The 288,358-nt window shown below is 43.3% G+C and overlaps 4 protein-coding genes and 1 pseudogene across 6 annotated transcripts; 2 read left to right on the forward strand and 3 right to left on the reverse strand.

Annotated features, from left to right (window-relative positions):
- The first annotated feature begins 1,626 nt into the window (after positions 1–1,626).
- Positions 1,627–206,038, forward strand: AGBL3 (AGBL carboxypeptidase 3). Its single transcript, XM_073621778.1, has 22 exons — positions 1,627–2,075; positions 30,454–30,562; positions 38,148–38,205; positions 70,521–70,706; positions 77,560–77,667; positions 108,024–108,174; positions 113,408–114,190; positions 126,224–126,389; positions 137,543–137,669; positions 142,513–142,613; positions 149,798–149,907; positions 150,589–150,655; positions 150,952–151,041; positions 158,628–158,696; positions 180,553–180,669; positions 194,116–194,169; positions 196,466–196,520; positions 196,729–196,905; positions 197,632–197,677; positions 197,788–197,960; positions 199,871–200,084; positions 204,920–206,038. The coding sequence occupies exons 2-22, from the start codon at positions 30,497–30,499 to the stop codon at positions 205,359–205,361; spliced, it is 3,360 nt and encodes a 1,119-aa protein (XP_073477879.1). The 5' UTR covers positions 1,627–2,075; positions 30,454–30,496; the 3' UTR covers positions 205,362–206,038.
- LOC141135821 (U2 spliceosomal RNA) lies at positions 166,529–166,662 on the reverse strand (annotated as a pseudogene).
- Positions 206,039–223,974: 17,936 nt separating the features above from the next.
- On the forward strand, positions 223,975–243,305 carry TMEM140 (transmembrane protein 140). 2 transcript variants are annotated; one of them, XM_073621779.1, is made up of 3 exons: positions 223,975–224,099; positions 236,349–236,419; positions 241,441–243,305. In XM_073621779.1, exons 2-3 carry the CDS (start codon positions 236,401–236,403, stop codon positions 242,028–242,030), a joined length of 609 nt encoding a protein of 202 aa, XP_073477880.1. In that variant the 5' UTR covers positions 223,975–224,099; positions 236,349–236,400; the 3' UTR covers positions 242,031–243,305. The 2 variants fall into 2 exon arrangements, with proteins under 2 accessions (XP_073477880.1, XP_073477881.1); XM_073621780.1 differs by having other exon boundaries at positions 224,036–224,099; positions 236,346–236,419.
- Positions 243,306–261,272: 17,967 nt separating this feature from the next.
- LOC141132862 (E3 ubiquitin-protein ligase TRIM62-like) lies at positions 261,273–267,644 on the reverse strand. 2 transcript variants are annotated; one of them, XM_073621783.1, is made up of 2 exons: positions 267,620–267,644; positions 261,273–263,075 (listed from the first exon to the last, which is right to left on the reverse strand). In XM_073621783.1, exon 2 carries the CDS (start codon positions 263,071–263,073, stop codon positions 261,877–261,879), a length of 1,197 nt encoding a protein of 398 aa, XP_073477884.1. In that variant the 5' UTR covers positions 263,074–263,075; positions 267,620–267,644; the 3' UTR covers positions 261,273–261,876. The 2 variants fall into 2 exon arrangements, with proteins under 2 accessions (XP_073477884.1, XP_073477883.1); XM_073621782.1 differs by lacking the exon at positions 267,620–267,644 and adding an exon at positions 264,299–264,471.
- A 6,361-nt stretch (positions 267,645–274,005) lies between these two features.
- LOC141132860 (E3 ubiquitin/ISG15 ligase TRIM25-like) lies at positions 274,006–278,558 on the reverse strand. Its single transcript, XM_073621781.1, has one exon. It carries the CDS (start codon positions 278,461–278,463, stop codon positions 276,904–276,906), a length of 1,560 nt encoding a protein of 519 aa, XP_073477882.1. The 5' UTR covers positions 278,464–278,558; the 3' UTR covers positions 274,006–276,903.
- Between the last annotated feature and the right edge of the window lie 9,800 nt (positions 278,559–288,358).

The following is a 288,358-nucleotide window of genomic DNA, read 5'->3' on the forward strand; positions in this document are numbered from 1 at the left end:
AAGGCCATAGGGATGGCGTGTTTTCAGTGCCTTTACATTGACATCAATGGAAACATTTGTTGAGCAGTAAGATCATCAGACGTAGCGGTAATGCGCATTCCTGCTAGCGATTTTTAAAGACTGATTTACACGTGGAAACGTGTGTCATGCGTTCATTTGAGTGAGCTGCCCTATGCACGTTTGTCATGGCAAAGAAGCTCAAGGACCAAATTTTGGCCCTGAGTCAGGTGCGTTTTCACATGTGCTGTTTGCTACAATTTTCACGTTTTGTCACATGACAGTCAAGTCAAAAATCACACCACTCTTGAGACACGATGCGCATTTTGCCATGAATTGGAATTGTAGGATGAATCGCGCCATTTCTGCCTGCGATTCGTGAATGGGGCCTAATGTCTGAAAAATGACACGTCCGGTCCATTTTGGCACGATGTGAATTGACACAAATTGAGGCAAATTGACACAAACTATGAACAACACTGGTTGCTGCAATCTACACAGTTTTGACAGGCATTTGTGGGGCTTCAAAAATGCCCATGAAACTTCTGCTTTTAAAGCATTTGTGAACTCTGCCTTACTGCTCCCTAAACACTTCCATTTACAATATGTCAATGTAATCAGGCTGCAAACGTTCCATAAAATGTCCCTATGGTGTTTACAGCACATTAGAGATGTTTAAAAAAAAAGCGTAAAGCCTCGCACACACGATCGGATTGTTGGCCAAGAAAACCATGGACTTTTGTCCGAAGGGCGTTGGCCCAAACTTTTCTTGCATACACACGGCCAAACAATTATTGGCCAACGATTACGAACGTAGTGATGTACTAGACGTACTACGTGGTTTTTCAGCTCTTTAAAAATAAAAAACATAATATTATTCTTGATATCACTAGAAAAAAAAAGCCTTTTTAAATACGTTTGGCAGAACTCTATCAGTATCACCAGCAAAGCAGCTTCATTATTATTCCATTAAAGAAGAAGAGAATTGTGCGCTGCATTTCGAGCTGTCATAATTTGCCACGTCACGAATGTTAATTCTCCATTACGAACGCTAGTTTACAAGACCGATCGCTTCTGGCTAGTGCTTGCTTCCGAACATGCGTGTTTATACTTTGGACTTTTGTCCAACGGACTTGTGTACACACGCTCAAAAAATCCGATTACAGACATTTGTCCGTGGAAAATTTTAAAACCTGCCATCCATCATTTGTCCGTGGAAAATCCGACAATTGTCCGATGGAGCGTACAAACGGTCGGATTTTCCGCCAACAGCCTGTCATCACACAATTCCTGTCGGAAAATCTGATCGTGTGTATGCGGCTTTACTAGCAGAGAAGATTGTACATAAATCCATACAATCGAAAACCAATACAGGAGGAGGCGTCTGGGAAGCGTTATTGTTATTGACGGCGCTATATAAGTACCTGAAATAAATAATATAAATAAACAAATTGTTATTATTATTCAGGATTTATCTAGTGCCAGCAGTTTACAATCGTAAAACGCATCAGAACCGTATCTTAACCCAATAGGGGCGATAATGGGCACATTTCAAAGCACGTCTAAGCGAGGTCTTGGGTAAGTAGAAAAATCCTGTTTTTTTTCCCAGGTAAACTGTCAACCTTACTGTCAAGTGCACATCTTACATTTCTTTTATTGGTAAGGAACAGGTTTACTTTACTTAAAAAATAAAAAAAACGTTAAAAAAAAAAAGTAAAACAGGTTTGCTCCACTTTAAAAAAGTGACAAACTTGGAGAGCTGAATAGTGATCTGATGACATATGTGAATCCTGAGGGTCAGCACACATCTCCAGTCTCACAGCACTGCGCACGTGGAGCCCAGCAGCAGCTGGAGTTAGGCATGTTCCCCCCGCCATCCAATCCTGGCTGTGCTTTAGAGAGAGGCTTGGAACGCAAGTCTTTGTGCGGGGGTTGCCATGGAGACGGGTACACACAGACTCCCAGGAGCTGGCAATGGGCCATGCAGGTGGAGGAGAGGGGGCGTGTCCCTAGGGAGCTCCAGTGACTGATGAGTAGAGCATATCATAGAGGATGCACAGCTCTCCAGAGGGGACAAGGTGAGGGGGGACTCTGGAGGGATTGGGGGGTATTTTGAAGGTAACACTTCTTCCCTGACTTCCAGGGCAGCTTCTGACTTTAAATGTTGTCCTTGGAAGTGGCACAATGCATTACCTCCATGGCATTGTGTGCAGAGTGGTCCTTATTGTCCTGTGTGAATGTTTTGAAGAGCCAGTATTTTGGAGGTGGGAAATTGCAGCATGTGATCTGGGATGGTCCCCTGACAGGCTCTACTCTACATGTGTGCCACAAAAACTTCTCAAAGTGTGAAGAGTCAAAACTTTATTTTTGTGAGTTTTAGTAGCAGATGGTTAAATGTATTCATTGATACATCACCAAGACCCCTTTCACACTGAGGCAGTTTTCAAGCGTTTTAGCGCTAGAAATTGTGCCTGTAAAGCTCCTGAAAACTGCCTCCCGTTCTCTGCAACAAGGGCTTGCACACCCGGGCGGTGCGCTTGCAGGACGTTAGAAAAAGTCCTGCAAGCGGCATCTTTGCCCATGCAATGAATGGGCAGTGCTTCCGAAGTGCCGCAACACGGGAGTTTGTACCCCCTTCTTTGGGGTTAAAAGCGCCCCGCTAGCGGCCGAAAAGCGGCGCAAAAGTGCCCCTTAAACATTGGTAAAGCGCCGCTAAGACGAGCGCCGCATTACCGCTAACAGCCGACGCTTTCATTGTGAAAGCAGCCTTAGGCTCATATCTATGCGTGTCAGTAACGTGCAAAATCATGCGCTTGCCCGACATGCACAGAAACGTGCAGACGTTCATCACCAAACTGTTCTTGGATGGTTTTTGAACCATTCTTTATTCATGGCTGTGTTCTTAGGCAAAATTGTGAGTGAGCCCACTCCCTTGGCTAAGAAGCAACCCCACACATGAATGGTCTCAGGATGCTTTAGGCTGCTTTCACACTGAGACGCTTTACAGGTGCTATAGCGCTAAAAATAGTGCCTGTAAAGAGCCTCTCCTCTCACTCCAGTGTGAAAGCCCGAGTGCTTTCATACTGGAGCGATGTGCTTGCAGGACGGTAAAAAAAGTCCTGCAAGCAGCATCTTTGCAGCACTCCTAAAGCGCCCCTGCCCATTGAAATCAATGGGCAGCGCCGGCAAAGCGCCGCTGCAGCAGCGCTTTGCGGGCGGTTTTAACCCTTTTTGGCACCGCTAAAATGATGGTAAAGCGCCGCTAAAAATAGCGGTGCTTTACCGCCGACACCCCCAATGCCTCAGTGTGAAAGCACTCTTATGCCGCGTACACCCGGCCGAACTTCCCGACAGAAAAAGTCCGTGTGTATGCCCCATCGGACTTTTTCTGTTGGCATTTCCGACTCAGATATAGAACATGTTCTAAATCTTTCCGTCGGAAATGCCAACGGAGTTTAGCCCGTTGGCATGTCCTGCCGTGTGTACGCGGCATTACTGTTGGCATGACACAGGACTGATGGTAGTGCTCACCTTTTCTTCTCTGGACAAGGTTTTTTCCAGATGCCCCAAACAATTAGAATGGGGAATCATCAGAGAAAATGACTTTACCCCAGTCCTCAGCAGTTCAATCCCTGAACCTTTTGCAGAATATCAGTCTGTCCCTGATGTTTTTCCTGTAGAGAAGTGGCTTCTTTGCTGCCCTTCTTGACACCAGACCATCCTCCAAAAGTCTTCGCCTCACTGTGCATGTAGATGCACTCACACCTGCCTGCTGCCATTCCTGAGCAAGCTCTGCACTGGTGGTGCCCCCATCCCGCAGCTGAATCCACTGTAGGAGATGACCCTGGCATTTGCTGGACTTTCTTGGGCACCATGAAGCCTTCTTCACAATTGCAGTAAAATTGTTTTGATGGTATTAAGTTAATTCTCATGGCAAAGAGGGACTTTGCAATTTATTGCAATTCATCTGATCACTTTTCATAACATTCTGCAGTATACAGTGAGGGAAAAAAATCCTCTGCTGATTTTGTACGTTTGCCCACTGACAAAGAAATGATCAGTCTATAATTTTAATGGTAGGTTTATCTTAACAGCGAGAGACAGAATAACAACAAAAAAATCCAGAAGAACGCATTTCAAAAAAGTTATAAATTGATTTGCATTTTAATGATTGAAATAAATATTTGGCCCCTTAGTACTTGGTGGCAAAACCCTTGTTGGCAATCACAGAGGTCAGACGTTTCTTGTAGTTGGCCACCAGGTTTGCACACATCTCAGGAGGGATTTTGTCCCACTCCTATTGCAGATCCTCTCCAAGTCATTAAGTTTTCGAGGCTGACGTTTGGGAACTCGAACCTTCGGCTCCTTCCACATATTTTCCATGGGATTAGGGTTAGGGGTTAGGGGTTAGGAGACTGGCTAGGCCACTCCAGGACCTTAATGTGCTTCTTCTTGAGCCATTCCTTTGTTGCCTTGGCCGTGTGTTTTGGGTCATTGTCATGCTGAAATACGAATTTTAAATGCCCTTGCTAAGGGAAGAAGGATTTCACCCAAGATTTGATGGTATATGGCCCTTTGATGCAGTGAAGTTGTCCTGTCCCCTTAGCAGAAAAACGCCCCCAAAGCAAAATGTTTCCATCTCCATGTTTGACGGTGGGGATGGTGTTCTTGGGGTCATAGGCAGCATTCCTCCTCCTCCAAACACGGTGAGTTGAGTTGATGCCAAAGAGCTCGATTTTGGTCTCATCTGACTACAAAACTTTCGCCCAGTTCTCCTCTGAATCATTCAGATGTTCATTAGCAAACTTAAGATGGGCATGTACATGTGCTTTAGCAGGAGGACCTTGGGGGCGCTGCAGGATTTCAGTCCTTCACGGCGTAGTGTGTTACCAATTGTTTTCTTGGTGACTATGGTCCCAGCTTCCTTGAGATCATTGACAAGATTCTCCTGTGTAGTTCTGGGCTGATTCCTCACTGTTCTCATGATCATTGAAACTCCATGAGGTGAGATCTTACATGGAGCCCCAGACTGAGGGAGAGTTATTTTGTGTTTCTTCCATTTGCAAAAAATCGCACCAACTGTTGTCACCATCTCACCAAGCTGCTTGGCGATGGCCTTGTAGCCCATTCCAGGCTTGTGTAAGTCTACAATCTTGTCCCTGACATCCTTGGACAACTCTTTGGTCTTGGCCATGGTGGCATTTTTTTATTGCATTTTGCATTATGCAGAAACACATTACAGTCCATTTAACATGGTTTCCTATGGGTCACGTTCACATCTGTGCATTTTATGTAAAGGGCCAGACATTTTTTTCTGTTTTTTTTTGTTCCATATACTTCAGTGGATCAAAAACGTGTATGCAGACTTTGTAAAGAATGAATATTTGTGTCATTCTCAAAACTTTTGGCCATGGCTGTACATTGTGGTTCAGTCTGGAGACATCTGAAAAACTGACAGACAGACTTTCTTCAGCCTATATCTCGCTCCTTTGTATACCTGGGGCTATTGAAATTTAAAGTGGATGTAAACCTGATTCATGAAATTTGAGTTGGGCACATATATCTGCAGTGTTTTCTTATCTCTCTTCAAAGCACTATGTCCCGTAGCTGTCTCCTGCTCTGTTTTCTGTTATCAGCATGATAACTCCTGACTAGTTTTCCGTCACAGGAGATAAAAGCAGGCTGATTTTTGTGTTGGGAAGGATAGATAGATTAGCAGAGTGCTGAACGATTCAACCAACAGTGCTGAAAGTTTCTACCTATGGGGGGTGGGTGCGCCTTTCCTCCAATCAGCTGTCTTGGCTGTATGCTCAGGCTTCACTGCAGTGCTAACCAGGAAGAGAAAATCTCCTAACAGGATCTGAACTTTCTAAAGAATATATAAAGCTGAAGACAGCAGATATACATGTAAATCTTAGACAGGGAGATTTGTTTCATCCCTGTGTATCATCAAAGGCTATTCACTTCACTGGGTATTAACTTGGTATCAGCCTCTTGTAGTCCTTGCACAGCAGAGCTCAGAAATTGGGAGGGGAAAACAGCACAAGAAGCCAATCGGGTGTGTTGCAACGCAAAGGGCATGCTGACAAGAGGGGAGAGCTTATCCCTGAACTGTCCTATCCCTGGCAAAAAGGCTGTGCTTTGTGGCAGAGCTGTGTACATAAAAGTTTGGATTGACACAAATCCTTTGTCAGGTACAACAGCATCCATATATTTATTTAATCGGTTTACTGTGTATTTAGCTCAGGGTATTGTGCATTTAGTGGTTTGTTTAGTGTTCAGCTTTAAAGCTTTCCTAAACCCAAAAGCAAACATTTATTATATTGCAGCTCACCAATTCTTAGATGTAACGGCTGCATTCATTTTCTTTCTTAGGCTTTCTTTTATTTTCACTTGGTGATCGAGCCAGTAAGTATGTTGTTTTTTAATAGAACAAGCTTTTCTGCAGATATAGCAGTTAGAAGGTATAGACAATCCGTTTAAAGCCCAACTCCGAGCAAAATATACACGCTTTACAATGCAGTGGGGCTGTGCCCACACTGCACGGGACAACTGCTCATTTTGTCTAGGGGTGAGGAGAAAACCTTCATTCCACCAGAAACCGGTGCTCCCCCACGGTCCAGTGGTGGACTGTTCCTCTTCCATGGAACCTGTTCTAGACTTGATTACATCAGGGATAGTCCACAATTCAAGACTGCGGGTGCACCAGACCGGTCTTGTGCTGGCAGGATTAGGTAAGTAAGTCCTGGTTCACACCTATGCATTTTTAGTGCTTTTTGCATTGTGCAGATTTGCACTACAGAACGTGTTCCATAGGAAACCATTGCAAATCTGCAAAAAGCATTAAAAATGTATAGGTGTGAACCAGGCCTAAATCTCCTTTCTCCTCCCTCCTAGGCAAAAATGAGCAGTTAACCCGTGCAACCTTTATGCCAAGGGGAACGACACTGTTGCTGTAAGCCCTTGTTCACACTGCCGCTGCTTCAAATCTGACATCCCTTCCCGACTTCATTGTGGCTTGCATATGACTTCTTTAACAGAAGTCAATGCAAGTCGCACCAAAGTAGTGCAGGAACCTTTTTCTAAGTCGGACCGATTAGAACAGTTCCATTGCTGTTAATGGGTCGCATGACAAATCGCGGCAGTGTGAACCGGGGCTAACTGTCTAAATCTTGTGAGCTGGAATTTAGCTTCAATTTGTTAGCGTATCTAAATCTGCTAATATATCTAACACTCCCCTCAGACAACAATGCTGCTGTCCAAAGGTGTCCCTGTGCTCCTTCATCCAGAGTGGAGGCACTCTAATATAGGAGGTGTTTTACTAGCCAGATTACCAGGTGAAACAGAGGCAGACAAGCCTAAATAAAGACAATGAATGCAGCCACCACATCTAATGATTGGTTAATTGCAATATATTACAGTTTTGGTTTGGGGTGTAGTACCGCTTTAAGCCTGGCACTCCCAAAATACTCTATAAAAGGTTTATGACTGGAGGATCCATGTACTACGTCTGCCTCCCGGCTCCTTGGTTCCTGGGGCTGTTTACTTCTATAATTCCTGTTCTGTATTATGTACTGTATAGGATTACTCATTACAGAGCCTGGACAGCCACAGGGTATCCTTGAATGGTCACAAAAAATCTGGCAGCAGTAAATGGAAGGGAGAAGCTGTGATTACATAGTACTGAAAGGGATTCTGGCACACAGCTTTGGTATTATGCTGTTAATAGTAAAGCATACAGAGATTTCCACTTATATGTCTGCTGGGTGTGTTAGTTCAACCAAAGTCTGTTTTTGGCAGCTGCTGAAACTCATCAATCAACCCAGACAGGTTAAAGTTTGTATTGCTCATGCTAGCCCATTTACCAGTCCAGTCAAACCTTCAGTTATGGGTGTAGTTTGCTTGGCTGAGTCACCTGCTGGCCCCTTGTGTTTCTTAGAGAATTTTAGTGACCAAAATTCTCTGCCATAATAAGGGCTTTGTTCCACCATACATGGTGTCTCACTCCTCCATGGTGTCTCACTCCTCCATGGTGTCTCACTCCTCCTGCTACTAAATGGGTGTTGTTGCTACTCCTGTTACCTTAGACCAGTGGTTCTCAACCTCAGTCTTCAAGTACCCCCCAACAGGCCATGTTTGCAGGTTTTCCTTTATCTTGCACAGGTGCTTTAAATCAGAGTCAATGGCTTGGTATTTTGGACAGCTATTTTATCTAAGAGAAATTCCCAAAACATGGCCTATTGGAGGTACTTGAGGACTGAGGTTGAGAACCACTGCCTAAGGCCCCTTTCACATGGGCTTTCCCATCAGGTCCGCCTGTCAGTTTTTTGGATGCTCCATTCGCCTCTATGGAGCTGCGGATGTCATTGTTGACATGTCCGCTAACACCCGCTGCTATCCGATCTGATCCTGTCCATGAAATCCAGACGAATGGTGAATCTATTTTCCATCCGTCTGGGGGATCAGATGAAAACGGACTTTCATCCGATCTTCCCATAGAGGAGAGCGGGTCTCTGACAGGTTGGTCTCTGCACAATGAGTGGAGACGGACCTGTCATCCGCCTGCTCAGCGGGGATCAGTTGCGCATAAGCATGGGGAAACGAGAGCGCTTTAAAAAAATGTTTTACTTTATTTAAATTTATTTTATTTATTTATTTATTTTTTGATAAACTTCATTGCTATCACAGGTGATGAACAACATCCCTTGTGGTAGCATGGGCCACGACAGGTCCTCTTTATTAAGAGATCTAGGGCTTATTAGACCCAATATCTCTCATCTCTCCTCCAAAGCATCTGATAAACCCAAGATCAGTTTGATAAATGCTTTCAGAAGCCGGTAATGGATTGTAAACAGCAAACCGAAACTGGAAGTGAGGTCAACCTTGTTGCTTCCAGTTACCGACATCACAGAGGGAATAGAACAACGTCAGTTCCTTTCACTCTGTGTACAGCATTACACTGTCGCCGGTTGCATCTTTACGGGGCACCCCAATGGGACTAGAGAGCCTAGTAAAGGTGGCGGCAGCAGCGAGAGGGGGCCAACCCTCTCCCTCTTTCAAATGCCTGTAAAAGTGATCCAGCAGTTGTACAGCCACTCAGATCACTTTTACTAGAAAGAGAATCACAGGCTGAAAAAACACACTCCAGGATCTATTGCAGCTACAGTCATGATGCTGGTATAATCAGTTCAACTCAAGGCCATATATATATATATACGATCTATGGGTGGGAAGCGGTTAAGCTGGCCATACATGGAACAAACTCCTGCTGGTTCAACAGGGACCGGCTGAATTTAGATCCATGTATAGGCAGGTAGGTTGAAGAGAAGTTGATCTATCTATCTATCTATCGACTTCTTCCTAACCATCCTATCGGGTTTTCGTCGCTCGAACTGCACCCAGGCTATAGCCGGCAGCACTGACGGCAGAGAAGTCTACCCGCTGTCAGAATACAAAGAAACAGCGGTGGGGGGATTAGTCCCCCATCCCCCTCAGCGCCTTCGAATGTACGGATGGGGGAATCGGGTCATTTTTTTTTTCGTTCAACCTGCTGGTTGAATGAATAAAAATTACACCTCTATGGGCAGCTTTATTTGGTCCTTGTTGGTCTTTACAATATACTATGGAAAGGATTTGTTGTATCGGTTAACCGCTTGCCAACCAGCCGCCGTTATACGGTGATAGGTCGTCTCTCCTCCGCAAATCACCGTAGCTGTACGGCGGCTTGCGCAGGCGCAATAGCGTCGGGTTACCTCGATGTCTGCCAGCGACCTGTGATCGCCTATTACAGAGGCAGGACGGAGAACTGCCTTTGTAAACAAGGCAATTCCCCATTCTGGCAGGACATGACAGGGATCTACTGTTCCCAGTGATTGAGAACAGTGATCTCTGTCATGTCCCTGGCAGCCCATCCCCCCTACAGTTAGAACACACCTAGGGAATGCATGTTAACCCCCGTCCCTGCCAGTGACATTTACACAGTAATCAGTGGCTGATCGCTGTATAAATGTGAGTAGTCCCAAAAAAGTGTCAAAAGTGTCTGATCTGTCTGCCACAATATCGCAGATCGCCGCCATTACTAGTAACAATAATAAAAATACCATAAATCTATCCCATATTTTGTAGACGCGCTAACTTTTCCGCAAACCAATCAATATATGCCTATTCCGATTTTTTTTTTTTTTTTTTTTACCAAAAATATGTAGAAGACTATACATTGGCCTAAACTGACGAATACATTTTTTTTTTTAATAGATTTTTTTGTTTTGTTTTTTTGGATATGTATTATAGCAAAAAGTAAAAAAAATGTTTCGTGTCGCATGTAATTGTCAGTTAAAGCGACGCAGTGCTGTGTCGCAAAAAATAGGCTCTGATGAAGAAGGGTAACCTTCGAAACGCGTTAGCCAGCAGTAGTCCGTATGCCTCCTTCCTGGGACCTGGAAAACTGCTACCACTGGAATAATTGCCTCTGTGCGATTACTATGCGATTGTTCTCTTCGACCTTTGTGAGTAGTTTTTATCTTGTTTTTAATTAAATAAACCTGTCAAGGATAATGCACTAGGCTGGTGCGCTCTTTTTTCTTCTTTTCTTCTCGCAAAAAATAGCCTGGTCATTAAGGGGGCAAATCCTTCCGGGGCTGAAGTGGTTAAAATGGTTGTAAAGTCAGGAGGTTTTTTTTATCTTAATGCATTCTATGCATAAGATAAAAAGCCTTCTGTGTGCAGCAGCCCCCCTAATACTTACCTGATCCCCATCTCTGTCCACCGATAGCCATGAGTGTCTCGGCCCTCCTGATTGGCTGAGACACAGCAGTGGCGCCATTGGCTCCCACTGCTGTCAATCAAAGGCAGTTAGCCAATCAGGAGAGAGAGGGGGCAGGCCCGAATCGCAGCTGCGTGTCTGAATGGACACACGGAGCTGAAGCTTGGCTCGGGTGCCTCCATAGCAAGCTGCTTGCTGCGGGGGCACTCAACAGGAGAGAGGGGCCAGGAGCACAGAAGAGGGACCCAAGAAGAGGAGGATCCGGGCTGCTCTGTGCAAATCCACTGCACAGAGCAGGCAAGTATAACATGTTTGTTATTTTTTATAGAAAAAAAACAAGACTTAACAATCACTTTAAGTATGTTTTTTAAATATTAACAATATTACTAATCTTCCTGCATTTAGCATTAAACAGTAATCCCCATGAGCAGCTGGACACACACTATCACTCTTGTTATTGATTGATTGATATTATTAAATGAGGCATGCAGTGCTATATCCACCCTTCAAATCAATACGTATACATGTGTAAATAGCTCCACATATGTAAAATAAAACAATAATGAATAAATTACTGTGCTTACGTCTAATAATCCAAATCAATTTATAGTGCTCAATTTGTGTACTTGGACAATCTACATGTGATTTACAAACAATAAAAGTTATCAAAACCAAAGAATATGAGGTCAAACCTAAACACTTACAATTTGTATGCAGTCAGGCAGGCCCTTGCCCTACATAGTTGAAGGTAAATCTAAAGGAAATTGTATTATGTATGGCCAGCTTAAGTAAGTACAATAATGTTTTCATTATTGTATTATTTCACATATGTGGAGTTATGTACACATAATGTATATGTAAGGATTTGAAGGGTGGATATAGAGCTGCACGTCTCCTTTAATGATAAAGTTTAAAAAAATAACAGTTGATCCTTCCAGAAATCGTATAATCTGATATTGTTCTGTCCTTCTACTCTACACTTACCATTCTCTGAGGACTACAGAATCCCTCCCCTTTAAAAATCACAGAATCACACCCCCTTTTTCACACGCCCTCAAACAGTTGGCCAAAGACTTTTCGAACAAGAGGCATAGTTAGTTCTAATTTACACTAGCATTGAGATTGCTCTTTAGAGAGAATTTACAGGCAGCAAGGAGTCATTGTATCACCTCCTGATCGCCTGCTTTAACCCCTTGAACCCTGCACTAGCATGCCACATGCAGTTGAATGGGTTGTGTTCAGTGTGTGGTACTGCCCACTGAATGCAACAGCGGGGTCAGAAGTATGTAATGCAGAGATCAGGAGCATCTGTAGGAGATCAGGAGTCAATATTTTAGAATTCAAAGGTCGGTAGTGTATAAAACAGAGTGTATTGTTCAGTAGTATGTAATGCGGAGTGCAGGGGTCAGGAGTAAGTAATGCAGAGGTCAAAAGATCAGTGGTATGTATCATGGGCATTCAGGGCTCAGGATTAGGTAATGCAAAGTTCAGAGATCAGTAGTATATATCACATAGCTCAGGGGGTCAGGATTAGGTAACACAGAGTGCAAAGGGGTCAGGAGTAAGTATTACAGAATTCAGACATCAGTAGTAAATAGAGTAGTTGGTAACGCAGAGTGGTCAGTAAAAATGTAAAGAGGAACACAGAGATCAGGAGTGAGTAATAAAGAGTTTAGAGGTCACTGGTATGTAATGCAGAGTGCAAGAGTCAGAAGTATGTAAAACCAAGTTCAGAGGTCAGTAATATGTAACACAGAGATCCGTAGAAAGTAGCAAAGTGTGCAGGGGTCAGGTGTAAGTACTGCAGAGTTCAGAAGTCAAGCATAAAGCTGGCTATACATTATATAATTTTCTTATTCGATTTCCTTAAAATTTACCTTCAACTATGGAGTGCAAGGGCCTGCCTGATTGCATACAAATTGTAAGTGTTTAGTTTTAGACCTCATATTATTTGGTTTAGGTAAATCTATAAGAAAATTGTACAAGAAAACTGTATAATTTATGGCCAGCCTTAGTACTGCAGAGTTCAGGAGTCAGGAATAAGTAATGTAGAGTCCTGATGTCAGAAGTAATGCAGGATTCAGAGATCAGTAGTTTCTAACACAGAGTTAAGGGATCAGGAACATGCAACACTATATATTAACAGAGTGCAGAGGCCAGCAGTAGTAAGTAATGCAGAGTGCAGGGGTCAATAGTAAGTGACACAGAATTTGAAGTCTGTAGTAAAAAGTCAGTAAATTAAGTAGAGTTCAGAAGTTAGTGGTAAGTAACGCATAGTGTAGGGGTCAGTAGTAAGTAACGCAGAGTTCATAGTTACATAGTAGGTGAGGTTGAAAAAAGACACAAGTGCATCAGGTACAACCTGTGTGTGTGCTTTTATATTAGTATTACATTGTATATCCCTGTATGTTGTGGTCATTCAGGTGCTTATCTAATAGTTTTTTTAAATTATCGATGCTCCCTGCTGAAACCACCGCCTGTGGAAGAGAATTCCACATCCTTACAGCTTTTACAGTAAAGAACCCTCTACGCAGTTTAAGGTTCATGGGTCAAGGCTAAGTAACACATAGTTCAGAGGCCAGGTAGAAAGTAATGGCGAGTTCAGTGTGCAGAGTAGTAAGCTACAGAGTTCAAAGGTCAGACTAGTATGTAAGGAGTGCAGGTGTCAGTAGTTAGTAACGCAGAGTTCATGGGTCAAGGCTAAGTAACAAATAGTTCAGAGGCCAGGTAGAAAGTACTGCAGAGTTCAGTGTGCAGAGTAGCAAGTTACACAGTATATAACATGTATGTTGCCACGCTAAAGCAGTGATAATAAATACTAAATCAACAAAAAGTCCCTATAGAAAGTGAAGAAAATATGAATTTTTGAAGACTTTAGAGTCCAAAGTGTGTGCCTTGGTAACTAACACCACGGATGGGATTGAATGACAGTCGTGCTAATCCATTGCTGTAATCAACACGTGAACCGTCACCAATAGGCAAAATGCAAACTTACCAGATTGGAATGACTCCACTACAGAGTCCAATTTGCCTGTTGTAAATATCTAGGGGGCAATCCAGTTTGCATCACTTGGTTGCAGTATATCGGGCTGACCCACTCTCCAAGGTGTATGAACTCAATAAGGACCATATATTGTAGACATCCACATGGAATCAATGCAAAGGAAACCACATAGTGTAAATTCGCTAAAAGCTTTACTACACATACACAGTACAGATTCTGCTCACATGATAAAAACAAATATGTGCATAAAAACACAATTTCCAGGCTGTACAGCAAAGATTCTAAGTCTGGGGTGGTGTGACAGTGTCGTGCGCGTAATGCGCTTCGTCCCCTAGGACATCGTCTGTGTTAAAAAACTCAGTAAAAAAAAAAGTCAGTAAATTAAGTAAAATTCAGTAAAAAAAGTCAGTAAATGAAGTAGAGTTCAGAAGTAAGTAGTTAGTGGTCAGTAATGCAGAGTGCAGGGGTCAGTAGTAAGTAACGCAGAGTTCATGGGTCAAGGCTGAGTGTAGGGGGCAGTAGAAAGCAATTCAGAGTTCAGTTTGCAGAGTAGTAAGTTACACAGAGTTCACAGGTCAGAATATTATGTAAGGCAGGGTGCAGGAGTCAAAAAGGTCTGATACAATCCCTGGAATTCATACAGACGTATGCAGACAGATTTTGTGAAATGTTTGGCGTGCTTTCTAAAACTGGTGCAGCATGTGCCTAATTTATGTACCTGTCTAGAATTCGTACTTGAATTTGGTGCACACTGTATTACTTTTAGAAAGAGTCATTTCAGAGTCACACGAGACACTTTCACAAAATCTGTCTGTGCCAGCGTCTCTGGACTTAATAAGATCCACCTTCATAAGAAATGAACTGTCTCTATTTTTTTTTTTTTTTTTTTTGGAATTTGGCGCAAGCATTGAGCCACAATGTAAAAGTGGCGCATTTTAGAACTACCTGCATTTGACATACGAGTCACATTGCCCTCAGAACCAAAAGTGTCTCACATGCTTCATGAATTTGGCATAACACGTTATCAAGGAAATGGAGAAACCCCCAAGGGTGGGATTTTAAAGGCACTACCATAACAACAATATGTAAAAAAGTATAAAGTTTATTATACATAAGAAATACATATAGTGAAACAAAACACATTACAAAGGATGCATGATATTTGTACAAACGTGTAGCAGAAAGATAGGATACACAATCCTGAAACCCAACCACGTTTCAGAGATGGACTGTAGTCTCCTTCATCAGGGGTTTTCATAGGAAGCACAGTGTCTATAAGATGTTAAATGTACAATCATCAGTAAATATGTCCAAAAGCATAATGCTGCATAATGATCAAACAAACCATATATAGTACTTACATCATAATAGCTAAGCAGGTACATGTTATCAAGAGGGGTTAAAGTGATTGTAAAGCTTAGTTTTTTTTTTTTTTAAATAACAAACATGTCATACTTACCTCCACTGTGCAGTTCATTTTGCACAGAGTGGCCCCGATCCGCCTTTTCTGAGGTCCCCCGGGGGCGCTGGTAGCTCCTCCCCGCATCGTATAACCCCCTAGGAGAAGCGCTCTCCCTGGGGGTTACCTTGTGGGTGCGCTCCTGAGTCCAGCATTTGTGTCCATAGATGCAGAATGCTGGACTCAGCCCCGCCCTCCCGGCGTCTGCGTCATTGGATTTGATTGACAGCAGAGGGAGCCAATGGCTGCGCTGCTATCAATCTATCCAATCAAGAGCCGAGACAACGGGCAAAGGGGAAGAGCGCGTCTCCGGCGTGGGAATTTACGGGGCTCAAGTGAGCAAAACGGGGGGGTGGGGGGGGGGCTGTCAGAAGTTTTCACCTTAATGCAGAGGATGCATTAAGGTGAAAAAACACAAGGGTTTACAACCCCTTTAAGCCAGAAAAGTGGCGCAACAGCTTTATTGAGTTCCCCCAATGTGTCAGTGCAGGTCAGTGTGTTACAAGATGTTAGTCTTGCTCTTCCCCAAGCTTCCTGGCCTGGTGTTGGTAGTTGATGATGGTGGCTGGTGATTGGCAGGCCCATACAACTGGGGCCCGCACATTGAGCAGAAGCCTCCACAAATAGCCGCCATATATACATCCATCTGACGTCACGACTCTGGAGCCGCTTCCACAACGCATGACAGGTCACCCTGGCCAAACCCCACCTGCTCCACCTTATTACTGAAGCTCAAGCTGAGGAGTTTAGGGACTTGGCAGGTTCCTGGCAAAGGATGGGTGGCTTTCGATTATTTGATTGAACTGCAATTTACAGCCTCCCGAGACAGACCTCTCAAAATGGGGACTGTACCCAGGAAACTGGGATGCATGGTAAACTTATGCTAGGGAGGAGTGAAGGGAAATATTACAGAGCATCACTCGAGTGACAGCATTGAGTCTTCTGGGGCTGTTGACATCACATCCAAGATGGCCCAACAGCAGTCTCAGGGCTTTTGAATGTCTACAGGTAAATAATTTACCTCATATAAATTAAATGGGCATATAATCTTACAGGAAGATTATTGGTGAAATGAATGGTCTAGTGACAGGGTCCCTTTACAATAAATGAAATTTCTGAGTGATTAGTAGAGGAAATAATTTCAGGCAGCCTGCATTGTTTAGAGCTGGATAATTTAAGATAAAGTGTTTGTATTACAATATATTTTAAATTGTGCACTGCCTGAGTGAAAAGTCACTGTGCAAAGAAGACCCAATCATGTGCAAGGAAAATTTAAAAGAATTGACATAATTCCTCCCAAGAACGAGCCCTTTGCTTGCATTAGAGCTGAGGGCTCCTGAGAGGAGTATTGAGGCTCCTCCCTTCAGCCATGATCTGCCTGCATTGCATAGAGAAGTGTGAAGACCCGCTGACATCACTGCTTTTACAATAAGGTATCTAATGAAAAACGGAAAGTATTTATTAAATAATATATGAGAGGAGAAGGGAGGAACCAGGGAAGGTACAATATAAACATATTAAACATCAGTTTTAATCCTGCAAGTGCACAGACAAGTGATTTGTGTGTTGTAGAAGCCATACAATACATCATTACCTGTGCTTTATAACACATGCCCCAGGAGGATTCACCTGCAGTGAATATTTGGTGAGTGTCACATTTCTTAATTTATAAATTGGTCCCTTGTTAGATTTGCATAGATTGTTGTTATCATTTTGGTGCAATCACTTTTATACCATCAGATGTTACCCTTTTGCTAATTTAGCACTAACACCCTGCATTTTGCATGCCCATCGGATCTCTGTGTACAGTTTGAAATAAACATGTCATCAAGTAATTATTATAATTGCTTAGTTACTAATATTTACTTGACAACAAAGTAGCAGGAAATGCATCTCAGAATCTTTGCTGGAAATCCCCTTTGTTTCTTAGTAATTTTCCTTTGTTTTTAGGACATGTCAGTGTTTGCACCTGTAAGATAAACTATATGGCAAAAGGTAAGTGGAAACCTGACCATGATTACACCTACCTTTATGGCCAAAAGTATGTGGACAATCCTGCAAATCATTGAGTTCGGGTCTTTCCAATGAAGGGTACTGTTAAAGTGTTAATACACCCTAAAAAAGTGGGGAAAAAAACAGCACTTACCAGGTTTGCTATTTTTATAAATGTGGCGCCCACCATCTTTTTTTAATTGGAAAAAAACAACTTTATTTGAATGAAAAACAATTTACAATGTAGTTACTTATGCGAAATAATAAACATTACATTTTTACAGGCATTTTGTGTGAGATTCTTCCTACATACAAACATGTTAAGGTACAAGGTTATGATGGTGAATACATCCAGTATATAAGAGACTTCATATCATTTCACTACCATTACATTTTTACTTGAGCTTTACCTATTTTTGACCTTCATTAGAACAGTCATCTTTTTTTTATCTAAGTAGGTCTGTCTGCGAGGCATTAGGGTGTTTTAAGCACATGTTTCTCCATCCTCTAACCATCTATCCCATACCCTTGAAGTGGGGTTCCACCCAGGGGGTCCATTAAAAAAAAAAAAATTAAAAGTCAGCAGCTACAAATACTGCAACTGCTGACTTTTAATTGGACACTTACCTGTCCCTGGGTCCAGCAATCCGGGGGATCGAAGCCCCGCTCGTCCCCCCCCTCCGCTCGTCGGCGCCGGCATTTCAACTGTGGGCGCCGGGCTGTGGCTTCACAGCCTGGCACCCACTGCGCATGCACGAGCGGCGCCGCGCGCCGTGATTGGCCGCTCAATCACCTGGGACCTGTAATGGGTCCCAGATGATTGACAGGAGGGAGGGAACAGAGTGGAGCCCTTCCTGTGCCGAGGGGGAAGTGATGTCACCAGCCCAGGCAAAGGAAGAGGCAGACTACGAGGGACCACCTAGCAACAGGCATTTAGAGGTAAGTAAAAAAAATAAAAATATCCAAATGTTTTTTTTGTTTTTTGTTTTTAGAATTTTTCAGGTATGTTTGTTTTTTTGGGTGGAACCCAACTTTGAGTACTTATGTGCACATTTTCTATTGGCATAGACTAACTTTTTGAATGGCAGTGCATCATTAACATCCCTTTTCCATTGACGTATGGAGGGAGGCTGAGCCTGCATCCATACCTTAGCTATGCCTTTGTGTGCCATAAACAGAGTTTCCCTTAGAAATGTAGCATGGTATTTGTCAATTTCTACATCTGGCAGAAGTCCCAAAAGACATAGTTTGGGGTCCAATACCGCTGGGGATCCCATATTGTCATGTAAGAATCGGACAATCTGTGTCCAATATGTCTGTATGTTTGGGCAGCTCCATATGAGATGGAAGAACGTACCTGGTGCTGCGTGACACAAATGGCATGACGGGTCATATGTACGGAAAAATTTTGCCTTTTTAAGGGGAGTCATGTATGCTTTATGTATAATGTATATTTGTGTCAGTCTGTCTGATAGCTTAGGGGATGTCAATCTGGTCCCTTCCATTATTTCATCCCAGTCTTCTTCCCCAATGGGGCCTATGTCTTTTTCCCATTCCATTTTGGCCTTCTGTGCAGTAGCATTTGATCTACTGTTACTAATCTGTAGGTACAGTGTTGAGATGAGTTTAGATGGTTCCTCTCCCAGTATTACATCCAGAACTGGGGGAGAATCCGACACCACCCCCATATTTGGTATTTGTGTTTTTAGTGCATGGCGAAGTTGCAAGTATTTAAAAGCCATCTGGTTAGGGAGGGTATACTCTTCATTAAGCACCTGAAACTGTTTAAGTCTGGAGTCAGATAGCACCTGATGAATGTATATTATGCCATATGTAGCCCATACTGTTGAGTCTGACAGGTATTCTAACTCCGGAAGGTGTTTGTTAAACCATAGTGGGGTGTGGGCATGAATTTTTCTCAATGTTTTGCTTTTTCAACGTGATTTCCCATATTCTTTGATGATGGAGCAACATTCCCATATTATACCTTGGGAGTTTTTTAGTAATTTGTTTCCCTCTAAGAATAGCTTGTATCGGGGTAAATGCTGGGTGTCCCGGTTTGTTGCATACTAGGGATCTATAACGTTGCATTTCCTCTTTATTAAAGTGGTACATATGGGAGAGTTGGGCTGCTAAGTAATAATCTTGTAGATCGGGAAGGGACACTCCTCCCCTATCTGTGGGGTTCTTTAAAACATGCCAAGCCAGTTTGTGTCTGCCATTACCCCATACAAATGAGTTTAATATGGATGCCATTTGTTTAAAGACTTTTAAGGGAATATAAAGTGGGGCATGCCAAGTCATATATAGTATTTTGGGTAGCAAAATCATTTTTATTATATTTATACATCCCCCAGTGATAGCCTGGACCATGTCTGGGTTTTGGACTTTATTAGGTCAAATAGGGGTGTAACATTTAAGTGTGTGTAGTCTGTTAAAGTCCAAGTGACCTCTACCCCAGGTACTTAATTTTAGATACTCTGGGTAATGGAAGAGTTGGGATTGTTTTAGGGGGGGGGGGGGATGTCCAGTGGGAGAATTTGAGATTTGTCCCAGTTAATACGCAATCCCGAGTAGCTTCCCATTTTTTCAATAATTTCAAGTGCACCCTGCAGTGAAGGTCCTTGGTCCGCCAGATACAGAATTGTGTCATCAGCATATAGACCTATTTTATCTACTGTATGACCTTTTTTCAGTCCCTTTATATTAGTAGGGGGGACAGGGGGCATCCCTGTCTTGTTCCCCTCTCCAGAGGGAATTGCTCCGAAAGCCAGCCATTAACAAACACCCTTGCTTTAGGTGTCTGGTAAAGAAGCTTAACCCACTGCATGAACTGTGGACCAAAGCCATAATTACGTAAACACTCCCACAGATATGGCCATTCTACAGAATCAAAGGCTTTGGCAGTGTCAAGTGCTACCACCACCCTGGTTCCGGAATTGTCATGCTGACCCTGTATGTTCATATATAATCTCCTAATGTTCATGGCAGTGTTTTTTCCCTGGCATAAATCCTGTTTGGTCAGGATGTATTAACGTGAGTATAGCTGTGTTCAATCTATTGGCCAGTATTTTAGCTAGTATGTTTATATCCACCTGTAGGAGTGATATAGGCCTATATGACTCAGGGTAATGGGGATCCTTGCCCCGCTTAGGGAGTACAATTATCTGGGCCTCTTGCATGGATAAAGGGAGCAAATTTGTGTCAAATATGGATTGATAAAGATCCTTGAGTTCAGGTATGAGTGTTTCTGAATATGTTGCATAGAATTCCAGGGGTAGACCATCTAGTCCAGGAGCTTTAGACTTGGCCAGTTGGGCAATCGCATCGGAAATATCCTGTGTAGTTATGAGTGCATCTAGTAATTTCACTTGTTCTGGTTTTAATATGGGGCATTGGATAGTGTTTAAAAACACCTAAAGTTTCGTTTGTGTGTGCGTTGTACGGGATTTATATAGGTTTTTTATAGAATTGTAAAAACTGGGATGCTACCTTGAAGGGGTGTGTAAAACTATTTCCCTCAGTGTCTATTAGGGAAACTACTACCGGGGGCCTATCGTCCATATGAGCTAGATATGCCAATAACCTGCCTGCCCTCTCCCCCTGTTCATATACTCTCTGCCTACAGAAAAATATACTTTGCTTGGCCTTTTCAGTGCATAACTGTGTTACCATGCGGGATTGTAATTTTACCCTGCCTAGGTTTTCGGGAGTGGGATTGGAGTTATAAATTGTTTCCAGTTCTTGTAGCTTGTCAGTTGTTAATTGCAATGATAGATTGGATGTCTGTTTTAGTCTATTTATTCGGGTATTAAGAATCCTACGGGCCTGTTCCTTAAAGTCATCCCAGAATGTGTTGAGGGAGGGTGGGATTTTAGGTCTATCCAGGAAAAATTTAAGCTCTCTTTCAATGGATTCATGGTCTGTAAGGGCTGACAGCCAGTGGGGGTTTAATCTCCATATACGTATAGGAGGGGCATTCCCCAGAGATACTGTCACCCAACATGGGGAATGGTCTGATAATAGCCTTGGTGCAATCCCTGACCCCGTGACTTTAGGTAGTAGAATCTGGGACACCAGTACAAAGTCTATTCTAGACATGGTATTATGGCTTGTGGAATGGCACGTATATGCTCTGGTTGTTGGGTTACTGTGCCTCCACACATCCACCAGGGCAAACTCTGTCATGGTGCGAGATAGTCTGGTCTATTTGTGTAGGTCAGTCTAGATATGGGGACATTGTTGTGTTAAAATCTCCCATCCATATTGCTGGCATTGCGGGTGTTGCGCTATAAACGCTAGGCCCTCTGTTACAACATCAGATTTATATGGGGGGGTATGTAGCTGGCTATGATTAGCAAGGGGGTTCCCCCAACAAGTGCATGTATAAAGATATATCTACCCTGCCGGTCAGTCTCCAAAGCAATCAATTCAAACGGGGTGGATTTAGCCACTAGCACCGTGACCCCCCTGGAGAAGTTCGTATGTGTACTGTGATATGCCCATCCCACCCAGGGGCGCTGCAGCGCTGCCCGCAGATGGCCAGTGACATGTGTCTCCACCAGTGCTACAATGTTTGCCTTTTGTCTTTTAATAAATGTTAGTATAGCTGTACGTTTAATTTTATCCCGCATACCTCGCACATTCCAAGTCATAAATTTAATATCTGTCTCGTTGGTCATGACTTACAGGGGACACATATAGCGGCAGGGCAGTGCACCTCAACAACACACATTGCCTAATCACTTTAAGAACATCTCTAAAATTCACACAATAACCACATAATTTCAGGTTCTTTTTCCAACACAATAACTTGCGCACAACGGTGCAACATTTCCCAATGCTTTGATCTACTGATCTGGCATTTTCCTTCCCTCCCAGCTTTTCACCTCCCCAACTTGGCAAAAGCATACTGTACCCATGAACCAGTGTTCGGATTTTCTTCCAGCCTTCCAAACTGAATGGAGGTGTTCTACTTAAACCAGCAACCGTTATATGAGTTAGCGTCCAGCTGTCAACATTGGCTGAAGGTGCAGTACTTGGGGTATTATGAGCTGGAACGTTCAATATAAAAAAGAAAAGAAAAAAATAAGGGTTGCATATGAAGTGGGGGCGATTATTCACTGCGTGAGGCATGGATGAGTCACAGAGGATGTCCTATGTGTCTCTTGCTCTGTCTGAGTGAGTCTCTTGCTGCAAGAATGTATAGTCATCCTAGTGTGCTGGATATTTGGGGCCGCAGCCCCGCAGTATCTACATAAATACGCTGTGGGGGCATTACAATACACAGGTTGTAGTCCAATCATCTGTAAATCCAAATCCGTTTATATATGAGTGTCAGCAAGCTGGGGGGTTTCCCCCACCTCCCCAGTGTTGTCGCAAGAGGAACTGGCCCTCTGTCTTCAGTAGAGGAAGACTCTAGTTTCACATTCGGTATTGCTTGGGTCGTAAGAATGGGGGAGGGGAGGGAGTAAAAACAGAAGGAAAGGGAGGCTTTCGAATTTTGTTCATGAAAATATAATAAGTGATGGGGTGAGGTTACCCCCCCAAAGCTAAGGGGATAATTAGAAGTAAAATGGAGCCTGATATCTTCTGCCGTTGGCAACAGTACTCACAGTATCCGGCCGCATAATCGATCATCCGTCCGGGCGTCCGCGCCAGTCCAACCAGTGTGCTGCCGCCTTCGGGTCCTCAAAGAATATGGCCTTGCCATCCTCCTCCACTCTTAGTCTGGCCGGGAACAACATAGCATATTTAAGGTGCGCCACCCAGAGTCATCGCTTGACATCCTGGAATTGCGCCCGTTTTCTTTGCACTTCATTAGAGAAGTCAGGGAATACCGCGACCTGACCATTGCCCAAAGTAATGTTCCCCTTCTCTCTGGTCAATCTCAGAATTTTGTCTCTATCTTTAAAATTGAGGAACTTGGCTATGAAGGTCCTGGGGGGGGGGGGCTCCCACCGGTGGAGGTTTAGCTGGGATGCGGTGCGCCCGTTCCACGGCGAACATGACCGAGAAGGCTTCTCTTCCAAATTGTTGGATCAGGAGGCATTCCAGATATTCAGCAGGGTTGGAACCTTCAGCCTTCACAGGTAAACCGATGAAACGGAGGTTGCATCGTCTTAAACGATTCTCCATATCGTCTCGAGCGTGTAGCTGGTGGATCTGGCGCTGCAAGTCCTCCGTGATGTGGCTCAGGGGATGCAGGATATCCTCCGCTACTCCGATACGTGTCTCAGCCTCGGTTACCCTGTCTTGTACTTTAGATAAGTCCTGACGTAGCAGGGAAATGTCAATCTTGACCTCATCAATTTTAGCGGTAAGTGTCCCCTGCAGCGCCGCTATGGCATCCAAGACCTTAGCTGTGTCTGCGCTTTGATGGTCCGTTGTTGAGCACGTGCCGTCGCCTTCCCTGGCCTGTGAGTCTTGGTCTTGATGGCGGTATTTTGCTAACCTATCCACCGCTTCGGAGGTCCTTTTCGGCGGAGACATGGTTCTTCGCTGCCCCAGGATACGTATCTCAGGAACTTCCCCAGGTGAAGCAAGATGGCCGCTGCACCAGTGATTAGGTTAGAGCCACGCTCCGCTGCCAAGTCAGTCGCGGGCTGTGTGTGTATGGCTATGTTAGGGGTGCAGATGTTCAGAATGTCCCCCCGGAGTGCAGCGGATCGTATACCATTCAGGTGAGCTGGAAAAACACAGTGTCCACTGCCGGATGCAGCAAGATGGCCACTGCTCAGGGTGGTAGGCCGAAGCCGCGGCCCTTCCCGGGGGCAGCAGAGGGCGTGGGTCACTGTAATCAAGTCCCCAGGTGGTCTGGTGGTGGGTTCAGGAGATGTGTCGGTGTCCCGGGGGCACAGCAGACTCCAGACAAAGGGGATAAGATGGAATTTATCCCCTCAGGCAGCAAGAAGTGTCCGATGGCCAGGATGGTAACAGGGGGGCCCAGAACGACCATCCAGGCCGCTGCTGGGTGCAGCAAGATGGCCGCCGCTCCGGATACTAGGCCGAAGCCGCGGCCTTTCCTGAGGATGTTATCGGTCCAGAGGCTCCGGGCGGCGTTTCGGCGGTGCAGCAGGCTCCAGAAGCAGGGGAAGAAGATAATTGTATCCCCAGATGGATAGTACAGTGTCTGATCCCTAGGATGTTGTCAGGATAGTAGAATTGGAGTTTGGGTCAGCAGAGCTCTCTTCACCTGCGACCTACTCCATTGCTTCCCAGGCCACGCCCCCCAGCGCCCACCATCTTTAGGTGTGTGCTAGTTAGTTAGTTAGGATCAGTGTCAGGTAAAGTTGCCATTGTTTTACCCTGTTGGTGTAAGCTGGTTGGTTAATTTGGTTGGGAGGTTTGATAGAATAGAGGAGGGTGTGGCCACCTACACTCTGCACTGCAAGATTTCCATTTCTTTCCCTGAAATGTTCTGGAAAGTGGATGGACTAGGGAAGCAGAGTGGTAGGTAGTTTTTGGAGACCGCTCTGAGCCAATCATTGTTTTGTTTGGGCAGAGGCGGACTGTTATAAAAACCAAGGTCACATGTTTCTTGGGGTTGGTTGGAGGTGGGAATTGAATCCAGAAAGGCTGCAAAGATGTGATCAGCAAGGAGCAGGCTTGAAGGCCTGGGGGTGTAATGCTCTCAGTGCTGGATAGCAAAACTTGAATCTGAAGGCCTGAGGGTTCAGAGACCTCAGTGCTGGATGGTTCATCACCTTAAAGTGGATGTAAACCCAATGTCATCCTTTCTAAATTACTACCATAGTGGTTATCTATAAGGATATACATGCCTCCTGCATGTATCTTTACCTGTCAAATGTCTCCCCTCTGTCTGTTATGAGACCCGAAAAACTGCAGATTCTGTGGGTGGGTCTGTTGTCTGGAGCTCGGTGGGTGGAGTTGTGATGTCAGTAGACTCCCCGCCCACACTCTTCAGTGGTAGCACTTAAGCCGGCCATAGATGATGGCACGATTTTCTTTTCTGCAACCACAGATTGCGGGAAAGAAAATCACTTGATTTCCCCCATCAACAAAGTCAGTGTTGATGGGGGAATGCCTCCCATGGAGCTGTGGTGTTCTCCTGGCAGTAGAACAACGTGATTATTGCTAGCAACTATAGCTGCTAGCAATAATCGCCTGCAAAAATCCGACGTGCTGGATGTACCCAAGTCAATCAATGGTTTTACTTGGGTACAATCACCCTGCCCATACATAGTTCAAATCTGTGCCAGTTCCTGCTGAACCGTCCAAGATTCAAAGCGTTTATGGCCGGCTTTACTTCTCCTTCTCACAATTCCAATATATGAGTCAACCTACACATTGAAAACAATGCACCTGTGTGGCTGATATCTTATCTCAAAAGTTGTTGAGACGGAGACGGAGTATTTGTATTTGGCTCAACCAGAGCTATTTGGATTAATAGCCTTGGTTCACAGGCAGTGGGTTGAATGATGCCACCTTGAAGAGGACTGACCACGCTAGCTCTGTACAATAAGGCTCCATGCACACTGGGCTTAAAAAAAGTCTGTTCTCTTTGGAGTAAAAAACGCTCATATAGAGCATTTTTTGTACAAAGTTTAGGAGAGTTTTATGTTTTTTCTGCCAGTGAGCTCCAATCAGAAACCCGAATGAGAAGGGTTTTTTCCTGCCTCTAAACATTGATTTCAAAATATGCCTGTAAACATTCTAATCTGCATGAACACATAGGATAACACTGAGTTGCTTCTACAGGCAGAACACAAAACTCCTGTAGAAGCGACATTTTTTATGCCAGTGTGCACGAAGCCTTAGATTGTACCCACACCAGTGGATAATACTATGATGTCTTCTTTGGTTCACTTTGTTTACTTATCTTATGTTATCTTATGTTGTTTGACTTTATCAGTCTTATCGGCTTAGGCCAGCCATACATGGGCGAAGGAAAGCAATTTGCTCAATTCCCCATCAACAAAGACAGTGTTGATGCTGGAATCCCTCCTGCCAGGCCATTGCCTTCTCCCGGCGGGGAGGGTGGGGGAAGCTGTCCCCGCTAGGAGAGGACAGTGATTATCGCTAACCCTAAGAGAATCCGGCAGGCTCGTTGTACCCATTAACAGTTCGAATCTCAAACCGGCCGATATTCGAACCGTGTATGGCTTTGTTTTTGTATAATCTTTATTTAGAACAAAATTACGTCATAGCAAACATTTCCATATCAACAAAGTTATAAGCCAAGAAGGACATGTATCAAATGCAAGGTACAGATAGTCAAACTAAAAGATAAATAAAATAAAAGAAGAACAATAGTGGTTGTTTGACTAGGGGATACTAGGGGTTTCTCCTTTTGGGGAGTAGGGGAAGCCTTGATGGTAACAACACCAACTAGCATATTCATATAGATGTATAGAAGAGCCTTGGCATGATAGCCCTGTGGCTACCACTAAGCCAGCAAATGCTGCTGAAAACTCTAAAGTGACTACAGAGTCACCCAGCTGGCCTGAGTGCTGGGGTAGGGGGGCAAAAATAGCCTCCAGCTAATCTCCCCTAGCACACCACCAATACCAGGGCCACTCCAAGGCAAATATTAGACACCAAAGGGGAGAGACAGCGCCAACTCTGGAGAGGAGGCTTCCCCTGCAATGACAAGGCATTGGGGCTATATGTCTAGCTATTGCATTATTGCGCAGTACAGTAACCAAATTCTGCAAAACAAGAAACATGCATTGTTCAAAAGAAGAAAGAAAAGAGAAAAAAGAGAGAGGGAAAAGGAGAAGACCGGAACATACCTTAAATATCGCAGTAAATATTCATGCCCACACCAAGCCCGTCATCCTATCATGGAAAAAATTACATATAGAAATGGGGAGAGTCGCATCACGACAAAGCGTAAATCTCAGCCCCTTTTTGTCCTGGCTGAATATGAGTTCTAAGGGATGGTTCTGCCAACTCCAGCAATGCCAGATCTAAAATAGAAGACATTTGCCTTGGGTCATAGATATAGTCCATCCAAGGTGACCAAATACTAATAAAGCGGTCACGGGTGCCTCTGCAAGTCGCTATCCAGTCTTCCGCTTCCCTTATTTCGTTCACTCTGCGAATCCACTCCTCCCAGGTAGGAATTCTGTTCATTTGCAATAAATTGGAAGCAAGCGCCTTGCCGCATTCAAGAAATGGGGCAATGCGCTTTTCTTGTAATGGCTAATTGGGATTGGAGGGATATACAAGAGGAAGTGAATCAGGGGTTAGAGGGTTATCTAAGCTTAGGATATCCTTTATTTGGGACTTGATGTCAACCCAAAAGGGCCTGATTATAGGGCATTCCCACCACACATGTAGTAGCGTACCTCAGTGTCCACAGCCTCACCAGCATCGCTCAGGTGTGGAAGGGTAAATACGCTCCAGATCAGCTGGCACCCAATACCAGCGTGACAAAATCTTATCATTTGTTTCTTGTGTTTTAGAATCAATAGAGCTAGAATGAGTGAGCTGATATAGGAGAACCAACTGAGTTGTGGTAAATTCAAACCCTAAGTCCCTCTCCCATACCCGTATAAATGTGGGCTTAGATTCAAAGGTAGTAGAACAGAGCAGTTGTTAGCTTTGTTTTTTTTTTTTAATAGAAATAACAAACATGCCTATACTTACCTGCTCTGTCCAATGGTTTTGCACAGAGCAGCCCCAATTATCTGCCGGCACTCCAGGCCCATCCTCTTCATCAGGTGCCCCCAGGGAAAGCTGCTTAAACACAGTGAACACTTCTAGATGTCCTAAACAAACAAACAAAACAAACAAACCTTGCACCTCTTTGGCTATAATAAGGTAACATATGATAAGGGAAACATAGTAGATACATTCTGCACAACATCTTAGACTCCTCCAATATCAATCATCAGTCTATGGCTACTTCCTCCAAGTGGGTTCAATTTATCTTTTCCCATCGTTCTTCTACTCCTCACCCTTCTAACCCAGCTCTCTACTCTCATCTATCTCCTCTACCTTCACTCCTCTCCACTAGGTAACTCATCATTTAATACATTACTAGATTCTATCTAACGTGACCATATTTTACCAAACCTTTGGGGTATACCTCCATGCTTAAATGTTAATTTTTCTCTTTTAAGTATATTAAGTTTTTCAACCCATTGTTTATGGGTTGGAGGGGCAACGGATGTCCATTTTTGTAGAATGACTTTTCGTGCTAAATATAATATCTTTTGTGTAGGGTCCTCCACGTTCTCTGCCTCCCAACCATGCCAATGTTGTAATTGTGATGCAATAAAATATAATCTTGCGTTAGGTATCGCATTTCAACCCCTTATCAATGGGCTGCTGTAGTATTTCAAATCTAATTCTAGGTTTTTCTCCCCTCCACACAAAGTCCGTAAAAACTGAATCGATAGTTCTAAATAGTTGTAGCGTCAGCCATATGGGGCAATTATGTAGTACATATAACGTCTGGGGCATCCACACCATCTTCACCAGATTTGCCCTCCCTACCATAGACAATGGAAGTTTGCCCCATGTTTTACCCAGTTGTCTAAAGTTAACAATAATGCCCCGTACACACGGTCGGATTTTCCGACGGAAAATGTGTGATAGGACCTTGTTGTCAAAAATTCCGACCGTGTGTAGGCACCACCACACATTTTCCATCGGATTTTCCGACACACAAAGTTTGAGAGCAGGATATAAAATTTTCCGACAACAAAATCCGATCGTGTGTACACAAATCCAACACACAAAGTTCCACGCATGCTCAGAATAAATAAAGAGATGAAAGCTATTGGCCACTGCCCCGTTTATAGTCCCGACGTACGTGTTTTACGTCACCGCGTTCAGAACGATCGGATTTTCCGACAACTTTGTGTGACCGTGGGTATGCAAGACAAGTTTGAGCCAATATGCGTCGGAAAAAATCCATGGATTTTGTTGTCGGAATGTCCAAACAAAGTCCAACCGTGTGTACGGGGCATTAGAGTGAGTATATTCCTATCCGTATATTCTAAAACATTCGGTGTAATTACCACTCCCAAATATTTAAACAATGTAACCAGGGCCCTCTGATGAATCTGGCCCGGGTGTCCCCCTATGCTCAGAGTCCACAAGCAGTACCACAGATTTATCCCAGTTAATATTAAATCCCGAGAAGGATCCATTCAAGTTTATCAAGGACATAACTACTGACATAGAAGAGCCCGTATCCTCTAAAAACACTAAAGCATCATCCGCATAGAGTGCTATCTTATCTTCACCTGATCTACGAAATCCCACAATATTTGTAGATGAACGAATAGCCTCAGCCAATGGTTCGATGGCCAGAGCAAAAAGAAGCAGGGATAAGGGACATCCCTACCTCGTCCCCCTGGCCATCAAAAAAGGGGCCGATACACATCCATTCATCTGTACCCTTGCGCTTGGGGAGTCATATAAAAGTTGTATCCATCCAATATATCTAGGACCAAACCCGTATCGTTTCAAACAATTGCACAAATAAGCCCACTCTATACTGTCAAATGCTTTAGCCGCAGTAAGTGACATTATAGCTCTGTTTCCCGTGTTATCTGTTGGAATTTGTAAATTTAAGAATAACCGTCTAATATTATTTGCTGTAGATCTATTAGCAATAAAGCCTGATTGATCACAATAAATTAGTTTGGAGATGTATCTTGATAATCTAATCGCCAATACCTTCTCCAACAGTTTAATATCAGAATTTAATAAAGATATTGGGTGGTATGAATCAGGGTTACTTGGATCCTTTCAGGTTTCAATAAGACAATAATTACTGCTTCATTCATAGAGGGGGGTAATATACCTACCTCCATGGCGTAGCTAAAAACATCAAGCAACTCCGATAATAGCACATCCCCATATTTTTTAAGTATTTCCCCTGGAAGACCATCCGGTCCTGGTGCTTTATTATTAGGTACATTCGCTACTGCCTTTCTTAACTCATCCAATGTTAATGGACCCTCCAAAGCCTCCCTTTCATCTTTTGAAATGTTTGGTAATTCAGTTCCACTTTAAACAAAAATTTTATGGCATTTTAATATTGAACAGCCCAAAAGGAATTGCAAATCTATTGCCATTGCTAACACAGGCTTGTCTCTTATTATCTAATTGTCCTACAATTCTATATGTCCACTCTAATATCTGGCTTTTCATGTCTTGCTATTAGTGATTTGAAAATGGCAAATGGCACAGCTTCGTTAATTGTTATTTCTTTGTGGCTTTCGGGCAAGTGATACAATATTTCCTCTCTTTGTACAGAGAACATTCGGTTGTCTTAGATATAAGCTCCAACTGACGTATCATGTGTGATGAGGCAGAAATCCAAGATGTACTTTCAGAACATAGCAGCAGCAGCCAATCAGAATCGGTAGGTATTCTTTTATGCGTACCTTTTTGTATTTTTCCTAAGAAACGTGCAACGAGTATCGGAATTGAAAGTAAAGACCTTCAGAAGTTTTTCTCAGCATGTTCCACTAATGAAATACTTATTTGTTTAAGGGTTCAAAACCTTGTCATAGAACAGCACAGGAAACATTAGGCCCTAATGACTAACCTATAATAATTATACGTTACGGCAACAGTTGTTTTCATCAGTGAAAGCTAAAAATAACCATATAACCTAAAATAATTATTATTATGGCAGAAATCATGGCATAAACCACTTGCTTACAGGGGCACTTATACCTCTTTCTGCCCAGGCCAATTTTAAGCTTTCAGCTCTCTCACACTTTGAATGACAATTGCAAAGTTGTCATGCGTGTTGTCATGCAACACTGTACCCATATGACATTTTGTATAAATTTTTTTCACACAAATAGAGCTTTCTTTTGGTGGTATTTAATCACCACTGGGGTTTTTTGATAGGTGGCACTGGGCACTGATAGGTGGCACTGATGGGCACTGATGAGGCAGGACTGATGGGCACTGATCAGGAGGCACTGATGAGACTGCACTGATGGGTGGCACTAATGGGCACTGATAAGCAGCACTGATAGGCAGCACTGATAGGTGGCACTGATAGGCACTGTTAGGTGGCACTGATAGGCAGCACTGATAAGTGATACTGATGATGAGGCACTGATGGGCACTGATTGGCAACACTGATGGGCACTGATAGGTGGCACTGGTGAGCACTTATTAGCAGTACTGATGGACACTGATTAGCAGAACTAGTGGGCACTAAGGGGACTGATGTCCCTCTAACATAAGCCGGTTAATGGCTTTCTTCTTTTCTTCACGCTGACAGCATGAGGAAAAAAAAAGCAGATAACCAGCTTCTGTTTACTTCCGTAACCAGCTGTCATTGGCTGACAGCAAGTAACAGGAAAACCAGGAGGTCTACAAACAGGCCAGAGACAAAGTTGAACAATATATCTCAAGGTTGGGTTATAAAAAAATCCTAAGCTTTGAATATCCAACAAAGCACCATTAAATCCATTATAACAAAATGGAAAGAATATGGCACCGCTACAAACCTGACAAGAGAAGGCCGCCCACAAAACTCACAGACCAGGTAAGGCCTCATTCACACCAGGCAGATCCGTCTAGCGGAGTCCGCCAGCTCAGCAGGAGATCGCTCCATTGATCTCCGCTGAGCTGGCGAATGACTGGTCTGTCTCTGCTTAATGAGCAGGGAGGGGCCTGTTAGAGCGCCGCTGATTCCTATGGAGAGATCGGAAGAAAACGATCAGCCATACATCTGATTTTAGCGGATCAGATGGCAGACGGGTGTCAGCGGACACATCTCTGATGACATGCATCCCCCAATAGGAGTCAATGAATGGCCCTCTCGAATCAGCCTGAAAAACGGACAGGCGGATCCAAGTGGGCTTGCTGTGTGAAGGGGCTTTAGAAGAGCATTAATCAGTAATGCAACAAAGAAACATTGAAAGACCCACATTGGAGGAGGGAGTATCTGTCCATAGGACCGCTTGAAGCCATACACCCCTCTGAGCAAAGCTTTATGGAAAAGTGGCCAAAAATAGCCATTGCTTAAAGAAAAAAATAAGAATTCACATTTGGCATTCTTCAGCATGTGGGAGCATCCCTAAACACTTGGAGGAAGCTTCTCTTTTCAGATGAGACTGAAGTTGAACCTTTTGGTCATCAAGGAAAACGTACGTGTGGCTCAAACCTTATATTTCCTATCATCCTAAGAACACCACCTCCACAGTGAAGCATGGTGATGGCAGCATCACGCTGTGGGGAGCTTTTTAATTGGCAGAGACTGGAAAACTGGTCAGGATTGAAAAAAAAGATGGATGACACTAAATACAGGGCGATTCTTAAGAAAACCATTTTCAGTCTGCCAGAGATTTGAGACACGGATGGGGGTTCGCTTTCTAGCAGGACAAGGACCCTAAACATACTGCTAAAGCTACACTGGGTTTAAAGGGAAACATTTGCAGTTAATGTCTTGCAATGGCCTAGTCTGACAATTCCAGGATTGTTAATCTCCCTGCTCTGCTGCGCCCTGATCTACAGTGTGTTTAAATTAGTAATTATGTGTGAACATTTCTCCTTGAGGTCTGTAAAAATAGGTATTTTACAACAAGCTGCTGTCCGTTTAATAAATGCAGCCCCCCACTTTAAATGAATGCAGCTCCCTCTCATTGTTGAGCCAGTGATCTTTACTTCATGCTCAGCCTGGTGCTGGACAGCCTTGCTTTTGAAAATATTCTTGTTGATTTTTCTTCAGCATGTGTACACATTCCATGGTCTATTTCAGTCCTCTGTATACTCTGGAGGCCACCATGAGTATGGCTATCCCACTAGGAATGAAAAGGGAGATAGGGTGCATATGCATGCTGAAGATGATGCGGCCAGGAAGTTTTCAGAAGTAAGGCTGTGTAGCGCCTAGTGGGGTTCCACATTGAAGATCGATGGAACCCCACTAGGAGATACACATCGAGGAGGCCGCATTCATAAAAGAACAACTTGACCAAAGGTACAGTTGTCCGTTAATTTACAGTAGGTCCTTTCTATCTGCCTGAACTCCAGCTTTCAATCCAAATGCCCTTGTGGCCCCAAAATAAACTTTTGTGTCTCTACCATTCTCTTACATGTTAGTTTACCTCACAAAATAACACCACTGTATGACTAATGCCATTGAATGCAATTAAAATTAAACCTCTAAGCTTCTGTATTGTGTAGCCTATTTTACAAACACTTGGTTAGAATTATTAAGCATTCTGTATTAGCATTTTACCAGTATGTGTATTGTTTGGCAGTGTTTATATCTGTGGTTTCCTCTCTTGTCAGACATAGCGCACACAAAGACGTGTGTTGCTTGTCACACCTCACAATAGCAGTAGATACAGGGCAGCTTAACAAGCTGTGAATGAATAAAAACTGAACTGTGGGTAACCCCTTTATGAGATCAGCCATCAGTCAGCAGAGTGTGAAAGTCATTGGTAGCCATGTTTGTGGGCATTGTACAACGAGCATAGAGAGTATTAAATAACAAAGTCAATGACCTTGGGGACTAGTCTGTCTCGGGAATAGATGCACTCCATTCTTTTAATGTGGAAAATGATCCGCAGTTCTCACAATATAAAAACTAACATGAGGTATATTATTTATTTAGTTTTACTATAACCAAAATTAAAAAGGGGTAGAGGGGCAAAAATAAAAATTTTAGTAAGTCAGCCTGCACAATTTTGTTCATTTAAAGCTGGGTAATGAAAACCACTTATTCCCCTATTCATAAAATAAACATATAAAACCCCCATAACAACCTCTTTCATATGCCTGAGTCCACCATCACCTTACCCTCCACTGCACATTGTTCATGAGTAATGACTAGTGATGAATTGTTGTCCAGGCCTGCTGCCAACCAATTTTGTCTCCTCCCCTCTCTTGACACCATTGCACCTTTGCTGTAGTTTTCAGGACCTGTGTGGACCATACCATCTTGAAATGACACTTCACCTAGCAACTTCTTTTACAGGCAGACAGGGACAGGCAGAGTACCTGCTCTCTCTACTCTCATTCACCCAACATTACCTTGACAATTGTTGATAGTCATGCTGCCTGCATTACCGCATAACTACAGTATAGTAATATAGTAATGGCTAATGCTGCTTCTCCAATGCTACTGTTGGTGAAGCTTGAGGTCTTGAGTAGAATGTGCTGATTTATGATTACAAGATTTCCATGTCATCCATGATCTAGTGCAATGGTCTCCAAACTGTAGCCCATGGGCCGAATATGGCCCTTTGATTCCCTTTATCAGCTTTGCCCACTATTCCTCCCACTGACACCAACAAGGTGGCACCATTCCTTTCATTGACACCACCACTGGGGACCATTCCTCTCACTGACACCAACAATGGGGCATTTTTCCTCCCACTGACACCAGTGATGGGACACTTCATTCCACTGACACCAGTGATGAGACACTATTCCTCCCACTGACACCAGTTATGGGATACTATTCCTCCCACTAATACTAATGATGGGGCACTATTCCTCCTTCTACTGACCACAGGCACTATGTAATTTTTTTTACTCCCACTGATGCTGGGGCATTTTCTACTTCCACTGGCCACTCCTGCCCCCCTAAAGTCTCAAAGACAGTAAACCGGCCCTTTGTTTGGAGACCCCTGATCTAGTGGAATCTTCATAGATTTTGCATGGAAGCCAAGAAGAATCTAAAAAGAACAATGAAGACCCGGTGGGAAATGAACTTTGTTTAATGTCACTCAAAAGTTACATAATTACATGGTTGGGTCAAAAAAATACACATATCCATAAAGTTGTCTGGAAAATAAATATCTGCATCCTCAGAACCCCAAACTCACAGTTGATCAAGAGGAAGGCAAAATACCCTTATAATGTGTTATCCAATGTGATCTAACAGGAAAAAACCTTTCCTGATCTCCAAAGGTAACTAGATACGCACTGGATCAACATTGTTGTTTCTTATAAATATTAATAGGCAGTTAAAAGGAAAAAAGTATGGTTTTATTTCAAAGCCCAACTCCAGGGAAAAATTTAATTTAAAGCGGAGTTCCACCCAGAAGTGGAACTTCCGCTTATCTGATTCCCAACCCCCCCTCTGGTGCCACATTTGGCACCTTTCAGGGGAGGGGGGAGCGGGTATCTGTTTTTGGTACCCTGTCCCCATTTCTGTCGAAACTCGTCACGGCGAGGTACATCACAAGTTCGGCCCCCTCCTCCTTCCCCTGCTCCTGGGCCAGTGAGAGAGCGCTTCGTGCATGCGCAGTAGGGACACGGCTGTGAAGCCACAAGGCTTCACTGCCGGGTTCCCTTACTGGCAATGGGGTGCCGACATCGCTGGTCTCCAGGACAGGTACGTGTCCTAATATTAAAAGTTAGCACCTACAGTATGTATAGCTGCTGACTTTTAATTTTTGAAAGGTGAGGTGGAACACTGCTTTAAATAGCGCATTGTGCATCAATTACCTTACTCCTGAGTCTTGATTCTAAACAACTCTTCCCAAGCTATCCTGCAATACAATGAATCGAAGTCACAGTTTCCTCTATGAGCCAAGCTAGTTTCCTGCCCTGGGAACCAGACATTTTCCCTGCTCGTTATCTTCCTGGGCACTGGACCCCTCGCATGAGTCCTGCTTCTGGAGCCTATGAGAGTGGACCCTGCTGCTGCAAGTGTTGTCATCCACCAATAGGAGAAGTGCACATTTTCCAAGCAGTGATGATGACACCTGAAGCATGACCCCAAGAGATAAACAGAGAGAGGGGTCATTATGTGACCACAGGTTCAGCTAAATAAAATTGGCATTGGATAGGTTTTTTTTTTTTTTCATACCAGCAGTTAGTGGGGGGTGGGAGTGAGGGGTTGCTAATAACCTGGAATTGGGTTTTAAATTGATCATTTCTGCTATCTGTGGCATGGTAACTTCTGATGCCTTCAGAGATCTGTGGTTAGTTCTCCAAGATTTTTGGAACAACCGACCTGCCGAGTTCCTTCAAAAACTGTGTGCAAATGTACCTAGTAGAATTGATTCTGTTTTGAAGGCAAAGGACGATCACACCAAATATTGATTTGGTTTGGATTTATCTTCTGTACATTTACTTTCCATTTTGTTCATTGATAAAAATAAACTATCAACACTTCTATTTCTGAAAGGATTCTTAATTTACTGTATTTTTTCACACCTGCCTAAAACCTTTGCATAGGAGTATATATCTTCTGCTCCTGTAGCAAAGTTGAAGATTCTAACAATCTTCTGCAGCATGACTGAATAATATAGAGAGTGATACACTGAATATTATGTCCAACCCTTCTATATCTAATGGTCATGCTGATGTGTGCTTACGAATTTAGCAGATGTAAATTGATTCTCGACACCATGTGTTGAACAAACAAAGGCCTTGTCTTCCGGAGCAGATGATCAGCTTTGGAATATGATACCTGTACTTTCCTAGATATTCACAGGGACACTGGAAACATCATCATTGCCTTCTCTTCATGAATTTCTAATGTGGTCCATGGGGCGGAGGAGACTACCAGAGATAACAGCCTCATCCGCTTTTATCCCTGTTGGCTTTAAGGTCGAAATGTTAATATACATCTTGCAATACAGCGGAAATCTCTGCGAATGTGGGATTACACATATGCTGACATCAAAGAAATGACTAAGGCCTTATCCGTGTTCTTCATCGAAGCTGCAGAGTGCTGTATCTACCAAAGACACATGTGTATTCTGACTGCAGATGTCTAAATCATTCATGTGAGCTACTTACAAAACGTTAAAGACATGATTCTTTTAGATGTTCAGCAACAGCTTATGTGTCTTGTGTGAAGAGATAGAAAACTAAAGGAAATCTACACATTCATCCGTATTTCTATAATACCATTCCTGCGCTATCCTAAATGACTTTGCTGTAAGCACCTGGTCACTTGCCAAAATCCACACCTTCATCAGTATTATGTTTTCCTAAGTTTGGGAAGCGTGCAGTTTCTTATTACAGCATCAGGTCCGATTGTGTGTTATGTGATTATATACTATGTGGGCAAGTGTTGTGGACTGCTGACCTTTGCACCTATATATGCTTGTTAGACATTGCATTCCACAACCATGGCCATTCATGTATTTGGGCCCCTTCTTTATGGCTATACCAGGCTTCTCTCTTCTAGGAAGACTTTCCTTGAGATTTTGGAGTGTGCCAGTAGGATTTTGTACCTATTCACCTAAAAGAGCACTGCTGAGAATAGGTACTAATGTTGGACGAGAAGACTTGGCTCACAGTAATTTTCCTGCCAAAGGTGTTCAGTAGAGTTGAGGTCTGGGCTCTGTTCAGGCCACTCCAGTTCCTCCATACCAAACTCATCAAAGCATGTGTTTATGGAGCAGGTTGGAAGTGGCTTTTTATGGTGAAGCATATGTAGTACACCTCAAGTCACTCATTTGGAAGGGGGTCCACATACTGTTGGCCATATAGTTAAGTGTAATGGTCAGGTGTTCACAAATATCTGGCCTTATAGTGTAGTAGATGCAGCGGCTACCAGTTAGCATTCGTGGTAAAATAACCTAACAAAGAAAAATCTCAAAAAATGCCATATTAATACAAAAATCCAATGGGAAAGACTACAAATACAAAAAGGCCATAGGCTAACTGATAGTTGTATAAAAAAAAAACTATTACTATGGTTTATGGTGTTGATGCTGTCACTTATTATGAGCCTTGTTGTTGGGTTGCCATTATATACTTTGAACTCTTGATACGCCCATTGTTTGATCATATTTTATGCTATGCTATCTCAAAATTTACAGAACAGAAATAGGTTAAGATATGCAGTAACATTTGCTGAAATCCTTACCATGTCTACAGTTAACCTAGAGAAAATAAATATATATATATATATATATATATTTACCTTGAATGTAAAGGTTAGCTTTAAATGATGTTGTCCAGTATTAAAGTGAATCATTTGCTCACTGTATTACAATTTCTTTTCTCTAAAGGAAGAGGACCCTTATGAATGTGAATCTGAAGATGTCCAGCCTTATGAATTCTATTCAGGTAACATCATGTGCATGTTTTACTTATCTGGCAAATTTACCCAAGGTTGACTACATTATTAAAGTATTGTATCAACATGTCAGCCAGACAACTAACATTTTTTAAGAAAGAGAGACCTTCTGTTGCAGCATTAAATTCTTCTCAATATAGGTTTCCTTTGAAGAAAAATTTTCTGTTGTAAAGTAGCCATTAAGCGACCCTGTCAAATAAGTAAAATAAGTAAAACATCTAGAGTAAAGTGGAAATAGAATACCTCTCCTGCTACCCATGCAGCTGAATGTTGCTCTGATACTGAGAAATTCTTTCCTACAGTCTGCTGGAAAATCACAACTTCTGGGAATGTCAACCTCCAGGGTCTCACAGCTCTCACTGGTTCCTCCTGCTGACCTCCAGCTCATTACAGGAGTAGTAACATGGAGGTCAGCAGGAGGACCCAGTGAGAACTACAGAGGACCTCGGAGATTGACACTCCAGAAGTGATTCCCAGCGGATGATTTTTTCAGGACTGGACTGATGTTCAGCTGCAGAAAAGGTAGGTATGCTCTTTCTTCTTTACAGGTATGTTTTGTGCTCAAATATTTTACTTCTTTGACAAGGAATCTTTAAATGACAGTTAGCCTTGGTTCACACTGCCGTGACTTTGAATCCGACATCCTTGTGCGACTGTATCGTGGCTTGCATATGACTTCTTTAACAGAAGTCAATGCAAGTCGAATTGAAGTCGCACCAAAATTAGTGCAGGAAGTTTTTCTAAGTCGGAGCGACTGATTAGAACAGTTCCGTTGAAGTTAATGGGGGCGACTTGTCATGCGACTTTGGACACTCAAGTCACATGACAAGTTGCAGCAGTGTAAACTGGGGTTTAGTGTGAAATGGAAAGTAAAGAAATATAAATAGGTACAGTGCTACAAACCCCAAAACATTTGTATGTGAAATAAAGTCAGATGTCCATAATATTTCTTGTCAGTTCCAGAAATCCCTTGTAAAATCTAATCTCATTTCGCCTTCAAAATCCCCGTGGAAAAGGATTCCATCCAAAATATGTGCTTCCACCAAAAATTAGACAGTGAACACCCAAGCTGGCCATCAAGTTAAAGCGGTTGTAAACCGTGGCTGGTTTAAAAAAAAACAAAAAACACCTGTAAGACAAAATGGCATAATGTGTGCTATTATGCATCACATACTAGCACATTATGAAATACTTACCTTAGAATGAAGCCCTCCAGTGCCATGCTGTCACTGATGAGAGGGCTGAGGGCTTTCCCTGGTCTTTCTTCTGGGTTTGTGTGCTCCGGAGCCACAATGACGTCACTTCCACACATGCGCGCGGGAGCCCCCGGTTTCTGGCATGAAGCTCTGAAGTTCTGGCAAGGTATGCCGGCACATGCGCCGATGATGTCACTGGCTGCACCCAGAGTGAATATCTGCAGCAGGCTCCACCCACTACAGGCAATCTGCAGAAAACTACAGGAGGGGGCGGGGACAAGACCTGTCACCCTGCTCAAAGAAAGAGCAGCAGTGACTGTTTTTTAATACAGGAAGCTCCTGTACAGAGACAATGATTCACATTCAATTACTGCACAGCTCTGGAAGAAATACACAAAGCACACCAAGATCCAAGTAAGAATACACATGGCTCTTGTATTTGGACAATATTTGCTTATCCCTGAGTTCAGTTGTAAGACCTTTGTCTTGTGTTACCATGGCAGCACTAGCAGGACTGTCTATGGAAATGTTAAGGGTGACAGGTTAAAGAATACATTCACCTTTTAAGAAAATAATAAATGCACATATTTTTTGCAGAAAAAAATGTGAATTTACAATTTTTTTTTCCTGCAGGGGTCTGGAAAGCATTGCACCCCTGAGCAGTGGATCAGGGGTGCAAGATCAGGCTTCTGCAGAAAAGCCCTGCAGATTTCAGCCCCTACTTCCGATAAGGGCTGACTAGTTATAAGCTGCAGGACTTGTGAGTAAACTACAAGAGCGCCCCATCTCAGAGTTTTGCCATGCCCCTTGCCAGCAATCCAATGGCAATATATCTGTTGGCTGCTGTTTCTTTGAAATGTTTGATGGCATGAGTGAAAAGACAATTGTAGACACCACAAAATGTAAATAGCCTAGGGACTGGTTCACACCAGATGCAATACAATGCATTTTTAATCTGCATCAAAAATGAATGCACAGTGTTTTCCATGTATTCCAATGGCCCTAGTTCACACCAGTGCTGAGTGTTCCAGTGCAGTCAACTAAAGTAGAACATGGTGCTTTTTTTCTATATGGAACAAATGTGGAACGTGGCAAAACACATAAAAAATGCACCAGAATACCCTAAGTTGAGAAAAAAAAGTGGGGAAAAAATGCACAGGAACAAAAACGCATTAAAACCTTTCACTCATTTACCTACCACCTGTTGCTTGGCCTATATTCTGTGTACTGTCATCGAATGCTAGTATACTAGTGCTTAGGTTGCACAGGTGTAAGCAGCTTTAACCTTCAACCAGGTGTGTCATTGGGGACCGAGTAACTTTAAGAGTCATGGTGGAACAGAGAACCCATCATTACCAGCATCTCCTGTGGGGGTAAACGCTACACATGTGCTCAACCGTTCAGATAGTGCTAGTTTGCTAGACATTTTTTTTTTTACAATTTCATGGTATCATTAATTATCCCTTACTTCATGTGATCATAGTGATTTTGACCGACTTGTTCATCTTAAAGAAGCTTCGAAAAAAAAAGTTTTCAGTTTGTGCATTAAACCTTAACTTCACACACAAGCCTTTTTGTTCTAACGCATTTTACATATTCGTAGGCCGAGTACTCTTTTGCAGGCTTTCAACTCATCAGATTCCACAGTGCTGTTTCACTGAACATTTGTTATCCAGCCCAGCTGCAAAAAATCTTGCGGTGCGGTTCACAGTGGTCAGCGACTTTTTAAGCCACTCGCTGTTCACACTAATCACAACACTGCGGGGACGCCCTGCACAATCCTCCTTCCTTTTTGCTGCTTTGCACCACACCAGGCTTTGAAGCCACAATTTAATGACTAGATGCCACGTCTTTCCTCTGCTTTCCTTTGTATTGTGTTCATCCGTAACTTGAACAAAGTGCCTACATGGAGACCTCAAATCTCTAAACCTAAAGATCGCTGGTTTTCAGACATATAAAACCCACAGGGCAATTTAGGCAATTATCCATTGCTTGACAGGCAGAGATAGTCTGTACTAGGGAAAATTCTCAGATAAGTTTGAAAAGTTTCAGGAAGATGGAAAGTTTCCCTAACCTTAAAGGTGCCCACATAAGTGGTTTTAAAGGCAATACATTTTTTACCTTAATGCATTTCCTGCATTAAGGTTAAAAATCGCCCCCACCCTTCCCTAAATACTTACCTGAGACCTATTTCGATCCAGTGCTGTGCCTGTCTGTAACAGCGCTCTCTTCTCTCTTTCTCCTTATAGGACGTGGAGGCAGGAGTGGAAGCCATTGGCTCCTTGCTTCTGTCAATCAAATCCTGTGAGGAAGGGGTGGAGGTGGAACCGAGCCACTCTATGTGTGACTATGGACGCACACAGCCTGGCTTGGGAGTGGGCCTGCAGATGCATCTCCATAGGAAGCAGCTTCCTATGTTTGCACACAGAAAACAGAGGTAGCCAAGAGCACCGGCGGTGTACCCCAGAAGAAGAGGTTCAGGGCCACTCGAGTAGATAAGTATAACATGTTTGATTTAAGGACAAAATTGTTTACAACTGTTTTAAGGCAATAACTGGCTAGAAATGTACAATCCTGCTTTCTGAACTAGCTTAGTTGCAAAAGATATTTCTGCAAATAAAAATTGCATATTTGTGTATATGGAGCAGTTAGCTTATCTTAAAGGAAAGCAGTAGTGATTGGCAAACAGCGAGGGTGGACGAATCCCCCTCAGCCAGTTTATTGTGTTCTGGCAGCTGTCTGAATACCAGCGGCTGCATCTGACTGCATGCTGCTGCTGCTTGGCTGTCAGTTTTTCACCTGGGTCCTTCAGTTTTTGAAATCAAAGGATGTCTAGCAGAAGGGGGCTACAGAGTCACTCACAAAGCGAAATCCACACAGTTTATCATCAGCTTAAGAAGCATCTTCCCACTGATCACCAACATAAGAGCATTCTACCCGTTGACCACATATGTAGTGAGGCCATTCTCCCATTGACTACTATTTTAAGGTGGTCCTTTTCTCATTGACCACAAGCATAACTGTGCCCTGTACACAAAACCAGCTCTATAAAGACATGGTTTGATCAGTTTGACATGGAGAAACTTCAGTGGGCTACACAGAGCCTTGACCTCACCCTACTGAACACCATTGGGATTGTTGAAAGTCTTATTCACCTGTTTGCCGGCTGCCCCAATTGCCCAGTTCCAGCTATCTCTCCCTCTAATAAGGTCCTGGTTTGCAGGCAACAGCAAGCAGCACCACATTCCCTCTTCTTGGTTAGTGTCACGGTTGCTGGGCAGTGAGATGCACTCTTCCAGCCCTGCACAGCAATTGCTTGCTGTTGCCTTTTTGGCCTATGTGCCACATGTTGCTGGTCACACTCCTCTGAGCTCCAGGATTGGTCCCTGGCAGGGGAGGCGCCATATTTAAAGCATAACTCCACTTTTGTTGAGAAAAGAACATTCCCCCTGGGTGATCTATGTACGTTGCAAGGATAATAACAACCTTTTGTTGCAGATTCCTACCTTTTTGTTATTCAGAAGAAATCCATGTGTGTTTGTTTGTGCCTCTGTGCTGAGTGGGTCTAATGAGAGTGGTTTTGTAATTATCTGTCAGTTGTGCAGCTGCAGGGCACTAATGAGGAAATCTGCTGGGCCTGTATCCCTTTGGATGTGTTCCTATTGGAAATATCTCATGAAAAATGACATTTTTGTTGCAGGGGATGCCTGAAATCTGACTTGTATCTTAGGCAGAGTTCTGGGAAAATTGACGAGTTAATTACACAAACAGGGAATGATGTTTCTGGGGAGTGGTCAGTACACATTCTCTGTACGGAACAACTCTAGGTAGCCATATTGCATTGCATTTATAAAAAATTACAGCGGCTGCAGATTGAAAAGGAAAGGTAATTTTTAATAACATTCAATTACAATATAACTTGTATAGCAGTTGTGCATGGTATATTATTTTTTCTTTATTTGCTATTTTTTCCCCCACGAAAGTGGAGTTACCTTTTAAACATGTGCCTCATTGCAAGTGATAGCATTTTCCTGCTAACCAAGTGCACTGTATGTTAACCTGTTTGTGCCTGTTACTGACCTTTGCTACTGGATATTACTGGATCACCCTACTATTTGTTGGCTGCCCTGACCTTTGTTATGTTTAACCCCTTGTCTATCAAGATACTTTTATAAATGCTGTGGTAGTCAGTGAGTTAAAACAAGCTCACAGCTTCTGCATTTAGGTAAAAGTGATCAAGGGCTCTTTACAGTGCTCTTAAAGTGGTTGTAAAGGCTGAACGTTTTTTTTACATTCATGCATTCTATGTATGAAGGTGAAAAAACCTTCTGTGTGCCGTTCCCCCCCACAGCACTCCCTAATACTTATCTAAGCCCCTACTTAATCCTGCGATGTGCAGGAGAGCCTCAGCTGTCCCTGGACTCGCTCTTCTCTTTGGCTGAGACAGCAGCCGGAGGCATTGTGATTGACAGCAGTGGGAGCCAGCCAGCTGAGCCGCGGCTTTGTGTCTTATGGATTTATAGAGCAGGGCTCCAGTGTCCCCATAGCAAGCGGCTTGATATAGGGGCACTGGTCAAGGGGGAGAAGCCAGGAGTGCCAGTGGGGGACCCGAGAAGAAGAGGATTGGGGCTGCTCTGTGCAAAACCATTGCACAGAGCAGGTAAGTTTTGACATGTTTTTTTTTTTTTTCAACTACTTCAATACAGGGCACTTACACCCCCTTCCTGCCCAAGCCAATTTTCAGCTTTCAGCGCTGTCGCTGTTAAATGACAACAATTGCGCGGTCATGCTGCACTGTACTCAAACAGAATTTTTATAATTTTGTCCCCACAAATAGAGCTTTATTTTGGTGGTATTTGATCACCTCTGTGTTTTTTTATTTTTTGCTAATAAAAAAAGACCTAAAATTAAAAAAAAAAAAAGAAAAGGTTTTTCTTTTGTTTCTGTTATAAAATTTTGTAAATAAGTAAGTTTTCTCCTTCACTGATGGGCACTAATAAGGCGGCACCGATGAGATGGCACTGACGATGGGCACTGATAGGCAGCACTGGTAGGCGGCACTAATGGGTGGCACTGACATGCAGCACTGATGGGCATTGATAGGCGGCACTGATGGGCACTCATGGGTGGCACTGGTGGGCACTGATAGGCGACACTGATGGGCACTGAAAGGCTGCACTGATGGATACTTATGGGTGGTACTGATAGGCGGCACTGATACGTGGCACTGATGGGCACTGATATGCGGCACTGATAGATGGCATTGTTAGGCATCACTGATGGCACTGGCAGGCATTGGGGATGGGCACTGATTGGCAGCTACCTGGGCACTGATTGGCATTTGCCTGGTGGTCCAGTGTGGTGGCCATCCCTGGTGGACCTGGCAGCATTCTCGTGGTCCTAGGTGGGCATCCGAGGGGGGGCTGCGCTGATAAACATTCAGCACAGACCCCCCTGTCAGGAGAGCAGCCGATCGGCTCTCCTCTACTCGCGTCTGTCAAACACAAGTGAGGAAAAGCCAATCAATGACTTTTGCTGTTTACATTGTGATCAGCCGTGATTGGACACGGCTGATCACTTGGTAAAGTGCCTCCGTCAGAGGCTGTTTACCAAGATCGGTGTAGCGGTGTGTCAGACTCATGGGAGCACAAGAGCAGTCATTCTGAGAGGCCGTCATATGACGTCCACCTAGAACAAGAGCCGTGCCGCCCAGCTGTCATTTGAAGGCTGGCGGGCGGGAAGTGGTTAAAAGCCGAACCTTTAATACCACTTTAAAGAGGAACTGCAGTCTGCTCACATAATTTGTAATAAAAACATCTTTGCCATTCTGAAGCTTCCCTCCAACCACTTTGCATATTCTATATATACTGTGATTCTGTACTTTGCCAAATATGCTGCAGAAATCTCCCTCCACTAAGTCTGGCTGCAGCCATTTTAACTGTGGGCAGCTGAAACTGCTGCCTGTTCACTTCCTGGATTTACACAGAGGCACACAGAGGCATACCTCCAGCTCTGCAGTCTTCATTGGCCCTCTTATGACTCATCCCCCCTCCCTTCCTGGCAAACTCTCACGAGAGTGAGAGAGAGAGCTGTGCATGATGTCATAAGACTAGGCTAATGGCCAGACAAGAAAGAGAAAGTGGTCTATATAAGGTATTTACTAGCAGAAAAATGTTTTAATATCCAAAGTTAAAACAACATGGGCAGAAGATTTAATAGATGGAAAGATGAAAAAATTACTGAAGGTCCGCTTTAAAGTTCCGCACCCCTCCCACCGCTAGTACCTGCAGTGGTTCCCAGGCTTCTCAATTCCTCCTGTAAATGGCTCCAACAGTATGAATCCAGAAGCGACAAGGACTTTGTCACTTCTGGATTTAGAGCTGTCATTCCCCAGCTGCTTTTTCAGGGAAGCAGCTAATCAAGCATGATCTGTGGTTTATTAGCTGTAGTGGAAAACAGGGGAGACATAGACCACTCAATAGACCCTGATGTCTCCATCAAGAAGACCTTTTATCTGCCCATGCTGTCACATACTGTAGAGATCTTGATGGCCCCCTTGTGATGGGATAAAGTTAAATGAAAAAAAGTGGCAAAAAATGTACGGTATTTATAATGAAAATAAATAGAAATAAGAAAAAAAATAGTTTAAAGCAGCCCATTGCGCTTACATACACACCCGAATGCAACGTTAATGGATAACTCTACTGTCTGCTGCCTGCCCTGGCCTTTGCTACATCCACCTGACTTCTGAGTGGCTTACATATTGTTACTCCTATCGCTATATGGTACGTCTACTGTTTACTACCTTGGGTTTGCTAGCAACATTCTACAGCAGCCTTTCTCAACCTTTTCAACACACAGGAACCCTTGAAATATTTTTCAGATCTCAGAACCCCTGCTAAAAATGACAATCTCTACAACTCATGATACATTAGTGTAATGATCAGTGAGAAGAATGCTCCTTACGCTTGTGGTGATTGGGAAGAATTGATCAATGAAAAGATCAATGGTGTCAGTGGAATCTTATCTGAGAAGTAGAAATTGTTCATTGCTCCAGGAACCCCTAGCAACCTCTGGAGAAACCCTTGTTGAGAAATGTGCAATACACGTGATCACGGAGCAGTAGTGTGGCATTATAAGGTTAAATGCGTCGGTGGGGAGGCGATATTATACCTCCTCACTGCCTGTCAAATGCCCTCTGAAAACCACTGGAAGTAGAGAGTCTGAGATCAGTACAGCTGGGATTTCTGCAAATCCTGACCTGTAGTGAAGAACAGGTACGCACCTCCTGAGGTTTGCAACATGCAGGCGCTAACACAGGAAGAACTTAGCTGAGTAGCAGACTTGGGGATATCATCAGGACTTCTTCTAGACAATGACGACAGAACCAAGCCTCCCAGCTGTACTGTTCCTCAGGCTCTCTCCTTCCAGCTCTTGCAGCTCTCCACATGGACATCTGTCAGCGTGCCCCTATGAGCCTGTCAATTTCCTCAGTGAGGCATCGAGGGCTGGATAGGGACAGCTAAAGGGCCGTATGTGGCCCTGGGGCCACAGTTTGCCCAGGTATGTGTTAAGTCCTATAGGCAACCTAGTAACGGTAGGGCTGTTTGCCTTAAGGAAAGGGGGCTGCTAAGGGTGGATATATACTTTACCGCTATTTGCTCTGACTGGAGTTTCCAGACCTTACTGGTGAATGGAATGCCATCTGTGAGCTGGGTATTCTCACCAATCATCAGTAATTGACCTCACAAAATCACTTTGGGGTGAAAAGACACAAATCCCCACAGACGCACTCCAAATTATTGTGGAAAGCCTTCCCAGAAGAGTGGAGGCTGCAAATGCTGCAAAATGGAGTCCATCTCTATATTGAGGCCCATGGTTTTGGAATGGGATTTCCAACAAGCTCATATAGGTGTGATGGCCAGAAGACCGCAAACTTTTGGTCATACAGTATAGCCTGTTTTTCATTGGTTGGATCGCAGGGTTTATTTTTAAATATTGAGAAGTGTGTGCCTTTAATACAATAATTTGAATAATCTTTATTACGCGCACGAACAGCACTTTTTTTTTTTTGTCATTATTTTTTCACACTGGTTTGAACATTAATTTGAAGCCCACAGCAAGCCCGTATACGTAATAGGAGCCAGGAGACGGCACTGGAGATTGATGGGTCCACCGTCCTTATTTATTGTTTATAACGGTGTGATTAATGGTCTCCTCTGCTCGGTAATGTAGTACTCATTTGCCTGTGCGTTAAAGGAGCGGGTGATTTATTTGCAGTGGCGTAGGTGTTGCATTTCAATAGCCTGACAGTGATAACATTATATCCACATGGACTATCAATTAGGCACAGATACAAGCGAGCGACGTACTCCAGCGGAATCGTCGACCTGAATGCGAGATTTAGGGTAGAGCGGGCAGCGTTTAAAGCGATCCTCTGCGTGCGTGCCTGATTAAACGCACAATTTCATTATTTATAATGGAGCAAAGGGCAAGCAAACACCTGCACACGACCGTACGTGCTGAAGACTTCAAGGTGTGCATCTACAAAAACTATTAAACATTATGTGCAGGTAATTAAAATGGATTTTCACAAAAGAGAAAGAAAATCACTATGATTTTCTCATAATTACCTTTTTCTGTGTGGAGTGTGCTGGGTGGGCGTTGGAAATAAAGGTTCTAAAGAGCACGAAAATACAGAAATACTGACTTAAAATGGTAATTATCCATCATGAAAAGCTCTGTGATGTACTATATGCTCCATTTTATTTATTTATTTATTTTTTGCATATTTTGCATACAGTTTCCTTAACCCCTTACCATCTAGACCTGCCATGCCTTTAACAGGGTCTTTGGCATTGGAGGGTGGGAGGGACTGGCTGATCATATGACTACTGTGATTGGCTGTCACAATGATAACATGATTGGAAGCCGATCTAGGTGGCCACTGATCATTAGCAGAGAACGAGTGTGAGAGCTGTCTTTGACAGCTTGGTCATTGTGCTGTGAGTGCTCTCTCAGCACAGAAGGTTCTGCTGCCCATGGAGGCGTATGTGCAGTGCGTGTGTGTTAAACTTTACCCCTCTTTGCTGCCATGCATATGCTTTATGTGGGTAGCAAGAGGTGGAACTCTTGCAGGGCAAAGTAACGGTGTGACAGAGGCTTTTGGAGAGGACTAGGGGAAAGCCTCTTACCCACTGACTATAGGCCCTGGCTTTTGGGGGAACACTGCTCTTTGGGAGGTATGTGCCTGGGAGATCCTTGGAGTAGTCTTGTTTCTGATTCTGGTTAGTTTCTCCCCAGAACATGCAGACTCTGGGAGTCTAGGCCCGGGATCCATGTTAAGGGCCTAGATGCCACATTTCCAGTAATGACTGCTCCACACTGTGAGACTCAACATTCCCCTCTGGGTGATCTATGTACTGTACATTACAAGGATTTTAACTAACTTTGTTGCAGAGTCCAACCTTTTGTTATTCTGAAGAAACCCCTGTGTGTTTGTCTGTGTGAATGTGGTAAGGTAATCTAATGGGTGTGGTTTCATAATTATCAATCAGCTGCTGCACATGCAGGGCTCTAATGAGGAAAATTGCAGGGTCTGCATCCTTTTAGCCGTGATTTCCTATTGGGAGTATCTCACCAAAAATTGAATTTTTTGTTGCAAGGGATTCCTGAAATCGGACTTGTATCTTAGTGTAGATTTCTGGGAAAATTAGTGAGCCAATCACACAAGCAGGAAATTATGTTTCTAGGGGGCGCTCTGTACATCATCTGTGTACAGAACACCTTCAGGTAGCCATATTGCATTGCATTTTACAGAAAATTACAGAGCTTCAGATTGAAAAGGAAACGTCATTTTTAATAACATTAAATTATAGTCTGACTTGAGTTGCAATTGTATATGCTATGTTATTTTTTTTTTTTTTATTTGCTATTTTTTTTCCCCCCAAGAAAGCGGAGTTACCCTTTAAAGTCAACTTTCACCCCCAAAAGGGATTTTGCTCCCTTACAGCCCTCCTACCCTCCACAGTCGTAAACTGTTTCTTTTTTTTTCTGTTTGTTTCAATTTTTTTTCCTCTGCCCCACCCCTGCCACCATTCTCATCTAGGTGAAAATTAGGTATCTGGTCTTGCAGCCTCCAAGGATACCCTCATCACATCTCCCAGAAGGCTGCAAGATCAAGGACACAGAGAAGCCAGAGGGTGTGTCCGACGTGCATCAGCAGCAGGCTGCCAGAACCCAGAAGAGGCAGCCAGTTCCCATCAGTGAAGCGGACCACAATGGCGGTGTGGGACCCAGGCTAGGTCATTTGAACAACGGATCGCAGCGGAACAATGTTGGATTCACTGGGTGGGTGAGTTTGTGTTTAGAAGAGAATTCAACAAATCTGGTGAAAAAAAAAGGGAAAAAACATGGGAGGAGTAAACTTCCACACAACAAATAAATGATAACTGAACTCCAGCTAACATGCTTTAAAGCCTGACTCTGAGCACAATAAACTTAATTATTGTTACATTTGCAAAAACAAACTCCTATCATACAGGCTTTATTGTACTGTGTACATTTGTCAAATGTGCTTGTTGGCATGCAGGGATTAGTAAAACTCTTGCTGTACTTCAGGGCCGCTCAGGTGTAAGCTCTGCAGGTCTTATGCTGCATACACACGATCGAAATTTCCAGCAACAAATGTTCGATGTGAGCTAGTTGTCGAAAATTCCGACCATGTGTAGGCTCCATCGGACATTTTTTGTCGGAATTTCCGACAACAAAAATTTGAGAGCTGGTTCTCAAATTTTCTGACAACAAAATCCGTTGTCGGAAATTCCGATCATGTGTACACAATTCCGACGCACAAAATTCCAGGCATGCTCGGAATCAAGCAGAAGAGCCGCACTGGCTATTGAACTTCATTTTTCTCAGCTCATCGTACGTGTTGTACGTCACCGCGTTCTTGACGTTCAGAATTTCCAACAACATTTGTGTGACCGTGTGTATGCAAGACAAGTTTGAGCCAACATCTGTTGAAAATAAATACAGGATTTTGTTGTCGAAATGTCCGATCGTGTGTACGCGGCATTGTATTCCACAGCACTGTGGTTGTGTCTCCACCTCCCTCTCCTCCTGGCCATTCATGAAATGAAGCCTTGGACTGTTTCTTTAGTGAATGGCCAGGAGAAGATGGAGACAACAGCGGGGCTGGGGTCCACGAGACCCAAGCACCCAAGCACTTACATCCGAACAACCTTACTGGCTCTGGCTCTGGATGGACTGGCTCCGTGCGGCCAGCGGACTGAATCTGGGTCAAAGGAGTACAAGAAGGTAAAAAGTTATTAATATATTGAAAGTTACCAGAATACAATATGGTTTTTACTCTGGTGGTAAAACCACTGCAAGAGTTACCTGCTTGGTTTGCCTAGGGGATGATGAATAAGATGATATTCTTTCCTTATTCCTTGCTCTTTGTACAGCTGGTCCCCAGGTCAATCCTTTGTTTTCATACTATACAATGCAGGAGCAGCTGCCCTGCATTGTACAGGAGGACGCTGAGGGCCTGGTCACATTCCAGGGGGTCAGGCAGTCAAGAAGAGAACCATCTGCTGGGGAAGTGAGGAATAAGGTACTGATATCACATCCTCTAGGCAAAATAAGCAGTTGCCCCTTCTAGTAGGCATGGGGGACCCAACGCACGAGTTTATACTTAAAGGAGAAATATGGCCAAAGGTTTTTTGCCTATACTTCTCCTGTGCCTGCTGCCGTCACAGAGCCTCTTAAAGTTATGAAAAAATCCCAACCATATAGTCAGGATCTGCCCAAAAGCTTGGGCTGACATCTGGCTCAGCCTTTCAATGAGCTGCTGAGAGCCTGAGGCAGCTCCTCCTGCCCCTTCCACAGCCCTGCACTCCAGTGAGCGCTGGAGGGGGCAGAGAGCCGGTGACTGACAGTCACTGGCTCTCTGCAGGCTGAGGACCAAGAGCTGAATGATCAGTGGTGTTTGATTGCTCAGTTCTCTGTCTTAGAGGTGGCAGGGGACAGCTGCAGCTGGGATCAGTGCTGCAGCCATCTAGGTGAGTATGTTTTTTTTTTTTTTTTTTTTTTTTTTAACTCCAATACTTCTCTTTTAATGCTCCCTCCCCAGCAGCACATAATCACTTTCTTTCCATTGCTTTTCTGTTCAACTGCTAGGAGAAACTGCCCTGTGTCAACTTACAAGTTGTAACTTACATAGGGCTATGGACTCTACCCTGTTGACAGCGCTGGTGCTTAATTATTGGCCCAGTGCTTTTAGATGCTCTTCCATACCCAGCAACTGAACAGAGCAGCAGGGAGTGAAGGAAAGGTATGTGCCTTTAGGAAAGGCGCGATTAAAACAAACCTGTTGCCTGGACTGGGAAACTGTTTTACCTGCCAAAGGATTTGTATTTTTGCCCATCCAGTCTTGAGATTTACACAGTTCGCCACAAAGCACAGCCTTTTCTGGCAGGGAGGGAGACCTGATTTTCCTTCTGTTGCAGTTAAGTAACACTTACAGGTCTTTTACCTTCCTCAGCCTGTAACTGAACAGTAATGGAGAAGCAGCAGACTGAGGGGCTCATCTCTCTGCTGTCTCCTCCTATCAGTATGAGCACTTATTGGCTTCTCTGAGTACAGCCTGTGCAGAGAATCTAAGGAGATCCACAGGGACACAGAGATACATTTGAAGAAAACAGGTACTTGCAGTTGCAGGCACTTGTTTTGGCTGAAGTTGCACTTAAAGTATAACTAAAGGCAAAAAACTTCTTTTTTTTCAGTTTTGGATAGAGTGGAGAGGGATTAGAACCCCTGTCAGGTTCTTATTGCTGTTTGTGTCCCCGTTAGGAAGATTCACCCTCTCTGTTTGTCCTGTTTACTATTATCATTGAAAGTAAAAGAAAATCCCACATTTTTTGTTGTCCCCAGAAAAGTAATAGTGGGGAAATCTTCCAATGGGGACACTAGTTCTGGTGACCTGGGGGTCCCTAAGAGATTCCCTTAATTTGCAGGGAGTTCCCCTCACTTCCTGTTACGGATTTGGGACAGGAAGTGAAGGTAAATCTCCCCATTGGGACAAAGAGGGCAAAAATAAACCTTTCAGGGGTTATAACCATCCGTTTCACTATCCAAAATGAAAAAAAAAAAAAATGTTTTGCCTACTTTAACACAACATTTGGAGCAATATACTGTATACAGTTTTGATTGGTATATAGCACATTTGTTTACATATCAGTCCAATAAAAAAGAAGTCCTATTGCAGAGTTAAAGCGGAGGTCCGCCCAAAAAAAAATTAAATCCAGCAGCTACACATACTGCAGTTGCTGGCTTTTAATAATCGGACACTTAGGCCCCTTTCACACGGGCCGTATGTTCGTATTTCATCCATCCATTTTCGGATGAAAAACGGACATACATGTATCCCTATGGGATAGCGGATGTCAGCGGATGAACATCTGCTGACATCCGATGACATCAGTCTCCACTATGCTCCGTTTCTGATGACGGAGGAAAACCCTACTTTTCCATCCGTCTGCGGATTGGATGAAAACGGACTCTACGGTCCGTCTTCATCCGATCCCCCATAGAGGAGAGCGGCGCTCTGACAGGTCGGTCCCTGCACAGTGTGCAGAGACCGACCTGTCATCTGCCTGCTCAGCGGGGATCGACGGAGCGATCCCCTGCTGAGCAAAGCGGAGCCCGTACATGGACACGTCCGTGTGAAAGGGCCCTTACCTGTCCTGGAGTCCAGCGATGTCTGCACCACAGCTGATGCTTCCATCTGCTGTTGGGTGCTGCCGCCGCCATTGCGGGTAAGGGAATCCGGCAGTGTAGCCTTACGGCTTCACGCCAGGAACCCTACTGCGCATGCGTGAGGCCCCGCTCCTCTCTCCAACTTGCCTGGCGACAGAGGGCGGAGGAGGGAGCCCCACGGTGACATCATGGGCCGTGGCATGGACTCCCAGGAGTGGGAACAGGATACCTGTCAAGACAGGTATCCTGTCCCCCCCGGAAAGGTGCCAATTGTGAATTGAGGGGGAGAGGAGACAAATGAGCGGAAGTTCCACTTTTAGGTGGAACTCCACTTTAAGAGATACAGTTTTGTAGAAGAGGACAGTTGGGAGTCATGCCAACATCCTGATTCATATCTGCACTGGAAATATAAATTTTAGGCATTAAAAGCCATATAAATACTCTGCACACTGTGATCCATCACCATTCTCATAGAAAAATGAGGACAGAGAAACTATAGGCAGATGCTGATAAACACTATTTGCATCCACACATAAAACCCTTTCCTTATGGCCGCTAAATCTGTAGGATATAAAAGTGAATATAAAAGCCATCTAATTAAAAACATCCAGAATCTGAAAAACAAAAACGAATGAAAACGCATTTAATTAAAAAGGCAGTTTTGTTAATTAGAAGTGGGCTGGTGCGTCTTATTATGGATTTGCAAGAAGTGTCTGTGAATAAGTGCCGTAAAATGATCTAATTTTCCCCGTAGATCTGGAGGAGCGTATGGCGACCTTCCTTACTGCAGCTGTTATTAAATGACGCTTCCCGCGGGAGAGCTGTGCCAATTGTTTCCTGCAGCTCCACTTTCTCGTTCGCAGGACCCTTGTGAATGTTGTATATTGTACTAAATCAAACTTGAAACTTGATTTTAATGTTATCTGCTATTTCCCCATCCTTCGGGGTCTAGGAAAACTTTACTTTAAGATTTACAGATCTAGAACTTTCAATAAAGAATCAACTGCGCTCATTAAAGAATTAAAGCATTAAAGCTGAACTCCAGCCTTCCCTTCAGTCTTGCACAGTTGCACAGACTCCTCTCCAATACTGAAGTAGCTTACTCTAATTTTACTGCATACTGTGACCTTCTCACAGTGTGACTATGAAGCTGCAGACAATTCAGATCAAGCTCATCTCATTTCTGGGCTGAAGGACATCCAGCATCATCTAGCTCTCCCTGACCCACCCTTTTCATTAATTGGATTTCAGTTATTGCATTTACGGAGGCTCAGAACCACATGTGGGTTTTACCCATTGTTGCCAACCCTCCTTATTGAAATTTACTGACATGACACCCAAGATTTACAGTCACAGCCAAGTTTTTACTGGCATTTTCAAAAATTTGAAAATTACAGTTTTAAGTGCAAATGTCAGTAGTTAGGCTACAAACAAGTACAATATGCAATTAGCAATGTGATTTAGAAGAGAAGTATGGGTTATTTTTTTTATTTTAGTTTCATACTTACCTATGGGGATGCAGCATCAGACCCATCTCTGCACTGAGAACTGAGCCAGCGTTTTCCCAGTTCCCCGAGAGGAGAGCTGCTGACTGTCGGTCAGCATCTCTCCTCTCTACTTCTCCATGCTCATTGGAGTGATGAGCTGTGGAGGGACGGGGAGCGGCCGTCTTAGCTTCTCAGCAGCTCGCTGAGAGGCTGAGACAGCCATCAATCAAGGCAGCTGGCGGATCCAGACTTGGAAGTCGGGATGACGTGGTGCCTCGAATGATGACAGTGACGTCAGCAGAGAGAGTGGACTTCAGACCGCTCTCCGCTGAAAACGGGTCACAGGAGTGCAAAACGAATTGCACTCCTGTGACCCATAGGGGAAGCCCAGCCTAAAAAGCTTAGGCTGGACTTCTCCTTGAAGGTAGATATTAAGGCAAAAAACATATTTCCTATTTTATTTTCGATATAGCAAGTAGTTCAGTACAGGACTCAGGAGAGCAAGAAATTAGAACGGGCAGCCACAAACACGTGAAATTGACTCTCACAGTGACACTGACAGCAGTGTGTAGCAGCACAGATGATGATGACACCTTACCGACACGACACGTCCTTTCCTAAATCACAGTGACAGTCTCTTTCCATGCCAGGTGTTCCCTTCAGTCCATTCCAGTCCAAACCGCACTGACAGGCCCTCTCCCGGCTTGCCTTGCTCCCGTCCCGCAGACACGCACACCAGGCTCCGGCCGCTCAGCTTGGCTCCCTTGCACTAGAGTTGGGCCGAACACCCCCCTGGTTCGGTTTGCGCCAGAACTCTTGAACATCGCTAAAATTGGGACCGAACCTCGAGCCCCATTGAAGTCTATGGGACCCTAATTCTAAAAATCAAAAGTCCCCATTTTGAAGGCTTAAATGCAAGTTATTGCCCATAAAAAGTATGGGGGCATCTATCAATGCAAAAACATTTTTTTTAAAAGATGATTTTTACATGAGCAGTGATTTTAATGATACTTAACCACTTACAGACCGGAAGATTTCCCCCCTTAATGACCAGGCCATTTTTTGCGATACGGCACTATTCGCTTTAACTGACAATTGCGTGGTCGTGTGACTCTGTACCTAAACAAAATTGATGTCCTTTTTTCCCCACAAATAAATTTTGGTGGTATTTGATCACCCCTGTGGTTTTTATTTTTTGTGCTATAACAAAAAAAGAGCGTCAATTTAGAAAAAAACTAACAATATTTTTTACTTTTGCTGTAATAAATATCCCCCCAAAAAATTAAACAAAACAAATTTCTTCATCAGTTTAGGCCAATATGTATTAGCAAAAAGTTATAGTGTCTACAAAATAGGGGATATTTATTATTATTATTATTATTTTTTTTTTTACTAGTATGGCAGTGATCTGCAATTTTTAGCGGGATTGCAACATTGCAGCGGACAGATCGGACACTTTTGACACTTTTTTTTTAGGCCAATGACATTTATACAGCGATCAGAGCTGAAAATAGCCACTGATTACTGTATAAATGTCACTAGCAGGGAAGGGGTTAACACTAGGGGGTGGTCAAGGGGTTAAGTGTGTTCCCTGGGAGTGTTTCTAACTGACGCGCTGACTGGAGGAGGAGAGAGATCGTTGATCATGATCACTAGGATCAGCAGATCTCTCTCTAACTCCCCTATCAGATCGGGGATCTGCCTGTTTACATTGACAGATCCCCGTTCTGGTTCTCGTTCCCACGATCGCGGCTGGCTGGCCAGGCATTAACCCCTTAGATTCCACAGTGAGTATAACAAGCATGCTTTACTGGATATACACACTGATTTTACTGTTGTGGGTTTAGTAACACTTTAGGAAAGTATGCTGATTAACCCCTTGGCGCTGGCTGCACGCAAATTTGCGGCCTCTCTGTGCCTGGTCTTTGGTGCTGAGAGGCTGCATATTTGCATGAATTGCGCTCAATACAGCTGTGCTGAGAGCGCTCTCCCAGCGCTCAACCGACAGCCAATCACGGTGGTCACGTGATCTTAAGCCCCGTCTCCTCGCATCCTAAACCTCTTAAAGGGACGGGAGGTGCCAGCGTGAAGAGTTTAAAAGGATGTTACATTGCATTTTCAAAGCTCAACTGAACAAGCTAAAGATAGGAGCTGATTGGCCAATTGCACAGCTGCTCCAGGTGCTGTCTGCTCCTGTTTTCATACATTGGCCCAAAGTGAATGTGCACCTTTCTACTTCAGGAGAAGTTTATTCCCTTTTTTCATGCTTCATTGTGGTTTGCGTGAATTGGTAGTGTAACATTGCAGTACGATTAAAGTGGAACTTCACTCTCTCAATCAACATTGACTATTTTTACTCCTTTATTAGTAAATAAATAGGATTTTCATGCCTAGGAAAATTATGTCATACATCCTTGGAGTCTTCAGGAGGGGAGGAGGAGTTTTTTCAGCTTAATACTCCCTCCTGCCTGCACGCCTGAGCTAAGGGCAGATGGATTCTAGGAGGTAAATGATACATGAATCATCTGCCCTTACTCAAGATAGCCACTGCTAGAAATGCTAGGGGGGTGTTTTTCAAAGTGATTTCTCAAGAAAATAAAGAATGGAGACATGGATGGGTGGGAGAGTTTGCTTTGAACATTAAAAATGAATTAAATATCATTTTTGTTTTGTGGTGCTCAGTAGTAGTTCCACTTTAAGTCATGTTGACGAGAGCACAAATTAGCATGATGGTGATCGCTAAAAGTACAAAAAAAGTGTTCACTTGTGTGATGCTTGTACATTGAATGCAGATGTCATCCAGATCATCCTACATTTTCATATATATATATCTATATAGATAGATAGATATATATATATACACACAGTAATACCTCGGATTGTGAGTAATGTGGTAATGAGCGTTTCGCAATACGAGCTATTTTTAAAAAAAAATTCTGACTCGGTTTGCGAGAGTTGTCTCGCAAAATGAGCAGGATTCAAGCCTCTGCGGTGTGCAGTACCGCATTTGGCCAGAGGTGCGGGGGCGCCGGTGACACTCGGAGCCGCTCGGATGCACTGGGAAATACTGTGTTTCTGAGCCTTTCCGAGTGCATCCGAGCGGTCTCTGAGTATTTCCAAGTCGTCCAGGCCCTGAAGCTGCAAAGCAGCCCCAGACCATTACGCTACCACCACTATGTCTAACTGTTGGTATGAAGTTCTTGTTATGAAATGCTTTATTAGTTTTATGCCAAATGTAACGGGATGCACATCTTCCAAAAAGTTACATTTTTGTCTCATCAGTCCACAGAATATTTACCTAAAAATCTTGGGGATAATCAAGATGTTTTTTGGTAAATCTGAGATGAGCCTTTGTGTTCTTTTTGGTCAGCAGTGGCTTTGGCCTTGGAACTCTTCCATGGAAGCCATGTTTGCCCAGTCTCTCTCTTATTGTTGATTCATGAACACTGATCTTACCTGAGGCAAGTGAGGCCTGCAGTTCTTTAGATGTTGTTCTGGGTTCTTTTATGACCTCCTGTATGAGTCGCCGTTGTGCTCTTGGAGTCATTTTTGGTTGGCCGGCCACTCCTGGTAAGGTTCACCACTGTTCCAAGTTTTCTCCATTTGTAGATAATGGCTCTCACCTTGGTTCCCTGGAGTCCCAAAGCTTTAAAAATGGCTTTGTAATCCTTTCCAGACTGATGCATGTCAATGACTTTGTTTCTCATCTGTTCTTGAATTTCTTTAGATCACGGCATGATGTGTTGCTTTTTGAGATCTTTTAGCATGCTTCACTTTGTCAGACAGCTTCTATTTAAGTGATTTTTTTTGATTCAACAGGTCTGGCAGTAATCAGGCCTGGGTGTGGCAAGTGAAATTTAACTCAGCTTTCCAAAAAATTGTGGTTAATCACAGTTCATTCATGATTCAGCATGGGAGGGGGCAATTACTTTTTCACATAGGGCCAGGCAGGTTTGAACAGCTTTTTTCCCTTAATAAATGAAATAATAATTTAAAAACTGTATCTTGGATTTACTCGGGTTATATTTTTGTAATAGTAAAATTTGTTTGAAGATCTAAATCATTTAAGTGTGCGAAATAATAAAAAATCAGAAAGGGGGCAAATACTTTTTCACAGCACTGTATATACAGTGGGGAAAATATTTATTTGATCTCCTGCAGATTTTGTCCACTTAAAAGAAATGAAGGGTCTATACTTTATAGACCCGGTGTATTTTAAATGATGGAGACAGAATATCAACCAAAATCCAGAGAAGACCCATGATCCAAATGTTAGAAATTTGAGTTCAGTAAGTAAAATAAGTATTTGATCTCCAAGCAAAACATGACTTAGCACTTGGTGGAGAAACCATTGTTGGCAAGCACAGAGGTAAGATGTTTCTTGTAGTTGGTGACCAGGTTTGCACACATCTCAGGAGGGATTTTGATCTTCTCTAAATACTTAAAGTAAATTTAAAGGTTTGTTTGTTGTTTTTTTTTTTAAATAACAAACATGTTATACTTACCTGCTCTGTGCAAGGGTTTTGCACAGAGCGTCCCTGATCCTCCTTTTCTGGAGTTACCTGGCAGCGCTCCTGGCTCCTCCTCTTCGGCGAGTGCCCCCATGGAGAGCCATTTTCCATGGGGGCACCCGTCTTATAGACCCCAGATCCCTCCATAAAGAGTACATGTCACTGCCTATTACTGTCACAAGGAATGCTTACCTTTCTCGTGACAGCAATAAAAGTGATCAGAATTATTTTTTTTTTTAAAGGGACCGTTTAAAAAAAATAAAAATAACTAAGAATTTTTTTTTAAAGTGCCCCATCCCTCCATGCTTGTGCGCAGAAGCGAGCGCATGCGTAAGTCGCGCCCGAAAATGTAAAGTGTTCAAACCACACATGTGAAGTATCGCTGCAATCGTTAAAGTGAGAGCAATAATTCTAGCACTAGACCTCATCTGTAACTCTAAACTGGTAACCTGAAGAAATTTTTAAAGCGTTGCCTATGGAGATTTTTAAGTACCGTAGTTTGCCGCCATTCCACGAGTGTGCGCAATTTTAAAGAAGGACATGTTGGGTATCTATTTACTCAGCGTAACATCATCTTTCACATTATCCCAAAAAATTGGGCTAACTTTACTGTTTTTTTAAATTCATGAAAATGTATTTCTTCCAAACAAATTGCATTTGAAAGACCGCTGCCCAAATACAGTGTGACATAAAATATTGCAATGACCGCCATTTTATTCTCTAGGGTCTTTGCTAAAAATATATATATAATGTTTGGGGGTTCTAAGTAATTTTCTAGCAAAAAAATACGTATTTTAACTTGTAAGCAACAAGTGTCAGAAAAAGGCTTAGGCATGAAGGGGTTAAGAAAAGTGTATACTGTAAATGATGGCAATCATGCTGAAAAAGATTTAGGGTTTATGTACTCTTTAAGACATCTTGGGGGGTAAAAAGCAAGGAATGTACCACAGGTTTATGTCTGCTTTACGATCTGGCCCATAAAACCAAAGTAACCTGAGCAGGTAGATGTTAAACAGCTTTACACATTTTTGTTCACAAGGACAATGGCATAATTGACTTGTACTTCTTTTATTTTCTGCATTATCTGGTAACGCAATATCCATGGAATGTGAAACTGGTCATTGTTATACACTGTACCTGTTAAGTGTTTACATTGCACAATTATTCCAGTGTATCATTGATAGAGCAGATAAAAACATCTCAAGTCTAATTACCATCTCTAATCTCTTTGTTGGGCAACCCATTGTGAAATTTTCTAGTTGGAAAGATGTCACATAATGCTATGGCTCCTGCATAGCGTCTCGTGTTAACAAGTCACTGTGTAATTTGATAATCAGATTTTTCAAATTTTTAGGAGAAAAAATACCAGCTAAGTTTTTGTAAATTTTTTTTTTTCTATAAAATCTTTATTTTGTAAATTACCATTTTAGTATGTGGTGCATCTATTGTCACAGAGCAGTGTGAGTTTTATAAAGAGAGAGCACATCAGCACCATTGTTCCTTCAATTTTTCTCATTTAAACCCACACAACAGTCTAAACTGATCAAACAAAGGGAAGAATGTGTCAGCATTCTATGGTATGTTCTGTATTAGGTTATTTTAGCCACTTCTGTACATTTAAGCTTCAGTTATTGTGCACTGTAAACAGATTTTTTTTTTTTTTATCAGAAAAGCAGTTATGATTGGCCTGGTAAACATATAGAAAGAATTTATCAGTCACAGAGTTCTGTAGATCCTTTGTGTTGGCATGAACAACAAGCAAGACATATCCAGAACAGTGTAAGTCCTTGGACACTTTGTCTGTGCAATCAACAGACGGTGGCAGAGAAAGCAAGCTGATGGTTGGTGCAGACAAGCCGATTCCAAGCTGGTTCCAGACAGATAGGGCTTGTTAAGATGAGCAGCAGTCTCTACCGCCCCTGTGAAAAACTATCCACAGTGGATCGGTTTTCAGAGGATGGCAGAGCAGTGGCTGGCAGGTATTCAGAAGGCAATACTGACACCTTCGAATTGTCTGTTTTTTTTTTTTTTTTTTTAAATCCGCTGAAGGGGGCTTTTGAATGGAAACACCATGCCGCAACCATGGGGAAGCAACTGGCTTGCTGTTGCGGCATGGTGTTTCCATTCAGAACTCTAATGCACTTGAATAGTGGTATCGCCTGCCAAATGTGATAGGTGGTATAATTTTCACCACAACGCTACCGTAGTGATGCTACCAATGACCATGTTAACTTGTGGTTGGGGCGAAAGAACTGCATCTCAACTTTTTGACTGCTCTTCTCCTTAGCCACCTGTAGCCACCACCTAGATAAAACACAAAAGCATAAAAGCAAAGATAACAGGCTGAAGATCAGGATAATAAAGATGAAAGCAATATCCACTCACACTGTGGTCTGGTGACATCAGCACACCCCAGACCACAATGTCACCAGACCAAATTGTGTGTATTGTATTGTATTGTTATTTTTTTGGACTGTGAGTACAGTTTATTTGTTTTTCACTGAAGATCAGGATAAGCACAGACAAGCTGAGTGCAAACACATCCAAATGTTATACAGGCATAGGGCCCTTTCACACGGGCTGTCAGTTTTTCAGGTGGACCTGATCGGACCTTCCATTCACTGCTATGGAGAGGCGGATGTCGGCAGTGGCATGTCCACTGACATCCTCCACTATCCGATCCGATCCTGTCTGCAAAATTCAGAGGGATTATGGTCGTATTTTCCATCCGTCTGGCAGATCGGATCAGATATGATCGAATGAAAACAGACAGGCGGTCTGTTTTCACCAAATCTCCCCATAGAGGACTGGGTCCATGGGATCAGCTGAGCACTTGCTTGCATTTTCACAGGCTGAGATTCAGGGCCGTTCTAAAAACGATACCCATTTATTGAATGGGAATCCAGTTGCACAAAATGAACAGAAGAATAAAAATAACATTCACTCAGAGGGTTGGTTTAGTAAGAGCCGGTTCACACTGGGACGACTTGTCAGGTGACAAGTCGTGTTCCGTTCTGTACAATGGAACCGTTCTAATAGGAGCGACTCAAGTCGCTCCAACTTAGAAAAAGGTTCCTTTACTACTTTGGGGGCGACTTGCATTGACTTCTATATAGAAGTCGTTTTGCAAGTCGCCGTTGCTGTTGTGTGTAGGTTGCCTGAGGCAGTCGCGCTGCAAGTCGTGCTGCCTCAGTGTGAACCGGCTCTAAGTCTAAAACTGAACTCCAGGCAAAGGCTAATTACACATTAATAGAGCTGTTGTACCTGCCAAAGGATTTTATTTCTGTTAATCCAGTCCTGACATTTATACAGCTCTGTCCAACAGCCCAAACAACCTGGTGCTCTGACTTTTCTTTACTGTAATTAAGGAACATAGATAGACCACCTCCCAGCCTCCAGCTTATGACTGGGCAGTGAAAGAACAGTTGAAGACTAATAGAGTCATCTCTGCTACTATAAGCATGTTACATGCATGCAGGTCTTCTGACTCAAATGTACCTACTGTAAATACGAGAGGAAAAAGTGTAATATATTGAAGCTTACCGGTCTTTTTGTGGCTGCATTCATTTTCTTTTTCTCACCTCTTTTCCTATTTATTTACCCCAGGGATGCTGCCAGTAACACACTTTCTGTCCTAGGGTGACAAAGCTCACACTGTATCTATGGAGGAGCAGCATTGTAAATCTGATAAAACAATTAATAAGTGTCCAGTATATAGTTACACAGTTAGTCAGGTTGAAAAAAGACACAAGTCCATCTAGTTCAACCAAAAAAAAAGAAAAAATACAATCCCATATGCACAATCCTATACCCACAGTTGACCACAGCAAAGCATTCTCCAATTTGCTACAGTAGGGGAAAAAATTCCTTCCTGATCCCCTGAGAGGCAATCGGATTTTCCCTGGATCAACTTTACCTATAAATGTCAGTACCCAGTTATATTATGTAAATTTAGGAAAGAATCCAGGCCTTTTTTAAAGCAATCTACTGAGCTGGCCAGAACCACCTCTGGAGGGAGTTTATTCCACATTTTCACAGCTCTTACTGTGAAGAAACCTTTCTGTATTTGGAGATGAAATCTTTTTTCCTCTAGACGTAAAGAGTGCCCCCTTGTCCTCTGTGATGACCTTAAAGTGAATAACTCAACACCAAGTTCACTATATGGACCACTTATGTATTTGTATATGTTTATCATATCCCCCTTAGCCCAGGTTCACACTGAGCTGCGGGAATGAAGCCGTGCGCACGATTTCACTCCCGCATGTCAGTCCCGATTTCGGCTGTGATTTCACAGACATCTGTGTGGGTTTCTGCACAGATGTCAATGGAAATCGCACCCCGAAATCGCAAAAAGTAGTACCGAAACGACTTTTTGAAATCAGTGAGGCAACGCAAGTGCGGTGTAGCGTTGATTAGGATGGTGCCATTGATGCCGATTTGACATGTCAAATTGCATGTCAAAACGCACCAATGTGAACCAGGGCTCAATCTCCTCTTCTCAAGAGAATAAATTCAGTTCCTCTAATCTCCTCCATGCTTCTTATCAGTTCGGTTGCCCTTCTCTGCACTTTCTCCAGTTCCCCGATATCCTTTTTGAGAACTGGTGTCCAAAACTGAACATTCCAGATGAGGTCTTACTAATGATTTGTACAGGGGCAAAATGATATCTCTCTTTCTGGAGTCCATACTTCTCTTAATACAAGAAAGGACTTTGCTCGCTTTGGAAACTGCAGCTTGGCATTGCATGCTATTATTGAGCTTATGATCTACCAAAACTCCCAGATCCTTCTCCACCATTGATTCCCCCAGTTGTACTCCCCCCCTAGTATGTATGATGCATGCATATTCTTAGCCCCCAAGTGCAAAACTTTACATTTATCAACATTAAACCTCATTTACCACTTCGTTGCCCAATTAGACAGTGCATTGAGGTCGGCTTGTAAATTGGAGACATCCTGTAAGGACGTTATTTCACTGCAGAGTTTGGTGTCATCTGTAAAGACAGAAATGTTACTTTTAATCCCAGACCCAATATCATTTATAAGGATATTAAAAAGTAAGGGTCCCAGCACTGAACCTTGGGGTACACCACTGATAACCTTAGACCATTCAGAGTAAGAATCATTAACCACTACTCTCTGAATTCTGTATTTTAGCCAGTTTTCTATCCATTTACAAATTGATCTTTCCAAGCCTGTAGACTTTACCTTACACATGAGCCGTGTGGCAGGGACATGTGGTGAGGTCAGTGGCTGGTGAGGCACTGGCTAGTATCAGAGCCAGATACACACAGGTTACATATGCCGCGATTGTTAGAGCGAGAGCAATCATTCTAGCACTAGACCTCCTCTAACTCTAAACATGTATTCTGTAAAAAAATTTAAAGCGTCGTCTATGGAGATTTTTAAGTACTGAAGTTTAGCGCCATTCCACGTGTGTGTGCAATTTTAAAGCGTGACATGTTAGGTATCTATTCACTTGATGTAACATCATCTTTCACATCATACAAAAAAATTGGGTTACCTTTAGTGTTTTTGTTTTTTATATTCATCAAACCGTTTTTTTCCAAAAAAAAAAAAAAACATGTCGAAAAATTGCTGTGCAAATACCGTATAACATAAAACGTTGCAATGACCACCATTTTATTCCCTAGGGTGTCTGTTAAAACTATATATATATATATATATATATATATATATATATACACAGTATCTCACAAAAGTGAGTACACCCCTCATTGTATTAAATAGTAATATTCTTTTCATGTGACAACATTGAAGAAATGACACTTTGCTACAATGTAAAGTAGTGAGTGTACAGCTTGTATAACAGTGTAAATTTGCCCCCTCAAAATAACTCAACACACAGCCATTAATGTCTAAACCGCTGGCAAGAAAAGTGAGTACACCCTTAAAGCCTCGTACACAAGATCGGACTTTCCGACGGGAAATGTGTGATGTCAGGCTGTTGCCGGAAAATCCGACCGTTTTGTACGCTCCATCGGACAAGTTTTGTCGGATTTTCTGCGGACAAAAGTTGGATAGTATGTTTTAGAATTTTCCACGAACAAATGTCTGTTGCACAAGCATTTTCCCCACACCAGGTTGTATCCAAACCAGGTATAAACTGAATGTTGCTCTCCAGAGTTGAAAAGCCCCAGGTGCTGGCTAATGCTAATCCATGTTGTGAGGGAAGAAAAAAGTCCGGACAGCCGCACACCAGGAGAATATAATCGAACGAAATTTCTTTATTGTAAAATCAGGAACAAATCATGTACAAAGCACCATGGATAGAATGTACAGATAATCAGCTAACGCGTTTCACGCTCTTACTATGAGTAAGCGCTCCGCAGAGCGTGAAACGCGTTAGCTGATTATCTGTACATTCTATCCATGGTGCTTTGTACGTGATTTGTTCCTGATTTTACAATAAAGAAATTTCGTTGGATTATATTCTCCTGGTGTGCGGCTGTCCGGACTTTTTTCTTCCCTCAAAACAAATGTCTGTTGTCGGATTTTCCGAGCGTGTGTACACAAGACCTTCAGACAAAAGTCCAAAGTACAAACACGCATGCTTGGAAGCAAGGATGAGCCAGAAGCGGTCGGTCTTGTAAACTAGCAATCGTAATGGAGAATTCACATTCGTGACATGACAAATTATGAAATCTCGAAATGCAGCGCACAATTCTCTTCTTCTTTAATGGGATAATAATGAAGCTGCTTTGCTGGTGATACTGATGGAGTTATTGCAAACAAATTTTCAAAGGCTTTTTTTTTCTAGTGATATCAAGAATAATATTATTATGCTTTTTTTTTTTTTGGGCAAGTTACCACAACACCATTATCCCGTAGTTTTTAAGATCAAAGATACAACTATGTTGGTGTCCCTTGTCAATTTTACATTGTATTTTTTTAAATGTAACTGCCAACTCCCAAACTGTCTTTTGAAGTAAAACACATAACCAAGTATTATTCTACACAATTTTTTTATTGTGCATTAAAAAAAGAAAACAAATCATATTAGACATGCTATCTGCCAATAGAACTTAACCAAAAAGTGCATTCTATGCATCCAAAATATACCAGAAAATATACCAAAAAAAATCATTATTCAACCAAAAAAATAATGTCAAAGCAATAACTCCAAGGCCAATAATAATAAAACGATATCTCCTCTGATTCCGCAACATGTCTGGTTGACCAACCGAACGGCCCTTCAGTAACAAACTGAAAAGCGGCAAATGAAAAGTGCGAAATGAAAAGCGCAAATCAACACTCACCAAACTTCTACTAACACGAAATTAGCAGAAGGAGCCCAAAGGGTGGCGCTAAAGAGCTGAAAAACAACGTAGTACGTCACTACGTGTGTATTTGTTGGCCAACAATTGTGTGCCTTGTGTTTGCAAGGCAAGTTTGAGCCAACGCCCTGCAGACAAAAGTCCACGGTTTTGTTGGCCAACAATCTGATCGTGTGTACGAGGCTTAAGTGAAAATGTCCAAATTGGGCCCAGTTAGCCATTTTCCTTCCCCGCTGTCATGTGACTCGTTAGTGTTACAAGGTCTCAGGTGTGAATGGGGAGCAGGTGTGTTAAATTTGGTGTTATCGCTCTCACTCTCTCATACTGGTCACTGGAAGTTCAACATGGCACCTCATGGCAAAGAACTCTCTGAGGATCTGAAAAAAAGAATTATTGCTCTACATAAATATGGCCTAAGCTATAAGAAGATTGACAAGATCCTGAAACTGAGCTGCAGCACGGTGGCCAAGACCATACAGCAGTTTGGTCGACCATGACACTCCCACCACCATGCTTCATTGTAGACAAGACACACTTGTCTTTGTACTCCTCACCTGGTTGCTGCCACACATGCTTGACACCAGCTGAACCAAATAAGTTTATCTTGGTCTCATCAGACCACAGGGCATGGTTCCAGTAATCTATGTCCTTAGTCTGCTTGTCTTCAGCAAACTGTTTGTGGGCTTTCTTGTGCATCATCTTTAGAAGAGGCTTCCTTCTGGGATGACAGCCATGCAGACCAATTTGTTGCAGTGTGCGGTGTATGGTCTGAGCACTGACAGGCTGACCCCCCACCCCTTCAACCTCTGCAGCAATGCTGGCAGCACTCGTACATCTATTTCCCAAAGATAATCTCTGGATATGACGCTGAGCATGTGTACTCAACTTCTTTGGTCGACCATGGCGAGGCCTGTTCTGAGTGGAACCTGTCCTGTTAAACCGCTGTATGGTATTGGTCACCGTGCTGCAGCTCAGTTCCAGGGTCTTGGCAATCTTCTTATAGCCTAGGCCATCTTTATGTAGAGCAAATATTATTTTTTTCAGATCCTCAAGAGAGTTCTTTGCCATGAGGTGCCATGTTGACCAGTATGAGAGAGTGAGAGCGATAACCCTAAATTTAACAGACCTGCTCCCCATTCACACCTGAGACCTTGTAACACTAACGAGTCACATGACACAGGGGAGGGAAAATGGCTAATTGGGCCCCATTTGGACATTTTCACTTAGGGATGTACTCACTTTTGTTGCCAGCGGTTTAGACATTAATGCCTGTGTGTTGAGTTATTTTGAGGGGACAGCAAATTTACACTATTATACAAGCTGTACACTCACTACTTCACAGTGTAGCAGTGTTATTTCTTCATTGTTGTCACATGAAAAGATAGAATAAAATATTTAGGAAAATGTGAGGGTTGTACTCACTTTTGTGAGATACTCTATGTGTATATATACAGTGTGTGTGTGTATATGTATATATAGATAGATATATATCTATATATACTGTGTTGGCTTGCCCAGGGAGGTAGGGAGGTTTGGTGCAGATTTAATTTATATGGTTTATTTAACAGACAAAAAAGAAGCAAAATAGAGAAGTTCACTGCTGGGGTAAATGAAAACACACATCTGGCTTGATCTCTCTTACTGTAACAGTCCTTTAAATTAAATTGTGAGTCAATTTCTGGCTTTGTAAATAATTAATCCCCTTTAATTACAACTGCTGCGCAAAAAAAAAAAAAAAAATTCAGACAATCCTTGTAATTCACGATAACAGCGGCTCCTGACACAGTATACCTTGTGACAGTGCTCTGCTGGTTTTCCCTAGTGTCAGAAGACAAATTTATTCCATACCTCAGCGACTTCTGCCGCTTTTCCTGTTACTGCCACTAAATAGGCGCTTTGAAATATCACAAAGTGACATGTTAATGGCTCCAGAGCCTGGACTCTTTAGAATTGGATGAGACGCAAAGTAATGCTTTGCCGTTTCAAGATGGAAAAGGGGCTCATGTAAATTGCTCAGTGACAAAATAGCTAAGGGTTTTTTTGCAGTACCGGGAAGGCATCATATTGATGGTCAGGAGAGCCGGCACAGAGCCAGCAGAGTTACAGGAGAGCACAGGGTCAATACAATGAGCTCCTATCGAGTCGATGAATGGAAATGCAATGCACAGTGCTGTTAAGATCTATTACCGGCATATTCGTTTAACTGCATCAAGCATTCAAGGACTTTCACAAAAGCTCTTGTAGGAAAGGGCAATTGGTAAAGTAAGGATATTTTTGCAACAGTGACATTTTTTTTCTGTACAATCAAGGTAGTTAATATTCCCTTTGAGTTCCATGGCACACTACATTGTAATTTTCACAATAAGGGTACATACACACTGGTGTTGTCTGAGCACCTCTAGACAAATTACAGTTTAGGAAATGAAAAGAACTCATTGCCGTTACAGGCAACACAGACATCAGTTAGCTTTTAACATGACGTTCTAATGTCAGGATGCTGCTAAATGCAGAGAGGTGCCACAATACCCAAAACAAAGCAATGTTATGGGACAGGGCAAAGAAAAGTACAGTGGTAAACTTTGGAGTTGGTAAATGTCTACTGTCCCATTTTGTCTGCACACTATTAGGAATCTGACTCTGCCTAGTGTTGGCACATGGAGGGACTTATTTTTGCATAGTCAACCCAGACCGTGGCCTAGCATGTCAGGGCAGCCAGATTGGGCACACGGGTACTCTTGTCAAACGTTGCTGACTGTCAGTAACACATTCCTGTGTATAATAAAGTCTGCCAAATTTTGTACTTTCCCTATTCTTGAATTTCCTATTCTTTTATGTTTTTGCAAACATCCTTAGCACGCATTTTGTGGCCTTGACATTAGGTTCTGTTGTTGTGTTTCTCAGAACCAGAAACCAGATCATCCACAAGGCAACCTGGACAGGTCCAGGAGCCTAGGACCCGGTGAATGTCCAGGGGGCCCAGCTATAATCTTCATGCTCCTGCAGTAAGCTATTGTGGAGCACAACTAGTCAAAGCTGTGCTCTTACCTGTCACTTCACAAGCGTAGATGGATTTGTAGGCATATGGTTTCTGATGATATGGGGGCTCCGTAAGTGCAGATAATGCAAATAGCAGATTTCTCCTTCTTGTCTATTGCAGTCCTACGCAATCAAAGGGAAATAGGGGGGGGGGGGGGTTGAAAAGTTTTCTTGCATAGGACCCCAATCTGTCTTATGCTGGCTGTAGACAGCTTGAATTTGGACCGATTCCTGCTGAATCAGCCAAAATTCGAGCCATTGGTGACCATGCAAGATCCACCTGGGACAGCAAAGTTTGGTTTAAAAATGAATGGAAAATTATTGACCGCATCAGTCATTGTTCAGCAGCACTCTTGCATCCAGGCAGTCCTAGGTGCTGTGGCTGGGAGTCATTGAGTGAATCAATGTATTTTCTCCTGTTCATCCCGTGGGCTCAACAAGAGAAAAATCAAGTCATGTATGGCTAGCTTTAGTCCATCTCTGGCTAGACTAAAGCTGGGTACACACTGTGATTTTTTTTTTTTTTTTTTGTTCAACCAGCGGGCTGAATGAAAAAAAACTCATGGATTCCTGCATCCACGTGAGCGATGTGGATGCAGGAATCTCCCTGCTGTGTTATTGTATTCTGACAGTGGGGACTCCTCCTCTGTCAGACTACACTGATCAGTGCTGCAGCCCTTGACTGCAGCAGCTGATCAAATGCTAGTTTTCCAGCAGGATCGTTCGACAGAAGTTGATCTAACAATTGGCTTCTGTGCAACAGAGATTGAAATTCAGCCTGTTCCTGCTGAACTACCTGAACTTTGATCCATGTGTTCCCAGATTAAGCATTTCTTGTCAACTGGGATAGAGGAAGGAGAGTTTGTTGTTGAAGGTTGGGAGTAGGCAGCACCCCACCTCCACCCCACACAACTTTCCATATACTTTTTTAAATGTATTTTTTATTTTTTTACATCAAACAAATGATCAAATGCCCTTGACATATCATTGTAAAGTTTTTTTTTTTTCTTCATTCAGCAGGCTCGTTTTTTCACCCCTGCCCTCCACGCACTACCCAGGTTGTGTTTGACTACCATTCTGGTAAGAGGGTAGCACGATTGAAATCTCCACGAGATCTGTATGGCGTATCCTTAGCCAGCTTCTATCAGCTCCCACGGTGGCCGTACGAATGCCAGGTTCTAAGGGAGAAGATTGAGCATATCGGTAAGTAGTCATAAAACAGACTTTAGAGTATACCTAGCATTAGATCTAGAGATGATAGCCTCAGATTCAAGAAAACAGAGATAACACAGTCATATACATTTTAGTGCCTGTGCAGTCCTTGGCTGTGTTCACAAATGTCTGACACAGACCAACCATTGCTGCAGCCTTTTACCTTGTGTTGATTACTTTATGATTACTGCACTGGAGGCAGCATGCATAGATGTGAATCTGGGGTTATCATTAGAAAATTACCAGAGATAGGCACTGTAACAATATTGCATTGACATCCTTATAATGGATGAAATAATAGGAAATAATATATGCAGGATATGTAGGGGGGCAGAGAGGGGACAGTATTAAGGCCTGCTGTTCCAACATTCCAGTACCTGAAAGCAAGTTAGGACATCTGTACTGACGAGTAGTCTTAAAATTAACTTTACTCAACTTTTAAGGGTTAGTTCACCTTTGCTAAAAAAAATGCCTATGCAGGTAAGGGGCGCCTGGAGATAAAAACAAACTGTGCAGCTTTGACTAAAATTGGATAATGTCCTTGATATAAGTGTAGGTCATTTACGTACCTTCCAAAGCCTCGCTGAAAAATTTCCAAAGATGGCATCATTCCATCCTGTTTTGTTGCTAGGATATTGTTAAAACCAGCCATTACTGTTCACCCCCAACATCACAGAGCGAGAGGGAGCTCTGAAAAACCTCCTGCACATGTGTGGTCTACTATTTGCTCTATTGCGAAATGGTTGAGCTTTGAGCTCAACCATTCAGGACAGGAGAGAAAGAGCACATGTGAGGGGGTTGTAATCAGCTGGGAGTGTTTTAGCAACAAAGCAGGATGGGATAATGCCATCTCTGGTAGTTTTTTTCGGCTAGGCTTCAGTAGGTACGTAAATGGCCTACTACACCTATAGCAAAGACATTATTTACTGGTGGTCATATCTGCACACTTTGTTTTTACCTGTTTTCTTTTTTGTTTTTATCTACAGGGACCTCTTACCCATACCTCCCAACTGTCCCTGATTTTGAGGGATTGTCCCTGATTTGGAGCAATGTCCCTCTGTCCCTCTTTTCCCCTCATTTGTCCCTCATTTTGGTCAGATCCATATAGGTGTATATAAAATGCACTTTTTTTTCTTTCAAAAAGTTTTTCCCAGTGCTACACCTTTCATCCAATTTCTAAATTGCTGCATTTGTACATTTTAAAAGCCAATATAAAGGAATAGTAGTGATTAAAAAAAAGTCCTTGTGGATTTAATTAACCTTTTTTTGGTTTATTCTCCTTTTAAGGGGGTGTGGCAGGGGGCGTGCCCTATGCCTACATATGTTAATAGGTGTCCCTCATTTCCATCTCAAAATGTTGGGAGGTATGCCTTACCCGCATAGGCAGTTTTTTGGTAGATTAACTAACTGTTTAAATTATATCTAAAGCCAAAACTGTTTTTTTTTCTTTTTTATTCTTTCACTTTCTGACCCAGAAGCACAGTAGAAATGGCAGAATAAAAAAGTAAAATGGTGTAGAGCTTTACATTAAAATAGCATTACATTGGTGTCACAAAAATCATAAATAAAACCTATATCATGCATATCAAGTCCATGCATGATCATCTAGCTCTTCATTTGTAACACTCAATGTGCTTTTATATATGTGCAAACATGTCCACTATTCCACTCCTCCACCTTCAGTGCTCCACCCACACCTCTCTCACCTGGTATATAGTTTATGACCCGCATGAAATGTGAGATCAAAAACAGCACAAGTTCTCTTTAAATGAAATCCCTTATACCCAGCGGATTATGCCACTTGTACATCTCTCCTACAAATTACCGCATCAAGAAAAAAAAAAAAAAAACACTCAATAGTTCTTCACTTTTTAATAAGAACCTTTATTTTCTCCACCCATAAAAAATAAGGCATGAGCAGCTGTTATGGTAGCAGTGCATAGGTCTATAGTTCCCATAGAAAGTGGCAAAAAATCTCTCCTTAGTGAAGGAAATTCATGGTTTAGCTGTTATACAATGGCTCCGTTGAGCATACTCTCAACACAAACCAGTTTGTTTTGGGCACCAGTTTGCAAAAAGGATATTGCGGATCTGAAGAAAGTGCAGAGAAGGGCATCCAAGAGGCATGGAGGAGCTCAGCTATGAGGAAAGATTAACTAAACTGAACTGAATTTATTCTCTCTTGAGAAGGGGAGATTAAAGCGGAGTTCCAACCAAAAGTAGAGCTTACTCCCCCTCTCCGAGTGCCTTGTTTGGCACCTTTCAGCGGGGTGGGGGGTACGGGGACCTGTTTTCGACAGGTCCCCTTCCCCACTTCCGGAGACGGGGGCTGCAGCCCGATCTCCCAGAAGTTTGGCCCCCCTCCTCCTTCCCCTGCCGCTGGGCCAATTAGAAAGCGCAGCGAGCTTTGCGCATGGGCAATAGGGAACCAGCTGTGAAGCCGAAAGGAACGGTGGTGGCAGCACCCGGGAGTCAATCAGAAGATCAGCTTGGGTGCCGACATTGCAAGCTCCCTGGACAGGTAAGTGCCCTAATATTCAGTATTTGTAGCTGCTGACTTTAATTTTGTTCACCCAGGCTGGACCTCCTTTTTAAGGGGGATATTATCAACATGCATAAATACATAAGGGGTCTATATAGTGAACTTGTTGTTGAGTTATCCACCTTAAGTTCATCACAGAGGACAAGGGGGCACCCTTTACATCTGGAGGAAAAGAGATTTAATCTCCAAATATGGAAAGGCGTCTTCACAGTAAGAGCTGTGAAAATGTGCAATAGAGCCAGCTCAGTAGATTGTTTTAAAAAGGCCTGGATTCTTTCCTAAATATAAATATAACTGGGTACTAATATTTATAGGTAAAGTTGATCCAGGGAATATCTGATTGCCTCTTGGGGGATCAGGGAGGATTTTTTTCCCCCTGCTGGAGCAAATTGGAACATGCATTATGGTTTGTTTGTTTTTTTTTTGCCTTCCTCTGGATCAACTGTGGGTAAACAATTGTGTATATAGGGTTGTATATTTTCTTTCCCCCTCCATTGGTCGAGCTGGATTAACATTTTTCAACCAGACTAACTATGTAACAAACAGTTACCTATAAATTAGAATCCCCATATAGAAAGTCCAATGACAATGTTAAACTAAGGAACTAAGAGTCCCACAATTTTTTTTTAATGTTGGTATTGATTAATAATACAGGGACACACAACAGATTTTCAGGGGCTTGAAGAACTTTACAAGATAAATACAATGATGGTTATCTACTACATAAAATTCTGTGATAAAAGTATAACATTACAGTTTCAAAAAACATCCAAAATTAAACCTGACCAAAATTTTTAAAAATCAGAAAAGCTTGTAAAAATTGTTAAGACATGACTACGGTAATTAAAATGCTGATAAGACAAAAAGTTTGTTTTGTTGGGGAGATTTTCCTTCACCTCCTGTTCCAGAAACATAACAGAATTCCTTCAAAGTGAAGAGATATCTCGTCTTAGCTGTCATTGGAACAGATGTCTCCACGGAAAAGACTGTGATTGGAACAGGTCACTTCACCTATACTGATGAGAAATGTCAAATTTTGGATTTTCCTTCACACTCAGTCCTGGTGACAGTGCAATTAGTGTGGGTGGGGGAATCTATAAAAAAAAATAAAAAAATCGAGTCATGTATGGTTTAATCAAAAAAGGGCACAGAAGGACATTTTCTGGTTAATAACAATAGCAGACAGGATGGTATCTGCTCTTACTTTAACACTTTTACATAGGATACAGGGTTGTGCTGAGAACACTAAATCCCAGTTCCCAGCAGAGTTATTTCAGTGGAATATTATTTGTATACCTTTAATCTTGTAGTAATATGGATGCTGGCTTTCTTCTAACAGAGAAAGAGAGGGTCTTCTCCAACCTCTCCTGGATAGTTGAGTTCCCGTTGTACTTCAATCTTGTTGCAGATATCACTGCTGCGTGTCCATTTGACACATGCGCTTGTGTCTCTACCCTTCTGACCACTCAACCACTCACAAAAGACATGGCCGCAGACAGCATTATGTTAATGGCTGAGTGGAAGCAGGGTGGAGACAGGACACCTACGCCAGAGTCCTACAGTGTCTGACAATTTTCTTAAAAAAGAGGATTCAAGTGTAGCCTCTACATCACCAAAGGACTGCATATAATATTCATTCAATTCAGTGCAACAGAAAGCTGTCAAGACACTGCAGACAAGCAATAGAAGATGGTCATAGACTATGGGCATGCTACAGAAGTTGGTCTGAGACTGCAGGACAGGGGTCTCAAACTGGCAGCCCCCCAGCTGTTATGAAACTACAAGTCCCATGAGCCATTGCAAGGCTGACTGTTACAAGCATGGCTCCCACAGGCAGAGGCATTATGGGACTTGTAGTTTCGCAACAGCTGGAGGGCCGCCTGTTTGAGACCCCTGCTGCAGGACATACTATAGGAATTGTTGGAGACTGGAGACATGCTTCAGCAGACAGTCATAGACTTGACGTGAACGCGCTATGCATCATTGCTATTACAGCCCCTATACAAATCAGTGCTTCCACATTTGTGCTCCATACAGTCCCTCTAACGCAGACCTAATAAAAAAAACAGCAGCTGTATAAAAAAAAACAAAAAAACAAAAAAAAAGCAGACCCTTTTTGCATGCTGATGTGAAGTTGTCTTACATTCATTATTTTGAAAATAGTTTTTTTAATTTTATGTACAATAAATGTTTTTCCAGTTCCTGTCTATTGGGACACCTGTGACAAATCCAAGGCCTTATAGTTGCATCCTAGGGAGGCTTTTTTACAAGTGCAATCCAGGTAGACCTAATCTGTAAACTGCGAGATCTTGGGGGGCATTTTTTTTTATACTTAATACCTTGTTCATACATTGCTTTGGCTTCAGCAATGTTAGTGTTGGGTAGTATAATGTGCTTAAAGCCGAGTTTCACCCAAAAGTGGAACTTCTGCTTTAAGGACTCCTGACCCCCTGACATGCCACATTTGGCATGTAATTTTGTTGGGGGGGGGGGAGCGGGTACCTAGTTTTGACAGATACCCAGCTCCCACTTCCACTCGGGCCGCCTAGGCGACTCCAGCAAAAGTTCTCCTCTCACCCTCCCTCCCTGTGACACGTCACAGGTCATTCAGGACTGTGATTGGAACAGGTCACTTAACCTATATTGATGAGAACTGTCAAATTTTGGATTTTCGTTCACTTTCAGTCCTGGTGACAATGCAGTGGGTGGGAGAAATCTATAAAATTGAGACATGTATGGTGGCCTTTAATCAAAAAGGGGGGCAGAAGAAAATTTTCTGGTTAACAACAATAGCAAACAGGATGGTATCTGCTCTTACATTAAAACTTATACATAGGACACAGGGTTGTGCTGAGAACACTAAATCCCAGTTCCCAGCAGAGTTATTTCAGTGCAATATTATTTGTATACCTTAATTTTGTAGTGCGCACCCGGCTGTGAAGCCGCAAGCTGTCACAGCCGGGTGCCCACACCTAGTGATGCTGGCGAGAGGCGGGGGAGAAAAGCAAGGCTTCAGGCGGCTGTATCGCTGGATCCTGGGATAGGTAAGTGTGTGTTTATTAAAAGTCAGCAGCTACACTTATTTGTAGCTGCTGACTTTTAATAAACACAGAAATGGCTGAACTCTGCCAGATCTCATACTGCTCATTCAGGATAACTGGTGCTGACATCATCAGTGGGCTGGCGGCAAAAATGCAGAAGAAGGTGGCGGCCTCTAATGATGTCTTCATTTGAAAAAGGGAGTGTGGAATATGAGAAGGAGCAAGCATTAGCATGTGGCAACACAAACAAATAGGAGGCAAGAATCTTTAAATGTCTTTATTGAACTATCTACAATAGAGTATTGGTGGCATTATCAGATGAGGGGGAGGAAGGGAAGTTCCAATTTGGGAATAGATGGTACCAGTGGCGGCTGGTGGTTTTCTATTTGAAGGGGGTGCAAGCAATGCACCCACAGCTCCCCCTTCCCCATTCGGTTGGGTCACCCACAACCCCCCCCATCAGTCGGCCCCACACAGCGCTTCCCTCCGGGTAGCGGCTTCTCGTGCTTATCCTTTCAGCCGGATGACAGGTCTCAGGACCCGCTTCCTGATTGGCCGGGAGGAGAATCAGTGTAACAATAGCAAATATTCATTCGCTATTGTCATACAACTGGGTGGGTTCAGGGTGCAGTGCTCTGCGCCCCAAGCCCCCCCCTTTTTTGAAGCCTATTAAAGCCTCTGGCTCTAATCACGTGCTTAAAAAAAAAAAAAAACCCCATTGGAATCCATGCGTCCGGCACCCTGCATGTAGATTAGGGCTCTGGACACATGGATGGGGGGGGCAGTGCCCGTGCGCCCCTAATGGACGGGCCACCACTGGATGGCACAGAAGAAATAAGCCAAACCAACTATTAGAAGCCACTTTAAAAAAATATCCCCTCACTGGTCCGAGTAAACGCCTTAATAAATAAAACAGACTGTTGTCAACATGGGCCTGATGGTCCAAGAACAAGTGCCAAAGGGCGGAATGTGGCCCCTAGGCCACAGATTGGACATCAAAGGTCTATCAGAACTGCAGCATTGATCTCCACAGAGAGTCCAAGGTCAGGAGCTGTATTATCTGGGGGAACTAAGAAAAACTCAAACTGTTGGAAGACATCCACATCCAGAATCCATATACATATACAAAGGTTTATAAATAGAAGGACCATACACAAATCTTGTAGTAAAATTATCTTTTTCCGGAGTTTGAGCTTTAATTAAAAAAAGTATTAAAGGTAACGTTATCCTCTAATAATATCTGACATTTGTGTTCCTATAGAGTGGGAGCCACCTGTTCCTGAACCCATGTACAGGCTGACGGGACTGGAGGAAGAACCTGCGTGTGCAGACCCCCAAGAGAGTAAAGTGGTCTATCAAGTCAGTGAAGGTTTGTGCCGATCCTCAATGCGCTTTGTCTCAGGCACCCAATGTCTTCTCTAAACCTTTTATGCTTTCTCTACCAAAAATGTAAAACTCTTTGTTTCTGTTGTTGCCTGACTTAAATGAAAGCCATCATTGTTTAAATAGAGCACGGCGTAAACAAACAGGCAATTATTCTGCGCACGCTGCAGTATACTGTGACGCTCGGCATCTTAGAAAGGCTAATTTTTCTTAATTAGAACACTGGCGGGCAAGATGAAAGTGCTGAGCTTGCAGACGTCGGAATAAAAACTTCTCCGCAGATGAACGCTTTTGAAAATGATATCCGAAAGATTGACGTTCAGAAGTGCCTCTCAGGAGTCCAGCCAAGCAGCTAGAGGAAATGGAAAATGCTGCAGATTTGATGGGTTTTCCCTAAAGCTCCTATCATGTTAGCAGCTCGTCTGCCAGTCCTCGCAGTCAGTGTCTGATTATTTATAAAGTTCTTGTGAATCATCTATATTGTCAGTGGATAGGTCGCATGCCTCATTGGCTAGAAAATATGAGCTTTGTACGGGGTTGAAAAACTCCCTTGGTGCACTACATCTCCCAGTTGCACCAGGGCGATCATCTGTATCTAAATGGAAAATGATGGCTTTCTCTGGTTTGAAGCTGATCTCCAGGCAAACAGCTGGGCACACGTGAAATACATATAGAAGCTGTTTTACCTGCCAAAGTATTTGTATTTTTATTCATCCAGCTTTGAAACATACACAGCTCTGCTACACAGTACAGCCCTGTCTGGCAGGGCAGGAGACCTTATTTTTCTCTGCTGTAGTTGAGGAACACTTACAGGTCTTGTCCCTCCCCCAGCCCGTGATTGGACAGCTGTGGGAGAAGGAGACAAATTACAGTACCAAATTTTTTTGTCACTCTGTTCTCTCCTCCTATCCTTGTGCCCTTTTTATTAGCAGATGAGCACTGCAACACAACGCTTTGACTCCTTGTGCTGCTTCTGAGCTCTGCTGTGCAGAAATTGCAAGTGGCTGGTTCCACGTACACTGTCTCCATTACTTTTGCCAAAAGAATACTTTAATGATGAATACAGATCTGTATTACCGTAATTTGTGTATTTTATGTGTAGCATTGTAAATCAGGAAGCTGAGCAAATATAGCTGCCCCTATTTACATTTACAGTATAATCACATATTATTCATAGTAACAGAGTTTTTAAAACATTACCACATTGATAAGATTATTTTGATCAAGCTAATTTATTTTACATTTATCTATAGAAAAAATGTTTCAAAGACTAAATTACCTTTAAAGCCCAATTGATCTCTCACTAATACTGTAATATAGTCAGGATGCATATGTAGTAATAAATATGTGGCCACACACACAGTAAAAGCTTTTTTTTCAGCTACCATGTAGCAAGGGTTAAAATGCATGGGAGACCTGGACTGTCTCTCTTACATAAAGCAGCGACTCTCCAGTGGTACAACACAACCCCACACACTGCGCCAACCAATATCGCAGTTCAGGGACAGAGGGTGTTGTTGGACCGCTAAAGAGCCAAGGCACTCTATTGTATTATGCCTCGTACACACGGTCGGTCTTTGTTCGGACATTCCGACAACAAAATCCTAGGATTTTTTCAGACGGATGTTGGCTCAAACTTGTCTTGCATACACACGGTCACACAAAGTTGTCGGAAAATCCGATTGTTCTAAACGCAGTGACGTAAAACACGTACGTCGGGACTATAAACGGGGCAGTGGCCAATAGCTTTCATCTCTTTATTTATTCTGAGCATGCGTGGCACTTTGTCTGTCGGATTTGTGTACACACGATCGGAATTTCCGACAACGGATTTTGTTGTCGGAAAATTTTATATCCTGCTCTCAAACTTTGTGTGTCAGAAAATCCGATGGAAAATGTGTGATGGAGCCTACACACGGTCGGAATTTACGACAACAAGGTCCTATCACACATTTTCCGTCGGAAAATCCGACCGTGTGTACAGGGCATAAGAGTTGTGGTCCACTTCTCAAATGTGCTTCTGGCACAGGGTAATTTAACACTTGCTGCAACATTTAGCAGTTAAGTAAAAGAGCCACATATTTTTTACTGTATATGCAACCTGACTGCATTACAGTTATACCAAGGGTTGTATTGGGCTTTAAAGGATAAATTCACCCTTGTAAAAAAAAAAAAAAAAAAAACAATAAATGCATATCTTTTTGCAGGTAAAAAAAATGTGTATTTGTTTTTTTGTTTTTTTTTTGCTAGGAGCCAATAAAGCATTGCACCCACAATTAGCAGATTGCAGGTGCAATGCAGGGCTCTAGCAAACTGTCAGTGTAAGCTGTCTGCTCATAGCTCGTATGGGCAGGTAGTTACACACTGACAGGAAGCATCAATGAACTACCTAGAGCGCTTAACAGCACCCTGGTAGTTTATTGAGAACTACAAGCAGACAGCCACAAAGGGTGTCGGTACTTGTAGTTCTCGCATCCAAAGAATTTTGTGAATGAATAACGCGGCCGGGCAGGCCTGGATTTACTCCCTTTGCTGCCCCAAGGCCGGGTCCTTCAATGCCGCCCCCCCCCCCCACACACACACACACACACACACACACACACACACACACACACACACACACACACACACACACACACACCACGTCTTTTATCGATGACTTCTACAATAGATCAATTAAAAACATATCTCCATACGCGAGAACACTGAAAATAACTGGCTTTAATCGTACAGACTAAAAATACTTCAGGGTAAGCGCGCGAGGGGTAAGGATTTTTCGCAGGCAAATTTTCAAGGCAATGGCTGGTGTTAGTGCTTCAATCATCCCCGGCACCATGGTTGTTATGGTGTCAGGATAATTGAAACACATTATTTCTATCATTACATTGTAATATAAACTGAAATATTTCAACTCACCATAATGCAGAATCATTGGGAGCCCTGAGCGTGTCACTTGCCACCATCTCTTGTCACTTGCCACTATGCCTGCCACCAGATGGGGATGTCACTTGCCACCATGCCTGCCACCAGATGGGGATGTCACTTGCCACCATGCCTGCCACCAGATGGGGATGTCACTTGCCACGCTGCCTGCCACCAGATGGGGATGTCACTTGCCACGCTGCCTGCCACCAGATGGGGATGTCACTTGCCACGCTGCCTGCCACCAGATGGGGATGTCACTTGCCACGCTGCCTGCCACCAGATGGGGATGTCACTTGCCACGCTGCCTGCCACCAGATGGGGATGTCACTTGCCACGCTGCCTGCCACAAGATGGGGATGTCACTTGCCACGCTGCCTGCCACCAGATGGGGATGTCACTTGCCACGCTGCCTGCCACTAGATGGGGATGTCACTTGCTACGCTGCCTGCCACCAGATGGGGATGTCACTTGCCACGCTGCCTGCCTCCAGATGGGGATGTCACTTGCCACGCTGCCTGCCACCAGATGGGGATGTCACTTGCCACGCTGCCTGCCACCAGATGGGGATGTCACTTGCCACGCTGCCTGCCACCAGATGGAGATGTCATTTGCTACGCTGCCTGCCACCAGATGGGGATGTCACTTGCTACGCTGCCTGCCACCAGATGGGGATGTCACTTGCCACTATGCCTGCCACCAGATGGGGATGTCACTTGCCACCATGCCTGCCACCAGATGGGGATGTCACTTGCCACCATGCCTGCCACCAGATGGAGATGTCACTTGCCACCATGCCTGCCACCAGATGGGGATGTCACTTGCCATGCTCCCTGCCACCAGATGGGGATGTCACTTGCCACCAGATTGGGATGTCCCTTGCCATGCTGCCTGTCATCAGAAGGAGGAGGGCGGAACAGCGGTGCGGGCAATGAGAGATGTCATCTCTCTCCCCGCCGCCGCACCGCTGACATTACTAGCTACTCTCGATTTTTTTTAAAATGGCGCCAGGCGGCGCAATCACGCTACTGCGCATGCGCCGCCCGGCCGAGCGCTTACGAGCTTTCCCGAGCCCGGCCGGCTTCGGAACGGCGCATGCGCAGTTGCGTGGTCGGCTCGCGGCCATGTTTTCTATGGGCACTGGTGCCCATAATAGACTTTAATAGGCAGCACGAAAGGGGGGGCGGCCGCGAAGTCGCTGCAGGGGCGGCGCCGCCCCTACACCACTGCCGCCCCGAGGCCTGGCCTCGGTGGCCTTGTGGCAAATCCGGCCCTGCGGCCGGGTGGACGGAACCCTCCAGGGCCACGTTTTAAAAACAATTGTGACAGCGAGTGCAGGGAGAAGATCCTTCGCTCTCTGTCACGACAGGGGATCAGGGGGGTGCGGGAGTTGCTGCTACATTAACATGTGACGTGTTACACCCAGAATATGGGTGTAACATGAAACATGGTACAAAAGATGAATTTATCCTTTAAGGAATATGGCTAGCATTAAAGTGGTTGCTAACCCACTTCTTTCAAATCCGCCCATCCCCTCTTTACCATAATAATAAGTGTCCCTGTGCCTGTGTATTGTAAAAAATCTGCTGGGTTGTACCTAATATAAGCTCGGCTCCCGATGCTCAGCTGACTTGTCAGCTCTCTTCTCTCTCGGCTCACAGTTCCAGTGGCCGAGCCCTCCTGCTGACGTCAGCCAGGGAGGAGGGGGAGAGAGGAGAGAAAGAGCCAACAGTCAGCAGAGCGCCGGGAGCCGCGGTCATATAGTTACAGATCGGCAGATTTGTTTACATTACACAGGGACACTTATTATAGTACAGAGAGGATGGGAGGATTTAGCTGCAGATATGAGAGCAGCAGGAGTGGGGGGCAGGCACTGGTACAAGCAGACAGGGAGGGAAGGTGGGGATGAGGACAGAGGAGACACAGGCGAGCAGGGCAGCATATGACGGAGGCACGTACACTGGCAACGGTGTCAGGGCTCAGCAGCCCTGATATATCGGAGGCAGCGTACAGGGGAAAGGGTATAGCCAGGCAGGATCAGCCAGGTATTTCAGGTGTTAGAGGGGGCCAAATTACACAGCACAAGCATAAAACATAGCTGAATTATCATTAAAAAATAACGACAGCTTTGACAGCATACAAGACTTACTTCATGTGGTTACTTAAAACCCGTTACTGCTGGTTACATTTACGAAAATATACAATTTTGGATCTTTGTTTCTTTCTCGTTGCACTTCAGGATAAAAATAAAATAAAAATAATCAGCGACCGTATGGTTCAGTAGGCGCTTTCCCTGCTTTGCTTTTGCATTAGCATTGCTGTTACTTAGCATGGCGAACTGCCAGTTTATAGGGGTACTTGTTGATTACTACCGTATATATGAGTAAGAATATTCCTTTTTTTACTGAAAAAGAAGGTAAAATTATTAATTGGCTATATGCAGAGATCATTTTTTTTTTTTTACAGCAAGATCCTGCTTTTTAATTAGACCAAAGTTATTTAACTTTCTTTCTTTACTTTTTAGTGCAGTTTATTAAGCTCTGTAACACTCAAAATATATGTAGGGTATGGAATTGGACACGGCTTTACTCAAATGGATTCAGTTTTGCCCATTAAATTTCATTTGGAGACATTTCCTGCAATAAAAAATCAGGCATTTCACATACCCCAAGAATAAAATTTACAAGGTCAGTCTAATCATTGTTGTGAACACGTCCTGAATACTAAAGATTCAATTAAAATTGTTAAAGATTCCGTATTCTTCATTGTGCAGCTATGCGAGGTAAGGAAGCCGCTGAATTTTCTTTCATACAAGAGGAAAATAATTTTCATACCTTCACTTCTCTGCATAAATAAATACTGTTCTAAATTTCTGTTCTTCAGTAAACATTTTCAAAGTGAAGGCTATAATGAAACCAAAGGCAACACGTTATGCTTCTTCTGCCAAATTCTCCAGATTGTATTAGTAAGGATAGAGCTACACGTGTGATTATTGCTCGTCCAACTAAAGAAAATTGCTCAACCAACCAAATAATTTTAATGTTCGTTTAGACATTCTAGGGATACTCATACACTATATTGTCAAAAGTATTGGGATTTAGGTTTAGCAGTGGGTCTATGGGATTGTTTGACTCTTCTTCCAGAAGCACATTTGTGAGGTCAGGCACTAATGTTGGAGGAGAAGGCCTGGCTCGCAGTCTTTTCTCTAATTCATCCCAAAGGTGTTCTGTCGGGTTGAGGTACAGGCCAGTCAAGTTACTCCACCCCAAACTCGCTCATCTGTGTCTTTATGGACCTTGCTTTGTGCATATTTATATGCCTAATGTAGGAGCACGCATGCTCCAAACGCAAGCTCGACCACGCCTCCCGTCCATCACCGCTGACGTGCTTGTTGTGTGACCGTCTTCAGCCTCGGACCCTTGGGAACCACCGGAGCCGCCGGGAACTACTGACCACCACCGCTGCCCAACTGGACTACAGGAGCCCAAGCTACTTATGCCAAGCTCATTATATCTTACCAAGTTGTGAGTTGATCTTATTTTTATTAAACATTGAATTTTAACTGACATACTGCACTCAGAGTGGCGCCGCTCCTCTCTCTCTCTCTCACCCATATCCTCAGAGTCGCTTCTGCTCTCTACAGCTGGCTGTCCACACTGATACAGACCAGAACCCCTAAACCCTGGTCGGGTCTCAGCAGTAAATTAACTTTACTTACCGGCACACCTGGACCTTGGAACTATTTCCATATTGCACTAGCTGCGTTTCTAGCGCAACATCTTTTTAAATTTCAATTACTAAAGGCAAATAGACCACTCTGTAAGTGCAGTTGCCCTCATTTTCCCCAGAGCTTAGTAAATGCGGTGCTTTCCATCATCAAATCATGCGCAAAGCAAAAATACTGTTTTTATTTATTTTCCTTTCACCTGATTGGGTATTCTTTACAAAAGGAAGCTTCCTTACATTCACTAAGCTCCAGGGAAAATGAGTGCAACTGCACTTGCAAAGTGCACAGTCTGTTTGCCTTTAGGAAATCCACCCCATAGTTTACATAGAAAACAAAATACAATAAAATTATATGCCTGGCTTAGCACATCTCTTATAGTATGTTCATGCTCAAGAAGATCAACGGCCACGCATTGCTAAAATGTACAGAATCTCACCTATGGATGCTTTATTAAGTACCATATTTCCAAGTATCCCCAAGGGGACTGGTAGACTCATCTCCTGCATATTTTTGGCAGCCAAAATAGCAATTGCTTGATGTTGCCAGAAGTCTGTGGTCCATCTTGACCTGGCTAAACACAGACATGTACATACGCTACTGCGCATATGCGATTGCTGTCTGGATTTTAAGGAAGTGTTTGGATTGAGACATGTTCTCAGCTTGAACATTTGCTATCCCGTGTATATGCACTGCTGCTAATAAACTGCAAAGAGGAGACAATATTATACTATGTGGAGTCTTTTTGTCTCTCTATATACTCCGGCTCTGTGGCTTTTCTAAAACATCATACCCTGATCAGCTGTGAAGTTCCTGGTGTGTATCTTCTGAGGCTACTGGGGAGAGACGTCAGGACATATTTTCTGTGGATCACAGATCCAACAAAGCGCTTTGTGACTTCCCTGAATAAGGGGGGTAGCTGGCTTTCTGGTAAGCCTTTATTTTATTTGTGGTGATGGGTATCACCCTGCCAAGCATTTGATCATCATTTTCAATACACCCCCACTTCATGGGACTCCTTCTGATGAAAATCCGCTGCATATGAACTTTTCTTTTTCTTTTTGTTTGCACATTGTTTGCACTTGTGATATTATATTGCACATATGTTATGATTTATTTCATTTCAAACTGCACCAATTATTGCACAATTGCACCTTATTATAACATTTTTGGATGTATGCACATCACATGTGTTGTGTGATTCACATGAATTGCACTTTTTGCCCTAGCGCTGCACTATTATTTAAACATTTTTCTTTGTGCCTGATATCTAGGTTATAGTGCTCAGCTGCTGGCTATTTTATGTACTAAGGCGCGGATATCTCTTTACACTTGAACACAGACTTAACTGAATCATAATCAATGATATAATGATGAATATATTAAACAATACACAAGACAGATCCAGTACAACACTATTACATAACCTTTATTGCCATGATGCCCAACCAGTGCCCTTTTAGCACCTTTTGTGTGCCCTATTGCCCTCTTTATAGAAGTGATCTCTAGCAGTCTCATGTAATGCATCTCCAGTCTATGATTTTCTTGAAGCATGTTCCCAGTCTCCATCAACTCCGGATCTATATCATGTTCACAGTCTCTGACAAGCTTCTGCAGCATGTCCACACTCTCTAACCCTCTCTTGTATCACGCCTGTAGTCTATGACCATCTATTGTATCATGTCCACAGACTGACCATCTCTTGCATCATATCCATATTCTCTGACCATCTCTTGTATCATCATCACCATCATTATTATTTTTATTATTATACACGATTTATATAGCACCGACAGTTTACACAGCGCTTTACAATGTAGAGGGGGGGACAGCACAATTACAGTACAGTTCAATACAGAAAGGACAGGAGGGCCCTGCTCGTAGAGCTTACATTCTAAAGGGAGGGGATGGTGGTAAAAAAGGTAATAGATGCAGGGAATGATTTGATGGGGGTGGCTTGGGGGCAGTTGTTAGGTGGGTGTGGGATAGTCTTCCCTGAATAAGTGAGTTTTCAGGGATCTCCTAAAGGTGGACAGGTTAGGGGCTAATCGGATATACCGGGGCAGGGAGTTCCAGAGGATGGGAAAGGCTCTGGAGAAGTCCTGAAGGCGAGTATGAGATGAGGTAACAAGGGAGCTAGAGAGCAGAAGGTCCTGCTATCGAGGTGTCATGTCTGCAGACTCTGACCATCTCCTGTGTCATGTCCGTAAACTCTGACCATTTCTTGTATCATGTCTGCAGACTCTGACCATCTCTTGTATCATAGCTGCAGACTGACCATCTCTTGTATCATGTCTGCAGACTCTGACCATCTCTTGTATCATAGCTGCAGACTCTGACCATCTCTTGTATCATAGCTGCAGACTCTGACCATCTCTTGTATCATGTCTGCAGACTCTGACCATCTCTTGTATCATGTCTGCAGACTCTGACCATCTCTTGTTTCATGTCCATATTTTCCTACCATCTCTTGTATTATGTCCACAGGCTCTCACCATCTCTTGTATTATATTTGCAGTCTGTCATCTCGTATCATATCTGCAGTTTTTCTTGTATCATATCCACAGTCTCTGACCATCTCTTGTTATATGCCCATAGTCTCTGGCTACATTCTGCTGTGTTTCTGCCTTCTCTTAAACTGAATTTTCACCTAACTTTATGTTCACCCCTGATTTACTTAAGGCCCACCCATATAAAGAAAGTTGACCACCACTGCTCTGTTGTATAGGACATGTTGTAAACATCTCTATTCCTCTTACCTTTATCCTATCCCTTTTCTCTTCCTTCTCTCCACAATTATTTTTTTAATTAGATTTTATGGTGTTCATGACTGGCCTAATTTTCCCAACTGGCCCGGTTGATATACATGCCTGCCTCACAGGCATACATTTAGACCCCTGGGCGGAAAAGCGTGCTCCTAGTTTGTAAAATAAAGGAGATTTTCAGTATCCCCTGCAAACCTCCTGGTTAGGTTTGGGAGGGAGGAAAGGCTTCTAGGAGAGTTGGCAAAAATGTCATGTGTGCATGAGGCATGGTAAAGTCTTGGTACCATGCACAGACCTTATAGGAGGCCATATATGAGAATGGCAATTACATTATCGGGAGGTAGAATTCACCTTTCACAGGTCCAGGTGGGGCAACACATGAGTGTGTGCTATAAAACATAATATAGATGTATGAGGATGTAGACCCAGGTTTTTTACCATGTTACCTTTTTGCTTTATTGGTATGTGTATAAAAGTAGTGTGGATATTAGTCAGGCAAATGGTTTTACCATGAACTGTTAAAGGGGTTGTAAACCCTTGTGTTTTTTTTCACCTTAATGCAATGTACACTAGTAGAGTGTATGAGGCTTTAGACAGGACAATTTGGTTTGTTGCAGGCTGGTTGGTAAGTGAGCTGGGGGTTATTCTGTCTTTTGGCATGTGTTGCCCTGTGCTCCTTACTACAAAGGCCAGTTATAGGTTGTGGTGTTTGCCGTTTGTTTGTTCTGTTGGTTAATTGGTGAGGGGACGCACTGGACACCTTTGCTGCCATTGTGTTATTGCTGGGTGTCCAGTGCATTCCTGTACCTTTTAAGAAGAGGTGGGTTCCCTCCAGGCATACCTGCCCTCAATCTATCCATTATTTATATATATTATACAGTGGGGACGGAAAGTATTCAGACCCCCTTAAATTTTTTACTCTTTGTTATATTGCAGCCATTTGCTAAAATCATTTAAGTTCATTTTTTTTCCTCATTAATGTACACACAGCACCCCATATTGACAGAAAAACACAGAATTGTTGACATTTTGCAGATTTATTAAAAAAGAAAAACTGAAATATCACATGGCCCTAAGTATTCAGACCCTTTACTGTGACACTCATATATTTAACTCAGGTGCTGTCCATTTCTTCTGATTATCCTTGAGATGGTTCTACACCTTCATTTGAGTCCAGCTGTCTTTGATTATACTGATTGGACTTGATTAGGAAAGCCACACCCCTGTCTATATAAGACCTTACAGCTCACAGTGCATGTCAGAGCAAATGAGAATCATGAGGTCAATGGAACTGCCTAAAGAGCTCAGAGACAGAACTGTGGCAAGGCACAGATCTGGCCAAGGTTACAAAACAATTTCTGCTGCACTTAAGGTTCCTAAGAGCACAGTGGCCTCCATAATTCTTAAATGGAAGAAGTTTGGGACGACCAGAACCCTTCCTGGAGCTGGCCGTCCGGCCAAACTGAGCTATCGGGGGAGAAGAGCCTTGGTGAGAGAGATAAAGAAGAACCCAAAGATCACTGTGGCTAAGCTCCAGAGATGCAGTGGGGAGATGGGAGAAAGTTGTAAAAAGTCAACCATCACTGCAGCCCTCCACCAGTCAGGGCTTTATGGCAGAGTGGCCTGATGGAAGCCTCTCCTCAGTGCAAGACACATGAAAGCCCGTATGGAGTTTGCTAAAAAATACCTGAAGGACTCCAAGATGGTGAGAAATAAGATTCTCTGGTCTGATGAGACCAAGATAGAACTTTTTGGCCTTAATTCTAAGCGGTATGTGTGGAGAAAACCAGGCACTGCTCATCACCTGTCCAATACAGTCCCAACAGTGAAGCATGGTGGTGGAAGCATCATGCTGTGGGGGTGTTTTTCAGCTGCAGGGACAGGACGACTGGTTGCAATCGAGGGAAAGATGAATGCGGCCAAGTACAGGGATATCCTGGACGAAAACCTTCTCCAGAGTGCTCAGGACCTCATACTGGGCCGAAGGTTTACCTTCCAACAAGACAATGACCCTAAGCACACAGCTAAAATAATGAAGGAGTGGCTTCACAACAACTCAGTAACTGTTTTTGAATGACCCAGCCAGAGCCCTGACTTAAACCCAATTGAGCATCTCTGGAGAGACCTAAATATGGCTGTCCACCAACGTTTACCATCCAACCTGACAGAACTGGAGAGGATCTGCAAGGAGGAATGGTAGAGGATCCCCAAATCCAGGTGTGAAAAACTTGTTGCATCTTTCCCAAAAAGACTCATGGCTGTATTAGATCAAAAGGGTGCTTCTACTAAATACTGAGCAAAGGGTCTGAATACTTAGGACCATGTAATATTTTTAAAAAAATCTGCAAAAATGTCAACAATTCTGTGTTTTTCTGTCAATATGGGGTGCTGTGTGTACATTAATGAGGAAAAAAATGAACTTAACTTAAATGATTTTAGCAAATGGCTGCAGTATATAACAAAGAGTGAAAAATTTAAGGGGGTCTGAATACTTTCCCTCCCCACTGTATGTATGTGTGTGTGTGTATATATATATATATATATATATATATATAATCTCCAACTTTGGAGACACTTAAAATGTATAGAGTTAGGACTGCAGTACACTGGAGTGCTGTGAAGTAGCCCTGGAAATGTGTGCAAACTAAACCCCTTGGTTTTAACATGAACTATTAGACAGGACAATTTGGTTTGTTGCAGGCTGGCTGATAAGTAAGCTGGGAATCTTTCTTTGTTGTTTTCTGACATACATCGCCCTTCCATGTGCTTATTGCAGCAAAGGCCAGTTATAGGTTGGGGTGGCTGCCATTTGTTTGTACGGCTTGGGGGATGGTTCACACCTGTTTGCGCCGGCACAACAGCTCATTCAAGTGAATGGGCTGCTGTGCCTGCATTACCACAAAAAAAAGGTGCGTGCGTCTTTTTGACCATGCAATTTCCCTGCGTCTTCCGCGCATGCACTGTGAGTCTACATACGTGAGGTGCCATTCAGAATGAATCGCAGCCCTGCTCAATTCCACAGAGCAGTGCGTTTGCAATGCAAGTGTGGGAATCGCTGCGATTCCCGCAGCCACATGGGCAGATGTGAACCGAGGGTCAAGGGGTAAAGGAGGCAGGGTGGGGTAGGGGGACAGAGTGTATGAGAAGAGGAGGGAACCAAACGAAGTGTCCATGATTGTGTGCAATTTTTTTTTTTTTTGGTTCAGGTGTTCAGTCACTTCAGGGAAGGAGTGTGTAGAGTTAAAAAAAAAAAAAAGATTTTAAAAGATTTTTATCTACTCAAAACCTCTTGGGACTGCATGCACTAGTGACTATGTGGTTATAATCACTTGTATCCAGTCAACAGATAGCACAAGAAAAATTGCTTCCACTACCTTTGATGCGACTCATTTGGAGCACTTAGCTGCTATCCACAATTATCACTGTGATTACCTGCACACCTGGTGGAGCAAGTAATGGACACCATTCCTCTAAATTACCAGTGGAGCTACCATTACTCACTCATGTGAAATCCCTAAGCATGCACTTTGCCTTCCCTGCAAATTCTATAACTACACAATGTAACAGCACATATTGAGTATTTTTTTTTTGATTGCTCAATGTGATTTTTTTTTTTGTTGCCTGGATGTTGGCGATTGGTGAGTCTTCTGCTCTTCACTTTATTTTCTGGTTTGGGTTCTTCTTCAGGTGTCCATGTTAGATCTTGCCTGATGTGAACACTTTCTATTGGATGGGCTGTGGTGGGGTTCTTTCAGGTTTGAGGAAAAGATGGACATCAGCGAAGCAGAGTGGAGAGGACCTGAGGTCTTAGAGGGGCCTCAGTGTTCCCCTGATAAGGGACAATGGCTGTGTGGGACCTGGATAGGGGACTTGGGTGAGTATATCTGCACAAGGTAAGGGGAGAAAAATTACTAATAGAGGCAGGTGGAAAGGAGAGTTGGTTAAAAAAAATGTTTTTGCCCAGAGTGGGGCTTTAAGTGTTTTCATTTTTAACCGTTCACAGAAATAATTATTATTTGATTTTTATAACCTCATATTGAATATCTTTATCTCTTCCTTTTAATCCGCCAAGCCCAATATGAAACGTATTCCCCAAAAATATGTTTCCTAATTTCCATTTAATTCCATTTTCATTATATGAAGATACCAAAAGTCTCCATCTCCATAGAGACATAATGGCTGCTTTCAGAGCATGAGCTGATTAAATTCCATACAGTGTCTTATTACCGCAAAATACGTGTGACTCACGGCTCTGCCATTGTTTCGCTGTCACTCTATTTTTGCTTTGCTCCCTGTACTGGATGCTATTTTTTACCCTAATCAGTTTTATTTTTTTTGTTGGGTGGGGGGAATAATTGCTCTATAAAATGCTCTTTGAAAATGTCACCGAACGAGCGATACATCGGCTCCCTTTCACAACTGTGTCTTAATTGCTAATATTTTGAAAATTCATGGATTTTCTGTTAAAATATGCTATCGTTTCTCTTCCGGCAAAAAGAAGAAAAAAAAGTATCTCGTCATGCTGAGCTCGGTGTGTGGCTTTTTCTTTTTATGTTACAAAAATTAATGCCCATTATTTATACAACTCCAAAAAAAGACAGTACAAAGTGCGTACAATAAACATAATGTTGTGACAGAGAAGAGAAAGGGAGGTAGACTCTGGAAGTGTTATTTGAATGGAATCTAAAGTATGCAGGCTCCCCTTATGGCAATGATAGTTGTCTTGTTGTCATGCATATCCAGTGGCTGTAATGTTTTCTGAATCACTGACTTTGCACATTACAGTGATACTAAAGGATATTTTTTTACCAATGATATTGCACAGAGTGGTCCCTTACTTCCTTTGAAGGTCCCTTGCCGACAGTGTCAGCATCTTCTTCCTCCCAAGGATATTTTTTTTTACCAATGATATTGCACAAATCCGTCGCTTACCTCCTTTGGCAATCCCCTGCTGGTGCTTCTTCCTCCAAGTGCCCCCTTAGAAAGCCATGTACTATGGGGGCACATGCGCCAGCGCGCTCCTGACATGCTGGTAAAGCATGCACCCGCTCCCTCTTCACATTGGCTAAACTGGCAGCGCTCCCGCTGCTTTCAGTGGGGTTGATTTACTTAGTGATACTAAAGTCTTGTTTTTTTTTCTTTAAAAAATAATAAACCTGTTTCAGTTACCTGCTTGGTGAAATGATTTTGCACAGAGCAGCCTGGATCCTTCTCTTCTCGGGTCCTTCACTGGCATTCCTGGCCCCTCCCTCCTGTCGAGTGCCCCTACAGCAAGCACCTTCCTATGGGGGCACCCAAGCCGAGCTGCAGCTCCATGTGTCCATTCACACATACAGCTGTTGTCCGGCCCCTCTCTTTCCTGATTGGCTAACTGACTTTGACAGCAGCAGGAGCCAATAGCGCCACTGCTGTGTGTCAGCCAATCAGGAGGGAAAGTCCCGGATGGCCGAGGCACTCGTGTACATCGCTGGATAGAGATGGGGCTCAGGAAAGTATAAGGGGGTCTGAGGGGGGCTGCTGCACACAGAAGGTGTTTTAATGCATTGAATGCATTAAGATAAAGAACATTCTGCCTTTACAACCACTTTAAGGCAAATAGACTGTGCACTTTGCAAAGTGCAGTTGCACTCTGCAAGGGAAGTGGCTCTAGAGCTTAATAAATAAAATAAAGCTTTCCTTTGCAAAGAATACCCAATCACATGCAAGAAAAAAAAAAAACAGCTTTTTTGCCCGCATATGATTGGATGATGGATCCCTCCAGAGCTTCTGCTCATTTACTAAGCTCTGAAGTAACTGCTCTTACGTAGTGCAACTGCACTTTGCAAAGTACACAGTCTATTTGCCTTTAGTAAATCAACCCCAGAGTCTCCTGTGAGTCCAGGAAGAGAGAGAGCAGTGCTGCAGCTGATACAACGCTGGATCGGTTACAGGAGTCAGATAGGTGTTTAGGGATAGGGGTGAGCAGAATAGGTAATTTTTTTTATTTTTAATTTTTTTACCTTAATGCATTCTCTGCATTAAGGTTAAAAAAAAAAAACACCGAGTTTGCTGATCTGCCTACTTTTTGAAGCCACAGACAGAGCCCCTATACCAGGGGTAGGCAACCTTTTGAGCACAGTGTGCCAAAAAATATTTTCAAAGAAATTTAGAGTGACGATTTTATAACAAAAAAATGTCAACTTCACACTCTCAATCACCAAAAGGGTTTTTTATAAAGTAAATGCTCTAAACTACTTGAGTAGTAGTGAGAAATTAACATCCTGCACTCTCACCCCTCAGATTAGCCCCAATTCCTGCAACTCCACACTTCAGATCACTTCCCCCCCTGCTTATCTGTCCCACCATTGTAACCCCCTGCACATCTGCCCCACCACTGTAACCCCCTGCACATCTGCCCCACCACTTTACCACCCTGCACATCTGCCCCACTACTGTACCCCCCTGCTCTTCTGTCCCACCACTGTAACCCCCTGGTCTTCTGTCCCACCACTGTAACCCCCTGTCAATCTGCCCCCACCACTGTACCACCCTGCTCTTCTGCCCCACCAATGTTCCCCCTTTCTCATCTGCCCCACCGCTGTACCTCCTTCTTCAAGCGTGGCACAGGGGCGGATCCAGAGTCTAGTCTCGGGAGGGGCACTGCCAGAAAATACGTTTTTTGGGGGGAATTTATCAGGGAAATGGCTGGTGTTGGCGCTTCAATCATCACAGCACCATGGTTGTTATGGGGTCAGGATGATTGAAGCGCATTTTTTCTATTATTACATTGTTATATAAAATGAAATAGTTCAACTCACCATAATGCAGAATCGGTGGGAGCCCCAAGTGTGTCACTTGCCACGTTGCCTGCCACCAGATGCGGATTGTCACTTGCCACTTCACCTGCCACACGTTGCAGATTGTCACTTGCCACTTCACCTGCCACACGTTGCAGATTGTCACTTGCCATGTCACCTGCCCCCAGATGTGGATTGTCACTTTCCTGCTACAATTGTCACTTGCCACATCGCCTGCCACCAGATGCAGATTGTCACCTTGCCACGTCACCTGCCACACATTGCGGATTGTCACTTGCCACATCCCCTGTCACACATTGCGGATTGTCACTTTCCACGTCACCTGCCCCCAGATGCAGATTGTCACTTGCCTGCTACAATTGTCACTTGCCATGTCACCTGCCACCAGATGCGGTTTGTCACTTGCCACGTCACCTGCCACCAGATGCGGATTGTCACTTGCCACGTCACCTGCCACCAGATGCGGATTGTCACTTGCCAAGTCACCTTGCCACCAGATGTGGATTGTCATGTCGCCTGCCACACATTGCGGATTGTCACTTGCCACGTCGCCTGCCACCAGATGAAGATTGTCACTTGCCACGTCGCCTGCCACCAGATGAAGATTGTCACTTGCCACGTCACCTGCCACCAGATGCGGATTGTCACTTGCCACGTCACCTTGCCACCAGATGCGGATTGTCACGTCACATGCCACACATTGCGGATTGTCACTTGCCATGTCACCTGCCACCAGATGAAGATTGTCACTTGCCTGCTACAGCTACAATTGTCACTTTCTGTTTCCCAGAGGGTGAGGCAGCAGATTACCAGTCAGGCAGCAGAGAGATGATGTAATCTCTCTGCTGCCTGTAGCTACCTGCACAGTGAGGGCGGAACTGCAGGGATGCAGGGCAGGCGGTGAGAGATGACGTCATCTCTCTGCTCCCCCGCCCGCCGGCTCGCTGATTGGCCAGCAGCCCGGCCGCTCTCTAAATGTCACCAGCGGCCAGCCCGGCCGTCCGCTCTCATCCGCCCACCCCACTGTCAGGCTTATACTGTCACCAGCCCCCCGGCCGTCCGCTCTCTCACCCGCCCATGGTCAGTGACTGACAGTGGGCGGGTGAGAGAGCGGACGGCCGGGGGGGCTGGTGATAGTCTGAGACTGACAGTCAGTCTCAGACTGTCACCCGCCCGGCTGTCCGCTCTCTCTCTCCCGCGGACCCAGCTGCCTGCCCTCTCCCCAGCATTCTCGGAGGGGGCAATTGACCCGTTGCCCCCACCTGGATCCGCCCCTGGCGTGGCAGCACTTGAAGAAGGAGCGCGGCTGCCATGTCATTCGCAGCTCGTAAGCTTGAGAAACGCGTCACTTACCAGTGACATCATCTCTCCTCGCTTGCCTTCCAACTGCGCCCCAAGCCTCGTTTTGAGTTTGTACTCCACCGCGGCCGGCTTTACCATCCTGCGGTGTCCACAACGAGCAACCAATTGCCCAGTAATCAGGAACAGACTGACTGACCTGATGATCACCCCCACAATGCGTTTTTTTAATACACACGCTTACTGATGACTTCACAAATGTGAGTTGCCTGTACATGTGAATTGTGAATAAATTGTTTTACTTCTACACCCAGAGGCGCCTCTCCCCTTGTATCTTTCTCAGAATCTCTGGAACTTGGTTTCGGTTCACCTTTGAAGGCAGCCCTGAATGTGGACCCCTTATCATCATCTCTCCCTCCCTTCTTGGTCTTTGGACTTTTATAATATTACCATTCATTATGGACTCCCTTTTATTACTTTTATGCATAATCTTTATGCGTTTTAATTTTAATTTTTGAATGCTATGGGTTAATTATTGTTCCAGATTTTTGCACCTTTACTTTTATACTCATCTGCCCCACCACTGTACCTCCCTGCACATCTGCTCCACCGCCCTATCCCCATGCTCTTCTGTCTCACTACTGAATCACCTTCATCTGTCCTAACACTGAACCCATCTGCTCATCTGCCCCACCACTGTAACTCGCTTTCTCATCTGCCTCACCAATGTACCTCATGCACATCTGTCTCACCTCTGTACCCCCTGCTCTTCTGCCCCACTTCTGTTCCCCCTGCTCATCTGTCCCACCAATACACATCCTTTCACATCTGCTCCACTGCTCTACCCCCCCTGCTTTTCTGTCCCACCACTGAACCCCCTTCTCATCTGCCCCAACACGGAACCCCCCTGCTCATTTGTCCCACCACTGTAACCCCCTGCTCTACTGTTCCACTGCTTAAGCCCCTTCTCATCTCTTTCACCACTGTACCTCCCTGAACATCTGCCCCACTGCTGTACCCTCCTGCTCTTCTGTCCCACCTCTGAACCCCTCCTGCTCATCTGCTCCATCGCTGTACCCTCTTCTCATCTATGATATGCGTGATATGAAGAGTGGTGAAAGGAAGCAGAGATGAGACACATCTACATGTCCTGGCACACTCATCCTGCTGATCCACCTCTTGCATCCAGCCCACGTGCTTGTATGTGATGTATGTGATGTATGTGATGTTGCATACAAGCATCTGGAATGGATGCGCAATGATGAGCTCAGGTCAGAGGCATTTTCTGGAAGCAGTGGGCCTGTGTGCAGGATTATAACTTGGGCCCCCGCAGCTCAGAAAACGTGTGGCGCTCTGCGCCGCAGCAAAGGTTGGTTGTGATTTTCATTGCGCTGAATACTGGCTGTGCCTTAAAGGGAGACAGAGTGCCGGGGTTCAGTAGTAAGTGACGCAAAGGTTCAGGAATTAAAGTTCCCAGAAGCTCAACAGTAATTCCATAAACTGTCACCTGATTGGGGTTTTCTCAATCATAGCGAAATTCCTTCTGCCTGAGATTGGCAGTGGCAACCAAGTGAGTCATCTTCCTCCAGATGGGGGGCGGGGCTAGCAGGACTGTGATTGGTTTTAGCAGTGGCCAATGACAGTCCTCTTCCTGGAAACTTGGACAGAACTGCACCCAATCTCTTTCCCATCACAAAAGCTGACGATCGCAGCTACAGCAAAGTTAGAGAACCAAACAATGTTTTCCATCTTTTACTATGTGTGGGGGCACAGTGCCTCCCCCCCAGTGCAGGTGTTATGTGGGGAATTCTGAAATTGGAATGCATTAGTGTCTCACTGACACTTCCCTGCGCTGCTCTGCTGATGGGGAGGGAGCCGAGTGCCGGCAAAAGAGGCTTCGAGTGCTGCTTGAGGCACCAGTGCCGGGGGTTGCCCACCCCTGCCCTATACTGTATCTAAATGCTACACTGTAAAACATATTGTGCTCGGTCTACTCAAAAAAAATGAGGCAAGATTCCCCACATCTACCTCTAAAAAGATCTTCTGAAAAACTTCAAAGGTATATTTTAGGTTTTCAGGGTAGCTCAGGCTAAAAGCATAAATGAGTCCCATAATCATTCTTTCTGATACAAAAAGAGTGCTATATGAAAAACATACCAATATGCTTGTTGTTCCTGCCACCAATGCAGCATAAATGTGGTAGATTTGTTTTTGAAATGTAATAACATAGTGCAAAGTGGGCAGGGCTTTAGGTTACATAATCTAATGTTGAATGCCTAATATCTCAAAAACCGAACAAACAGAACGTTTTGTTTTTGTGCTACAAATCAGCACAAACGCGGCACAAACAAATTCTGATTCCTCCTGTATTGAATTGTATTGTACTTGTACTGTCCTCCCTAATGTTGTAAAGCGCTGCGTAAACTGTTGGCGCTACATAAATCCTGTATAATAATAATAATTCTATAATTGTTTTTACCACTTGCCGACCAGCCGCCACAGAATGGCACGGCTGGGCGAAACAACGTTATGTTATGTTGCTTCACCCTATGGTCACTAGGGGTGAGTGCCTGGTGGGCGCAATGGCTGCAGGGCTCCCGCGATCGCTCGTGACACAGCGAGAACCGGAAACTGTGTGTAAACACACAGATCCCGGTTCTCTGAGGGGAGAAGAGACAGATCGTCTGTTCATACAAAGTATGAACAGGGATCTGTCATCTCCCCTACACAATCCCATCCCCCATTCAGTTATAACACACACTAGGTAACACATTTAACCCCTTGATCGCCCCCCTAGTGTTAATCCCTTCCCTGCCAGTGACATTTTTACAGTAATCAGTGCATTTTTATAGCACTGATCGCTGTATAAATGCCAATGGTTCCAAAAATGTGTCAGAAGTGTCTGATGTGTCCACCATAATGCCGCAGTCCCGATAAAAATCGCAGATTGCCGCCATTACTAGTAAAAAAAAAAATAATAAAAATGCTATAAATCTATCCCCTATTGTAGACGCTATAACTTTTGCGCAAACCAATCAATATACGATTATTGCGACTTTTTTACCAAACATATGTAGAAGAATACATATCGGCCTAAACTGAGAAAAAAATTGCTTTTTAAAAAAAAAAATGGGGATATTTATTATAGCAAAAAGTACAAAATATTGCGTTTTTTTTTTTTTTTTTTTTTCAAAATTGTCGCTCTTTTTTTGCTTATAGCGCAAAAAATAAAAACTGCAGAGATGATCAAATACCCCCAAAAGAAAGCTCTATTTGTGGGAAAAAAAAGGACGTCAATTTTGTTTGGGTGCAGCGCCACACGACCGCGCAATTGCCAGTTAAAGCGACGCAGTGCCGAATCGCAAAAAATGTCCTGGTCATTTAGCAGCCAAATCTTCCAGGGCTGTAGCGGTTAAAATGTAAAAACATGGTGCAAAGTGGGAGAGGTTTCATCAACTATAATCCGCAATATCTCTGAAACCAAAGCAGCACATACGTTAATTTTTGCAGCACAAATCGGCACAGATGCAGTGCAAACGAATGCTGTCTTTGTTTTTAAAATGTAATAACATTGGGTGAAAAGTGGGCGGGGCTTGATGTTACATAATCTGAATTTGAATCCCAATATCTCAAAAACCGAACCGGCTTAAAAATTCACAGAGGGAGGTGAACCATATCCTAACTTGGGCAGAAAGGAGTGTTCCGTGCCTATCAACAATTTTCATTCCGGGAGTAGAAAATTGGCAGGCGGACTTCTTGAGCCACCAGCAGTTGCTCCCGGGGGAATGGTCTCTTCACCCTGACATTTTTTGGGCCGTTTGCCAAAGAGGGGGGACTCCGGACGTAGATCTTCTGGCGTCCAGATTCAACATGAAGTTGGTCAACTTTGTGTCCAGAACAAGGGATCCACTCGCATGCGGAACAGATGCGTTGGTGACCCCGTGGGATCAGTTCTCACTGATTTATGCATTCCCCCCTATTCAGTTGCGGCTTCTTTGCAGGATCAAACTGGAAAGAAAGCAGGTAATTCTGGTAGCCCCAGCATGGCCCAGAAGGTCCTGGTATGAATTCATAAAGATGGCGATGGAGGATCCATGGTCTCTTCCACTATGGCCAGACCTACTCTCACAGGGGCCGATATTCCATCCTACCTTGCGAGCTCTAAATTTAATGGCTTGGCTATTGAAACCCACATTCTGAAGAAACCTGGGCTTTCTGGGTCAGTTATCTCTCCTTGATTAATGCAAGGAAGCCAGCTTACAGAACTATATATTATAGAGTCTGGAGGGCTTCTGTTTCCTGGTGTGAGTCCAAGGGTTGGCACTCCAACATAGGCAGAATGCTTGCCTTTCTACAAATAGGGGTAGAGCTAAAGCTGGCCTTAAGTACTATCAAGGGCCAAGTCTCAGCTTTATCGGTCTTATTTCAAAAACCGCTTGCTTCACATTCTTTGGTCCGGGTTTTTATGCAAGGGGTGATGCGGCTTAATCCGCCAGTCAGACCTCCTTTGAACCCTTGGGACTTGAACTTAGTTTTGTCAGTGTTATAAAAACAGCCATTTGAACCGATACAGCATGTTCCCTAAGTCCTTCTGACAAGGAAGTTAGTGTTCTTGGTTGCTATATCCTCAGCAAGGAAGGTTTCGGAATTGGCTGCTCTTTCTTGTAAAGAGCCATATTTGATTGTTCACGAGGACAGGGTCTTGTTCTGCCTAAAGTGGTCTCAGGTTTTCACCTGAACCAAGATATTGTCCTGACATCGTTTTTTCCAAAACTATGTTCTGGGGAAGAGAAGTCACTACATTGTCTTGATGTGGTGAGAGCGGTGAAAATCTATTTAAAGACGACTGCTCAGATTCGGAAGACTGGTGTCTTGTTTGTGGATTCTGCAAGTTATAATTCAGGCTTATGATTTAAGGGGTAAGGTTCCCCCTTTTCAAGTTAAGGCGCACTCTACCAGGGCGGTTAGTGCTTCTTGGGCAGTGCGTCACCAGGCCTCCATGGCTCAGATCTGTAAGGCCGCAATTTGGTCTTCAGTGCATACATTCACCAGGTTTTATCAGGTGGATGTATGAAGGCATGAGGATATCGCATTTTGGCGCAGTGTGCTGCAGGCAGCAGTATAGGTCCTCAAGTCTGTTGGTGCCCTACGGGTTGTGTCTCCCTCCCCTCCAATAGCATTGCTATGGGACGTCCCACATAGTAATTACTATGCTGCTCTGTGTCCCGTGATGTACGATAAAGAAAATAGGATTTTTATAACAGCTTACCTGTAAAATCCTTTTCTTGGAGTACATCATGGGACACATGGGTCCCTCCCCTCTTTTCTCGGGTATATTTATATTGCTTTGCTACAAAAACTGAGGTGCTCCCGGTATGGGAGGGGTTATATATAGGGAGGCAACTTCCTGTTTAGGGTGTGCCAGTGTCTATCACCTGAAGGTGGTTATAACCCACATAGTAATTCCTATCCTGCTCTGTGTCCCATGATATACTCCAAGAAAAGGATTTTACAGGTAAGCTGTTATAAAAATCCTATTATGCACTTTGCATTTGCACTCTGGAAGTGCAGTAGCTCCAGAGCTTAGTAAATGAGCAGAAGCTCTGCTGACTATGCTCCAATCATGTGCAAGCAAAAATGCAGTTTTTTTTATTCTCCATGGATGTGATTGGGTATTCTTTGCAAAGTAAATCTTTACCTCATTTATTAAGCTCTGGAGCAACTGCACTTGCAGAGTGCAACTGTCTATTTGCCTTTAGTAAATCAACCCTATTGTTTTTAGTGAAGCTGAACTAAAGTCTTACCTTTAATCTTGCACAATTGTACATGCTCCTTGCTTATACTGAAATGCCATATTCTGAATTCAGTTCATGCTGTTAGCTTCTCGCAAGAAGCTGCAGCAAATCATATAGAGCCCACCTCATTTCCTGACTGGAGGACAGCCAGCATCATCGATCTCTGAAAAATTATGAATACCTAATTTGGGATTTTTAAGGCAATATATAAAAATAAAAAAGATTTATTACAAATTATTCAACATGATAAAAAATTAGACATTACAAAGCACGTATAGGGGGTTATTTACGAAACGCAAATCCACATTGCACTACAAGTGCAAAGTACACTTGAAATTGCACTGAAAGTGCACTTAGAAGTGCAGTCGCTGTAAATCTGAGGCGTAGATCTGAAATGAGGGGAAGCTCTGCTGATTTTATTATCCAATCATGTGCAAGCTAAAATGCTGTTTTTTATTTACCTTGCATGTCCCCCTCAGGTCTACATTAACTGCACTTTCAGTGCAATTTCAAGTGCACTTTGCACTTGTAGTTTGCACTTGTAGTACAAAGTGGATTTGCCTTTAGTAAATAACCCTCATAGTATTCCACAAATGATCATCCTGAAGTGGTATTTAACAACTACTTGCGAGTAGACCATCCCTGCATGTTGTGGATGGCAACAGGTAGTGGGAACACAATATAATGCCCAATTTTTGGTAAAATATAAAAGATGATGTGATGCCGAATAAATAGATACCTAACATGTCACGCTTTAAAATTGTGCATGCTTGTGGTATGGTCACAAAATATGGCACCTACAATTCTCAATAGGCAATGTTCTAAAAGCCTTTACAGATTACCAGTTTAGAGCTTAACAGGAGTCCTGGCCTGTTCGTGGTGATCCCTCACATGTGGGGTTTGATCACCGTTTACATATATGTGCAGGACCTACGTGTGCGTTCGCATGTGTGTGGGGGGTGGGGGGCGCTTTCTTTACTTTTACTAATAGACCCCAGATCTCTCTTCTGCTCTCAAAAGCATCTGATCAAACCGAGATCGGTTTGATTAGATGCTTTACAAGCGAGTCATGCTGTCACTTCCTTGTCGCTTCTGGTTTCTTACATCACAGAGGAGAGGTAGGTACTAATGTACCTTCCTCCTCTCTCAGTCCACAGTTGCTCAAAGCGGCGGTGGTACCAGGCTCTTCGATCGCACAAAGAGTCTGCACCCAGTAGGAGTGATCGAGCGGCTGTAGAGCCACTGAATTGCTTCTACATTAGAGCCCATTCCTAGCTGAAAATTTTAGTATGAGGATCATCGTAGCTGCAGCCCTGATCCCAGTACAGCCACTTCAACCTGAGGACGTACCAGTACGTCCTAAGGGCATGAAGTGGTTAAAACTGAACTTCAGACAGGCATAAAAGAGACAAATTAACACAGCTGATCGCACAGGAGAGCCTGCTAAAAAGGCAGCAAGTGGCGGGGGTGGGTGGGGCCTTCCGCACCCTGTAGGAGTGATCGAGCAGCTGTAGAGCCACTAAATCACTTCTACATTAGAGCCCATCACTAGCTGGAATTTTTAGTATGATGGTCATAGCTGCAGCTCTGATCCCAGTACAGCCACTTCAACCTGAGCGCGTACCAGTACGTCCTAAGGGCATAAAGTGGTTAAAGCTGAACTTCAGGCAGGGATAAAAGATACAAATTAACACAGCTCTATCTATAGTAATACATCATTAAATGTATTTTTTTAAAGGCCGCCAGCATTGGTACCTGAATTTGACATGGTATCAGCATCTTTCCATTCCCTACACAGCAGAGCTCAGACTGGCAGAGGGATAAGCAGCACAAAGGCCTAATCAATTGTACTGCAGTGTTCATGTGCTAAAAAGGGACATGCTGATATGATGAGAGAGAAAAGTGACAAGAGAGCTCTCCAGTCTGCTGCTTCTCCTTTCACTGTCCAGTCACTGACTGGGGAAGGGCCAAGACCTATATTACTGAAGTGCAGCAGAGAGAAATCAGTTCTGCCCTGCTAGATGGGGATGCACTGTGTAAATCTTAGGATTAGATGGAGAGAGATACAAATCCTTTGGAAGGAAATACAGCTCCTATTTGATGTATTTCATGAGTGTAGTTTGTTGTTTGCCTGGAGTTCAGCTTTAAATAGAAATAGCTGCAATCCTGACTGGCACCCAACCTGCGGCCCTGATCATTTAACAGCGCGCTGCCCGTTCCACATTGCTGGTGATGCGTGTTTTTCCTGCGGTGTGCTATACCCCTCTGTGCCTAACATTTGTCAAGCCTAATGTCTGCTAACCTTCACAACGCAGGTCACCTGACAGCGTCAGCCATTTTGAGCTTCCGTGAATCCTATTGATTCTCTGTGTACATAAATAACATGTGACGAGAATATTAATGAATCTTCCCATTTCTCTCTTAGTTTGTTTTCTCTTGAAAGCAGCAACAACCATTTTTAACCCATCGCTGTCCTTCCTGTCAGAGGATATTTTCCTGGAGGGTTTCAATTTTCTGTTTTCTCAGAATTCCATTAACACAATGTCAATGTAATTCAGCACATGTCTCTAACAGACGATGTCCTTATCTTCCCCTTTCTACTAGAGTTTAATTAATTTTTAACTTCAGGGAGGTACCATTTAAGGTGGAACTCCAGGTAAAACGTTTTGCGTTTTAGACAGTGTTAGCGCCTCTTTTATTGTTGTCTGTAGCACCCTTGTATCATCATGTCATGTCATATAGGAGGAAAGTTTTTAAACAGCTCCAAAAAATGTTTTTGGAATGTTGAATAATTAGTGGATGAATTAATTTGCTAAGTTTTAGTGCCGGTTCACACAGGGGCGGCTTCAAAGTCAACCGACTCCGAAGCCTCCCCGTTTAGCGCGGCTTGCCAAACGACTTCTGTATAGAAGTCAATGCAAACCGCTCTGAAGTTGCCTCAAAGTAGTACAGGAACCTTTTTCTTGAGTCGCTCCTATTAGAACGGTTCCATTGCAATGCTCGGAGTGTGACTTGTTAGGAGGCTAAGGCCCCTTTCACACTGGGGCGGTAGGGGGCGTCGGCGGTAAAACAGTGCTATTTTTAGCGCTGTTTTACCGCGGTATTTGGCCGCTAGCGGTGCAGTTTTAACCCCCCGCTGACGGCCGAAAAAGGGTTAAAACCCCTCGTATAGTGCGGCTATAGCCGCGGTATTACCGCGGTATAGCCGCGCTGTCCCATTGATTTCAATGGGCGGGAGCGGTTTAGGAGCGGTGAATACACCGCTCCTTCACCGCTCCAAAGATGCGGCTGACAGGAGATTTTTTCTTCTCCTGCCAGCGCACTGCTTCAGTGTGAAAGCCCTCGGGCTTTCACACTGAACAAACAGCGGAGGCTGTTTAGGGGCGGTTTGCAGGCGCTATTTTTAGTGCAATAATGCCCGCAAACCGCCCCAGTGTGAAAGGGGCCTTAGTCACCTGACAGGTCGCCCCTGTGTGAACCAGTACTTAAAGTTATTGTAACCATTTTTTTTTTCTTTTACTAACATGTTCTGTTCACCTGCTCTGTGCAGTGGTTTTGCACAGAGCAGCACCAATCCTCCTCTTTTCGGGTCCCCTGCAGGCACCCCCCCCCTCGAATTCCCTTATAACAGAGAGCTATGTCTGCTTTGTCTGTGCCAATGAAGATGGAGAGAAACAAGAGAGCCTCTGGTCTTGTGCACATTGCTGGATCGAGATTGGGCTTTATCAAGCTAATTAAATTTTTATTAAAACCTTTTCATTTTTATACCTTAAGCCTAGTACAAACTAATAGTTTTCTTTTGTTCAACCCAGCAGGGCTGAACGAAAAAAACCTGACAGCTTAGGAGAAGCCGCTGTACTAACAATCCAACGTTAGTACAGCGATCTTCCGTGCTGTGCTATTGTGTTCTGACAGGGGGACGGACCCCGGCCAGAAGACTCTGGTCAGCGCTCAGTCGGCAGACCTTTTTTGGTCACGGCCATTTGGCCGGCTTCTGTTGGACCGACTCCAGTACACATGGCCCGAAAACCTGGATTTTCCCTTTAAAGTGTCCAGCCAAAACTGTTTCTTTTTTAAGTTTTGTATAGAGTAGGGAAACTTTAGAAGCCCTGTTGGATTTTTATTACCATTATTGCAGATTTTCAGCTGCAAAAAAGCTCCTAAGTCGTATTTTTTCAAGCACGTGTAGTCGCGTCAATCGCTTCGGAATCGGCGTTCAATTGATTGGCCACAATATTCATTTATTCTGGCCATTGAAATAATAAAATGCTCAAGTGCTAAAAGCAGCTAGCGTTACTGTGCGTTTAGACATGCATAGTTGCCAACATTGCAAAAAAAATATGTGGGACACTTTTTTGGCTGTAGGCGGAGCCATACAATAATTAGGGGGTGGGGCATTCATTTGTAGGCGTGGCTTAGCAAAAAGTTACAGGTGTGGCGAAAAATGGGCGTGGCTTGTGTGAAAGCAGGCGTGGCTTAAATGGGCATGGCTCAAGAGGGTGTGGTTAGAGTCTGAGATGAATGAGGGATGGAGAAGGAAAGGGGGAGAGGGGAATGACGGGACAGCAGCCCCAGATCCTACACAATAGAAATATGTGTATTCTAGAAAGTTTAACAATCAGCAGATAAAGATACTCCAAACACCTGGTGCTATTGCTTCAATCATCCCGGCACCATGGTTGTTATGGTGTCAGGATGATTGAAGCGCATTATTTCTATTATTACATTGTAATATAAAATTAAATCATTCAACTCACCATAATGCCGAATCAGTGGGATCCCTGAGCGTGTCACCTGCCACGTCGCCTGCCACCAGCAGAGTCTGTCCTTGCATCAGGTGCCCCCGGCAGAGTCTGTCCTTGCATCAGGTGCCCCCGGCAGAGTCTGTCCTCGTATCAGGTGCTCCCGGCAGAGTCTGTATAGACCCCCTCAGTGCAGACCCCCTCCATCAGTGCAGACCCCCTCCATCAGTGCAGATCCCCTCCATCAGTGCAGACCCTCCCTTCTATTAGTGCAGACCCCCCCTCAGTGCAGCCCCCCCTTTATTAGTGCCGGCCCTTCCTCAGTGCAGCCCCCCCCTCTATTAGTGCAGCCCCCCTCTATTAGTGCAGCCCCCCCTCAGTGCAGCCCCCCCTCTATTAGTGCAGATCCCCCTAGGTGCAGCCCCCCCCTCAATTAGTGCAGCCTCCTCAGTACAGCCCCCCCCCTCTATTAATGCAGACCCCCCCCCCCGCTCAGTGCAGAAGCGGCCGGTGTTCTGCCTGCCGAGAAAGTTCCCCTCGGCAAGTATGGACCACCTGTACTGCGCATGCGCAGCGCTTGCGCAGTACGGGGCTGGGGAACTTTCGGCAAGACACGGCGACTGCGGCGCCGTTGTCTTCTGCTTCAGTGGAGAGGGGAGGGGCCATGCAGCTAAAGAAGCCGCTTCATTGGCTACACGGATTGAGCCCCCTTCCTCTCTCCAATACTCAACACTGTCACTAGGGGGAAGATCGAGCGGCGGCGCCGGCTGCCATTTTGCTGGAGCCAGCTGCTACAAAAAAAAAAATTCCCGATTTTCCTTATGGAAAATCCCGATTCGGGACAACCTCCAATCGGGACGAGGGTCCCAAAATCGGGATTGTCCCGGGAAAATCGTGACTGTTGGCAACTATGGACATGTGTACATACGTTTACCCGCGTTTAAACGCATCAGGCCTTGTTTATGCTCAAAAGCTCCTCTCCTGAACGCACAAGTGATGTGTTTTTTCTGCTTCTGAACTCCCCTGCCTCTAAACTCCTGTAAATGGACATAGGGGGTTCGTAAAGAAAGGCAAATCCACTTTGCACTGCAAGTGCACTTGAAAGTGCACTTGGAAGTGCAGTCGCTCTAAATCTAAGGGGTAGATCTGAAATGAGGGGAAGCTCTGCTGATTTATTCATCCAATCATGTGCTAGCTAAAATGCTAAAATTTTTTATTTTGCTTGCATGTCTCCCTCGGATCTACAGCGACTTTACTTCCAAGTGCACTTGCAGTGAAAAGTGGATTTGCCTTTCGTAAATAACCCCCATAGTGTGCATGGACACATAGAGGCTGATTTACTAAAGGCAAATAGACTGTGCACTCATTTTCCCCGGAGCTTAGTAAATAAGCAGAAGCTTTGTTGACTTCCATCATTCAATCATGTGCAAGCAAAAATGCTGTTTTTTTTTTTTTTCGTTTTTTTTTTTTTCTTGCACATGATTAGGTACTTTTTGCAAAGTGAAGCTTTGGGGTTGATTTACTAAAATCAAATACACCGTGCACTTTGCAAATGCAATTGCAATCTGCAAGTGCATTTGCTCCAGAGCTTAGTAAACGAGCAGAAGCTCTGCTGACTTCCATCATCCAATCCTGTGCAAGGTAAAGCTTTATATTGCAAAGAATACCCAATCACATGCAAGGAAAATGAAAAAAAAAACAGCATTTTTTGCTTGCACATGGTTGGATGATGGAAGTCAGCAGAGCTTCCCCTCGTTTACTAAGCTCTGGAGTAACTGCACTTGCAGAGGGCAACTGCTTGCAAAGTGCAGTCTATTTGCCTTTAGTAAATCAACCCAAAAGGGTTAACTCAGAGGTTCAAATGCCTGTAAAAGCAGCATTTTTTAATTCAAGTGTGCATGAGATCTAAGAGAGAGGAAATCTCTCTAATGGAGCTCTGGATAGCAATAAAACCCTGATAACATTTCTAATCCTTCCCAAACAATTCGAAATGGCCAAAAAAAATTTAGCTGGACATACACTTTAAAGTGCTTTACATTTAAAATGCCTTGTGTAGCAGTTATTAATGTTATGACGTGCACAGAGATCTTTCTGGCAGAATTGATCCTTCTTAGGCAGGCCAGGGAAATCAGTTCCTTCAGTAGTATTTATTAAGTATTGTGTTCTGTTATCCAGCTACGAGTATTTGAATGATCTTTGCCTGTCACCGTTTTCTTTTTGCTTTTCTCTCCCCTCTAGTTTCCCCTCTCATGTTTGTAACATTTATATAATTCACCGGCTTCTCTGTTTTCTTGGCAGGATGGAAGGAGCCATGTTTCGTGTGCTCCCGGGTAGGTGGGAATCGCAGTCCCCTGAAGCCGGTGTCTCCATGCGGCTGTGATAATTCGGACTCTGAGCTGGTGTTTGAGTCTAGATTTGAGAGTGGCAATCTGCTGAAAGCGGTCCAGGTGTAAGTGCATTCTGCTTGATTGTTGATTTAGCTCTGGTATGGTATGTCTCCACAAAGCCGATAGTAGGATATATAGTTTAATTTTACTGGATTCAAAATGACTCCATTTAAAGAGACCTGGTCATCCTGGCCATGCTGGACAAAGTGACTGTGTCTCTCCAACGTGGCCTCCTGACCCCTTTATACTCACCTTGCTTGCTCTCCCTCGCTGCACCTTCCTCCATTCCATCCAGCAGCACTACCCAGTGCTTCCTGGTGATTGGGTTTGGTTGTATTTTAGCACGTATTTTTGGATATAGGTTACAATTATAGTGTAGCTAAACTCAATTGGAATATATTGAAACTTACAAGTCTTTAGATGTGGTGTCTTCTTTAGTTTTCTTTTTACCTTTACGTTCACCTGGTGATCCTGCTAGTAACACACTTCCTGTTCAAGGGATACAAAATGCTCACTCACCCTTCTGAAGCTGGACAACAGAAGTGAGATAGAACTATGGAATCCCACCCTTCTCATGGTGTCGATAACATAGGTGGCATGGCTCTGTAGGTCTCAGAGACAGGTAAGAACATTGTAGCTGATAACAGTTAGCACAAGTCGTTTCCATCTCACAAGATTTCTGGCAGGTTCAAAAGGGAATTTTTTTCAGCTTATCAAGCAGATATAAAAATAATATTCAATGGTATATTTACCAGTCCAAAAGAGTCCAAAAACGTGAAATCCATTGTTAGGGTTTATATACACTTTAAAACTGTAATTCTGTTTAACTAAAAGCACAGTAGAGCTGTTTGACTCTGACCATTCATTGTGCAGTTGCTCCCCCTAGTGGTTAATCATATGATTGATTACTACTGGCTTAGCCAGAAAGTTAGTTAGTCGCACTCAGCTGTACTGTTTCTGTAATGCTGAAAATGTTTCTTCTTCAAGCCACTTCTTCCATTCTAATGAGTGTCTGAAACCTACCCGAGCACCTAATTTAATTACCAAGAAGCATAGTAAAGCCTGGTACACAGTAATAGTTTTTTTTTTCCGTCCAACCCAGTGGGTTGAACGAAAAAAGAACTGAAATCTCCGATTGGAGCCGGTGTACTAACAGTCCGACGTTTGTACAGCAATCTCCCCTGCTGAGCTGTTTTGTTCTGACCCCCCCTGCCAGAACACTACAGTCAGCCATTAGCTGAGAGTGCTGATTGTGAGCCGGTCGACTGCTGATTTCCCAGCATGCTCATCCGACAGAAGCTGGCCAAAGGGCCGGCTTCTGTCGGACCGGCTAGCGTACACACACACAGACTGAATATTGGCCGTTTTTTATTGAACCGGCCGATGTTTCCCGACATTCGGCCTTTGTGTACTAGGCATAAGGCAGATGTTGATTGCCTAAGAAGAGCATGGGAGGTATAAAAATTGTGGAACAACTGTGTTCTATTTTCATCATTTCATTCTTGGTGCCAGGAACTCTGCACAGGTGTCAAACATTTGACTCACATGACTGAGGGTTCTATTGAAGAAGTTTCATGGCTTCTCCAAGTCACTTCTTCATTTCTAATAAAGCAGCATTTATAGGTAGCATTGACACCTAATCCAATTACCAAGGAATGTGTCGAGGCAGATGTTGATTGTCCAAGTACAGAATGGGAGTTGTGATAACTGTGGAACCACCCTGTGATAGTTGCATGATTCCATCCCACATAAGTGTGAATCCTTCAATTCTGAAGGTGTGAATTGGGGTAAAGATGTTAAAACAGCATTGTATGGGGAAGCTGATGGTGTCAAAGGCCCCCACCTTTGTTGGGGAATGCTTACACTAGATTGATGTAGAGGGCCTGTTTTCTTTGTCCATATATTGGATAGAGAACAAATAGTTCACAAGAGTCGAGAAAGAGGTCATCTACATCAAATTAGTACAACTATCCCTGAACAGGGGAAAGGGCCTTCAACACCATCTGTTTTCTACATATTGTGCAGTTTTAACCTTGGATGACTGGATTAAGGCGTTTGTGCTACCTGTGTGGATATAAATGCAGGAGTAGCTTCCTGACACTCATTGGAACTGAAGACATGTCTTGGATAAGCTACCAAACGTCTTCATTATTACAGAACAAGTCCAGTTGAACGTGAGAACCTGCACAGACAGCTCTCTGATAAGTTTCTGCAGGCAAAATAAGGTACTGTTATTCCTTTGGTATAAATATATGGACTCCCTGGTGCGCAGAGTGATCGGTAACCGCAGAGCCTCTGTCCGGCATGAATACATAAGGGTGATGAGCCAGTCACGGGCACTTTTTTCCTTCTCTCAGAATGCTGTTAATTCCACACACTCACATCTTATGCAGTCAGGTCCATTTCAGAAATCTATTATCCACATTAGCATTTTTATTTTCTCAGCGGGAAAGCATTTTTTTTTCCCAAGCCAGTTGAGTTGCTGTCTGCTTTTTATAGAATAAATTGCCATAAATTCAGTTAGTAGCTGTGCATAATAATAGGATAACACACGCCCTCCACTCCAGAGGCTGACAGCACTCCCGCATGTCAGTGTGAACTCACGCCTTTTGTGATATCCATATTGTGTTTACTGCCTGCTGGAGGTGAGCTGCTGAGAACATTGCACGATAGGGGAGAACAATGAGAATTTGTTCAATCAGTGCTTGAGTTAAAAAGATATTATGAGGATAAGCTTCTAAGCTCAACTTTTAGTATAAAGGCATGAGCACAGAATGGACCAAATCAGCCTCCGTTAGAGAAGAAAGGACTTCTGGATAATGCCATTTGCACAAGCTAGGCCTGTAATTATATGCCCACCTCCACCACTGTTGCCCTTTGCTAATCCAGAACATTAACCCGTGGACAGTATTTTTTGGGATTCTGGGTCTGATCTCTATAGGATTCTAGAGATCTCATAATCAAAGTGGGCCAAGTAGCTGGCTGCTGATAAGCTGAGGTCCTCCTCCTATGTCTATTTCCCCACCCTACTATCAAGGGCCAATCAGAAGCAGCTGGGTGACATACAGAAAACCAAGTAGCTTGTAGAATCTCTCATAACTGCTTTATTTTAAAGAGAATTACGGTAATTACCACTGACTGGGGTTATGCAAGAATCAGAACATTCCGTCCTAAATCATTAACACAATATAGTACAGGCTATGGAAAGTCCTACAACAGAATCGGCGCAAAGCCTTCTTTAAACAGATGGTAGTCACATGTCTCATTTCATCACATATCCCAAAAATAGAAACATTTCCATTTTTTCTACTCCCAGGGATTCCATTTGCCTCAGCATATTCCTTTGGCCGTATCGCTGCTGTGGAATATGGGGGGGAACCCCTGCCCCCTGAGGACACCAATATTTAGTTCACACTTTCAGATTTTCTTGAAGCCCACTTTCTGACCCCAAGACAGATTTTCCACCGGCTCAATTACTCAGTGCTATTTAAAATCGCAAGTTTTTAACATGGGTTAACAAAGCATTGTAAAACTATCTCACCATCCAATTGCATGTAAGTGTTAAACTACAATACTATAAGTATGTAATTTTTTTGTAATCCTACATGTTTTTAGTAATGTATTGATCATGTACCTTTAAATTACACCATAGATGAACCCTTCTTACTTCTGCACCCCTGAAGAAGGATTAGACTATATATCGAAACGCATTGGGTGTGAGGAGGTTTCTTTCAAATATATTTTATGTATGGTGATATAAACGCAATGTTCAGAGATATCATTGTTTCGCTACAATTTTTTAATGTTGTTTTTTCATGAATAAAATTTCTTTACTACTATGATATTTTGTATACTCTGTCATACTCCGTTTTTTTATATATGATGCAATTGAGTGCCTAAAAAGTCCACCTAGGGGAACCCCCTTTTCTTTTCTGTCATAAATATCGGATGTGGCACATACCCTCAACATAGGTCAGCCAGTCTCCTCTTCTTTTGCATATCCCAAAAATAAGGGGATTTTTCCTCATTTCAAGATAGTGGGTAGAGCCATGCAAATCATGACCATCTACCCTGTCACCAGTGAGGCTCTTAACCTGTCTAAAAGGGTTAATCCCTTGTGACAGATTGAAAAAAGTTTTTCAATCTTCACTGGTTAAAGAGGTGTCATACTGGCACTGAGCCAAGGAACATTGGTAAACTGAAAGAGGGAAGTGCTCAGATGGCATAATTACCCTGAACAATTGCTGGCACCAGAGGAAGTATGCATTCTGAAAAGGATTTAAATATTGATCGACTGATTTGCTAAACCTCTTAAAATATTAGGTGCTACCATAGGGCAATTGCCCTCTCTCCACTTTTTTGGCAAAGACGCTCCCCATTAAACTCCTTGATGGGTCTAGGGGATCAATTGGAACCAAGATCACTTTGAAAGGTGGTAAATCTTAAATAACAAGGTCCTACAAAAACTCCAGAAGAAGCCACGTTTGTGGTGAAACTTGTAGAGGCAATCACACTTTTGTACCTTGACCATTGGGTTGATATGGCCCGAATTTTATAAATTGTTTTATATTATTTTTGTAATAAAATTTCTATATTTTTTGTAAATTTGATTTTGATTGATTTTTCCGCACCTTAAAACGCCAATCCTTTGCTCTCTGGGTATACACTGTTTTGTCATGCAAATCATTTGTTTCCGCCCCTTTCCATACACTGCACTGATGATGGCCAAAAAGCCTTGAACAGTTGTTTGCTGTATGGAATAAATGGCTTCATATTATTAGACCATATTTGCACCATACACCATCAGTTCTAGATGTGATTTGGTCATTTTTGGACCCCTGAGACACGTTGACTACTTTTTAGATTGTCCCCCTGACTTTTTACGTTTAGAATACATTATACTACAAGCTAAGGAGATTGTGGAGGTCCTCTGGGGTGTAAAAGTCGCCTGCCCAGGAGCCAGATTACTTACACCAATACTTGATAGTAATACTAATAAAAATACTCTTATGGTTTTAGCTCCATTTTTGCACTTTTCTCTGTGTATGAGGTCTGGCAGCAACTGGATAAACAGTGACAGCTAACATTCAGAAGGAGATCGGGTATCTTTTAAAATCTTTTACATAATTTTAAAACAGTGAATCTGATGTACACCAAACATTCACTGCACATGAATCTTCTAGGTGCATGTGTTTTAAATTACAGAAATTGATTCACCACTAGTAAATGTTTGGTAAAAGACACATTCACTGACCCTTAAAATTGTCTGTACTTTTTGTTTGTGTTTTCTTAAAGGGGTAAACATGAGTATGAGCTGACCCTTCGTACTGACCTCTACACGGACCGGCACACCCAGTGGTATTATTTCCGAGTGACAAACATGAGAGCTGGCATTCTGTACCGCTTTACTATCATCAACTTCATGAAACCAACCAGCCTCTACAACCATGGCATGAGACCTCTTATGTATTCTGAAAAAGAGGCAACTACAAGACAGATAGGATGGCAGAGAATCGGGGATGAGATCAAGTACTACAAGAACAACTATGGTCAGGGTGGACAATCCTATTACTCCTTGTCCTGGACCTTCAGGTTCCCACACAGTAGAGATGTTTGTTATTTTGCCCATTGTTACCCATACACCTATTCCAACCTTCAGGATTACTTGGCTGGGATTGCCAGTGACCCAGAACGCTCTAAGTACTGCAAGATGCGGGTCTTGTGTCATTCGTTGGCCGGGAATATTGTCTATGTGTTAACTATCACCAGCCCTTCCCCAGCTGCCAAGGGATGCAAAAAGAAAAAGGCTGTGATTTTAACAGCCAGAGTTCACCCAGGTGAGACCAACAGTTCCTGGGTGATGAAAGGATTCCTAGACTATATCCTAAGCTCCCAAATTGATGCTCAGCTGCTAAGGGACACCTTTGTCTTTAAAGTGGTGCCCATGTTAAATCCAGATGGAGTGATTGTAGGCAACTACCGTTGCTCCCTTACTGGTCGAGACCTCAATCGAAACTACAAGTCTAGGTTGAAAGACTCTTTCCCATCCATATGGTTCACTCGTAACATGATTAAACGGTAAGAGACAAATTCCTTCACAAATATATGATTGCTAACAACTTTATTACTCAAAGGTTATTTGGCTCAATTGAGTGTGTCCAAGATGACGGTCTCACCTTCTAAGTATGTTAAAGTCGATGTAAACCCTCAACTTGTAAAACAACCCATTCAATTTAAAATAGAAATGAAAGTCCAAATATTTGTGTGTATATACTGTATGTAAAAAAAACTTTATAAACACCTTTTTTTTTTATAAGTGATCACATACTCTCTGTTCTCTGCTGCATAAGAAACTTAGAAAGCTCAGGGAGGGGAAACAGCAGAACAGTGATCTTCCCATCCCAACACAAATGAAATTAAAATTAAATGTTTCCTATATAATTGATATTATTTCAGTGAGGACATCAAGCGGGCTCCACAGTACTGCTGAATAACATCCAGTAATGTAAAGATGTACTGGATCAAGAGGGAAATTCAAATGTTTTGAACTTGCAAAGACTTAAAGTGGAGCTAAAGGGTGAATACTTACCTGCCCAACAGTCCCTTGCTGACACCAGCATTTTCCTCTGAGTGCTGGTTTTCAGGTCTCTTCAATGGCCATCAAGGGATGATGATGTCATCCTGGAAAAGAGAGTCCTGCCTGGCACTGTAAGCTGCATGCACAGCTCATTTTACAGCACTGGAGAAGACAGTGAGCAGGCACGTAAGGGCATATTATTGCTGGAAAGACAGTGCATGTTTCTTCTGCAATACAAATCTTACTGCTTGCCGTTTCTTCAGTGCAACTTTAAATAGTACACTGAGAATATATCAGAATGACAGTTTGGGTGACAGTTCAGGGGACATCCTTTATGTACTCTATACATTATAGTTTCCCTTCTTAGCTTGCTTTACATGGATTGAAATTCGAGTTCAGCAGCGACCGGCCCAATTTTGATCCATTTATTGGCAGGCTGGTTGTATAGAAGTTGGCCTACTGATTGATTTTTGTACAACCACCCTGTTGGGTTTTTCCCAGTTGATCAGTGCAGGTGGCACTAATCATTGTATTCTGAAGTCTTTCCACTGTCAGAATACAATAACTTAGTGGGAGAATCAGGTCATCTTTTTTTCATTCAACCTACAATGGATTAACGCATGCCCTTCCTTATTCTGCATGCGTATACTGAAAAGTTTTATGTTACCAATTTGTGTAGAAATCGGAGTTATGTTTTTGTCTATGCAGGGCTGCAGAATGGTCACAAGGCTAGTCTAGGAGAATTAAACATCATATATGTATTTCATCTCCTCATTTAGCTATGTACTTGTAATTCTATTTTCAGTAACTTTACATGTCTGCATGAGTAAATTCCTGACAAGTTGCAATACTCAAAGTATAAGCATTACAAAAAAAGCTTTACCATTTATAAGCCATCCTTGAGCTCAATTCAGGTGACTTTGTCTAGGCTGCAATGATATTGTTAGTCTGCTGCAGGCAGGAAAAGCATATGCTCAGTCTTCTCTCTCCTAGTATTTAGGTTGCAACACTGTAAAGCGGCCCATAAATGACTCGATTTTCTTTCCTTTCACCATGGGTAGAAGGAAAGAAAATTGCTTGACTTGCTTAAATGCCTCCGGCAGCGCTATTGTGTTCTACCAGCAGTGGGATGCTTTGGGAGCTATAGCTGCCTGCAGTAAATGTATGTAAAAAAATCCAACCAGCTGGTTGTACCCAACTCAAATTGATGGATTGATTGGAGTACAATCAGCCTGCCCATACATGGATTAAATCTCGTCCAAACCCTGCTGAACTGGCCAAATTTTGATCCATGTGTGGCCGGCTTAACATTGCAGCAAGTCATTAGGTGAGAAGCTGCAGCAATTGCTGATCTGTGTCAGACATTGGTGAACACAGCCAAGAATCGCAAAGGCTCCAGAATGTACATGACTGTGTCATCTCTGAGCCATCTCTGTTTAGGAAGTAGATGCCATCTTTCTGTAGACAAAAGCAGATGGAGGCATTGTTAGAAGGGGAACTGTGATCTTTGTGAGAGGTAATACATAACTGGAAGTATTACACGTACACATTACATAGCGTACTGCAATTAGCATGAAAAAAAATCTGATGCTAGGTGAACTTTAAAGAGAATCTGTCATCTTTACACCTTTGCAGCATTCAACATCCAGTGTGCTTTGCATTTGAAGGCAAAGCATTCCTTCTTTCTTTTGAGGGTCCCTTTAAAGTCCCACTAAGCTTCATACAAATTCAGCAATTTTTAATGTGCTGGCTCTGGGGTGGTAATATCATCAGCAGAGGAGCAGCATATAGCTTCAAGGTTCCATAGCCAGCATGAGGCCTATTCTCATTGGAGTTGGAGGAGTTGTGTAGAGATGGCTAGGACTTTACAACACCCCCTACTTTGCAGAGGGGGTCCAGAGGTACACTTCTTCAGGGTTGCAGTTCTTTTTAAACCCAAACTTCACAAAGCCTAAAAATGAACCGAACCCGTGTAGTGTGGGCACAGACCCACTGCAAGGGAGAACTGCTCAGTTAGGACTAGGGGGAATGGAAAAGTAGATTTACTTACCTGATCCTCCTCCTAAAGGCTCCACTATGCTGCTAGACTGATCCATCCAACTTCTTCACCCCTGTGCAGCAGGCTAAGGTGCTGACATCAACAAGGCCAATGCAAAGTCCATAGCCCTGAACTGGACATGATGCAGAAAAACAGTCCACTGCGAGAGCATGATGGAGCGCCATCTCCCAGGGAGGGTTGGGTAGGTAAAATCGCTTTTACCTCCCCTAGACTAAATGAGCAGTTAACCCTTGCAGTGTCTTTTCCTGGCGTTCAGCTTTAATGAATGAGGATAAGCTTGGTGCCCCATGGTCCTCCTCAGTTCTGTTCATACCTTCTATACCTGCAGCCAGCTCTGCTTTATAGCAACAGGGAAACTTCATTTAAATTCTGAGCCTCTATAGCAGCCACAGTCTTCTCGCTCACAGTCCTCGCCATTGTTGGGCAATAGAAGAGACTTTTGCAACCCTTTATGCATGAAATCATAGATAATAATCATTATTATTTTGTTATTAGCTGCTAGCACCCGAGAGATCGAATCTCTGCCTATGTACCTTCCACTCGAACTGCTTACATCTCCCAGCGCCAGGCTGATTAGCTTTAATGGCCTGTCTGCCGCTGTCAGTCATTCTGAAGTCGGCTGGCATTTATCACAGCATAGCTTATATTATCTGATAAGGTCTGGCAAAAAAAGTGTATTTTTTTTTTTTACTTTATAACTGCAGTGCCAAAATGCTGTGCGTGCTTAATACCATGTCTTGATTTTTGGTGCCCTCTAGTGGCAGTAGCTCTAGCTCCTTTTTTTTAAGGGTGTAAACTTCACTTTTGTGGAATAAAATGAATCCATTCTGGAGTTGGTTGTAAAATTGCAAAAATGTATTTTCGATTGCTGTACCTGCTTCTGTTCTGTAAATACTGAGACAAGTCATATCAGTGTAATTGCTAAGAGTAATGCCCCGTACGCACTTTGTCGGACTTTGTTTGGACATTCCGACAACAAAATCCTAGGATTTTTTCCGACGGATGTTGGCTCAAACTTGTCTTGCATACACACAGTCACACAAAGTTGTCGGAAAATCCGATCGTTCTGAACGCGGTGATGTAAAACACGTACGTCGGGACTATAAACGGGGCAGTGGCCAATAGCTTTCATCTCTTTATTTATTCTGCGCATGCGTGGCACTTTGTCCGTCGGATTTGTGTACACACAATCGGAATTTCCGACAAAGGATTTTGTTGTCGGAAAATTTCATATCCTGCTCTCAAACTTTGTGTGTCTGAAAATCCAATGGAAAATGTGTGATGGAGCCTACACACGGTCGGAATTTCCGACAACAAGGTCCTATTACACATTTTCCATCGGAAAATCCGACCGTGTGTACAGGGCATTACAAATGCTAGGTAGGAGAGTCTGTCAGAAACAGTTACGTAGGATTGGAAAAAGACGCGTGTTCATCAAGTTCCACAATAGACACTAATTAATTAAACACCTACGTCCACAAAACCTTAAACCTGAACTTGATCCAGAAGAAGGGGAAAAAAATCATATATATAGCGTGATTTAATTTTCTCCAACAGGGAATTTTTTTTATTTTGGTTTAGAAAGGCTTGAACTAAATAGACTTTATTTCAACCAGACTATTCACAGCACTTCACTTTTTCCACATTTTGTTACGTTACAGCCTTATTCCAAAATGGATTAAATGTATTTTTTCCCTTAAAATTCTACAAACAATACCCCATAATGACAACATGAAAGAAGTTTGTTTGAAATCAAATTTATTAAAAATAGAAAGCAAAAAAAAAATCCCATGTACATAAGTATTCACAACCTTTGCTCAATATTTTGTTGAGGCACCTTCAGCACCATTTACAGCCTCAAGTTTTTTTGAGTATGATGCTACAAGCTTGGCACACCTACTTTTTGGCAATTTCTCCCATTATTCTATGCAGTACCCCTCAAGCTCCATCAGGTTAGATGGGGAGCGTCAGTGCACAGCCATTTTCAGATCTCTCCAGAGATGTTCAAACGGGTTCAAGTCTGTGCTCTGGCTGGGCCACTCAACGACATTGACAGAGTTGTCCCATAGCTACTCCTTTGTTATCTTGGCTGTGTGCTTAGGGTTGTTGTCCTGTTGGAAGATGAAACTTCACCCCAGTCTGGGGTCCAGAGCGCTCTGGACCAGATTTTCATTAAGGATGTCCCATTCATCTTTCCCTCAATCCGGACTAGTCTCCCAGTTCCTGCCACTGAAAAACATCCTCACAGCATGATGCTGCCACCAACATGCTTCACTGTAGGGATGTATTGGCCAGGTGATTAGCCATGCCTAGTTTCCTCCAGACAATACACTTGCCATTCAGGCTAAAGAGTTCAGTCTGTGTTTCATCAGACCAGAGAATTTGTTTCTCACGGTCTGAGATTCCTTCAGGTGCCTTTTGGCAAACTCCAGGTGGACTGTCATGTGCATTTTACAGAGGAGTAGCTTCCGTCCGGCCACTCCACCATACAGGCCTGATTGGTGTAGTGCTGCAGAGATGGCTGTTTTTCTGGAAGGTTCTCCTCTCTCCACAGACAATTGTCTACAGACAATTCCTTTGACTTCATGGCTTGGTTTGTGCTCTGACATGCACTGTTAACTGTGGGACCTTGTATAGACAGGTGTGTGCCTTTCCAAATCATGTCCAATCAACTGAATTTACCACAGGTGGACTCCAATCAAGTTGTAGAAACATCTCAAGGACGATCAGTGGAAACAGGATGCATCTGAGCTCAGTTTTGAGTGTCATGGCAAAGGCTGTGAATACTTATGTACATGTGATTTTTTTTATTTTATTTTTTTATTTTTACTAAATTTGCAAAGATTTCAAACAAACTTCTTTCACGTTGTCAGTATGGGGTATTGTTTGTAGAATTTTGGGGAAATTAATTAATTTATTCCATCTTGGAATAAGGCTATAACATAACAAAATGTGGAAAAAGTGAAGCGCTGTGAATACTTTCCGCATTCACTGTATGTAACTACGAATATTCCCTGGATCAACAGTTTAGTGTTATTTCTTATAACTAAAGGCAAAGTTTTTTTTTAAGCTTTGGATAGAGGGGAGAGGGATTAGAACCCCTGTCAGTTTTTATTGCTGTCTGTGCCCTATTATGGAGATTCACCTTCTTTATTTGTCTTGTTTACCATTATCATTGAAAGTGAAAGTAAATCCCATATTTTGAGTTGTTCCCAGAAAAGTAATAGAGGGGGAATCTGGCAATGGGGACACTAGTTCTGGAGGGCCCCAAGGGATTCCCTTTATTTGCAGGGATTTTCTCTCACTTCCCATTTGTTTTCTTTCTCTTTATATGGGTCCCAGCAATTAAAAAATAAAAAGGAACTCTAATTATTTTCAGTCTGCAGCTGTCTCCAGCAGTACCTCTCTTTCACCACAAGATGTCCTCAGTCTTGCAGCTTGCTTGACACCCAGCATCATTCAGCTCGATGTAACTTTGAATGCAGGGTGTCATGGGCCCACCCCCTGAAGGGGAGCCTTAGCAGCACCTTTCATTCATAGTATATTGATGCAGAGAGCAGTGTCATCACATCATCTGAAAGAACCACCACTGCTGGGAGAAAACTGAAAAAAGGAAAAAGGACTGAGTGCATCACATCTTAAGACTTCAGAATAAAGGTAAGTATATTTTAAAAAAATCCAAACGTAGTGCTGCCGGGGAGAACTAAGCCTGAAGTTGGGCTTTCATTTTTCTCGCTGTGTAAAAAACATTTGAGCGAGCGTTACATCTGACAGTGCTGTCAGTGAGAATCCACACCAGCCGCCTTTAAAGCTAGAGCAGGTTCTAGGCATTGGGGAAATGAGAAGTCCACGGACAGATAATGGGCCTATTTAATCTGATACAACAGACAGAATTGATTGTAATAAGGAGCGCAGTCATTTTCCCAGCTTGCATTACAACTTGCGCAGTTATCATCTGGTAAAAATATCTTTGGCTGGCAGATCTATATCGAACATATTATGCTTAATGCATTTAGTGCTGACTCGGGGAAAGCTAAATATTACCGTTGGCTAACCATTTCTGAAATGTAATGTGCGTAAAGTGAGACTTAGCCGGAAATTATATAATTAACTTGTATATGAGAAAGAAGCCTACAGCAGCGCTTTTCTTTCAATATTATAAAGTTGTGTTACCTTAAAGGAATAGTTCACCTTTACCAAAAAACTGCTCATGCAGGTAAGGGGTGTCTAGAAAAAAAAAAAACTGTGCAGCTTTGACTAAAGTTTAATAATGCTCTTCCTATAGGCCGTTTATGTACCACCTGAGGCCTGATTGAAAAAATCTCAGAGATGGCTTCCTGCCTCGTTGCTAGGATGTTCGTTGCTAAGACACTCCCAGCTGTTACTGTTAACCCCCATCATCACAGGAGCGAGCTTTCAGACGCTAAGCAGCCGATGTGAAACCTCCCCTAGATTAAATGAGAATTTAAAGATGAATTCCAGACATGGTATATTTTTACAGTTGTATTGGTCCAGCTTTGACCATAGTATCAATTTACGGTATGTATCGTAACTGGCCGATGCTCCTAAAAGCTGGAAATCACTAAAGTAGACTACAGTAATTTTCAGCTTCCAGGGGCATTGGCCAGGTATGGTATATACAAGCTGGACCAATGTAACTATGTAAAAATATACCATGTCTTAAACTTATCTTTAGAGCCGTTCACACTAGGACGACTTGTCATGGGGACTTAGTCGCCTGACAAGTCGTCCTAGTGTGAACCAGCTCTTAGATGCTCGCTTAGTCTGAGGTTTCACCTAGCCGACTCCTTACCTTATCCACTGCCTTCTGGGCAGCAGGCACTCTCCTCTGGTCTCCAACACTCCTAGGTTGTGGGTGGGTCTTCAACAGCCTCAGGTACAATGTAGGACCGCTGGTAGTGAAGTTTCTTGCCTGACTAGCTTTAAAGGGGCGATCTTGCAAAAATGATTGAGGACACAGCCTGTTATCCTAGTGCCTCTACATTTCACCCCAGCTCTGCTTCTTGGATCGCAGGACTAACTGAACAGAATATTAAGGACCCCTTCAGACTTTTGTGACCAGTTGCAGTACGTAACCACACATGCAAAACTATGTACAAAAACCACTTTAAGTTTTAACATTTTATCATTATTTCCAAAGTAATTTTCAATATATTTCAATCTTCATCTTTCATTAGGAAAAACTCTGGTGATCCTGCCAGGAAAGTGCTTATTAAGGCCCTTCTTGTTTTAGGGTGACAACACTGTCCCTGTCTCCCAGTTGTGCCCCTTTGTTGTCACACCATCACATGGACCTCTGGTGGAGACTACAAGTGGTTGTTTCAACAGATTATGCAGAATGATCAATATATGAACAGATGTTGTGAAAATAGTGTTAGTCAGAAGCAGGTTCAGTTGTATTTGTATATTATGACTAGGGTTGCACTGATACTAGTATCGGTATTGGTGCTGATACCGAATATTTGCACAAGTATCGGCACTCATGCAAATGCATCGATACCTGAAACCGATACTTTCAGGCTCAGTTCTTTGAGCTGTCAGTGGGTCTCCCCTGTTGACAGCTAAAGTGTTAAAGAAGTCTGGTAATTGGAGCTATAAAAAAAAAAAGCAGCTAGCAATGTTTATTAACCACTTAAAGTGGTGTTCCGGCCGAAATTATACTTTTTAAATAAAAATACCCCTATAATACACAAGCTTAATGTATTCTAGTAAAGTTAGTCTGTAAACTAAGGTCTGTTTTGTTAGTTTATAGCAGTAGTTTGTTATTTTATAAACTTACAACAGGCCGTGGCCATCTTAAGTGTGGGCATCTGAAGCCAGACTGTATTTCTTCCTGGATCTCATCCTTGCAGATTTCGCACATGCTCAGTGCAGCACAAGCAGTGTAATAGGTTTCAGGTCAGGTTTCCATAGCAGAGGAATTTGCCGCCCCTTCCCAGAAGGCATTGCAAACAGGAAAGGATGCGATGGGCCGCGGCCAGGGAGGAGGAAGTGAAAAATGAATACAGCAGATATACAGTATAATAAACAGAAAACCGCTCTAAATGATATAAACACTAAAGAAAATGTGTAATCCTTAGTATAGTCCGTGTAGTCCCATATAAATGTCCACAACAAATGAAGGAGGTAGACCAATCATAAGAGAATAACGTGAAAGTTCATCCGAAGTGATAAATGTTGAAACCACAATAGAACTGAAAAAACACCAAGATATTGCGCTTACCGGAAGTAAGCCAAATAGAGGCAAGTGGCTTGAACCCAGCCTGGGCCTTTGGATGGGCGATCCGGGTGATGCAGGATAAATCGCACTCGTACCGTGTATTCAGTCCATGGAGATTTATTCAAAAATATATGGTAAAAACATAGCGTAATACTGATAATGTAAAATACTCCAAATACAAATAATAAGTGCAACACTCAACAAAACTAATCATGTGTGATCATATATCATCCAATGTCGGCACAACAATTAAGGATGGTAGATGAGTGTCATGCAATCATGCAAGGTTTATCTTAGGGTGAGTAGGTGAAGAAAAATAAAAATAAAAAACAAAAAACAGCACCCAGAAACTGCTTCCCAGATGGGATAAAAAGCAAGTATGCACCAAATCACCCAGAGAAGAAAAAAGGAACCCTCTAGGTGTACCACATCACATGCACAAAATGCTTACCAGATGGTAAATTTATATGAGCAAAAATCCACACAGCCAAACGTGTAAAACACAGAATAAAACTGCAGCAGCGAACCTAGGGGAAGTCCTGCTTACCAGACATCCAGATAAGGTGGGCAGATGTGATGGAGCGCAGACAGGCTCCTAACAGGAACGGCGTAGACACGTCCTGGCCAATCAAGCCCAAGCTCAGCAGTGCATATAAGGTAAAAACAGCCAATAGTGTAATACCGTAAAATCTAGTTTATTAAGATAGAGTAACAATTACACAAGATGAAGATAAAAGACGAAAAATAGAGCCGGCCGGCACTCAAACACACTCCCGTCCTCACAGGGCAAACGTGGTGACGTCAGCACGTCCCTCCCAGACGCGTTTCGTCACACGCTGACGTGGGTGCTGAGAAAAAAAATTAAAAATATCCAATTCGTTTACAGTGCACAGTTTAGTGAGGGATGCTGAAGAGTTGTAAAAGTGGGTGGAACTCCACTTTAAGGACTGAGCCTCTTTCTGAGATTTGTTTACAAGTTAAAAACAGCTTTTTTTGCTAGAAAATTACTTAAAACCCCCAAATATTATACATTTTTTTTCTAACACCCCAGAGAATAAAATGGCGGTCGTTGCAATACTTTCTGTCACACTGTATTTGCGCAGCGGTCTTACAAGCGCACTTTTTTTGGAAAAAATAACTTTTTTGAATTAAAAAATAAGACAACAGTAAAGATAGCCCAATTTTTTTATATTGTGAAAGATAATGTTACGCCAAGTAAATTGATACCCAACATGTCATGCTTCAAAATTGCGCCCGCTCCTGGAATGGCGACAAACTTTTACCCTTAAAAATCTCAATAGGCGACGTTTAAAAAATTCTACAGGTTGCATGTTTTAAGTTACAGAGGAGTTCTAGAGCTAGAATTATTACTCTCGCTCTACCGATTGCGACGATACCTCACGTGTGGTTTGAACAACATTTTTATATGCGGGTGCTAGTCACGTATGCGTTGGCTTCTGCACGCGAGCTCGTCGGGACAGGGCGCGTTTGAAATGGTTTTTTTTTTTATTTATTTTACTTTTTTTTTTTTGGAAAAAAAAATTTCCAAAAAAGAAGAAAAAAAAAAAGAAAAACTAAAGCAATGTCCCATAGTGATCAATGAGAAAATCCATAGGTAATATGCCTCCACAGGAGAAGAAGTGAATTGCAGGAAACAAAAGCTGTGACACCAATCTTCCTAATGCAAAACCAGTGTGTATTCAGGTCAACACCCAAGAGTGAGGTAGCTTGCGTACCAAAAAGCCATGACTGCTGCTAGCAGTCTCTCCCATCACAGGGAATTTGGAAGTCTCCCCAAAACTTAAAATCCTCCGGACCAGCCTTTCTGTCTATTGTTACTCAGAATTGTCATTCAGTCTTGTTTATTAAAACAAAGGTTTGTACTTACAAAAACGATGTATCATCATAAGCGGTTGTATCACATGTAAAGCTGCGGTGTCTCTATTCGCTTCTCCCTATTCCCAAAGCGTTCGTCTCACCACCGTCGTGGAAGGCTGGCGTGATGACGTCACCGTCTGAGGCTCCACCCTACACGTTTCATCACGAACAGAATTGACATACTGCACTATGGAAGTTTCTATTTTCTATTTCTGAGTAACAATAGAAAGAACGGCTGGTCTGGAGGATTTTAAGTTTTGGGGAGACTTCCAAATTCCCTGTGCTGGGAGAGACTGCTAGCAGCAGTCATGGCTTTTTGGTAAGCAAGCTACCTCACTCTTGGGCGTTGACCTGAATACACGCTGGTTTTGCATTAGGAAGATTGGTGTCACAGCTTTTGTTTCCTGCAATTCACTTCTTCTCCTGTGGAGGCATATTACCTATGGATTTTCTCATTGATCACTATGGGACATTGCTTTAGTTTTTCCCTTTTTCTTTTTTTTTTCTTCATTTTTGGAATTTTTTTCTTTTTTTTGTTATTTCATTAATTTTCACATTTCCTTTTTCTAATTATTATTGTATGCATCATTGTTTGAGTATTTCATAATTTTATTTATCTTAATTGATATCTTATTTCACATTTTTTAGCGCTGCACTCACAGTGTTGTTTACACTTTTATCTTAAACCGGACTACCTGCTGAAGACGAGGATACCGGGGTTATGGCAACTAGCTGCTGCCATAACAACGATGACCTCCTTCAAAGTACCGACGTATAATGACGGTGGGCGGTCCGGAAGTGGTTAACAACATTGCTCAGAGCTGAAACACTAAAATAAAAATAAACATTGTTTCTTTTTTGTATCTTTCTGTTTCTTCATCTGCAGATCAAAGGAATGAACAAATGTTCCTCTGTTTAAGCCCTTATTAACCCTTAATTTACTCTAATCAGCCTTAATTAACTCCTTATTCTCCTCCATTTAATTATTATTTTCCTGCTTTTTTTTTTGTTCATGTCTATTTTATAAACAATTAAAACTTTTTTTTGTTTGCTTTGTTAGTGAATATTTTTGCACATATATATTAACATATATTTACACATTTCACATTGAAAAAGAGCAAAATTAAAAACAAAAATGTATTTATTTCATTTGTAAATAACTTTTCAATGCTTTGTACCATTGCTGACAGCTGAAGTGAAAACAAAACAGTTGTGGTAGGTATCGGTAATTGGTATCGGCGAGTACTAAAAAAAAGTATCAGTACTTGTACTCATTGTAAAAAAAATGGTATAGTTGCATCCCTAATTATGACCTCTGTAATATATCTGACTTACTCTGTTCTGTTCTTTCTATAGAGTGATGGAAGAGCGGGAGATACTGCTGTACTGCGACCTGCATGGACACAGCAGGAAGCAGAACGTTTTCATGTACGGGTGTAAAGGCAGAGGAGTCCAAAATGGTGGCAGACGTCTGTCTGAGCGCTTGTTTCCCTTTATCCTCAGCAAGAATTCTCCTGACAAGGTAACTCCTAAATTAAATCCTCAAATTGTGCTCAGAGGGAGAACTGCAAGTGGAAGATGCACACAAATGTTGTTACCCTTGTGCAGTTTCTACACACATTTAAGGGGGAAATGTCTCAAAACTGGAGCAGGCAGAGTGGAAGGTTTACTAAATCTTGTGCACACAGAATCTGGTGCAGATGTGCATAGTAACCAATCAGCTTCTAATTTCAGTTTGTTCAATTTGACAACAAAACCTAGAAGCTGATTGGTTACTATGCACAGCTGCACCAGATTCTGTGTGCACTAGTTTTAGTAAATCTCCTCCAGAATCTGGAGCAGCTGTGCATGGCAACCAATCAGCTTCTAGGTTAAGCTTGTTGATTTAGCCCCCGTTCACATCGGCACGATTTGACAGGTCAAATCGTATGTCAAATCGGAGCCTGTTGCCGGGAATAGGAGCGTCCCTACCGGGGCAAAGCCGACTTTGCGGCACTGTGCCGATTTCCAAAAGTAGTTCCTGGCACTACTTTTGGCATGAACCCGCACAGATGTCTTTCAAGTCGCCCCCAAAGTCTGACTGAAATGCGGCTTTAAAATGGTGCGAGTTCAGATGAACTCGCACCATTTCAAAGCCATGTTCAGTGTGAACGAGGCTTAAAGTGATTCCAAAGGCAGAATGTTTTTTTATCTTAATGCATTCTATGCAGTGTGCAGCAGCCTCCCTGAGCCCCATCTTGATCCACAAGTGCCTCGGCTGTGAGGGACTCTCCTTCTTGATTGGCTGAGACACAGGAGCGGCATCATTGGCTCCCGCTGCTGTCAATCAAAGTCAGTTAGCCAATCCAGGACGGAGAAGAGGGGTGGGGCCAAACCACAGCTCTGTGTCTAAATGGACACACGGAGCTGTGGCTCAGCTCAGGTGCCCCCATAGCAAGCTGCTTGCTGTGGGGGCACTCGACAGGAGGAAGGTGCCAAGAGAGCCGGCGAGGGACCCGAGAAGAGGTGGATGTGGGCTGCTCTGTGCACCGAGCAGGTAAGTATAACATGTTTATTATTTTTAAAGAAAAAAAAACAGATTTAGGCCCCTTTCACACTGGGGCGGTAGGGGGCATCGGCGGTAAAACAGCGCTATTTTTAGCGCTGTTTTACCGCGGTATTCGGCCGCTAGCGGTGCGGTTTTAACCCCCCGCTGGCGGCTGAAAAAGGGTTAAAACCACTCGTATAGCGCGGCTATAGCCGCGGTATTGCCGCGGTATAGCCGCGCTGTCCCACTGATTTCAATGGGCAGGAGCGGTGAATACACCGCTCCTTCACCGCTCCAAAGATGCGGCTGACAGGAGATTTTTTCTTCTCCTGCCAGCGCACCGCTTCAGTGTGAAAGCCCTCAGGCTTTCACACTGAACAAACAGCGGAGGCTGTTTTGGGGCGGTTTGCAGGCGGTATTTTTAGCGCAATAACGCCTGCAAACCGCCCCAGTGTGAAAGGGGCCTTAGTATCACTTTAAGCTTTGAAAATTACAAATAGAAGTGGATTGGTTGCCATGCTCAGCTTCTCCAGATTCCGGCCTCTTCAGTTTTAAAAAGTTTCTCTTTTAAAGGAGTTGTAAAGGCAGAAGGTTTTTTATCTTAATGCATTAAAACATAAAAAAAAACCTTCTGTGTGTAGCAGCCTCCCCAGCACCCCCTAATTACTTACCTGAGCCCCATCTCTCTCCAGCAATGTCCACGAGTATCTTAGCCATCTGGGTCTCTCCTTCCGATTGGCTGAGACACAGCAGCGGCGCCGTTGGCTCCCACGGCTGTCAATCAAAGTGGCGGGGCCAGGTCGGGGGGGCTGTGTCTGAATGGACACAGGGAGTTGTGACTGGGCTCGGGTGCCCCCATAGCAAGCTGCTGGCTGTGGGGCACTCGACAGGAGGGAGGGGCCTGGAGCAGCGAAGAGGGACCCGAGAAGAGGAGGATCTGGGCTGCTCTGTGAACAACCAACTGCAAAGAGCAGGTAAGTATAACATATTTGTTATTTTATTTTTTTTTAAACAAGACTACAATCACTTTAAGGTTTTGTGACCCTCTCTTTTTAGGCATGGTGCTAGATACAGAAATACTGAAGCAGATCTAGTACCATTACAGCCTCATTCTGGCCGTTCATCCACCAGTTACCTGGTTGGAGGGTGGACCTGCCTTGGGTGGGGAGGAGCAATGAATGCTACAGGCTGTGTTGATTCTGATGTGGAATCAAGCAGCAAAGCAAGGAAGGAGACTGTAATAAACCAGCCTGGCACTTGGTTGTAATTGGCAAGTAGTTACCATCTGCAATCTGTAGGTCATTTCTCTCAGATACAACTCTCTGTGTTGTGAAAACATCAGTCCACATTGCAACAGTCAACTAGTAGTGTGCAGCTGTGCCCATCCCTAGTTTGGTGACTGCACTGTCACTGACAGCTGCAAGTTTTCTGACTAAAGATTGGGAACAAGTTAGCGTGATTCCTAATGATGTGGTCGCGAGGTCACAGTATATTTACGAACAGTTTGTAAAATCCATAATTTTTGCATTTGTCTGTGAATGTCTGTAACAGACTTTCATGGACAGATGAAAAAATTAAGAATTTTACAAACTGTTTGTAAATTTACTGACAACCCTTGTGGTCACTGTAAGTTTGTTTACAGGCAACAAACTTCTCCATGCTGCATGTGGCATTGTGCCTCCCAGTGTGTGTGTGTGTGTCTGTGTCTGTGTGCACAATAATTGCTTATTATCTGTAAAATAACCAAAAAAAATATTTTTCACTGATCTGACAGTACAGGACATAGGCTTCTTTAAGTCATTACATCTGGGTTATACGTAGCTACCATCAGGTGATTTGACGCTGTCAAAAATGGATAGCTGCTGGCTGGGACATCTTCCCATATTACCCCACCCACTATCAGCCAGTCTCAGTATTTTGCTAGTGTCCTTTAGTGATGCATGTCTTCTTTCTACTTATCTTCTTCTGTGGAGATTTTCTCTCTCTGGATGATTCTATTTTCAAGATGGTTTTCTATCAACTGGCTGCCCCATGGCCACTGTGGCTCTTCATCCAGCTTCCAAATCAATTGAATCCCTCACATGCCTGAGGACCTTACCCAGACCCCACCTGATTGAAGACATGGGCTGGCCTATAATGTTGCTTTGCACTGGATCCTGCTGTGGGCACCCCTTTGGCACATAGCGCAGTATGTTAGGTTAGCTACAGGGTGCATTACAGGTCCAGAGCTATGGTCTGGCTGATGCAGAGCCCAGTCTCTGAAGACCCCTGCATGGGTATACCCATTTGTGGAGCGCAAAGCCAGGAAACGATTAATCCCCATGTACCTGCCACTGAGTGGTGAGTACAGAGCAGAAGCCCTTTGGAAATGCAGCCCAGGGTGCCCATTAAAGTTTACCTTTGGGGTATGGGTACCGCTGTCTACCCTTATGATGGTGCAGTAAAGGATCCAGGATGACAGATGTTATTGTTTTAAAATTTTCTCCATTGTAACCCTTGGTGCACATCTAATGTGGCACTATTGCATCTGGGCCCGCCCCCGAGTGGCACTTTAGTTTGCACAAACGGCGCTACTGTGCATGCACGTATGTGTACTCCTCTGGTCTTCTGAGGTGCCAGATCAGGCTGATACACCTGCTACAAACATTTCTCCAAAGAAAAAGGAGACTATAACTGTTCTCATTGAAGCTGTGCTCTCATTTTTTTTAGTGTTGGATTAGGTCCTCAAAAATATCCAGCATAGGGGCTATAAAATTTCGTACACTAGCTAAGACCTTCCTGGTCCATGCGCTCATCGAGTCTGTCCTGTATGGAGACTGGCCTCACCCAGAGAAGATTTTTCTCATCCAAAATGTTTCACCCAAAAATATCCTATTGAGGGAAGTTTCTTTAGGAAATGGGGAATTCCTGGTTAATCCAGCCATTTCTTACTTTAACAAGGCCCTCCATGACCCCTTGGAGGACAATCCTGTGTTCAAAAACCCAGTAGATAAATTGTTAGAGGTCCTTCTTCCCCAAAAGAAATAGACTTGCATCTCCATCAGTAAGTCTTCTACTCCAGAGGTTAGGAAGCGTTTTGTTCATTCCTCTTGGTCTTCCAATGCTAAATCTAAGAAAGGAACATATTTCTGACCTTCCAAACCAGCCAAGGTTGGCTCCAAGACCTTTTTACCATAATGGGGCACCTCCACTTCTCAGAGTGCGGGGCATCTGTTGTCCTTCTTATCCCAGGACATTTCAGGTGCTGTTACGTACCTGGTTGGAGGCCCAAATGCCGAGAGGGCTCCCCTTGCGGCTGAGTGCAGTACAGCCCTGAAGTTGGGTACAGAGGGTGTAGTGCCCAGAGAAGCACAGGTTGCCAGATGGATTCCAGAGAGAAGAGCTGATGGGCACCTGAAGGACACCGGGTAGTACTGGAAACAGCTGGGCTAAAGTCTACAAGAATCCTCGGTAATACTTGGCAAGGTGTGCACATGGAACAGTAGTGAAAGCCAGGCCAGGGGTCAAACACAGTAGATCCGGCAAGAGGAGGAGGCAGGTTGCAGAAACGGGGACAAGCCAAAGGTCTGGTATCAGGAAGCAGGCAGGAACAGGTAAATGTAGCAAAGTCCGTTATACAAGCTGGAATCAGGTACAGGGGAAGACAAGTCGGTAAAGCAAGCCAGGGGATCAAACCAGGAGAGCAGATCGGACAGGTCAGGAACAAGCCGGGTCACAACAGGAATCCAAACAGTAATTTGCACAGAGGCTCAGGAACACAGGAAGACTGACAAACCAGCAACTGCAGACACTAGCAGACTTCCTTATATAGGCCCATGTGACCTGCTGGTAGAGATACTGGGTCCTAGAGCCCTTCTCCTGCCAGAGATGCTGGGTCCTAAAGTCCTTCTTCTGCCATAAGTGCTGGTAGAGATGCTGGGTCCTAGAGCCCTTCTCCTGCTGTTGGTGCCAGTTCTCCTACGGCCATTTCCCTGACAGTGCCCCCCCCCCAAGGGGCAGCCTCCAGATGCCCCCACAGCCAATGCTTCGGGATGTCTGCTGTGAAAGTCCTGCACAAGTCTAGGAGCATGCACATTGTTTGCAGGCTCCCAGGAATTGTATTCGGGAGGGTACCCCCGCCATTTGATTAGATACTGGACTTGCCTACCCCTCCTCCGGCAATCCATAATGGCTTCAACCTCAAATTCTGTTTCCCCTTCTACCAAGACTGGAGGTGGAGGTGGCTCTTCTCTTCCAGAGAAGGGACTGGGTACAGCTGGTTTAAGCAGGGAGATGTGGAACACTGGATAGATCTTGTAAGTATTGGGTAGTGCCAGCTCGAAAGCCAGCGGATTTATCTCTCTTTTGATTTCAAAGGGACCGATGAATTTGGGTCCAAGCTTCCGGGAGGGACATGAGAGCTTGAGGTTTACTGAAGAAAGCCATACCTTGTCCCCAATCTTAAAGACAGGATTCCCTCTTCTTCTTTTATCATGGAACTTTTTATAGTCCTCTTGGGCTTTTCACATGGCCTCCTGAAGCAACTTGTAGTTGGATTGAATGAACCTTAATCGATCCTGGACAGCGGGAGCAGATGTTTCAGGTATAGTATTTGGAAGGAAGGAGGGATGGAATCCATAGTTCGCCCAGAAAGGGGACTGATTGATTGCTGCATGTAAAGAGTTATTATATGCAAACTCAGCACAGGGAAGAAGGGAGATCCAGTCATCCTGCGAACAAGTACAGAAACATTGAAGGTACTGTTCTAAGGTCTGGTTAGTCCTGTCTGTTTGACCATTGCTCTGACGGTGGTAAGCTGAGGAAACACACATTTCTATTGATAGAGACTTGCAGAGATCCCTCCAGAACTTGGAGGTGAACTGTACCCCTCTATCGGAGACAATACTATCCGGTAATCCACGTAATGTGACAATCGCTTTAATGAACATGTTTGCTGTGTCCGAAGTGGAGGGTGTGCCAATCATCGGAAGGAAGTGTGCCATACCACCACCATGATGGTGGTGCATCCCCCAGAGGGGGGCAGGTCTACTATAAAGTCCATGGATATTTCTTTCCAGGGTTGTTCAGGAATGGGTAATGACATCAAAAGTCCCCATGGCTTGGAATTGGAACACTTGTTGCGCTGGCAAATGGTGCAAGAGTTCACATACTTTCTGCAGTCCTGTCTTAGGCTGGCCCACCATAATGAGCGCTGAACAAGTTCAGTGGTTCTTCGTATCCCAAAATGCCCTGCAAGTTTATAGTCATGTGAAATTTTTAGAACTTGGAGTCTGATTGGCTGGGGAACAACAATTTTATCCTGGTGCCACAGAAATCCATCTTGGTTTCTCAGTGAGGACACTTCTGATCCAGAGCACTGGGTTGAGGCTTGCTTGATTAAGGTCTTTAAGTCAGGTTGGATAAGCAAAAAATTCTGGGTGGATAGGATCGTACTTGGCTCTGTCATTTCAGGGGTGTCCAGAAACATTCGGGAGAGTGCATCTGCCTTCCCATTCTTGGAACCTGGCCGATATGTAAGATGGAAATTGAACCTGGAGAAGAACAGAGCCCAGCAGGCTTGTCGGAGTCTTAAACGTTTGGCTGTCCTGAGGTACTCCAGGTTCTTATGGTCTGTAAAAATCATAATGGGATGAGCGGCACCCTCCAATAAGTACCTCCATTCTTCTAAGGCAGATTTAATGGCCAGAAGTTCTCTATCTCCCACATCTTTATTTCTCTTTGGTGGTCTCATTTTTCGAGAGAAAAAGGCTACGGGGTGAAGAAGAGCCTTAGGTCCCTGCCGTTGGGACAGGATTGCCCCTGTAGCTACTTCAGAGGCATCCACTTCCAACACATAAGGCAGGGTTGGATCTGGGTGCTGTAGGATTGGTGCGGAAGTGAACGGCTTCTTTAATTTGTCAAAGGCTGTCTGGGCTTCTGGAGACCACTGGAACTGGACCTTCTGGTGGGTCAGCTGAGTGATGGGTGCTATGGTGGTGGAGAAATCCTTCACAAACCTCCTGTAGAAGTTGGAGAACCCCACAAAGTGCTGAACACCTTTCTTGTCCGAAGGAGCTGGCCAGTCTAGTATTACTTCCACCTTCTTTGGGTCCATTGCAATTCCTTCTGTGGTGATGATGAGACCCAGGAATTGAATAGATGAGTTTTCAAAATCACATTTGTCTGCCTTGACATATAGTCCATGTTTTCTCAAGGTTGAGAGGACCTTTTTTACGTGAATTCGATGAAGCTCCAAAGAGGCAGAAAAGATGAGGATATTATCGAGGTATACGATTACAAAGTAATCAAGGAATTCTCGAAAAATGTTGTTCACTAGATGCTGGAACGTGGCTGGGGCGTTGCATAACCCGAATGGCATCACAAGGTATTTGAAGTGGCCGAACCGCATCCGAAATGCTGTTTTCCACTCATCACCCTGGCGTATGCGGACAAGGTTATAAGCGCCCCTCACATCCAATTTAGTGAAACTCTGGGCAGTTCGGAACCTTTGAAAGAGTTCAGGAAGGAGAGGGAGTGGGTATCTGTTCTTTACAGTGATCTAATTGATTTCTTTGTAGTCTACACACGGCCGCAACGTGCCATCCTTCTTCTCCACAAAGAATATACCCGCCCCAGCAGGAGAAGAAGAGGGTCGGATAAACCCCTTTTCAAGGTTCTCGTGAATATATACTCGTAGGGTCTCGAGCTCGTTTTCAGATAGGGGGAAGATTCGTCCAAACGGGATCTCGGCCCCCGGGAGCAGTTCAATAGGACAGTCATAAGGCCGGTGAGGTGGGGGGACATCGGCCTTTTTCTTGTCGAAAATGTCTATAAACTCATGATAAGCTGGAGGAACAAGCTGGAGATTACTGAGAGCAGGTTGCCCCGCCAGACAGCTAACAGGCTTACTGGAGCTGGGAGTAAAGCAATGCTGCAGGCAATATGCTGAAGAAAGAGAGATTTCCTTCTTGGCCCAGTTATGTGCCTGCAGCCATGGAATTCCCAGGATGATGGGAAACATGGGGGAACATAGGACATCAAAGCAGACAAATTCTTGATGGCCAGTATCTGTAGTAGTGAAGATGGGCATGGTTTCCTGGATGACAAGTCCAGAAGTGGGCTGGGAACCATCGGCCAAAAAAACCTCAAGTCTTTGCTTTTTTTCACAGAGGGGCACACCAAGTTTTTTAGCTAGAAATAAGTCCATAAAACAGCTACATGCCCCGGATTCAATGATTGCTTGTAGCCGGATCTCCCTTTCTGCCACTTGTAAGGAGATGGGAAGAACAAGGTAAGAATGGCAAGATCCAGAGACTTGGAGATATGTGGAACTTGGTGGGTAGACCTTACTAGGTCTTATGGGGCAGCTGCGTAAAAAATGTCTGGCCCCTCCGCAGTACAGGCAGAGATTGGCCTGCTGGCGGCGTTGTCTCTCCTCAAGAGTAAGGGAGGAATGGGCCAGGCCAACTTGCTTTGGTTCCCTTTCCGGGATTGCAGGGCAAACAGATGTGGGTGCAACAGCAGGAGAAAACTTGGGTAGCATCCGTGTAGGCTAGAAGGATTGAGCACGTTCCGACCGCCGCTCCCGCAGGCGCCTGTCAAGCTGAATGGCTAGGTGAATAAGTCCATCAAGAGTGTCGGGAATAGCAACTCAAGCCAGTTCATCCTTAAAGTGGATGTAAACCCGAAAAAATGTATTTATTTATTTATTTTTATATCATACTGTAGAGATAAGATTTTCTATCATTTGAGCCCAGTCTTGCCACACAGAGTTAACCCATCTCTGAGCAATCCTCTTTTATTGTTCAGTGAGAAAAATCTTGACAAACTGAGAAAAACTTTGTCAAATACTCCCCATTGCTGTGAGTGACAGCCTAAGACACATGCAGTATTTTTTAATTCCCTCCCCCACTCCTTTCTTCAGTAGCTCTGCAAGGATTGGCTGTTCCACACCTCAGCATGATTTGGCATGCTGAAGTCATGCGGTTACTTTCCTGTCTTTTCACTGGATGTTAGAGATCATAGCAGAAGTTCAGTGTTAGAAATACACAGGGGAGTGTAGAGGTGGGCGGGGAGTCTACTGACATCACGACTCCACCCATCGAGCTCCAGACAACAGACCCACCCACAGAATCTGCAGTTTTTCGGCTCTCATAACAGACAGAGGGGAGACATTTGACAGGTAAAGATACATGCAGGAGGCATGCATATCCTTATAGATAACCCCTATGGCAGTAGTTTAGAAAGGATGACATTGGGTTTACATCCACTTTAAGGATCTCAGACAGTCCTTGGCGGTACTGGAACCTCAGTGCTGCCTCATTCCAGCTTGTGTCGGAGGACCATCTGCGGAAATCCACGGTATAATCTTCCACTGGGCGTTTTCCTTGCCGTAGAGCATCTAAGGCAGATTCAGCGGAGGCCGCGCGCTGGGGGTCATCATACAACAGAGTCATGGCCTCAAAGAAAGTGTCCATAGTATTCAAAGCAGAGTCTTTTTGTTCCAGCAGGTTATGAGCCCAGGCTGGGGGTTCCTCAGATAATAACGAAATGGTAAATCCTACTTTCACAAACTCAAAAGCAAAAGTTCTAGGTTGGAGGGCCGGGTACAGTAGGCAGGCATTCTTGAAGGTCCTGAACTTTTTCCGATCACCAGAGAATCGTTCGGGTGTAGGTACCCGTGGTTCAGGAGGAGGTAATACTTGGCAAGGTGTGCACATGGAACAGTAGTGAAAGCCAGGCCAGGGGTCAAACACAGTAGATCCGGCAAGAGGAAGAGGCAGGTTGCAGAAACGGGGACAAGCCAAAGGTCTGGTATCAGGAAGCAGGCAGGAACAGGTAACTGTAGCAAAATCCGTTATACAAGCCGGGAACAGGTACAGGAGAAGACAAGTCGGTAAAGCAAGCCAGGGGGTCAAACCAGGAGAGCAGATCGGACAGGTCAGGAACAAGCCAGGTCACAACAGGAATCCAAACAGTAATTTGCACAGAGGCTCAGGAACACAGGAAGACTGACAAACCAGCAACTGCAGACACTAACAGACTTCCTTACAGTATATAGGCCCATGTGACCTGCTGGTAGAGATACTGGGTCCTAGAGCCCTTCTCCTGCCAGAGATGCTGGGTCCTAAAGTCCTTCTCCTGCCATAAGTGCTGGTAGAGATGCTGGGTCCTAGAGCCCTTCTCCTGCTGTTGGTGCCAGTTCTCCTACGGCCATTTCCCTGACAGGTGCCTAGGTTCAGTGTCCTTTACAGGAAGCTTCCAAAACTGAATAGAAGAGTTCTACCCTTTCTGGATCCAATCAACATTCTAATACTCCGGGCGATTCAGTAGCCTCTTTAACGCTGTGTATATATATATATATATATACAGTGCTGTGAAAAAGTATTTACCCCTTACTGATTTTTTAGTAAGTAAATCCAAGATGCAGTTTTTAAATTATTTAATTTATCAAGGGAAAAAAGCTGTTCAAACCTGCCTGGCCCAGGCAGATTAACCACAATTTTTTGGAAAGCTGAGTTAAATTTCACCTGCCACACCCAGCCCTGATTACTGCCAGACCTGGCAGTAGATGATCTGAGTCATTTAGCCTCGGTTCACACCAGAGGCGGCACAACTTGCAGGTCGCCTCTCCGAGGCGACCTGCACACGACTGCCCGGGCGACTTGCAAAACGACTTCTGTATAGAAGTCTATGCAAGTCGCCCCAAGTCGCCCCCAAAGTCGTACAGGAACCTTTTTCTAAGTCGGAGCGACTTGCGTCGCTCCCCTTAGAACGGTTCCATAGCACAGAACGGGAGGCGACTTGTCAGGCGACTAGGTCGCCTGACAAGTCGTCCCTGTGTGAACCGAGCCTTAAGTGTGACAAATATGCAAAACAAAAATCAGAAATGGGGCAAATACTTTTTCATAGCATTGTGTATATAAAACAGTGTTTATGTCTCGATGTCAGTGTGTATCCTGTGTTATGTACGTGGTGTATTTTTCCATGCTCCATTTTTTGCTGTTCTTTGTGGGGTCATTTGGAAGACATTAAAAATTGGCCTCTAATGCTTTATGCGCACAAGTGGGCAAAAATCACTTTCCCTGGTTTTTTTTTTAGTTTCCTCCCTCTGCTGTACTCTGTCCTGTAACCTGGCATGGCACAGGTCCTTACAATACCCTATTCAGTTCTCTTTTTCAGGCTGTAAGTTTAAAGTGCAGCGAAACAAGGAGGGGACAGGACGGGTGGTGATGTGGAAGATGGGCATCCAGAACAGTTACACCCTGGAGGCCACTTTCTGTGGATCAACACTGGGTAAGAACACTTGACTGTCATATGCAAATACAACTTTTTAAATAAACCAATCAAGAAAGGGCAGTTGTGGGAATGTTCACGCTCACAAAATTGCCTCAGTGATGCCGGTCAGGGATAGCTTTTTTGCCATTATCTGTATTCTCTCCCTGTGTAAATGACATTTCTCTTCTCAAAGTCAGCTACAAATGGTTGGATTGTGCATGTAACCCAGGGTGGCAGGGTCTGCAAGTGGGAACACAAATATGATTGCTCAGCTGAGTCTTATGTGTGTTGCTATGATGATGAGAGAGGTACCATTTACCTCATACATGAACAATAGCTAAAGTTCTTTAACTGTTGCTTACCTCCTGCAGGCTTGGGGTTGTCACACAGTCTGGTTGGGCAAGAGTAGCAGACCAAAAGGTCCAATTAGCTTGTTCAGTTTGAAATTTGCATTTGCGGGTACATTGGCATTGTGTCTTCTATATCACTCGAGAAGAAGTTTGGTACAGTTAATGATGGCAAAGGTAAAGGTGCCTGCATTTCGTTAATATTGACAGTTTAGGCAGATTTGAATAAATACTGTAAGCTACAATAGTGAACTTGCTAAAATGTTTCAGAAGCAGCATCACGTAAGAGATACACACTCCTTTGCACTAAACCTTCCTGTTTCCTAATAATGCTTAAAAGGGTTAAAGGTTAACTTTGGTTAGCTAAAAAAAATGTCCTTTTGGTAGTGCCACATGCTCCTCAATATAGTAAAGGTCTAATGCTTGCTTGGTCTGGGGGGTATAACCGAGAGAAATACTTTGCTTTTTCCTCACTCCTCCAGAAGCCAGCTCTGCTTTACTCCCACTACAGCCCCATAATATGGGCAGGCCCTCGGTGTCCTCACGTACAAAGCATGATGATGGCGAGCAGACCAGTGAAAAGGAAAAGCTTCAGGGGCTGGTTGTCCAACAGGAAGAAAGCCTGCAGGAGTGAGGAATAAGGTAAGTGATTCTATCTACTACATGCCCCAAAGACCAAACGAGCATTAGACCCTTCCTATATAGAGGGGAAGGCTACCAACAGGAAACTTTTCAGGTTTAAAAAACTTTGTGGACTATAGTGTCACTGCATAGGAATGTTCAGCTCATATCCAAACAGATGCCGGGGATTCCATACTTCATATAGCAGACAGCACATAACCTTATGCTGCTGCAGAATGAACATCCACAACACTATAAATCAAAGTGCTGTGAAAATGCAGATGAGCTAACTAAATGTTTATAAGGTGGTAGAGTATTAACATGAGCTGCTGTCAAGATCCAGGAGAGAAGACTAAAAGACTTATAAGTTGGTGAACCAGTAGGATGAGATGCTATAAGGAAGCAGAGAGAAAACCAAAGTTGGTGAACCAATAAGACAAGTTACTGTCAAGATGCAGAGAGAAAATGAAAGACTTATAACCTAGTGAACCAATACGGAGAGATGCTGCAAGGATAAAAGGAGTGAAAACTAATTTTTTATATATTTAAAGCGGGAGTCCGGCGACCAATCTTTTTTTTTTTTTTTTTTTTTAGGTCATTGAGACACTTTGCTAATCCCAAAATAATACTCACAGTTTGGGTATAATATTTCCGCCTCTGTCTGTCTTCGTACTGAAGAATAACTTAAAAAATGCGATGCTGGCTGTTTCCATCTTGCTTGTGGGCATGTGAAGCCCACAAGCATTGATTTCCTGGATGCGGTGAATGCTGTTCATTGGGAAGCCTGACACTAAGCTCCCAGGAGACAGTGCAGCGCCGGGGAAAGGCAATAAACACGCCTACTCCCATGGGAGGAGAGACAGGAAGTGCCACAATAAAGTACAATATAAAGGTAATTACAGCGATAAAAAAAATTTTCGTGCGGCATTTGAACATCTATGCCATTAACTGAAGGGGGTAAGATTAAGTTAAAAATGTGAGTGGAACCCCGCTTTAAGGATGAATAGGATTAAGTCCTGTCATGATGCAGGAGAAAAAACTAAAGGCTTAAAAATTAATGGATCAATAGGACAAGGTGCTGTCTGGTAACAGGAGTAAAAACTAAAGGCTTACAAGTTAGTGGCGCAATATGATGAGCTTCTGTCAGGATGCAGGAGAGAGAACTGAAGGCTTGTAAGTTAGTGGACCAATAGGATGAGATCCTGTCAAGATGCAGGAGAGAAAACTAAAGGTTTATAAGGTAATGGATCAATAGGAAGGCTCTGGATATAAAAAGTCTACACACCCCTGTTAAAATATCAGGTTTCTGTGATGTAAAAAAATGAGACAAAGATAAATAATTTCAGAACTTTTTCCACCTTTTAATGTGACCTATAAACTGTACAACTTAGTTGAACAACAAACTGAAATCTTTTAGGTGGAGGGAAGTAAAAATAAAAAACTAAAATAATATGGTTGCATAAGTGTGCACACCCTTAAACTAATACTTTGTTGAAGCATCTTTTGATTTTTATTACAGCACTCAGTATTTTTGGGTATGCGTCTATCAGCATCACACATCTTGACTTGGCAATATTTGCCCACTCTTCTTTGCAAAAACACTCCAAATCTGTCAGATTGCGAGGGCATCTCCTGTGCACAGCCCTCTTCAGATCACCACACAGATTTTCAATCAGATTCAGGTCTGGGTTCTGGCTGGGCCATTCCAAAACTTGAATCTTCTTCTGGTGAAGCCATTCCTTTGTTGATTTGAATGTATGCTTTGGGTCGTTGTCATGCTGAAAGATGAAGTTCCTCTTTATGTTCAGCTTTCTAGCAGAAGCCTTAAGGTTTTGTGCCAATATTGACTGGTATTTGGAACTGTTCATAATTCCCTCTACCTTGACTAAGGTCCCTGTTACAGCTGAAGAAAAACAGCCCCAAAGCATGATGCTGCCACCACCATGCTTTACTGTGGGTGTTGTGTTCTTTTGGTGATGTGCAATGTTGTTTTTGCGCCAAACATATCTTTTGGAATTATGGCCAAAAAGTTCAACCTTAGTTTCATCAGACCATAGCATGCTTTTGGGAGACTTCAGATGTGTTTTTGCAAAATTTAGCCGGGATTGGATGTTTTCCTTTGTAAGAAATGGCTTCCGTCTTGCCACTCTCCCCCATAGCCCAAACATATGAAGAATTGTTGTTGTATGTACCACACAGCCAGTACTTGCCAGATATTCCTGCAGCTCCTTTAATGTTGCTGTAGGCCTCTTGGGAATCTCCCAGACCAGTTTTCTTCCCTTTTCATCAATTTTGGAGGAACGTCCAGTTCTTGCTAATGTCACTGTTGTGCCAAATTTTCTGAACTTGATGATAACTATCTTCACTGTGTTCCATGGTATATATAATGCCTTGGAAACATTGTTGTACCCTTCTCCTGACTGTTACCTAATAACAACGATATCCCTCTGATGCTTTGGAAGCTCTCTGTGGACCATGGCTTTTGCTGTAGGATGCGACTAAGTAAATGTCAGGAAAGACCTACTAGAACAGCTGAACTTTATTTGGGGTTAATAAGAGGCACCTTAAATGATGGCAGGTGTGTACTGACTCCTATTTAACATGAGTTTGAATGTGATTGCTTAATTCTGAACGCAGCTACATCACTAGGTATAAGAGGGTGTGCACACTTATGCAACCACATGTTGTGGGGATGCTTTTCCTCAGCAGGGACAGGGAAGCTGGTCAGATTTGATGGGAAGATGGATGGAGCCAAATACAGGGCAATTTTAGAAGAAAACCTGTTAGAGTCTGCAAAATACTCGAGACTGGGGTGGAAGTTCACCTTCCAGCAGGACAACAACCCTAAACATACAGCCAGAGCTACAATGGAATGGTTTAGATGAAAGCATATTCATATGTTAGAATGGCCCAGTCAAAGTCCAGACCTAAATCCAATTGAGAATCTGTGGCAAGACTTGAAAAATGCTGTTCACAGATGCTCTCCATCCAATCTGACAGAGCTTGAGCTATTTTGCAAAGAACGGGCAAAAATGTCACTCTCTAGATGTGTAAAGCTGGTAGAGACATCCCCAAAAAGACTTGCAGCTGTAATTGCAGAGAAGGGTGGTTCTACAAAGTATCGACTCAGGGGGGCTGAATAGAAATGCACACCACACTTTTCAGATATTTATTTGTAAAAAAAAAATTTAAAACAATTTATCATTTTCCTTCCACATTTCAATTATGTGCCACTTTGTGTTGGTCTATCACATAAAATCCCAATAAAATGCATTTACGTTTTTGTTTGTAACATGACAAAATGTGGAAAATTTGAATACTTTTTTAAGGCACTGTAATGCCCCGTACACACGGTCGGACTTTGTTCGGACATTCCGACAACGAAATTCTAGGATTTTTTCCGACGGATGTTGGCTCAAACTTGTCTTGCATACACTCAGTCACACAAAGTTGTTGGAAAATCCGATCGTTCTAAACGTGGTGACGTAAAACACGTACGTCGGGACTATAAACGGGGCAGTAGCCAATTGCTTTCATCTCTTTATTTATTCTGAGCATGCGTGGCACTTTGTCCGTCGTATTTGTGTACACACGATCGGAATTTCCGACAACGGATTTTGTTGTCGGAAAATTTTATATCCTGCTCTCAAACTTTGTGTGTCGGAAAATCCGATGGAAAATGTGTGATGGAGCCTACACACGGTCAGAATTTCTGACAACAAGGTCCTATCGCACATTTTCCATCGGAAAATCCGACCGTGTGTACAGGGCATAACATCAATTTAGCCAGTTTAGAGCAAAATGAGGTTCCTTTAACAAAGCTGTGCTGCCTCTTTAAATAGAAATGGGGGTTTTATATACTAATACCTTAACTTTCTTTCTCCGATTTTTAGGCAACAGACGTGGAACTCATTTCAGCACTAAGGACCTGGAGTGTTTGGGCCAGCACTTCTGTGATGCTTTATTAGATTACTGCGACCCGGACCGCGCTAAGGCAAGTCCTTCGTCACATGGCTACCCGCAGGATGTAGAAGCGGGTCAGCGGTGTCTGACGCAGAGAATACGTTGATATATTGGTTTCCCGAGTCAAATTAATTCACTGACATGGCCTGACTTTAGAAAGAATCACAGCATTTCCCTCTGAGCCCAGAGGTTTTTTGAGCGGTTCTGGTGTCTGGAGGTTAGTGGCTCCACTTTCCAGAGGAAATCATGCTGTGATTGCCAGTAACTGATCCAGCCCAGGGGGATGTGCAGGTGTTACAGGTTCAGCAGACCTACATCACATTTAATCATATATGAAATTATAGTGCGTGGCGCCATCTGACTTTTGTTCATGTGTTGTACGTACAACTAATTCCTGCTTTATATTCTGCTGTGCAGTGTAATGTGACAAAGCATGGCTTACAGTAAACTTGTGACTACTGTATGCCATGTGTCTGAAATATTCTCATGTCCAGCAATGTGCAAGAAGCATTTAAAGGCCATGTAAACCCTAACAATTACCTTTTCTTATTTTAACCCTTTTTGCCTGCTCTTATACCATTGAATGTGTTTTGTTATTCATTTGATCATTTAAAAAATACTTGTTGATCCTGCCCGTAATTTTGTGAGCTTCGTGTGCTCTCTGCATGCACTGATTGCTGTTAGCTGCATTGCTTTCTGAGAACCATGGGACCATTCCCCTCTGTTATGGACATTAATAGAGGGGCAGCAGTCTGTAGTCCTTCCTGTTTCTGTTTTTCTAATACAGTACGGTAAGTGAGTGTTGTCACCCTAAGACAGGAAGTGTGTTTACTGACAGGATCACCAGGTGAAAATAGAAAAAAAATGCAGGCATAAATTCTAAGTTGCAACATGTTACACTTTTGTTGTAACTACGGTAAGAGGCTGAGAGCACTGCTCCCAGCTACATTCCTCCTCCGCTATAAGCTCATGGTCACTTCAGTGACCATAAATGTATAACAGAAATTTTCAGCAGACTCTGCTGAACAAAACAATAGCTCGGATTAGCGGCTAACAAGCCGCTGATCAGAGCTATTCTCCTGAAATGCTAGCCGCCCATCCCACTGATACTGCGGCCACCACCTCTCTACCTGTCACCCATTGTTCCTCCACTCTGCACTACCTAAAATGCCTGCACTGCCCCACCCCACACTGTCCCCTGCCTTCACCACCAATTTTCACCCCCCAGCTTCAGCCTGTGCGGCACTTCCTCGAACTTGAATGTGTAGCGTTTGGAAAGGCGGCATCACTACAAGTCGTGTCAACACGTGCTGCAGGCGCGAAGCATCGCGGCCGCAGCATTTAAACACCCCCGTCCGCTGCCTATTGCAGCTTATGAGGAGTGGTTGGCAGGCAGAAAAACGCAGCTCAACTGCGCATTTTTGTTTCCCCCCAACTGCAAGTGTAAACTAGGCCCAAGGCTTCATTCACGCGGGACATACTACAGCAAGGCCATGTTGCACAGGGATACACAGGTGTTCTGTGTATCCCTATGCAGGCTGTACCATTGATGTCAATTAGGACACAGCAGATGCATGGGAATTTACAGGTGTTCCCTGCATTCCTGTGCAGGCAGTCCCATTTATATCAATTGGGATGCACATGGACACAGCCACTGTTCCCAACTTGACATCCATGTGGGCGCATGTCACTGAACTCACACTGTCTGCATTTGGGGCCATGCACCTACACCCACACAGATGTCAGACCTGTCTTTGCAGCCGCTGTGTCCCAATTGACATGAATAGGATTGCCTTCAAGTATGCACAGAGCATCTGTGCCTCCCCGTGCAGGTAAACACGGCCTTCCATTGGCATACTCCATGTAAACAAGGCCTTAGTAGAAATTTAGCAAGATTTTTGTAGGTTATACTGTGTTTATGTGTGCAGATGTGGATTTTAGATTTTCTTTTAGTGAAAATAGTGACTTGATAAACATTTGCGCAAATATTGCATGGCCTTAAAAATTAGAACACATTTTTTTTTTCTACAGGTCATGTGCTTTCAGAAAATATATGGTTTGGAAGGTTTTTACAAACTCTGAAAGCTATAAGGAAAAATGAAAACCTCCAGATTTTAAGAGAAATTTGTTTTTTTAAATTTTTTCATACGTTCTATTTTCACAATTTCGCAAAAAAGGCGCATTTTCAAAATGTACTAATATTTGTTATTTATTAAATCAATACAGGTTAAGCTTTTATATTTAGTAGGAATTTAGCAGGAATTTTGTAAAAATTGCTGTGTCTGAATCTGCTAGAAATGATTTAAGTGTATTTTTAGCGAAAATATTGTTTTGATAAACATTTGCACAAATACAATGCCTTGAAAAAGTATTCACACCCCTTGACATTTTCCACATTTTGTCATGTTACAACCGAAAACGTAAATGTATTTTATTGGGATTTTATGTACTAGACCAACACAAAGTGGCACAAAATTGTGAAGTGGAAGGAAAATGATAAATAGCTTTCAAAATGGTTTACAAATAAATATCTGAAAAGAGTGGCGTGCATTTGTATTCAGCTCCCTTTACTCTGATATCCCTAACTAAAATCTAGTGGAACCAATTGCTTTCAGAAGTCACCTAATAAATAGAGTCCACCTGTGTGTAATTTAACCTTGGTATAAATACAGCTGTTCTGTGAAGCTCTCAGAGGTTTGTTAAAGAACCTTAGTGAACAAACCACATCATGAAGGCCAAGTAACACACCAGGCAGGTCAGGGATAAAGTTTTGGAGAAGTTTAAAGCAGGGTTAGGTTATTAAAAAATATCCCAATCTTTGAAAAATTCACGGAGCACTGTTCAATCCATCATCTGAAAATGGAAAGAGTATTACACAACTGCAAACCTACTAAGACATTGCCGTCCACTTAAACTGACAGGCTGGGCAAGGAGAGAATTAATCAAAGAAGAAAGACCCTAAACATACAGCCAGAGCTACAATGCAGTGGTTTAGATCAAAGCATATTCATGTGTTAGAATGGCCCAGTCCAGACCTAAATCCAATTGAGAATCTGTGGCAAGACTTGAAAATTGCTGTTCAGACGCTCTCCATCCAATCTGACAGAGCTTGAGCTATTTTGCCAAGAAGAATGGGCAAAAATGTCAAGAAAGAGTATGGCACAACTGCAAACCTTCCAAGACAATGCCGTCCACCTAAACTGACAGGCCGTGCAAGGAGGGCATTAATCAAAGAAGCAGCCAAGAGACCCATAGTAACTCGGGAGGAACTGCAGAGATCCACAGTTTAGGTGAGAGAATCTGTCCACAGGACAAGTATTAGTCGTGCACGCCACAAATCTAGCCTTTATGGAAGAGTGGCAGGAAGAAAGCCATTGTTGAAAGAAAGCCATAAGCCCCATTTGCAGTTTGCAAAAAGCCATGTGGGGACACAGCAAACATGTGGAAGAAGGTGCTCTGGTCAGATGAGACCAAAATTGAACTTTTTGGCCTAAAAGCAAAAGGCTGTGTGACGGAAAACTAACACTGCATATCACCATAAACACACCATCCCCACCATGAATCATGGTGGTGGCAGCATCATGTTGTGGGGATGCTTTTCTTCAGCAGGGACAGGGAAGCTGGTTAGAGTTGATGGGAAGATGGATGGAGCCAAATACAGGGCAATCTTAGAAGAAAACCTGCAAAAGACTCGAGACTGGGGCAGAAGTTCACCAGCAGGACAATGACCCTAAACATACAGCTAGACCTACAGTGCAGTGATCAAAGCATATTCATGTGTTAGAATGGCCCAGTCCAGACCTAAATCCAATTGAGAATCTTTGGCAAGACTTGAAAATTGCTGTTTAGACACTCTCCATCCAATCTGACAGAGCTTGAGCTATTTTGCAAGGAAGAATGGGCAAAAATGTTACTCTCTAGATGTGCAAAGCTGGTAGAGACCTCCCCAAAAAGACTTGTAGCTGTAATTGCTGTAATTGGGGGCTGAATACAAATGCACACCACACTTCACATATTTATTTGTGAAAATTTTTGAAAACCATTTATCATTTTCATTCTACCTCACAATTATATGCCACTTTGTGTTGGTCTATCACATAAAATCTCAATAAAATACATTTACGTTTTTGGTTGTAACATGACAAAATGTGGAAAATTTCAAGAGGTATGAATACTTTTTCAAGGCACTGTATGATGAGGCCTTAAAAATCAGTAGCGCCTTCTTTTTATTCTACTGGTCATATGCTTTCAGAAAATATGGTTTTAGGGGCTCTTTTACAAACTTTAAAAGCTGTAAGTGAAAAATTAAAACCTCCAGATTTTTAGAGAAATGTTCAATTTTCAACATTTTGCAAAAAAGTGCAATTCAAAATTTACAAATATTTGTTATTTATTAACTTAACACTGGTTTATCTTTTATATTTAGCAGGAATTTTGTAAAATTTGCTGTGTTTTTATCTGCCAATAATGATTTTAGTGTATTTGCAGCAAAAATATTGCTTTGATAAACATTTGCGCAAACATCACAGGGCCTTAAAAATGAGTAGCTCCTTCTTTTTATTCTTATTAGTCATGTGCTTTTGGAAAATATAGGGTTAGAGCCCTTTCACACTGGGCGGTTTGCAGGCGCTATTGTGCTAATAATAGCGCCTGCAAACCGACCCGAAAGTGACGCTGCTTTGTATCCAGTGTGAAAACCCCGAGGGCTTTCACACTGGAGCGGTGCGCTAGCAGGACGGGAAAAAAAGTCCTGCTAGCAGCATCTTCGGAGCGGTGAAGGAGCGGAGTGTATATCGCTCCTTCACCGCTCCTGCCCATTGAAATCAATGGGACAGCGCAGCTATACCGCCGGCAAAGCGCCTCTGCAGAGGTGCTTTGCGGTGGTCTTTAATCCTTTCTTGGCCACTATCGAGGGTTAAAACCGCTCCGCTAGCAGCCGAATACTGACGGTAAAACGCCACTAATAATAGCAGCGTTTTACCACAGACGCCGCCCCAGTGTGAAAGGGCCCTTAGGGGGTCTTTTACAAACTCTGAAAGCTGTAAGTGAAAAATAAAAAAGCAATGGAAAAATTGCAAAAATGGTCTGGCCAGCTAAGTTTAAAAGTGGAGCGCAGGGCCTGGCAGCGAAAAGGTTAAAATGTTTTGCATTGAAATAATACATTTAAAGATGTATTTGTGAAACCAGAGTTGCAGTCATTTTATATATTTTTATTTGCTTGAAGTAAATATTAACTGAATGAGTCTTTAGAAAAAAAAAACAAAACATTACATTACATAACAAGTACATTAAATGCTTCTGGTGATTTCTTTCCTGCATATTCGAGCATATAAGGACAGCCCTAAATATGCATCAAGTTGGTCCACTTGAAGATTACAAAGTGTTCTGCACCTTCTACACCATTTGGCAATTCTGGTACAATCACAAAACACCACATGAAATGCAAGTTGAAGGTATTTTCTTTGCTCCTGGCAGCTGAATTGAGCAGCAGGGTGACAAAGGAAAGGAGAGTACATGCTGCAGGGGAACCAAGCATTACAACAAACCTGTTTTTGTTTTGTTTTGTCATCTATGGGCAAAGCGCAACTTTATTGCAGAACTCCACACAGAATATTAAATGTACAATTAAAATTCAAGCACATGAGCTATCTTACCTAGCAAAGGATTTGTAATTCATTGCACTGGCTTTGAAGATTCGGGGGGGGGGGGGGGGGGGCAGGTCTTGTGGAGGATGCATAGAGACTTTTATGGATGAAGCTCTATTAGTGGTCCCTATGTGATGGTGCCATTGGTGGACCCCCACATTGGCATAAACAGATGTAGGCCTCTGTGAACTGTCTAGTTCATCTGCATGATTCTTAAACACTGGATATAGGATGCCTTTGATGGTGGTTTGGTTGGACCAAATAGATTGCATTATACAAGGGAGATCAGCATTGCCTATAAGTGGGATTTGTAGATCTACTTACAGGACGTACCTGCCTAACCTTTGAAGCTATATGGATCTTGAACGCTTGCTTACTACCTTTCTGGTGGCACATCATCTTTGCGTTATCTATCCCAGCCTGACACTGCTCTGTAGCATTTTCATTTTTGCACCGTCTGCTCCTGAAAAAGCGGAACCACGCAAAACATATTGCCCTATATAAATGGGTGGTGGCATTCCCAGCTATCAATATTCTACAGGATTCTGATTGTCTGTCTTTGACGATGATACCATATTTGATTTTGTATTTTAATACATTTTTTTATTTTAGCTGTTGATTACTAAAAATGTTATTTTTTATGAAGAATGTTGTGGTGCCCATAAAGTCCATGGTTTAAAACAGAATTTCTGTTTGCAAGTATTGAAATTATATTGGGACGTGGCACTTTTGCATGATCAAGGTGAATGAGTGTCCACATCACCTCCCAGCGGCTTGTCATTATAGATTTGTGTCCACTATAGTTAGGGACCCAACACCAGCCTGTGGAAAATGAAGGAGTGGCAACCCAATGATATGACGCCTGTGCTCTTTCCTCTTGTAAGCATTGCTCTTTGCAACATTGGATGTGAGTGCAGGGTGCCATGACCCCCTACACTCATAGGATGTCCTCATTGTTCAGATTTGAATGATACTAGCTAGAAGAGGGGAATTTTGTAGCCTGAGCTGCTTTTTGTTTTAAACTCCTGCTGGAAGACTGTTTGTTTTTTGGCCAGAGTTGAGCTTTAAGGTATTAAAGTTGAATCAAATAATAACCCCTATATGAAACCGAGTATGTTTCATTTTTAAAAGCATTAATTAATATTTTGGAAAACATTAACATATGGGTAATGAGAAGAAATGTATTCCTGTCCATTCAATATATGTATTCATGTCCAGCAATAGCTAATGGAATGTGATTCACAACTGGAAGTATGTGGTAAACATTGGTTTTCACAAGGGCGCACTTTAGTAACCTTAAAAAACCCTACTGAAGAGGTTTACAAGAAACTTATAGACTCTCTTTAATAAGTTAAAGTTATGTGCAAAGTACAATAAACTATAGCAACCATCCAGAATTCCTCTCAACTCCTAAACTGAAATCTGATTGGTTGCTATGGGTGGAATCACTTTGTCCATCGCCGTTGATCTGCATTTCTTATTAGAAATCGTTATGTTTCTCAGTGAGCAGCATGTAAATGACAAACCCGATCTATGATGTTGCCAATAATAATGATTGATCTATTTCTAGTACATCATGTGTCTGAAAGAACTGGAAGATGAGGTGAAACAGAAAGTCAGTCACCAGCTAAGCTTAGACTCTGAAGCCTTTCTAGATATTCTTTCTGATCTGGACTCCAGGTAAGTGTTCCCTCCTCAGGAGTACAGGCCTTTTATAATAGTCAATAAAATGAGGAATGTACAAGAAATATGCAGTTAGAACCCATTAAAAAGTAATGAGGGTTTGAAGGCACCTACAGGGGGCAGAGATCTAGAGACAGAGGCAAGGGGATTAAATAAAAGGGCCTCTTTAATCAGAAGCTTACAGGATTGTGTTTATTAGTAAAAAAAATTAGTAATTCACCTAATTTTAAAGCATTCGCAATTCAGATTCACGTTTACCTGATCGTAAAAAACCCACAAAATCTGCAATTCTTATTCTTTAATGAAAAAAACAGGTCCCCAATTGATAATACAGCCAGTGTTATATTAGCAGGCACAACAGCTTTAAAGACTTGCCGTAATAGTGGCTATTCATAAACTTTATTCATAGTTCAGTACTGATGGCAACACAGTCCTGCTCCATCCTTGTTCGATGAACTGAAACTGAGGATTTTAGCCCAAAATGTAAACTTATGTACGCAGTAACTGCACCTGGCATGGCCAATTGTCTTCAGTAAAAAGCAAGGGATGATGATGGCGAGAAGACTGTGGTCAAAACTAGGCATACAATTGTTCTAGATCCCTAATTCACCATTATTTATTACTACGCCTCTTAGTTTAGTGCTGGGTACTAACTGATCTATCTTTGTTGGGTTTTAGCACTGGAGGCTCGGACAGTTCTGACTCTAATGATCCTCCTGCCCATCTGATGGAACTGGCATGTAAGGTGTGTCTTTAAAATGAGCAATTCTCTTCTGATGAACATCCATTTGCCTATGTGCTCAGCAATCTATGCATAGATCTCCAGTATTTCTCCCATGCTGCTTCCTCTTACTAGAACACGCTTCCACATACCATGCGCTCACTGAGCCTCAACATTTTCAAATGCTCTTTTAAAAAGCAATCTGTCTCATAAAGATCAATTGTGTGCATCAATACTGAATTTCTCATTCTCTGTTCTTTTCTCCTCTCATCTCCTTGTCACCTCTTCTTTCTTGCTTTCATGTGTTACCCTTTCTACAGGGGAGACCAAGAAAGAAGCTGCTGAAATCAAAGAGGGAGAGAAATTCCCAAAGGAAGCAACCCAAATTAAACCCTTTCCAAGAACAACTGGTAAATCCATTGCATTGGGATGGTTCTGAGCAGTTAAAGTTGCACATCAGTTAAAAGTGAAAATGAAAGCATATCTGAGCCCATAGTCCAAACCTTGTATACTGTTTATTGCAGCTTACCAGTCCTTAGATGTGATGGCTGCATTTTTTCAGGCATTTCTTCCTTTATTTTTACAGGTAATCCTGTGAATAACACACATCTATTCCTAGGGTGGCTTTACTCACTCTGCCACCGTGTCTATGGAGGGAGCCATGGTTGTCACTGAGACTAGACTTCAAACATGTCTTCCTCTCCATCTCTATTACATGGGGGTGGAAGAATTAGCAGTTTACAGAAGGAAATTAACATTGTTTGTACTTTTAGTTCACCTTACAGGAAGTGACAAGGATGCTGCATTTCTGACACAACCAACAGGTATTTTCTGTACCTGCTGAAATTGTTCTTAGCCTGCAAAATGAAAACTAATGAAGCCATCACATTTATGGACTAGTAATGTGGTTACAGTGAAGGTTAGGGTTTACAGGAAGAGTTAGTTTTGGGGTTCCCGGGAGGGTTAGTTTTAGGGTTAGAGGAACAGTTGGTGTTACAGTGAGGTTAATTGGCAGGGATGCAGGAAATAAAACCCAACATGCTCAAATGATGAAAGCTAATCTATCCTGTTTCTTACCATGTTCACCTGTCACAGCTCACCCCTTTTTCCATTATGTACCACATATTATGCATCGTCCCAGGCTGGTCTCGTAGCCATGGCTGTGATCTTAGTATATAGTGATGGCCTGTCCTTTCAGATCCCCTTCCAGTAGACCACCTTTTGAATGAAGTGGACTGCTACACAAAGCAAAAAAACTCACCAGGAAAGCAGAAAGAGGTCCTACCCTTTTCTACATAGGTGGAATTAATAATGTGGCCACTGAATATCTTTATTCTTTAGTGGTGAGTTTTGCCATACCTGGTGCACTTCTACCTACCCCCTTGGTTGACATATGATTTGGTGACTTTGTTTCAGGATGGATGGCTCTAAATGACACATATATATAAAAGTGGGTAAGTGGGACTTTAAATGAAGCACATATAATCATGTGCCTCCATCCCTGAATCAAGTAAATAGAGAGGGGAGTTTTGGGACTTTGAGTGAGGCAAGTGACAAACAGCTAGATAAACTATATGTATAATACCTTGACATGTTTATTGTCATAAGAAAATAGTAATGCAAATTAACAGTAAGTACATATGTAAAAGCCATTTCATATATACAGTGGAGCAAAAAAGTATTTAGTCAGCCACCAATTGTGCAAGTTCTCCCACTTAAAAAGATAATAGAGGCCTGTAATTGTCATCATAGGTATACCTCAACTATGAGAGACAAACCCAGACAATCACATTGTCTGATTTTTGAAAGAATTTATTTGCAAATTATGGTGGAATTAAGTATTTGGTCACCTACAAACAAGCAAGATTTCTGTCTCTAACAGACCTGTATCTTCTTATTTAAGAGGCTCCTCTGTCCTCCACTCATTACCTGTATTAATAGCACCTGTTTGAACTTGTTATCAGTATAAAAGACACCTGTCCACAACCTCAAACAGTCACACTTCAAACTCCACTATGGTGAAGACCAAAGAGCTGTCGAAGGACACCAAAAACAAAATTGTAGACCTGCACCAGGCTGGGAAGACTGAATCTGCAATAGGCAAGTAGCTTGGTATGAAGAAATCAACTGTGGGAGCAATAATTAGAAAATGGAAGACATATAAGACCACTGATAATCTCCCTCGATCTGGGGCTCCATGCAAGATCTCACCCCATGGGGTCAAAATGATCACAAGAACGGTGAGCAAAAATCCCAGAACCACACGGGGGGACCTAGTGAATGACCTGCAGAGAGCTGGGACCAATGTAACAAAGTCTACCATCAGTAACACACACTGCTGCCAGGGACTCAGATCCTGCAGTGCCAGACGTGTCCCCCTGCTTAAGCCAGTACATGTCTGGGCCCGTCTGAGGTTTGTTAGAGAGCATTTGGATGATCCAGAAGAGGACTGGGAGAATGTCATATGGTCAGATGAAACCAAAGTAGAACTGTTTGGTAGAAACACAACTCGTCGTGTTTGTAGGAGAGAGAATGCTGAGTTGCAACCAAAGAACACAATACCTACTCTGAATCATGGGGGTGGCAACATCATGCTTTGGGGCTGTTTCTCTGCAAAGGGAACAGGACGACTGATCCGTGTACATGAAAGAATGAATGGGGCCATGTATCGTGAGATTTTGAGTGCAAACCTCCTCCCATCAGCAAGGGCATTGAAGATAAAACGTGGCTGGGTCTTTCAGCATGACAATGATCCCAAACACACTGCCCGGGTAAAGAAGAAGTGGCTTCATAAGAAGCATTTCAAGGTCCTGGAGTGGCCTTGCCAGTCTCCAGATCTCAACCCCATAGAAAACCTTTGGAGGGAGTTGAAAGTCCGTGTTGCCCAGCGACAGCCCCAAAACATCACTGCTCTAGAGGAGATCTGCATGGAGGAATGGGCCAACATACCAGCAACAGTGTGTGACAACCTTGTGAAGACTTACAGAAAACGTTTGACCTCTGTCATTGCCAACAAAGGATATATAACAAAGTATTGAGATGAACTTTTGATATTGTCCAAATACTTATTTTCCACCATAATTTGCAAATAAATTCTTTCAAAAATCAATGTGATTGTCTGGATTTGTTTCCACATTTTGTCTCTCATAGTTGAGGTATACCTATGATGACAATTACAGGCCTCTCTCATCTTTTTAAGTGGGAGAACTTGCACAATTGGTGGCTGACTAAATACTTTTTTGCCCCACTGTATATATACATAGATAGGGTACAGTATATATACAATACATACAATAATGATGTATAAAAAACATGGTTACAGCCTACAATGCTTGATGCGTTTCATGGTATAAATCCACTACCTCAGGAGCGGATGCATCCACATGTCTGCAAAAGATACAAACACCAATAAAGTCTAGTTTTGACTCAAGCATCAAAAGAAGGATTACAAAAAGGAGGAAAAGGATGTCTAGTCCTAATTACTCACATGGAGCTAGAGTTGCACACTGGTGCGCAGTCATATTGGAACTGGGAGGGACCATCCCCAAACTGTTCCCACAAAGTTGGGAGCATGAAACTGTCCAAAATGTCTTGGTATGCTGACTCCTTAAAAGTTCCCTACCCCTGAAAAACAACCTCACACCATAATCCCCCTCCACCAAATGATTAGGACCAGTGCACAAATCAAGGTCCATAAAGACATAGATGAGCGTGTTTGTCGTGGAGGAACTTGACTGGCCTGCACAGAGTCCTAACCTCAACCTTATAGAACAACGCTGGGATGAATTGCACACCAACGTGATAGAAGTAAATTTTTTGAATATTCCATGAAAGGTACATGACACACACCACAAGTGCGATAGCCGCAACAGAGGTGGACGTGTTTCATCCAGCTACACTGTGCTTAATCATCACCTGTGTAGCTGCGTGAAACGTGTCCACCTCTGTTCAGGCTATCGCACTTGTGTGTGTCATGTACCTTTCATGAAATATTCAATAAATGGACTTCTATCATGTCGGCGTGCAGCCAATTTCTTCTATATTCTCTACGGACTAAGACTGGGATGCCAGTAAAGTTCATGTGCGTCTAAAGGCAGGTGTCCCAATACTTTTGGAAATATAGTGTACACACACACACACACACACACACACACACATTATATATAATATACAGTATCTCACAAAAGTGAGTACACCCCTCACATTTTTTTGTAAATATTTTATTATCTTTTCATGTGACAACATCGTAGAAATGACACTTTGCTACAATGTAAAGTAGTGAGTGTACAGCTTGTATAACAGTGTAAATTTGCTGTCCCCCCACCCCTTCAACCTCTGCAGCAATGCTGGCAGCACTCATACGTCTATTTCCCAAAGACAACCTCTGGATATGACGCTGAGCACGTGCACTCAACTTCTTTGATTGACCATGGCGAGGCCTGTTCTGAGTGGAACCTGTCCAGTTAAACCGCTGTATGGTCTTGGCCATCGTGCTGTAGCTCAGTTTCAGGGTCTTGGCAATCTTCTAGCCTAGGCCATCTTATGTAGAACAACAATTCTTTTTTCAGATCCTCAGAGAGTTCTTTGCCACGAGGTGCCATGTTGAACTTCCAGTGACCAGATAGTGAGAGTGATAACACCAAATCTAACACACCTGCTCCCCATTCACACCTGAGACCTTGTAACACTCCCTGTATCCAGGGAGGGAAAATGGCTAATTGAACCCAATTTGGACATTTTCACTTAGGGGTGTACTCACTTTTGTTGCCAGTGGTTTAGACATTAATGGCTGTGTGTTGAGTTATTTTGAGGGGACAGCAAATTTACACTGTTATACAAGCTGTACACTCACTACTTTACATTGTAGCAAAGTGTCATTTCTTCAGTGTTGTCACATGAAAAGATATAATAAAATATTTACAAAAATGTGAGGGGTGTACTCACTTTTGTGAGATACTGTGTATATGTATATATATATATATATATATATATATATATATATATATATATATACACATTTGTGCTCATAAGTTTACATACCCTAGCAGAATTTATGATTTCTTGGTCATTTTTCAGAGAATATGAATGATAACCCATTTTTTTTTCTTTCACTAATGGTTAGTGTTTGGCTGGAGCCATTTATTATCAATCAACTGTGTTTACTCTTTTTAAATCATAATGACAGCAGAAACTACCCAAATGACACTGATCAAAAGTTTACATACCCCAGTTCTTAATACCATGTATTGCCCTCCATCAATGACAGCTTGAAGTCTTTTGTGGTATTTGTGGATGAGGCTCTTTATCTTAGATGGTAAAGCTGCCCATTCCTCTTGGCAAAAAGCCTCCAGTTCCTGTAAATTCTTGGGCTGTCTTGCATGAACTGCATGTGTGAGATCTCCCCAGAGTGACTCAATGATATTGAGGTCAGGAGACTGAGATGGCCACTCCAGAACCTTCACTTTATTCTGCTGTAGCCAATGACAGGTCGACTTGGCCTTGTGTTTTGAATCATTGTCATGTTGGAATGTCCAAGTACGTCCCATGCACAGCTTCCTGGCTGATAAATGCAAATGTTCCTCCAGTATTTTTTGATAAAATACTGCATTCATCTTGCCATCAATTTTGACCAAATTTCCTGTGCCTTTGTAGCTCACACATCCCCAAAACATCAACGATCCATCAACGTGTTTCACAGTAGGAATGGTGTACCTTTCATCATAGGCCTTGTTGACTCCTCTCCAAATGAAGCGTTTATGATTGTGGCCAAAAAGCTAAATTTTTGTCGCATCACTCCAAATGACTTTGTGGCATTTGCGTAGTAATGGCTTTCTTCTGGCGACTCGACCATGCAGCCCATCTTTCTTTAAGTGCCTCCTTATTGTGCATCTTGAAAAAGGCACACCACATGTTTTCAGAGAGTCCTGTATTTCACCTGAAGTTATTTGTGGGTTTTTCTTTGTATCCCGAAAAATATTCCTGGCAGTTGTAGCTGAAATTTTAGTTGGTCTACCTGACCGTGTTTTGGTTTCAACAGAATTCCTCATTTTCCACTTCTTGATTAGAGTTTTAACACTGCTGATTGGCATTCTCAATTCCTTGGATATCTTTTTATATTCCTTTCCTGTTTTATACAGTTCAACTACCTTTTCCCACAGATCCTTTGACAATTCTTTTGATTTCCCCATGACTCAGAATCCAGAAATGTCAGTGCAGCACTGGATGAAAGATGCAAGGGTCTGTCAGGAGTCCAGAAACGCATTGACCCTTTGTACACACACTAATTACAAGTAAACAGATCACAGGTGAGGATGGTTACCTTTAATAGCCATTCAAACTCCTTTATGTCAACTTGCATGTTATCAGGCCAAAATCACCAGGGTATGTAAACTTTTGATCAGGGTCATTTGGGTAGTTTCTGCTGTCATTATGATTTAAACACAGTTGATTGATAATAAATGGCTTCGGCCAAACACTTACCATGAGTGAAAGAAAAGTTTTTGTGTTATCATTCGTATTCTCAGAAAAATGGCCAAGAAATCATAAATTCTGCCATGGTATGTAAACTTATGAACACAACTGTATATAGTATCTCACAAAAGCGAGTGCACCCCTCACATTTTTGTAAATATTTTATTATATCTTTTCATGTGACAACACTGAAGAAATTGCACTTTGCTACAATGTAAAGTAGTGAGTGTACAGCTTGTATAACAGTGTAAATTTGCTGTCCCCTCAAAATAACTCAACACACAGCCATTAATGTCTAAACCGCTGGCAACAAAAGTGAGTACACCCCTAAGTGAAAATGTCCAAATTGGGCTCAATTAGCCATTTTCCCTCCCCGGTGTCGTGTGACTCGTTAGTGTTGACCCTCGGGACCTGAGACCTTGTAACACTAACGAGTCACATGACACCGGCGAGAGAAAATGCCTGGTTTTCTCCACACATACCGCTTAGAATTAAGGCCAAAAAGCTCTATCTTGGTCTCATCAGACCAAAGAATCTTATTTCTCACCATCTTGGAGTCCTTCAGGTGTTTTTTTTAGCAAACTCCATGCACTGAGGAGAGGCTTCCGTTGGGCCACTCTACCATAAAGCCCTGACTGGTGGAGGGCTGCAGTGATGGTTGACTTTCTACAACTTTCTCCCATCTCCCGACTGCATCTCTGGAGCTCAGCCACAGTGATCTTTGGGTTCTTCTTTACCTCTCTCACCAAGGCTTTTCTCCCCCGATAGCTCAGTTTGGCCAGACGGCCAGCTCTAGGAAGGGTTCTGGTCATCCCAAACGTCTTCCATTTAAGGATTATAGAGGCCACTGTGCTCTTAGGAACCTTAAGTGCAGCAGAAATTTTTTTGCAACCTTGGCCGGATCTGTGCCTTGCCACAATTCTGTCTCTGAGCTCTTCAGGCAGTTCCTTTGACCTCATGATTCTTATTTGCTCTGACATGCACTGTGAGCAGTAAGGTCTTATATAGACAGTTGTGTGGCTTTCCTAATCAAGTCCAATCAGTATAATCAAACACAGCTGGACTCAAATGAAGGTGTAGAACCATCTCAAGGATGATCAGAAGAAATGGACAGCACCTGAGATAAATATATGAGTGTCACAGCAAAGGGTCTAAATACTTAGAACCATGTAATATTTCAGTTTTTCCACAATTCTGTGTTTTTCTGTCAATATGGGGTGCTGTGTGTACATTAATGAGGAAAAAAAATGAACTTATATGATTTTAGCAAATGGCTGCAATATAACAAAGAGTGAAAAATTTAAGGGGGTTTGAATAATTTCCATCCCCACAGTATAGTATGTGTTTTTGGTATTCTTTTCTAGAACAAATAACAACAGTGAATATAGACAGAGCTTCATTTTCAGATAAAATAAATACTTTCTGTCCCAATACTGAATTCTAAGGACTACTTGACTAATGATTGCAGAGGAAGATTGCTTTTAAAGCAATTCAGTAATGAGTGGATGATGTTTGTTTTGCCCAGGATAACAATGAAAGCACAAAGGACAAGGAAAGGACAGATGTTGAGGATCAACCAGCGCATGGTACCACCGTAAGGACTAATTGTATCTCAAAACTATTATAGAACTGATTGCTCTTATCCAAGATTATCGCTCTTAATAGGCATTTATTGAATGTTCTGATACAAGTTGCACTCAATATGGCCAGGTATGGTCACTTATGAGAATCTTTGTGGATGTTGTTTTGTTGCTAAAATGTTTTTCTTTTTTTTTGACATTACATGAATAACACAGCACATACATAAAGATGCTGCTCTTTCAAAAAAGTATATTACATAATAACATGGAGAATAAGGACAGAGCTACACAGGCAATTTTCAGTAACTCTTCAATAGTCACAGAACTAAAATTACTAACAATTAAATTAGAACCCCCAGCAGGTTTTCCTGCTATCTGGGGCTCCATTGGAAAGATTTCCTCTCACTTTATGTTCTGGGAACAGCAGACTGGAAGACGCCAGACAAAAAATGAGGGAAATCTGCTCCTGCTGCTGTCAGTCATAGCCAGTGAGGAGGGAGCAGGGGGTAGGGCTGAGCTTATGGACACACAGAGCTGGGGTTCGGGAGCGAGCACACCTGAGTGCCCCAGTAGGAAGTGGCTTCTTATGGGGGCACTTGGCAGGGAGAAACAACCAGGATCACTGGTGGGGGACCCAAGATGAGGCGGATAGGAGCTGTTCTGTGCAAAACCATTGCTGAGCCTCCATGACTGAAAGAAATAAAGTCCAATGGATGAAAGGGGCAGCCCAGGGACAGTGGGGCTGGATGATGCTAGACATCCTCAAACCAAAGGTGGGCTCTACCTGTCTTACTGCAGATTCTAATGCTCATTGTGGGAATCTCAGTGCACACTTAAATTAGAATAAGCAGTTCAGAACAGGAGAGGAGCCTTTACAACAGTGCAAGACTGAAGGGAAGGCTGGAGTTCAACCTTTACAAATTGTACAGTACAGAAAGTCATTGACCATGGGTTATATGCTGCTACCTTCAGGTGATGGGACAGGGATACTGGCCAAAGTATTCCTGCGAGCACTCCCTGTGCACCCTCGTATAACCAGAACCACTCCATGTGACTCCTTTTAGAACCTTTGGGGCTCAAGCGCTCTTTTGCCTGTCCACCATCTCCATTTAGTCAGGAGTATTACCCTAAGCCTACTGACCTCTTTAAAGATGATATGGAGGAAGTTGAGGTAGATGCAGATGAGGATCCTGCACAGGAATGTTCACATTCTGCATTTTATGAGACACAAGCTAAGGCTTAACACCTTATTCCCTTTGATGTAGTGTGTACTAGCCTTTGCCTAACAGCACCAGAATCTCCTATGCCTAAACAAGCTCCTGTGGGCACAAAGCAGTTAGCAAAATCTAGAAAGACTTTCCTCTTGCACATGCAAATTAACTATGTTTTGCAAAAGGATTGGCCAAATCTTAAAAAGGTATTCCTTCTTCTAAAACTATTTGAATATCATTCTGTTCATTCAGAACCTGAAGCATAGTAAACACAATTTACTATGCTTCAGTCAAGAATGAACACATTGAGTGAGTATGTTCACTATGTTCATTGAGAAAAGGAAGGTGCTGGTAAAGTACATACTTACTAGCCCTTTCCCCTAATCCCTATCTTGAAATATCCCCCACAGCAGCTGGGGGTAAGGAGAGAAGCTAGCAGCACTGTGGAGCCCGGGGGGGGGGCGGCGCAGGGGCTAACATGGGGGAAGCCTGGACAGTAGGAGAATCGGCATCACACACAGTGATTAGGATGTGCTCAGTGACATCATCACTGGGTCTCTGTGCTTATCAGTGCAATGCAGGCAGATCATAGCTGGTGGGAGGGGCCATCAGAGTGCTGTACATAGTTTCCTAAGAAAATCACAACACCTTGCCTCATTATTCCTCATAAGAGCCCTCAGCCCTGATACAAATAGTGGACTGGCTCTTGGGAGGAGTTATGCAAATATCTAAGTGCCTCGGTGGGTATATGTCAGTCTGGAGGAGTGGGTGTTCCTATGCAGAATGTATTTACATGCAGGCAACCCTATAGAACACTCATATGTGATGCTGAGTATTAATGCTTGAAAAATCCTAAATCCAATGAATGAAAGAGGCACGCCAAGGACAGTCAGGCTAGGGAGGAGTGGCCTTGATACGGGAAGTACTCCAGCCAGGAAATGAAGTGGACTTTATCAGGCTTGCAGCAGCTTCTGGTGCATAATGGACTGGACCCCATTGGAACATTTCCCCTTTGTTCCTGTTTGGGGACACCTATATTCTTTTGTATTTTCCCATTACTTTCTGCCCTGCCTGCCTATTCAAAAGTTAAGAAAAAAGTTTTGGCTTTAGCTACACTGATGCAAATACAGCATCAGTATAATGTGTTAAAAGAAAGATGCATGCATGCCCACAAGTTTGTATGGGGCATTTGCACGCTAGGTCTTATTTAAAAGTAGTTCTAGGCCATACAGGGTAAACACTTTTTGGGGAACCATTTTACCAGCTAAGGAGATAAAACATGTCACTGCCCCGCCTTCTTCCTCTTCTTCTAACTGCCAATGAACACCACCACACCTGAGCTTTTTCTCTCCAGTAAACCCACCCACCTCTCAGGTTACTTAGCAGCCATTCCCACTGGAAGCCTGACTTTAAGTTTCAGCTGCTGTGTGGCATCTTGCAAATATCGGGCAGTTTCACATCTGCTGAAACAAGTGAGATAAAGCATGTTATATATTGGGGTGGAAGTGTCCTTTAATAAGAGGAGGTTATTCACATTTTGGATCGGGGTCCAGCTGAAGTTAGATATTCACCTGAAAGAGTCTAAATTTGCTGTGCGGATGTTATAAGCATTCACACAGGCGCAACAAATGGTCGCTGTATTGTTTGTGATATGATTATCTCCTATGATTGTTAGCCCCAACTAGTGGCCATAATGTATTTTTTTCCTAAAATATCAGTTAAAAAAATTTTTTCTCTTTAGTATTTACAGGTGAAAATAACGTACATGTATGTTTTCCAGCTTCTTCCAGGTTCAGGGAGCAAATGTGTGCTCCCTCTGCTGACTCGCACTGTCACTGGCTAAAGCGCAATTTTGTCAGCAGGTCCCAGACAATGATTTTGGCTATGGACCTGCTGATCAGCTGTAGCCAATCACAAAACAGAGTCCTGTGTTTACAAACAATCTGGCTGCCTCTTCCCTCTGTAAAGCAGGGAGAATAAACAGCCAGATCTGTAAGTTAAAGCAGCACTCATTACACTTGTTAGGCACACAGTTGACTCCTTACTTACCCGTAGATGTTAACCCCTTCCCAGCCACTCTCATTAGTACAGTGTCAGTGTACAGTATTGTATCTGATCACTGTATTAGTTTAACTAATAGTCAGTATCAGTTAGTGTTCCTCCCAGCGAAGGTCTGTTAGTGCCAGATTTACTTAAATTAGCACAGTGTTGAATAGCAAAAAATGCCCTGGCCATGAAGGGGGTAAAGCCTTCCGGAGTTCAAGTGGTTAATGATGTTTCGCCAAAGGTACCTCTGTGGTTGACTGAAAACGAGGTACAAATAAGACAAAATAGGGGGTAGGGCAAAGACCCTGACAAAATAGGGGGCTGGGCAGCTACATGGCAGATGAGGTTCAGTATTGACTATGATTTACATAGATCAGTTGTTCAATCTGGAAAAGAGGCGCTTAAGAGGGGATATAATTCCCACAACCATAATTTGAGGTTAGAAGAACGAGGCTTGACCTTAGATTTCAAAAAGGGTTCTTTACTGTTAGAGCAGTAAAAATGTTGAACTCCCTCCCCAGGAAGTTATACTAGCTGAGAGTGTTCACAACCTCAAAAAACTGTTAGATGTCTTCCCTGAAAGGAAATAGTAGGTATTCTGGATGACCACCCTTCTTATAGGTACACCAACAGGGCCCTCAGATATCTGAAGACACCATGAAACAAGAAGCCGGTTGTGCATTCTTAAAATGTCTGCCTTTGTTATGTGTGTTACAGCTTATATATGGTTCAACATACCAATAGAAAGAGGGGAGAGGGGAGTGGTTAGTAAATGATGTATTGGTATAAAATATATGGTTATACAAGTCAATGACCCTTTAAGATACATTATCTTAAATCTGGTTATGAGTCATAAGTCATGCATCCTGTCCCATGGCCTACAGAACAGAGAAGGACAAACCAACCCACAGTGATATATATAGAGTACAGTGCTTGTGCAATCATCTTTCTAAGCATTCTTTTATAGTTGCAGATTTAAGCTACCTTGTATACTGAAATGGCAGAGCATATCAAAGCACATCAGTCACAATGGTTTGGGCATATTACTACAATTCTGTCTTGTCAAGAACATGACAAATACAAACCCAATATGCCCCCGACATTCACCTGGACTACTTTTCCACAAATTTACCACCACACTAAGCATTTAAAAATAGAAAACAATAAACACAACTGCATAGCAATTGTCCATGAAATATAAAGGGGGAAGGGACGTGACAGTCCATAAAAGCAAGTGGGAGGGGCATGACAGCCTTTAGGCCAAATAAAAATAGTCCCAAAGAAAAGCACAAAAGTCTCTTGTATGGCTTCTGAATGTCCATTAAATTCATAAAAAGGAAGGAAAAGGGGGAACTTTTTCAACCTTATAACTATGCAATTATATAATATAGGGAATATTTGTTTCACCTGTGTGAAAATTTAAGACATTCGTACACCATTTTTTTTTTTTTTTTTTTTACATAGACCCCTTGGTGTTATGTGCACCAGAGATACTTTTCATAAATGAGATTCAGTTTGGCTGGAGAAGTTGAAATTCATATTTATTATCTAATATTTGAAACTAAAATGTGAGGTTTATTACTGTTATCCAGTGCTGGAAAAGTGGCAATGTTCTCATTAGCGCTAAATCAAGGTCGTGTTTCAGCTTGGCCCTTATCAGAAGGTTGTCTGTGTGCACAGAGGAGGATTTGAAGATTAATAATGGAATTTGCAGGCACTTCAAAGTGCTCACACTTTAGCAGTATGGTAATGGCTAAATAAAACCATGCTTCTAGAAGTGTCTGACCTCTATCCTAACATTAACAGCTAAAACCTGTCCCCAGGATGTAAACCTTCCCTACCTGAACCCTAACACTTTATCTAACTTTTAAACTTGATTGTAAAGTCTTGTTTTTTTCCTATAAAAATAATAAACATGTTATACTTACCTGCTCTGTTGCAGTGGATTTGCACAGAGCAGCCCAGATCCTCCACTTCTCAGGTCCTTCTTCTGTGATCCTGGCCCATTACCCCTGTTCAGTGCCCCCACAGCAAGCAGCTTGCTATGGGGGCACCCGAGTTGGGTCACAGCTCCCTGTGTCCATTCAGACACGGAACCCCCGGCCAGCCCCCTCTCTCCCTTGATTGGCTAGCGCCAGCCAATGGCACCGCTGCTGTGTCTCGGCCAATCAGGAGGGAGAAGCTCAGATGGCTGAGACACTTGTGGACATCACTGGACAGAGAGGGACCTCAAGTGTTAGGTTCCATGCACACTGGGCTTAAAAAAAACATCTGTTTTATCCAGCCTCTAAACGTTGATCTTAAAATATGCCTGTAAACATCCTAATGTACATGGACACATAGGATAACATTGAGCTGCTTCTACAGGCAGAACACATAACTGTAGAAGCAACGTTTTTTATGGCAGTGTGCATGGAGCCTTTGGGGGCTAATACACACAGAAGGCTTTTTATCTTAATGCATTAGGATAAAATACCTTCTGCCTTTACAACCACTTTAACACTTTAGGAGGTAAACCTGTACTCAGTATCTGATAGGCTATATAGCAGGCACCTTTTAAGCTAGATTGAAAATCCAGATGGATAGAAATTCGGCCAGTTCAGTAGGGACTGGCTGAATTTCAATCCATGTATGGGCACTGTGGTTGTACAGAAGTCTACTGATCGAGTGCTGGAAAATTTCCTCTGTCAGCACTGTAGGCTATAGCTTGCAGTTCTGATCAGTGTATTCTGATGGCAGGGAAGTCTCCCCGCTGTCAGAATACAATGACAGTGGGGAAGATTCCCTCATCCATCTCAAATGTGTGGATAGGAGAATCGGGTCTTTTTTTTTTTGTTCAATTCGCTTGTTGAACCAAAAAATATTCTCATCTATGGCTAGCTTTCGGCCTATTTTGACAGGCATTCTTTTCAAACTGTTTGTTATTCAAATGCACATGTTTGACTAGAAAAACACAGCCTTTGAACTTCCATGTGTATTGCTCAGTTATATGTGAAGTGTGGGCAAAAAATTTTTATTGGATCATTAGCTATGTACCAGTAAGGTACCTCTAAAAATGTTTGCCTCCCCCAGTGGCTTCTGCCTCTGACAGTGAATGTCACTGCTGAACTTTCAAAGGCGACACTGGTATTCAGGGCTGAAGCACAGAAATCACAGAGGATGCTCATTGTGCACCTCTGCCATTCAGAAAACGCCTTGTATTATTTTCAAAGCTTCTGTGATTGGACAAGCGGCTTATTACCATCAGAATCTCCTCTTGTCCAATCAAAGAATGCCTCCACTGTGGGCATACATCATTAGGAGGCAATGTATTGGTACCTAGTTAATGCCCCAATAAAGTTTTTGACCATGCTTCAGCTTTAACGTGAATGAGATTTTGTGAACATGCATCAGACATGTGTTGGACTTGCGTTCCAAGACACCACCAGTTGACATGAGTCCCTAAAGCTGGCCATAGACAGTTTGAATTCCTGCTGAACCGTCTGAGATTCAAACCATGTAAAGGTATGCTGAATGTGCCCAAGTTGATCGATCAACTTTTTTTTTTTTTCTTTTTTTATCTTTTGAAAAGCCAGTGGAGTGCAAAACACACCCAAAAACTTCCACCCGGTGCCACACATAAAGATGAAACAGAAAAACTTGCAACGGGTGTTACACTGATCCTCCACTAGGGAAGGACCTCACCCTGATCCCCCCGAGGGCGTTAGGCTCCAGACAGGGACTGAGGTACTTCACTTGGGTCCATCTAGCCGAAAGCAGAGGGACCCCCGTTCTCTGAAAGGTCTGCCGAAACAGACCCACCCAAGTACTAGGTGGGACTCCCCCGAAGGGAGACCCCATGAGAGAGGGCGAACCAAGCCAAAAGGCCTATTGTCCACCCCCTCCCAAGACTTTCAGAGTAGGCCCGATGACCCACACCCTACTCATCAGACAGTGACAAACGAAACAAAAAAAATCAATCAAAAAAAAAATCAAGCAAAAAAAATACAAAAAAGTGACAAACACGGGGATAAATAAAAAGAAAGTGGGGAGAAGGAAGGTGGGAGAGTGAAAAGTGACCATTGTGTAATACAATGGCCGGCCCTCCGGCCAAGAATAAAAATTTCCCCTGGTCCTAGCCAAAAGGCACGGCCCTAGAGGCAGGTGCGAAAAACATGTGTTGTGGTGAAGTGACCATGGTGCCACAAATCAAGTGCCGAAACACTGACTGTACCGCACCCCTGAACTGCCACTTCAGGGGCACATTCACCACTGGCTTTCCATGCAACCCTGACCCCCAGCCCAGACCACAGCAGCCCCCCACCGCAGCCAGGAAGGCCTGGAGTTCTGGAAGCTTGGTGAGAGCCCTTTACCATCAGGCCCCACCGTTGCTCCCATCCCTCCTACCTAATTACATTTGGGAAATACTAACCACTCCCCCCCGAAGGAGGAGTCAGTGTTCTCTCCCGAAAAACTGACCGGAGCTAGAGCTACCCCAATCAAGGCCAGAAGGGCAGGGACCCGACCCTCTGGGTCAGACCCAGTGGTTCTCCATCTCCATCAGAAGGCTTCCCTTTTGGCTATGAACCGCTCCAGGTTACCTTTACACCAGCAGGTTTTGCATAGCCTCCACCATCCCTGATACCACTTCGGCGTAGATCAGGGACAGAAACAAGCGCCACCTCCTGGCAACTGATAAGAACAGATACTACACTTGATCTTAGCCAAGAGGCCAAGAAGCGATCTATCAACTTGGGTACAAACAGCCTGCCACATTCTTTTGAGATCTCTGTCTTCTCCCTCCTGAGACGGCTTCCCCTGCTGTCCCCCAAAATTCCATACATGCTCGAAATCAAGCAGAAGAGCCGCACTGGCTATTGAACATCATTTTTCTCGGCTCGTCGTACGTGTTGTACGTCAGCCCGTTCTTGGCGATCGGAATTTCCAACAACATTTGTGCGACCGTGTGTATGCAAGACAAGTTTGAGCCAACATCCGTCGGAAAAAAATCCACGGTTTTGTTGTCGGAATGTCCGATCGTGTGTACGTGGCATTAGTGTTTTCATACCTCCCAACAGTCCCGGATTGGGCGGGACTTTCTCACATTTCAAGCTTTGTCCTGGTGTACAGGGACTTTGTTCCGCATTGCTGACAGCCTAACAGGACATGCAGCAGTGTGAACATCCACCCAGCACAGCCAGGGATTGGTGGGCAAGCCGGCCAGCGTAGGGCCACTGTGAGAGTGAGTGAAGCTGTCAAATCCAACCTCTGATGTTGGGGATGGGCAGGGCCGATATGCGGGGCTCCACCCCCTTTGTCAGACAACCCGCGCATAGACAGACAGCAGGCATTTATATATTGCTGGCCGGGGAAGAAGGTGGTAGGGGGCAGAAACATTTGTAACTACTGTATGTGCACCCACAGTGGTGTAAAATTCAGGTTTATTATACACCGCTGTGGGTGCACATACAGTAGTTACAATTGGTCCTGCTCCCTGCCACCTTCTTCCCCAGCCAGCTGTTTGTCTATGCATGGGTTTTCTTACAAAGGGGGTGGAGCCCCGCCCATCCTCGGCATCAGAGGATGGACTTGACATCTCCACTCGCTCTTGCCCACCAATCCTTGGCTGCATTCATTTCTTATCCATCTGACGCTCTGCTGAACCTTTCACTCCTGTATGAAACGCACTGCTGAACCTTGCACTCCTGTACGAAACACACTGCTGAACCTTGCACTCTGTACGAAACGCACTGCTGAACCCTGCACCCTGTACGAATTTCATTCCTGAACCTTGCACTCTGTACGATATACACTCCTGAACCTTGCACTCTGTACAATTCGCACTCCTGAACCTTGCACTCTGTACAATAGGCACTCCTGAACCTTGCACTCTGTACAATAGGCACTCCTGAACCTTGCACTCTGTACAATAGGCACTCCTGAACCTTGCACTCTGTACAATAGGCACTCCTGAACCTTGCACTCTGTACAATAGGCACTTCTGAACCTTGCACTCTGTACAATAGGCACTCCTGAACCTTGCACTCTGTATAGAACGCATTCCTGAACCTTGCACTCTGTACGGAATGCATTCCTGAACCTTGCACTCTGTACGGAACGCATTCCTGAACCTTGCAGTCTGTACGGAATGCATTCCTGAACCTTGCAGTCTGTACGGAACGCATTCCTGAACCTTGCAGTCTGTACGGAACGCATTCCTGAACTTTGCACTCTGTACGTAACGCATTCCTGAACTTTGCACTCTGTACGTAACGCATTCCTGAACCTTGCGCTCTGTACGTAACGCATTCCTGAACCTTGCGCTCTGTACGTAACGCATTCCTGAACCTTGCGCTCTGTACGTAACGCATTCCTGAACCTTGCACTCTGTACGGATTTCATTCCTGAACCTTGCACCCTGTACGGATTTCATTCCTGAACCTTGCACGGATTTCATTCCTGAACCTTGCACTCTGTACGAAACAATTGTGCTGGGGTTTGTGTCTGTGAGATTCCAGCTTGTAGCACAGCAAGCTTTTTCTATAAGTACAAGGAAGCGCAATTTAAGCCACGCCCCTTCAGCTCCTCCCACTCTTAAGCATTTGGCTACACCCATTTTGCCAAGCTACGTGCGTCGCAGGTCACTTCCTCCCTCAAGTGTCCCTCATTATGAAGTTTAAAAGTTGGGAGGTATGGTGTTCTTACTTTATCTTCTAAAACATTGGCCCTAAAAGCTTCTACTCCCACTTTGAGAGTGAGGCAATGAAAGTAACTGACCAGCATAGTAGATATAAAACATTTGTTTCTCTGACAGGTCCACTTCAGCTTTTACAAAGACCAAATAAAGAGAGGAGGTTAAAAAGGTTTTGCTCAACAAATCTTACAAGCCTCTTGGAAGTGCAGAAACGTGAATCATTATGCAGCTCACTAGATTTATAAACAGCCATTCTAAACATCTTGTGCAAAATTCATAACTTTCTCTAATACAATTCCTCCAAGGATTGTGATTGTAGAACACTTGCAGCGGAATACTTAATGAGACAGAAAAGTAAGACATCTAATTAATCCAAATGTGCCTTGCCTTAGGAAAGAGAGTCTGCTTCTAACCTCTGTCTCATTGGGGATTGTTCACATTGCAACCTCCGAAGTCTAGTTTCAATTATTTGACTTGAACTGCTGTGCATCTTCTGTCTGGAATACAGAAGTCTCGGTGCAGCATGTCATGTAACTAGGTCTCAAACTAGCAAACTTTTTTTTACACTGAACATCACAAGCAGATTAGAAGAAGTGATAAAGGAATTATATTTTCAGTTTGTACTTGTTTGAGTAAAGTTGTATATTCAATATTTGACAGGCATGAACAGAGAGTACCAAAATTAATCTCAGGTGCGTTTAGATGTGTAGATGCGTTTGGCGTTTTTTATGCCCAAAAGCTCCTCTCCTGAACGCAGAAGAATCACATTCTGAAGAGGAGCTTTTGGGCATAAAAAAGCATCTTTGACTGCCTCTAAACTCTGCTGCTCCTAAACTCCTTTATGTATGCATGGGCACACAAGGGTTCATTTACTGCAAGTACAGTTGCTCCAGAGCTTAGTAAATGAGCAGAAGCTCTGCTGGCCTCCATCGTCCAATCATATCCAAGCAAAAAGGCATTTTTAAAAAATTTCCCTTGCACGTGATTGGGTATGCTTTGCAAAGTGAAGCTTTACCTCATTTACCAAGCTCTGGAGCAACTGCACTTGCAGAGTGCACAGTCTATTTGCCTTTAGTAAATTAACCCCATAGGCTTTTTTTAGGTGCGTTCAGGGGCTTAGGCAAAAACTGCCAAAAGCAAACTCCATGTAAATAGGTGCTGCAAGGCCAAACTACTGACCAGAATAGATAGATTGTAAGGGGACAGGGTTGGGGTGATGTAGTGTTGGCAACTGTAAACTTTGCACTAGAAATGGACACTGGACAGTCAAAGCAGTTTTTTCCTGCACTGCTTCTATTCAGCAAGGCAGCAAACACCATTTCAGTGCAGGAGGTTTTGTACAGCAAGCCCACAGCATAAAACACAAAACATCTCCTTGTCCAGGCCACTAAACTGATGTCAGTTCCTGACTAACTGGATGTCCCCCAGCAGATTCCCCAAACAGGCAACACATGTACCTTTTTAGTTTTCGACCAGCATTCAACCTTTTCACGCAGCTGCAGACTCCCACAGCAGGGACAGAGCTCTGAGCATCAGTAAGCTCACATATATAAAGGCCTAGGACAGTTGAGACTAATAATAAGGTCTGTCTACTAGGTAAGCTGTGGACCTGGAAATAGGAGGCTTTATCAAATCCACAGCTCTTCAAAACCTTCAGGCATCCTGTATGCTGGAGCCTTACTATAGTATACTATATATAGAACAGTATACACAGATCAGCCATAACTTTATGACCACCCACCTAAAATTGAGTAGGTCCTCCTTTTGCTGCCATTTTTTTTTTTTTTGCATAATGTAGGGAAGGGTTTAAGCCCCTGTCAAGGGTTAGAAATGCTATATAAAAGCTTTTTTTTTGCTGCTCTGCAAGAAGATTCTTCTCATTTCTTGTGACCATTGTCACAGAAGTGAAGAAAAAATCAAAATGTTACCGGGATAGAGGGAAAATCTTCCATTGCCCATTCCAGTAGATTAAAGTGGTTGTTAAGCCACTGTCATAACTTTATATAATCCTGTTTGTTCCCTAATGCTGTGTGCCCCTGTCTGTTTTATAAAAAAAATGCTGTGTATACCTGATTTCAGAGTGATGCTCACGTGACCGGCCGGCTCTCCCCTCTCCCAATCTGAAAGCTAGAGCGGGAGGGGCCGAAAATCCCCCGCTGACGTCAGCTGGGAGGAGAGAGGAGAAAGCTGGCCGGCCGGTCACGTGAGGGCCGAGTGGCGCTCTGAAATCAGGTTTACACAGCATTTTTTTTTATAAACACAGAGACGGGAACAAACAGGATTATATAAAGTAATGACAGTTATCTCAGCAGTAGGAGGGGGGGCGGGTCCTCCTGACACATTACTGACAGGCAGGGATGGGAGGAGGACAGCAGAGAGGAGAGCTGCAGATGACGGAGGCATGTAAACTGACCACAGTATCAGAGCTAAGCAGCCATGATAAAACGTGGTCAGTTTACAGGGGGAGGGCAGAGCCAGGCAGGTATTTCAGGTGATACAGGGGACCAAATTACACAGCACAAGCACTGTGCTGTATAACATGCTTTAAGGGAACAGGATCCTTTTTCTTTTTTTTTAGGGTAACAAACGCTTTAACCTTCATTCTGGAACAACTGAGAAATATATATATTAAGAAAAAGTGAGTAGCATCAAAAGCAAATGAACAGCGATGAGATGAGAATACTTGTGTTATAAATGGACAGCACATTTAAATAAAGTCCAAAAAAAGTGTTAAAAGTGAAAAAAATGCTAAAAAGTAACAAGTGGGGGATCTACACTGAGTGTGTGTTTGCTGCTGTAACGGCAGCCAGCTTTTCTGGTGAGTGTCCATTTCACAGGGGTGCGGTGGATGATTCTGGAGCACTGTACTGGATCACCTCTTCGTTTCTCCAATCACCACCAAATTTTTGTGCACATCTTTGCACTGAACTATTGTGTTTTCACCTATAAGTTTATATTGCTGATCCTATTATGGTACTGTGCATTTAAATCTAGATTTTCACTACACTTTTTATTGTTGATTTACATCCACAAGATTGGACTTCTAGAAATATATTTTTTTCACTTCAGCATTTTTTTACTTTTAAAACTTTTTTTGGACTTTATTTCAATGTGCTGTTCATTTATAACACAATATTCTCATCTCATTGCTGTCCATTTACTTTTGGTGCTACACGCTTTTTCTTAAGATTTATAAGTTTAATATATTACTTATCTGTGTCAGCTGCCACCCCACCACAGCACAGAGCTACACACACACACATACATAATATATATATATATATATATATATATATATATATATATATATATACCTCCTGCTCTGCACCCCCCACCCCAAAGCACCTTGTCCCCATGTTGATAGGGACAAGAGCTTCTTCCCCCACAACCCTGGCCGGTGGTCTGGGGGCGGCTTATCAGAATCTGGAAGCCCCCTTTAGGAAGGGGCCCCCAGATCCTGGCCCCCCATGAGTAAAGGGTACATTGTACCGCTACCCATTCACCCAAAAAGGTATCAAATATAAATAAAAACAGTACACAGGTTTTTAAGTCCTTTTTAAAGCAGCTCTGATGTATATTCTCCCCTCTTCGGTGAAGTCTTCTCCCCTCTATGGCTCTTCACCCTCCTCTCCTGATGTAGTCTCCCCTCTCCAGCTCTTTTCCCTTCTTCGCTGATGTCTTTTCCCCTCTCTGGCTCTTCTCCCTACTCCGCTGATGTCTTTCCCCCTCTCCGGTTGCCATTACTTATATAGCCATGGGGCGTGGCCACCCGGTGATAACATGTGGAGGCCCCGCCCCTTGTGATATCGCCTTTCCATCATGCCCCGTCACAGAGTTGCCACGCCCCAATGGCTATATAAGTAATGGCACATGGCGGACCTAGCATTACAGCCGGAGTGAGCGTCAGGAGAAGATCTGAGGAAGAAGAACCAGAGGCAGAAGAAGAATCAGACGAAGAAGACAGCGGAGGGAGAACAACCAGAGAGGGGAGAAGACCTAAGCGGAGGAGGAAGAAGAACCGGAAAGAGGAGAAGACATCAGCGGAGGAGGGAGAAGAGCCAGAGAAGGGAGAAGACATCAGTTGAGAGTGGGGGAAATACGTCGGAGCTGCTTTAATGAAGGACTTAAAAACCTTTGTACTGTTTTTATTTATTTTTGGGTGAATGGGTAGGGGTACAGTGTACCCCTTACTCCTTCACATAGGGTGGGGGGGCCAGGATCTTTTTAAAGGGGGCTTCCAGATTATGATAAGCAGACCCTCACAACCACTGGCCAGGGTTGTGGGGAAGAGGCCCCCTGTCCCCATTTTGTTTGGCGTGGGGCGTTCCCCTCAAAATCCATACCAGACCGAAGGGTCATTTTTTTCCATTTTGGCGAGGGTTCACCTTCAAAAGCCTCAGCGCACAAGCCGCAATGCAAGTCAGATCATTGTGATCCAACTTGCAGTGCGACTTCTATTCAAATCAATGGGCTCTCATAGGGAACCATTGATTTTGAATAGAGGCAGAGCAACGCTGCTAAAAGCTAGTGCGGCTAAACTTGCATTAACGCCAATGCAAAAATCTACTAAAAGCGCGTTTTTACAGACGTTTTTTTCCTGGCGTTGGCGCATGTGTGCATAAGGCCTTAGCCCCGAGGGCGGGGTGAAACATATTGGAGTTTTTTCTTGATGAATCGAGCTGAGGCTGCTTTTACCTGATAGTTACTCGGGCCAGGTGAGGTGTGTGGTGGTCGGGCTATGCTTTCCTAAAATGCATATATGTTTATATGTCTAATGATTTGCAATTCTACACAGCCTGTCATGTGTTTTACACACCTTGGGGGGGAATTAATAAAGGGTTTGCAAGCACAGGCTTGCACAACTCTTCTAAATTTAAAACATGGAGCAGATGCAGCTTCTAATTAACAAAAGGGGAACAGGCTTTAGCCTACTGTTGGCAAATTCTGGGTCACAGGAGAGCACAAGTAAGTGCACCCCTGTGACCCACATGAGAACTATGACCAAAAGAGCTTTGGCTATCCTTTTCTTTTAATTGCTCGATTCCTGAATGAATAAGCTCCACTCCACCAGCTGAATGTAATATCAGCCAATTAATTCATTTTGATTCAATAAAAATCATTCCGATCCAGGTCAGGTGTATACATTGCAAAATTGGGAGAAATATGAAGGCTGCCATTGCTGATCTTTCCTGAAAATATTAGTTTCCTGAAATTTTGACATAGATATTTGTGTCAAAACAGGCATAACGATAAGAAATTCTAACTCTCATTTGCTGCATGCTTGTTCCAGGTTCGTGACTGACTGAACTATTGAAGCTAGTAAACTATCATAAAACAGGCCATCGAGGGCCGCCACTATTATGCAATGACGTGTACTTTCAAACATTATACCTATAAATCACATACACAAATGGACCCAATAGCAAATAAACTGTTGCAAGAGCCCCACCTGCTGGTCACATAATATAATGTTATGAAAATTACAAACAGCATGATGCTCAGAGCATGAATGAGTAATCTCCACTCGGCCAAATGAATGGCCTCAGTGCTGTCACTCCTATTTCTTGGATTGTCTTAATTCTTCTTCAAGAAGGAGCTGTTAAATCAGAATAACTGGTGGATGTCAAATCTCTTTTAGAAAGCAGAGAAATTGATGTGTCTTCCAGTGGTTCTGTTCGTTGATCCTCATTTACACCTATGTAAGAATGGCTGCTTTTGCTGTTTTGTGTAAAGTACTGTAATATTTTTTTTTAAATTCTATTAAGACTGTTATATTGTTTAAGGCAGGCATGCATGGAATCTAATTGTATTTTTTATTTTAATGCTTACTAGCTGGGTAAGGAGGATAATACATGGCAGGTAGGGAACAAATACATGTTTAAATTCAATGGTTATAAATTGCATTATTCTTGCAGCTTGTAATACCTTTGCAAACAAATTAAGTATAAAATGAAACTCCAAATGTTGTTACAAAGCAATTTTGAAAAGTTTAGTGCAAAGATTACATTATGAAACCCAGAGTATTTACATATTGCTGACTTATGTTTCCGAAGAGCAAGGAAATCATTAGCCATTAAATAGATAATGGGTGACGTTATGAAAATCATTCCTTTAAGCCACAACTATATACCTAGAACCACTGGATTGCAGCTATAGTACATTGTAGCATGTAAAACTTTTATTCAGTATGTATATAACCCTTTCCAACACGCTCTCTGCAGTGCGATCTATGGATTAGATTGTGCTAATGATGGAGGCTTTGAAAACAAGAAGGCAATATATGCATTAAAATAACTGTCACTATACATAAAAAAAAGTCACTTTTTAAATACCCAATTTAAAAGCATCCCCATAGGAAAAAGGTTAATACTTGATCGCTGTTTCCATGAGCTACAATGGCTGAAAAATCTTCAGCATTTGACACTTTTGGGACTGTCAGATACCTGGTCCCCCTCTGCACACTGTGGTTTCTTCCTATGTTACTACAGGACACAGCAGTTATGTAGGGGCTGGGGGATGGAACCACAGACCACAATGGGGAAGCAGACATCCAACACACCTGGAAATATGCTGAATACTAAATATGTTTCAGCCAGCATGGCTTCTTAATACAGTGAAGATCAGGGGCCCAGATGGGGTAACCCTTTTTCTTTGCAGTGGTGTCTCTAATTTGGTGATTTAAATAGTAACAGAGACTCTTATGCCGCGTACACAGGGTCGGAATTTCCGACAACAAATGTTTGATGTGAGCTTATTGTCGGAAATTCCGACCGTGTGTAGACTCCATCGGACATTTGCTGTCGTAATTTCCTACAGCAAATGTTTCAGAGCTAGTTCTCAAATTTTCTGACAACGATTCTGAGCGGGTGTACCCAATTCCAACGCACAAAATTCCACGCATGCTCGGAATCAAGCAGAAGAGCCACACTGGCTATTGAACTTCATATTTCTCGGCTCGTTGTATGTCTTGTACGTCACCACGTTCTTGACGTTCGGAATTTCCGACAACATTTGTGCGACTGTGTGTATGCAAGACAAGTTTGAGCCAACATCCGTCGGAAAAAAATCCACGGTTTTGTTGTGGGAATGTCCGATCGTGTGTACGCGGCATTAGGGTTTATGATGTGGAGGGCAAAATAGAGTTGAAGGCCTGTTGCTGACCTCTCTTTATGGAAAAAATTGGTTGCATGTCTGTCATGTAGATCCTCTAGAAAAGGACAACCACCAGTAAACACAAACCAAATTCTCCTAGGCTTAAAAATGTATAGGTAGTTTGCTCACACAAAGGCCAAAGGTTTTGGAACAACTCATTGGAAAAGAAGAGAAGATGAGTGCATCATTGAGTCTGAAGGGGGATCACCTGCCCTAAGTTAGAAGCACGTAAGCTTGTTTCTGGTAAATACTTTCTTCAATTTTTTTGTCCAAATCAAATGCCGTTTGTGGCTTATAAAATCTATTTCAAGGCTTTAAAGAAGAACTAACATTGTTTTTTTATTTATTTAACTCCCCAGGGGACCAATTGCATATAACCTTTGGTCCCATTCTGATCGGTGACCCCGTTATTCCATAAAAACACTTCTATATGCTGTTTGTACCTTCACCCCTTTTGAAGCCCAAATTATGGGTGTTCCTTTGGGGGGAGGTACAGCCAGCAAAGAGCACCTGCCTCCCTCTAAGCTGCGTGATCTGCCACTATTATATATGAACAATTAGTGCTTCATAATAGTAAAAGATCATTTAGAGCTCTGTGTATCTGCCCGGGGTGTATACAGTGCATCTTGAAAGTATTCACAGCACTTCACTTTTTCCACAGAAAAAAATCTTTGCAAATTTATAAAATGCAAAAACAAACAAAAAAAATCACATGTACATAAGTATGCACAGCCTTTGTCATGACACTCAAAATTGAGCTCAGGTGCATCCTGTTTCCACTGATCATCCATTTGATGTTTCTATGACTTGATTGGAGTCCACCTGTGGTAAATTCAGTTGATTGGACATGATTTTAAAAGGCACACGCCTGTCTATGCAAGGTCCCACAGTTTACAGTGCATGTCAGAGCACAAACAAAACCATAAAGTCCAAGAAATTGTCTGTAGACCTCTGAGACAAGATTATATTGAGGCACAGATCTAGGGAAGGGTACAATTTTTTTTCTGCAGCATTGAAGGTCCCTATAAGCACAGTGGCCTCCATTATCTGTAAATGGAAGAAGTTTGGAACCAGGACTCCTAGAGTGGGCCGATCGGGGCAGGAGGGCCTTAGTCAGGGAGGTGACCAAGAACCCGATGGTCACTCTGACAGAGCTCCAGCGTTTCTCTGTGGAGAGAGGAGAACCTTCCAGAAGAACAACCATCTCTGCAGCTCTCCACCAATCAGGCCTGTATGGTAGAGTGGCCAAACGGAAGCCACGCCTGAGTAAAAGGCACATGACAGCCCGCCTGGAGTTTTCCAAAAGGCACCAGAAGGACTGGTGGTGGCAGCATCATGCTGTGGGGATGTTTTTCAGCAGCAGGAACTGGGAGACTAGTCAGGATTGAGGGAAAGATGAATGCAGCAATGTACAGAGACATCCTTCATGAAAACCTGCTTCAGAGCGCTATAGACCTCAGACTGGACCGAAGGTTCATCTTCCAACAAGACAACGACCCTAAGCACACAGCCAAGATAACAAATGAGTGGCTACAGGACAACTCTGTGAATGTCCTTGAGTGGCCCAGCCAGAGCCCAGACTAGAACCCGATTGAACATCTCTGGGGAGATCGGAAAATGGCTGTGCACTGACGCTGCACGTCCAACCTGATGGAGCTTGAGAGGTCCTGCAATGAATAATGGGAGAAACTGCCCAAAAATAGGTGTGCCAAGCTTGTAGCATCATACTCAAAAAGACTTGAGGCTGTAATTGGTGCCAAAGGTGCTTCAACAAAGTATTGAGCAAAGGCTGTGAATACTTACGTACATGGGATTGTTTTCATTTTTTTTTTTTTTTTTATATAAATTTGCTAAGATTTCAAAACAAACTTCTTTCACATTGTCATTATGGTGTATTGTTTGTAGAATTTTAAGTAAAATAATGAATGTAATCCATTTTAGAATAAGGCTGTAACATAACAAAATATGGAAAAAGTAAAGCGCTGTAAATACTTTCGGGATGCACTGTACAAGCAGCTGCAGCTACAATGCACAGACCCACAACTCTGAATGATCTTTTACTATTTTGAATGAGAAAGCAACACTGTTCTTTAATTCAAAACACTGACAGAGAACTCAGACCAGCTTCACTTTGTATGTCTATCAGGGCTGTGCATACACATCCACAGCCTGGTCGATGGATCACTATGTGAGCTTTTTCTATTTATGAATGAGGATTAATAATTTGGGGCTGGTGCTGTATATAACACAGCCTGAGACTGCTGTTCTCTCATTCATAGAGCTGAAAGCTCACACAGAACTGCATAACTGTGTTATCTATTGACCAGGCCATGTATATGTAAAAGCAGCCCTGATAGACACACAGGGGTTGATTTACTAAAGGCAAGTAGACTGTGCACTTTTGCAAAGTTGCCCTTAGAGCTTAGTAAATGAGGTAAAGAACTGCACATTCTCTTTGCCTTTAGTAAATCGACCCCACTACGTCCCGGCTGTGTGATCTGTTTCTGTGAATGGCAGCGCTGGTCTCATGAGCAGCCCCTGCTTCTAGACACCAGAGCTGTCAGTCACAAATCTGTCTTCTTCCTAGCAGCATTGACGGACTGTGCACTTTGTACCTTAGGAGAATTTTTTTTAAATGTTTAAAGTGGTATGAAACCCAAAACCAAAAATGTACTATATTGAACCACTCATTAGATGGCTGCATCAGTTTTCTTTGGCTTTTCCCCCCTCTGTTTTCACCTGGTGATCTGGCCAGTAACACACTTCTGGTATTAGTGAGACACAACTCTGGAGGAATGATCACAGAAGGCACAGCAGACAGTAGCATTATCAGTCCAGGAGGAAAGAGCAATGTTAAATGTATTAGCAGATTTAGATACACTAACAAATTGAAGCCAAACTCTAGCACACGTTTTATAAGTAGTTACAGCAAACAGCTTTTTTTCCTTTTGGGATAAAGGTTTTGCATGAATAATTAAAATCAGATCATTTAAAATCACCCCTGCCAGTGTTAAGTGGTTTGTCTCATCCATGTAAATGAATACATTCTGCTGGAGAGCTTGTGATTTTGAAAAACATTTATGGCTGGATCACCAGCTAAAAGTAGAAGAAAGAAAGCCTAAAAAAGGAAACTAATGCAGCCATCACATCTAAGAATTGGTAAGCTGCAATGTAATAAATGCTTGGTTTCAGATTTAACTACTCTATGCCGTAATGATAGATCTTCTTTAACTGATCAAAATACATCCTTTAACTATTCTGCTGTAAACGATCAGCCCTGCTTCACACTGCATACTGCATATGATTCGTACAGGAACTGCATTGCATTCCTGTGCAAATTCATGCGATTCTGTGCGGTGCGATTTTATGCTCATTCATTTTGAATGTTTCAAATCGCACTGCATCCGCATGGGAAAGGTGCAGGCAGCTTTTTTGTTTGCACTGGAATGGGGTTGCATGGGTGTTTACACCTATGGGATCCTGTTCAGGCCAACGCACTATGTTTTGCGACCTGTTTTTAGGTTGTCGATAACTTTTAAGTGACACCCGCAGCAAATCACATGAACACAGTGCGATTGCTAAGTGGTGCAGGAAACGCACAGGAATCCACTTCGTTTCTCGCACCGCATCATTGTGAACCAGGGCTCAGAGGTTTTTTTACACTCTGATAGTAGTCTTTAGATTTATCAGAAGCTTGCAGTGATCCTTGCATGTGATAGGGTGCTCTTTACAAAGTGAAGCCTTACCTCATTTACTAATGAAAAATGGCAAGGTGCGCCAAACTAAGTGCAGTATGTTTGGTAAAGGGGAATTTATTAAAACATCAGCCGAATGGCTACTCGCATAGTATCTGATAAGTTATGGCATGTCATTCCAGAAAGGTCCATGGTCACTTTGGGGAGTCCAAGGCTGTGTCCCAGCGGGCTGTAACAGCAGTGTAGATGGAGAACCCGGCCAGGTCCCCGCCTTGCGGTGAAGAAACCAGCATGGAACGCACTCAGGACAAGCCAAAACCAAAAGTGACATTGGGACGGGTCAGATGACGCGTTTCTAGCATCCACTTTTTCCACAGATCTGATATATGAGGATCTAAGGAAAAAGCAGATGCTTTGAAACGCGTCATCTGACGTCACTTTTGGTTTCGGATTGTCCCGAGTGCGTTCCATGCTGGTTTCTTCACCGCGAGGCCGGGACCTGGCCGGGTTCTCCATCTACACTGCTGTTATACCGCTGAAGCCCGCTGGGACACAGCCTTGGACTCCCAAAAGTGACCACGGACCTTTTTGGAATGACATGCCATAACTTATCAGACACTATGCGAGTAGCCATTCGGCTGATGTTTTAATAAATTCTCCTTTACTAAACTTACTGCATTTAGTTTGGTGCACCTTGCCGCTTTTTCATTTGTTTTCCAGAGACTGCTTCACTCCTAAGGGAGCTGCCACTAGTGCTGTCATAGCATCCCATTGGACGTATGAACTTTGCTGGGACTTTTTAATCCAATGTATATACATAATTTCTATATCTAATTTCCTATTCAGGATTTTTATGATCATTACTCAGTGTATGCTTTTTTTCTAATTACAGTGTGGATGTCCCAATCCTTGCACCATCTTTCCTTTCTTGTTACCTCATTTACTAAGCTCTGGAGCAACTGCACCGTCTATTCGCCTTTAGTAAATCAACCCCTTTGTGTCTGAAGTTCAGCTTTACCAGAACTGCTTATGTGCCTGGCAGTGGGACACAGATGTGTATATGGTGATTGCTTATATATATTTGTTTTGCCAGGTGAAACAAAGTTCTTTAGAGAAGCCAAAAAAAACTGGAAAAGGATGTAAACAAAATAAAGCTACCTTGTCTAAAAAGCGAAGCGAGCCACTGCTCCAAGATCTGAATATAAAGAAGGTATGTGTCAATGTCATTTGGTTTATACTTTCCTGTGGGTCGCTAGTAGGGATGAGCTTCGAGTTCAAGTCAAACTCATGCTTGACTCAAACATCGGCTGTTCGCAAGTTCGCCGAACAGCAAAGAATGTGGGGTGTTCGCGGCAAATTCGAATGCCGCGGAACACCCTTTAAAAGTCTATGGGAGATATCGAAAGTGCTAATTTTAAAGGCTTATATGCATGGTATTGTCATAAAAAATATTTGGGGACCTGGGTCCTGCCCCAGGGGACATGTATCAATGCAAAAAAAAGTTTTAAAAATGGCCGTTTTTTCGGGAGCAGTGATTTTAATAATGCTTAAAGTGAAACAATAAAAGTATAATATCCCTTTAAATTTCGTACCTGGGGGGTGTCTATAGTATGTCTGTAAAGGGGCGCATGTTTCCCGTGTTTAGAACAGTCTGACAGCAAAATGACATTTCAAAGGAAAAAAAGTCATTTAAAACTACTCACGGCTATTAATGCATTGCCGGTCCGACAATACACATAGAAGTTCATTGATAAAAACGGCATGGGAATTCCCCACAGGGGAACCCCGAACCAAAGTTAAAAAAAAAAAAAATGACGTTGGGGGTCCCCCTCAATTCCATACCAGGACCTTCAGGTCTGGTATGGATATTAAGGGGAACCCCGGCCAAAATAAAAAATAAAAAAATGACGTGGGGGTTCCCCCTAAATTCCATACCAGGCCCTTCAGGTCTGGTATGGATATTAAGGGGAACCCCAGCCAAAATTTTTTAAAAAAAAATGACGTGGGGGGTCCCCCTAAATTCCATACCAGACCCCTCAGGTCTGGTATGGCTATTAAGGGGAACCCCGCGCCAAAATTAAAAAAAAAACGGCGTGGGGTCCCCCCAAAAATCCATACCAGACCCTTATCCGAGCACGCAACCTGGCAGGCCGCAGGAAAAGAGGGGGGACGAGAGAGCGCCCCCCCTCCTGAACCGTACCAGGCCACATGCCCTGAACATTGAGAGGGTGCTTTGGGGTAGCCCCCCAAAACACCTTGTCCCCATGTTGATGAGGACAAGGGCCTCATCCCCACAACCCTGGCCGGTGGTTGTGGGGGTCTGCGGGCGGGGGGCTTTTTGGAATCTGGAAGCCCCCTTTAACAAGGGGACCCCCAGATCCCGGCCCTCCCCCCTGTGTGAAATGGTAAGGGTGTACAAAAGTACCCCTACCATTTCACTAAAAAAACTGTCAAAAATGTTAAAAATGACAAGAGACAGTTTTTGACCATTCCTTTATTTAAATGCTTCTTCTTTCTTCTTTCTTCTTTCTTCTATCTTCCTTCATCTTCTTCTTCTTCTTCTTCTGGTTCTTATGGTTCTTCCTCCAGTGTTCTCGTCCAGCATCTCCTTCGCGGCCTCTTCTTCCCTTCTTCTCCTCGGGCCGCACCGCATCCACGGCGTGAAGTCACAGGGAAGTCCCGTCAAGTCACCGTGCGTCAGAGGGGGGCGGTGTCACCGGGTGGCCCCGCCCCCCGTTATTTAAGAACCGTCAGAAGAGGAGAAGCGTCACATCGGGAGCCTTCCTCCATGCCATGGAATTTAGGGGGACCCCCCACGTCATTTTTTTTTTTTTAATTTTGGTTAGGGGTTCCCCTGTGGGGAATTCCCATGCCGTTTTTATCAATGAACTTCTATGTGTATTGTCGGACCGGCAATGCATTAATAGCCACGAGTAGTTTTAAATTACTTTTTTTCCTTTGAAATGTCATTTTGCTGTCAGACTGTTCTAAACACGGGAAACATGCGCCCCTTTACAAGCATACTATAGACACCCCCCAGCTACGAAATTTAAAGGGATATTACACTTTTATTGTTTCACTTTAAGCATTATTAAAATCACTGCTTCCGAAAAAACGTCCGTTTTTAAAACTTTTTTTTTGCATTGGTCCATGTCCCCTGGGGCAGGACCCAGGTCCCCAAACTCTTTTTATGACAATAACTTGCAAAAAAGCCTTTAAAATTAGCACTTTTGATTATTCATGTTCGTGTCCCATAGACTTTAACGGTGTTCGAACAAACTTTTTTCCTGTTCGCATGTTCTGGTGCAAACCGAACGGGGGGTGTTCAGCTCATCCCTAGCCGCTAGTCTTATTCCATGCATCATGTATCTAAACCCAAGAACAAAAAATGTAATATAATGCAGCTTACCAGTCCTTAGATGTGGTGGCTGCATTTGTTTTCTTTTTTTTTTGGGGGGGGGGGGCTTTTTAGCCTTGTTTTTCTTTATTTTTACCTAGTGTTCCCTCCTGTAACACATTTCCTATCATAGGGTGACATTTATTCAATGAATTATGGAGGAGCAGTGTTGTTACCTTAAGACAGGGACTATAGAACACCTCCTCTCCTGATGTCCATAACGTGATCTGGGCAGGGCCAATAACACTATTTGGGATTACACTGGAGCATTCAATAAATATAATTTAAAAAAATATATCTCAGTCCGTCAATACATCAAATCAGCGTCCATTAACAAGATAAGTGTTCAGCTAGAAATTAACATCAGTTTCTAAGGTGCAATGCAAAGTGTGCAATACAGATTAGAGTTCTTTTTTGAAACTATACCACTGGAGCATTGTCTTCTCACTAAGACTAGGTTAACACCTATGCGTTTTTTAGTGTGTTTTACAGTTTGCAAACACGCACTACAGTCCATTTACCATGGTTTCCTATAGTACACATTCACATCTATGCGTTTTTGGAAAGGGTGGCCTGGTATGGTTCATGGGGGGGGGCACTCGTTTGTCCCCTCCCTTTCCTCACCTGCTGGGCTGCATGCTCAGATAAGGGTCTGGTATGGTTTTTGGGGGGGACCCCACACCATTTTTTTTCTTCTTTTTGGTGTGGAGTTCCCCTCAAAATACATACCAGACCCAAAGAATATGGATTGGGGGGGGACCCCACGTCAGGTTTTCCCCCAATTCTTCTTTATTTTTCTTTAACTTTCAGCTTTCAAGGGGTAATCCCCCTGACAGCTGATGACTCATCGGTTGTTGGGGACGTGGCGGCTGTCTTCCCAGCCCACTGCTTAACCACTTGCCGACCAGCGCACGACGATGTGTGATGGCACGGTTAGGCAAAAGGGCGTACCTGTACGTCCCCTTTAAGACGTGGCTTAGTGGGCGCATGCCCGCCGCGTACTCCGTGAGTGTGCCCGCGGACTCTGTGTCCGCCGGTGGCCCGTGATTGTGACACGGAGCTGCAGAACGGGGAGATGCCTATGTAAACAAGGCATTTCCCTGTTTTGCCTAGCAACATGACAGGGATATACTACTCCCTGTCATCGGGAGCAGTAATCTCTGTCATGTTGTAGTGAGCCCATCCCCCACAGTTAGAATCACTCCCTAGGACACATTTAACCCCTTGATCGCCCCCTAGTGTTTAACCCCTTCGCTGCCAGTGTCATTTACACAGTAACCAGTGCATTTTTATAGCACTGATCGCTGTATAAATGTCACTGGTCCCAAAATAGTGTAAAAAATGTCCAATGTGTCCGCCGCAATGTCGCAGTCATGATAAAAAATTTTTAAAAAAACGCAGATCACCGCCATTACTAATAAAAAAAAATTATAATATAAATGCCATAACTCTATCCCCTATTTTGTAGACGCTATAACTTTTGCGCAAAGCAATCAATATACGCTTATTGTGATTCCTTATGTATTCTTTTTTTGGTAAAAAAAAAAAAAAAAAAAATCGGCCTAAACTGAGAAAGAAATGTGTTTTTTTTTTAATATATTTTTTGGGGATATTTATTATAGCAAAAAGTAAAAAATATTGCTTTTTTTTCAAAATTGTCGCTCTTTTTTTGTTTACAGCACAAAAAATAAAAACTGCAGAGGTGATCAAATACCACCAAAAGAAAGCTCTATTTTTGGGAAAAAAAGGACGTCAATTTTGTTTGGGTGCACGACCGCGCATTTGTCAGTTAAAGCGACGCAGTGCTATATCGCAAAAAGTGCTCTGGTCAGGAAGGGGGTAAATTCTTCCGGGGCTGAAGTGGTTAACAATCAGCTATTCACGGATTGTCAAAGAGAAAAAAAAAAACGCAAAACACATGAAAACTGCATACTAAAGCGCATCAAAAACAGGGATTTTATTAAAAAAAAAAAGAAAGTATATATTTACAAGAACAAAAAGAAGCAAAGAAAAAAATGTTACATTTTAGGGTTTAAATGCACTTTAAATACACAACCAAATGTAAATTATATTCAGATTAATCAGATTAACCTGTCATCTTCACAGTCTGAGACTATTTTTTTATGCTTGGGATCATCTTATTGCCTACTGTAGTTCCTGAAATAAAAAGTCTTGAGTTTGGGCACAAGATGGCGACTCATGACAAGTGTTGATTTTATGATTTACTCATTGCACTTTATCTTGTCATAGGCCTGGCTGTCATGCTAATAACTCTCTTGCTTAAAATATACTTATAGCCAATTTTGTTCTTGTTTAGTTTTGGAAAAGTAGGAAAGGAATAAACTGCTACTAGTTTTTTTCTTAATACCGCTGGGGAAATTTCTCCTGACGTCCTGTCCCCGAAACTCAACAGAAAGTGGGTTCACATATATGTGAATTGGATCCGGGTCTCAATGGAGCCGGTTCACACAAGTCCAGGGTGGCCGCGGACCAGATTGCAAACAGGCCCTGTGCGTGTTTGGGTCTGGTTCAGGTGTGAATTCAGGTAAAAATTCGGACCTGAACCGGTAAACAGACATGCCCTGGACCCCAGGCACAAACTCTCGGCCGCACACGTGAACTCAGCCTTAGAGGAATTCTCCCAAAGTAAGAAGAATTCCCCTCTCAGCCCTGGTTCACACTGTTGCGAATCTGATGCGCTTCTGATACATTCCAGGATGCACAGATTTGCATGTCAAGTGATATAACATGACTTTCTATGGAGGTTGTTCACACCTATGCGCTGCAAACATGATGCGATTTCCAAAAGAGTCCTGTGCATGTTTGAGCCCCATAGACAGAAATGTCAGTGAAAATGTATAGGTGTTCATATGCAATGCGATTTTAGTGCGAGATACACCTATTACAAATGTCACAAAATTAGCCAAAGCAGAAATCCCAGCTGTGTAAAATCAGAATGACACCGCAACTGCTCCTGAAGTTGCACTTGAAAATTCATAGAAATCACACGGCATCAGTGTGAACCAGGGCTCAGTTCTGAAAAAGTGTCCCCACTGGAAGATTCTTTACTGTGACACAGACAGCAATTAAAACCTGGCAGATAGTCTAACCCTTCATTATTCTAGCCAAAAAATAGGTTTTGCCGAGGGATTCACCTTAAAGTGTTCTAAACCCACAACAGTAAACCTGCAATTGTCATTCCAGTTCATCCCAAATGGGTTTAATAGAGTCCAGCTCTTTGTACAGTTCCTTCACACCAAACCATATATTGGCTTTGTGCACAGGGGTAAAACCATCCTGAAACTATGAAGGGTCTTACCCAAATTGCATAATTGTCTAAAATATCTTTGTATTTTGTAGTATTAACAGTACTATTCACTGTAAACGCCCATGTGGAGGGTGGTCCACATACTGTTAGCCATATACATAAGTGTTAGTGTTCCTATATACATAACCTGGTTATTCAAGCCTAGGAGTGAGATGACTCCCTCCCACTCTTTTTAACCTTGTATGACCTTAGTCTGATCATATAGTTGATAAAAGAAACAAAAACAAGATGTCCTGGAATCTGTTATCTCAAAGACTCAGGCAGTGATCCACAGACACCCATCAAAAGATAAATGTATAACATTTTTAGTCCTAAAATGCACCTATTTCCACTTCTAGCTTATTTGGACATGTGCAGTGTTAATTTTGGCAGCAAATTTCGATTTAGTTTTAGTCTTAGGACTAAAATGGCATTTTAGTTTTAGTCCCATTTTAGTCTTCTGCAATTGTTTTAGTTTTAGTCCTATTTAGTCGACTAAATCTCCAGTATACTTTAGTCGGCTAAAACATCTTAATCATCGAAAATCTAGTGGACAGAGTGAAATTGTAATGCATTATTTAAGCATTTCTCTACAATTTCCAAACTCATTATATACAGCTGGAATAAAAAATCTAATATGTTATTATTTATGGTATTAAGGTATGAACATGCACTACAGACCAGTGTTAATTTTGACGTCAAATTTCAATTTAGTTTTAGTCTTTTGACTAAAATTAAATTTTAGTTTTAGTCGTATTTTAGTCATCTCAATTGTTTTAGTCGTATTTTAGTCGACTAAAATGTTTTAGTCGGTTTTAGTCGACGAGAAAATAATGAAAGAAACTGCGCTAAAAACCAAGTACAAAAATGAATTACAGTGAAAAGCAGCAATCCTCACAAAAACATCAATTGTAAAAAAGCATAAAAAAAAATAAGAGGTTGCGCTAATGCTAGTGGAACACAATAAATAATTTACAGTGAAGAAAAAATTTGTATGGGAATTATAAATAAATCAATGTGCAGAACTTTAGTAGTAAAGAAAAAAAGTCCATAAATTAAAACCTCAATTGAGTGTTATAAAAAGTCCAAAGAAAAAACCATCAATGAAGTGTTGTAAAGCGTCCGAATCACCAACAGAAAATAAAAAAAAAAAAAAAAAAAATCCAAGTGGTAAGCAATGAAGATCAGTGATAACGAGGAAGGGTCCACCACCAGGTATTGAAGGGGTTACTCCTTACCAGAAGGCCATGACCCCCCACTACAGAGGATCACAGCAAGCAGAGATCTTTTAAAGCCAGAATGGGGATTAGCAGTGGTGTCCACCAGGGGTCATCTCGTCAGCAGCCACTCCAACAACCCAGGGCATTGATACCATAAAATAAAAAGGGGCTCACATAGTGTAAAACCACTTTACATTTTATTAAAATAGATAAAAAACAGATATACACTTACAAAGTGTCAGATGGATAAACAGCCTTAAGTCCGGCTCCGTGGCCACCGGAGCTCGGACAAACCCGTCCTACTGGGAAGCAACTCGCTTGGGGGTGACGTCAGCGCGTCGTCTGGCTCCGTTTTAGTCGACGAAATGAACACTGGACATGTGGGGCTCGTTCTTGAAAAATGGAGGAGATAATGAGCCCAAAATTGTTGGGTGTTCCCAACGTCAATAGCCAATGGCAAACAAGACATCTGTTACAACTCCAGTTCAGTGCTTCTTTAGTTTTCAAGAATCAGCCCCAGAGAGTCCTAGGCCTCTTGCACACAGCAGCTTGAAAAATCTCAGTACAGAGTTTTTTGGGGTTTTTTACGGAGCTAAAATGAAACCCAATTATTTACAATGTGCCTGTGCACACAGGTGCGTAGACAAGTACCAAGTATTTCTCAGTTAAAAAAAAAAAAAAATGGGAAAATCTTCACTCCCCATCAGTATTTTGCGCCTTGCTTGCAAATACGCGCATATGAGCATAAATATGAATGTATTTTCCCAAGGAAGGTATTGTGTGCACAAGCACGCATATACATGCAAATGTGCACATAAATAAATACACGTGAATTTGCGCAAAACAAACACCTGAAATTACATCCAAAAAAGCAGAGGAGAGGCTCAAATATCAGTACCATGTGTGAGAGGCCTTAAAGGTTTAGTCCACCAACTTTTTTTTTTTTTAGTTGTAAGTTGAGCCTGGTAGGCTGAGTAAGCCCCTGGCTTCTTACATGTCATGGATACTCCTTCATTGTTGAGACCTGCCTGCCATGACTCCTGAGTCTTCTCCCGAAAAAAATACTAAAAATCCAGCAGAGATCTTGGGAACCCATCATAATGAGGAGATCTCACCAATACAGTCCCCGAGAGATAGAAACGACTGCCAGAGGGCTGAATTTTTCAGGCATCTACCAAACATTGAATTATCAGTTTTGGGTCTACTGAACTTTTAGACTCACACATTTGTGTGATAACCTGTATTAAAACCAATATTTCTATAGCACACTACTACAACACACAATAATGTCCTGTATGTATGCAGTCTGATGAGTAGGCACTGATAGGCAGTAATGATGGGAACTGGTAGGTGGCACTGATGAGGAGCCACTGATTGGCAGCACTGGTGGGCACTGTTGGGACTGCACTGATAATCAGTGCCCTGGTTATCAGCGTAGATGTCCCTTTTAGAGAAGCTGGTTATTGGCTCTCTTCTCCTCTCATGCTGTCAGCATGAGGAAAGGAGTGCCAATAACTGCTTTTATTTGCATCCATGATTAGCTGTGATTGGACACAGCTGATCACGTGGTAAAGAGCCACTGAGTGGCTCTTCAGCTCAATCTGTGATCAGCAGTGTCCTCCGGATCATATGACGGCCTCCTGGAACTAGCTGACCATGCTGTAGCTGTCATTCAGCTAGCTATAGCATGGTTGGCAAGTGTTTAAAGTGACTTTTTTTTTTTTTTTTAATTCTGTCTTCACTAGCTGTACATTCTTCTGTCTTCAAAAGGTCCACTTGCTGAAATAGGTTCCTTATCTGGCAATTCCGAATTTCCTGGTCTCACGCTGGGCTCTGTGGTTGTTTCTTCTGACCGATACATTATTGTGTCCAAAAGTGACATTTAGCCCTCGTTCACATTGAATATGGCTTTGAAATCGTGCGACTTCATCTGAAGCCGCACAATTTCAAAGCTGCATGTCCATGCAACTTTTGGTGCTACTTGAAAGACATCTGTGCAGTTTAATGCACAGATGTCTATTGAATTCGCACCCGAAATCGGCAAAAGTAGTGCAGGAACTACTTTTGCAAATCTGTGTTGCGCAATAGGCTGAGACTTGTCATGCAATTTGACCTGACAAATCGGACCAGTGTGAACGAGGGCCCAGGGGGAGATTTACTTAAACTGGTGCACTCAGAATCAGGTACAGCTGTGCATGGTAGCCAATCAACTTATAACTTCAGCTTGTTCAATGAAGCTTTGACAAAAAAAAAAAACTGGAAGCTGATTGGTTTCTATGCAGAGCTGCCCCAGATTTTGCACTCTCCATAACCACCAAAGTGACATAGAGGTCAAAAGAAGAAATCACACCTTCAGAGGGGGGCCAGGTATACTAAAGACTTTTTAGCCAGAGGCCTGTGAAGACAGCAGGGATAAGCACCATGGGTGGCAAGGGATGCAAGTATTAACCATGCAAATATATATGTTTGATAAAGTCACTATAGCGCAGCATTTGTCAACTTATGAAAATTCGTGCATTAAGGCCCCTTTCATGCGAGTGGTTTGTTGCGTTGTTTCCGGATTCCTGCGGCAAGAATCTGTGGATTCCTGCAGCAGAAATGACCGAGTTATGCGATTAGCATCAGCCACTCAGCCTATTTAAACTAATGGCGAGCTGACGGCGGCTGCTGCTGATCGCATGTAGCCTCGGACAGATTATTTGCGGTTGCAGGACAGATGTCTGAGCCTAGACGTAGTCAGCTGTGTCCAGGCTCTGACATCGGTCCCGAATTCTCAGCTAATCGCTCTGTGTGTGGCTACCTGAAAGGGGCCTTACTCAACCATAATGTGACTTTGTAGCTTATTTCTGTGGAGTATCTGTGTATTTCCCCTACCACACTATTGCTTACTGAATAAAAAGAATGTCATTATTATTATTATTATTATTATTATACAGGATTTATATAGCGCCGACAGTTTACGCAGCGCTTTACAACATTAGGGCAGACAGTACAAGTACAATACAATTCAATACAGGAGGAATCAGAGGGCCATGTCATGGGAAGGATCTACTCATATATGCCCTTCTTCGTGTGATTGCTCTGTCTTTAACCACTTGCTTACTGGGCACTTAAACCTCCTTCCTGCCCAGACCAATTTTCAGCTTTCAGCGCTGTCACTCTTTGAATGACAATTGCGCGGTCATGCTACAGTTTACCCAAATTCCTTTTTTTTCACACAAATAGAGCTTTCTTTTGGTGGTATTTAATTGCTGCTGGGTTTTTTATTTTTTGCTAAATAAAACAAAAAGGGACCGAAATTTTGAAAAAAACAAACAAAACTGTATCATAGTTTGTTATAAAATTTTGAAAACAGGTAATTTTTCTCCTTCACCGATGTGCGCTGATGAGGCTGCACTGATGGCCACTAATGGGCACTGATAGGTGGCACTGATGAGGCAGCCATGATGGGGGGCACTGATGGGCACTGATAGGTGGCACTGGTAGGTGACACTGATAGGCAGCATTGATCTGTGGCACTGATTATTAGACAATGATGGGCATTGATTGGCAGCACTGGTGGGCATTGATGGGTGGCACTTTGGGCACTGGTAGGTGGCACTGTGGGCACTGGTAGGTGGCACTGTGGGCACTGGTGGGTGGCACAGTGGGCACTGGTAGGTGACATTGGTGGGCACAGCTGTGGCTTTATGAGTGAGGGACTGATGTTCCTCTGACAGAAGCCGGTGATCGGCTTTTTTTTCCCCTTACGCCGACAGCGAGAGGAAAAAAAATTACCGATTACCGAGCTTCTGTTTACATCACGTGATCAGCCATCATTGGCTGACAGCTGATCACGTGGTAAGGGGCCGTGATCGACCACTTACTCGGATCTGTGATCAGCCAAGTCTCATAGACTCGGCTGATCACAGAGCGCACCGTGCGACCGTTCGCCTGATTTTCTTATAGTGTGTACCCCACATTAGAAACCAACAGAAAGCAACGTTAGGGTCAGTGTGCTGATCTTTGGGGATCTTTAACAAATTATTTCACAGTACAAGCGTCAAGATAGGTTAGGGATAATTTGCTTAAAGTGGCTTGTTAAGAATTTTGTAGATTCTGTAATGTCCGTAGTCTGGGCACAGGTCCACTTTAACCACTTCCAGACTGCCTTCCGCACATTTACTGCGGCAAGGCGGACAGGCTGCGTGAAACAACGCACTTGTATTTCGCTTCGTGCAGTAGGCTCCTGGGGGTGCGCGCACACACTGATTGGACAGAGGGGGAGCCAATCAGCGGTTCCGGCGGACGCAATGTAAACAAGGCAGATCATAGTTCTGACAGGGGAGAACATAGAGATCTTGTGTTCCTGCTAAGCAGGAACATGGATCTCTGTTCTCCCAGTCAGAGCAATCCCCACACAGTTAGCAAGCACCCCCTAGGGACACACTTAACCCTTTGATCGCCCCTGATGTTAACCCCTTCCCTGCCAGTGTCATTAGTACAGTAACAGTGCATATTTTTTAGCACTGGTCCCCAAAAAAGTGTAAAAAATGTCAGTTATGTGTCCGATTTGTCAACCACAATGTCGCAGTCCCGCTAAAAATCACTGATCGCCACCATTACTAGTAAAAAAATAAATAAAAATTCCATAAAAATAACCCATCATTTGTAGACGCTATAACTTTTGTGCAAACCAATCAATATACGATTGGGATTTTTTTTACCAAAAACATGTAGCAGAATACATATTGGCCTAAATTGATTCAATTTTTTAATTGGCTATGTTTTATAGCAGAAAGTAAAAAATAGCGACAGTTTTGAAAAAAATAAAAATTTTTTTTTTTGGTTTATAGCACAAAAAAATAAAAACTGCAGAGGTGATCTAATACCACAAAAAGAAAGCTCTATTTGTGGGGAAAAAAAGGACATCAATTTTTCTTTTTGGGTACAGCGTCGCATGACCGCACAATTGTCAGTTAAAGTAATGCAGTGCCGTATCGGAAAAAATGGCCTAGTCATGAAGGGGGTAAACCTTCCGTTGCTTAAGTGGTTAAATCTCCACCTCAAAACCACAAACCCTATTTTAGACAGTTTACCTGGTGTGTGAAATTTCTGTAATCAGCTGGGCACTCCCATTACTAGAGAGGACCGGAAACCTTTGGCCTAAGGGGCAAACACAACCAAATAATTATTTCATGGTGGGAACAGATTTCTGTGGCCTAAAGAAAATGTGCCATGGTGCTGCAGTAATTGGTGGTCGTGATGAAAGGTGGGTGTTCCTAATGGACATTGTTTATTGTGGCACACCTTTTCACAAATTCCAGAATCAGCTTTTAGTGTGGCATTCGGTCACATGACATCTCGGAACTACAAAGGAAGGTGGTTCTAAAAGACTCCACTCTGCTAGAATCTATGATCTCAGGTCATTAGCTCTTTATTGCCCAGCGTGTGTCAGTGACTGCGGGTCATGCTTCCATTAATTGGTGCAGTATGTCCAGTTAAGGCCACTGGTTCAACATGTCCTACTGTATTTGTACTGTCTGGGGGGCAAATGCCCAAGATTTACACCTGTCTCAAGTGTATTTATGTCTCGAATCAACCCAATATAAATGTAGATGGCCAATCCCCTTCATATCACAGTACTCAAATGCAAACGCAAATGATAGGAACATCCATACACAGCCAGCAACACCTAAATGTTTATCTTATGGGTCCATGGACACTAGGGGCAGAAAATAGGCCAGAACCCACTGGCAAAAAGAATAACAAATACTCATAGTGGCTCCTATTGCCCAAGAGTTTGAGACCTTATGAGCATTTGCTTTTATAAGCGTTTTTTTCCCAAAACATTCCCCACTGCTCATTTTTACACTATAATCGATCTACACTTGAAACTTAAATGTGAGTTTAGGCGCGTTTATGAGAGTTTTGCATTTTTTTTCTGCCTGAAAACTTCTCGCAAAAACACACTTGTGATGGGGTTTTTTTTTTTTTTGCCTCTATACTCTCCTCTTGATATACAGTAATACCTTGGATTACAAGCATAATTTGTTCCAGAAGAATGCTTGTAATCCAATGCACTCGTATATCAAAGCGAGTTTCCCCATAAGAAATAATGAAAGCTCAGATAATCCGTTCCACTTATGGAAGCAAGTGTCACCGGTGCCCCCGCACCCCTGGCCCAGGGCTTGGATCCTGCTCGTCTTGCGAGACAATGATCGCAAAGAGAGTCAGGATTTTTTTTCCTTTTAAATAGCTCATATTGCGAAACGCTCGTAAACCGCATTACTCGCAATCCGAGGTTCCATTGTATGCCTCTTAAAGCTCTAATGTGCATGGACACATAGGATAACATTGAGCTGCTTCTACAGGCAGGAGAAAAAAAACAAAACGTAAAGCTCTTGTAGAAGCAGCGATTATTTAAGCCCAGTGTGCATGGACCTCAAGGGGTTGACTTACTAAGGGCAACTAGACTGTGCACTTTGCAAAACGCAGTTGGTCCAGAGCTTAGTAAATGAGGTAAAGATTCCCTATGCAAAGAATATCCAATCATGTGCAAGGAAAATAAAACTGCATTTTTGCTTGCACATGATTGGATGATGGTGTCAGCAGTGCTTCTGCTCATTTACTAAGCTTTGGAGCAACTGCACTTTGCAATGTGCACAGTTTCTTTGCCTTTAGTAAATCAACCCCTAAATGTGTGCATATAAATAGCTCATCCAAATGTATTTTATTTGTGTCTCTACAAAGGTGTCTGTTATCTATCTGGTGTTCGATTCCAATGGAGAAGTCATCAGCACCAAGGTGAGTTATTCCGAGAGTGGTATGTCCTAAAATGTAATAGATTAGCCTGCATTAATGTATCTGAATTCTACAGTATCAGGATGTGCAGAACGGCTTTCTGGATAGGCAGACTCTACTAAAAAGATTTTACATTTACTACAGGTTAAACTTGTTCTTTCCTTGTAAAAAAATTGTTAAAAAGGAACAGAGAAATCAATCAAAGGTATTTTATAATTAGGTGGAACTGCCAAAACTGACACTTCCAATAAAATAAAAATATCAAATATGACCTTCTATCCAGCTCAGAAGAGCCTTCATACAAGGGAAGAGACAGGTGATCTAAGTGGAGCAGAAAGTTTGCTCCCTATTAGAAACGGCAGAGTTCTGGAGGTATGGCCCTCTGGTGGAAAATGGAAGTCCAAACTATACACCGAGTGGCCTAGGATCAGAAATGATGACAGATGTCACTGTGAACTTTTTTTGATCATGCTGAAAAAATCCTTAAAGTGGATCAGAAATGTTATAGGAGACATTTAAAAATGTTAATTTTCAGAAGTATCCTGAAAAATTACTACCTTTTTATATAGAATTCGTCCTTTAAATAAATGGTGCACTTCCTTGTATGTGAAGGTGCCTGGGCACATGTGTGCCTACAGCCTTATAACTGTATGTCTGCAGTGTGAGTTCTAAGGCACTGCTGCCTCTGACTGCTAGAGATTTGAAGTGATATTTGTAGATGTCACTATTGTGCTGCTCAATGTCCTCCTTGCTGAGATTCTGACTTGAGGAAGTAAAGCCCTGCCCCTACCAAATTGGCCACCACAAAGAAACATAGTACAGAACAGGGCATTGTGGAAGGTGAGCAGCTACAGGGCAACCACAAACAATCCTGTTGACTAGCCCTTTGGCCTCTGCCTGCCTTTTTTGGGCACGCTCCGACTTAGAAGAAAGGTTCCTGTACTACTTTGGGGGCGACTTGCATAGACTTCTATACAGAAGTCGTCTTGCAAGTCGCCCCGGCAGTCGTGTGCAGGTCGCCACGGTGAGGCGACCTGCAAGTCGTGCCGCGTCTAGTGTGAACCGGCACTAAAGGGAATCTCCCAAAGTGAGGGAAATTCCCCTCTTAGACATCTGTCCCAGTAACAGTTGTCCCAAATTACGGGGACAATAACAACATTACTTTCTTTCTCATTGACTAGGGATAACCGTACAAAAAGATGGGTGAATCTCCCCAATGGAGACAAAGACATCAGAAAACTAATTCTGAAGTACATCCCCTCCCAAAAAAAAAATACTAAATTTTCTTTTCTTGATACAAATCCCCCCTCCCAGCACAAATCCTCTCTCCCAACCCCCCCCCCCCCCAGCACAAATCCTCTCTCCCAAATCCCCTCTCCCAGCACAAATCCTTTCTATCAAATCCCCCCTCCCAACACAAATCCTCTCTCCCAATCCCCCTCCTTGTACAAATCTTCCCATCTAGCACAAATCCCCTCAAATCCATCCTCTTACCACAAATCACTGCCCCCCCCCCCCCAATTCTCCCCTCCTAGCACAAATCTTCCCCAATTCTACACATCCCCCCCCATTTCCTTTCCCAGCAAAAAAAAGCTTCCTCTCCCACAATTTTACAGGAGTAGTGAGGAGGTGCAGGCATTCTGTGCCCCCCCAGGCCAGCCCCCCATGAACATGGTACCCACGCCTGCTGCAAGTCCGGACAGGAGAAGTGTCAGCGATGACAGAGAGAGCTGGGATAACAGCACTCCTCCATACAGCAGATAACACGGGATCATCTTGAATCGGATGGTACACATGGCTTAATCAAGCCGTGTTTACCATCCGATTCAAGAGGATCCTGTCTTATCTGCTGTATGGAGGACTCTTACCTTCTCCAAGGACTGCTTATCTCCAGGAAATGTGAGTAGGGGGCGGCGGGTAATCAATCCGTGTGATCTAAGAGGACCCTGTGTAATCTGTTGTATGGAGGAGCGCTCTACTGACAGGAGCGAGGAGAGCACAGAAAGCTCATACCTCCTCCCAGCTCTCTTCTTGCTGTACAATTCTCTTGCAGCCCACACCAGCACCCCCTAGATCCAGCCATGTACAGACGGACGCCCCTCTAAGAAGGGCGCCTGTAGGCACAGTGCCTATTGGGAAATCCGCCCCTGGGTCTAACCCTTCCTCACACTATCCAAGACTTAACAACAAGGTTTTACTTAGAGATACACTTTACGCTTGTATTCATTTACATTATATGTGCTCTCCTATGTATAGCCTTGTAGTATATAATCCTATCTGTTCTTTTAAATGCATCCAGTCTCATTCTTATGCCAGTGAACAGAATGCAATCAAGTTTACAAGCCGTTTAAAAGGTGAGTAGCGATAAAAAAAAAAAATTAAAAAGCGAAATAAGAGGATTGACAATGCTAAGATCTTTTTAATGCTGGTTGCCCGGTTTTTATGCTGTCCTTTCATTTCAATGCCTTCTGTGTCACTGATGCCCTGTGCAGAGGGAATATATTGTGCTAATTCTAATGTTTCTGGCTTAATGTCTCTTAATTATATGGTTTGTGTTGTCAGGATTCCACTGGAATAGACCTCTCCCGTTATTTAAAAGCCTTGTGCCCCAAAGATTTCCTTTAAATGGTGCCCCGGAGCCAAGCTATTACTACATCATCCCGCAAGATGTCAGTGACACCAACGTATCTAATATTTCATTGCATGGGTATGAGTCTGGAGACGGAGTGCACAAGTCAGGTGGGTATGATAGTCTGTGGTATGGAAAAAAGAATCCTGTAGCACCAGGCAATTTCAGTTTTTGGTTGTTGCTACAAAGTTAGTGTTTATTTAGCCATATTTTTTTCCTTTAGCTTTGAATGAAGTAGGGAAAGGTTAGAACCACTGTCAGGTGTTTACTGCTATCCGGGGTTCCATTAACTTTCGCCTTTACTTCCTGTGCTACTGACAACAGTTTAGCAGTCAGAAAGTGAGGGGGAACTCCCCAATAGCAATGCGGATGGATATAAAAAAAAGAGTGGGAAAGGCTAGAACCCATGTCAGGTTTTTATTTGTCTATGTCCATGTTGCAGACTTTCCCCTCACACCTTATCTGGTGAAACTGTTACCAGCAGGGACAGGAATTAAAGTAAAATATTTGTTGAAACCCCCGACAGCAGTAAAACCTGACATCCTTCCACACTTCCTCCAACACTAGAAAAACTAGAGTTTTCGACTCACACTTTATCCTTCTAAGCGCCACTCAAAAAGCCTGGAGCAGGAAAGACATTGGTTGCTCAAAACAACCAGTCAGATGCCTGAATCCATTCTCAAACTTGCATTTAAAAGCTAATGATAATCTGGTTGGTTATTTGAACAACCTGTACCCATTTAATTTCCACGTGTCTTTTCTCCAGAATTGGCCATTTGTTCTGTGAAATGTATTTAGATACTTTTGATGACATTGTACTTTTATTGTATTTATAGTGAATGGCCCTTTTACAGCTTTGTACAGCGATGGAAAGATTTCCAGGTAAGAGACCCATTCAATACATTTCTTTCTTGGTGGATTTCTAAGAACATGGAACAAACACACACTTGTTCTCTTGACAAAAATATATCCATTTACATTTTCTTGTTTAGCTCTGGAAGCCTGTGGGCCGGAGACTCACCCCTGGAAAGGGATACTGCAAGCTCTGTGCTGGCAGGGGCAGTTGTAAGGCATGATCTATCTCCCCTATCTGTGGGAATAAGCGGATCTGCTCCACCTGTAGCACCCAATGATATGGAAGTTCTGAGCAATCTGTATGGATCTGGTAAGAAAACTATCATTACTACAAGTCAAAACACAGTAGAGCCTTCCTAAAGTTGAACTCCAGGAAGATTTAAAAGACACAAATTAATGCAGATATGGGTTTATTAATACAACTTTACCAAATGAGTCCTAAGCCCTGTTGTAAACAGCAAAGGGACAGTGCCTAATTGTCCCCAGTGCCACTTTAAAATGGCACCCAGACTTAGCATCACCCCACTTCCTGTCAGTACACAGGCTCCAGGGGGGAACTGGATCAGGTCAGTGAGGACATGAAAAAGTGTAAGAATATATCTATAAGTATTGAACAGGTCACCATTTTTCTAGGTAAATATATTTCTAAAGGTGCTATCGACATGAGATTTTCACCACCACAACCCATACATACAAAGAAACCAAAACAAATAAGTTCAGAAATTAAGTTATATGTAATAAAATGGAATGACATAGGGAAAATGTATTGAACACGCTAACTGAAATGTATTTAATACTTCGTAAAAAATCCTTTGTTGGTAATGACTGCATCAAGACGCCTCCTGGATCTTTAGTTCTCTCCATAGATTTTCTATTGGATTCAAGTCAGGTGTTTAAAAGTTTCCTTGGCTTTGTATTTGGGATCATTGTCTTGCTGAATGTCCACCCTCGTTTCATCTTCATCATCTTGGTAGATGGCAGCAGATTTTTATCAAGAACGTCTTGGTACATTTTCCCATTCATCCTTCCTTCAATGACATGAAGTTTGCCAGTACAGTATGCTAAAAAACAGCTCCACACCATCAGTGGTGTGTTTAGGTTTTATGCTGCCCTAGGCCTGAGTAAACTCATGAACCCCCTAATTTAAATATGATCCACCCCTTCCTGTCCAGACTATATTCTCCCAGTATTTCACAGACTTGTCTAAATGTTGTGCAGCAAACTTTAAACGAGCTTTAACATGCTTTTTCATCAGCAATAGAGTCTTGCGTGGTGAGCGTGCATACAGGCCATGGCGGTTGAGTGCATTACTTATTGTTTCCTTTGAAAAAATTGTACCTGCTAATTCCAGGTCTTTCTGAAGCTCTCCACAAGTGGTCCTTGGCTCTTGCACAACTCTTCTGATAATTCTTTTTACTCCTCTGTCAGAGAAATCTTGCGAGGAGCACCTGGCTGTTTATGGTGAAATTATGTTCTTTCCACTTCCAGGATTATGGCCCAAACAGTGCTCACTAGAATAGTCAGAAATTTAGAAATCCTTCTGTAACCAATGCCATCAGTATGTTTTGCAACAAAAGGTTGCAAAGGTCTTGAGAGGGCTCTTTGCTTTTACCCATCATGAGATGTTTATTGTGTGACATGTTGGTAATGAGACACCTTTTTATAGACCATCAGTTGAGACTTCACCAGCTGATAATAATTTGCACTGACAAGTGGGAAGGGTTTCTAATTACTGACAGATTTTAGTGGGTGTCTTGGCTTTCCATGCCTTTTTGCACCTCCCTTTCTTCATATGTTCAATACGTTTTCCCTGTGTCATTCCATTTTATTACACAAAACTTAATTTCTGAACTTATTTGTTTTGGTTTCTTTGTATGTATGGATTGCATGGGTTGTTACTGACACGTGGGCAAAATTTCATGTCAATAGCACTTTTTGAAATATATTTACCTAGAAAAATGGCGACATGTTCAATATTTATTTTATTCGCTGTATTAAGCTCTCCTAAAGTAAAACACATACATGCACCCTGCCTGTAAAAGCATGCTTTCCTGTACAGGGCACCACATACAGTTACTGGTATACAATATTTTTGGCTATAGCAAACCTTTAAACTGTTTTTACTAAGAACTGTTGACAGCCAGAATATGAAAACGAGATTCATATATCCAATTACTTTGCATATTCTTTTCATAATTGCCACTAATTTGATTGTCTCAGTAACAGCTCAAGGAAATTATGTGCGGTGGAGGCAGAACACATCTTCAGCACCTTTGAACAGAGAAAATTGTGCAGGGAGTCGCAGAGACAAGGATAGGACAGCGAGTATGAAAGGAGAAATCTTTCTCCCAGCTGTGACAAACTCCTCAGAAGCCAAGGTCATTGGAACAGATGAAGAAATATTTCTCCATCCCACCACTGCCACAAAGATTCGGTAACTTTCTTCTTTTAATCATTTAATAAAGCAGAATCACATTATGGTTATACCAGCGATGGCTGGTGATAATTTTTTGGGGGAGAGCAAACCCCTCCAGGTCCTTATCTGCCCATCCTCTGCTGTCACGGCTCCCAGTACCCAGACACACTATACACAGAGAACACATTGTACATTATACACAAAGCACACACACACACACTATACACAGAGAAAATGTTTGCCAGCACATCATGGATCAACAAGGAAGTGTCCAAATTAATTTTTTAATGCATGATCACATCAAAAGAGTAGTGCAACATTTCAGAGTCACACAGGACCCCTTCATCAAGTATCACATGCCTGACAAAGGGGTCCTGCGTGACTCCAAAACGTTGCACTACTCTTTTGATGTGATCATGCATTAAAAAATTCGCCTTAACGCTTCCTTGTTGATCCATGGTGCGCTGGCAAACATTTTCCTTGTGACTCCTGAACCAGTTCCCAGCTGGTTGTTGCTGCAGCACCCAATCCCTTGAGAGCTTTTCCAGGAACGTGTGCCATGGGAATATGCACAGAGCGCGCACTATAGGTGGAGGAGATCCAGCAGCACTCACATTAGTTATATTAGCACCTGAGTAAGTGATGAATTAGCCCTGTAATGTGATGGACTTGGCATGTTCTCATCCTCCCCCACAGACCATGTTCCCTCTCTCCCCCTCCCATACAGTCATGTTTGGTAACTTCTTCACTGCCTGAATGCCTGTTTTGACACATTTTAGAACACAGCCTGTTGCTGTGAAATGCACACTGTCAGAGTCCCACACAGTAGCTGCCATGCCATGATTTACTGCATGTGCAGAAGAGACGTTCCACTGAAGCAGTCTGCCGGGAGGGGGAAGAGCAGCAGCATGACAGACAGACTGCCAGTACTCTGATATCAGCCGATCACAAAGCGACTGATATCAGAACTGCAAAAGTGCAGTGCATAGGTGGCCATCCTTATTGGAGCTTGTTCCTGTTCCTCCATCCCCTGCAACCAGTCCGCACGCACAGTCCACTCCACACACAGCATAGTGATGACTTAGAGTGGCTGGGAAACCGGAAGTGACACCGCAAAAAGCACCACCCATCGTCCTCTGGTCCCCGACAAACACGCGCAAGGAGCCAAAAGGCACAAATGAATGTAAAGTGGGGAGTGTTCAGGGCGCATCGCTTGCGCCCTGAACCCTCCCTAAACACAGGTAAATTGGCTTCCCAGCTTGCAATCAGTTGATTGCAAAATGGGAAGCTTCCCATAGACCGCTGTGTGTATGGGCCTGGTCACTCTTAAAATGACCATTTTTTTTCTTTTTTTTAATGGAGAATAGCTTCGGGGGTGGCCCCTATGGACCGCCACTGGGTTAAACAACGAGGTTGCATTTCTAGCACCCTGACCTGAAAAGGTATGAAGCTGAACAGCCTTTTAAAGATAAAGCCTAAGTTATTTAAAAGGATAAATTCACCTTTAATAATACATTTTACGTTTTTTTGCAGGTAAAAAAGTGTGATTTATTTATTTAGGAGTCTGCAGAGCATTGCACCCGCCATCAGCAGATCGCGGGTGCAATCTCAGGCTCCTGCAGACTCTCAGCATAGCTGTCTGTTCGTACCTTGTACGGGTAGGCAGGTCAATAGACTATGAGAGCACTCACCAGCGCCCTCGCGGCTCATTGAGAACTACAAGCCACCAGCCGCAATGGCTGACAGTGCTTGTAGTCATGCGTTCACAGGACACTGAATGAATGAAGCTGCCACCCTGTTTTCAAATTGTAAAAGTGGAGGGGGATAAATAGAGAAAAGACTCCAGATGCTGGAACATGTTACCTGTTCCACCCCTAAAATGGTTGGAACAGGTAACATGTTCCAAAGGTAAACGTATTGTTTAAGGTGTTTTTCACATGACGATATACACGTGGCCACCAGATTCCAACTGCAAGAACCAGCGTATTCTTGCAGCTGGTGATTAGAAGTGATTAGGGACAGATGTCTGAGCCAGCCACAATCAGCTGCGTCCAGGCTTGGACATCCATTCATAACCGCAGCTAAACCAAACACACTTTTTTTGAGCAGTGTTAGTTTAATAAATAATGTTAATGCACATAAAAAGTGTACATTTTTTTCTGTAATTTGTCCCGTTTAGAATGACACTAAAATTATGATTCCGGTACAAATCCCTTCAAAGTTATATCTTAAGAATAAAAAAAAAAAAAAAAAAAAAAAAAAAAAAAAAAAAAAAAGGTTAAATATTAATAGTTAATATAATAGAAACATAAAAATGGACAGAAAAATAGTTGGAGAGAAGGAGACTAAGGAGTTCATTAGGGCTGATTAGAGTAGGGTTAATAAGTGGTTAAACAGAGGAACATTTATATATATATATATATATATATATATATATATATATATATATATGTTGTATATATATATAAATTTTTACTTGTCATTTTGCTTTAACTGACCATATCTGCAGATCTAAGTTCATCCTTTTGCTCTGCAGATGAATGAACAGAAAGATACAAATGTAACAATATGTTATGTTGTATTTCTACATAAGGCTGCATTCACACCTGTCATGCGATTTTACCACGTGTTCTTACGCAATTTGTACACGTTAAAAAGTCACCAATGTAAAAACCTGAAAAAACACCTGTAATCTGCCGCAAAAGAAGATCATGTACTTTGAGCTTCAGGTGACAGAACACTCAGATGTGAACAGGGGCTTTTTAAATGAATGGGATTTTGCTTGTTGGGCGTTTTGGAACTTTTGAGAGCGTTTTACGAGCTGAAAACACTCATGCGTGAATGCAGCCTAATTGTGTTCTGGGGAAGTTGTTTATAAACACTGATTCAGATTGCTTTTTTGACAGCTAGAGCTGCCGACCTCTTCTGAGTATACTGTAATGCCAGCTATGATTTATCACAGCTGACAATTACGGTATACTGGGAGGGGATCCTAGAAGCAGGGGAGAGAGACTGAACCCATGCCCTGCGTATAAAGATGACTTTTTTTGGGAGTATGTAGCATGCGCAAAGTCTGCAACTGGTTAAATGGGCTGAATGGCAGCTACTAGTCCCATGCCCTAGTCATTCCAGCTGCAAGAATGCGCTGATGTAACCTGCCATATGAATATGGCCTTAGTGATGGCTTATTTTAGGTTATTATTTTTGATGTCCACACTTTAATTGCTTACTTTTTATTTGTGTAACTGTATTAAAGCTCAAGTTTGATCTGCTCATATATTGCCTACCTACATACTGTACCTACTGCTTATATTTTGCCTTCCTACATACCTAATGTTAGACCCAGTGACATAATCACTAGGTTCCTGTGATTCTCTACACCAGCCTTTTTCAACCAGGGTGCCTTGAGGTTTCTTTAGGTTTGCCTAGGCAAATGCCTAAAAATTGCCCCAAAAGTTGCATAAAAGCCAGCAGGTGGATCAAGCCTGCCTTTTAGTTACACAAAAGTTTTCATTGTGCACCATTACGACCTTCTAGCCACTGGCATCCTAACAACCAATGACATCATCGGTTGATAAGGAGGATGTCGGTCGTCTGCACAGCATCCTTATTTAGTTCTCCCCTCCCCTCTCCATCAGAGCTGGGTTCACATTAGTGGACTGATGTAGAGAAGTTGAGGGAGAAGAAAAACATTGGAATACTGGTCAGTACCAGTGTGCAAAAGTGTATTTGATTTGGAAGAATAAATTACCTCAAGCGTTGGGTGTCCTACATGTGTGGATGTTGATGCATTATGTATGACTATTAGAATAGCTTTTTACATTTTAGAATGGGGTGCCTCGAAGCTGTCCATAATTTTAAAGGGTGCCTTGACTGAAAAAAGGTTGAGAAATGCTCTACGCAATGCAATCAGACCATGGTTGCTGGGAGATGCTAGAGGGAGGCTCTACATAGCTTCCTGAAAACAGAAAGCTGTGGTAACACCCACGTGTATACTGAACTTCCATGATTAAAAATCCAGGGAATGAAAGGGGCAGGCCAGGGACAGTAGGGCTGGGGAGGAAATTGCTAAATGACGCTGGAAGCCCCTCCCCTGAAAATAAAAAATGCAGCTGGCGGCAATACTATTTCTCCTTTAAGTGGATGTAAACTCGAATTTTTTTTTTGTGTCATAGAGTATAAGATTTCCTATCATTTGAGCCCAGTCTTGCCAAAAAGGGTTAATCCAACTCCGAGCAATCCTCTTTTATTGTTCAGTGAGATAAAACTTGACAAACAGAGAAAAACTTGGTTAAATCCTCCCCCTTGCTGTGATTGACAGGTGATTTACATCTCGTGCACTAGCCAAAGACACATGCAGTATTTTTTAATTCCCTCCCCCTCTCCTTTCTTCAGCAGCTCTGCAAGGATTGGCTGTTCCACAGCTCAGCATGATTTGGAATGCTGAAGTCATGTGGTTACTTTCCTGTCTTTTCACTGGATGTTAGAGATCATAGCAGAAGTTCAGTGTTAGAAATACACAGGAGAAAATGCATATTGACAAGGGGAGTGTAGAGGTGGGCGGGGAGTCTACTGACATCACGACTCCACCCACCGAGCTCTAGACAACAGACCCACCCACAGAATCTGCAGTTTTTCGGGTCTCATAACAGACAGAGGGGAGACATTTGACAGGTAAAGATACATGCAGGAGCCATGTATATCCTTATAGATAACCCTTATGGCAGTAGTTTAGAAAGGATGACATTGGGTTTACATCCACTTTAAGAGCTGTCCCCATGCACTAATTGCTTTCTACCACTAGATGTCGACTAGATTTCCACTTTTACATTGTATCTTCATGTCTCCTGCAGGCACATTCGGACTACATTACCAAAAATGGCGGCCCGCTCTCAAAAATCAAAGTCTTCCAGCAGCACCAGTGTTACACCTATCAGAAAGGGCAAAGGTCAATCTTCCAATGGGCTGCTACAAAAAAAGAAGCTGGGAAGACCGATATGCCCCTGCTTACGAGAAGACCAAGCTGACAGGCAGTATCCTATGCTCCCAGTGAGCACCTGGAAAGATGTCCTGATTGGACTACAGCAAAGTGAAGGCGGGGCATATGTAGGGGGTACTCCACTGCACTTCAGGAACCAACTTGTTGCTACTGCACCAAAGGAGGACATCTCAAAACACAGGACTAACAATTCTGGGAACACGTCCATGAAACCAGGACAGCGGGTCAGCCTGTCGCCACTTCCAAAACAATCTCAAAATTCCCCCATCTCTAAATTGTGCTTGAATTCTAGTTAGCTTTTTTTTTGCCTCCTGAGGCAGATAATGGGGTACCATTGCCATTGTTGTTTCAGAAGCACCCCACTCCATTTAGAGCTAATGAGCAATTACACATTTCCTACAGTGTTTATAACGTAATACAAGCTCACCCTTAAAAAATTATTCACAATTTAGTACACAGATATGTAATTTGTCACCACTGATTTTACCTAATGTCAAAAACACACAGGCATTACTTAGTCTCAGCTTGTAAATGTTAGTCTGAGGAGCATCTTTTTCATGAGGCGGAAAGGAAGCTTCAGTGGGCATACAGCAGGCATTAAGACCACACCTGTACATTTTGGTAACACATAATAAACCACATGCATATGTGCCATAATGCACATCCCCTATGCACCACCATGGAGTTTGTTTTAGCCCACCACAATACCTTCTGTACGTCGTAGTGTGTTTAGAAAAAAAGGTGCAGGTCTGTTAAAAGGTCATTGTCGAACCTTACAGAAACACATGACATAACACAGTGCAGAAACACACCACAGAAGTCTGGTTCCTGCCTTAAAGGACAACTGTACCTTTGGTACAAGTTGACTTTGAAGGCATGCGCACCCCATCTTCCCCAATGTGCAGGCCACCTGGAGAAATACCTTGCTCCTTTTGCCAGTGATCTTCACTGTGAAGCTCTGCCTGAAGCCACACAGCTAGTTTCAGAAAACATCCCTACCAGGTCCACTTCATCCTGTGAATGCGTGCTGAAGATTTCATTCATTTCTATGGTGGGCCATATTCATGGCAGCCTTCAGCCATCCAGCAGAGTACAGTTTACCCATAGGAATGAATGAGGCCACACTGTGCAAGTGCAGAGTGAAGAGGACTTAGTGGGGATGCTTTCTGAAGCAAGGCTGTGTGGCTCCAGGCAGGACCACACACTGAAGATCACTGGATCAAGGATAAAGGCAAGCATAGGACCATGTCAGCTGCACCCATTAATGGACAACTTGTACCGATAGTACAGCTGTCCTTAAAGTGGAACTAAATGCATCGATTTAACTGCTTCCTAAAATGGTTACATTCAAGGCATGCCCTGAATGATAGTCATAGTTGCTTTGGCTCTCGAACAAACTTATGAAGCCATCAAATGCCCGGTGTCATAACTGGTCACATGTGCACCATAGCAACTGCGGATCAACCAGGGGCTTAAATTGCAACTTTCTTAGCTGTAAAGGATAGGAGGATTCAGTTCCATTTCACATGTTTGTGGACCTTATCCTGGCAATTTCTTGCTAAATGCTTGATGTCTGTCAAGATTCACATACCATAATAACTAGTGTGATTTCATAGTCAGTACTGTAATGTCACAAGTGTTTTTTTTTTTGATGACATAGTTAGTATAAAAGGGGTTGTAAACCTTCTTTTTTTTAAATAACAAACATGTCATACTTACCTCCACTGTGCAGTTCATTTTGCACAGAGTGGCCCCGATCCTCGACTTCTGGGGTCCCCCGGCGGCACTGGTAGCTCCTCCCTGCATCAAGTGCCCACGTTGGAGAAGGCTTTCCTAAGGTGGACACCCGTGCGGGCGTGCTCCCGAGTCCTGCTTCTGTGTACACTCACACAGAATGCAGGACTCGGCCCCGCCCCCCCAGCGCCCACGTCATTGGATTTGATTGAATGGGCAGCACAGTGGTGTAGTGGTTAGCACTTTCACCTAGCAGCAAAAAGGGTCGCTGGTTCGAATCCCAACCATGACACCATCTGCCTAGAGTTTGCATGTTCTCCCTGTGCCTGCGTGGGTTTCCTCCGGGTACTCTGGTTTCCTCCCACACTCTAAAGATATGCTGGTAGGTTATTTGGATCCTGTCTAAATTGGCCCTAGTATATGTATTTGAGAATGCGTGTTAGGGACCTTAGGTTGTAAGCTCCTTGAGGGTAGGGACTGATGTGAATGTACAATATATATGTAAAAGAGCTGCGTAAATTGGCGGCACTATACAAGTACCTGAAATAAATAAAATAAATTTGATTGACAGCAGCAGGAGCCAATGGCTGTGCTGCTATCAATCTATCCAATTAAGAACCGAGACAACGGAGAGGTAGAGCGGATCTCCGCCTAGGGAACGAACAGACTAAGGTGAGTAAAACGGGGGTTGGGGGGCTGCTCAGTGTCAGAAGTTTTTTCACCTTAATGCATAGGATGCATTAAGGTGAAAAAAATATGAGGGTTTACAACCCCTGTAAGATGCCATTTTGGCACTGAAAAGTTATATCAAGTATCCCATTCTGTTTTGTTATCGTCAGTATTAAAGCCTAATTGAACATTCCTTTGGAATCAAATAAATATATCCCAGTTGCAGCAATACAAAAAGTGTGCAAATTCTTACAGTTTGTTTTTTTTTTAGAAACCAGCCACAGCCAGAGTAGTAAAGTCTGTCTCCTTTCCAGCATGGTGCGGAGAAGGACCCGTGCTCTGTGTTGAAGCTGTGCTTTCTCTGCAGAGGTTTGCCACCTGTGAGTCCTGCTGTCATATGTCGCTGATACATACATATTTCTGTGTTACTTCTGAATGATGTGGATAATTGAATTAATGCAGCAATGAACTTGGATTTTTTAATAAAAATGTACGCTGAAGAAACTAAACTCAAGCTAAAACAAATTTGAATAAATAGCCCTGTAATCATAAAAATAAAAGGCAGCTTTTGACAAAATATTCACCTTCAGTCTTGAGCTGTTTCGTGCAATAATTCCTTTCACCACTAGATGTCCTCAGTTTTCCAGGTGAAATGACAGCCAGCATCATTCAACCCACCCCCTGTGCACCTTAGACTGATGAGATCACACAGCCTGCACTCAGAGCATTACTGCACTGTGCAGCACTTGATGAATACCATTCAGTGCCCAGCAGTAAATATAGCTACCAGCATATGTGAAAGGCATCAGGGAGAGAGAGTGTGGGATTTTTTTTTTAACTGGCTGATAACACATTTTGAGAGGGTGTCATACAGACACCCTATATATTTTCCTATACCGTCCATAACTCAGAGCACTTCCCACCCTGTCCTATAATCTATTATACAACAAACAGCTGCAGTAGAGTATTGAATTTGGCTGATTGTCCCACAGAGACCAACACAAATGGACATCAGCAAAATGTAGAGAAAAGAACGTACTGTATCCTACTCATCATTTATTTGGGGCTTTAGATAACCACGTGAATATGGGCTTTGGATCTAAAAGAAAACCTGTCATTAAAGGCTACCAATGTTAATCCCTTTCTGAAAATGCAAACTCCCTGGTTGTCAAGCTGACCATTTGGCTTTGGCGTGGCCTGAGCCTTTGAACTGATACACCAAGTACTTCCGGATATAGAGGAACATGTGACCCCCCCGCATCACATTGTTGGTGCTTTGTGAATGGCTGTTCAGGCACCCAGCACTGTCATATACAAAAAGGGAGAGAGTCCTCAGCCCACACAGGTGAATGGAGTGGCGGGGAACAAAGTGAAGTTCTCATATAATCTTTATCATTAATATAAATTTCAGAAATAATTTTCATTAAAATCCCTGGTGACCCGGTCATGAAGGTCTTTGTTCAGCCACTTCCTGTTATAGAGTGACAATGCTCTGTGCTTGTCTCCCAATCGTCCTTCTGTGTTGTCATCCTGTCACATGAGCATCTGGTAGAGACTGCAAGTGGCCTAACAAACATTATATTTTATCAAAGGCTACAGGGTCATGGTCCACTGTTGTCACCGTGAGGAAATCCACCTTGAAATAAATCATGTGGCCATTGCTGGAGTGCATGTAGACAGGAAGTAAGTTTCTTCAAAAAAGGCAGCAGGGATCAACGGCACTGAGATGCGACAAAAGGATAACAGTAACTTTAAACAAGCCTTTAGCAAGCTTGCATTTTTTTGAAGATGTGAAGCCTAATGCTTTGCTGTGGGCAGTTACATAATATCACTAAATTACTGATTGCCTTGTTGGTTGTCAATGGCTTGGTATTTTGGACAGCTATTTTAGCCAAGATAAATTCCCAAAACATGTCCTGTTTGGGGTACTTGAGGACTGAGGCTGAGAAACACTGCGCTAAAATTGAAAATGTAATACTTACCGCTCTGTAATTTTCCTTTCCTGGGGCCTATCCATGGCAGGATACGCACAATCCATGCATATGCTACCATGGAGGCACCAGGAAAAGTAGCTTTTAGACAAATCATACCTTCTTTTGTTTTACCATGCCAATCAGCCTAGTTAAGCTGCAGCTGGGAAATCTGTGACATGAATATTGTTTGGGGGGGGGGGGGGGGTGTAAAATGCATTACCTGGATTGAGCATGCATCTGCAAAACAAATTATTAACAAAACACATAAAACACTGCTACAAATTTTATTGGTCAACAAAACAGGACTTGGAAAAGAGCAAGGAAAGCAAAAAAACACATGTATGTAAATTTGAGACTCTAACAGAATATGGTTTTGAGGGCTGACCATTTTGCAGAGGAAATTAACCACTTAAGGACCGCCTCACGCCGATGTACGTCGGCAAGGTGGCACGGGCAGGCAGAATCATGTATATGTACGTGATCTGCCTCCCGTGGGCAGGGGGTCCGATCGGACCCCCCCCCCCCCCGGTGCCTGAGGCGGTCCCCTTTTGTCCAGCGGCGATCGGAGATGAGGGGGAGACCATCCGTTCGTGGCCCCCCCCTCGCGATCGCCGCCGGCCAATCAGATCATTCCTATGCTGCTGTATGCTAAACAGCAGCAAAGGAAATGATGTCATCTCTCCTCGGCTCGGTATTTTCCGTTCCGGCGCCGAGGAGAGAAGACTGCAATGTGAGTGAAAACACTACACACACAGTAGAACATGCCAGGCACACAAAACACCCCCCGATCACCCCCCCCCCCCCCCCCCCCCGTCACACTGACACCAAGCAGTTTTTTTTTTTTTTCTGATTACTGCATGGTGTCAGTTTGTGACAGTTAGTGTGGTAGGACAGTTACTGTTAGCGCCCTTTATGTCTAGGGTACCCCACTAACCCGCCCTAATAAAGTTTTAACCCCTTGATCACCCCCCGTCGCCAGTGTCGCTAAGCGATCATTTTTCTGATCGCTGTATTAGTGTCACTGGTGACGCTAGTTAGGGAGGTAAATATTTAGGTTCGTTGTCAGCGTTTTATAGCGACAGGGACCCCCATATACTACCTAATAAATGTTTTAACCCCTTGATTGCCCCCTAGTTAACCCTTTCACCACTGATCACCGTATAACCGTTACGGGTGACGCTGGTTAGTTTATTATTTATAGTGTCAGGGCACCCGCCGTTTATTACCGAATAAAGGTTTAGCCCCCTGATCGCCGGCGGTGATATGCGTCGCCCCAGGCAGCGTCAGATTAGCGCCATTACCGCTAACACCCACGCATGCAGCATACGCCTCCCTTAGTGGTATAGTATCTGTATGGATCAATATCTGATCCGAGCAGATCTATACTAGCGTCCCCAGCAGTTTAGGGTTCCCAAAAACGCAGTGTTAGCGGGATCAGCCCAGATACCTGCTAGCACCTGCGTTTTGCCCCTCCGCCCGGCCCACCCAAGTGCAGTATCGATCGATCACTGTCACTTACAAAACACTAAACACATAACTGCAGCGTTCGCAGAGTCAGGCCTGATCCCTGCGATCGCTAACAGTTTTTTTTGGTAGCGTTTTGATGAACTGGCAAGCACCAACCTCAGGCAGCGCCAGGTTAGCGCCAGTACCGCTAACACCCACGCACGCAGCATACGCCTCCCTTAGTGGTATAGTATCTGAACGGATCAATATCTGATCCGATCAGATCTATACTAGCGTCCCCAGCAGTTTAGGGTTCCCAAAAACGCAGTGTTAGCGGGATCAGCCCAGATACCTGCTAGCACCTGCGTTTTGCCCCTCCGCCCGGCCCAGCCCACCCAAGTGCAGTATCGATCGATCACTGTCACTTACAAAACACTAAACGCATAACTGCAGCGTTCGCTGAGTCAGGCCTGATCCCTGCGGTGGCTAACAGTTTTTTTGGTAGCGTTTTGGTGAACTGGCAAGCAACAGCGGCCTAGTACACCCCGGTCGTAGTCAAACCAGCACTGCAGTAACACTTGGTGACGTGGCGAGTCCTATAAGTGCAGTTCAAGCTGGTGAGGTGGCAAGCACAAGTAGTGTCCCGCTGCCACCAAGAAGAAGACAAACACTGGCCCGTCGTGCCCATAGTGCCCTTCCTGCTGCATTAGCCAATCCTAATTGGGAACCCACCACTTCTGCAGCACCCGTACTTCCCCTATTCACATCCCCAACTAAATGCAGTTGGTTACATGAGAGGCATTTTCTTTATGTCCTCCCGAATACCCCTACCCAGCGAACCCCCCCAAAAAAAGTTGTGTCTGTAGAAAGCGCGGATATAGGCGTGACACCCGCTATTATTGTCCCTCCTGTCCTGACAATCCTGGTCTTTGCATTGGTGAATGTTTTCAATGCTACCATTCACTAGTTGAGTATTAGCGTAGGGTACAGCATTGCACAGACTAGGCACACTTTCACAGGGTCTCCCAAGATGCCATCGCATTTTGAGAGACCCGAACCTGGAACCGGTTAAGTTAGTTACAAAAAAAAGTGTAAAAAAAAAATATATATATATATATATATATATATATATATATATAAAATTAAAAAAAAATAGTTGTCGTTTTATTGTTCTCTCTCTCTCTATTCTCTCTCTATTGTTCTGCTCTTTTTTACTGTACTCTATACTGCAATGTTTTATTGTTATTATGTTTTATCATGTTTGCTTTTCAGGTATGCAATTTTTTATAGTTTACCGTTTACTGTGTTTTATTGTTAACCATTTTTTTGTCTTCAGGTACGCCATTCACGACTTTGAGTGGTTATACCAGAATGATGCCTGCAGGTTTAGGTATCATCTTGGTATCATTATATTCAGCCAGCGGTCGGCTTTCATGTAAAAGCAATCCTAGCGGCTACTTTTACAAGCAGTGGGAGGGAATGCCCCCCCCCCCACCGTCTTCCGTGTTCCGTGTTTTTCTCTGGCTCTCCTGTCTCAACAGGGAACCTGAGAATGCAGCCGGTGATTCAGCCAGCTGACCATAGAGCTGATCAGAGACCAGAGTGGCTCCAAACATCTCTATGGCCTAAGAAACCGGAAGCTACGAGCATTTCATGACTTAGATTTCGCCGGATGTAAACAGCGCCATTGGGAAATTGGGAAAGCATTTTATCACACCGATCTTGGTGTGGTCAGATGCTTTGAGGGCAGAGGAGAGATCTAGGGTCTAATAGACCCCAATTTTTTCAAAAAAGAGTACCTGTCACTACCTATTGCTATCATAGGGGATATTTACATTCCCTGAGATAACAATAAAAATGATTTTAAAAAAAAGGAACAGTTTAAAAATAAGATAAAAAAAAAAATAATAATAAAGAAAAAAAAATAAAAAAAATCTCCCCTGTCCCCCCCTGCTTTTGCGCAAAGGCAAACGCAAGCGTCGCTCTGGCGTCAAATGTAAACAGCAATTGCACCATGCATGTGAGGTGTCACCGCGAACGTCAGATCGAGGGCAGTAATTTTAGCAGTAGACCTCCTCTGTAAATCTAAAGTGGTAACCTGTAAAGGCTTTTAAATGCTTTTAAAAATGTATTTAGTTTGTCGCCACTGCACGTTTGTGCACAGTTTTAAAGCATGTCATGTTTGGTATCCATGTACTCGGCCTAAGATCATCTTTTTTATTTCATCAAACATTTGGGCAATATAGTGTGTTTTAGTGCATTAAAATTTAAAAAAGTGTGTTTTTTCCCCAAAAAATGCGTTTGAAAAATCGCTGCGCAAATACTGTGTGAAAAAAAAAAAATGAAACACCCACCATTTTAATCTGTAGGGCAGTTGCTTTAAAAAAATATATAATGTTTGGGGGTTCAAAGTAATTTGCTTGCAAAAAAAAAAAAAATTTTCATGTAAACAAAAAGTGTCAGAAAGGGCTTTGTCTTCAAGTGGTTAGAAGAGTGGGTGATGTGTGACATAAGCTTCTAAATGTTGTGCATAACATGCCAGGACAGTTCAAACCCCCCCCCAAATTACCCCATTTTGGAAAGTAGACACTCCAAGCTATTTGCTGAGAGTCAAGTCAAGTCCATGGAATATTTTATATTGTGACACAAGTTGCGGGAAAGAGACAAATTTTTTTTTTTTTTTTGCACAAAGTTGTCACTAAATGATATATTGCTCAAACATGCCATGGGAATATGTGAAATTATACCCCAAAATACATTCTGTTGCTTCTCCTGAGTACGGGTATACCACATGTGTGAGACTTTTTGGGAGCCTAGCTGCGTACGGACCCCGAAAACCAAGCACCGCCTTCAGGCTTTCTAAGGGCGTAAATTTTTTATTTCACTCTTCACTGCCTATCACAGTTTCGGAGGCCATGGAATGCCCAGGTGGCACAACCCCCCCCCAAATGACCCCATTTTGGAAAGTAGACACCCCAAGCTATTTGTTGAGAGGTATAGTGAGTATTTTGCAGACCTCACTTTTTGTCACAAAGTTTTGAAAATTGAAAAAAGAAAAAAAAATTTTTTTTTCTTGTCTTTCTTCATTTTCAAAAACAAATGAGAGCTGCAAAATACTCACCATGCCTCTCAGCAAATAGCTTGGGGTGTCTACTTTCCAAAATGGGGTAATTTGGGGGGGGTTGTGCCACCTGGGCATTCCATGGCCTCCGAAACTGTGATAGGCAGTGAAGAGTGAAATCAAAAATTTACACCCTTAGAAATCCTGAAGGCGGTGCTTGGTTTTCGGGGCCCCGTACGCGGCTAGGCTCCTAAAAAGTCCCACACATGTGGTATCCCCATACTCAGGAGAAGCAGCTAAATGTATTTTGGGGTGCAATTCCACATATGCCCATGGCCTGTGTGAGCAATATATTATTTAGTGACAACTTTGTGCAAAAAAAAAAAAAAATTTGTCACTTTCCCGCAACTTGTGTAAAAATATAAAATATTCCATGGACTCAACAGGCCTCTCAGCAAATAGCTTGGGGTGTCTACTTTCCAAAATGGGGTCATTTGGGGGGGTTTTGTACCATCTGGGCATTTTATGGCCTTCAAAACTGTGATAGGTAGTGAGGAGTGAAATAAAAAATTTACGCCCTTAGAAATCCTGAAGGCGGTGATTGGTTTTCGGGGCCCCGTACGCGGCTAGGCTCCCAAAAAGTCCCACACATGTGGTATCCCCGTACTCAGGAGAAGCAGCTGAATGTATTTTGGGGTGCAATTCCACATATGCCCATGGCCTGTGTGAGCAATATATCATTTAGTGACAACTTTTTGTAAATATATATTTTTTTTTTTTGTCATTATTCAATCACTTGGGACAAAGAAAATAAATATTCAATGGTTTCAACATGCCTCTCAGCAATTTCCTTGGGGTGTCTACTTTCCAAAATGGGGTCATTTGGGGGGGGGGGGTTGTACTGCCCTGCCATTTTAGCACCTCAAGAAATGACATAGGCAGTCATAAACTAAAAGCTGTGTAAATTCCAGAAAATGTACCCTAGTTTGTAGACGCTATAACTTTTGCGCAAACCAATAAATATACGCTTATTGACTTTTTTTTTACCAAAGACATGTGGCCGAATACATTTTGGCCTAAATGTATGACTAAAATTGAGTTTATTGGATATTTCTTATAACAAACAGTAGAAAATATCATTTTTTTTTCAAAATTTTCGGTCTTTTTCCGTTTATAGCGCAAAAAATAAAAACGGCAGAGGTGATCAAATACCATCAAAAGAAAGCTCTATTTGTGGGAAGAAAAGGACGCAAATTTCGTTTGGGTACAGCATTGCATGACTGCGCAATTAGCAGTTAAAACGACGCAGTGCCAAATTGGAAAAAGTCCACTGGTCCTTAGGCAGCATAATGGTCCGGGGCTCAAGTGGTTAACAGGAGTTAAAAGGACTGCGCCCACAAACGGACAGTCTCTTAAGGATTTAAACATTTAGTAGTCACAACAGCTTGAGGAAGATTTTGCAAAATAATGCAGCACAGACAATTAAATCAAAGTGAAACTAACAACCTACAAACAACACATTAGGCACTATTTTTAGCACGGCTTTAGCGTCGTTTTAGTGGCACTATTCAGCCGCTAGCGGGGCGGTTTTAACCCCCACTAGCGGTCGTAAAAGGGTTAAGACCGCCCGCATAGCGCCGCTGCAGCAGTGCTTTGCTGGCGGTTTGGCGGCACTGCCCCATTGTTTTCAATGGGCAGGGGCACTTCAGGAGCGCTGCAAAGATGCGGCTTGCAGGACTTTTTTTTACCGTTCTGCAAGCGCACCGCTCCTGTGTGAAAGCCCTTGGAGGGACAGGAGAGGCTCTTTACAGGTGCCATTTTTAGCACTGTAGCGCCTCCAAGGCACCGCAGTGTGAAAGTAGCTTAAAACACATCTGTTTTGCACAGACACCATCAAGCAATCTTGCCTCTTTTCAGGGCAAGGTAAAGAATGCTATCTGCAAGCTTTATATAACATAGGTTTGTGTGCTAATGAGGCAATTGCAAACACATGGACAGTCCATGAAACACACAAAATGCAAGCTCACCCAATGTAGAGAGAACTTCAAAGTGGGTACACCTGTTAAGGATGTCCTTAAATTACTAACCCTCTCTATGAGCACACACTCTATGAGCATGCCCAGAAAAATCCAAGTGCTGTTCACACACAAAAAGCACCGAAAAACAAAGTCCCTGAGCATGCCCAGACCAAAACAAATGCATTTGACACAGCAAAGTCCCTAATCATGCCCAGAACAACCGAAATGCAGCTAGCACAAAATAAGCCACCCTCTGTCCAAAATTAAGCACATCATCGAGCATGCTACAAAATTACAGATGGGACAAACACCCCTGGTCCAGGGGGGCAAACAAAGAGCCTAACATGGGCAAAAGTTACACAACAAATACCATTGCAGTCTATGGGAACTGACTTGTTAATTTTGCTAGTTCCCACTTGGCTGGCTTATCTTCTAGTTATTGCCCTTAAAATGGGTAGGGGGGCCCAGGACCCACCCTGAGGGACATATATCAATGTCACCAATTTGGACAACCCCAAAAATGAAACAAGAAGTGCCTTTAAAAATGCAAAATTGCTTAAAAGTAAGTAACTTTGGGGGGGGGGGGGGGGCTCTCTGCCTGTAAAGTTGTGCATCTGTAGCATGTATCCAAAATGCTGCTTCAAAGACGTACGGCTTTAGAGAAAACTTACAAATCTACATTGCAGCTGCAAGATTTTAACCCAAAACAAAAAATAGCCTGCCCCCAATACATACAAGACCATTTGGGTTGGTTAAGGCTTAAAATGAGAACCCCCACGTGGAAAATACCACCCCAAACTAAAAAAAATATTGTGCCCCTCCCACACACTAACAAACCCTTAGCCAAACACACAGCAAGCCAGCCCATGAAAGGGGGGTGTATGCTTGAGGGCAGAGGGGGCTCGATTACACCAAAAGTCAACCACCTTGTTCCCATATTCAGGAGGACAAGGGCCTCTTCCACAGAACCCTAGGCTGGGGTTGTGGGGGGCTGCAGACAGGGGGCTTTACGGAATGTTGAAAGCCCCTTTAAACTAGTGTGTACAAGGTGCTTTGTGGTTGGTATTGGGCTGAGCCCAACATGCCCCAAAGGCAGCCAGCTATGTTGAGTGCATGTGGCCTTGTATGGTTCAGGAAGGGGTTGGGCAAACGCTCTTCTCGCCCCTTTCCTAGCTGGCCCTGTTGTATGCCCTGAAAAAAGATGTAGTTTGGATTGGTGAAGGCAGCTCACAGCCTTTTGAGAATGGAGTGGAGTGTGGAGTTCCCCTTTAAAAGCAAAAGTTAGCCCATGGAAATCCAAAGGGTTAGAGGGGGAGACGAGAACATTGGAGAATGGAGTGTTGAGTTCCCCTTTAAAAGCAAAAGCTAGCCCAAGGAAATCATATGCATTAGAGGGGAAGGTTAAATGCCCTTTTAGGAGGAGCTAGAGGAGCGAGAGTCTTTTTACATAATTTTAACAAGGTGCATGTCACATGTTGGCAACGTTACATGCTAACATGACCTGTGTGCAAATCTCCTTAAAAAAATACATAAGGGTGAACCAGTGTAAAAAAAAAATATATCAAGTTTAGAGGTGCGTCCGTTCAACTCATGCAATTGCGTGCACGTTGCTTAACATTTACCAAGCGAGCCGCTTGCGCATGCGCACAGCTTACATTGATCTCATGCAGTTCTAAACGTACTTGCAGGCACAGCAGGCTTTCTCTGAAAAAGTTACTTTCTCATTCTATTTTGAGCATATTTGTTACTTGGGCAGGTGTTATTAAACTTCCTCACATCGCCCCATAATATTGGCACCTCCATCTTCTGTCAATATTGGTTTGGAGATGCCATGTGCCATGTCCATAGTGGTGCACAGATTGCATTCTCCCATGCGCAGAGATCGCTATAGTAAATGGGGGATTCGTGCTCTGTTCCTGGTGCCCCGTTTCGTAAATATGAAAATGTGTGTTGCACCTCTACCGATGGCGCACAACTTTCGTAAATCAGCCCCCCTGTGTCCCCCAAACTACCAATTTTATAGTGACAGCATCTCCTACTGTCACACTATATATATCTTATTGCATGGGCATTGAATACTGTAAATTACCCAAGGGGTGGCACAATTGATAAGACTTTTTATGGAATACACATTGGAACCATCCGCATCAGTGAACACCCCAGTGAGGCTGGAGCCCTGAATGTGTGGCCAATAGCCCCGAGTGTCAGAGAAGGAGAGAAAATAGGTCAACAGTGGCGGCAGTTTACCTGTGTCTATGACACAGCCTCTGTGTGCTTCGATGTTGCGGCACTGCCCATTGACTGACAGCAGGCGGAGTGATATGCCGCAGTAGAACGCCGGCGTGGCGACGCCCCCTTCTCCCTCACCCTCACCCTCCAGTCACACTGGATAATGGCCATGGTGGCTGTGACTGGGAGTGAGACAGAACGACGAAGGTTAAAGAAAAAAAAAGGGTGTTTCTCTCACTCTGTCTGTGTCTCTCTCTCTCTCTCTCTCTGTCTCTGTGTGTGTGTGTGTGTCTCTCTCTCTCTCTCTCTCTGTCTGTCCCTGTGTGTGTGTCTCTCTCTCTCTCTCTCTGTTGATGGGCACAGTGGCTTCGTGTGATGGGGCACAGTGGCTTTGTGTGATGGGGCACAGTGGCTGCAATTGACGGGGCACAGTGGCTGCAATTGATGGGTCACAGTGGCTTCATTTGACGGGGAACAGTGGCTGCAATTGATGGCACAGTGGCTGTATTCGATGGGGCACAGTGGCTGCAATTGATGGAACAGTGGCTGCAATTGATGGGGCACAGTGGCTGCATTTGATGGGGCTCAGTGGTTGCATCTGGCGGGGCACAGTGGCTGCATTTGACGGGGCACAGTGGCTGCAATTGACAGGGCACAGTGGTTGCAATTGACTGGCACAGTGGCTTCATCTGACTGGCCTTGGCTAATTTTAAATAACATTAGGCTTTAAGGGCAGGTAGGTCAGTGCATGCCAGGTAGGTTAGTGTGGGTCAGTGTATGTCAGATAGCTAGGTCAGTGTATATCAGATAGGTAGGTCAGTGCATGTCAGGTAGATCAGTGTGTGTCAGTGTATGTCAGATAGGTAGGTCAGTGCATGTCAGGTAGGTCAGTGTGTGTCAGGTAGGTCAGTATATGTCATATAGTTAGGTCAGTGTGTGTCAGCCAGATAGGTCAGTTTATGTCAGGTAGGTCAGTGTGTGTCAGATAGGTAGATCAGTGTATGTCAGGTAGAGCAGGTAGGTCAGTGTGTGTCAGGTAGGTCGGTGTGGGTCAGTGCATGTCAGGTAGGTCAGTATGGGTCAGTGTGTCAGATAGGTAGGTCAGTGTGTGTCAGGTAGGTCAGTGTGTGTCGGGTAGGTTAGTACGTGTCGGACATGTCATGTAGATCAGTGTATGTCAGCCAGGTAGGTCAGTGCTTGTCAGGTAGGTCAGTGTGTATCAGGTAGGTCAGCGTGTGTCAGGTAGGTTAGTACGTGTCAGGCATGTCATGTAGGTCAGTGTATGTCAGCCAGGTAGGTTAGTGTGTGTCTGGTAGGTCAGTGTATGTCAGATAGGTAGGTCAGTGTATGTCAGCCAGGTAGGTCAGTGTGTGTCAGGTAGGTCAGTGTGTGTCAGCCAGATAGGTCAGTGTGTCAGGTAGGTCAGTGTATGTCAAATAGGTAGGTCACATAGTTGCCAACAGTCCCAATTTTCCCAGGACAATCACGATTTTGGGACCGATTTAAGCTTGTCCCGATTATTTTCCCGGGATTTTGCTTTTGTCCTGGGAAAATCAGTAATGTTTTTGGCTAAAAACGGCAGTGGCTACACAAAAATGACCGCTGCCACAAGTGTTGCTTCCCCTTGTGTTCAGTGCAGAAGGGCGACTTCTCTCTTCAGTGTACAAATAGAAAATTTTATTGTACACTGAAGCCTATTGGCTGCAGGGATTGGCGACCCATCCCCGCTCTCCACCAAACACAAGGAAGTAATCAGCCTGCACCCGCCGCCGCCGCCAACCCTCCGCCCCCGTGTGTCCGACGAGCGGGGACACTGATGGAAGGACCGGGGCTCCACTGGCTGGGGACACTGATGGTCCTGGCTTCCCCCTTTCACAAGGCTCTGTTTGGAAGACTCCTCGGACCCTCAGCTTGGCCTAGCTAGGCCTCACATCCTCACGCATCGCAGGTACCATCTTCTGGACAGGCTCTGCTGGGTATTGTAGTGTAGTAATCAGTGTAGTGTAGTGGTCAATGTAGTGGACAGTGTGTACTGGACAGGTAGGTCAATGTACTGGTCAGTATAGGAATCGGGTAGGTCAGTGCAGTGGACAGGTAGGTAAGTGTAATGGTCAGTCTAGGAATCATGTAGGTCAGTGTAGTGGATAGGTAGGTCAGTGTAGGAATCAGGCTGGTAAGTACTATTGTAGGAAGGAACTCGGGGAGTGCTAAAAGTCCATAGGTTAGGGGGCGCAAATTTCTTGCCTTGCACCGGGTGCTGACAACCCACGCTACGTCACTGCTGCTGGGGGCACCTGATGCAAGGACGGACTCTGCTGGGGGCACCTGATGAAAGGACGGACTCTACTAGGGGCAACTGATGCAAGGACGGACTCTGCTGGGGGCACCTGATGAAAGGACGGACTCTACTGGGGGCACCAGATGCAAGGACGGACTCTGCTGGGGGCACCTGATGCAAGGACGGACTCTGCTGGGGGCACCTGATGAAAGGATGGACTCTACTGGGGGCACCTGATGTAAGGACGGACTCTGCTGGGGGCACCTGATGCAGGGAGGGACTCTGCTGGGGGCACCTGATGAAAGGACGGACTCTACTGGGGGAACCTGATGCAAGGACGGACTCTGCTGGGGGCACCTGATGCAAGGATGGACCCTAGGTGTTTGGATTATCTTTATCTACTGATTTGTTAGACTTTCTGGAATACACATATTTCTATTGTGGTGTAGGATCTGGGCCTGCTGTCCTTTCTTTCTCCCTCCATCCCTCATTCATCTCAAACTGTAACAACGCCCCTTTTGAGCCACGCCCATTTAAGCCACGCCCACTATTCCACGTAAACCACGCCCATTTTCCGCTGCAGCGCGCTTTGCGCGCCACATTTTACTAATTATAGCAAGGCTTCCCTACATGCAAAAGGTTTCCCTAAAAATTTTTTTTACAATGTTGGCAACTATGAAGTCAGTGTGTGTCAGGTAGGTTAGTACGTGTCAGGCATGTCATGTATTTCAGTGTATGTCAGCCAGGTAGGTCAGTGTATCTCAGGTAGGTCAGTGCGTGTCAGGTAGGCAACACCCCCCTCCATACAACCCCACCGACCGCCGCCCCATCCCCCCCTACACCGCCCCCCCCCCCCCCCCCCCCCTGGTGCCGGGCTCTGACTTGGGGCTGAAGCTCCTGGGCTTTTTGCCACCTAGCAACGCCCCAGGCCACAAGGGACCTAATGCTTTGCTGTAGGCAGTTACAGAATATCACTAAATTACTGATTTCTGTGAACAGCGTAAAGTAGAATTCCAATCTAGACCTGGCCATAGCTGGATCAAAATTCATCTGGTTCAGCGAGGACTGGACGAATTTTGATCCATCTATAGTCATTCCTGTTTGTGAGATGTTGACCTACTGATTGATTTCTTACTAACAGGAACATTAGAAACGTTTTGTTCGATCAGCGCTGCAGCCAATACAAGTCAAGGTACTGTTATGCTTAGTGCACTGCAGGCTTGAAGAGCATCAGATCCACCCCACACCATATAGAACTTAGTGGGCACTCCTCTGCTAGCTGCTCTGTGGCGTTATAAAACGGTAAAGCTCTGTTAATTCGTACTTTCCAGGCGTGAACAGAAATGACGACTGTGCGTTTTTTCCACAAAATAATATTAAGCTTCCTAGAATAATAGAGCAGCAATGTGCGTAGGGGTTACTTTTTAGGGAGCTAAGAAGTCCACCAATCACAAGAGAAATATTTCTATAGATGGACGGACAAATATTGTCGGAACTGATTTGAATACATTGCTTAACCTCTGACCAATACAAGTGTATGGCTGTACAATGCCAAAATGTATGTATAAAATCTGCCCTGAAGGAGGCAATTTTTTTGTGTTTAATACGCTTTAACCGCTTGCCAGCCGTATCACTTAGATATATGGCGGAAAGGCGGCTCTGCGGCACCAGATCATGTACTAGGTACATGATCCGGAAATTCAGGGTAAGGGGCGATTAGGTACAGTGACCCGGCTGTGCTGTGATTAACCGCTTCAACTCCGGAAGATTTTACCCCCTTCCTGAACACTTTTTGCGATACGGCACTGCGTCGCTTGACAATTGCGCAGTCCTGCGATGTTACACCCAAACAAAATTGACGTCCTTTTTTTCCCCACAAATAGAGCTTTCTTTTGGTGGTATTTGATCACCTCTGCGTTTTTTATTTTTTGCGCTATAAACAAAAAAAGAGCAACAATTTTGAAAAAACTGCAATATTTTTTTACTATTTGCTGAAATAAATATCCCCCAAAAATATATCAAAAAAATTTTTTTTTTTACTTCAGTTTAGGGCGATATGTATTCTTCTACATATTTTTGGTAAAAAAAATCGCAGTAAGCGTATATTGATTGGTTTGCGCAAATGTTATTGCGTCTATAAAATAGGGGATAGATTTATAGCATTTTTATTATTATTATTTTTTGTTTACTAGTTATGGCAGTGATCTGCGATTTTTATCATGGCTGCAACATTATGGTGGACACGTCAGACAATTTTGACATGTTTTTGGGACCATTGGCATTAATACAGCGATCAGTGCGATTAAAAATGCATTGATTACTGTAAAAATTTCCAGCCGTGCCATTCTTCCACAGTACAACTGCGGCGGCTGGTCGGCAAGTGGTCAAACACAGCAGATGGCGATCAGCGGGTGCTGGCGAATGGATAACCGCCGGCACCTGCCGATCGTTCGGAAAACGCACCGGACAGAGCCGTACCTATGTAAACAAGGCAGGGCCCTATCCTGTCAGCGGGGAAGTAATGGATTTTCTTTCCCTGCAAAGCAGGGAATAAAATCTGTTACGTCCCTTAGTAAAAGCACCACACGCTGTACACAAAAAACACTGGTTACGCACATAGTTAACCCCTTCCCAGTCAGTGCCGTTAGTACAGTGACAGTGCATATTTTTAGCACTGATTACTGTAGTAGTGTCACTGGTTCCCACAATGTGTCAGTGTCCAATCATCAGCCGCAATATCGCAGTCCCGCTATAAGTCACCAATCGCCGCCATTACTAGTGTAAAAATAAATGAATTAAAATTCCATAAATCTATCCCATAGTTTGTAGAAGCTATACCATTTGCATAAACCAATCTATATACAGTTATTGAGAGGTTTTTTTTTTTTTTTTACCAAAAATATGTAGCCGAATACATATTGGCCTAAATTGATGAAGAAATTAGATTTTTTTTTTTTTTTTTTATTGGATATGTCTTATGGCAGAAAGTAAAAAAAATATATATATTTTTTTTTTTTTTTTTTTAAAGTTGTCTGACTTTTTTTTTTTTTTTTTTGTTTCTAGCGCAAAAAATAAAAAAAAACGCAGTGGTGATCAAATACCACCAAAAGAACGGAAAAAAAGGACATAAGTTTCATTAGTTGCATGACCGTGCAATTGTCAGTTAAAGTAATGCAGTACCATATCGCAAAAAATGGCCTGGTGATGAAGGGAGGGGGGGGGGGGTAAATTTTCCAGACGTCAAGTGGTTCAACACAATGCTCAGTGACCCGCCTACTTTCACATATACATACACAAAGCTCACATTCCGGCCCTGGATAAGTGCACTTTGTCTTAAAGTACACTTATTCTTAAAAGTATAACTGAAGCCAAAACTTTTTTTTTTCATTTTGAATAGTGTAGGGAAGGGTTAAAACTCTCCAGTTTTGTTTTGTTTGTTTTTTGGTCTGTGTGCCCTTAGGGAGATTTCAAAGTGTTATCATCTATCAATCTGTCTCTTGTGACTTGTTTATTCACATGTAGACAAGGAATGCATGTAAACACGGTCAGCTGACCAGGCCATGTGACTTAGAGGAACAAGTCCATAGTCTACAGGCATTGAGAGAAGCTGCAAGTTCATACAGGCGGTGAGTGCTCTGAAACTTCATGTATTTCATGTTTTTCTTATGCTTATTATTATTGTATGTTATATATTACTATTCCCCAAAACTCACAGGGCCGGTTTTCTATCGTAATGTCGCGAGCTGAAGGCTTGTAATAGATGTTAACCCTTTCATTACTGCCTTCCCAGAGTGACTTGCTTAACACAAAGCTGGTTAATTTACTAAGCAGAGGCAGTTAACTTTTAAAAACAAATGTTGGTAAATAAGGCGACGTTATTTTCTTTAACCCCTCGTATAACTTTTTTATATTTTTTTTATAGTTTTAGAGTGTAGAGGGATTAGAACACCCGTCAGATTTTATTGCTGTCTGTGCCCCTGTTGGGAAGATTGGCCTTCTCTATTTGTCCTGTTTGACCATTATCATCAAAAGTGAAAGTAAAAGAAAAAAAAAATGTTTTGCTTTTTTAGTTCAACTTTATTGATTTAAAAAAAATACAAATCTTAACACCTGAACATATGTATGTAACATTTATACGTGTTCATAAAGCCGTACCTGTCTTTGCGTCATGTATACAGGTGACTTTGAATTTGTTTTGGATTCAATTTGTTTTCATTATCAAAGAAAAACTGGCCCAAAAAAGTAAAAAAAAAAAAAAAAACAACATAAAAAAAATAAAAAATAAAATCTAAAATAAATTCTCTACCCTCGATGTGCATGGGGATACCGCATATGTATGCACTATTTTATGTTTATACACGTAGTAGGGCTCAAAAACTATAGTGTGCCTTTTTTTTTTCCTACCTAAAACAAATTTGCACTAAGGCTTTCTTCACACTGCGGTTTAGCCGCATATATCAGATCGCACCGGCAAGAATCGGCAGATTCTTGCAACTGGAATGACAGGTGCATGTGAATAGCGGCGACACCTCAGCCTATATAAACTATTTACAGGCTTAAGCTGGCCATACATTATACAATTTTCTTGTTCAATTTCCTTTAGATTTACGTTCAACTATGTAGTGCCTTCCTCATTGCATGTAAATTGTTTAGGTTTGATCTTATATTATATAGTTTTGATAAATCCAATGGCCGTCATTATTCGCATGCTCCCGTAGTTCCAGCCACAAAATCCGCTGATTTTTGCCACTAGTTTCCAGAGTATGCAGCTAAACAGCCATGTGAAGGAGGTCTAACTCTAAGACCCCTTTAACACTGGGGCCCCCCATGCATTAGCGCAAAAGCGCCACTCATTTTAGGCCGAAGAAGGGGTTAAAAACACCAGTGTTGCGGTGTTTCGGAAGCGCTGCCTATTCATTGCAATGGGCAGGGGCGTTTTGAGAGCGCTGTATACAGAGCTTCTAAACTGCCCCAAAGATGCTGCTTGCAGGACTTTTTCTAACATCCTGCAAGCGCACCGCCCCAGTGTGAAAGCACTTGAGCTTTCACATTCGTGCGGCATGGGAGGCAGTTTTCAGGTGCTTTACAGGTGCTATTTCTAGCGCAAAAAAACGCTTGAAAACTGCCTTATGCCCTGTACACACGATAGGATTTTCCGATGGAAAATGTATGATAGGACCTTGCTGTCGGAAATTTCAACCGTGTGTAGGCTCCATCACACATCTATCATAGGAATTTCCGTCACACAAAATTTGAGATCTGGTTCTCAAATTTTCCGACAAAAAAATCCATTGTCAGAAATTCCGATCGTGTGTACACAATTCCGACGCACAAAGTGCCACGCATGCTCGGATTCAAGCAGAAGAGCCGCACTGGCTATTAAACTTCATTTTTCTCGGCTCGTCGTACGTGTTGTACGTCACCGCGTTCTTGACGTTCGGAATTTCCAACCAACTTTGTGTGACCGTGTGTATGCAAGACAAGTTTGAGCCAACATCCTTCGGAACAAGTCCATGGACTTTGTTGTCGGAAAATCCTATCATGTGTACAGGGCATAAGTGTGAAAGTCTTAAAATTACCCTGGCCCTAGTACTAATACTAACACCAAGGCCTCATTTACACACGTGGCTGTAATCTGTAATGGGGTGGATCACTTTTCAGAGGCATTTGGTAGGTAGCTTGGACACTGCATTTGTGGAACGGTCCTGGGCACTTGGGCTGCGTTTGGTGGGAGTACCACCTGTGAATGCAGCAGGTTATATAATTCTTTCCATGCTGCAATTGCAGTGTATTGACATCCCTGCCAGCCCTGGTAATTTTCAGCTGGGTAGTCAGAGGTAAAATCATGGCTCATTTTTAATGCCCCCCCCTAGACATCCGTGTAAACAATTTTAACCTTGATCACGCCCTGATCTAGCCATTTTATCTTAATTTCTTTTTTATTTGAACAGACTTTTTTTCACTGAGTTCTCTGCTACAGACACAATGGGGGTTATTTACGAAAGGCAAATCCACATTGCACTACAAGTGCACTTGGAAGTTCAGTCGCTGTAGATCTGAGGGGGACATGCAAGGAAAATAAAAAACAGCATTTTAGCTTGCACATGATTGGATGATAAAATCAGCAGAGCTTCCCCTCAGATTTACAGCGATCGCACTTTAGTAAATAGCAGTCTGCTCACATAATTTGTAATAAACACACCTTTGCCATTCTGAAGCTTCCCTCCAACCACTTTGCATATTATTTTATATATACTGTGATTCTGTACTTGCCAAATATGCTGCAGAAATCTCCCTCCACTGAGTCTGACTGCAGCCATTTTAACTGTGGGCAGCTGAAGCTGCTGTCTGTTCACTTCCTGGAATTACACAGACATACAGAGGCACACCTCCAGCTCTGCAGCTCTCAGTTGCCCTCTTATGACTCCCCTCCCCACCTCCCTTCCTGGCAAACTCTCACCAGAGTGAGAGAGAGAGCTGTGCATGATGTCATAAGCCTAGGCCTTTTACCAGACAAGAAAGAAGTTGGCTTTATAAGGTATTTACTGGCAGAAAAAAAAAATGTTTTAATATCCAAAGGGGGGGGGGGGTCACCCGATGAAGAGGAGGGACCTGGAGCACCAGCGGGGGACCCCAGAAGAGGAGGATCAGGGCTGCTCTGTGCAAAACCATTGCACAGAGCAAGTAAGTATAGGAATGTTTGTTATATATTTTTTTAAAACTTTATAACCCCTTTAACTTTGTGTTTCTGTCCGTGACATGGTTTGGGAGGATTTCAACTTGCGTTTCCTGTCAGTAAACTTGTTAAGAAGATGTCAACTCGCTGTTCCTGTCTGTGACCCCCATTTGAGATATTTTACCTCACCGTTCCTCTCTGTGATCCCATTAGGGAGATTATGTAACCTTGCTATTCCTCTTCGTGACCTGGTTAGGAGATTTCACCTCTCTATTGCCGTCTGTGACCCCCATTTCATCTCATTGTTGCTGTCCGTGACTCTGCTGGAAAGGTTTTCCTATCCCTGACCCTGTTGAGAAAATATTACCTCTATTCTTTATATGCAGTCCATATATCTGCAAAAGTCCCCCAGAAAAGGACAGCTGAGCTGCACACATGGTTTATCATGTATGATCCCCAAAAAGTTAAACCTTAAAGCCAGTCTTCCAAAAAAAAAAAAAAAGTGAAATTCTACCTTGTAAATACAAGAAAAATATGTTCTAAGATTTGGGCCACCCAGCTGTCCTTTCTTGTGGGATCTTTCAGGATATATGGACTGTGTATTAAGCATAGAGGACTTTACTCTGGAGGGGACCTTATCTAATGACAGATATGGTATGTGTGCAGAATACATCTCAGTGTATCAGTAATAGCTGACAGTGTAAATTAGAACCTCACTGAGTCACGGCAGAGGGGTGACACAGTTCAGAGGCTGCCGATCTTCGCTCTCTACCCCTGCCAAAGAATCTTCTACATCCCAAACTTCGAGTGGCAGATACCTAGACCCCGCGGCAACTCCTTCCACCGTCCCCAACGTCACTAATGTGTCACACTATTTTGAAAAAAAAATGCAATTCAAGAAAATTCAATAAAAATAACTTACGCCCAGGTTCAAGCCACGTCCTGTCCCTGACATCTCTGGGCCCCAATTATCCTACTCAGTGGCGGCTTGTGCTCAATTTTGTTGGGGGGAGCAGCCCCTACTGACTTCTATTATCTTCTGAAGAAGCCCGGAGTCAGTTTAGCTGGCAATATTGATATCAAATAATTTTTTTTATTTATTTGTACACTTATTTGTAAGGGCTCCCTCTAGTGCTCACCTGTATTATATCAGAAAATGTTACATAGTAGGTGAGGTTGAAAAAAAGACACAAGTCCATCAAGTCCAACCTATGTGTGTGATTATGTGTCAGTATTACATTGTATATTCCTGTATGTTGTGAGCGTTCAGGTGCTTATCTAATAGTTTTTTGAAACTATTGATGCTCCCCGCTGAGACCACCGCCTGTAGAAGGGAATTTCACATCCTTGCAGTAAAGAACCCTCTACGTAGTTTAAGGTTAAACCTCTTTTCTTCTCATTTTAATTAATGGCCACGTGTCTTGTTAAACTCCCTTCCACGAAAAAGTTTTATCCCTATTGTGGGGTCACCAGTATGGTATTTATAAATTGAAATCATATCCCCTCTCAAGCGTCTCTTCTCCAGAGAGAATAAGATCAGTGCTCACAACCTTTCCTCATAAATAATATCCTCCAGACCCTTTATTAGCTTAGTTGCCCTTCTTCCAGTACATCCTTCCTGAGGACTGGTGCCCAGAACTGGACAGCATACTGTAGGTGCGGCCGGACCAGAGTCTTGTAGAGTGGGGGAATTATCATTTTATCTCTGGAGTTAATCCCCTTTTTAATGCATGCCGATATTCTGTTTGCTTTGTTAGCAGCAGCTTAGCATTGAATGGCATTGCTGAGCCTATCATCTACTAGGACCCCCAGGTCCTTTTCCATCCTAGATTCCCCCAGAGGTTCTCCCCCCCCAATGTATAGATTGCATTCATATTTTTGCCACCCAAATGCATTATTTTACATTTTTCTACATTGAACCTCATTTGCCATGTAGTCGCCCACCCCATTAATTTGTTCAGATCTTTTTGCAATGTTTCCACATCCTGCGGAGAAGTTATTGCCCTACTTAGCTTAGTAATGTCCGCAAATACAGAGATTGAACTGTTTACCCCATCCTCCAGGTTGTTTATGAACAAATTAAATAGGATTGGTAATACTGACATATAATCACACACATAGGTTGGACTTGATGGACGTGTGTCTTTTTTCAACCTCACCAACTATGTATATGTAACTTACCTTGGATTTATGTGCTTTAGTCAACCTACCACTAATTCCCCCCATACTACCCTCTGGAATATGTTCCGCGGTGACTATCTCTACCTCTGGGCCCTCCTCCTGTCGCCTAGTTTAAAAACCCCTCCAACTTTTTGCCCATTTTTACTCCCAGCTGATCTGCACCCTCCTCATTTAGGTGCAGTCCATCCCTTCTATAGTACTGGTGATCGTCTGAGAAGTCGGCCCAGTCCTCCAGGAACCCAAACCCCTCCTTACTACAACAGCTCTTCAGCCACTTGTTTACTTCCCTAACCTCCCTCTGCCTTTTTGGTGTGACTCAATGTACCGGAAGTTTTCCTGAGAATACTACCTTGGAGGTCCTTTTCCTCAATTTAGCTCCCAAGTCCCTAAAATCGTTCTTTAGGATGCTCCATCTGCCTCTGACTTTGTCATTGGTGCCAACGTGCACCATGACAGCCGGGTCTTCCCCAGCCCCTCCCAGTAATCTGTCCACCAGATTCGTCACCCTTCTGAAAAGGAACTTTTAGTAAAGTAATATGGAAGCATTGCTGACTTATTTTTTAAAGTTCAGATTCCAGGACTGTAATTTATATCCTTCAATAACTGGTGAGTATTTGACCTGGAGGAAGCTTGTGCATATCAGGTGTCCTAACGCCTAATACACACAGACGTGTTCCAGGTTAATGATTCGTCAAAAAGTAAGGAAAGCACATGGTAAGAGTCCTGGAAATCACCCCTTCCAAAACATGTTGGCCATGGTAGCTTCCATATTGTCAATTTTCTATTGTAACAGTGAAGACACTGTACTGCACTACTAAGCAGATATGGCTGCCCCCATATACAAATATAGTTACAAATAATACATAGAAACAAGGTTTTTAATAACATGAGTAGATACCAATAAGATAATGTCAATTTGGTTTATTTTACACGTTGATCTAAAACAACTTTAAAAAGATTATATGTTCCCATTAAAAAAGAATATTAGTGCCAGCCTTTCAAGTCCATTGTGCAGAGTGGTGGAGCTGTATGTTAAATGACAGAGAGGTTCTTGTCTGTCAGTCTCAGCTAGATGGTGCACATTCACTTTGGTGAAGTATAAAGTTGCAGTCACAGCAATTTTCCACTGACAGCCCTGACCTATGAATAGAAGTCAGTCTGCAGAAAAACAAATCAGATAAACTCACCCAGGAACAACATTCCCACAGAGCATGGGGCTGTTGAAGGCACCCCATGTAAGGTGGGGGCTGCGGAATGTTTAGTTGCTCCATAACTACAAGCCCAGCTAGTTAGCAGTTAACAAGGCATCATTTACAGAGAAACGAAAGACTTGTTTCTATACATATATATATACAGTGCCTTGAAAAAGTATTCATACCCCTTGAAATTTTGTCATGTTACAATTAAAAAAGTAAATATATTTTATTGGGATTTTATGTGATCGACCAACACAAAGTTGCACATAATTGTGAAGTGGAAGAAAAATGATAAATGGTTTTTCCATTTTTTTTTTTTTAATAAATAAACATCTGAAAAGTGTGTCGTGCTTTTGTATTCAGCTCCGTTTAATCTGATACCCCTAACTAAAATCTAGTGGAACTAATTGCCTTCAGAAGTTATCTAATTAGTAAATAGAGTCCACCTGTGTGTAACTTAATCTCAGTATAAATACAGCTGCTCTGTGAAGCCCTCAGAGGTTTGTTAGAGAACCTTAGTGAACAAACAGCATCATGAAGGCCAAGGAACACATTAGACAGGCCAGGATTAAAGTTCTGTAGAAATTTAAAACAGGGTTGGGTTAAAAAAAAAAAAATACCCCAGACATGGCCCTCCACCAAAACTGACAGTCCGGGCAAGGAGAGCATTGGTCAGAGAACCAGCCAAGAGGCCGATGATAACTCTGGAGGAGTTGCAGAGATCCACAGCTCTGGTGGGAGAATCTGTCTACAGGACAACTATTAGTCGTGCACTTCACAAATCTGGCCTTTATGGAAGAGTGGCAAGAAGAAAGCCATTGTTGAAAGAAAGCCATAAGTCCTGTTTGCAGTTTGCAAAAAGCCATGTGGGGGACACAGCAAACACGTGGAAGAAGGTGCTCTGGTCAGATGAGACCATAATGGGAACTTTTTGGCCCCAAAGCAAAATGCTATGTGTGACGGAGAACACTGCACATCACCCTGAACACACCCTTCAGCAGGGACAGGGAAGATGGTCAGAGTTGATGGGAAGATGGATGGAGCCAAATACAGGGCAATCTTAGAAGAAAACCTGTTAAAGTCTGCAAAAGACTTGAGACTGGGGCAGAGGTTCACCTTCCAGCAGGACAACGACCCTAAACATACAGCCAGAGCTACAATGGAATGGTTTAGATCAAAGCATATTCATATGTTAGAATGGCCCAGTCAAAGTCCAGACCTAAATCCAATTGAGAATCTGTGGCGAGACTTGAGAATTGCTGTTCACAGACACTCTCCATCCAATCTGACAGAACTTGAGCTATTTTGCAAAGAAGAATTGGCAAAAATGTCACTCTCTAGATGTGCAAAGCTGGTAGAGACATCCCCAAAAAGACTTGCAGCTGTAATTGCAGCAAAAGGTGTTTCTTCAAAGTATTGACTCAGGGGGGCTGAATACAAATGCACGCCACACTTTTCACATATTTATTTGTAAAAAAAATTGGAAAACTATTTATCATTTTACTTCCACTTCACAATAATTTGCCACTTTGTGTTGGTTTATCACATAAAATCTCAATAAAATACATTTACATTTTAGTTGTAACATGACAAAATGTGGAAAATGTCAAGGAGTATGAATACTTTTTCAAGGACCTGTATATACAATGTGGATAAATTTGTTGGCACCATAATAAAAAAAGAACTGACCAGGGTAATTGGCATCTATGGTTGTTTTTTCCATGTTTAATAAAAATCACATTTTACTTTTGATTTTTGGTTTAACAGAATATTTGAAATAAAACAAATGAAAACGTGATTTCTCTAGCTCCCAATGAGAATTCCCCACTTGCCAACAGGTAATTTGGTCAACCTTTCTTGATCAAACTGCTCCAGCTGTTCATTGTATGATATATTGTTGAGATATTCTGATGAAAACAAAGGATGTATTTGTTGTAGACTGCTTAGATATTACAAAAACCAAATGAGATGTATACGTTAAAATATGTCTTTATTGTCATTAATATCATAATTACGCCTTTCTTCATCAACCGTCATAAGCAACAATTATTTATGTCTTACCATTTAAGCTCTACCAGCATATGTTAGTAAATATTACTGTTTTTTTTTTTTTATATCTATAGGTGACCCCACTATATACTAGTTTTAGGGGGGGGGGGTCGTCAGATCAGGGCACTTCAATCTTGAGATTTTATTGTGCCCCACTGTGGAACCTACAAGTTTAGTCCTTTGCATTGTGTAAAAAGGCTGTTTGATCCTGGCTTTTCTGATCCTCCCTTTCTTCCGCTGTCCTCAAACCATTTCCTGATAGAACAGAGCCTTGGGGGGGAAACTACATATGCTCAGTTTGGTGTGTATTGCTAGAGAGTTTTTTTTTTTCTTCTTGGGAGAGTGCATGTGATCAGCACGGGGGCCAATATCAGCACTGTCCAGACAGAGGGTCAGGGGTCCTGCAGCCTCATAGGAAAATCAGGGGAGAATGAAAACTCCTCCTATGAGCTTTAACCAGACAATGATAGAAGTCACAAGACTGCTATATACTGCTGGTGAGAAAAGGTATTTAGCGGTTTATATTTACTAAAATGTTTGTATTTCCATGTTCTGTGTACTGTGGGAGACCAGATATAGTGAATGCAGGCAGTGGCATTGCTAGACGGGGGCGGGGGGTGCGGTCCACACCGGGTGCCACCCACTAGAGGGGTGACACCATCCCGAGGGTAATGAAAGCCCTGGCTCCCTTTGGCAGGTTTTTTTTTCCTTCAGCCGGGACACACCTCCAGCGCCGCGGCCGTGTCTGCCATGTGTTCTCCTCCTCCTCCTCCTCTGTCTCTGACTCCTGCTCAAGCCTGTCTCGATGTGCAGCTGCTCTCCACCCAGGCGGCGCGGCTGCACTCTGTCTCTCTCCTCTTCTCCTCTCCGCCCGGGTGTTCTGTGCACCTGAGCCGCCCGATCTGGTGCGGTAACGGGCGGGGGGGTGTCGGCTTGAGATGGGGGGGATGTCCTCCGCTGCCTGAGGTGAGATGTTGTGGGGTGGGGGGGCGGGGCTTGCTGATGAGGTTGGTTTATGCTGCTGGTTACAGCTATACCATATGGAAGGGGGTGGTTTGTTCTGGGGGGGCTGTACTAATGGAGGGGGGTGGTTTGTTCTGGGGGGGGTCTGTACTAATGGTGGGGGGTGGTTTGTTCTGGGGGGGGTCTGTTCTAATGGAGGGGGGGTGGTCTGTACTAATGGAGGGGGGTGGTTTGTTCTGGGGGGGTCTGTACTAATGGAGGGGGGTGGTCTGTACTAATGGAGGGGGGTGGTTTGTTCTGGGGGGGTCTGTACTAATGGAGGGGGGTGGTCTGTACTAATGGAGGGGGGTGGTTTGTTCTGGGGGGGGGTCTGTACTAATGGTGGGGGGGTGGTTTGTTCTGGGGGGGTCTGTTCTAATGGAGGGGGGTGGTCTGTACTAATGGAGGGGGGTGGTTTGTTCTGGGGGGGTCTGTTCTAATGGAGGGGGGGTGGTCTGTACTAATGGAGGGGGGTGGTTTGTTCTGGGGGGGTCTGTACTAATGGAGGGGGGTGGTCTGTACTAATGGAGGGGGGTGGTTTGTTCTGGCGGGTCTGTACTAATGGAGGGGGGTGGTTTCTTTTGGGGGGTTCTGTACTAATCTAGGGGGGTGGTCTGTACTAATGGAGGGAGGTGGTTTGTTCTGGGGGGGGGTCTGTACTAATGGATGGGGGGTGGTCTGTACTAATGGAGGGGGTGGTTTGTTTTGAGGGGTTCTGTACTAATGGAGGGGGCTGGTTTGTACTAATGGAGGAGGGGGGTGGTTTGTTCTGGGGGGGAGTCGGTACTAATGGTGGGGGTGGTTTGTTCTGGGGTGGTCTGTACTAATGGATGGGGGTGGTTTGTTATGGAGGGGGGTTGTTTGTTCTCGGGGGGTCTGTACTAATGGAGGGGGAGGTCTATACTGTGGGAGGGGGGTCTGTACCGAGGGGGGTGGTCTATACTGATGGAGGGGGTTTATACTTCGTAGAGGGTCTGCACTGACAAGGGGGGGCCTTTACTTAGTGGAGGGGGGTCTGTACTGGGGGGCGACTATAGTTGGAGTGGGGGGTGACACCATGTTTTATCGCACCGGGTGACACCGACCCTAGTGACGCCACTGAATGCAGGGTCCTGGGTTTAGTAACACTTTAAAGTGATACTAAAGAAAAAATGTTTTATACGTTTACTTGCCTGCTCTGTGCAATGGTTTTGCACAGAGCGGCCCAATATTCCTTTCCCCAGATCACCTGCCGGAACTCTGGGCTCTTCCCCCCTGCTTGCTATGGGGGCACTTGTGTGTGCTCGCTCCCAAGCTACACTCAGTGTGCCTATTGACACACAGAATGGAGCTTAGCCCCGCCCCCACTCCCTCCTCACTGGCTGTCATTGACAGCAGCAGGAGCCAATGGCTCTGAGCCAAAGAGGAGGTAGAGAGCCAGGATAGCAGCTGCTCTTGTGCACATTGCTGGATCCAGATCGGGCTCAGGTAAGTATTAGGCTGCATTCACACCTCAGCAGAGCGACTTTCAGGCATTTTTTTTGAGAGTTTTTGAGCATTTTTAGAAGTATATTACAGGTGTTTTAGAAGCCTATTACAAGCATTTTACAGCTTCAGGCGTTTTTGTTTAGCCAAAAGGAAGCACTAGGGGGAGGAGAGGTGGAGGAGATTAGAGCTGCTGTTTAAGCAGAAAACATGTGACAAAACACTTGTAAAATCCTCATGTAGCACATTTTCAGGTGTTCCAATTGAAGTCTATGGGGCCCAATTTGCCTCCAATCTTGCTTCAGGAGACAGAACGCTCAGATGTGAACAGGGGCCATTGAAATGAATGGGTTTTGGCTTTTTGAGCGCTTTAGAGCTTTAAGCAGAAAAGCACTCAGGTGTGAATGGGGCCATGGGGGGGCTGAACATAGAAGATTTTTTACCTTCAAAAAACCTTAAAGCGGTAGTAAACCCGCTGGATTTTTTTTTCTTTTTCTACACCTGTAAGGGAAAAGGTATAATGAGCTAGTATGCACCGCATACTAGCTCATTATGAGATACTTACCTTAGAACGAGGCGCCGGCATCTCACCTGGTTCACGCCGAGGGAGCTGACATTTCCCCTCGGCGTGTCTTCCGGGTATCGTGGCTCCGGCGCTGTGAGTGGCCGAAGCCACGGTGTCGTCACTCCCGCGCTTGCGCGTGGGAGGCTTCTTTCCGGCAAGGTCCGGAGTTTGCCGGGCTTTCAGCCGAGAATCCCCTGTGCGCATGCGCCGCTGCAGTCAGCGGCTCATTGCGAGGGGAATATCTCCTAAACCGTACAGGTTTAGGAGATATTTTTTTTACCTACAGGTAAGCCTTATTATAGGCCTTATTTTACCTACAGGTAAGCCTTATTATAGGCTTATCTGTAGGTAAAAGTTTTAAAAATAGGTGTACAACCACTTTAAACATTTAGAGCCACTTTAAACTTCTTAAAAATATTTACAACTGTAGTCACAGGAACATCAAGATACTGGGAGATGGTTTTTATAGCCTTTACCTTTGTCATGCTGGTCTTTAATTTTCTTTGGTGTACACTACATAGGCACTATGAACTGTGTTTCTGCATTTCAATGGACTGACTGGTTCTACCTGAATATTGCCCATTGAAAGTGATTACATGATATCTAAACCAATGTTCCCTATTTTGAGATGTCTTGAACATTGGGCAAATTCTGATGCCCTAGAGGGGCAATAAGGAGTGTCTATGGAAACCGTTCAACATTCAAACTAATGTGTGTGTTTTTTTTCTCTCTTGTCCAGCAGAACATGACACGAAAGTGACTCCAGACTTTAAAGGAAGATCATAACAGAACACATGACTGTCACTCACAAAGGTGAGTTTTTCGGATCTCCTGATGAGTAGCTCCATGTCAGCTGGTGTTTCTATAAGTTAAATTTAGCAATGAAGGCTGAGCAGTGAGTAACTTCATAACTGGTGCTTTAGCCAGACACCACTGTTCATGATCCTGACTACTAAAGCAGCATACACACGAGCGGAATGTCCGACAGAAAAAGTCAGACGGAAGCTTTTCATCGTCTGTTCTGATCGTGTTTGCCTCATCGGACTTTCTTTTTTCGAAAATTCTGACGGACCTAGAAATAGAACATGTTCTAAATATTTCCAACGGAACCAATTCCTATCGGGAAAACCGCTCGTCTGTAGGCTGTTCCGACGGACCAAAAATGACGCATGCTCTGAAGCAAGTACGAGACGGAAGCTATTGGCTACTGGCCATTGAACTTCCTTTTTCTAGTCCCGTCTTATGTGCTGTACGTCACCTCGTTCTTGACGGTCGGACTTTGGTTTGGCCGTGTGTAGGCAAGACCGCTTGAATGGAATTCCGTCGGAGAAACCTTTGGAGTTTATTCCGACGGCAAAACCAGTCGTGTGTGCGCGGCATAAGTGACCATCCACTGAACTTTCAGAATGATTCATGTAAACAGAGGAAGGGAAACTACGCCAAGAAATTTTGTGTGGACGGAAGTGCAGAAAGCAGGGATTATAAATATTTTTAGCTCTTTTGTTCCTATTCCAAATCATGAGCACTCTTAGTTTTGGCTCTCCACCACTAGTATGAGTCTGTTGGGTGCTGAGAAACAAGTCTTGGCAAGCCTTTGTACATAACCTGATGACTTTCTACAGTTTTGTATTTATATGTAAATATTGTCAGCATAAAGAGTTTGTAGACCCTAGGCTCGGTTCACACTGATCTGACATGGGATCCGACCTGTTAGTCCCCAAGTCGGATGATGTGTGAAATGCAATGTTTCCCTATGAGAGCTGCCTTAACTGATACTACACAAATCTGTCCGATTTTAGAAAAGGTTCCTGCACTACTTTGGTCCAACTTTGATACAACTTCAATGCCATAGAGTGTAAAAAGTCACATCAAAGTTGGACTCCAAAGTTGCACTGAAAGTCGTGTGACTTTGGACTTTGGGCTAGTGTGAACCAAGCCTAAATCCAATTTTTAGTATGTTTGTCATCATGTCACACTGCATGTAGTTTTTCTAGGCACATAATTTTCTCTGAATCTTGCAAATTTTCTTCACTGGAGATTGTGCCATTATCAGTACTTTCAGTAGCAAGATGACAACACTAAGCCACTACCTCTCAATTCACTGGAGATCCTGCCATTATCAGTACTTCATGTAGAAAAATGGCAGCACTAAGCCACTACCTCTCAATAAGCCAAAGAATTGTCAGACTGCCATGTGCGCTCTTTCAGTCTGTCAGTGGGCAGCCTTTTAGGAGTGTCATGCATTAGCTTGCCATAGCCTTACATTGGAGCAGATAAGGCCTTCCCACCACCTTCTGTAGAATTTATTAAACCATTCTCGGAGCACACACTTCTACTTACCCCTTTGACATGTTCCTACTTAGGTGCTTTCCACTGAAATATTCAAACAGTTGCACTAAGTATTTCTCTTCCCCTTTTCTTAAAGTGGTTCTAATGCCTTAAGCTTTTATACCTTAATGCATTCTATGCATTAAGGTAAAAAGCCTTTTGGGCTTCAGGATCCCGCCAGCCCCCCATTTTTCTTACCTGAGCCTGATCCAATCCAGCAATGTGCATGAGAGCAGCAGCTCTCGCCGCTGTCTCCCTCTTCATTGGACAGATTGATAGCAGCGGGAGCCATTGTCAATCAAATGATGTGATGAGGGAGCAGGGGATCAGGGGTGAGCCTCCTGCCCTGTGTCAATAGATGCAGAAACGGGTTTCCGTGGGGGCACTCCCCAAAGAGGAGGGGTCTGAAGCACCAGCAGGGGACCTGAGAAGAAGAGGATCGAAGCTGCTCTGTGCAACAACATTGCACAAAGCAGGTAAGAATGACATGTTTGTTATTTTACCCACTTGCCAACCAGCCGCCGTAATTATGTCGTAGCTATTCGTCGGTCCCTTTAAGCAGGATAGCAGGCGCTAAATAATAATAAAAATGCCATAAATCTATCCCCTATTTGTAGATGCTATAACTTTTGCACAAACCAATCAATATAGGCTTTTTACAATTTTTATTACCAAAAATATGTAGAAGAATACATATCGGCTTAAGCTGAGGAAAAAATTTGCTTTTTTAAAATTGGGGCTATTTATTACAGCAAAAAGTACAAAATATTGTTTGTTTTTTTTTTTTTGTTTTTTTTTACGCTCTTTTTTTGTTTATAGCGCAAAAAATAAAAAACGCAGAAATGATCAAATGCCCTCAAAAGAAAGCTCTATTTGTGGGAAAAAAAGGACGTCAATTTTGTTTGGATACAGCGTCGCACGACTGAGCAATTGTCAGTTAAAGCGATGCAGTGCCGTATCTAGGGGTGCAACGGATCAAAAAACTCACGGATCGGATCGTTCCTCGGATCAGAGTCATGGATCGGATCATTTTTCGGATCAGCAAAAAAAAAAAAAGACAAGACAAATCTTGTTACACCCACCGGAGTTTTAGATTTCACAGTTATTTTCAACACAAAAAGGAGCTTATATGCTCAAATACAGAACACCTCTGATTTTCACATTTAACTAAATGTTAAATATGAAAATCAGAGGTATTCTGTCACATTAGCAACCATGTAAGGTCAGCAGGTTTGCTGCTGCTTTTAAAATTTAACATCTAAACAGTCCGTCATATTTACAAATACTGTATTTGAGCATATAAGCTCAGTTTTGTGTTGAAAATAACTGTGAAATCTAAAACTCCGGTGGGTGTAACAAGATGTCCGCTTGCCCCCTTCTCACTCTATACTGTGCAGGAGTGTGGGGTGTAGCAAGATGACGGCGACGAAACTCCACTTCCTGACGAGACAGCGGCCGCCGCCGGGTGTACCAAGATAGCCGCCGCGCCAGAGCTAGGCCAAAGCCGCGGCCTTTCCTATGGCCGAGGCAGCGGATCGCGTGGTGTGCCGATCTGAACAGGTTGACGATCTGTTGCACCACTAGCCGTATCGCAAAAAATGGCCTGGTCATTGAGCAGCCAATTCTTCCGGGGCTGAAGTGGTTAATAAATTAAAAAAAAAGAAAAAAGGTTTAGGCCTCATGCACACTGGACATTAAAATAACGTTATGAAAACGCCAGTAGCTTTGCAGTGAGTTTGTTTTTAACTTTTTTTAATGTTTTTGCAATAGCGTTTATTAGCATTTTTCCACGTTAGTGTTTTTTAGCGTTTTTTTTTTTTTTCAAAGTTTTTTTTTTTTTCAATGGATCAAAAACGTTAAATGTTGGTGAGCAACGTTTTTGAGCGTTTATCGACGTTTATCAGCATTAGAGCGTTTTTACAGCTGAAAAACGTCTCTCAGAACCCACTAGTTTTGGGGTTTTTTTTACAGCTTAAAAACGCCTATGCCATTTGCAGCTCAAAACGCCTAGGTGGGCATGAAGCCATAGACTAACATAGACAGGCATTTTTAAGCTGCAAAAAACGCTCAAAAAAGCAGCTGTAAAAACATCCGTGTGCATGAGGCCTTAATATCACTTTATTTGGCCACAGGGAGCAAAGCAAGTAAGATTCAAGTCATGACTTGTTACACAGGGCTTTCTGGCCTACCCATGTTATGGATTGGGTGCCTGAGAAGCCAATCACCAGTGCAGAAGAAAGGTGGTCACATGCCCCCATACCTGCATGGGTAAAGCAGAGGTTTACTTTAAGGTCATCATTGCAATCATTCAAAATTCATAGCTGTCTCTCTTAAAAACAGTATCCTTATGTAGCTATATCTTTTCACTATCATTACAGGTGGTGGTACTATAGGAAATATATGTGCATTTAAAACGGAGTTCCACCCAAAAGTAGAACTTCCGCTTTAAGCACTACTCGCCCCCTGACATGCCACATTTGGCATGTCTTTTTTGGGGGGGGAGTGTGTACCCTCTTTTTAGTGGGACTTCCTGTCCCAATCCCTCCTTCTCGGTTCTCGGCTGCCTAGGCAACTCCTCTCGCCCTAGGCGGTCCCTCCCTGCCAGCGATCTTCTAGTACACAACACAGGTCCCAGAAGATTGGCTGGCCAATAGCAGAGCGCAGCGCGACTTGGGCATACGCAGTGCGTGCCCGGTCGTGAAGCTGTAAGCTGTCATGGCCGGGTGCCCACAGGATCAATGGAGGTGCCGAGGAGAGGAACGAGGCTCCGGGCGGCCACTTTGCTGGACCATGGGACAGGTAAGTGTCAGTTTATTAAAAGTCAGCAGCTATGCTTTTTGTTACTGCTGACTTTTAATAAACTAAAAAACGGGTGGAACTCCACTTGTTTTTTCTCATTGACTGTCCCTGTAAAAGCCTACCTTGTGTTGACAGCCAAAAGCCCCGAGACTGACGCTGGGCCCTACATCTTGGGTATGATGTCAACAGACTTCTGTCACTCAGAAGACGCTTTACAGTATTCTCCTTCACTTCACCCCAGGCAGCTACATAAAAAGGTTATGTAGGGAACTGAAATGATTTTCTGTGGGTTTTTTTTTTTTTTTTTATTGGTAACATTCATTTTTTAAACATATCAATATAAGGAGAGGATAGGCTAGTAAACAGAATAATTGAAAACTGTGTGCCCAGAATCTTTAAGGCTGGGTTCACACTGATGTGAATTGGATGTGGATTTCCCCACATCCAATTCTAATTACAGGAGAGTGTGACCGGCTCTCAATGAAGCCATTTCACACAGCTCCGGGGCAGCCATGGAGCGCACAGCAGAAGGGTCCTGTGCTTCTATAGCTCCGTTTTAGGTCCAAATTCAGACCTCAAACAATGAACGAGGATGCACTGGACTCCCTGCTGCAAGCCACTCCGCGCATACTGTGAACCCAGCCTAAAGGTATAATACCCTTTCCAGTGAAATAATATTTCCTCCATTTTTTTTTTTGCTTTCCTAGATTGGTCTTACTTTGGAAGGAAGATGTTTTGGAGCCACCGTTGGTTGGGTTACTTGACTATCCTTCTGCAGAGTCTGGTCTGTTCCCTTCTCATTTATGCTCTGATCATCGGAGGTGGTGACATTATTGTCAGTGGTTGCCAGAAAATTGGCTTCTATAATTACTGCTTGTACAACAAAACTATTGAGGACTGTCCATGTCAAACCCAACTAAAGGATCTGAGTTTGGTTGGAATAACCAACCAATATGGAATTGTCGTGGCCATCATCTTGACCTACTCTTCATTGGTTTTCGTCACCATGGGAATTATACCAATGATATTTGGTCAGTGTTCTGATGAAAAGATCCTGTGGACATTTTCCCTGGGACTAAATGGTTTTAGCCTGATTGGACTAAGCCTTGGAATGATCATTTTTGTCTTCCTAACTTGGGACCTATTTGATATTTCCCAAGTGACCCCTGGCTTCCTGGCTGTTCTGCTGGCATTGAGTGGCATGTCTCTACTCTGTTATATCATAAGGCGCAGCACCAGCCTCGCCAGCGAGATTTTAAGAGTTAAGACAGGCAGATCTTTCCCTCTTAAGTTGTGACATCTTCTCCATCCTTCTTTTCAATTACTTTATGTGTATTTAAGGCACAGTATTTGGATGTCTTCTATGTACAATGGCTTTTTGCACAAAACTTGCCACTAATTTGCACAAAGAACTTGAAGCCCAACTCCAGTCAAAGCCTTTTGCTTTTGGTCTGGATAAAGTGGAGGAGGGTTAGAACCCCCGCCACAGTTTTATTACCGTGTCCCTTTTATGGAGATATTCCCTCCCTTTATGTGCTCTGCACCCCAAGCCCGCCCTTTTTTTAAGCCTATTAAAGCCTCTGGCTCTACCCCCCGACCCCCCGACCCCCCCCCCCCATTTGAATACATGTGTCCAGCACCCTGCATGTAGGTAAGGGGGCCGGACGCATGGATAGGGCCACCACTGCTACGAATATTTTGTGTTACACCCATATTCAGGGTACAATATGAAGCATGGTCAGTTTGCAACCTACCTCATTTTACTTCATAGTGTTCTTCTCCCTGCAGCGTCCTGTCAAATATTCATTGACTAGGCCTCGCTTAGTAACATCCTGGGAGTACTTAGCAACGTCCTGGGAGTATTCCAGTCAGGCTTCATAAGGTATGTAAATGGCCTACACCTATAGCAAGGGTATTATTCATCTTTAGTCAGAGCTGCACGGTTTTTTGTTATCTACAGATGCCCCTTATCTGCATAAGCAGTTTTGTGGTAAAGGTGAACTATCCCTTTAAAAACTGCTATTTTCCCTGCCCAGTTCTCCTATGCCGGACTGCAGAACACCATGCTGAGCTTCAGAACACCTTCTCATGTTATGGTGATGACGGGAGAGGTGTTCTGTAGTCCCCTGCTAGGATGACAAAGCTGCTGCTCCACAAATACAGTACAGCAAGTGGGTGTTGTCACCTAACACAGGAAGTCCTTCACTGGCATGGTCATGAGGTAAAAATAAAAATCTTGGGGGAAAAAAACAAATGCAGCCACTGGTAAAGCCTGGTAAGCTGCAATAAATTACACTGGTAAACCCTGACAAAGGTTACATTCTACTCAGAAATGGAAAAAGGTTTTGGTTGGAGTCAAACTTGCATATCATTTTGGGGTTTAATAAGTCATTATGACTGGGCTACTTCTTTATATGTATATACGTTTTCAATAGTATTCTCAGAAACATAATATGCACTGTTTTCACTTTATATGTCAGATCTTCAGGAGCGGCTTGTTGTATTGTATAATTTAATGAGTAGCCAGATGATGATGTGTTAAATAGGTAATAATAAGGCTTACCTATAGGTAGTGTAAATATCTCCTAAACAAGCCCCGGAGACATTTACTGTACATGCAGCCGGTGACGTTACCAGTGCATGCGCTCTGCAGCAACGGCCACCCAGGCCTTTCCTTCAGAGTCCTGTGCTGTAAACAGGCAGCCTTCCCTGCCGACAGAACAAAGTGGGGTTGACTTACTAACACTGGAGAGTGAAAAATCTGGTGCAGCTCTGCATAAAAACCAGTTGGCTTCCAGTTTTTTTTGGCAACGCTTAATTGAACTAGCCAATGTTAGAAGCTGATTGGCTATAATGCACAGCTGCACCAGATTTTGCACTTTGTTTTAGTAAATCAACCCAAAAGATTACTGCTCATGGCTATAGCCGCCTGCAGTAATTGTATGTAAATAATCTAAAAGGCTGGTTGTACCAAGTCGATCGGTGGATAGACTTGGGTATAATCAGCCTGCCCATACATGGATCAAATCTCAGCTTGTCTCTGCTGAAGCGGCTGAATTTTGATCTCAGCCACTGAGGGAAACTGTGGCCAGAAAAGGCAAGCATGGGGCATGGAACCCTGCTTTAAAGGAAAACTGCTCTAAGATAACGGAGGGTGCCACTTTTGACCATTGATTCTGAAAATGCTAATTGTCCCAGAACAAATATAGAGATAAGGAATTCTAACACTCATTTACAGCCTGCAATTTCTGGATCTGAAGCACAGGCAGTAGTGACACAGTCATGCAACAAAGCATTTTTAAGAAGCCCCTCTATTTCTTACATGACAAGGTCAATATATAGCCATAGGTTTATCCATTTCCAGCTGTGCAGGGCAATGATCACTTACCAAATGAGAGCTGAATTATTTTTGCAAACCTTGGCAGAGTTTACGGAGCTTTTTCAAGTGCTTTGAGGAAATTGCTTACCTGAGGGCCGCCTGCCACCACGGCCCAGTGCCTTTCCTGGGCTCTCATATTCCACTGGGGGGCGGTCAGGAACCATGGTAAGCAGTCAGGTCAGCTGTCTACAGAGGAGATGGAGGAACATCCGTTTCCTGATCTTCTTTATGATGATGGAAGCCGGAAGAGAAGAGGATTTCATCACTTCTGGTTTTAGAGCTGTCTTTCTCTGGCCATTAGAGCCAGGGAAGCGGCTGATCAAACAACCTGTGTTTGTCCAGGTGCCTTGGGGGACAGGGGAGACATAAGGGGTCTAATAGTCCCCTGATGTCTCCATAAAGAGTACCTGTCCCTGCCCAAAACTATCACAACTGGGCTTGTTCAGGAGCACGTTAAAAAAAATGTAAATGAAATAAATAGAGATATAAAAAATAAATTAAAAGCACCCCCGTGCTCACATGCAAACACACACACACGTAGGTCCGGCATGCATATGTAAATGATGATTGCACCACACATGTACAGTATCACCGCTAATAGATGTTATATTGTGTTTGTGTGCACTAACATTTTTTAAGTGTAATTTTTCCTGAAAAGTTGTATTTAATAAACGGATATGCAAATATCATCTGACATAAAAAATTGCAACAGCCAGTATTTTATTCCCCATGGTCTCTGCTTTCAGAATAAAATGTGGGTTTAAGTAAATAAAATGCAGATTTTAACATGTATGTGAAAATGTCAACATTTCTCCCGGTAGGCAAGAGGTTTAAAAGGTTGTGAATCCCAACAATGAACTTCTCTTATTTGGTCAATTTCAATTTTGTTAAAAATGCCATTGAAAGCCTTTTTTTTATATGTATGGTCAGAGAAGTCATTTAATGGGATTTTATGGGCGCCAAGCAAATAATTTTAAACAGACATCAAGATAAAAAATATATAAATGACATTTTATTGAACATAAACAAAGTTTAAAAATGTATGCTGGCCAAGCATAGTATAGAACCAACAGCGTTGGGTGACCAAGCCAGATAATATCACTGAATAGAGTAAAATATAAATATAGAAGCCATCAAAATATTAGCCAAATGGATATTGGGGAGAAAAGAGAGATGTTAGCGACTGTCCAGCTGGAGTATTCAAATGGCAACTAATAATAGTTACCTGCTGTAAAAAAGACCAGACGTGGGAGAACGGACACTGTGCTGTAATAAGGAAGATAAACCTAGGTGGGCCCGAATAGGGGCCGTGGAACCAGTGTCTGTGACATGAAAGAATAATGTAAATAGAATGATAATGGGAAAGATGGAAAATAGGAATGGGTAGGGAAGGGGCAGGGGGTAGGAGAGGGGAAGGAAGGGAAGAAAGGGGAAAGGAAAGAGGGAGGAGGAGGACCAAGACAGGAAAGGATGGGGAGTGTGAGGAGAGAGAGAGAAAATGGAGGGAAGGTAAAGTGAATGCAAGAGGGGAAGAGAAGACTGTAGGTGAATGTGAGGAGGAAGGAGGTGAGGAGTGAAGTGTGCATTAAATCAAACAGAAGGTGATGTAGATGTGAGAGGGTGAAGTGAAGGGTAATAATTGGGGTGAATAAAATTGAGTAGATCAAGGAAAAAAAAAAATACTGACACAGAACTAGTTATGTCTAAAGGGAAGCAGGGGCTGCCAAACGGGAATGTTTGTCTGATTGAGGAAAATATGAGGGCCATAATGAATATCAACATTGGTTATTGCTGGGTATAAAATAAGAAGAAAAGCACTACCATAGTAAAGTTAATTTAGAAGAATAGACTTTGCCGTTACTATTAAGAAAACATATATATTGGTTAACCATATAAGAAATAACCATGATCCTGTGTACTGATCGTTTATGTCCACTTTCAAAACAAAAAGTGGGGAGAAACATTCCTTTCAAAGACGGTGCATATATTAAGGGGGTGATTAACACAAACCGGTAATGCAAGCAGAGGGACAAAGGGGTTGTTAGTGTACAACAGGGCAGTGAAAAAACAAAGTTTTGAATGAAAAGGCGACAATAGAAGGATGATTGAAATGTACCTTATACAAAAAGCAACGCCGAGATGGCAGCCCGTCCGTCATCTGCGTGCAGAGTAGAGGGGGGAGGTTTAAGTATTAAAGTGTGCCGGTCACATGTCTGCCAACAACCAATAAGGCAGGGGAAGAGGAGAGTGGTACGGGACCAGGTGAGGATGAGGGTAATGAACTACATTACCGATAGAGCAGCGCAAGCTGTGTGGAGACCGAGAGGGGCGGGCACTTGAGCAGCTGACATAGCCCATTTAGTGGGCGCGCCTCTGTCCTCCGCCTCCACTCAACAACTCGTGACAGGGAATTAAAAGTGAGGAGAACGAGGAATGTAGAGAAGATTGAGAAGTGATGGAATAAAATACAAAAGAGAGAGGAAATAGAGATTTGTTGTGGCAGTTGAATTGATAGATGTGTTAGGTACAGCGCAGTGCCAACCACACTGTTGGTAACAAATTAATTAATGCTGATAGCATTGATGGTGAAAAAAACATTGGGGAACTAAAGAAAAATTATTGAATAGAAAGGCAAATGTAATAACGGACAGTCGGTAAACATCAAACCTACAGACATATATAAATGGCACGTTTAATTCTTCAGAAAGAATATACAGACAAGTCATAATAAATTGTAATTGTAATAAATATGTCACAACAAAACAAAAATAATGAATAAATGTAACAAAGCAATAATGTAGGATACATTTTAATCAATATTAGAGAAAGAAAAGAAGAATAGAAAGTAGAAGGTAAAAGTGGAGAGCAGAAGATGGGAAAAGGGAGGGATATAGTGAGTCCAGAAAATTGTGATGAAATTGCAAAAAGGACTTGAAACTGGCTGTTTCATTGAGGCCAGGGTAAACCATAGCCTTGAGGCCATGTATCCATCTGGCCTCTAGTTGTAATAGAGCACTGTCAACACTACCTCCTCTGGCACTGAGGGGCAGATGGTCAAGAGCAGAAAAAGAAATCATTTGGGAGTTAGTTATGGTACAGCCCTACCTGTGTACTAACGGCTCTTGCCATTTTTTGTTTGGCAATAGGGCCTACATGGTCACGGATCCTCTTAAAAAAGGGACATTTAGTTTTGCTTATGTAGTAACACCCACATTGGCATTGCATAATGTAGACCACCCCCGGGGTTTGGCAGGTTACCCTGTGTTTGATGGAATGGGTCATGCCATTTGGAAGGAGTATATCACTCTTGTTGCTAATGAAGCTACAAATGTCACAGGCACCACAAGAAAAAGTTCCTGTCAGTGCAGGAACTGTAGTGGAAACTGGGTTATGATGGCTGTGAACCACCCGATCCTTTATAGATTTAACTCTTTTGAACGTAATAACGGGTACGATTTGATGTACTTTTTGATAACAGGATCTGTTGAAAGTAGAGGCCAAAACTTCTTTAGAATTGTACGAACTTGTCGATGCTGCCTGCAATGGGGGTAATAATTTTGATACAATCATTAGCTTCCCTAATTTGATTTGAATAGATCAGGGAATTTCTATTTTGCTTTATGCCCCGTACACACGGTCGGATTTTCCGATGGAAAATGTCCGATCGGAGCGTGTTGTCGGAAATTCCGACCGTGTGTGCGCTCCATCGGACATTTTCCATCGGATTTTCCGACACACAAAGTTGGAGAGCAGGAGATAAAATTTTCCGACAACAAAATCCGTTGTCGGAAATTCCGATCGTGTGTACACAAATCCGACGGACAAAGTGCCACGCATGCTCAGAATAAATAAAGAGATGAAAGCTATTGGCCACTGCCCCGTTTATAGTCCCGACGTACGTGTTTTACGTCACCGCGTTTAGAACGATCGGATTTTCCGACAACTTTGTGTGACCGTGTGTATGCAAGACAAGTTTGAGCCAACATCCGTCGGAAAAAATCCTAGGATTTTGTTGTCGGAATGTCCGAACAAAGTCCGACCGTGTGTACGGGGCATAAGAGTTTTATTGAGAGCTTTTTTAAGGCAACTATGGCTGTATCCTCGATTCCGTAATCTGGAATATAGATTCCAGGCTTCCCTACGGAAGTCTTCATCATTAGAGCAATTCCTTCGTATACGAAGGTATTGGCTGTATGGTATACTTTTCTTTAATGGAACGGGATGGGAACTAGTTGCGTGTAGAATGGTGTTTGCTGCGGACGGTTTCCGAAAAAGAGAAGTGCCCAAGGAGCCATCACTGTTTAAGAAAATTTCGAGATCTAAAAAAACTGACTTTGGTGAGGTTGCAGTTCATAGTAAACTTGAGGTTATATTGGTTGTTACCAATAATGATCATAAATAAATCCAGTTCATCCCTGGTGCCAGTCCAAAACAATATATCGAAGCCAGGTAGCGACGTGCCCAAACAAAGGTGGCACGTCGTCCCTAGCAAATAGTTCCTTCTCCCACCCCCCTAGGTACAGGTTGGCATACGATGGGGCACAACGTGTCCCCATTGCAACCCCCTGCACCTGAAGGTAGTGGGAGAGTCCAAAAACAAACACATTCCATGTAAGGATGAATCTCAGAAGTTTAATGACAAATTGGTTATAATCATTGGCTAGTTTGCCTCTATCCTTCAGTTGAGCTTCAATGACTGCTAGACCTTTTTCATGTGGGACAGTATTGTATAAACTTTCAACATCAATGGTTACCAACCATGTATTTGGGGGAAGGGTTACCCCTTCAATGCTTTTAAGCAGATCCATTGTATCCTTGATGTAGGAGGTAAGTGATACAACATGTGGATTAAGGTATTGGTCAATAAGACTACTAGCATTCTCAGTTAAACACTCACAACCGGATTTGTTATATCTGTTCCATAAGTTAAAAAATATTCTGCCCAGAAATGCTGTCTACTTGTGCTCTATGCCTGGGCTGCACTCTTATAAGGTACATTGTTCCCAGCTATCTGTTAAGACTATGTCATGGAGATGAGCAGAACAAGTGGTGTTCTCTAGTCATGTGCTAGGGTGACAACACTGTTCCTACATATAATGAGTGATTGTTATCCCCTAGGACAGAAACTGTGTTACTCGCAGGATCACAAGGTAAAAATTATACTATGTTGCATGATCTGCCTGAGTGGGAAGTCATCTGTCCCTGTACACTTTTCAGCTATGTTTGCAGCAAGTCTTTCTACTACTCGAACCTTCTACATAGATGGAGCCCTGCCCTAACCCCCTCACCATCTAAATAAAAATTAAAAAGCCTTTGGTGAACTCTGTAGGTGATATGGGGGAACTCAGTGAAGCCTTTGGTGAACCTGAACTTCACCCACTGTATATGGACTGTATTTCACCTAGCACAGCATACCCCACTGGCATATTGTCTGTGCACTGAACAGTGGGAACCTTGAGTGGAGAGTGTGAACAAGTTTTGCTTTTGACTGCTGGTGATTGCTGGGTTGCATTTTTAGGTTCTTTTTGGGGTTTTTCCTTGCAGCTTTTTTAACACCTTTCTGTCACTTTTTTTTTCTTTTCTTTCCTTTCTTCAGCCTACTAATTAAGAGGAGTGGTTAATTTGTCACAGGTGCTTGAGGCCTATATGACTTTTTGTAGAACTCATTTTGAGCCTGCTCATCTTTGAGCTTGCCACCTTTTTGCTTGCTGGAACTGGACTAAGTGGTAAGTTAAAAACCAGTTAGTGGAACTGGACTAAGTAGTGAGTTAAAAAAGAGAGATGAAAACAGAAGGTTATAACAGGGGTCAAAGTGAGTGTGTACCAGTGTATTGTAAGTACACAAGTACTGCAAGTGCACGTGGGCTGTGTATTAGTGTCAGGTAGTACCTGTGTGTTGTGACTACCTGAGTCACAAAGACCTGAAGCGCCGAACTGTATGCTGTCTACCGGGTGCTCGGGTTCGGCGTATCACGGATCTGGTGAACAGATTACTGGGAGGGGCTGGGAAAGACCCGGCTGTCATGGTGCACATTGGCACCAATGACAAAGTCAGAGGCAGAAGGAGTGTCCCAAAGAACGATTTTAGGGACTTTGGAGCTAAATTGAGGAAAAGGCCACACCAGAAAGGCAGAGGGAGATTAGGGAAGTAAACAAATGGCTGAGGAGCTGGTGTAGTAAGGAGGGGTTTGGGTTCCTGGAGAACTGGGCCGTCTTCTCAGTCGGTCACCAATTCTATAGAAGGGACGGACTGCACCAAAATGAGGAGGGTGCAGATCTGCTGGGAATGAAGATGGCTGAAAAGTTAGAGGTGTTATTAAACTATGCAACGGCGGGGGAGGGTCCAGAGGTAGAGATAATCAGCTATGAACATTTTCCAGAGGGTAGTATTGGGGGCATTAGTGGTAGGTTGACTAAAGCACATAAACCCGAAATAAGTATAGTAACAAGTCCTATTTGCAATTTCGGAACACCCAATAAGAGGACAGTATGCAAACGGTCTAAACTATGTGGCATGTTCACCAATGCCAGCAGCCTGGTGGACAAGATGGGTGAACTAGAGATACTGTTGAACAAAGAGGATTTAGATTTTGTGGGAATTTCAGAGACCTGGTTCAACAGCTCTCATGATTGGCTGCCAACCATTCAAGGGTATTCCCTTTATCGCAGGGATAGAGAGCGTAAAAAGGGGGGAGGGGTAATGCCTATATATCAAGAATAATGTACAAGTGAATGTTTGAGATTACATCAATAAGGGAGCTAGAGAGGAGGTGGAATCCTTATGGCTAGAGCTCAAAAGGGATGAAGCTAAGGGGAAAATAATATTGGGAGTATGCTATAGGCCCCCTAACCTGAGGGAGGAGGGGGAGATGGACCTCCTAACACAGTTTGGATTAGCAGCAAGGATGGGAAATATTATAATGGGGGATTTTAATTATCCAGACATAGACTGGGCGGAGGGAACCACGCATACGTCTAAGGCTCACCAGTTCCTAAATGTCTTGCAGGACAATTTCATGGGTCAGATGGTAGACGCACCAACTAGAAAAAAGGCGTTATTAAATCTACTCATTACCAACAATACAGACCTTATCACGGATGTGGAAATACGGGGCAATTTAGGAAACAGCTATCACAGGTCAATTGGCTTCAGTATAAATCACACAAATAGGAAACACAAGGGGAACACAAAGACACTGAATTTCAAAAGAGCCAATTTCCCTAAACTACGAACCTTGCTAGAAGATATAATTTGGGATAAAATCCTAGAAACAAAGAAGACAGAGGAGAGATGGGTTTGCTTTAAAAGCATATCAAATAAGGGCATTAGCCAGTGCATCCCATTGGGAAATAAATTTAAAAGAGCGAACAAAAGTCCTGGATGGCTTAACTCTAAAAATGCATATAAAAGCAAAGAAGGCCTTCAAAAAAGGCTGAGGGATCATCACCAGCATTCAGACTTTACAAAGAATGTAATAAGATATGTAAGGGTGCAATTAGAGCGGCTAAGATAGAACACAAAAGACACATAGCGGAGGAAGGCAAAAAAAATTCCAAGAAATTCTTTAAGTATATAAACAGTAAAAAAGGAGGACAGACCATATTGGCCCCATAAAGAATGAAGAAGGAATCTGGTTACAAATGGCGAAGGTATTGAATTTATTCTTCTCCTCAGTCTTCACGAGGGAATTCAGTAACGAAAACTGCAGTGTTTGTCTTAATGACACATCACAGGAAGCACTCTCAGGCTGGTAAACTTAACATTAATAAATCACCAGGACCAGATGGCTTGCACCCGGGGGTACTTGGGGAACTCAGTAATTGCCAGACCATTGTTCCTAATTTTTACTGACAGTCTACTGACTGGAATGGTACCAGCTGGTTGGAGAAAAGCCAATGTAGCACTAATATTTAAAAAAGGGCCAAAATACATCCCTGGGAATTACAGAGCAGTTAGCCTAACATCAATAGTATGCAAGCTCTTGGAGGGGATAATAAGGGGCTATATACAAGATCTTAGTAATGAATCCGGTATCATTAGCAGTAATCAGCATGGATTCATGAAGAATTGTTATTGCCAAACCAATCTATTAACTTTCTATGAGGAGGTGAGCTGCCATCTAGATAAAGGAAGGCCTGTAGACGTGGTGTATCTGGATTTTGCAAAAGCATTTGACACAGTTCCCCATAAACATTTACTGTACAAAGTAAGGTCCATTGGCATGGACCATAGGGTGAGTACATGGATTGAAAACTGGCTACAAGGGCGAGTTCAGAGGGTGGTGATAAATGGGTAATACTCAGAATGGTCAGGGGTGGGAAGTGGGGTCCCCCAGGGTTCTGTGCTGGGACCAATCCTGTTTAATTTGTTCATAAACGACCTGGAGGATGGGGTAAACAGCTCAATCTCTGTATTTGTGGATGACACTAAGCTAAGCAAGGCTATAACTTCTCCTCGGGATGTGGAAACCTTGCAAGAAGATCTGAACAAATTTATGGGGTGGGCAACTACATGGCAAATGAGGTTTAATGTAGAAAAATGTAAAATAATGCATTTGGGTGGCAAAAATAGGAATGCAATCTACCCACTAGGACGTGAACCTCTGAGGGGAATCTAGGATGAAAAAGGACTTGGGGGTCCTAGTAGATGATAGGCTCTGCAATGGCATGCAATGCCAAGCTGCTGCTAACTCCAGGAATGAAGCGTTAATTCTCCCACACTACAAGACTCTGGTCTGGCCACACCTGGAGTATGCTGTCCAGTTCTGGGCACCAGTCCTCAGGAAGGATGTACTGGAAATGGAGCGAGTACAAAGAAGAGCAACAAAGCTAATAAAGGGTCTGGAGGATATTAGTTATGAGGAAAGGTTGCAAGCACTGAACTTATTCTCTCTGGAGAAGAGACGCTTGAGAGGCGATAGGATTTCAATTTATAAATACTGTACTGGTGACCCCACAATAGGGATAAAACTTTTTCTTGGAAGGGAGTTTAAAAAGACACATGGCCACTCATTAAAATTAGAAGAAAAGAGGTTTAACCTTAAACTGAACTGTGAATGGTATCAGTCAGTAGACTTTGCAGTGGACAGTGTCAGTAGTTCTTTTTGTTTTGTTATTTTCGTTTTTCATTATGTCTTACTATTTTATTTACTTTTTTTTCCTATTAGTTTTTATTATTTTGTTTCCATTTTCTTAAGGAACCCTGTTGGGGGGGCTTTGGTGAGATATCAGGGGTCTACACAGACTTCTGTTATTTCACCATTGAGACCGAGAAAGGAGATTGAGGACACAACCCGCAATCTCCATCTCTGCAGCCTCAACTGCACAGAATTGGACAGTAATAGCTCTGTACAGAGCTTCCCATTCATTCAAAACCGAAGCATAACAAACACAGTTTACTATGCTTTAGTAATGGACACAGTGAGCGATTGGTGCCGATCACTCACTGTGTCCATTCATAAAAGGAAAGGTCCAGTAAATGACTTACATTATATTGTCAAAGGCAGGCATGTACTGGCCATTGGGACTACAGGGAGTTTCCCGGTGGGCCGATGGCTCAGTGGGCCGATTTCAGTGACAGTGGACCGCTGCCTCCCTCCGGTCCTCTGCCCCCCCCCCCCCCCCCCCCGCAGTGCTCACCTCCTCTCCCTGGCTAGTTACGCAGTGCGCCTGAATACAGACATGATGCTCAGGAGTCAACACTGAGAAGCTCATCATACGATCTGGAAGGAGGGCGGCCTCACTTTCCTGCCTAATCTTGTCCCATGGGGGGGGGGGCGCCAAACTGATTCTTTGCCCCAGGGGCTTGGGTGGCAAGCCGGCATGGGAGAGACCTGTCAAAGTGGGCCAGTCTGGATGAAGTCCAGGGCCAAATTTTTGTCCCAGTCCAGCCCTGGTCAAAGGTATTGGGGAGCCTGCCTTTACACACACATGAACTTTAATGGCATCCCAGTCTTAGCCCGTAGGGTTCAATATTGAGTTGGCCCACCATTTGCGGCTATAACAGCTTTAACTCTTCTAGGAAGACGGTCCACAAGGTTTAGTAGTGTGTCTATGGGAATGTTTGACCATTCTTCCAGAAGGTAAGGTCAAGCACTGATGTGGACGAGAAGGCCTGGCTCGCAGTCTCCGTGCTAATTCATCCCAAAGGTGTTTTATCTGGTTGAGGTCAAGTTCCTCCACCCCACGCTCACTCATCTATGTCTTTTTTGTGGACCTTGCTTTGTGCACTGGTCCAAATCATTTGGTGGAGGGGGATTATGGTGTGTGGCTGTTCTTCAGGGGTTGGGCTTGGCCCCTTAGTTTTACAGGCTTAGCTTTACAGATGCCATTTTTTGAGCTAAAACGCCTGGAAAGCACCCCAGTGTGAAAGGGGTCCTAGGGCATAAGCATACCAAGATATTTTGGACAATTTCATGCTCCCAACTTTGTGGGAACAGTTTGGGGATGGTCCCTTCCTGTTCCAACATGACTGCGCATAAGTCATGTCACACCAACATCCTGTGTGCCCAATGTACAACCTGATGGAAAGACATAGGATACATCCATACTATAACCTACCATACCATAGTCACCCTGGACGCTGCATCCATGACACTGTTCTCTCATACCATGAAAAGACACAGATCATATAACAGAATGACCGTATAATACATTCTCCATGCATCCATGACACTGTCCTCTCATCCCAATGGAAGGCACGATCATGTAAAAGAATGACCCTATAGTACATCCTCCATGCATCTGTGACACTGTCATCTGACCTCAGGGGAAGACACAGACCATATCAAAGAACCATCCAATAATACATCCTCCATACGTACTTGACACTGTCATCTCACCCCAGGGAAAGACACATATAACTATACATCTATACCATAACCCACCATAGCATCTATATAATGGACAGGTTACATCTTGTGAGCACCATGTAAATATTTATACACACCCTTCTATATATCTCTCACACGCATGCACACACACAATCCACTCTCTTGCAAACCACTAATCGCTTGTAGACCACCCACCGTACATTTACTGTGGCCGGGCCACTGCTCTGTACCTGATCTGACATTTCAGGGTCTGGGGCGTGTGTGTGCGCCGCCGGCATCCCGCTCCTGGCGTGATTATACACAGCGAGAGCTCAGCGGCAGGTCCGTCTGCTTTCACCAATTACACAATACAGAGGCAGAACAACAATCTGCCTATGTAAACAAGGCAGATTGTCGATCTGTCAGAGGGGAAGCTATTGATCCTGTGTTTATGCTAAGCAGGAACATGGATCTTTGCCTTTCCCTAGTCAAAGCACCTCCTCCACAGTGAGTAAGCATAATTTAGGCATACATTTAACCCTTTGATAGGCCCTGGTGTTAACCCCTTCCCTGCCAGTGTCATTAGTGCAGTGACAGTGCATATTTTTTAGCACTGATCACTGTATTAGTTTCATCGGTCCCCAAAAAACTGTCAGGTGTCCAGTTAGTTTGCCTCAATACCGCAGTCCTGCTATAAGTCGCTGATCGCACTATTACTAGTAAAACAAATAAACAAAAGTATCCCATAACTTTTGCGCACACCCATCAATATACGCTTATTGGGATTTTTTTTACAAAAAATATGTAGCAGAATAAATATTGGCCAAATTGATGAAGAAGTTAGATTTTTTACATTTTTTTTATTGGTTATGTTTAAAACAGAAAGTAAAAATTATTGTTTTTTGTCGGTCTTTCTTGTTTTTAGTGCAAAAAATAAAAACCACAGAGGTGATCAAATACCACCAAAAGAAAGCTCTATATGTGGGGGGAAAAAAGGGGAAAAATTTTTATTTGGGTACAGTGTCGCACGACAGCGCAATTGTCAGTTAACAAAATGCAGTGCCGTATCTCAAAAAATGGCCTGGTCATGAAGGGGGGGCGTAAACCCTCCAGAGTTGAATTGGTTAATAAGGGAACATTTCTCCATTACATTTCATTTTGGGGTGGAGCACTTTTATTTTGGGGTTATTTTTATACAGAGACGGAATATTTCATGAAGGTTCTTTCATATTATAATACTAGTTATTTTGGGAGGGATCTCTGATCTTTTTGGATGGAATGCTGAGTTCACTTTAATATATATATATATATACTTATTATTTTATTCAGTCAGTCTTCAGTCTACTCCACATACGATTTGTAGAACAAACTACAACTATAGCTAATAATATAATGAAGAAATGACAATGCTTCACCCAGAACGGATTATTACTTATTAATTATTCAATTATTAAAATTATTATTGATAAAATATTACTAAACAAAAATCAGTAATCTAGTATAGATAATACCTTACATGGAAATACTACAGAAATGAACTGTACATCGCTATAGAATATGGCAGAGCTATAAAATTGTATAGGAATAGTGTTTGATTGTAGAGCGATGCAGCATATGTCAGCTGGCAGAATGGCAGTTGGGGGCTTGGTCATGTGATCAGGAACAGCAATTATGTCATAGCCGAGCGCACGAGGTGAGTCAGTTTCTTTTCACTAGTAACACGACTGGAGCGTGCAGTCTCTTACTGTCATTATTATAAAACGGACGCTATGTAAGAAGAAGAAAATTCTACTTCTACCACTCTGGAGGTCTATTTCTTCATTGTATTGTAGATACTGTATATTATATTAGATACAATGGAACGCAGGAGAGAAGAGGAAGCAGCAAGCTCTGCACAGAGCAAAGAGAAGAAGAGGAAATATTCTGAACAGACTGTCAATGAGAAGATTGATGCAACAAGTAGGTGTTGTTATGTTGAATTGTCATATAGTACATAGGCCTAGCTCCCAACTGTCCCCGATTTCGAAGGACTGTCCCTCATTTGGACCAAAGTCCCTCTTTCTTCCTCATTTGTCCCTCATTTTGGTCTGATCTATATAGCTATATATAAAATGCACTATTTATCTATAAAAAAGTGTTTCCCAGCGCTAAACCTTTCATCCAATTTCTAAATTGCTGCATTTGTAAATTCCAAAGGCCAATATAACGGAATAGTAGTGGTAAAAATGAACTTGTGGGTATAACCAATCATTTTTTTGTACAATTCTCCTTTAAGGAGGGTGTGGCAGGGGGTGTGTCCTTTTCCTACATACTTTTGCTAATAGGTGTCCCTCATTCCCATCTCAGAAAGTTGTGAGGTATGCATAGGTAGCAAAAAACGGCTCCTCATACAGTAGTTGTACACCTGCAGTGTGAGGTCTAAGGCACTGCTGCTCTCACCGGAGTTGGAAGGAGATTTAGTGATGTAACTTCTGTGCTGCTCACTTTTCCCCTTGCTGGAGGCTCTGACATGAGAAAGCAAAGCCCTGCCTACTACCAAGATGGCCACCTCCACATAAAGACACGGTGCAGAACAAGGCATGGTGTGTCAGTAATGGGGAAAAGATCATCTGCAGGATGTGTGTCAGTAATGGGGAAAAGACCATCTGCAGGATGACCACAGGCAGTACTGATGATTAGTCCTCTGTGCTCTGCTTGTTTTTTTTTTTTTTTTTTTTAGCACAGCTTTCAATGTTCCATTACTCCTTAAAGTGGAGGTCCGCCCACCGCTGCAAAAATTTAAATCCAGCAGCTACACATACTGCAGCTGCTGGCTTTTAATAATAGGACACTTGCCTGTCCTGGAATCCAGCAATGTTGGCACTGCAGCTGATGTTTCCAAACGTGTCCAATTTGTCCGCGTGCAGTCCCGATAAAAAAAAAATAAAAAAAAAAAATAAAAAAATCGCTGATCACCGCCATTACCAGTAAAAAAATTTAAAAAAATAAAAATGCCCTAAATCTATCCCCTCTTTTGCAGAGGCTTTAGTGCCGGTTCACACAGGGCCGACTTGTCAGGCAACCTAGCCATCTGACAAGTCGCCTCCCGTTCTGTACGATGGAACTGTTCTAATAGGAGCGACGCAAGTTGCTCCGACTTAGAAAAAGGTTCCTGTACTACTTTGGGGGCGACTTGGGGCGACTTGCATAGACTTCTATACAGAAGTTGTTTTGCAAGTCGCCGTGGCAGTCGTGTGCAGGTCGCCTCGGTGAGGCGACCTGCAAGTCGTGCCGCCCCTGTGTGAACCGGGGCTTAACTGTTGCGCAAACCAATCAATAAACGCTTATTGGTATTTTTTTACCAAAAATATGTAGAAGAATACATATCGGCCTAAACTGAGGGGAAAAAAAAATGTGAAATGTGGAAGTCTCATTGTAAGTTATCGCAAATGCTTGATTGCAGTTGTTGCCACCAAGGGTGGCACAACCAGTTATTAGGTTTAGGGGGCAATTACTTTTTTTTCCCACATAAAGCCAGGCAGGTTTGGACAGCTTTTTTGCCTTAAAATGAAACCATCATTTAAAAATTGCATTTTGTATTTACTTGGGTTATCTTTGTGTAATAATACATTTTTTGTTTGATGATATGAGTCATTTAAGTGTGACAAATATGCGAAAAATGTTTTAAAAAAAAATCAGAAAGGGGGCAAATACTTTTTCACAGCATTGTATACAGTATGTGAATGTAATCATCTACGTAGTCTCCCTTTGTCTCTACACATGTTGGGAGTGAGGACTGGGTGAGTACCATCCATCTAACATTGTAGGATCACTTCAACGATCGGGAGTGGAACAGAGGGAGTCTCTCTTCCTGCTGTTGATTTTCCAATTATGCCTTAAAGCGTTTGTTAACCCCCCAAAAAACCTGATCCTGTGCCCTTAAAGCATGTTATACAGCACAGTGCTTGTGTCATGTCATTTGGCCCCCTGCATACCGTAAAGAACCTGGCTGACCCTGCCTGGCTATACCCTCCCCCCTGCAAACAGACCACGATAATCATGGCTGCTGAGCCCCTGACATTGTGGTCTGTTTACGTGATTCCGTCAGCCCCCCCCCCCCCCCCAACCCCGTCTCCTCTCATGTCTGATAATAAATCTTCTTATCCCCTCTGTAGCATTAGAACATCTGTGCCTGTGTAATGTAAAAACTCAGCTGATCTGTACCAATATAAACGGCCTCAGCCGCTCAGCTGATTGTTGGCTCTCTCTCCTCTCTCCCCCTCCTCCATCGCCTGACATCAGCAGGACGGCTCGACCCCGCCCCCTTCAGCTCTGAGCTGGAGAAACAAGGTTGCTGACATGTCAGCTGAGCGATCAGAGTGCAGCTTATACAGGTACAAATTGGCAGTTTTTTAAAATCACACAGACACAGGGACAAATGTTGTTATGATACAGAGGGGATAAGACTATGTTAGTACAGTGGGTTAACAACCACTTTAAAGGAGTGAGTTCTCTATAATCTGAGATCATATCAGTCCGGTAAGAGGCGTGTGTTTTTTTTTATGTGGTGGAAGATTTCTTCTAAAGCACCTTTTTTATGTCTTGTCCAAGACAGGTTTTAAACACTGGTTTTACTCACTTTAAGAATTAACCCTTTGGGTTTGGATAACAAAAGTTTTTTTGCACTGTCACGTATTTATTTTTTTAGCAAAGAATTTATTTGTGTAGCAAATATATATATTTGTACTTTTCCTGATTCCAATTGTCTCATATTGAATTGTTTACATTGATCTGTATACACTATTGTATTTACACATATTGTCATTTTAGAGGAGCGCCCCAGTGTTTTTCTTTATTTTGTATTGAGCCTTGTGTTCGTACACATTGGGTTGCAGCCTTCTGCATCTTTAGAATCACTAATTGTTTTATTAATCATATTTATTAATCACTTATTGAGAGGTGGTGGCTTGGTGGGATAGGTGCAGGGTTTCTTTATTATATATAACATAGTGTATGCGCACTGCTCTTACTCAGTAAACAAAAGTTGTAAAAGAGCCATAGTGAGGAGCATGCAGAGGACCCAAACAACCTAATAAACAACAGTATTTTACTTTTTTTTTTTTTTTTGCAGTAAAAAGATAGTGAGTGGGATTAGGAGGATTTTTAAAGCTGGATCATTTAGTGAAATTTTAAAGGATAAGTTAACTCTTTCGCAAAAAATCAAAAGATGAACTAACTCCAATTATCCTAGCAGCACCTGCAGACCTGTGATGCCTTGTGCTGCCAATATAGTGGTCCATACATCATATACCTCAATACAAAGCCCCAGAGTGAGTTTTCATCATAATGGAGCTCTGAGGAAGGAGGCCTGTCCCCCGAAACACGTAAGCTTCTCGCCTGAGTGTCATTGGATGAGGATACCCGTCCCACTTGCTGAAAGTGTGTTTTTGATAAGCCTGATTTTTTCCTACGTTTGTGAGTATGTCATTGTTGAGTTTCTAATAAATGGTTATGTTAGTAATGCACTAGGAATTTGCACCCTCTTGTGTGTGTTTTTACAGTTTATTAAAGATTGCCCAGTCTGATGAGGGCTGCAAGGAGGTAATCATTACGTGCAATAGTCATTTTGAGAAGTTCCTTGGACTGAGCGCTGGATGGTTTTAAATTCTTCCATCATAATGCTTGCCTGGCCAGTCCTCATTGGACAGCAGGACCTGACCAGTGGGATGTACTTCTTTCTTCTGGGACACCTTACCAGAAGAACCCTCAGATGTGCTTCTCATTGGTCGGCTGCGCAGACAAATGCGCACGTCCCATTCAAGCAATATTCTGGACATTCAGCATGGAGTTGTGTATTGTGATGTACAGTGTACAGACTGCTACACCAGCAGCACAGGGCATTATGGCCGCTATGTGCAGGAGGGGGTCTGGAGGGGTGGGCAGTTAATATGGAGTTATCCTGTAAGGCTTTTCCTTATATGTATGAGCTGAAATTCCTTCCCAAATGTCACCCTGTCATAAACTCCCCTGGTGGAGACTATAGCAGCCAATGGTTCACCATCATCACTATAAGGAAGCTGTCCCAGAACAATGATGTGAAGTCAACTCTGGAGTGTAGACAGGAAGTAAATGAAAGGGGCTGGGGGAGATCAGCAGCGCTGAGATGGAAAAAAGGATGAAAAAAAGATGAAATAGGATGCAAAATGTGAGAACATGTCAAATAATCATGATACACTATTTTTTTTATCTAAATATCTTCCAGTTAGGGTTTAGATCTACTATAGGCTATAAAGCGTAACCCATACACAATACATAGTATGCCAAATAATTTGAATGTTACTTTTCAAAAGAAACTGTGCAAACAACTTACTCCTGGAAGCTTTCAATACGTTTTATTAATACCATTAGTACTATGATTCATCACTTTGTGTAATAGATAGTATTGTTAGCATTTAAGGTAGAGAATGACCCACCTTGATTTACAATTAACTATGCATCAAGGTGTACTTACAAACAAATGGAAATATTTTAAGTCAGATTCAAAAACGAACACAATGCTGATTGGTGACTATTCTTCAATTCTTGGTAGGAACACTTTAATACATTTGGCGCCCACTGTTTTCATTTCTGTTTTCACTGCATTTATTTAAAACGAGGAACATCTATTTTAAGCATGCAGAAAAATCTCAGACACTGTGTATAAATGCATCTGAAGCAAAATCTGTCAGTGACTGCCCCCAGAAAGCAGTTAGATTATCCCTTTATTGGCTGTAGGGGATAAAAAAAGAGACCATAACTGAGTGAGGTGGGCAGTTTGGAGGGTTCTTACCTCAGACAAAAGGCCCTTTTTTTGTATGCTTGCTTTCCAGTCAACTTTGCCACTCGGGGAGAGTTACATCAGGAATCTTGTTAAGCCATTCTTGCTGTTCCTTACTAAAAAAAAAGGAGAAGAATATGGATTTCTAAGATGAATACTAAGAAAAAGAAGAATATGGATTTCTGAAGATGAGATGTGGCTTTTGCACCACAGAAGCTGCAGGAGTCATATCTGGCTTTTGGGCTTGGCTGTGATGGAACTGTAAGATTTTCTTCTCAACATCAACACTGTGGTAGGGCGTCAGGTTATCTGAAATTTGACCCAAAGAGCTATTAAGCAATGATGCTGGTTTCGTAGACTTGTCTATTGCTTCTATTGCTTCTATTGCTTTTTCTGGTTGTTCCTTCAAAGAAAGCATTTTCTTTGCATCAGCCATAATGTTTTCTAACCCGGTTTGTAATGTCTCCGAAACAAGGCCTACTACAACCAAACTAGGTTTTGTGTTGACTTCCTTCTTTAAATCCTCTACAAAGTGGTCTTCATCAAGCTTAGTGGATTCTGCTGCTTGTAGGAAGGCCAGCGGGTCAGTGACTTTCATCACTATTTCTATATCGTTAATCTTCTGTGAACACTTTTCTGTTTTCATTTCAACCCGCTCGATCAAATCAGAGACCAAATGGAGCATCTGCTCTCCATGCCAGGAGATGTCACCAAGGACTTTCTTCTCCAGATATTCCAGCTGACTTCTGATGTCTCTGAACAAAGTGGTGACTCTCTCCGTCTCGCCAGAAACGTTTTCTTGTGCCTCCGTCACTGATTCACGTAGACTTTGAACTCTTTTCACGCTTTCTACTTTGTTTGTGGTCAGGACCTGCAGGACACCTTTCATTTCTTCTCGTTTTATTTCAAAGGCTTCATTCAGTAGGTCCACTTGGTGTCCTCCATGTCTTCCACTGAAGCAGCAGTCTGTACAGATGCATTGGGAATCATTGAAACAGTAAAACTCCAAGGATTTCCTATGCACAGAGCATTTGCTTTTCTCCAGAGTAGTGCAAGTTTCGGTTGAGACATCTGCTGGTGACTTACTGTTTACCAAAGCATCCTGCTCAATGTGGAGAGACATGAATTGTTCCACAATGTTACACAGTTTTCTGTTCTTCTCCAGCGAGGGACGATGTTTGAACTGTAGCCTGCATTCAGGACAGGAATATTCTCCAGAAGCCTCCTGACAATCCAGAACATTTTCGATGCAGATGTGGCAGAAGATGTGGCCACATTTCAGCATGACGGGATCGGTATAAATGTCTAGGCAAATGGCACAGTTTAGCTCCTCTCTCAGACCTTCAGAAGCCATAGCTGAAAGCAAGGGAATAATCAGGAAAGTGAATTATTTCTGATAAGCTAGAAGGGTGTGTTCCACCTTCCGCCACACCTAGTCAAAGGTTGATTATCAGCACATACAGAGGCGCTCAGTACAGTGCAGCAGCAAGATCTATTTGTTGACTTCTTTTTAACCACTGAGTTGCATGCAGGCAGCTCATACACAAGTGAATATGAGCTCATCTACTGCATTGATTCACTCACACAGCTGAGTTTGACAGGTATGCAGACCCCAATACATAGCCTGTACATCCAGGTCCATGCACTCATCCCTGCACACTTGTCAAACTCAGCTGTGCGGATAAGTCCAAGCAGCTGATCTGCTCCTATTCACTTTCTATGGGCTGCCTGTATACAGCACAGCTGTCAAAAAAGTTACCTAATGGTTCAGGCTTGCTGCACAGGACTGATTGACCATATGAATAAGCCCTTATTAAATGACATTTTGTTTAATAAAGAACAGTGTATTATAAACAATTGTCGTTTTAAATATAAATCTGTTTTCACATGTTTTTAATATCCTTTGTTGTTAGCCTCTTTGAAGTCACTCCAGAGTTGATTTACTAAAGGCAAATAGACTGTGCCCTTTGCAAAGTGCTATTGCACTCTGCAAGTGCAGTTGCTCCAGAGCTTAGTAAATGAGGTAAAGCTTCACTTTGCAAAGAATACCCAATCACGTGCAAGGAAAATTTAAAAAATTGCATTTTTGCTTTCACACGATTGGATGATAGAAGTCTGCAGAGCATCTGCTCATTTATTAACCACTTACCGGCCTGCTGATGCAGATACACAGTGGCAGGTCCGCTCTCCTGCATGAGTTGCCATACCTATACGGCGGCTCGCACAAACCAATCAATATACGCCTATTGCAATTTTTTAAACCGATGAATAAATTTGTTTTTTTATATTTTTGGGGGGATATGTATTATAGTAAAAAAAAAAATAAAATTGTCACTCTTTGTTTATAGCGCAAAAAATAAAAACCGCAGAGGTGATCAAATACCACCAAAAGCTCTATTTGTGGGAAAAAAAGGAGTCAATTTTGTTTAGGTAAAGAATCGCATGACCCTACAATTGTCAGTTAAAGTAACGCAGTGCCATATCGCAAAAAATGGCCTGGTCATTAAAGGGGTTGTAAAGGTAATTTTTTTATTTGTTAACTAGCTTCCTTTAAGCTAATGCAGTGCTAGTTTACTAACCTGTTCCTTCTAGTTCTCTGCTAAATGTCACTAATCCTTCTTAGAAATCTTTACTTCTTGTTTGTCTTCATGGAGCTTGTCACCGTCAGGAGCTGTTGTTCCTGTGAGTGATCATCCCCTCCCTAGGACTACAGCCCTGCGTGGAGACGCTCTCTACGTATCAGAGAGACATAGGGGCTGGGGGTTAGTGGGCGTGTCTACGACGCTGCAGCGCCGCCTCCCATGCCTTATTAATCTGCACTAATCTTCACTGCCCCGTCTTGACTCCGGACCCTTGCAGTCTTCAGACACTTGGATTCCTATTCGTCATTTTGTCTAGACTTTTTAAGAAAAGAAAACAATAGCAACTTCAAAACTTTTTTTTAAACAACAAGGTAATGTTGAACTAAACATCCTAGTAGACTATAAAATTACTGTCATTTTAAATTGTTAATATAACATAGTAAAGTCTATGCAGATCATTTCCTTTACTGTAGTCATTCACCAGCATGCATTGTGTGTCTCCTCCTCCTACACAACGCAAACAAAAACGCCCCCTCTCCTCCACAACATTGTCTAAGCTGTAATATTAGTATTTTCATTCATCCCAGCTTCACATTTCTCCCTTTTCTATCCCTCCATCCCAATTTATGCTCATCCATCCCTCTTTCTCATCTATTGTACACACTTCCATCCGTCACATATCTCTCTTGTCCATCCCTCCATCCCATGTCTTGTTCATGCATCACTCTGTCTCAATACTCCCATCTCCATCCATTCATCACATGTCTTGTTCATGCATCGCTCGGTCTCATGTCTCCCATCTCCATCCATTCATCCCATGTCTTGCTCATGCATCACTCAGTCTCATGTCTCCCATCTCCATCCCTCCATCCCATGTCTTGTTCATGCATCACTCGGTCTCATTCCTCCCATCTCCATCTATTCATCCCATGTCTTGTTCATGCATCACTTGGTCTCATTCCTCCCATCTCCATCTATTCATCCCATGTCTTGTTCATGCATCACTCGGTCTCATTCCTCCCATCTCCATCTATTCATCCCATGTCTTGTTCATGCATCACTCAGTCTCATGTCTCCCATCTCCATCCCTCCATCCCATGTCTTGTTCATGCATCACTCGGTCTCATTCCTCCCATCTCCATCTATTCATCCCATTCCTTGCCCATCCATTTCTGTCTTAAAGTCTAGGTTAAAGTGTTTGTGAAGGTTCATATTTTTCAGGGGTTGTATGGGTATGGTTTTTAAAACAAATTAATAAAAAAACTAACATGTTATTCTTATCTACACTGTGCGGTTCATTTTGCACAGAGTAGCCACAATCCTCGTCTTATGGGGCCCTCTGTGGCTGTCTCCGCTCCTCCCCGCATTAGCTAACCCCCTTCATGGGGAAGCTCTTTGCCAAAGGGGGTTAGCTGTCCGGCGCACTCACGTGATACAGCCGGCGGCTATAACCACGACGGTAAGACTTTGTCCCCCGCCACGCCGCATCATTGGATGTGATTGACAGCAGTGCGAGCCAATGGCTGCGCTGATATCAATCTCCAATGATGAGCCGCCTCTAGCAGTGGGAAACACAATTGCGTGAACAAGATGAGGAGTTTCGTGGCTTCTATAAGTAAAACGTGGGGCTGTAGGGCCCGAGAGTGCAATTTTTTTTCATATTAATGCATAGTATGCATTAACCACTTCCCGACCGGCGCACTCCGATGTACGTCGGCAGAATGGCATGGCTGGGCAAATGAGCGTACCATTGCGTGCGTGCCAGCCGGGAGCTCCGTGAGTCGGGTCGCAGGTCCCGCGGACTCGATCGAGTCCGCGGGGATACCCGCGATTGTCTCATGGAGAGGACGAACGGGGAGATGCTGATATAAACAAGCATCTCCCCGTTCTGCCTAGTGACACTGTCACTGATCTCTGCTCCCTGTCATCGGAAGCAGAGATCAGTGACGTGTCACAGCTAGCCCATCCCCCCTACAGTTAGAAATCACTCCCTAGTACTGACTTAACCCCTCCCCGCCCCCTAGTGGTTAACCCCTTCACTGCCAGTGTCATTTACACAGGAATCAGTGCATTTTAATAGCACTGATTGCTGTATAAATGACAATGGTCCCAAAAATGTGTCAAAAATGTCCGATGTGTCCGCCATAATGTTGCAGTCACAATGAAAATCGCTGATTGCCGCCATTACTAGTAAAAAAAAAAAAAAAAAAATGAATAAAAATGCCATAAAACTATCCCCTATTTTGTAAACGCTATAACTTTTGCGCAAACCAATCAATAATCGCTTATTGCGTTTTTTTTTTTTTTTACCAAAAATATGTAGAAGAATACGTATCGGCCTAAACCGAGGGAAAAAAATGTTTTTTCAATTATTTTTGGGGGATATTTATTATAGCAAAAAGTAAAAAATAATGCGTTTTTTTCAAAATTGTCGCTATTTTTTTGTTTATAGCGCAAACAATAAAAACCGCAGAGGTGATCAAATACCACCAAAAGAAAGCTCTATTTGTGGTAAAAAAAAGGATGTCAATTTTGTTTGGGAGCCACATCGCACGACCACGCAATTGTCAGTTAAAGCGACGCAGTGCTGAATTGCAAAAAGTGCTCTGGTCAGGAAAGGGGTAAATTCTTCCGGGGCTGAAGTGGTTAAGATGAAAACACACAAAGATTTACAACACCTTTATAGGTGAATAAAGATGTCTTGATTACCATCCCTCACATCCACCCGGTTTACATAGCTGATAACTTTAAAGTACAACGTTGATAATGTGCTTAATCTCGGCCCTGTCTTCTCGGCTCTTCATGGCATAGATTGATCTCAGCGCAGCCATTGGCTTGTGCTGCTTTCAATCAACTACAATAACTAGAGGGCCGTGTTCGGGGCCGAGTCTTATAGTGGAGCTCTGTAGATGCCAAATAAAGGACTAGGAAGCACGCCTGCAAGGTAACACACTTAGGAGAGTGCTTACCAGAGGGGGTTATCAGAAGCTTGGAGGAGCGGAGACAGATGGCAATGGGACCACAGAAGTCGTGGATCGTGGCCACTCTATGCAATACACACTGCAAAGTGTAGATAAGAAAGACTTTTTTTTTGTATTAAAAAAAAAAATGGGCTGCTTTAGTATCACTTTTAGCATTGGTGTCTTGGCAAGTCAAGTCAGTGCATAGAGAATCGACCATCACCTAAACACTATATCATAATTGTTATCATAATTATCGTAATTAGTATCATAATATTTAAAATAGTTATTGTGTGGCTGTGGTGGCTGCTTCACATAAAATACATTATGCCTTCAATAGTTATATTTAAATTTTTACCTCATCAATTCACTCTGTATAGATGATGCATAACTTTATTCTTCATCTGAAAGTTCAATATGCACACTTTCGAATGGTGTTCTTTTGAAAAAAAAATAAATAAAAATTTTATTGTGAGGGATATAATATTTTTTTTTATACATTAATTAAACATGTATGATATATATGACATTTTTAATAAATTAAATAAATTGTATATAAAAATAACCTCTGAGCTTGAGGTAATTAAAATTCCATCTTCAAATAACGAGTTATTGATTTCATCAAATTTAGGGGATTCCTGTAAAATGTATTTAATGATTAATTATATACACTTATCATATGTACAAAATATTTACTGCTAATATATATATATATTTATAGATTGTAAAAAACTTAAATTATTTTATTACAAATCCTTAACATAAATATACTTTTTTAATGTATGTAGATATATAAAAAAATTATTATTTCATTAAATAATAGTATTTTATGGTATACTTTTAATAATAAAATGTTTTAAAATTACTTAAATAAACAATAATAATATTCTTGTAATTTTGATTAATAAATAATAAAAAATAAATTATCAACATAATATCATTAGCCCTTTGATTCATATAAATGGTGCAGTTCCATAAACGGTATGCATGTTAATTATCTCAATAAAAATTATTGAATAACAATAATCCAGTAAAATCAATAACCAAAAATATAGCTACTCATCTGAATTATTCCTAATTCACCATCTTAGACATTTTAATTAACTATAAAATAATTAATAACATTTTTAAACAAATTAATACATTCAGTGGACATTGGAACATTTTAGACATTACCATTTACTTAATATATGCATGCTGGGGAGGCGGGAATGGGCGCTTAATTTATGCGGCGTGTGAACAAGAATGTTGCTCGGTCTAGTTAGATGAAATATACAAAAAGGGCACTGCGCATGCGCGGTGCCGCTAAACACAATGGGAAATGTAGTTTCGTGGTTGCCGTGATGCCACTTTAATGCAAGCGCACTGCAAACCCGGAAGGAGAGGAAAGAATCGCTGTGGCATAGCCAGAGGACGATTTTTACATACACCTTTAACTGGTAAGAAAATATTTTGGGAGGAAATCATACAATTATTATAAATCAGTATGTAATAGAAAGTGGTAATAGGTTACATTTTTTTTATCTTTACAACCCCTTTAAGGGGGCAAATGCTTTCGGGGCTGAAGTGGTTAAGCTCTAGAGCAACTGCTCTTGTGGGGTGCCACTGCACTTTACAAAGTGCACAGTCTATTTGCCTTTAGTAAATCGAACCCCTTCATGTCTACATGTCTTCCTAGAATAGGAAATAGAAAAGGGAAATAGTTTTGAAAAGAATAAGGAAGGATTAGTACCCCTCTCAGGTTTTTATTGCTGTCTGTGTCCCCAGGTAGATTTACCCTTGTCCTGGAGACCATTGTCAGAAAGTGAGGGAAAACTTAAATTTTTATGATGCACAGAATGGAAATTGCAGGATGCAATTAACCAAAAATTACAGTTTAAAAAAAAAAAAAATCATATATATATATATATATATATATATATATATATACCGTATTTATCTGCGTATAACACGCACCCCAATTTAGGAGGGAATTTTAAGGGAAAAAAAACTTTTAGGGGGGAAGTTGAAGGGAAAAAAACTTACATTTAAATGCCCGTCATTGCAGCCATGTCAGTGCAGCCTTGTCAGTGCAGCCTTGCCCCAGTCCAGCCTTGCAGCTCGCTGAGCTTCAAAATCGCAGACCGCGATTTGAAAATGGCACCGCCGGCGCCGAAATACACAGAGCCGGTCCTCGGCTCTTCTCGGCGGCTCTCGTTCACTTTCGGCTCCACTCGGGATGGGCGTGACGGTGAGCGGAGCTATCCGAACCTAGCCAAGTACACTCGGCTAGGTTCGGGCGGCACTCGAGTGAAGCCGAAAGTGGCCGAGAAGAGCCAAGGACCGGCACTGTGTATTTCGGCACCGGCGGCGCCATTTTCAAATCGTGGTCGGCGATTTTTTAGTTCTGACAGGTCAGGATCGCAGGGGATCGGCGTATAACACGCACCCGCGATTTTCCCATGATTTTAAGGGGAAAAAGTGCGTGTTATACGCCGATAAATACGGTAATTGTATTATATTCAACATTTTAATTAAAGTGGTTGTTAAGCCACTTTAACAAGTATGCACCATCCACGCTGTCTCCTTATGCAGTGTCCCCCTGTGTGTGTGTGATTTATAAAAATAAATGCTGTAAATACCTCATGTAAGAGCCGATATTTGCAATTACATGACTGGCCAAGCTCTCTTCTTTCCTCCTCTGTCAGATGCAGCGGGAGGGGCCGAGATTCCCTCGCTGACGTCACTCAGGAGGAGGGGAGGAGGAGAGATCCGGCCAGTTATGTGATCGCGATATCAGCTTTTACATGGAGGTATTTACAGCATTTATTTTTATAAATCACATTGAGGAGGGCACTGCATAAGAAGACAGCATGGATGGTGCATACAAATTACAGTTATTCGAGCAGTAGGGGTTTTCAGGGGTTGGACTTGGTCCCTTAGTTCCAGTGAAGAGAACTCTTAAGGCGTCAGCATACCATGACATTTTGGACAATTTCATGCTCCCAACTTTGTGGGTACAGTTTGGGGATGGCCCATTCCTGTTCCAACAGGACTGCACACCAGTGCACAAAGCAAGGTCCATAAAGACATGGATGAGCGAGTTCAGATACAAACAAGGAAGAGGCAATTAGACAATTGTCTGACAAGGATACTAAAGCCTCGTACACACGATCCTATTGTTGGCAGGGGATTGTCTGTTGACAGACTGTTGTCCTAAAATCCAACAGTTAGTATGCTCCTTCAGACAATTTTTGTCCAACTTTCGACCAACAGGCTAGTAAGTTTTTGACGGACAACGGTCTGTTGTCAGATTTTCGTATCGTCTGTACACAAGTCCGTCACACAAAAGTTGAAAGTACAAACACGCATGTCCGGAATCAGTGCTCACCAAACAGGAAATTGGCAGAAGGTGCCCAAAGGTTGGTGCTCAAGAGCTGAAATTCCTCGTAGTACGTCACTACGTTCGTGTTTGTTGGCCGACAATTGTGTATTGTTAGTATGCAAGACAAGTTCCTGGCACACGCTCTTTGGATAAAAGTCTGACGCTCTGTTGGTTTCATCACCTCCCAAAGACCCACAAGGGTTTAGACCCACTTTTGGGCCAACCCATTGTAGCTGTTATTAGATCATTAAATGAATGATTATTGGGTGGACTGCCAATTACAGCCTTTAGTGCAAGATTTACCTTGTTACTTAAGAGAGACCAAACAACTGCTCAATATATGTTCTAATATGACCTGGGAAGATGATAACAGATGGATTACATGTGATGTGTCCAGCTTGTACTCATCTATACCACATATATTAGGACTTACAGCGGTGGAATTTTACCTGGACCATTACAGTAATTATACTTCTATCCATAGGAGTATATTCTTGAATGTTTAGATTATTTACTGACTCATAATTTTTTTTTCTTTGGTTGATTCTTTTTACCTCCAGAAGTGTGGGGCAGCAATGGGGGCTAGTTTTTCCCATACCTCGCCAATCTATATATGGGTTGGTGGGAGAGGGTCCGCATTTTTGGGAGTATAAATCCATTTAGGTCCGGGATAAAATTTTACCATCGTTATACAGATCAATGGTCATCAACCCTGTCCTCAGGGCCCACTAACAGGCCAGGTTTTATGTATTACCTTGGGGAGATGCAGACTAGAATACTGCAATCACTGAGCAGCAAATGATATCACCTGTGATGTATTTCAGTTATCTTGGAAATCTGGCCTGTTAGTGGACCCTGAGGACAGGGTTGATGGCCACTGATACAGATGACCTGTTGTTCATCTACACTGGTCCACCTGACAATTTCAACAGATTCCTGGATTATTTAAATGCCAATCTGCTTAATTTAAAGTTTACTGGACAATTCAGACATGATACTATCCCCTTCTTGGATGTCACTCTGCAGGGAAAGGATGGTTACATTACTTCTGATCTCTACAGGAAACCCCTGTCTGGTAATACTCTCCTCCGAGCAGATTCTGGCCATCCAGGCCATGTGACCAGAGGTATACCCGTTGAACAATTGCTCAGATTACGAAGGATTTGTAGTGAAAATGGGGATTTCTGTAGAGAGACCAATGGGTTGTGCAACAGGTTCAGGTCTCGGGGCTACAAAGGAGTTCTTAAAAGAGCTGTTAATATCGCTAAATCAACCGGTAGAGATCAATTATTACAAGATAAAAGGAGTAGAAAGGCGTCCAAAACATTGCCAGTACTGTCCACCCCTTATAGTCTGGAATACAAAAAGATAAAAAGTATAATTGAGAGTATTCCAATACTATATGAGGATGAAACCTATGCTAAGATATTATCCAGGGGTATTAGGATAGTTTATCGCCGGGCTCCCTCTCTAGGTAGATTTCTATCTCCCAGTGATTTTCAATCTAAGACACAGAGGAGAACCTGGTTGGACTTCACAGGTATTTATAAGTGTGGGGTTAACAGCTGCCTGTGTTGCCCCTGCATCTTAAAGGGAGATAAATTAAGATCTACAACCAATAACAGAATTTACCATTAAGAAATTCATAAACTGTAATACCAGGAATGTTATATATTTAATTACCTGTATAATATGCTCTATTCAATATATTGGCAGGACTATGAGAAGGCTGAGAGACCACCTTAATGACCATTTACACAATATCGAAAAGGAGCATGGTACCAATGTGGCGAGACATTTCAATAATGTTCATTGGGGCCATATCTCTGCCTTACAAATACAGGGCATTGAAAAAGTTGTAGTCTCTAGAAGAGGTGGAGATTTGTTTAGAATCCTCTGCAAACGCGAGGTGTTCTGGGTATTTCATGTTCAAACCAAAATTCCATCAGGGTTACATTTTGAATGGGATCTCACCCATTACTATGATTGATGTTATTGTGTGAACCTTGTGCTATAGATAATATAATAATATGTGATTAATAAAAAGCTGCTCCCCTTAAAGTATAGATAATGCTAACTTGAGTGATATTTACCAGTGGTAGGGGGCACTAAAGGGTCTAGCAATAATCAGTGTAATGTCACAAATATCAAATAAACCTTTGCAATTCCAACTTAAAGCGGAGTTTCACCCAAAAATTGAACTTCCGCTTTAAGTGAAGGTGACCCCCTGACATGCCACCTTTGGGGAGGAGGTCTCCTGGTGTAGTATTGGGGGACAGGGGAGAGGAGGAGGGGGGCTGACAGAGAGGAAGGGGGGGCTGACAGAGGAGGGGGCTGACAGAGAGGAAAGGGATGCTGACAGAGAGGAGAGCGGTGCTGACAGAGAGGAGAGCGGGGCTGACAGAGAGGAGAGCGGGGCTGACAGAGAGGAGAGGGGGGCTGACAGCTGACAGAGAGGAGAGCGGGCTGACAGAGAGGAGGGGGGCTGCCACTGCGATCATACCTTTGGGGTCCCGCATCCTGCTGTGCTGACAAGGTCTCGGGCTCCCCTGTCACCTCTTGTCTCCCACGGTCCCCAGCTGTGGTGGAACAGGAAGAGGGTGAGGCCGAGGCTCCATGAGATGAGGGACGTGAGGTCGTCGGAGCTTGCAGCTGTTCGCCTCTTACACAGACAAGCTAAACCGGCGGTCTGTGATATGGAGCAGATAGGCGTGCGCAGCACAGCCGCCCCAGCCACATAATAAATACAGAGATATGGGGTGGAGCACAGGCCACAGACAGGCGCTGGATATTAGTTGTGCCCGGGTTTCCAGGGGACAGAAACCCGGGCACAAGTTGCCAAACCCATACTGTCCAGGTCAATCCCATACGGGTGGCAACCCTAGCCTGCCATAGCACACTGTACATGCCTTTTATAAAAACGAGCGCTGTAAATACTGATTTAGTGATGTCTTCAGGCCGGTCATGTGACTCTTGGCCGGTTTCCAGGGCTACTGCAGGAGAGGCTGAGCGGCCATGTGATCTCCCCGGCTGATATCAGAGGGAGATCATGGCCCCTCTTGCAGTATCCATCCATCGGAGGTATACAGCGGCCGTGAGTCATGTGACCGGCCTGAAGATCACCCTAAAACGGTATTCACAATGCTCATTTTTTTAAAAGACATGTACAGTGTGCTATGCCAGGCTCTAATAGAGGGCCTGTCATAGACTTGGTTATATAGGGTCACAAACACTTTAACTAAAAAGAAGGTCGGATTAAGCTTGATTTGTGGGTCTTTAAACTTGCTTAAATGTCAACTGGAGATGAACCAAGTTAGCCTTCCATACAACAACCTCCTCTCCATCATGTTATCCCATCAAAAATAGAACAGAGAAAGTGCCATAGCGTAATAATGTTTATTTAAAAACACATGTACAAAATGCCAAATGGCTGCTTACATTTAAAAGTGCCTTCTCCTGGCACTTAGGGTACCCGCTTGTATTACTGTGCAAAGATCATCAGCCGCCCAGCTGGAGCTCATGGGTCGGCATGCGTTCCACCGGCGTAATGCGTAAAACCGGAAGTTCAGGACCCGGACGTGACTGGAATGCGCTTCGACGTACGTTTTCGTCTTACAACGTCATCAGGAAGCGATTCCGGTCACTAGGCAGATTTCATTTTATATCCTTATTTGAAATGTGATTGGCGGAGTTTTTAATCTCCGCCCACCTCATCTCCCGGGCAATATATTTACATTTTTGATGTTATTATTAAATAAAGGAGGGGTCAAATCTTACTTCACTTTTTTTTAATGAGGGCATGTGACCTGGTATAGCCAAGCACAAGCGGTCTGAACGAAAAAAAACAACTGACAAGCTCGGGAGGAGATCCTGTACTAACAATCTGATGTTAGTACAACGAACTTCCCCGCTAAGCTTTTGTGTTCTGACAGGGGGACGGCCCCCAGCCAGATCACATCGGTGCCGATCGGCAGACCATTGTTTGACAGAGGCCAGATGTCCGGCTGGCTTTCTGTCAGACCGGCTGCCGTACACACAGGTCTGATATTTGGCCAGCGTGTCTGGCCCTTTAAAGTGCATCTGTAACCAAAACAATTTTTCTAAGTTTTGAATGAAGCGGTGAGGGGTTAGACCCTGGGTTTTTCACCTGTCTGTGTCCTTCTAGGGGGATTTGCCTTTCTATTTGTACTGGTGACCATTGTCAACGAGAAAGAACATCAGGGAAAATCAAACATTTTAAAGGTGTCCCCAGAATAAGAAGTCAGGGTAAATCTTTGAATGTTCATGGAACAACTGTCTCAAAGGAGAATTCACCTAACTGTGGGAAATTTCTTCCAACTTTCTATTGCATCTCTGTGGCAGGAAGTAAAGGACAATTTCCCCATTGGTACACAGCCAGCAAAAAAATTACCTGGCAAGCAGTGTTAATTTCGTCAACTAAAACGACTAAAACATTTTAGTTGACTAAAATATGACTAAAACAAACAATTGAGATGACTAAGATGCCATTTTAGTCAAAAGACTATGATTAAAACGAAATTGAAATTTGACTTCAAAATCAACATTGGTCTGTAGTGAATGTTCATACCTCAATACCATAAATAATAACATATTAGATTTTTCATTCCAGCAGTATACAATGAGTTTGGAAATTGTAGAGAAAGTTTAACTAATGCATTACAATTTAATTACATCCATTCGATTTTAGACGACTAAAATGAGTTTTAGTCGACTAAAATGTACTGGAGATTTAGTCGACTAAAGTACGACTAAATCTAAAACAATTGCAGAAGACTAACATGGAACTAAAACTAAAATGCCATTTTAGTTTTAAGACTAAAACTGAATCGAAATTTGCTGCGAAAAAAAAATTAACACTGCTGGCAAGAGTTCTAACCCTTCACTACTCTATCTAAAAAATGAAGAAAAAAATGGTCTATACAGTACATACATTTCAATACCTCTGACATTCTCTTTTATCTCTCAAGATTCTAATAGGATTTCTGCACATCTGCTGTGCCTATTATGTTGGGTTCCCTCAATCCCTGTTGGATTTTGATTTTATAATATGGAGAATGTAGCAGTAAGTGCTGGAACACATGATGGTGGAACTGCCAGGTGAACAGGAGCAGAGCCAAGAATTACAGCAAGATGTCACTGTTAGAGTACCCAAGAGATATAAGAAGTCAGGGGATGAGCCAACGAATACTGACCTATAACTAAAATATACATTTTTAGCAGGCTAATCCTATAAATGTAATATATTCTTCAGCATATAATTAGGATATCAACTACACAAAAATAATAAACATCTAGTAGTAGGGTTACCACCTGTCCAGGATTCACCCAGACAGTTCGGGTTTGGACTCATGCGTTCGGGTTTCAGACTGCCTGAAAACCGGACACATTATTCAGAATGGACTATGGCTTCCCAGCAGGGTTGCTGGCTGCAGTTGTCTAAGCTGAGAGTGTCTGTTACACTCTCTTTCATGCTGCCCAAAGCCAGCACTAACAATCCCCCTCCCCCCCCCCCTCAAACACACACTGACGGGAGAGGAGAGAGGGCTCAATCTGCTCCTCTTCCTCCCGCCCCTCTGTGTCTGCCCACACTCCAATTTCCAGAGCTGTGCCTCAGAAAAGGAAAGTGCGGGCTGGAAATTGGAAGTCCAGCAGCCTCAGATACATCTGGATGAGAGTTGCTGACTGCCAAGGGGTGAGTGAGCTCACCATCCATCCCTGTCTGTGACTGAAGTTTCCCCCCTTCTCTCTCCTGCCTCTGAGTGAGTACACTAAGGTAAATCAGGGTTCTCAGAGCACCCCTTACATCAGAGTTCCCCTTTACACTGGAGGCCAAAATGTTCCCCCTTACATCAGAGTCCTCTCTGTACATCAGAGTTCTCAGTGTTCCCCCTTAAATCAGGGTTCCCAGAGCATCCCTTAAATCAGGGTTCCCAGAGCATCCATTAAATCAGGGTTCCCAGAGTTATTCCTTACATCAGAGTCTGCAGAGTCCCCCTTACAGTGAAAGGGAACTCTGCGAGTTCAGATGTAAAAGGGGAACTCTGTGGACTCTGATGTAAAGGGGGACTTTTGTTATTAACTTCATATGATTAGAAATGTTATTTATTAGCAAAATATATGTACAAAAAAAAAATTGCTGTGTGCCGATAAAAAGTGTTCGGGTTTGACTTGAAGAAAAGGTGGCCACCCTATCTAGTAGTAAAGCATTCAAGCATAAGCAATAGTAACTTTTGGCCTTTTTTAATATATGTATACTCCTATCCACATATCTTCAGACTACCACCCCAGACACATAATGTGGCATGGAGGGGCTCCCTAAAGGTGGTGGTGAAGGTGTGTAGGTGTTTAATTGGGTTACCCAGCTCATAAAAGGATAGCTGGCCAGCCTCATAATCCAGACACACCCTAATTTTATCGCTGGATATATTGTGAGGTAAAGTCACCATGTTATTGTCATGCCTGACTGTGTAATTTTCAGCAAACCTTCTCCGCAAACACCAGGACTTTTTATCATACCCAAGGCCTGAGCTTTGCCCTTTCCTGTCTATGCTAGGATAACACATCCCAATTCTCCAATCATCTGATTTTTTAATTTCTACCTCCCAACTGTGTCGACCGGAGGAAAAACTTGTGGTGCTCATCACCTGGGGATAATGAAATCTGACCTTGGTCACCGGGCGAATCTGGAATTTCGATTCAAATGCAGTTTTACCATCGCTCGATATACATATGTTATTGCCAGCTGTATTTTCATCTAATACAACATCCACTCTTCTTTTCACATATATCCCTTGATTAATACATGCTAATACATCGGATACTGTGTTCAGTGATTTGGAGATTAGAGTTATATCCAGATCTCCAATGCCATGGACCTGTCTGTCTCTGAGCTCATCATCACTATCCTCAGTATCACCTGTATCATCTGCATCTGACTCCTGTAAAAGAGTGAGCGGGTCAGGTGTGTTGCACATCTTCTCAAAGTGATCTATCTTCTTCGACAGTTCCTTTGCCTTAATGTCCACCTTCTGCAGCAGATCGGTGATTGGGAGAAAAGTTTGGTCTCGTTGTCTGGTTATCTCCCTCAAGGCTCTCTTCTCTAAGTCTTCCAGCTGTCTCTTAATGGCTTTAAACAGGACAGTGACTCTTTCTGTTGCTTCGGATGCTTCGTCTTGCAGTTTTCTCTTATGTTCCTGCAAACTCCAGACCTTCTCTTCAGTCTTCTCTTTCTTTACAACCAATTTCTGCAGAATATTTACCAGCTTCTTCCTCCTATTGTCTGCAGCCTTCTCCAGTGTCTCCACCTGGTGTCCTCGATGTTCTCCAGCCACAGTGCAGGTCATGCAGACACAGGCAGAGTCTTCAGTGCAATAATACTTCAAAAGTTCCTTGTGAATGGAGCATTTCCAGTTCTCCAAGGAGGAAGTGGGGTCAATTAAAATGTGTTCTTGCGACTTGCTGTGGACTTTCAGGTGTTTATCACACAAAGAAGCGTCACATAACAAGCAAGATTTAACAGCAGGTACAGGAGAGTCCACACAATAAGTGCAGAAAACCTCAGCCTTCTGATTTGGCTGAGCAGACAGGACACTCTCTACCATTTTTCGCAGGATTAGGTTCCTCTGCAGTGCAGGACGTTCTGAAAATTCTTCTCTGCATTCAGGGCAGGAATAAACTCGAGGTGGCTTTTGGGTATCCAGCACTCGAACAATACAGTCACGGCAGAAGTTGTGCCCACATCTCAACATTATGGGTTCACTGAAAATGTTCAGACAGATAGGGCAGTCCAATTCCTCTCTCAGATCAGCAGACGCCATCGGGAACAGCAATGCACAGACGTAAATGAAAGTGAAAGTCACTTTCTGGCAAGCTTTTATATCAGTGTTCAGCAGTGACCTTGACAAAGGAATATGGTGTGTTCTGGGACAACAGAGCAAACATTGACACTATTGGTAGGTACACAGAGAGGGGAAGAGACACTGAGTGAGGGCATGAACAAGAGAGGAGGGCACAGGTAGAGTATGAGGAATAGAGAGAAACATAAAGGAGAGACACAGAGAGAAGAATGGCATGGAGAAGAACAGTGAGAGAGAAAGACTAATGCCCCTTTCACACAGAGTGGACTCCATCAGCAGATCCGCCTGCTCAGCGTGGGATCTGTCCGCTGATTCAAGCTGAGCAGGTGGATGACAGGTCCGTGGCGTCTCTGCGATGCAGAGCGGACACAGACTACTGTTCTCTGTGGGGCGGTCACATGGAAACAGTCCGCCTGTTTGTTTCTATCCGACTGCCATCCGATCCCCTAGACCAGGGATATGCAATTAGCGGACCTCCAGCTGTTGCAAAACTTCAACTTCCATCATGCCTCTGCCTATGAATGTCATGCTTGTGGCTGTCAGAGTCTTGCTATTCCTCATGGGACTTGTAGTTCTGCAACAGTTGGAGGTCCGTTAATTGCATATCCCTGCCCTAGACAGATGGGGAACGAATCCCCATCCATCTGTTTTTGGCGGTTGTAAACGAACACACATCTGTTTACATCCGCCTTCCAGTAGAGAACAATCGGTGGTCTCATCGGGTCCGCCTGTCCGTTTTTCAGTTCGGTTCACTGGTGTGTAAGGGGCCTTATACAGAGAGGAACAGAAGAGAGGGATAAAGGAAAAGATAGGGAATAAGTGAAAGAGGAATGGGTAGAGAAGAGCAGAGAAGGATAGAAAGAAACAGAGGATCAGATAAAAACATACAGAGAGAGATAGATGGAGTGTAAAGTTGACCATACACTGATCAAAATTTGACAGTTCAGCAGGAACCGGATACATTTCAATCAGTGTGTGGCAATCCGCTCTTGACAGAAGTCGATCATTTGACTTTTGTCAGGAGACACCTGACAAAAGCCAGGGACATGTTGGAAAACGTTTCTTGATCAATGGCTGCAGCCACTGATCAGTGGATTTGGATAGCGACAAGTGCAAGTGCAACTGTTAAAATGGGGCCCAGATTGCATGTTTGTTCTTTTACATAACAGTCCCCCCTTTACATCAAAGCCCCTCTTCACAATACAGTACCCCCTTTTGCATCACAGTCCCACCTCCTCAACATCGTAGTTCGCCATCTTTACATCACAGCCTCCCCCCTTTACATTGCAGTCCCCAATCTTTACATAACAGTCCTCCCCTTTGCAACCTTGTTCCCCACTTTTACATCACAGTCCCCTATCTTTATATCTTAGTCCCCCACTCTTGCATCACAGTCTCACCTCCTTTACATTGCAGTCCTTACATTACAGCCCCTTCACATTAAAGTACCCCCTTTTAGAATGCAGTCCCCTTTACATAATAGCATCACCTTTACATTGCAATCCCCCTTCACATCAAAGTCCCCCCTTTTACAGTACAGCTATCGCTTTTATATTATAGCACCCCTTGTTATATCTCAGTGCCCTCCCTTTACATGGTGGTCCACTGTTTACATAGCAGCCAGCACTTCCTTCCTGTAAATCAGTGTGCTCATCTCCCCTTCCCCTCCCCCTCCTACCTTTCATAGCAGAGGGCAGGTGGTGCAATCAGTCTGGATGGAGGGTGGGAGCTTCCCAACGTCTCCTGTTAACAAGTGGGTGATTGGTTGCTAGGACCTCCGCATCATAGCAATCAACTAGTCGCTTGTTAACTTGAAAGCAGGGCAGCTCCCACCCTCCATCCAGACCAATCGCACCTCCCACCCTCTGCCCTGCTGAAAAGATGACAGCAGTGGCGGGATGAAGAAAGGACACACAGGCAGCTAAATGGCGAAGCCATGGCCGTCTGGATGGAACAGTCACTCCGTCCGGGTCTGGGCTGCGGTCCGCCAGGAGCAACGAATGGGTTCCTCCATTCACACAAACAAGGTGATGGAGGAATCCATTAATTTTCTATTCAGCTGTCTGAAGCGGCGTGTGGCCAGGTTAATAGAGAGTAAGGAGCATATGCAGAGGGCCAGAAAGAGAGAAAGAAGGATGGAGTAGAACAGAAAAAGAGAGAGAGACACAGATGGAGTGGAACTAAGGGTGTAATGGATTGAAGGAAAAACAGATTGAAGGAAAGACAGAGGGAAAGAAAACAGAGAGGAGATTGAGGGGAATACGGAGAGAGACAGATGATGAGGAACATAGAGAGATGGATAAAGAGAAAACGGAGAGAAAGACAGATGGAAAGAATCTCAGATGGGGAGAAACAGAGATAGATAGACTGAAAGAAAAGAGAATAACAGGTGGAAAAGAAAACAGGGAGACAGATGGAGAGGAAAAGAGAGAAATGGATAGAGCGATAACACAACTGGCAGATGGAAAGGAATACAGACTAATTATGGAAAGGAACAGTCAGATAGAGAAAACAGAGAAAGATACAGATGGAGAGGAACAAAGAGGAGAAGTAAAAAAGAAAAGAAATACAAGGATAAAGATTACGACAGTGTGTTCCAGTTCCTGCCAATATCCAGCAACTTCACATAGTCATTGAAGAGGAATGGACCAACATTCCACAGGCCACAACCAACAACCTGATCAACTCTATGAGAAGGAGATGTGCTGTACTGCGTGAGGCAAATGATGGTCACAACAGATACTGACTGGTTTTCGGACCCCGACCCCCCCAATACAGTAAAACTGCACATTTTAGAGGGGCCTTTGATTGTGGACAGCCTAAAGGCACACCTGTGCAACAATCATGCTGTCTAATCAGAATCTTGATAACCTGTGAGGTGGACGGATTATCTCAGCAAAGGAGAAGTGCTCACTAACACAGATTTAGCCCTGGTTCACATTGGTCCAATTTGACATGCGATTTGACATGTCAAATTGACGGCAATTGCCAGCAATGGCACCATCCTAATCAGTGCAACGCTGCACCAATTTCAAAAAGTAGTTTCTGTACTACTTTCGGGGTGCGATTTCCATCTGCACAGATGTCTGTGAAATCGCAGCCGAAATCGGGACTGACATGCATGGCTTTGTGGACAATATTTGAGAGAAATAGACCTTTTGTGTACATAGAAAAAGTCGTAGATCTTTGAGTTCAGCTCATGATAAATAAGGGCAAACACAAATGTGTTGTGTTTATAATTTTGCTCATTCTATAAACACATATAGGCAATGGTAATTGATTACTACATTCACAGGTTCTGCTTAGTATTATTGGTCAGTGATAGGGATGAGCCGAACACCCCCCCGGTTCGGTTCACATCAGAAATTGCGAACGGACCGAAAGTTCACGTGAACTTTAGAACCCCATTAAAGTCTATGGGACTCGAATGTTCGAAATCAAAAGTGCTAATTTTAAAGTCTAATATGCAAGTTATTGTCCTAAAAAGGGTTTGGGGGCCCGGGTCCTGCCCCAGGGGACATGTATCAATGCAAAAAAACGTTTTAAAAACGGCCGTTTTTTCGGGAGCAGTGATTTTATTGATGCTTAAAGTGAAAAAAAAAAAGTGAAATATTCCTTCAAATATCGTACCTGGGGGGTGTCTATAGTATGCCAGTAAAGTTGCGCGTGTTTCCCGTGCTTAGAACAGTCCCTGCACAAAATTACATTTTTAAAGGAATACAAGTCATTTAAAACTGCTTGCGGCTTTAATGTAATGTCGGGTCCCAGCAATATGGATGAAAATCAGTGAGACAAACGGCATGGGTACCCCCTCACCCCCCAGTCCATTACCAGGCCCTTTGGGTCTTGTATGGATATTAAGGGGAACCCTGCACCCAAATTAAAAAAAGGAAAGGCATGGGGCCCCCAGGCCCTATATACTCTGAACAGCAGTATACAGGTGGTGCAAACAAGACAGGGACTGTAGGTTTGTTGTTAAGTAGAATCTGTTTGTAATTTTGAACTGGTACATTTTTAAAGTGTAGCTCCAGACAAAAAAATCTATTTTTAAGCTTTTTGGAAAACATAGGGAAGGGTTATCACCCCTGTAACATTTGTTTTGCTGTCTGTGCACCTCTTTAGAAGATTTCACCTCACTTTCTGTCCCAATGAGAAATTTTTTTGGAAAATTTGGGGTTTTTAGTGAAACAAGGATTGGTGATAAAGCATCAGTGAAGAGGAGACATGTTTTTCCCATATTAACTCTTACAGGAGAGAATTTCCCTTCCTAGGGGTAGATTTCATCTCACTTCCTGTTGCCTCCTTCCGTTTGCAAGTAGGAGTCGTTTGTAAGTTGGATGTTTGAAAGTAGGGGCCTGCCCTATATACTCTGCAGAAATTGGGGCCTTAGGTGTTGGTGTTGCCACAACACTGTAAGCCCTCACAGTTACTCTTGGTGGGCGCTGGAACGGGCCCTGCTGTGAAATATTATATCAAGAATTGTAATTACGCTGCAACCCCTCACAGATGCTATAGTTGGAGTGCAGGAATGAGCCCTGCTGCAAAGTATTTCATCAAAAATTGTAATTATACGCCCCTGTTAAACAGGGGCTGAAAAATTGGGCCTTGGGAACTAGTGCTGGTGCCATAGCACTGCAACCCCTCACAGATACTATAGTTGGAGTGCAGGAATGAGCCCTGCTGAAAAGTATTGCAGCAAAAATTGTAATTATACGCCCCTGTTAAACAGGGGCTCAAAAATTGGGCCTTGGGCACTGGTGCCACAAGACTGCAACCCCTCACAGATACTATAGTTGGAGTGCAGGAATGAGCCCTGCTGAAAAGTATTGCAGAAAAAAATTGTAATTATACGCCCCTGTTAAACAGGGGCTCAAAAATTGGACCTTGGGCACTGGTGCCACAAGACTGCAACCCCTCACAGATACTATAGTTGGAGTGCAGGAATGAGCCCTGCTGCAAAGTATTGCATCAAAAATTGTAATTACACACCCCTGTTAAACAGGGGCAGAAAAATTGGGCCTTGGCCACTGGTGGTGGTGGTGGTGCCCAGAACCAAAAATGTTCTTACAAGCTATCAGCATGAAAATTGAGGAGGAAGAGGATTGTGACTCAGCATAAAAGGATAGTCACTCAGCATCAGCATGGGCAGTCTTGAAGGTATCTCACATTAAAAAAATCAATCGGTTACATCAGCATCAGGTGCTTGGTAGATGGTGATCCAAGACTGATTCATTTTTATGAAGGTCAGCCGATCGACCGATTTGGTGGACAGGCGCACGGTGTGATCAGTTACAAAGCCTCCAGCAGCACTGAATGTGCGTTCCGAAAGAACGCTTGATGCAGGACAGGTCAGTAGCTCAATTGCATACTGTGCAAGCTCTGGCCAATAATCCATCCTCAAGACCCAGTAACCCAGAGGATTTTCGGTGGGAAAGGTGTCCAAGTCTGATCTTGCCCCTAGGTAATCCTGCACCATGTGAATCAGACGCTGGCGATAGTTGCTGGAACCGATCAGACCTTGGGGCTGCGGACTAAAAAATTGTCTGAACGGATCGGTCAGACAGCCACCTTCTCCACCGATCTTTCTGTGACTGACCGAAGCCTCAGCAACACGTTGTCCAGGAGGACCAGGAAATTGTAACCTCCCAGGCTCTGGAAACACGTTGAAAAACCTTTCTGCAAGGCCTCCCGAAGATGTTTCATCCTCTGCTCCCTCTGCGACGGCAAGATAAGGTCCGCAACCTTACCCTTGTAACTTGGATCAAGGAGGGTTGCCAGCCAGTAATCATCCCTCCCCTTGATACCACGAATACGAGGATCCTTCCGCAGGCTTTGCAGGATCAGGGAGGCCATGCAGCGTAGGTTTGCTGAGGCATTCGGTCCAGAGTCCTCTGGGTCACTAAGGTCAACATGATCCGCAGCCACCTCCTCTCAGCCATGTACAAGTCCATGGGTTTCTTCGGACTGTAAATGATCCCTTGAAGACTGCTGCTGATGCTGAGTGCCAGGCTCCACCTCCATGCTGACACAATCCTCCTCCTCCTCTTCCTGTGTGATCGGTGGGCACGCAGGAACACTGTCTGGATAAAGGGGGCCTTGAGAGGTAAGGAAGTCCTCCTCTTCCTCCCTCTGTTTTGCCTCAAGTGCCCTGTCCATTATTCCACGCAGCGTGTGCTCCAACAGGTGGACAAGAGGGACAGTGTCACTGATGCATGCACTGTCACTGCTCACCATCCTCATGGCCTCCTCAAATGGTGACAGGACACTGCATGCATCCCTGATCATAGCCCACTGGTGTGGGAAAAAAAAAGGTCGCCTGACCCTGTCCTGGTGCCATAGTCGCATAGGTACTCATTGATGGCCCCTCTGCTGCATGTGCAGCCACTGCAGCATGGCCAACGTTGAGTTCCACCTGGTGGGCATGTCACAGATTAGGCGGTTCTTGGGCAGGTTAAATTCTTTTTGGAGGTCATATAATGCCAGCCGAGCACTGGCATTATATGACCTGCGGAAATGCACACAGACTTTCCTGGCCTGCCTCAGGACATCCTGTAAGCCCGGGTACCTGCCCAAGAACCGCTGCACCACCAAGTTAAGGACGTGAGCCAAACAGGGCACATGGGTCAGTTGTCCCTGTCGGAGGGCAGAGAGGAGGTTGGTGCCATTGTCGCAAACCACCATACCTGCCTTAAGCTGGCATGGCGTCAACCACCTCTGAACCTGCCCCTGCAGAGCTGACAGAATCTCTGCCCCAGTGTGGCTCCTGTCCCCCAAGCACACCAGCTCAAGCACCGCATGGCATCTTTTTGCCTCCGTGCTTGCGTAGCCCCTTGAACGCCCACAGAGCACCGATGGTTCCGAGGACAAATCAGCACAGGAAGAGGCCATGGAGGAAGAAGAAGAGGAGGGGGTGGAGGAGAGAGGTGTGGCAGAATCACCACTAGTAGAATTTTAGAGGCATGGTGGCGGAACAACCTCCAACACTACTGCACCCTGTCCTGCATCCTTTCCAGCTGCCAGAAGAGTCACCCAGTGCGCGGTGAAAGATAGGTAACATCCCTGTCCATGCCTGCTGGACCATGAGTCAGCGCTAATATGCACCTTACCGCTGACCACCCTGTCCAGCGAGGCCAAGACATTGCCTTTCACATGCCAGTAGAGAGATGGAATCGCCTTCCGTGAGAAAAAGTGGCGTTTGGGAACCTGCCACTGAGGAACCACACATTCCACAAACTCACGAAAGGGGGCAGAGTCTACCAACTGAAAAGGCAGCAGTTGAAGTGCTAGCAATTTAGCCAAGCTAGCATTCAACTGCTAGGCATGTGGATGGCTGGGAGCGAACTTCTTTCGGCGGTGCAGCAGCTGGGGCAGGGAAATTTGCCTGGTAAAATCTGACGTCGGTGTACCGATAGCAGATTGCCCGCAAGTACTTGTCTGTGACACACCTAACTCTACACCTTCATTCCTCTCGGTACAGGTTTCAGAGAGGACTGAAGGTATAGTGGGGTTGGAGATCCCAGCTGATGAGGAGCAAGGAGAGGTCCGCTTTGTTCTTTGGTGTGGGTCTTTTTGGTACGCTTGCCAACGAACTGCATGGCAGGTCGACATATGCCTGGTCAAGCATGTGGTGCCCAAGCGAGTGATGTTTTGGCCACGCGAGATACGCTTGAGACATATGTTGCAAATAGCAGCGGTGGGATCTGATGCAATGGTCTCAAAAAAGGCCAACACCAAAGAACTTTTGGTATAACACGCAGAGACAGCAGCGCCCTGCACATGCGGAGCTTTGCGCTGTGATGCAGTCGTGTACTGCCCTTAAGCTGGCCCCTGGAGGGCATCCTGCCTCATTGGAGATGTGCCTCCTCCTCCTCCTCTCTCCTATCAGGCACCCACATGGAGTCAGTGACCTCATCATCCCCTCCCTCCTCATCACTGGAGCAAAGCTGGCAGTATGCTGCAGCTGGGGGAACATGACTGCCAGATTGCTGTCCTTCTTGGGCACCCCCTCTCTCTGGGCTCACATTACTGCCTTCCTCTAGCTGGATACCATCATCGAAGCCTTTAAAACGCTGGGCATCCTCCTGGAGCATGTACCCAACACTGTGGTCAAACAGTTCGGGGGACCCCTCAGGAGGACATGGTGGGGCTAGGGAAGGAGTGACTGATGCCATTGAGCCGAGGGAAGAGGCCGCGTTGGCAGCTGCTTTGCCAGACAAAGTACCCTGAGCCTGGGTGAGAGAGGATGAGGACGGCTTGGTCATCCACTCTACCAAGTCTTCCGCATGTTGCGGCTCAACACGGCCAGCTGCCGAAAAAAAGGACAAGCGTGTCCCACGGCCACGTGCTAATGAGGATGCACCATCTCCACGACCAGCACTGTTGCCTCTAGACACAGAGCCTGCTTGCCCTCTTTTATTGGCTTGTGACTATCTGCCTCTCCTTGTTGGCCTTCCAGACATACTAATGGCCTGCAGTGAGATGTAGCTGCACAAAGCTGGGATGTATGTATATATATATATATATATATATATATATATACTGATACTGTAGCTAGCAGAATCAACTGCCTGCCTGTAGTATTATTAGTATGAGAACACCAGCAATTGTCTTCAGGTAGCTTTAGGTGCACACTGTGCAGAGGAAGCAGTCCATTAACTGTAAATACTGCAGCTGCCTGCCTGTGGTACTAATAGGATCAGAAGAACACCAGCAATTGTCTTCAGGTACCTTTAGGTGCAGAGGACACAGTACACTAACTGTAAATACTGTAGCTGCCTGCCTGTGGTACTAATAGGATCAGAACAACGGCAATTGTCTTCAGGTAGCTTTAGGTGCACACTGTGCAGAGGACGCACTACACTAACTGTAAATACTGCAGCTGCCTGCGGTACTAATAGGATCAGAAGAACACCACCAATTTTCTTCAGGTAGCTTTAGGTGCACACTGTGCAGAGGACACAGTACACTAACTGTAAATACTGTAGCTTCCTGCCTGTGGTATTAATAGGATCAGAACAACAGCAATTGTCTTCAGGTAGCTTTAGGTGCACACTATGCAGAGGACGCAGTACACTAACTGTAAATACTGCAGCTGCCTGCCTGTGGTATTAATAGGATCAGAACACCACCAATTTTCTTCAGGTAGCTTTAGGTGCACACTGTGCAGAGGATGCAGTATACTAACTGTAAATACTGTAGCTGCCTGCCTGTGGTATTAATAGGATCAGAACAACAGCAATTGTCTTCAGGTAGCTTTAGGTGCACACTGTGCAGAGGACGCACTACACTAACTGTAAATACTGCAGCTGCCTGTGGTACTAATAGGATCAGAAGAACACCACCAATTTTCTTCAGGTAGCTTTAGGTGCACACTGTGCAGAGGACGCACTACACTAACTGTAAATACTGCAGCTGCCTGCAGTACTAATAGGACAAATCTATGGATAGTGTAGGACCCACTAATCATGGGGTACTTTGTCGCAGTAAGTGGGCTTAGCACCATATAGCAATATGGTGTGACCAAATCCCCATATTTTTGAAAATGTCTTTTGGAGAATGTTTAGGCGTTTTTAAACTAGCCTTGCTGGAGGTGAATGTTTTTTGCATGTGTGCGCTGTAATATTTTTCTTCACACTGTGCAGAGGATGCATTACACTAACTGTAAATACTGCATCTGCCTGCGGTACTAATAGGATCAGAAGACCACCAATTTTCTTCAGGTAGCTTTAGGTGCACACTGTGCAGAGGACGCACTACATTAACTGTAAATACTGCAGCTGCCTGTGGTACTAATCGGATCAGAAGAACACCACCAATTTTCTTCAGGTAGCTTTAGGTGCACACTGTGCAGAGGACC

Source organism: Aquarana catesbeiana, linkage group LG03 (genome assembly GCF_042186555.1).
Source record: "Aquarana catesbeiana isolate 2022-GZ linkage group LG03, ASM4218655v1, whole genome shotgun sequence".
NCBI classification, from domain to species: domain Eukaryota; kingdom Metazoa; phylum Chordata; class Amphibia; order Anura; family Ranidae; genus Aquarana; species Aquarana catesbeiana.

Excerpts from the sequence above, each read along its gene's own strand:
- AGBL3 (XM_073621778.1), top strand. The coding sequence starts at position 30,497 with ATGTGTGATGAGGCAGAAATCCAAGATGTACTTTCAGAACATAGCAGC. Across the intron at positions 70,707-77,559 it reads GGAGAAGATTGAGCATATCG|AGTGGGAGCCACCTGTTCCT; the intron begins GTAAGTAGTCAT and ends GTGTTCCTATAG. Across the intron at positions 137,670-142,512 it reads TTTCTGTGGATCAACACTGG|GCAACAGACGTGGAACTCAT; the intron begins GTAAGAACACTT and ends TCCGATTTTTAG.
- LOC141132862 (XM_073621783.1), bottom strand. The coding sequence starts at position 263,073 with ATGGCTTCTGAAGGTCTGAGAGAGGAGCTAAACTGTGCCATTTGCCTA.
- LOC141132860 (XM_073621781.1), bottom strand. The coding sequence starts at position 278,463 with ATGGCGTCTGCTGATCTGAGAGAGGAATTGGACTGCCCTATCTGTCTG.